The sequence below is a fragment of the Podarcis muralis genome, chromosome 8, assembly GCF_964188315.1.
Source record: "Podarcis muralis chromosome 8, rPodMur119.hap1.1, whole genome shotgun sequence".
NCBI classification, from domain to species: domain Eukaryota; kingdom Metazoa; phylum Chordata; class Lepidosauria; order Squamata; family Lacertidae; genus Podarcis; species Podarcis muralis.
Window position 1 is genome coordinate 64,740,998 of NC_135662.1, and position 288,358 is coordinate 65,029,355.

General features: G+C 43.4%; 6 protein-coding genes and 1 pseudogene across 14 annotated transcripts; 5 read left to right on the forward strand and 2 right to left on the reverse strand.

Annotated features, from left to right (window-relative positions):
* The first annotated feature begins 12,253 nt into the window (after nt 1-12,253).
* Nucleotides 12,254-42,274, forward strand: LOC144328803 (enoyl-CoA delta isomerase 2-like; annotated as a pseudogene).
* A 5,841-nt stretch (nt 42,275-48,115) lies between these two features.
* LOC114600939 (enoyl-CoA delta isomerase 2) lies at nt 48,116-84,122 on the forward strand. Of its 5 annotated transcripts, none has more exons than XM_028737823.2 (10): nt 48,116-48,249; nt 68,149-68,314; nt 70,554-70,652; nt 71,975-72,157; nt 73,726-73,795; nt 75,455-75,557; nt 77,083-77,203; nt 79,188-79,277; nt 80,381-80,524; nt 83,377-84,122. In XM_028737823.2, exons 2-10 carry the CDS (start codon nt 68,207-68,209, stop codon nt 83,527-83,529), a joined length of 1,071 nt encoding a protein of 356 aa, XP_028593656.2. In that variant the 5' UTR covers nt 48,116-48,249; nt 68,149-68,206; the 3' UTR covers nt 83,530-84,122. The 5 variants fall into 5 exon arrangements, with proteins under 5 accessions (XP_028593656.2, XP_028593657.2, XP_028593655.2 ...); XM_028737824.2 differs by having other exon boundaries at nt 48,120-48,249; nt 68,152-68,314; XM_028737822.2 differs by having other exon boundaries at nt 48,135-48,379; nt 68,152-68,314.
* On the reverse strand, nt 83,664-89,575 carry LOC114600940 (testis expressed protein 56-like). The gene is made up of 3 exons (XM_077932628.1): nt 89,523-89,575; nt 88,113-88,334; nt 83,664-83,955 (listed from the first exon to the last, which is right to left on the reverse strand). Exons 1-3 carry the CDS (start codon nt 89,573-89,575, stop codon nt 83,664-83,666), a joined length of 567 nt encoding a protein of 188 aa, XP_077788754.1.
* Nucleotides 89,576-103,207: 13,632 nt separating this feature from the next.
* On the forward strand, nt 103,208-114,992 carry LOC114600941 (protein FAM217A). Of its 2 annotated transcripts, none has more exons than XM_077933309.1 (5): nt 103,208-103,487; nt 105,995-106,091; nt 111,730-111,798; nt 111,917-111,996; nt 113,338-114,991. In XM_077933309.1, exons 1-5 carry the CDS (start codon nt 103,390-103,392, stop codon nt 114,515-114,517), a joined length of 1,524 nt encoding a protein of 507 aa, XP_077789435.1. In that variant the 5' UTR covers nt 103,208-103,389; the 3' UTR covers nt 114,518-114,991. The 2 variants fall into 2 exon arrangements, with proteins under 2 accessions (XP_077789435.1, XP_077789436.1); XM_077933310.1 differs by lacking the exon at nt 103,208-103,487 and adding an exon at nt 109,296-109,321 and having other exon boundaries at nt 105,991-106,091; nt 113,338-114,992.
* Nucleotides 114,993-118,100: 3,108 nt separating this feature from the next.
* PRP4K (pre-mRNA processing factor kinase PRP4K) lies at nt 118,101-145,506 on the reverse strand. Of its 3 annotated transcripts, XR_003707702.2 has the most exons (18): nt 145,298-145,506; nt 139,137-140,330; nt 138,139-138,309; nt 137,375-137,527; nt 136,004-136,085; nt 134,673-134,883; nt 132,953-133,026; nt 132,221-132,311; nt 130,524-130,671; nt 129,077-129,214; nt 127,283-127,436; nt 125,663-125,777; nt 124,685-124,836; nt 123,827-123,913; nt 121,906-122,722; nt 120,739-121,375; nt 119,917-119,962; nt 118,101-118,989 (listed from the first exon to the last, which is right to left on the reverse strand). XR_003707702.2 is itself a non-coding variant. In XM_028737830.2 (15 exons), exons 1-15 carry the CDS (start codon nt 145,414-145,416, stop codon nt 122,519-122,521), a joined length of 3,093 nt encoding a protein of 1,030 aa, XP_028593663.1. In that variant the 5' UTR covers nt 145,417-145,506; the 3' UTR covers nt 118,101-122,518. The 3 variants fall into 3 exon arrangements, 1 of the variants encoding a protein (XP_028593663.1); XR_003707701.2 differs by having other exon boundaries at nt 120,739-122,722; XM_028737830.2 differs by having other exon boundaries at nt 118,101-122,722.
* Nucleotides 145,507-147,042: 1,536 nt separating this feature from the next.
* Nucleotides 147,043-155,400, forward strand: LOC114600943 (uncharacterized). Of its 2 annotated transcripts, XM_028737831.2 has the most exons (5): nt 147,043-147,314; nt 149,179-149,257; nt 151,189-151,756; nt 153,202-153,282; nt 154,348-155,400. In XM_028737831.2, the coding sequence occupies exons 3-5, from the start codon at nt 151,207-151,209 to the stop codon at nt 154,791-154,793; spliced, it is 1,077 nt and encodes a 358-aa protein (XP_028593664.2). In that variant the 5' UTR covers nt 147,043-147,314; nt 149,179-149,257; nt 151,189-151,206; the 3' UTR covers nt 154,794-155,400. The 2 variants fall into 2 exon arrangements, with proteins under 2 accessions (XP_028593664.2, XP_028593665.2); XM_028737832.2 differs by lacking the exon at nt 149,179-149,257.
* An 83,557-nt stretch (nt 155,401-238,957) lies between these two features.
* On the forward strand, nt 238,958-273,943 carry PXDC1 (PX domain containing 1). The gene is made up of 5 exons (XM_028737833.2): nt 238,958-240,326; nt 259,073-259,164; nt 261,031-261,148; nt 266,372-266,483; nt 271,817-273,943. The coding sequence occupies exons 1-5, from the start codon at nt 240,071-240,073 to the stop codon at nt 271,932-271,934; spliced, it is 696 nt and encodes a 231-aa protein (XP_028593666.1). The 5' UTR covers nt 238,958-240,070; the 3' UTR covers nt 271,935-273,943.
* Nucleotides 273,944-288,358: the final 14,415 nt, after the last annotated feature.

A 288,358-nucleotide genomic window follows, 5' to 3' on the forward strand; every position in this document is an offset into this window, starting at 1 on the left:
GCTGCACTTTGCTTGGCCACAGACATGGGATGTCCTTTTCAGCCTACCTGGGCTCTTCTGCTGCCTCCCTCCTTTTCATAGGTAAAGGTCTAAAGTGTGGGGACTTCTTCTGTGGTTCTTCTGAACTACCCACCACTCCCTCTTCACAGGAGAAGGTCTAAAGGGAGGGGAGAAGGAAACTAGATGAGGACTAATGGGAAGGGGGAGGGAAGTGCCTATTTTCATGCCTTTCAAGCATTTCCCTCCTTCCAGGTAAGAGCACTCTGTTAATGCAGACACCTGATTTGGGGTCTCTCCAATTCCCTGCTTCAACAGTGGACAGTGGTCAGGAATGATGGGAGTTGTAGTCCAGCAACATCTGGACAGCAATCGGTCCCCCACTCTATTCATATATGATATAGCATAAATGTATAAATACATTTCATGAACCAACCAGACACAGACTGGCAGATGGGGCTTTCCAGCCAGGGAGGGGTTGATATACTCTGTTTTAAACAGGATTTTTCCTCCCTAGGAGGGGAAAGAAATATCTACCCACTGTATGTAATCAACAGCATTTGCTTTTATGAAACACTATACTTTTTGCCATAGTGAGAAAAAAATTATTGTGACTTGCAGTGGCAACTCAATTAGGGTACGATTATTGTCACTGGAATGCAAGGGTAAGTCTCAATGAATTTCACCATTAGATATCTGGTACCACTTCTCATTTTGTAAAGCAGTGAAATTCTATCGCAAGTTCTCAATTAAAATGTAAATCTACTCTTCTAAAAATAGTCTAATAAATTTTCATTCTCTGTTAAAAATGAATAGCAACAGGAGAACGCATCTCACCTAGCTGATCATTACATCCAGAAGGAAATAAGTTTTCTAGCCATTATATTGATCTAGGGGCAGAAGAAATTTTAAATAACAGTTTAGAAAGGAGTGTTCTTATAACAGACGGTGACTCAGTTCACATAAACCATGGCTTAAGCATGAGTGTGTGAGCTCCCAGAGGGGAGATTCTGACCACATTGTTCTGCCCCTGGTCCTGCTACTGCTGCTCTGCTGTGAGCTAAGCCATGGTTTGGCTTGGGCTATTGTTCAAATCCAGGTTTGTGTTTTGACTTGTTCCAGAAGAATCGCAAGCTCTAGTCAAGGTTTGTTGTACGACTTGTGAGTTGTCTAGAAGAGACAAGCCACAAGTCCAAGTGTGGATGACACAGTGAGCCAAACCATGGCTTAGCCCACAGTAGCAGGGCCAGAAGAGGAGCAAAGTAGCCAGGAGGTTGCACACTCATGCTAAGCCAAGATTTGGCTAAGCCAGGGATACCCAACATGGTGCTCTATCGATGTTGTGGACTCCAACTCCCATAAGCCATGGCCACTTTGGTTAATGCTCAGGAATTATGGGAGTTTTGGTTCAAAACATCTGGAGGGCATCATACTGGCTATTCCTGGCCTAGGCCTTAGTTGTGAATCAAGACTGTGGTTGCAATCCAACATGGTACCAACAATTCCAAGAGGACTTCCCTTTCCTAGCCCCTTCTTGCAGCCCCTCCAAGGGTCCCCCAACCTGTCACTATTGAATATCACCTTTTTATGATCTCTAGCTATAAAAACAATTGGCAGCAATAGTATGAAATAATCAGGGTGCTAAATGGTAACAAACTGCAAGTTGGGATGTGAAAGTCTGCTTTTGGAGGGTTATAGATAAGAGATCTGTTTTATAATCCATTTCAGATGTGGAGCCACCTGGAAAACACACAGATTTTTTTCTTGTATGGTAACTTTGTCAAACTGGCCGCTTGATTCATTTGTTGTTGTTGTTGTTGTTGTTGTTGTTGTTGTTGTTGTTGTTGTTTTTAAAAAAGCACTTGCATATCATATATGAGAATGTTATTAATGCACCTTAATGTTTGGAATTAATTCACAATTATATGTCATAATAATATTTAAGATTAAAACAAATAATTAAAATTAAGGGTTTTCCTTTTTTTAGCAGTGTCTAATTTTTACATTTTCTTTCCTGGTGTGCTCCTTGAAATTGCAACCCTCCTCAGCTGAAGGAAAGCATGCTGAAGACCATGTAAGATGTTAAACTACTCAGTGAATCTGCTCTGCTGACCTGTAGAATACCCTCAGATAGTGACTTGTGCTGCTATGCAAATAAATACAAACAGAGCATCAAGGAATGAATTATTCCCAAATAATTCAAAACCAACAAAAAAGATCATCATTAAAAGAATAAGAAAGGCAGTCCAGAATTCACTTCCTTGGATGCAGGTTGTGTTATTTATACTCATGGCCACAGGGCAATTGTATAGCAGCGATGTCAGAAGGAGATGAATTGCAAAATGTAAAAATTATGTCTTAGTGTAAATCAGCTAATTAACACATGTAAGGAGATGAAGCCATTGTCTTGATTTGGGCCACAAGTGATAGAATTGAATTTCTTGATAAGTTGTCATTCAGACCCTTGAAGTTCCTTAGCTCAAGAATGATCCCTTTAAGGTTCCTCTGCTGGTTTCTGAAGACTGCCCTTTCTGATGTCAGATTTTGAGAATTTAAAAATATTGAAGTGCTAGCCACAGACATTGATCTACAAAGGATGTGGTGAAAAGAGGGAGAAAGGTGATATGCAGTTGAACAACAAAATGGCAAACATTTCCAAACTTCTGCATATACAGTGCTACCTCGGGTTACAGATGCTTCAGGTTATAGACTCCGCTAACCCAGAAATAGTGCTTCAGGTTAAGAACTTTGCTTCAGGATGAGAACAGAAATCGCGCAACGGCGGCACAGCAGCAGCAGGAAGCCCCATTAGCTAAAGTGGTACCTCAGGTTAAGAACAGTTTCAGGTTAAGAACGCACCTCCAGAACGAATTATGTTCTTAACCCGAGGTATGACTGTAATGGCACTAAAAGTGATATATCATGCAAACTGGGAGGGTTTTACAACTGGTTTTACAAGAAGTCTTGGGTAAGCGATTCAGCCACCAAAGTCAGTGCAGTGCAGGAATGTGAGGGGATGGAAGCCAGATGAAATTGACTCAGTATTTAAAATGGAGGACCTGACTAAAATGCTCAATGAACAGAACAAGCAACTGCTGTTGTGAAGAAGATCCACAGGATATTAATACATTAAGGATATGTGAATACTCTCACACACGCTACAGATGACAATTAAATGTTCAGGAAGTGAGTACCTATTGATCTATGACAAAAATAAGTTGGTGGAATAGTGAGGTAAGTGTTTAGAAAAAAATAATTAATGAAGATGTATGAGCTCTGATTTTTAGTTGCAAAGAACAATTAGACAGGAATAGGCTGAGCATATCAGCACTTTTAATGGGCAATTTCAGGATGCTGTCAAATTAAATCTCTATTAATTCCTGTTCTGAATCTAAATCTTTATGATACATCAAAAATGAGGTCGTTATCACCAGCAATATCACAGCATCTTGGGGTGTTTTTGCAAACGGCTGGTCTGGAAGCACCGAGGCACCTTATTTGGGACAGAGAACCAAATTCACCACATCGCATGGGATGTTCAGTGCATAATCCTGTCCCTGGCACAGACTCACATAGCAAAATCAAAACAGATTTAGTTAACCATTTGCAACATACAAAATGCATGTGAGAGATCAGGACCCAGGAGAATACCATCTTTTTTAAACAACTGCCTTTGCCCTGTGGTGGAATGGATCTCCTTTCCTGAGAAACCTAGAAATGTAACCAACGAACCCAATAATAGATTTCTGAGGTAAACAGAGTCTTTGGATATATGTGAAACCAGCAATATCAAGCCATCAGAGGTCTGTTGATATAATTTTTGAAAATGACCATAGTGACTTTGCTCTCGTCATGTATGCTGTAGATCAGTGTTTCCCAACCTTTTTTGGGCAAAGGCACACTTGTTTGATGAAAAAAATCTCGAGGCACACCACCATTACAGCCCCGTGACGTCAGCGCGCAGCGTCACGCCGGGAGGGACGCACGAAAGTGTAAGTTTCAATTTTTTTCCCTCCCCCTTGCCGGGGAACCTCCAAGCTTTGGGGGGGGGAGGAGGAGGCAGCAAAGCGAGGGACTGAGGGACTCCTCCAACGACAAGGGTTGGGGAAGAAGAGAAAGGGCTATTCCGCTCCAGTCACGGGAGGGGAATATGTACTGGCCCAACTGGTGTGCGGTCTTCGGAAAGCGGGGTGCGGGAAGGAAGCCTAGTCTCGGGGTCCACCGACCTCAGCGGAGAAAGGCAACAACCGAAGCCTCCCGACGGTTTCGGGGGAGACGTTCAGAGCTTCCCTGGGAGTTTCTCAGCCTGCCTTTCGGAGGAAGAGGCGGAGGGGTCTGGGGATGGCGGTGGCCTCGGCCTCGCCCTCCCTCCGTCCCTCTACCTTTGTAGTGGACGCGCAGGTTGTTCTGCGAGAGGCCGATGTAGTTGAATTTGTCCTTCGGGCTCCAGGAGCGCGGCAGCGGCGTCTCCTGCTCGTCCACGGCCGGGTAGAGCTGCTTGAGGCGCCGCTTGAGCTCCTTCTCCTGCTCGTTCAGGGCCGGGTCGCCACCGTGAGGGAAGGGCGCCGGGGCGCTGCTACTGCTGCTGCCGCCGCCGCTCCCGGCAGGCATGGGCCCAGCTGAGGCGGCGGCGGCTGTTGTGGTGGTGGTGGCGATAGCGGGCGGAGGAGGGGGCGGCGGGGCCGAGGTGGCCGGCGGCGGCGGGGGAGGCGGCGGCGGGTGGAGCAGGAGGGCGGCCGAGGCGGGTGAGGGAGTAGGGTTGCCCGGGGCTTGAGGAGCCGTCGCCGGGAGTTGCTGCTGCTGTTGTTGCTGCTGCTGCCCGGACATGCCGGCCTCCTCCTCGTCCGCTGTCTTGCGCTCCTCCCTTTTGCGCGCGCTGCCCCGCCGCCGCCCCATTGGCCGGGTCCTGTCAGCTGATCCTGTGTTGTTTCCTGTGTGTGTGTGTGAGGGGAGAATGGAGAGAGAAACCTCGGCACCACCACCGCGGAGCCGCCCCTGGCTCGACGCGGATCCTCGCCGCCGCCGCCCCGCCTCTCGCCGCCCGACTCGCCCGCCTCCCTCCCACGGCACACCAGGCAACGTCTCGCGGCACACTAGTGTGCCGCGGAACACCGGTTGGGAAACACTGCTGTAGATAGCTAAGGCACAAAATAGGAACAGAGCAATTTTAGAAATTAATTAGGGCTGCAACCCTAACTAAGCACGTTTATGAGGAAGTAAGTCCTGACTGAACACAGTGGTAAACATTCATAGGATTGCCCTGTAAATGGTATAACTTGAATAACAAATAACCACCTCCTCATGTATGTAAAAAAAATAAATTTAAAAAATGCTGTGAATGTCACAGATTAAACCAAATTGAACAACGAAATCATAGCGTTCAAAAGAAGCTTGGAGTTCATCTACAGCGGTGTTCTCTAACATTGCGTCCCCAAGTGTTTTTGGACTTCAGCTCCCAGCCAATGATAAGGGATGATGGGAGTTGACCCACCTGCTGGGGAAAACCAGCATAGTGGTTTCACCCAGTGCTTTTTTCTCCTGGGTAGACGCAGGGGGTACGCATACCCCTAAACATCTTGTAAATCTAACTAGAGAAGGAACAAATTTTAAAAAATAAATCAGTTTCTTCTCTAGCACAGTGAATCGTCAGTTCCATTGCTACCCCCGATGGCGGCTTCATTTTCTGTCACAGCGTTTCCTGAGTCTCAGTCGGAAGCGAACGTTTAATGTGTGAAGTAGGAGTTGGAATCTAGCCCAGCAATTGGTCAGTTTCGTTGTTCCCACCTCAGATGGCAGCTTCAGATGATGGCGGACACCAACAGCAAGCAGAGGGATCGGGAAGATGTTAGTGCACACAACCTCATGCCAATGTGGAAGTTTCTGTGAGGTGTCCGCTGTGTAATATGAGGTAAAGCATGTTCTTTGTATTCTTGTCCATTTACCGTCTTTATTTTCCCCGATTCGAATGATAAAATGGTGGTTTTCTTGAGTCAAAATGAGAGCACCCCTAAACATTTTTAAAGAAAAAAAAGCATGGGTTTTACCCCCAAGATGGCAAGCTGCTTCTGCTTAACACAGCTTTGTCAACCCTCTTCGAAGACGGATGTGACTTCCAGCTTCCAGCCGCCCAGAAAAAGTCCCTCTGCTACTCCCAACCCTTGCAGATGCGGAAAGAAGTAAACAAAGCCAAGCAAATGAAAGCACATGGTTAGTTCATCTCCTGAAATAATTTGATATTATTATTGTTATGTACTGAAGTTCTCACCCTGGGCCAGCAGGGGGATACTGTATATAGTTCAGGTCCACATATGCAAATAAAGGATCGAAAGTGACGTTCAGTGATTGGATAGTTACAGAAAGTTGTTACAGTTACGTTGTACTGGAGCTCTATATAAGCAGGCTGGCTGAACCATTCAGTTCAGTTCTGTTCTGGCCTGTGAATAAACAAGAGGTGTTTGAAGAATTGCTGTGTCGTCTGATATGTTCAACCACAACTTAACAATTATTATTATTATTTATTTATTTATTTATTTATTTCATTTCATGTCCCACTTTTCTTCCAAAAGGAGCACAGTGAAGCAAACATATCAATAACATTACCATGGCAAAAATTCTAAAAACAGAAACAATCACATCCTCCTAGCCTATGATTTAGGGTTGCCAGGAACTATATTTCAGCCATCAAATGCCTGGGTAAACAGGACTGTTTTAAACAGTCTTGCGTTATTGGTCTGTTTATGAGAAATTGAAGCCACATAAACCCTTGAATGGATAAAATATAGTTCTGAATTTTTTAAAAGCAAAGTTGTCGTTTTTAAAATGCAGGTACCTCGTATATCAAAAGGTTCCTTTACCCGCAATGAATGAATTCCGTGAATTAAATATTTAAAAAGTATCCTATGAGGCAATGAATGATGATAGCAGGGCCCTTTTGAAAGCTACTTATGATCATCAGCGAGGAGATGAATGGTATTGTTTTTATACTCTGATGGAAAAGCCCTTCCTTGATTCATTTTTGATCTATTAAATCATCTATAAATCAAGCCTGCACCCATAAAAGCAAACTGGTAGAATTCTGCATGCTGTACTTTTGTTTCATCAACCATTCTGGACCTCACTTGACTGAGCTGTTTGTCAAATGCAAATGTCCCATGCCAGTTTTGTTTTGTTTTTACCCTTTCTTGATCTCTCATAGCTGATTTCTCACATCATTCCTGATTTCTCATAGCTTTGAAGTGGTAAATTTGGCAAGTCCAGACTCTTTCATTTTAGAAGTAATCTGAGTTGGAGAACCCCCCCTTTTTAAAAAAAACAACAACACCAACAACTCACAATTATCTTAGAAGGCAAACTCTAGGGCTGGGTACACACACACTGTAATTTTGAAGCACGTTCAGAACACCTCCCCTCAAAGAATAATGGGCACTGTAGCTTGTTCAGGGCTGCTGGGAATTTTAAGTGTGTGAGAGGCAAACAGAACAGTTTCAGGTTAAGTACGGACCTCCGGAACGAATTAAGTACTTAACCCGAGGTACCACTGTACAAAGATTCACAAAATGAGGCAAACTACAGCTCCCTGGATTCTCTGAGGGGAAAAACAGGCTTCCAGGTGGAAAAATCGAAACTAGAGACAGAACTGTTAGAACCTAAAATTAAGGTACTGTCAAGAATGTACAACTTGCTGTTGAAATGGAACACTCAGGATGAAACGGTCAAATCAGCTATGATAAAGTGGGCCCAAGACATCGGTTATAATATTATGTTTGCTGACTGGGAACGGTTATGGACCACTGGTGTGAAATTCACGGCATGTAATGCCCTGAAAGAAAATATTATGAAAATGATATACAGGTGGTACATGACCCCAGTCAAGCTTGCAAAAATATACCACTTGCCAGATAATAAGTGTTGGAAATGTAAAGAAACTGAGGGAACGTTCTTTCACCTTTGGTGGACGTGCCGAAAGGTTAAGGCTTTCTGGGAAATGATCTATAATGAATTGAAAAAGGTATTTAAATATACCTTCCCTAAGAAACCAGAGGCCTTCCTTTTGGCCAAATGGTGCCAAAGAAGGATAGAACTTTCTTTATGTATGCAGCAACAGCAGCAAGAATACTCATCGCAAAACATTGGAAGACACAAGATTTGCCCACTCTGGAAGAATGGCAGACGCAACTGATAGACTATATGGAATTGGCAGAAATGACTGGCAGAATCTGAGACCTGGGAGAAGAGCTAGTGGACGAGGACTGGAAGAAATTTAAAGACTATTTGCAAAAGCATTGTAAATTGTATGAATGTTAGAATGATGCAGGATATAAAGATAATACGGCATTAGTGACATAGCTGAAAGGAGTATGCAAAAAGAATAAGAACAAAGGTGAAGTTAGAATAAGGTTATGTCAAACTTAAATAACTGATAATAAAGGGAAAAATTGGAGACATAATAGTTGAAATGTATAATACAAAATAAGATTTGAAAGAGGGTGAAGTATTGCTGAATAAGATTTTGTAAAAGGGAACACAGAAAAGGGAGATGTGAGGAAGTCTGGAAGGAGGGTTATGAAAATAATATCTAAGAAATTGGTTTTTTATGTCCCCCCCCCCTTTTTTATGTCTTTTTTCTTCTATTCTGTATGGGGGTTTTTTATTGTACTTTTTTTTTTTTTTTTTTTTATTGATTGTGATGGTGTTTTTTCTTTTTGGTTGTGAATGTGAAGTCTGTTTTATTGTCTAAAACCTTAATAAATATCTTTAAATATCTTTAAAAAAAAACAAAAAACAAAGGTGCTGTAAATGCAGTGCCTTTCTTTTTCTTCAAAAAAATGTTCAGGGGTGCTCTCATTTTGACTCCAGAAAATCACCATTTTCTGGTCATAGGGGTATGTGTCCCCCCAGAAAAAAGCACTGTGTAAATGTATACTTTTGTGGCACCTTAAAGCCTAATAAAGGTACCGCTCCAGCGGGAAGGTAAACGGCATTTCCGTGCGCTGCTCTGGTTCGCCAGAAGTGGCTTAGTCATGCTGGCCACATGACCCGGAAGCTGTACGCCGGCGCCCTCGGCCAATAAAGTGAGATGAGTGCCGCAACCCCAGAGTCGGCCATGACAGGACCTAATGGTCAGGGGTCCATTTATCTTTACCTATACCTATGTAAACCGTGAACTCTGAGGAAAATTTAATACTGCTTAGAAAGTTGAGGTAATTTCAATATGTTTTGGTATTTTAACTTTTGTGCGTTTTAAAGTATGGTTGTACTTTTTCCTTGATTTTATTGTTTTATGTTTTTGTAAACCACTTTGAGAGGTTTGGTGTTTTTTAAAACAACAACAACAATCAAGCAGCACATAAATTTTATGAAATAAATAGATAAAATAAATATGATATATCAACTCCAGGTTGCCACACTGGTAAAATAATAGGGGAAAATAAAAATATTTTCCCTTTCTTATATATAGAATTTTATTAGAGGTTTTTAACATATAACTCGGTAAAATCAACACTCCTTTATAGAAAGGTAATAAAAGGCAATATATCGAAAGAAAATAATATTGTAGAAAAGAAAATATAAAATACAAATATTTTTCTTGAACCTCAGGAGAGACTTAAAGAATACACAAAAAGAACATTGGCTATCATTCTTACCTGAGAGTAAGACCTATTGAACTCTGTGGTCTTACTTCTCAGGATTGCTCTAGAAATGGTATTATTTTATAGATGTGGGAAACTAATCTGCTGTTTGGAGAAGTAGCAATAACTGATCAATAATGAGCCATTGGTAGACATTCAGTCAGGAGGCATACTAACTGAGATGCATGTCCGTGAGGGGAATCAATTCCCGCTGAAATTACATTTCTCATAATCTTATCAAAAGAAAATCCCTCCAGATGGACCTTGTTTGCATTAGATTCAGATCCACTGATAATATTTTCCCCAATGCAGAAAGACATTAATCAGAAGTGGTCTTTCACCAAATACCTATTTTTTATCTACGCACCTCCCCACCACCTCGCAACACACATTAGAGTTTAAATGGAAATTAATCCTACAGCTGTCAAAACAGTTCCCACATATCTCTATGATCTGTGACAGGCTTTTGTTCCTACAGAGTAGAAAATCTGTCTGCTTTGTGTTTGTAGAGTAAGTGGGTGCTAGGTGCTGAATGATTTATTAAATCTTGGTCCCTTGTCAGTATCAAATCCCATACTTAAAGGTAAAGGTAAAGGGACCCCTGACAGTTAAGTCCAGTCGTGGACGACTCTGGGGTTGCGGCGCTCATCTCGCTTTATTGGCTGAGGGAGCCGGCGTTTGTCCACAGACAATATTTCCGGGTCATGTGGCCAGCAATGACTATGCTTAAAACCAGTGGATATTAAAGATTGGCCAGTTTAGAATCCCCACCAATTCCCAGTGGCGATAAAAAGATTAGAGTCAACTAGAGGGATGCATTCTCTGACCTGAAAACCAGGACACTGATAAACACTGAATAAATTTACCATAAAACTAGAATAGACAGAAGGTAAATTTAATAATAACAAAGAAGCAACTTCCTTCAACGATTGGATTGAAACAATGTCCAAACTCACTACACATGAAGAAGTTGCATACAAACGTAGACTTGCCATGGACAAAGTCAATGATATTTGGAATTCACTTTTATTAATACCATATTAGATTGAGGGTTGGTTAACTACAGTAACTTTTTTTTTACTTTTTTTGGTAATGTATTCAATTTTTTTGTTGGTGTTCTGTTTTGTTTTCTACGTGGGTATGACTTCTTTTCTTTTTTTCTTATTATTTGTGTCTCACCTTACTCTGCGCACTTGTAGTTGTGTATTTTTTTTTAATCTTTTAATAAATAATATAAAACAAAAAACTTTTTTATCCCACCCTAAAAATTTAACAACAGCAAAAAGCACCCCACCACTCTCACACACAAAAATAGGTTTTTCAAAGAAAACCTAGAATTGATTTTCCAGTATAGTAATTGTGAGCATAGTTCAGTACAGAAAACCAATTCTTGGGCTGAGCGTGTGCTTAGAACCTAAGGCCCCATCTGCACTGTACATTTAAAGGAGTTTTATACCACTTTAAACAGTCCTGGCTTCTCACAAAGGATCCTGGGAATTGTTGATTGTTAAGGGTGCTGACAGTTGTTAGAGGATCCCTATTCTCCTTAAAGGTAAAGGTAAAGGTAAAGGGACCCCTGACCATTAGGTCCAGTCGTGGCCGACTCTGAGGTTGCGCCACTCATCTCACTTTATTGGCCGAGGGCGCCAGTGTACAGCTTCCGGGTCATGTGGCCAGCATGACTAAGCTGCTTCTGGCGAACCAGAGCAGCGCACGGAAACGCCGTTTACCTTCCCGCTGGAAGATTCCCAGAAGCCCTTCACTTTAAAAGGTAGCCATTTCTGGTTTCTTTGCAGGTAAACATAATCCAGTAGAGATGCACTGTTTTTAAATCACTGTTGTATGGCCCCTAACATTCATCAGACAAAAAGAGGTGGTAGAGCTTGTGTGTATATTGTATGCACATTCTATATCCATTATGTTTTAAATATCATCTCCTCATTCTATATTATTTATTTGAAAGCTTACTCTATGGTTTTAACCCTTTCATGCATTAATAAAAGTCAAGCATGCTGGCTCCATTAGTCTGGTTATCCCACAGAATTGCCATGAGGACTTTCTTTAGAAATGGCAGATGGGTGTGGAAATGTGGAGAGATGTATTGAAGATTGCAAAAATTCAAAACCAAGAGAAACTGAAATTGACAGATTTGCCCATGCCATTGCACCATTTCCCGCCTTCATTTCACTTCATCTTACCTTTGCATATTGAGCAGGGAGGCTTGAAAAGGGAACAGTGCATGTCAACAGTGCTCAGTTGAGTAGTTCCCCTTTCAGATCTCAGTTCTCAATACATCAAAGTCAGGGCAGTGGCAGCTGAGAGACCCAATTTCAAGGGTGGAGCTAGAGGTGCAGCCTCAATTCTGTTGATACATGTAAATGCCCTACACACATGAACAGGACTAAAATCTGCTAGTAAATAATTACGTTCCATTTTTTGTGTCCCTTCTTGAAGAGAGAAAAGTGGAATATAGATGTAATGCAGCCATGTGTCCATAGGAGGTAATTCTGCTTTGTATTATTGGGCTTTTGAATCATATCATGTTTTGCTGACTACAGAACGGAGCTGGCCTCTTGTATGTGGATTCTCAATTGAGCCTGGCCACTTGTGACTCTCCCAGCAAGGAAATGGGATCTTCTGCTCAAAGTAAAGGCAAATACGAAACCCTTCTGGTCACTACAGAGGACAAGATCACAAAGATAATCTTGAATCGCCCAGACCAAAAAAAATGCTATCAACCTTGTGGTGAGTACACGAAGATAGCTTCTAAATGACAGGCTCCTGTGGTATTTACATTATGTGTCAAATGGTAGTAACACTGTGTGCCTTCCAGAATTTGAAATTAACAACAGGCTATTTGTTCTGGTTTAAATTAGCCAAGGCAGACAAAATGCGGTCAATAAAGACTCAACGCATCCCTTATCTAGAAGATAATGTTCTCCCCCGAGATGTGATATACTTCATGGCCCTTTAATCAAAATGTTCTTCAAAGCAAATGTTGGTTTTGGGCCCTTTTCTTGCAATTTGCATCTCTCCAGGCACCATAATACGAGCTATTATCATGAAACGAGAATCCTCTAGGGTTTCAGCCTCTGATTTTTTATATGATCAAGGGGTTAATTAAAGGCTGAAACCAACTGAGACCTAAGGAAAATACCCCTGGGGAAATGACACGGGTCTTGGTTTATCGCCGTTTCATGTCAAGATAAATGACTAAGTAAACATTTGTTATTAAGACCCTGGATGATTTAGCCAAGTGTCCCTGAACAACCATTGCAGGTTGTTGTAGGCTAGCTCTGCATTTTATGCTCTGAGCACATAACACAGGTCCAGTTTAGGTTAGTGCAGTAACTCAATAGCCAAAAAATGTAGCAGTTCTTTTTGGCTACTTGACAGATTGTCCCCCAACTTCCATGAATATGTTGATCACATTGGATCAATGCACGGTTGCATCCTGAACCAGCCTTCACCAACATGGTGCCCGCTAGCTGTTTTGGACTACAATTCCCAACAGTCTGAGACAGCACAGTGCTGGCCAGAACAGATAGCCAGCCGATGCAGTTCTAAGCAGCTGGAGGGCAGCAGTTTAGCAGGAAGGAGCTGTCCTGCACCAATGTGTGTGTCCCAAGGGAAGTATAGTTTTGTGGTGTAAGGAAGTACCCCTGAGATTGGAGTGAATCAGGTTATTGGCACAGTTGTATAGTACTGGTGTTACATGGGACTCAGCTACACAGCCACAAATAAAACGTTTTAAATGTGTTGTAAAGTGCAATATACAAATGTGACACTAGATGGCAACAGCGAGCTATGCAAAATTCAATGTAATTTATCAAAACGTTTCTGTTTGGGTTTTTTAAAGCATTTTCACAGCATTTTTTTTAAAAATATGTGTGTAGATTCCATCATGGAAGCCAAATGACAGGAGAATGATTTTTGGTGGTAACCAATTTACTTATAAATCAGTAGCCTGTAAATGGAGACTATTTTATATGCCTGGTTGAAGAGGAATGTTTCCACTTGGCACCTAAAGGTGGGTTGCACATAACAGCCCTCATTCCATCATGAGTGAAAATAGCCATGATTGTACCATAAAATGACATCTGGAGGGCCCTTAAATATGCAACTATACATATAAACTAGCATGTGGACATCTTACGCAAATCTGTGCTCTCTCTTTTTTTCTTGTCAATGCATAACTCACTCCCCTAAATCAGTATGAGCCACTGAGAATATCTCTTTGACTCATGTTATTTCACTTCTGATTCACATGCCAGGATTACGTGAGAGCTAATCACTTGCTTATTATTGACCAATCAGGATTACTATGACTGCATTTGCTCTTATATAAATTGCCTACGGCAAACTGGAGAGCTAGCAGGGTCAGAGAAGGCTCCACAATCCAAATCAAAGGCAAAATGTTTTGCTTCAAAATTGTCTTTGTTGAAATTTTCAGGGGAAAGAAAGCAAGGAAAACAAACAGGAATATCAAAACAATCAGTGCAAACCAAAATCCAGCAGGTCAGTAGTCAGTCTACATTACTGGGGTGTAGGGCTGATTCACAAAATATTCAACTCAACAGAGACCACAGAAGGTGAATCATTGATAGAAATACAGAAATAGGAAAAGGGGAAATATTTTTTCAGTGAAAAGGGCTGAGTAAGAACTGCTGCGCTCCTTCATCAGTAAAAGGAAATACATTTATAGAACTGAGAAAGCATACGAACCAAGAGAAATCAGAGAATAGCTTTGTCACTGGAAGAAAACCAATGATCCAGAGGAAAATGGCCTCCCTGTATCACAATTCTTTTGTGAAAAGGCTGGTTGCTTCCACTTTCAGGGACCCCATTCCTGCAGAGACTGTAAGAAGCCCTTGTGTGTAAATCTTAGTGCACTTATATAAGTATTACACAAGCTGGCAGTTACCCATTTATAATGGCACTTAAGGGCACATTAATTTCAAAACTGGCTGCACAGGGTCTGACTAAGGGCAGTAATAACCTGTAAAATAGATGGATCATAGGCTAATTTCAATGCAGTCATTCCAGAGATTGTAATGCAGGAAATCATGTCCTTCATTTCAAATATGTGGGCTTCAAATGGGTCATGCCACTGTCCTTTGGTACACATATTTGGGCAGTTGCAGTTTGTTAGAGATGCAGTTTCATATAAATTCTTTACATAATTCTTTTTTTTCTTCACTGCCAGCCAACGTTCTGATGACTCTGCATCAACTGGAATCTGATGTGTATTCCATGTCAACTAAAATGGCCTTATTATGCTAAATTATTGGTTGTAGTGGTAATTTATGTACCGTCCCAGGCTCCTAAAATTATATTTAAAGGAGTGGGCCTCTCATGATTCTCTCTGTAATAATTCATGGTTGGCTCAGATTCTCAAATGATTAAGGAGAGGAATGCCAAGCTTCCAGGCTTGCCCTTGTTTTCATTTGTTGGCTAAGAAGCAATCCCCAAAATGAGCAAATTACCCGCTGAAACTGAGCTCTCTTAGCACATTTAGTCTATTCTGCTTTGAGTCAAGAGTGTTTCAGTCATGCTCCATATTCCAAAAGGAATGGCTTATGAAGCATGGAAATGATTGAAGTCTTAACCCCATGGAAGTCTATAACTGCAGCTACTGTAAAAATCCCTAAGTGGTAGCTGTAAGGCCCCTTCCTTTGATAGGATTCATTTATGGGGCCCCTCCTACATCAGTAGGGACGTGGGTGGCGCTGTGGGTTAAACCACAGAGCCTAGGACTTGCCGATCAGAAGGTCGGTGGTTCGAATCCCCATGACGGGGTGAGCTCCCGTTGCTCGGTCCCTGCTCCTGCCAACCTAGCAGTTCGAAAGCACGTCAAAGTGCCAAGTAGATAAATAGGTACCACTTCGGCGGGAAGGTAAACGGCGTTTCCGTGCGCTGCTCAGGTTCACCAGAAGTGGCTTAGTCATGCTGGCCAATAAAGCGAGATGAGCGCCGCAACCCCAGAGTCGTCCGCAACTGGACCTAATGGTCAGGGGTCCCTTTACCCTTTACCTTTACCTACATCATTGGGGATGGATTTACCTGGCGGCAGCAGCAGTTGGTGGGTGGCTATGAGTGATCGTTTTGAATTTCCCACAATGCCCCTGAAGACCTGATACGGGTGGCTATCAACCACCATTTTAATTTCCTACCATTCTCCAGAGCAACACTATGTCAGGTACTCTAGCATTGTGAGAAATTCCCTGCCACCTGGCACAAAGCACACAGGGCAGGGGTCTGGAGCCTTCCCTCACATATTCCACCAATAGCATCTCTTTTCTTCAAGGATAAGGTAAAAAGGTATAGGACCCCTGGATGGTTAAGTCCAGTCAAAGGCGAGTGTATGGTTGAAACACTCATTTCTCTTTTTAGGCCAAGGGAGCTGGCATTTGCCCACAGACAGTTTTCTGGGTCATGTGGTCAGCATGACTAAACTGCTTCTGGTGCAACAGAACACCGTGATGGAAACCAGAGCGCACGGAAACGCTGTTTACCTTCCTCCCGCAGCGGTACCTATTTATCTACTTGCACCTGCATGCTTTCGAACTGCTAGGTTGGCAAGAGCTGGAACAGAGCAATGGGAGCTCAACTCATTGCGGGGATTCAAACTGCTGACCTTCTGATCAGCAAGCCCAAGAGGCTCAGTGGTTTAGACCACATGTATACTTAACCTGCATATCTTTATGTGTGGTTTCCTCCAATTGCTGCATGTTCATTTCGTGGCTCTGCTCTGACTGAAACCTAGATGCATACCACCCTTACATTCTTTGGGGCCAACTCATAATAATTAAACCAAAATCAACTTATCTGTGTGCTGTAGGCACCAAACAGAGAACAGAGGAGTAAAATAATCCCGGTAGAGATTCTTCAGGATTTGATAGTTGGTTTGCCATGTTATCTCTACAATATTTAGATAGTGTGAGTGAAATGCTGTCTTCCCCGCACTCTCAGTTTCCTCCTCCCCCCCTTCTCTTTTCCCACAGATGTATGGTGAAATTATGTGAGCACTTGAAGAAGCTGCCAAGTATGATTCCACATTGACTGTAATAACAGGTATTTTTATCGTGGAAGTTCTGAGAGTGGTGTTAATAAAGCAGCGGCCAAACCTTCTCTTCTGTGGGTGGAAATTGTTAGAAAGAATCTGTCTGGCAGAACAAAAGGTTCCTCTTCCTCTAGAAAACTTTTGAGCTTCAATTGGTCCACAGAGTCTGAAATTTATCCACCGAGGGAGGAAGAAATACAGAATTCCTGTAAAATATTGGGCTTGAAAAAGAATGTGTTTCAAATTATTATGGCGGTGGAGAAACGCCTGTAAGTATCGCATGCTAAAAGCTCCCAAGACATTGCGATTTCTTTGTGGAAAAGGGGCAATACTTCCATTTCCTGTTATTTATTGACATGTATTTCCAACCTTACAAGGTATATTACCCTCACAAAACAGTTTACAAGGGAATAATGATGATGATGATAAGAATTCATTTCTGAATAAAAATCATATACAAAACATATTGCACATACAAGAACAGTTAAAACCATTTTTTAAATTACATTTATATTCAGCCTTTGCTCAAAGGAGCTTAAGGTTGCATACTTGTATCTCCTCCCCTCCAAGTTATCCTCGCAATAAACCTGTGAGGTAGGTTAGGCTGGGAGTGAGTGACTGGCCCAAGGTCACCCAGTGGAGATTTGAACTCTGGTCTCCCAGGTCCTAGTCCAGCACTCTAAACACTACACACATATAAAACAATTTCAAATAAATTCAGATACTGACTGGAATAGAAATCTCCTCTTGGAAAACTTACTGAAAGAGGACTTCTTTAACAGGTCTTGAAAAGATAATAAAGTTGGTACCTGTTTGATGTGTAATGAGATGGAGTTCTAAAGAATTAGGGGCCACCACAGTAAAGGCCCAGTTACAACATTGTGAGGAACGACCCTCCTGATACAATTTTATCTGCAGCATGCCCTCTCCTGTAGAACAAAGTGATTGATGAGGTATATAGGAGATCTTTTAGGTATCCTGATCCCAAGCTTTATAGGGACCAGCATTTTGGGTGTACTGGTGTTGTTACCGGTAGCTACCATTGCAGATATTTCAGCAGTGGTGTAATATGATGGCAACATTCTGTGAGCAGTTGAGCCACCACACGTTGCACTAGCTACAGCTTCTGGGTCAACCTCAAGAGTAGCGCCACATAGAAAGCATTTCAGTGAAATATCCCATTGACTCTAGATCTTAGAGCAGTTCACAACATAAAAATGCAAACATGTGCAATTGTACTAACCAATTGAATGGCAAACATCATTGCAAAATTCAGAAAAGGTTTTCGTATTATTTCAGAAAGTGCAAATCAGGTAGGTTAGCCTTTAAATGCAATTCTGTTCCCTCCCTTTCCCTACTTGGGAATAACGCTCATTGAATAGCATGAAATGGGCTGCTAAGTAAACACATGTAGACTAGCAGATGTGCCTTGATGTAAAAGTTGGACCTGAACATTTGTTTGCTCCGAAATATATTTATTTTAAATCTAGAATCCAATTATCGTATTTTTCGCCCTATAGGACGCACTTTTTCTCCTCCAAAAATGAAGGGGAAATGTGTGTGCGTCTTATGAGGCAAATGCAGGCTTTCCACTGAAGCCTGGAGAGCGAGAGGCGTCGGTGCGCACCAACCCCTCTCGCTCTCCAGGCTTCAGGAAGCTATCCGCAAGCCTCGCACGCCCGGCGGGAGGTCCCGCTGGGCGTGCAAGGCTTGGGGCGGCAGCCTGCAGCCCAAAGCACGGGGCGAGCTGCGGAGCCCACCCCGTGCTTCGGGCAGATGTCCGCAAGCTTCGCGCGCCCTGCAGGAGGTCCCGCCGGGCGCGCAAGGCTTGGGGCAGCAGCCTGCAGCCCGAAGCACGGGGTGAGCTGCGGAGCCCGCCCCGTGCTTCGGGCAGATGCCAGCAAGCAGGGACGCGGACTTATAAAAAATATTGGGGGGGCCCGGGAAAGCTCGTGAATAATAAATAAGCTCATGAATATGCAAATAAAGTGGCGCCGCCTCCTCATGAGCGAATAGGGGAGAGCGTGCTGCGCCTATTAATCAGTTCCAAAGGAAATTGGGTGGAGCTTTTGCTCGGGAGGGAGGGCAGGAGGCATGCAGCCTGCCCCTCCCTGTGCATTTTGGGCTGGGGGAGGGGCGGCGATGGCGCTCTGCTGGAGGGGCGCCGGAGATTATTGGGGGGGCAGAGCCCCCCCAAACGAATTTTTGAGGGGGCTCGGGCCCCCTCAAGCCCCATGGAGTCGGCGCCTATGCCAGCAAGCCTTGCGCGCCGGGCTCGCAAGGCTTGCAGGCAGCAGCCTGTTCTGGGGGATGGGGTCGGGGGAAGCTCGGGCTTCCCCCGCGCCAGCCCTGCGCCTGGGGGGGAAATAATTTTTTCCCCTTTATTTCCCCCCCAAAAAACCTAGGTGCGTCCTATGGGGCGGTGCGTCCTATGGGGCGAAAAATACGGTAATACAAGGATACAAAGCCATTGCAATCATCATTTAAAAATATTAATATAAAGAAAATCAAGAATAAATGATAAGCAATTGCCATTGGAGACCAAAGGACAAATTTCATTTGTAACATATTGTTTTGCTCAGGCCACCCATCTAGTCACTTCTTTCTGATGTTGAACTGGGTGTATATCTTATTAATATTTTCTCTATATTGTGCCCAGTAGTACAGCAAGCCTGCAACATACACTCACTTTTCTTATGTGATCCCAACCTTACCCAGGTGATCAAAAAAGATATAAATAGATTGGAAGAACATGGGGGGAACGGGAATAAAAATACTTGGTAGAAAAACTGTCAGAAGGAGGCAAGAAAGGATGAAACAAGAGTTGGCAATCCCTTAAGTAATTGTACTTACCCTGAGAGAGAGTTTGTGTGTTGTCAGAGAGTCAGAGAGTGACACTGGGCCTAGCTAGCACATAAAGAGCTAGCAGTGGTGGTCTGAGAGTGAGAGGAAGGTGCTCTGAGCTGCGGAATTCTGTTGTGTTTTGGGTTGTGGTTTTCTTACAGGTTGTTTAAAGGGACTTCCTGGCTTTACACTTTTTTTGTGTTTGTACGAAGTTCCTGGGAACTGAACCTTCACATAAGTTGCGGGCTTACTGTACAGTGGTACCTCAGGTTACAGACGCTTCAGGTTAAAGACGCTTCAGGTTACAGACTCCGCTAACCCAGAAATAGTCCCTCGGGTTAAGAACTTTGCTTCAGTATGAGAACAGAAATCATGCAGTGGTGGCACAGTGGCAGCAGGAGGCCCCATTAGCTAAAGTGGTATCTCAGGTTAAGAACAGTTTTAGGTTAAGAACGGACCTCCATTACGAATTAACTTCTTAACTCGAGGTACCACTGTATATGAAGTTGCATTGAACCTTGTAGCCTCTCTTTCTAAGATATAGAATCATAGAGTTGGACGGAACCACAAGGGTCATCTAGTCCAGTGTTCCCCAACCTTGGGCCTCCAGCTGTTTTTGGACTACAACTCCCATCATCCCTCGCTAGCAAGACCAGTGGTCAAGGATGATGGGAATTGTAGTCCAAAAACAGCTGGAGGCCCAAGGTTGGGGAACACTGATCTAGTCATATAATAAAAAAAGGTTCCTGGTTAATTAGAGTTGGATTGCAACCTCAGCAATGTTTTTTGTTTTATTTTTGTTTTGTTTTGTTCGTGTCTTTTTTATTTCTATTATGTTTACCACCCTGATAAATCAGCGCACTGCATAACGTACATTTTAAACGTTACTTTTGGATCTTTGTAGGACGCGGCGATTACTACTGTAGTGGGAAGGATCTTAACAATTTTGCCGAAAACTTGCAAGATATTCAGAAAAATAGTGGAGAGCAGCTGAAGTAAGCAGGAGCTTTTAAATATGTTCTCATAATGAAATGCTTGATTCATACTATTACCCACATATTTACTACATATACTATTATCCACACTGATGTCAAAAGAGCTCTGGACTGCGACTGCAAATCTAGAGAGCTCCTTGAGAGTCACTTAACCCTAACCCTTGAGAGCCCCCCCCCCATTAAGGGGGGCAGAAACACAACTACATCATCATCTTTGCACCTCTCTGCTGTTCAGAATGGAAGAGCTGGTGGGTGCCCCATCCTGGGATCCAATGAAATGTAGGCATGTTTAAAGGAGCAGGGTTCAATATAGGAGAGACTGAGCAAGTCCAAACAGCAACTGAGCAGTAAAAGCAAATGGTCTCATGTGCCCTGTGGATTTTAGAAAGCGTGTTCTCATTCATAGAGAACACGTGTTGCGATGGGGTCTGACAGGCCACCCCTCTGTTGCTGGGCGGGTTAGTATGGATGACTATCTGCAGTGATTGGGCAGTTGGGTTACTGGGCAAATTTTGGAGTTGCCATTTAGGGGGACGGACCAAAGGTTATAAAATCAAGTCACGCAGCACTGACTGGGCTCTTTTGCTGCATGCGTCGGATCACCTGCCTGCCCACCCTCCCTAATCTAGGGCTATTGCATTGACCCTGCTATGCCTGTCATGGGGTTGTCTGCTTTTGGGGCAGGGGCCTAGTAGCAATTTTGTCCATTTGGCTGATTGGCTGGTGCCATTTGGTTTTTGCCTACTGCGTAGCAAATCGTCACAACTTGTAAGGTTACGGTTAGGCATTGGTTAAAAAATTGGTTGGTGGAGGGGTAAGGATTGGCGGTGCTGCCCCTCCAATGCTGCTGCTGCAAGGGAATTCCATTAAAGGAATCCAGGGGCTTGCCATTCTTTCGTCCATACCCATGAATGGGGCTTAGCCCCTGGGAGCATGCGGAGGGGGGATGAGGGTCTGTTGCCCAGCTCCATGCTCTCCCCAATATTGTTTTCCCTTACTGGCTTTCGCTGGAATCCAGAAGTCAGTTCTGCCCCCGGGTGTGGGGACAGATAGTCATAACTAATGCCTAAGCAACTGCTCACATTTATGTATTTTAATAAAGTTGTGGCCAAAATTATGCCAAAAACCTTGTGTGAATTGTGAATTATTTAGGGGTGGCTTGGGGGACCTCGACACGCAAAGGATATTGATATAGACCTTTTCATAGGAGGCATAAGAGGTACCGACACCTGCAGATGTTAACATTGGTGACACCTACCTTAACATCTCCCTGTGCAGCCTAAAACAAAACGGATGTTCTTTCATTGCTTTTAGGAACTTTGTCAGTCATTTCATTGACTTCCCTAAGCCACCAGTAGCAGTGGTCAACGGCCCTGCTATTGGTATCGCCATCACTCTTCTTGCGCTGTTTGACCTCATGTTTGAGTCGGACAAGGTGAGTCATCTGCACAAGACTGAGTCAAACTCGCCTGGAGATTGTGGTGTTTGACCTGGGAAGCCTTCATCCAAGTATGCATTTTGCAGCGGGGTGGGGGTAAGGTTGTGGTTATGTGGTGGTGAGAGGTGTACACTTTGCACACGCTCAAAGGCCACCTTGTCTTTATTCAGCTGAGTCCCGAAGCTTCAGGTTTCGGGGCTTAGCCTTGTCCATCCCTTCTCCATGTAAAGGAATCTGCCATTAAGAGAGACTTGGATCAGACCCACTGGCGTGGAATTGATTTTGATATTTTGGTTAATGTAATTACGATCTGCAAACTTAGACAACATCTTAAAAAGCAGAGACATCACCTTGCCAACAAAAGTCCGTATAGTTAAAGCTATGGTTTTCCCAGTAGTGATGTATGGAAGTGAGAGCTGGACCATAAAGAAAGCTGATCGCCGAAGAATTGATGCTTTTGAATTATGGTGCTGGAGGAGACTCTTGAGAGTCCCATGGACTGCAAGATCAAACCTCTCCATTCTTAAGGAAATCAGCCCTGAGTGCTCACTGGAAGGACAGATCCTGAAGCTGAGGCTCCAATACTTTGGCCACCTCATGAGAAGAGAAGACTCCCTGGAAAAGACCCTGATGTTGGGAAAGATTGAGGGCACAAGGAGAAGGGGACGACAGAGGACGAGATGGTTGGACAGTGTTCTCGAAGCTACCAACATGAGTTTGACCAAACTGTGGGAGGCAGTGGAAGACAGGAGTGCCTGGCGTGCTCTGGTCCATGGGGTCACGAAGAGTCGGACACGACTAAATGACTAAACAACAACAATTACGATCTGAGACAAAAATCATGTGCCGGTGCAGTTCAACAGTAAACTGACACGCGAGAAACTTTCAGAGATGAAGAAGTGTTAAAGAAGGCCCAAAAAACCTTGAGAGACTACTTTGAGATAAATATGAACACCAATGTGGAAAAAAGAGTAATCTGGGACGCTAGCAAGGCTGTTATGAGAGGGTTCTTGATACAACAGAACGCACTAAAAAAGAGAATCCAGAATGAGAAGAAGGAAAAAATTTTGGAGAAAATAAAGGAAGGTGAAAAAAAATTGAGAGCAAACCCAAGTCGCAGGAGATTTTGAGAGAAATAAAGTTATATCAAGTGCAATTTATGAAAATGATGAACCAAGAGATTGAATGGAAAATTAAACAAATGAGACAAAAGACATTCGAGTCGGCTAATAAATGTGGGAAACTGTTGGCTTGGCAAATGAAAAAAAGACAAAAATTAAATACAATTACAAACTTAGAAGTGGAAGGAAGGAACATACAGAACCCAGCTGAGATCAAAAATTGCTTCCAGAGGTACTTTAAACAACTATATACACAAGGGCCACAGAAAGAAACCGATGTAGATCGATTTTTGAAAAAAAAATGCATTACAAAAAATCTCTCAAGAAAACAAATTAATGATGAACTATAAAATAACTGAACAGGAGATAGAAGATGCCATTCAGAATATGCAATTGGGCAAATCTCCAGGACCGGATGGACTGACTTCTAGATATTACAGATCTTTAAAAGAATGGCTAGTACAACCTTTGAAAGAGGTCTGTAATGAAATAATGGAGGGGGAAAGGGCACCAGAGTCGTGGAAAGAAGCATATATCACACTTGTACCGAAAATAGAGACTGAAAAGACGCAGCACAAGAACTACCGTCCCATATCACTGCTTAATGTGGATTACAAAATTTTCGCGGATATTTTGGCTAAAAGACTAAAAAGAGTGTTAGTGGAAGAGATACATAAAGATCAAGCAGGCTTTCTCCCAGGAAGACATTTATCTGACAATGTGAGAAACATAATTAATATTCTAGAGAAACTACAAGTGAATATAAACACTAAGGCAGTTTTAATATTTGTGGATGCGGAGAAAGCTTTTGACAACATTTCTTGGATTTTTATGAAAAAGACTATTTCTGGGAGACGATATATAATGAATTGAAAAAGGTATTTAAATATACCTTCTTGAAGAAACCAGAGGCCTTTCTCCTGGGCATAGTCGGCCAATCGGTGTTAAAGAAGGATAGAACTTTCTTTATGTACGCTACAACAGCAGCAAGAATACTTATTGCAAAGTATTGGAAGACACAAGACATACCCACTCTGGAAGAACGGCAGATGAAGGTGATGGACTACATGGAATTGGCGGAAATGACTGGCAGAATCCGAGACCAGGGAGAAGAGTCGGTGGAAGAAGATTGGAAGAAATTTAAAGACTATTTACAGAGATATTGCAAAATTAATGAATGTTAGAATGATGTTAGACTGAAATTAAGTGGTTTCTAGCTGTAATGGTACAAAAGAATAGGAAAAAATGGTTTATTATAAGTAAAATTTAATGTTATAATAATTTAAGATTAAAGATCAGGGTAAAATAAAGAGGGAAAGAAACTGCTGAACTAATAAATAGAACTGGAATACAAAAAAGGGAGGTATGAGGAGGTCCAGGAAACAAGTAAATGAAAAATAAGTGATGAAAAGATTGACTGTTTTAAACTGTTTTTATTTGTATTTTTTCTTTTTTCTTTTTCTATTTTGTAATATTGTAAAAACCCTAATAAAAAATTTATTAAAAAAAAAAAGATGTTGGGACAAGGAGAAGGGGACGACAGAGGACGAGATGGTTGGACAGTGTTCTCGAAGCTACAAACATGAGTTTGACCAAACTGCGGGAGGCAGTGGAAGATAGGAGTGCCTGGCGTGCTCTGGTCCATGGGGTCACGAAGAGTCGGACATGACTAAACGACTATACAACAACAATTACGATCTGAGACAAAAATCATGTGCCGGAGCAGTTCAACAGTAAACTGACACGCGAGAAACTTTCAGTGCAAGATCCATTTTCAGATATGTTTGTGGCTCCTGTGTACGCTGCATTTTATTTTTCTGTGCAATGAAGGACTGCTACTTACAAGAGACCTGTTTTCCCATGCCATGCACAAACAATGGCAAGAGCCTATCTATGGCATATTGAAACTGTAAAAAGCAAGTTTTAATTTATGACAGCTGGCCTGATTGAGATGCCCTTATCCTCCCTGTTATAAATTATGAATGAATAAAGCAGTATCCCAAGGGAATGGGGAAAAGTGGCTGTGGGGACATTAAAATGCATTTGCTAGAATTTATAGAAGGCAAGAAATCCCTATTTCATACTGCTCCATTGTTTTGGGAAAGTGCAGTCAATAATCATAGCCCTTGAAGGACCCGTTTCTGTGTGGTACAAGGCTGAGTGATTACACTTTGGGTTCAGACAGTGAGCCTAGTGTTTCCTTTCAGGCATCTGTATAGATTATTCTCTTTAAGAACCACGAGATGCTTTATTGCTTCCTGGGGACAAATGCTGAAAAAAACCTGCAGAGAACTTCGAGGGCAAAGAACAGCATAAGTTGTCAAAACAATCTGGGTCCATCTGTGATGAGTTTTAATGCCATGCCTGAGTAGTGGCCTTTGTATACTTTCCCCCACCGTCACTCCCTGCTCCCCCAAGTCAGAAATCAGTACTTTATTTGGAGAATCAGAGAATGGATGTGAGGGGTGGGGTATTTCCCCCCCTCCCTGAAACCGTGTTGCAACATCTAGACCAGGGGTCAGCAACCTTTTTCAGCCATGGGCCAGTCCACCGTCCCTCAGACCTTGTGGTGGGCCAGACAATATTTTTTTGGGGGGGGATGAACGAATTCCTATGCCCCTATGTATGTACACCACACCAGAAGGAAAAGAGATAGAATGAGAAATTGAAACCTAGGCTCCTTTTGGCCTTACTTTCCTGACCTTGAAAGAAGAGATAACAGAACCAGTTTAAACCAGCTGTACTCAGCTTCTCTGAAGGAATAACCTAAACATCAGGAACTTTCTGCTTGTTTCTTTCACACACAGAAGCTTCCAGAACCCTCTTGAATTAATTAGAATAGGAAAGATCTCTACACATCAGATCAATACTTCCTGCACTAAGAAATGCAAACTGACAGGCTCTCCCCTCCCTCCCTGTCCTTACAACAGCCCTGTGAGGTAGGTTGGGCTGAGAGATGATGCCTGGCCCAAGGTCACCTGGATGCAAAATAGGGAATCCAAGCCTGTGTCCTAGTCTCTTGTCTTCGTCTGATGCTCTACATCACATCGACTCTTATCTCCAGATTGTGGCCAAGGAGTTAATACAGCAATGTGGGTAAAGCAACTAATATGAGAAGTCTTATGTGAGGAGTATAATGAATTGGCAACGGGGAGAGCAAAAAGTCTTTTCAGGTTGGTTCAGGGAAGCAGCAGTAATGATCTGAAACTGCCTGGAGGAACTGCTTCAGCCAAGCAATATTTCTGAATGCCTTAGTCCCCTTCTCCCCTGTAGAAGCAGCATCACTGGAGATGGCGAAACTCAGTGAGTTTCTTTAAAACTTTAAAACACTTTAAAACACTTTAAAACTGCTGCAACTGTTCCACCCTGCATGCTAGAGTAGCCCTCCGTCATGGCCAGCTGACCTACTTACTTGCTGTTTTCTGCTCATATTAGTAACCGAAGGATACCTTTTTTAAAAAAATGAATATGATGGAAGGTTGGTAATAACATCCCATGGCTTTTGGTGATTGTGCTCATTTTTAACATCCAGCAGCTTGGAAAAGAGCAGAGGGTCTATGGTGCATTATTAGAAAGACAGCTTTGACATCAATAAAAGTTGCCCCATCACACACACACACACACCTGGGACCTTTTGCATGTAGAACATATGGTCCCTCACAGAGCTACAGATCTATCATCCATGGATTTTTAAGCTAAAATTTGGAGAGGGGGAAAATAGGCTTGGGCAAGACGTGGACCCCTTCAGATGTCCTGTACAGCTGTGTTGTTGTTGTTGTTGTTGTTGTTGTTGTTGTTGTTGTTGTTGTTATTTCAACTTATACACCACCCTATACCCAGAGGTCTCAGGGCAGTTCACAACAAGACCACAACATAAAATAGTCAAACCTAAAGCAATAACCCAATACCCCCCCCCCCAAAGCCACATTCTAAAAGGGTGTTGGGTGTCAATCAGATCAACCAAAGGCCTGGTTAAAAGGAACATTTTTGCCTGGCGCCTTCATTATATACCTGGGAGAGCATTCCAGGGGAGAGCATTCCACAGACAGGGAGCCACTGCAGAGAAGGCCCATTCTCGTGTTGCCACCCTCCGGACTTCTCGAGGAGGAGGCATATAAAGGAGGACCTCAGAAGATGATCTCAGGGGCTGGATAGGTTCTTATGGGAAGAGGCACTCCTTGAGGTATTGCGGTCCTGAGCCATTTAAGGTTTTATGGGTCAAACCCAGCACTTGGGCCCGGAAACTAATTGGTAGCCACTGCAGTCTCATAGTTACGTCAACATTTCTAGCTGCCTCATCCTGAGTTACACCACTCCAGCCCAGTGTTATCTTCTCCCACTGTTGGCTACTTCCCAGGGACTCAAGCAAAGACCTTGCCCCTCCATGCTACCCAATATCATTTTCAATTGGAGAAGTCAGAGGTTGAGACCTTATGCATGAAAAGTGTATACGCTGCCACTGAGCTGTAGCCTCTCTCACATATACGGCGTGGGTCACTGTGGATGGGAATGTGGTTTTATGGCCAGTGAGTAGGAGTGGCTCAAAATAATAGGTGGCGTTCTCACTTCCTCTTGGAACCAATTGGCTGTTCCTTTGCATTATTCCTGATTCCTCTGCAATAGGAAGAAATCTAAGGAAGGAGTCTATGGAACATCCTGTGCACCCTAAGCAAGAAATGAACCCCACTGGGTTAAATGGGGCACATTTGTTTATTTATTAAGTCTTTTTAGCTCATCCTTCATCATCTGATCCCAAGGCGGGGGTACAATATGGTTTAAATGGCTGAAACTTGTCTGATACAATTAAAAGAGTAGATAAATTAAGTGTACGTCCTAAAGATATTACATGTTTGAAGCCAATGCAATTCTGGGCTGCATCAATAGGAGTATAGCATCTAGATCAAGGGAAGTAATAGTGCCACTGTATTCTGCTCTGGTCAGACCTCACCTGGAGTACTGTGTCCAGTTCTGGGCACCACAATTCAAGAAGGACACTGACAAACTGGAACGTGTCCAGAGGAGGGCAACCAAAATGATCAAAGGCCTGGAAACGATGCCTTATGAGGAACGGCTAAGGGAGCTGGGCATGTTTAGCCTGGAGAAGAGGAGGTTAAGGGGTGATATGATAGCCATGTTCAAATATATAAAAGGATGTCACATAGAGGAGGGAGAAAGGTTGTTTTCTGCTGCTCCAGAGAAGCGGACACGGAGCAATGGATCCAAACTACAAGAAAGAAGATTCCACCTAAACATTAGGAAGAACTTCCTGACAGTAAGAGCTGTTCGACAGTGGAATTTGCTGCCAAGGAGTGTGGTGGAGTCTCCTTCTTTGGAGGTCTTTAAGCAGAGGCTTGACAACCATATGTCAGGAGAGCTCTGATGGTGTTTCCTGCTTGGCAGGGGGTTGGACTCGATGGCCCTTGTGGTCTCTTCCAACTCTATGATTCTATGATTCTATGATTCTATGATTCTCAAACACTCTCTGGTTTTTGCTCCTATATATACATATCTATTTCAATGTCAATGCAGGTGGTGTTTCAGACCCCTTTTAGCCTACTTGGACAGACTCCAGAAGGCTGCTCAACTTACACCTTTCCTAAGATAATGGGCCCCCTAAAGGTAAGTAGCTTAACTCATTGCTGGGGGTGGGGACGACGATACTCCAGTACCAACCAGTTGTTATACCTCTTCCCCCTTCTCTGCATTTCATCGCTAAGATTAATTTCATTTTGTTCCTGTAGTCGATCAGGAATAGGTTTTGAGACTTAAAACAACTTGGACACTATGACACTAAAATCCTTTGACAAAATGTAGCCATGGTACTAGTTTGGTTTGCATAGTGGTTTGTATAGTGGTACCTCGGGTTAAGTACTTAATTCGTTCTGGAGGTCTATTCTTAACCTGAAGCACCACTTTAGCTAATGGGGCCTCCTGCTGCCACCACGCCACTGGAGCACGATTTCTGTTCTTATCCTGAAGCAACATTCTTAACCTGAAGCACTATTTCTGGGTTAGCAGAGTCTGTAACCTGAAGCGTATGTAACCTGAAGCGTATGTAACCTGAGGTACCACTGTATACACCAGAAAAATGCACCCTAAACAATTGAGCAACTTCCCTAAGAGGAAGGTTTACCTCCTCACAATTTACCACCCCACATCTCCCAATGTTGCTTTCCCCTCAACTAATCTCTGGTACTGGAAGTGAGTCCAAATGGAGAAAAGTTTGTGGCAGATGGGGAGATGCTTCAACACTCTCACCAATGCACCTCTTAACCAGGACCCCTCACCCCACTTGATATGTAATTGGGGCAGCCCTGCTTCTAAAGGCACAGTGTGCCACCATCAATATATAGGAGGGCTGGCCTTCCAGAAGCTGTTGGGACACCAACTCCCATCAATCCCTGCTAGCAGGGTCAATGGTCAGAAACGATGGGAGTTGTAGTCCAGACCTGGTGTATATAGTTCTCCACCCTGGTGTATAGTTTGGGCCTTGCATTGTGATCCTGTGTGTATTTCCTCAGAGGAAAATGCTGCTGTATTGAAGAAGCCTTACTCCCAGGTAGGGATGGAGGAGACATTCAATTCAGTTCACATTTAAAGGTGAACTTACCTCATTTTCATTTTCCAAAACAAAATCTGAACCAAGACACAGCCATACTTGTATTTCTCTGAATTTTGCAAGGCAGTTCTCCAGCTGATTTGTGCAGAAATCCATATACTAATGTAAAGTGTGCATATAAATGCACATATTAGTGAGAATATCTTACCAAAATGTATTGTTTAGGAGGAAATGCTTGTGAAAATGTGTATATTAATTGGAATTGCATGCAAAAATGTGTTTATTGTGAGATATTTGCACTAAAATGCTGATAATTTTCATGAGGATTATTTCAACTAAAATTTGCAGATTGCTCTAGAAATGTAGAGAACTGAATTTAAGACTGGAAAAATGAGAAACTGAGAAAACCAAAATTGAAAGATTTGTGTATCCTTGCTCTCAGGTAAGTAAGCATAGGATTGCAGCTCAATGTACACTTACCTGAGAGTAAGTCTCCTTGAACTCACTGGCACATGCATAGGATTGCCCTGTCTGCATTCTGCTATCACAATGGGTAACCATGAAGTGTTAACATTATTCTTCCTAGACTATCTTCAATGGCAGAAATCTCAATTTCAGCCATCTCACTTAGCTGTAATTTAAATATTTATGTCTGTAAATTGTACTAAAAACTGCTCTATTTTTATACGGCAGATTTTAAGGTTATTTTCTACATTCCTTGCACATTTTGCAGTAGCAGCATGGAAGAGGGAATTCTATATTAAAGACATCTAATTATATGTGTGAAAAGTAATTGAAAGCCTCCTCTCAGCCTGGCAAAGCAAAATATTTGAACTCTGTCCCTAACAGTATGTTTCCCTTTCATCATCTTGATTATTCTTTTTCAAGCCTGCCAGATTGAATTTTTCTGAGGTTTGTATAACAATCCCCACAGCTTGTGACTTGGGAAAGATCAGATTCATGATTCAGAGGCTCACGAGCTCCCTTTTATTTGCATGCTCTGACAAGGGTAAGAAGATGAGTGATTGGTCCAAACTGAGTGCCCATGCGGTAGGCCACATGGGAATATAAGAATCCATAAGAAAGGATTTTTGAATCAGAACAGAGAAGGGCCATGGTTCAGTTGTAGAGCATTTGACTTGTATGCAAAGGTTCAATCCCCACCAACTCCACATAGGACTAGGAGATAATCTTTGCCTGAAACCTTGTAGATCCAAGTCAAGGTAGACAATTCAAAGCTAGAAAGACTGATAATTGTCTTAGTATTAAGCTAGCTTCCTGTGATAGCCAGAGGAAGCTCACAAAGGGAGCGTGATGGAGAGACGCATAATTAAAGGTCCACCAGCTCTCTCCCAGCAGTCAGACTGCACATTAAATAACATACTAGGAAGAGCAATGGGGATAAGTACACTAGTAGTGTCTCCTGACTGTCTGAAGTTAGAGTGGTGGATCTGGCAGTTTTAGTTTATCTTGGCTTCTCTTTTTTCCAGCTTTAACTTCAGTTTGCCCCATTTCTGCATTAGTTTGGCCAACTAAAAAAGTGTGCATTTTTGCAAGTGTTGCAAAAGTATTGCAAAAGTATTTGCAAGTTACTGCATTTTTGCAAGTTAGTTTCACAAATAAACACATTTTTATGTGCACTTTCCCCGTAAGATGTGGTTTTGGATGCATTGTTTGGTTGGAGAATTGTGCTGCGACATTTGTAGAAGTGTACATTTTGAGCAATACAGTGGTACCTTGGTTCTCAAACTTAATCTTGTTCTGGAAGTCCGTTCCAAAATCAAAGCGTTTCAAAAATAAGGTGCACTTTCCCATAGAAAGTAATGCAAAATGGATTAATCAATTCCAGACTTTTAAAAACAACCCCTAAAACAGCAATTTAACATGGATTTTACTGTCTAACGAGATCATTGATCCATAAAATGAAAGCAATAAACAATGTACTGCAGTCACACGGTCAATCAATCAGTAGCTGAACTGGGTTCCACACAGTCACAAAAACAAAACAAAAAAGAGCCGCAAAAACTAAAACGCAAAATAAACAGTAAAAACAGACAGACCTCAGCATAACACTCAAAACGGAAGTGTGGCACTCAAAACAGAGCACATTCAGCTTCCGAAAAAAGTACACAAACTGGAACATTTACTTCCAGGTTTGCAGTGTTTGGGTTCCAAGTGGTTTGAGTACCAAGGCATTTGAGAACCAAGGTACCACTGTATCGACATTTCAGTTTGGTTCAGTTGGTTCAGGGAGTGTGATTTAGGCAGTGTGATTCCCCCCCTTTCTACCCCATGTGGAACCTCCCCCCACAAAGTGGAACCCTGGAAGATCCACACTCCAGGAGACTCTCTTCTCTGCTGCAGTGGCGTAGCGTGGGTTGTCAGCACCTGGGGCAAGGCAAGTAATTTGCACCCCCTAACCCGTGGATTTTAGCACTCGAGTCTCTTCCACTAGATTAGCGCGCGCCCCCCAGATGTTGCGCCCGGTGCGGCCGGCCCCCCCTGCACCCCCCACGCTACACCACTGCTCTGCTGTCTAACTTTTAGAGGGTAATGAGGCAGAGCCAGCATGTTCATACCTCCGTCTTCCTTCCTGCGGTTCTAAACATATGCAATCCAGTGTCTGAAGAGGGCAAGTATCTCTCGGAATGGATGCTCTCATTTTAGTGTCCACGGCTAAGAGCTGTCAAGGACCCTGCCCTCCATTAATTTGTCTAACTCTTTAAAAAGCTATCCGAGTTAATGTCAAGCACCTCATCGTGGCAGTGGATCTTGCAAGTTAATTACGCCTCACATGAAGAAGCATTTCCTTTTGTTTATCCGAAAATTACTGCTAGTCAGCTTCAATGTTTGGCTTCTAGAGTCTGAGCACAGAATAATTTATTCCTCTTCCCCGGTCGTAATGTCACAAACATTTATCGCATCTCCCACTCTTCCCTTCATAATTGTTGCCTTAAACAAAAAAAAGCTCCCAAGTACTAACTTTTTTCTTCTTAGAGAAGGTGCTTCATGTTTTCCCTTGATTATTTAAGTTGCCTTTGCCTGCACTTTCTCCTACTCAACAATGTGGTTTTGAGGTGTGAGAGCCAGACCAGTACTTAACATTTAAGTGTTGAAACACAGCTACATACATAAACCCAAGAGGAAGATGGATAACTGTCTCATACCAAATTGAACCACTGGATATGTGTAGCTCAGGCCTGTCTTTACCTGGGGTGGAGAATCTAATGCCTGGAGAGCAGGGGGACAAATGAGGACCTTCAAATTCTCCATCTGGCCCTCAGACCTCTCCCCAGCCTACAGCCCTTTGCTTCACACTCCAATTATTTTGCCTGCCAGGAAGCTGTCCCTGATCTCTGATAGTGCCCCTTGCTTCTCTGGATAGATAGGAATGCGTGTGTCTAGAAAATAGCCTACCATATAAAGGTGAAACTTACATCTGTTGCTTTGCCCACTTAGGGTTCACCTTGGAGGCCCACAGAGTTTCCTAGAAAGACATGTGGCCCTCTGGCTGAAGTCCAGCCAAGCTGATTCCTTCCAGGTATTTTGGGTTACAACATCCATCAACCCCGGCCAGCAGAAGTTGGCGAAGGCTGGTTGGCACTGTACTGCCATCAGTTCTCCGCCATTTCAGACAGGATTCTTTCTTGACCCTACCTGGAGATACCAGGGATCAGCCCCTGAAAACTAATATACTCATGCAAAATAATTAAAATATTTTAAAATTTTGGATACCAGCTGCATTCACACACTGGCACGTTTAACACTGTGTACATAAGCAAAAATATGCTGAGCACATGTGGTTGGGTCTTAATATTCAGTGTCCTTCAGGAATAGATTCTGATCTTAGTAGACTGAGAAGAATATGTAGCTGTTTTATGGAAGAATCCAAACCTTTAGATTAGCAACCAAAGCAGACCCATGCGAAGCTTGTCTGAGGCCCAGGGCATGAGTCTTGTTAGAATAAAGTTATAAACTCAAGGGATGTGGGTGGCGCTGTGGGTTAAACCACTGAGCCTAGGACTTGCCAATCAGAAGGTCGGCGGTTCGAATCCCCACGGCGGGGTGAGCTCCCGTTGCTCGGTCCCTGCTCCTGCCAACCTAGCAGTTTGAAAGCACGGCAACGTGCAAGTAGATAGATAGGTACCGCTCTGGCGGGAAGGTAAACGGCGTTTCTGTGCACTGCTCTGGTTCGCCAGAAGCAGCTTAGTCATGCTGGCCACATGAGCTGTATGCCAGCTCCCTCGGCCAATAAAGCAAGATGAGTGCCACAACCCCAGAGTCGGTCACGACTGGACTTAAATGGTCAGGGGTCCTTATAAACTCAAACAAAAAAAGCACCCAGTCCCTGGCAGGGTCCCCCAGCCAGCTTAACCCTCCAAACCCAGGGGAAGTGTACCCAGCTGCCTTCCTCCTCTTCATGGGCCTGATCCAGAGTCGTTTTTGCTCAGCCCGTCTCAGGTCATCAGACTTTCTCGGGATAAGAAACATGGACAGCTGCTTGCCGTGGCAACACGTCCCTTAGTTTTCCAAAGCCATCAAATTACAGCATTGTTGTTATTGTTTTCCCCCTCAGAACAATTAATAAAAATTAGAATAAGAAAAGAATGTCACAAGAACATGGTACAGAATAGTATGGCGAATACTGCAGTAAGGCGTATTCTAGGTTTCTACATCTGGGCTGCTTCCAGATGGTTGGCTTTTAGTGCCACCGAAGCATTGTTGTTCTGTTGAAAGCTGCAAGCAGAATTGTAATGAACCTACCACACAATTAGGGAATGCTTCGCCTTTTCTATAAGTACATTCCACTATGCTCCGTCCACACCAGGAAACATAAGATAAAACATCACATTGCATCACATCGCATCATATCACATAAAACATAAAACACCTTTTGCATCTCAGCACACATTCACTACAACCTTTAAGGTGGGTGGCATTGTTATAAAGCCTGACTCAGCAACTCTGGCTATCCTGAGAATGCCAGATTTAATGATGCCACTTGTATTCACAGAGTCCACACTCTTAAAACAAAATTGGCTGAAGGACTCGCCATAGATATAACGGAACTTTGCGTCATCTGAATAGCATTTAGGCAGAGCGGCTTCTTTTAGCTCTCTCTGTCTCTCCAGCAGGCAAGAACTGGCAGGAGACCTCCATCTCCTTTGTACAGTCTACTCCAAGATCATTTATTTTTTCTGTTCTTCAGGAGTCGGCAAGAACCTCACTTGTGAGATAACTGGTTTAACACTCCAATCCAGATTCTGCGAGACAAGTCAGTTCACTGTGAGATTAAAGCTTTGTGGCATTTTTCATCATTGATACGGCACTTGTATTACAGGATGGTTTTCCATTTCTTGCTAATTATATCGTACCACAGTAGCTACATGCACATTGAAACATTTGCATATTGGCAAAATTACATAAGCCTATAAGATGGATAAATGGAGCAAGCACCACTTCTTAGCTATTGAATCTTCATTCTTGTTTTCTTTCACTTAGGCAAATGAGATGCTCCTTTTTAACAAGAGGATCACTGCCAATGAAGCACGAACCCAAGGACTCGTGACGGAGGTTTCTGCTGACAGTACTTTTCAGCAAGAAGTTTGGACAAGGCATATGCTAATCTTCCTAGAAATGTTCGTAATAACTACAGCACACACTATTCATAACAGCGCAACCTTATACATGTTTACTCAGGAGTAAATCTCATTGTGCTGAAGAGGGCTTACTTCCTAATATGTGTGTTTAGGAGTGCCTCCTTAATCATATTAAAACACGGAGCCAAATACCAGCCAAAATGCCAACAAATGTTTGTTAGAATGGTTAAAAAAGATGTCATTACATAGGTTCACTAATGAGACAGAGAACCAAAAAACAAAAAAACAAAAAACAAAACAGAACCATTCACACATCAATTTTCATGTGTGATCTCAAATGACAATATTTCTTTCTTTGTATCCTGCAAAAATCAGGCTGCATCCCAGTCATCCCTAACTATGAAGGCACAGTCTCTAGGCAACCCTTGGGAGTATTTTTGCGGCAGAAGCAGCTGCTGGAAAAGAACTTTCTTTGACAGCAGGATTTTAGTAGATGCTCTTCTCCTGGTCATAAGAAAAGGGGCAGAACTATAGCTCAGTGGGTAAAGCACAGGGTTTGCATGCAGAAAGTCCCAGGTTCAGTCCTTGACATTTCAGGGTATACCAGGGTAAGTCTCTTGCCTGAAACCCCACAGAGCCTCTGCCGGGCAGAGCCAATACTGTACTGGAAAGGCCAATGCTCTGGTTCAGGTTGGCAGCTTCTTATGTTCCTTTGCATAGGCAATGGGGGGGGGGGGAATTTGGCTTGGTCCTCAATCTCATGCAAACCTACTTAATTTGTACTTTCTGAGACTATACCCCAAAATTCACACCTCTCTGGAATTTATGGTGAAATTCTCCACCAAAATAATTGTGTACAAAAATGAGTATGCAAGTGCAGGAAAATGCACATATTTTTGAAAATAGCATGCAAACCTGTATTCTAGCATAGAGTGCTCTGGTGTCATTGGGAGTTCCCCGGCCAAGGGGAATTGCCACACTGGGGGAGGGTTTGCAGCTGAAGAGTGGAGAGTTAAACCTCTTCTCTCCGTGCATTGGCAAAAATCCACCCCATGCTCCATATTATTTTTTTCAAAATCCATTGATGATGCATGCTATGCATTTAAACATAACCTGTAGCTAGGCATTCCTGATTAAGAATCGGCAGACAGGAAGCATTTGTAATGCTAATGAACATTGTAGCCATCAAAGGCTTTTGATTCCTCTTAGGAGTCTGTTTTAAGTCTTCTGTGTGAAAATGCCCTAAGTAGAAAAGGAGCCGGCAGCCAGGGCTCACTGAAAAGAGCAGGGGAAAGGGGGCAACCTGAAGTAGCTGTGGATATGGGGGCTGCCTTTAAAGAAAGCCCACCGAGGCACCACAGAAGTCACATTTAAAATAAGGTTACCAGATTTTTTTCAATGAATCCAGGGACACTTTTCAACTTCAATGGATTTTGTATGGGGACTGGTTTGTACATCCAGAGACTGTCCCCAGGGATGTCTGGATAACCTTAATTTAAAGACACTAGGCCCAGGAGCTCATATGTTGTTGTTGTTGTTGTTGTTGTTGAGTTGTGTGTGTGAACCATTATAATATTTCACTTTGGTTGCCAAAATACCTGTTCTTGATCGTGTAACTTCTTATATAGTCCCATTTGTGAACAAGGCGCTCTTGGGAGATGGGCCTGCAATAGAACATGGCTGTTTGCAGTGGTGGACTTTGGTCCTATGGCACCCTGTGTTGAGCCCAAAATTTGGCACTCTCACTCCCGCTCCTCACACTGCCTTCCCAAAACCAGGTAAGGAGGCACTGGGCTTTGAGAAGGAGTCACAAGGGCTCTGGCAGGGTCCCAGAGCCCTCCCTGCTCCTTCCCAAAGCTGGAAAAGCACTAACTAGGCTTTGGGAAGGAGGGAGGACCCGAGGACCCTGTCAGAGGCTCACGCCTCCTTCCCAAAGGCTGGTGCCTTTGAGACAGTGCCTTCTCGGCTCAGTGCCCAGTGCATGCACAAAGCTCACACAGCCCTATATCCTCCTCTGCTATGCAAAGCTCTTCCTAGCAGTGTGAATTTTGCCAAGAAGACTCTCGAGTTTGTGCTCCAGCAGATGACACCCTTGAAAAACAGGCCACTGTGTTCTGTGGCCTCTGAAAAGCAGCCCCACACAGCGGGCCTGAATTATGTCTGCTCATTCCTCGCTTATCTTCATTTGTTAAGTCAGAGCTCTGTGTCAGATTAGTGGCTTTGTAAAACTCACAATCCTTCTATAACAAAAAGCATCTTAAACCTAATTAAAAGCTCAATTACCCACTGTGGTTCTCTGAAAGCCAGGGACCAACACGGTGATAATCCCTGAAACATCTTATTGCTGCTTTGCAAAAGCCCCGATTTGAATTTTAGGGCACGTTCACACTACTCGACAGCAGGCATTCAGTGCTTCAGATGCAGGCACCTTATTGAGGTGCTGCACATACAAGCAACACCATCCTCACATTGTCCCTTTCCCTTCACAATTGACAATCCACTTTGCCTTGAAAATGTATTTATCAACACATTCAAATCAGGGCTTTGGGGAAGTAGCAATAGTGCTGTTCTAGTGCATACCAGTAGTAGCCAATGGGCTAGAGTGGCTTTGCTCAACTGGCTTCCCAACATAGAGGTCACTGCCAGTAACCGAGAGGGGTGGAGAAGTGGGGAGGCTGTTGCAGTGCCAGGGCAGCAGCAGGGGCCTTGGATTGGCTCCACTGCTGTGCCTGCGCTGTGTGGACCTCCCTGCCACCTCGTCCCTCTCGGTTACTGGCAGCAACCTCTGTGTTGGGAAGCCAGCTGAGCAACATTGGTCCACCCTGCTCTGCCAGACACTACTAGTGTGCGCGCGTGAATGTGAGAGTGTGAATGACCACACTCACTTTGGGCCATATCCACAGCTGACAAGCAGCCCACGGAGGACTGGCCAAGGATCAATCTGTCCCTTGTGGGGAGGAGCGTTGCCACCCTGAACGTGCTGAATGATACCATTGTCACCTAAAATAATAATAATAGCACACTACAATCCAGTATGCTTTACCAAAATGTGTAGGCATGTCTGAAGCAAGGAGGCCCCTGCCCTCGTAGTTGTTGGGATGTGATTAGATGCTAAGGTAAAGGTAAAGGGACCCCTGACCATTAGGTCCAGTCATGGCCGACTCTGGGGTTGCGGTGCTCATCTCGCTTTATTGAGCCGGCGTACAGCATGACTAAGCCGCTTCTGGCGAACCAAAGCAGCGCATGGAAACGCCGTTTACCTTCCCGCCGGAGTGGTACCTATTTATTTACTTGCACTTTGATGTGCTTTCTAACTGCTTGGTTGGCAGGAGCAGGGACCGAGCAATGGGAGCTCACCCCGTTGCAGGGATTCGAACCGCCGACCTTCTGATCGGCAAGTCCTAGGCTCTGCGGTTTAACCCACAGCGCCACCCGCGTCCCTCATGATTAGATGCTAGGAGATGATATATTTGTTAGACATCATCCTACCTTCCTCATGTTTGTGAGTTCAGCAGAGTGCCATCCCTTTGCAACTTAAAAGGGAAGCTTAGATAGGATAGTTTTAGCCTTTTTAGTTGGTAAGTAATCCAGGATGCTTTAAGGCAGACTGGATTTTCCTGGCCTTGCCCCTTTTTGCCCCTCCCGCTTAAAATAATAATCACACACAAAACAGTCTTGTAAAAGGCAAAAATAACATTTGCTCACTCAGTATGCTTCTTGTAGAATAACTGATAACAGCAGCTTTGTTTGGGCGGACTTAGAACGGTAATTCAGTTACTAAGACATAAGTGTAGCTTAAAAATGCAGGTGTTTTCACACTAGTGAAAATGGTGGAGAAAAGCAGAAAGACAGTGCCCTGGAAGAAAGAGATATATATACAGTGGTACCTCGGGTTAAGTACTTAATTTGTTCCGGAGGTCTGTTCTTAACCTGAAACTGTTCTTAACCTGAAGCACCACTTTAGCTAATGGGGCCTCCTGCTGCCGCCGCGCCGCTGGAGCATGATTTTTGTTCTCATCCTGAAGCAAAGTTCTTAACCTGAAGCACTATTTCTGGGTTAGCGGAGTCGGTAACCTGAAGAGTATGTAACCTGAGGTACCACTGTATGTATGTGTGTGTGTGTGTGTGTGTGTGTGTATATATATATATATATATATATATATATATATAGCCATACCCTCTTCCTGTTAGGGCACAAGAGGGGTGGGTTGTTGTCACAGAGCTCTCTCTAGTAAGTTTACGGGAAGACTGTGAGCCTCAGCGCCTTCTGACGAAACATGAATTGTTGGTTTGACTGCATTTAACAATCCCACAGTAGTTTCCCCATATAATAAAGAACCCTGGAACACCAGGGCTCTACATCACATATGGCGCCTCCATGAGTGGAAGCAAATCCTGTGCTTTGGACGCACAGCTAGCACACCTATCCCTGCTCACGTTTTTTGTGACTTGCGTAACCTTGTGACCTGAACAGGCCTCACGGTCTGTGGCAATTCTGTGCCGCAGCTTATAAGATAAGCGCAACGATAATTGCACCAGAGCAGCAATTAGGAACAACAACAACAAAAATCTTCCTAGTATTGCTATGTTAATTAACACCTATGCTGGAAGAGAAAGCCTTGGTCTCTCTTGACTTCAGTGCCAAACAAATAGGATGAAAACTTGCCAATAATTTCTAATTCAGCAATTTCACACTGGAGCCTTTATTTGCTGAAGAACTACAGCTTTCAGATCAATAGCAGAATTTCCTGGTAGATGGAAATGTTATCTCACTGACGCTCTTTTCTTTAAGGTTCCACAAGATTCTTGATTTTGATGCTACCTCTTGGAACAGAAGCATTCAGACTGTGGACCCATGAGCTCCACACAACTGACATAATAGAAGCCAACTTCTAGGGGCTGAGGGATCTTTGCCCCCCAATAAAATATTTGAGGGCCCCCCCCCCTCCAAGTTGATAGGCATTGTCATTCAAATGGTGTATGTGCATCATATGATTATGTGGGGCTTACCCCTCCATATTTTATTCAAGTTGGCACCCAATGGCATACCCTCCAACATTTCTCCAATAAAAATAGGAATGTCCTATTCTATAATAATAATAATAATAATTTCACTATTTCTACCTCACCCATCTGACTCGGGCATTTTCAAATGTATATAAAAACATAATAAAACATTAAACATTGAAAAGCTTCCCATTTCTCCAATGAAAATAGGGACGTCCAAAGGAAAAGCAGAGCATTCCAGGATCAAATCAGAAACCGGGATGGCTTCTGTAAATCCAGGACTGACCCTAGTAAATGGGGACACTTGGAAGAGCTGCAACTGGAAAGGTTGCAGAAGGTACTTTGCACTTGATTTTTTTCTTTCTATTTTTTTAAAAATAATATTTATTACTTTTACAACAATTTAAACACTACAAAAAACAAAAACAAAAAAAACAATACAGTACAATACAAAAACACTACATAACACTAAAACATTAAACTAACAAGACAAAACAGAAACAATTTAAAAACACATCAAAAAAAAGAAAAAGAAAAAAATTTCAATATCTTATCTTTCTTTCACATATTTCAACGACCTCCTCACACCTCCCTTTTTGTATTCCACTTCTATTATTTCAGCAATTCCTTTCCATCTTCCCGTTTTCTATCCTATAATTATCTTAACACAAACTAACCTTATTTTTTCCTTTAATGTTCTATTAATCTATTTATACTTAATTCCTTATAACCTTTCTACTAAAGCCATATAACTTCATTGCAACATTCTTCTAACATTCATTAATTTTACAATATTTCTGTAAATAGTCTTTAAACTTTTTCCAGTCTTCTTCCACCAACTCTTCTCCCTGGTCTCGGATTCTGCCAGTATTTTCCGCCAGTTCCATATAGTCCATCAACTTCATCTGCCATTCTTCCCAGGTGGGTAAATCTTGTGTCTTCCAATATTTCGCGATGAGTATTCTTGCTGTTGTTGTTGCATACATAAAAAAAGTTCTATCCTTCTTTAATACCAATTGGCCGACCATGCCCAGGAGAAAGGCCTCTGGTTTCTTCAGGAAGGTATATTTAAATACCTTTTTTATTTCATTATAAATCATCTCCCAGAATGTCTTAATCCTTGGGCATGTCCACCAAAGATGAAAGAATGTACCTTCAGTCTCCTTACATTTCCAACATTTATTATCAGGCAAATGGTAAATTTTTTCAAGCTTGACTGGCGTCATGTACCACCTATAAATCATTTTCATTAAATTTTCTCTTAGGGCATTACATGCCGTGAATTTCATACCTGTGGTCCATAACTGTTCCCAGTCAGCCATCATTATGTTATGTCCAACATCTTGTGCCCATTTAATCATAGCTGATTTCACCGTTTCATCCTGAATGTTCCATTTCAACAGCAAGTTATACATTCTTGACAAATTCTTGGTTTTTGGATCTAACAGTTCTGTTTCCAATTTTGATTTTTCCACCTGGAGATTTTTTTCTTTCTAATGAGGGAGATTGAGGCCACTTTGACCAGGACTGGATTACTGAACAGGTTAACAAGACCTTGACCCAAGGTTCCATGATATGGCACTGGTTTTGATTATGGAGTCATTCCTGAAGATTTTTTTTTTAAATTAAAATAGGACTTAATTAGAAGAACAAGTTTGTTTTGATTAAGTTGTGCACAGAGACTCCTCAGCAATTTTCAAGTGGGGGGAGAATTCTTGTATTGGGTGTGACCAGCATCTTGTACTGGTTCTATTTGTTCCAACAGGGCTTGCTTGAGATAATATCCCAGCTGAATTTATAGTGGGTTGATTGCCCTTATGTGATGAGAGCCCCCAAATGTGCAGATACCAATAAGGCATCCTTCATTTTGAGTGACTAATTCCCCCCCCCCCTATTTCATCCCCACCCCAGTCTCTAGCCCTCTCCCAGCAGTTAATGAGAAGTGTGGAAAAGGGAAAATTGCATGCAGTCAATTCACGAGCGTGTGACCAGCTTGTGGAAAGATGCTTTGCATGAATGCCGTAACAGAAGAAGTCAAAATTATAGTATTGACCGGGAGGGAAAGGATTTTTATTGCCCCTGTGGAATTTGCCTTTGCGTTTATGTTCTGCATGTATTTTTAGTCTCTCTTACACCAGCGCTAAGTAAGGGATGATGTATCGTATGGTGTAATAATGCATGTGACAGGATGACCTGGTGATGCAGTTCTCCTCCAAGCAGTCTCATTGCTTGGATGGGCTGGCCCCTGGTCCCCTAATGCCAATCAAGATCCTTCTGCAATGCTGAATCCCTGTAACAGACAAGTGCTATTCCTCATGAATACAGCCTGTCAGTGTATATATTATGTATTAGCTACACTGAGTTCATGCGTGTCAGGCTTAAAATTGATTGCCATACTGCATCAGCTCCTTGCTGACTTGTTTCTTGGCTGCTTTAAGATCAGAATATTTCTGTTTCTGGGTATGTTAAATGTACATATGTGTACAGAGGCATACCCAGGGTCCCTTGTGCCCTTGCCTGTGTTCGATCTCGCCATGACAGTGCTGCTTCATTGCCACACAATATATGGCATACACCCCATAGTCTGATAGGTGATTTTTGTGCCCTGGGCGGGGGGGTCTGTTTCATCAACTTCTATGTATGCCTCTGTATGTGTACACAATTGCCTGCAAATGCACACATTTGTATTGATGCCTGACATATGGCCTCAATGCATCACTATGATAGGGTAATTTGGAGATGCACCAGTGAAGGAAAATTAATGACAGTCTTATCCTTGTCCAGCTAGCATAATTCAAGGATGGGGCTGCCTTGTTAGTGAGTATATAAGCATGATCTTGTCAGTGTTCATTGGTAATCATTTCCTGTAAAAAAACCAAAACAAAAATCAAAAGTACTGGGAAAGCAACATCATGCAGAATAATGAAAATGTACTTTGAATGTGTGCAATGACTCCCCGTTGTGAAAACCCAACTATTCCTGCTGTGCTCCTTAGGATGCAATTGTAAAGTGCACAGTATACCACTGACTTATTCTTTTTAGACTATTGAAGCTTTGTAATAAATAAATATGTAGGCAACCATTTTGTGCAAGAACAAAATAAATGACAAGTCTAAAGGAAGATCTTAACAAAGGGTGTGTGTTTTCCTTTTCATACATCCACAGAATCGCAGGGCAAGCACATCATACGGTTAAAACACTCTCATTCCATGGTTTCCTCCCCCAAAGAGATTTTCCTTGTTTGCACTCTGGCAACAGAATGAAAGTTACTTTATTACAAAGCCTATGCAGTGGGAGAAATTTCTGTGCAACCCAACGTTTTGTAAAGGCTCAATTAATGTGATTTTATATTTTCAAACATCCCGTAGAACAGAGGTCATGCTACTGTTTTCCTGTGAAATCCTGCCCTTTGCAGTGTGCTTAACATCATAGCAGCGTTGCACTGAATTTTTGTGATGTATGTTTTAGATTCCTTTCTCTTACCACCCTGAAATTTGTGGAGATATCAAGAGAGTTTGCCAAAAACGAAAGAACAAAAATCACAAACAAAGGGGGGGAGGAGAACTCAACCACATCTTCAGCACTTGATCCAGCAAATTCCAGTTACCTGGCTCCCTATAGTTTTGTTTTAAACTGTACACCTTAAATCGAATGCATGCCTACTCATAAATAAGTCCCATTGAGTTCAATGAACTTACTTCTGGATAAGTGACTTCAGTTTCAGCCACCTAGTAATCTGTGCCAGAAACCATAACCCCCCAATGAATTGTTTACCTTTCTTCACTTTGGAGCAAGGCAAAGCAGGTAAATGTGGCTACAGATTTTTCAACACCATAAACTGGGGTGACTAAGTAGGATCTGTAGCTCCTGAAACAAAACAAAAAAAAAAGAATTTTGGTACCTGAGCAGGTCCTGGGAGGCAAAAGAGAGGTGGAGCAATGGGATGGGGAAGACCAAAGACTTTCATTGAGACTGGGGTAGAGCCCACCAGTTTTTGAAGGTGTGTAGATGCAGCACAGCATAAAAGTGTGTATGGTTTTTTCTTTTTCTTTTAATGATGGGAGTTGTAGTCCATTGATGAACTACAGCTCACAACAGCCCTGACTCCTGATGTGATCACCTGCACTCCACAAATGAAAATTATGTGGTTTTTGCAGTGTATAAAAGATGGAAGATGCCAAGGGAAAACACAGGAAGGCACAACTGGATGACAACATTGTGTGGATATGCTCCAAAAAGTAGTGAAAGAGGCACAGGAATTCCATACTAAAAGTGCAAGCACCCTTATCCCACAGTGTTCAGTGGGGTTTCTTCCCTAGAAAGTACATTTACAATTGCACCCTTAATAAGCTAGTTCTACATGCTAAGGGAAAGAGCTGATGTTCTCTTTTTAAGGAGCCATCTGTTAAAAGCTGAAAGTGGGATACAAATTAAAGAAATAAAACAGGATAAAAGACCCAATGCCATTTGTAAATGCACAACTGGCAAGTAAAATTCTAGACATGAAATCTGATGGTGTCTTTGAATTCTGCAATATGCTGTTTCTGGAGAAATAACAGAAAATGCACTTTGCAGTTGTAGTACATATGAAGTGCTACTCTCAACATGCAGACAATTCAAGCAAGTGAGGCTAGGATTTTAATCTATGTAAAGTGCTGTTTTTTCCTCTAGGGATACAGAGCTCCCCCTCCCCACCTCTGTTGTTGTTAATAAGTAGGTCATTCCTATATTTTTAGACAGGAGAGTAAACTAACTGTTTGAACTCTTCCATCTGAGGGTGAAAAACATTGATTATTACACTTCTATGCAGCACAAAAGCACCTGTAGTGTTTACTCTGACCCATCAAATATTTATCATTGTTCCTGAGAGGCTATTTCAATTGCGAAGAAGGCAATGCTCTTTTTAAAAAAACTTGTTATCTCTGTGGGAAGTGGAGAGATATGGAGCACATAACCCTAAAAGCTTAGAAGAACTAACCATACTGGCCAGCTAATGTAGCTATAGAATTCTGATTCAGATATTCAAAAGGGAAAACCAAAGGAGGGGCAAGTTAGCTGTTTAAGAAGCAGACCAAGGACCGCTCTATGAATACTATGCAACTAGCTAGCTGTTGCATATAAAAAAGTATTATTCTGATGGACAGCGGCTGCGGAGGGATTTTTACTGCCTTACTTTTGTGTTGCGGCAGAGGCTGAGCTGCCTAAGGCCAGGTGTACGTTTTCCTTCAAAAAAAACCCTACTGATTTAAGAACAGCACTGAATTTCCCCTCACTGAGGGAATGGAAGCCATTAGTGTCGGCTTAACTCATTGGGTAGGTAACCTAAGGCCCGGGGGCCTGATGCTGCCCAATCACCTTCTCAATCTGGCCTGCGGACGATCCGGGAATCAGCGTGTTTTTACATGAGTAGAATGTGTGCTTTTATTTAAAATGCATCTCTGGGTTATTTGTGGGGCATAGGAATTCGTTCACCCCCCCCCCGCAAATATAGTCCCCCCACATGGTCTGAAGGACGGTGGACCGGCCCATGGCTGAAAAAGGTTGCTGACCCCTGGCTTAACCTATTTTGTAATTTAGTTAAATAATAAAATGCTAGGTACAAGAAAAGGAGAATTCCATGGGTGCCCCTAGAATAGATCCAAGTTTTGGGCAAGTACTCTTTGGAGAGAGTACCCTAAGCAGAGATTTAAAACCACAAAACATGTTTTACTTTGCTGCATGTTAGACCTTTAAAAATTGCTTTTCTACATCGCTTCTAAAGTTCCCCACGCTTCCCTTAGCATAGAAATAGACCACATATTTGTTAAGTTAAAAATGGTTTGCTTACAAACTCTTCAAAGGTCAGCAAGAAAAGACAGGCGGCATAACTTAGGTTCCCAAAATGGTAAATGTTTCTCAATTATTTGTACAGAAACACAAAAGAATGGCGTGTTAAAGCCCAGGGGTCTAAGCTTGGAGCGTCCAGTGGAAGAACGAAACAGCGCAAACTCCACAGACGTAGATGTCCTTCAGTGCTAATTTCCAGCTTTTTGGTGGGGCTGTGGTTTTGATAACTACAATGACATTCTTGTTGGGTGGGGGGGAGGTAGACACAAACGTAGGACGCCGCCGTTTACTGAGACCATTGGTCCATCGCGCTCCGCATTGTCTACAGTACACTGACTGGCAGCAGCTCTCCAAGGTTTAAGATGAGGTTCTTTCCCAGCTCTACCAGCAGATGCTGAGGACTGAAACTGGGACCATTTGCAGGTAAAGTAGATGCTCTACAAATGAACTGCAGCCTTTCTCCAATATGGATTTTGGAACTTTTCACAACAAATTCCCTGCCCTGCAGAACACCCTCCCATCAGATGTCAATGAAATAAACAACTACAGTGGTACCTCGGGTTACGTACTTAATACGTTCCGGAGGTCCATTCTTAACCTGAAACTGTTCTTAACATGAAGCACCACTTTAGCTAATGGGGCCTCCTGCTGCCGGAGCACGATTTCTGTTCTCATCCTGAAGCAACGTTCTTAACCCAAGGTACTATTTCTGGGTTAGCGGAGTCTGTAACCTGAAGTGTATGCAACCTGAGGTACCACTGTATCTGACATTTAGAAGACATCTGAAGTCAACCCGGTATGGGGAAATTTTTAATGTCTAATATTTTACGATTTTTTTTTTTATATGCTGTAAGCCTCCCAGAGTGGCTGGGGAAACCCAGCCAGATGGGCAGGGTAGCATAATAATAATTATTGTTGTTGTTATTATTATTATTTAAACAGTGTTTCTGTGCACTCTGGTTTCTGTTACAGTGTTCCGTTTCGCCAGAAGCGGTTTAGTCCTGCTGGCCACATGACCCGGAAAGCTGTCTGTGGACAAACGCCGGCTCCCTTGGCCTGAAAAGCGAGATGAGTGCCGCAACTCCATAGTCGCCTTTGACTGGACTTCACCGTCCAGGGGTCCTTTACCTTTTACCTATTATTATCAGTGCCTTTTTTTCTTTAAAAAAATGTTTAGGGGTACTTTCATTTTCCTACTCATATTGAAATACTGCTCCTCGATGAGGCCAAACTTAGATTCACAAAATGTTTAGGGGTATGCGTCCCCCAAGGGGGAAAAAGCACTTATTATTATTATTGGGGGGCAGGCAAGTCCAGCCCTGCATATTTGGCCACATGATGTGGCACACTCTCACTATTTCAATGGCGATGCCCAGCAGCCTTTTTTCGGGGGTGAGAAGTGCCCCTAAAATATTTTATTGGGGAGGAGGGCAAAGGAAAGGAGTTGACTGCTCCTATGACTGTTTGGGATCAGGGCTGGATTTAGGATTGATGAGGCCCTAAGCTACTGAAGGTAATGGGGCCGTTTATATGTCCAGCTGTCCTTTGTCAACCACAAATTGTCGCTGTTTTTGGTATCCAATATATGCTATATGGTAATTTATGGACCCAATAGGTATCTAAAGCCATTTGCACATAACAAAATATGTATTTTATCTAAGAAATTGTTGGACTTATCTTTTGTTTTGGAAATGTACATCCAGTTTCCCCCCCCTTTAAATTTTTTGGGGGCTCCCAATTGTGGGGTCCTAAGCTATAGCTTATTTAGCTTATACGTAAATCCGGCACTGTTTGGGATATATAATTGTAACAATAGTAATAATGTAATAATAAATAAAACCAGCCCGGCTACAGAACCTGTGGGAAACTTGCCCCACTACTTTGTTTTTGTTTGTTTGCTTATTTGTTTCTAATAAACCAGCGTGGCAGCATTTCCCCTCGCAACCCTCGACGCTTCCTCCTCTCCGGGCAAAGTCGCGCCACCGCGCGGCCAGGCCTCCTCCGGCCGCCTTCCCCCTGCGCGGCTCCTCCCTGGATGATCCTCTGCGCGGCGGCGGCTCCTCCTCCCCGCCTCGGCCCGGCCCGGCCTGCTTCGTGGGCCGAGCGAGCCTCCCTGAAGTGGGGCGGGGGTGGGAGAACCGGTTTCCCCTGCGCTCTCTCATTGGCCAAGGTAGGAGCTCTCTCGCTTCCTCTCCGCCCGGCTCTTTTCCCTCCCGAGCGATGCTCAGCGGCGCTGCCGCCCTCCAGCGCCTGACGCGGGGCCTGCTGCTTCGCCCTCGCCGCCCGCTCCGCGGGGTTAGGTGAGAGCGGCTCGTCCCGGGCGGTGGGGCGGAGGGGCGCGAGTGTGTCTGGTGGTGTCTCCAAGTCTTCCTTCCCGGCCAGGCCAACCCGGTGAAACGCCGCCTCTGCAGGGCGAGAACTACAGGCGTGCCCTTGTTGCGAGTCCTTTCGAGTTGCTTGCGACATCCCGCCAACCTGGGGGCGAAGCTGGGCAGAGGGAGAGCTGCCCTAGTAGGCCCTCATCTAGCTCTGTGTTGCCTGCACTGGCTGGCAGAGGCTCTCCAGAGGTTTTCTGATGTTTATATGCGCGCTGGAAGCCGCCCAGAGTGGCTGGAATGGACGGGGTAGAAGTAATAATAATAATAATAATAATAATAATTCAGACTAGGGTCTCCCTTGCAGCTCTCCGCTGGAGAGGCCGGGGATGGAATCTAGAACCTAATGGACGCAAGGAAATGCAACAAAAAGCCTGCCAAAGCATGGCGATGCCAGGGATCAAGTGTGTCTAGAAATAAGGGACAACATGTCATGTGGACGACCTGCTTTATTATTATTATTATTATTATTATTATTATTATTAAAACTAGGGTCTCCCTCAGCTCTCCGCTGGAGAGGCCGGGGATTGAACCTAGAACCTCGTGCATGCAATGAAATGCAACAAAAAGTCTGCCAAAGCATGGCAATGCCAGGGATGAAGTGTGTCTGGAAATAAGGGACACCCTGTGGTGTGGAAGACCTGCTTTATTATTATTATTATTATATTTATATTTATGCTTTTCAGGTTAATACATGTCACTGATTTTACATCATTTTAACATTTCAAAAACTTGACTTCCTTCCCCCTCTTTCTGCAGTTTCTTAAATTTTTAATATCTTCTGCGTATCCAAATTAACTTAACTTGTTCATTTATTCATCTACTTTAAATATATACTCTTGTTGTTTAGTCGTGTCCAGCGACCCCATAGACCAGAGCACGCCAGGCACTCCTGTCTTCCACTGCCTCCCGCAGTTTGGTCAAACTCATGCTGGTAGCTTTGAGAACACTATCCAACCATCTCATCCTCTGTCATCCCCTTCTCCTTGTGCCTTCAATCTTTCCCAACATCAGGGTCTTTTCCAGGGAGTCTTCTCTTCTCATGAGGTGGCCAAAGTATTGGAGCCTCAGCTTCAGGATCTATCCTTCCAGTGAGCACTCAGGGCTGATTTCCTTCAGAATGGATAGGTTTGATCTTCTTGCAGTCCATGGGACTCTCAAGAGTCTCCTCCAGCACCATAATTCAAAAGCATCAATTCTTTGGCGATCAGCCTTCTTTATGGTCCAGCTCTCACTTCCATACATCACTGTTGGGAAAACCATAGCTTTAACTATACGGACCTTTGTTGGCAAGGAGATGTCTCTGCTTTTTAAGATGCTGTCTAGGTTTGTCATTGCTTTTCTCCCAAGAAGCAGGTGTCTTTTAATTTCATGACTGCTGTCACCATCTGCAGTGATCATGGAGCCCAAGAAAGTAAAATCTCTCACCGCCTCCATTTCTTCCCCTTCTATTTGCCAAGAGGTGATGGGACCAGTGGCCATGGTCTTAGCTTTTTTGATCTTGAGCTTCAGACCATATTTTGCACTCTCCTCTTTCACCCTTGTTAAGAGGTTCTTTGATTCCTCCTCACTTTCTGCCATCAAAGTTCTGTTGATACTTCTTCCGGCAATCTTAATTCCGGTTTGGGATTCATCCAGCCCAGCCTTTTGCATGATGAATTCTGCATATAAATAAGCAGGGAGACAATTGTTTTACAAGAGTGGAATATGTGCTTTAATCCAGGATGGGGGAGGGACTCCCTGCGACACCTAGCACCTGGGGGGGGGGGGCAGTGGGTAGGGCCTCAGTGGGGCCCACTTCCCACAACTGCCTTGCACCCTCCTTTTTAAAAAGTGCCTGGGTCCATTATAATTTCCTCAGGTGCCCTGGAGCGTTGGAGGCAGCAGTGTGCTCTTGTTCATGCTGTGCTCCCTGGTTTCTTACAGGTATCCCGTCGGCTGCTGTGAGAACAGGATCCTGGATTAGATGGGCCGGTGGCCTCATCCAGGGGCAAAACTAGGCTTTATTTCACCCTGGTCAAAGACCCAGTTTGGCACCCATCCACCCCATGCACATTTGTGGACACACACGCACAGGCTGAGAGCTTCAATGGCGCCCCTCTGGAGGCTTCATCTGAGTCCAAACAAAAACAGCCACACACAAACCCATAGCTCCGGCTCTTTCTTATCCAGCAGGTTATTCTTATGTTCTTATGTAATAAGTGCCGAGTGTGGTTCATCCCCATTAAGTAACTCCCAGGCGTTAAGTTGGGAGCCATAGAGCAAGCAGAAGCAATTGGGGAGTTGTTCTGCTTCTGTTTGTTTCAAACCCCTATACGACATGAGAGGCCTCTCCACTTTGCAGGGTTTCTTGCGAATTGCTGAGATGGGATTTGTGTGCTTGCTGAGCATCCTGCCCAGGTCAGGGCGACCTAGTGATCAAATTTCAGAAGTCTGATGGTTGCTGGGATACTTTGCAGATTAAAAATTCTACAGGTGTTGCCAGCGATAACAAAAAGTGAATGCCTCTGATTTGGCTCCTGTGCAAAACGTTTCGCCTAGCAAGTTTTAATTTGAGGAACTGCTATGTACAGCTTGATATATTCCCCTCAGTGCTATAGGGCTTACTGTGTGTGTTTGATAGCTGCCTATTAAGTATTATTTGTAATGTAAGTAGTGGTGTGAGGTGCAACTCCCTTATTCCATATGTCCTTACTATTTTCATTTTATGTTCATCAGGGGTTTTTTTAAAATAGCCTTTGGAGAATGTCTGTTGCTTCCTGTATGACAGTGGTCCTATTTAGTCCTATTTAAAAAGAGTTGAATGGCAGCATCACAGTATGGTTATGTCCATACCTGATGCTGTCGAGTGTGTAGATGGCATATCATTGCCAATGAAAAACACCTGCAGGACTTTAGCACAACACATAGTTATTTCTATTTAAATGAATATGTCTGCCCTCGCCTTTTTCTGATGCTTAAATCAATTTAACATCACACACAAAATATTATAATACAAAGAATAAAACAGTTCAAATATGCAACATGAAATCCTTTTAAAAACAACTGCAGAGATCACGAGTAAAAGCAACCGCTGCAGGCAAAAGCCTGATGGAGTGAAAATATATTTACCATGTTTTTAATGTGCAATTGGTCAAGTGGTTTATATAATTGCACAGAGGTTTTTGCAAGAGCAACTGCAAAAAAAACACAACACACACCCTACTAATAATAATATGGTTGAAAAAGTATGGGTGTCCATTTTGTATTGCTTTTAAATTTCATATTCTGTTTCCATGTAACTGTTTTTTAGGTGTTTTATTATGTTATATATACCTTGAGGTATATATGTGGAAGGCGATAAATAAATAGGAATTAATTAATTAATTAATTAATAAACAACAACAAGTAATCTGGTAAGCAAATGGGGTAGCAAGTAATGTTTCAGAGGAGCACCCATTACTCCTAAGAATAGAGCAAGACATTCTCCAAAATCTTGGAAATTCACATGTCATCATTGACTTGCATATAGGAGCTTGACTTTGAAGAAAGCTATCTGCAACAGGGTATGGTATTGGGGGGGGGGCGGTTTGCAGGTAAAAAACACAACTCCACTGTTAATTTTTCAAAAATAACCTGCATGGCAGCTGAGCAGAAGTGTGAGTCTGTAATAGATTAGCCTGGGATTAAATGGTATGTGCTTCCCTAACCTTAGCAGTGGAACATCCATGTGTAGCTTGAACGCTTGTTGGAATGTGAGCCAGCGGAGATGAGCCTACATTAATAATAATAATAATAATAATAATAATAATAATATTTTTTTTAATTTATACCCCGCCCTCCCCAGCCAAGGCCGGGCTCAGAGCGGCTTACAAGCAATAATAAAAACAAGATGAATGATTACAACTTAAAAACAAAAATAAAATACAACATTAAAATAATGGAACATTAAAATATTAAAATGTAGCCTCATCGCAGGAGGAGAAGGAAAAGGAAAAAGAAAGAGAGGGAGGGAGGGAATCAAATTGGCTCCAAGCCAAAGGCCAGGCGGAACAACTCTGTCTTACAGGCCCTGCGGAAAGAAATCAGATCCTGCAGGGCCCTGGTCTCATGATACATTAGGGTATCAACCGATTTCCATGGGTGGACCAACACTTTTCTGGGGCTGTAATTCCAGCATTTCTTATCGTAATATATTGTTATCTTATCAATGCAAATAAGGAATTTTAGGATGCTTCAGCTACACCCACTTTCTTTCATGATTAGCTTGAGTTTTTCACGACTTGCTGTGTTGTTTTCCATAGCTGTAAACTTCACCCAGCAAGTAGTACAGAGAACCCTGCTGTTTACGTGATTAGTTACTCCGAGATGAAAGAGAGGTGAATCATTCATGAGCAGCTGAATCTTGCCAAGAAATGATGATTCCCTGCAAAACCCACTTCAACTTCTGATTGACTTCTTTACTGCACCAAAAATAATAATAATCAAAAAGCAAAATCAGATTCAAGTAAACAATTCAGATTGTTGAATGTGGTAGACTAATACGGGATAGTATGAACATGTAAAAGGGAAGGATGCTGCAGATGTAAATTTAGCACCAGTTGAGTCCGCGTTAAATATAACACATTTTCAGGACTATTAAGCGGTATGTGTTGGGCTGCTACTATTTCTTTATCATTTGTTGTTAATGGGTTTACACTGCGTTTTTGTAACCCAGCAAGGCAGTGTACAACAAATCAAAAACAAAACAGCATAAACACATTAAAATCAACAGTAAAGCATAATAAAAAAAACATTAAACAAGCAGTACCATTAGGAAATTTTAAAGGCCAAATGAAAATATGTGACTTGGCACCTTTTCTAAAAGCAGAGATAGATGCAGTGGTTCTCAAACCTTTTTCTCTGGGCCACCCTTTCAGAATAAAAATTTGCTCGTGCCACACTGATTTTTTTTTAATTGATAACAAATACATTGGTGGGAAAAAGAAGCAACTCCCGGCACTGCTTGATTTATAACACAGAACACAATTCCTTTATAATATCATGAGACATCCAGAAAGTATAAAAGAATGCAGCTACATAAAAGCATGAATTCCTCCCAAAATTTAATTACAAACAAGCCTCTCACATTAATTACCTTAAATATGTATACAAACTAAATGAGAGGTGTGAGCTTGCTTTTGCCAGGTAATCTCATTTATATATTAGGTCTAATTTGAGACGGACTCTCAACTCCTCATCAACACAGAGAATTATTTCTCTTTTCTGATCTTTCATATTTGTTGAAGTTGAAAATCCCATGGAGAACTGTAGAAGAATAGCCAGTGCTATTCTCCAGCACTTTGTTCAAGTGGTGATTTTGGATCACAACTAGGATTGTCCTCAGTATCACTTGATGCTCTTGCTCTCATTTTGTAAAGATTTCTATCCATATTCTGCAAAATATAAATAAACAAATTATACTATACTATTCTATACTACACTGAAATGTTTAAATCAGGGTTTCCCAATGTGTTTTTGGACTACAATTCCCATCCCTAGCAGGACCAGTGGTCAGGGATGATAGGAATTGTAGTCTCAAAACATCTAGACTAGAGGACCAAGGTTGAGGAAGCCTGTGGTAAGGTGAGCACATTGAAAATGCACCACTGGAGCCAATCCATTGCCTTTGTGTTTTCACCATGCCACCTTCCCCACCGCCTCTTCCCTCCTAGTAAGCACCTCCACACCATCCACTACCAGCTTTCACTAATCATAGTTAAGATTAAACACAGTTTAGTGTTCAGATGACACACTAAACTGTTGTTGATCTTAAATGGAAGTGAAATCTTCCAATCTCCTCATGGCCATTACAGATGGGAGGGAGGCGTGTTGGGTCGATGACGTGGCTCTTGCTCTCATTTTGTAAAGATATCTATCCATATTCTGCAAAACAAACAAACAAATAAAAAACCCATACTACTATACTATATTCTATACTATTCTATACTATGGGACATGGGTGGTGCTGTGGATTAAACCACAGAGCCTAGGACTTGCCGATCAGAAGGTCGGCAGTTCGAATCCCTGTGATGGGGTGAGCTCCCATTGCTCAGTCCCTGCTCCTGCCAACCTAGCAGTTTGAAAGCACGTCAAAGTGCAAGTAGATGAATAGGTACCACTCTGGCGGGAAGGTAAACGGCGTTTCCGTGCACTGCTCTGGTTCGCCAGAAGCGGCTTAGTCATGCTGGCCACATGACCCGGAAGCTGTCGCCGGCTCCCTCGGCCAATAAAGCGAGATGAGCGCCGCAACCCCAGAGTCGGCCACGACTGGACCTAATGGTCAGGGGTCCCTTTACCTTTTTATTCTATACTACACTGAAATGTTTAAATCAGGGTTTCCGAACCTTGGGTCTCCAGCTGTTTTTGGCTACCAGTCCCATCCCTAGCAGGACCAGTAGTCAGGGATGATGGGAATTGTAGTCCAAAAACAGCTGGAGACCCAAGGTTGGGAAACTCTGGTTTAAATGTTTATTTGATTGTCCTTGAATCTTCCTGCCACACTTGCCATTCTCCCTTGCCACACCAGTGTGGCACACCACACCCTTTGAGAACCACTGCTCTATTTCACAGTTGGAGTGAAAGGAGAGGACAGCCCTCTGTAGGTGGTGGCATCCTCAAAAGAGCCTCTTCTGCAGATCTTAGTAACTGGACAGGTTGCATCATATTTCTAAGGCAACCTGAGCCTTTGACCTATCACCCTCTAGCTCCTCAATGTCTTCTAGAAACCAAGTCACAGATTCCTTGTAGTAACATCATGCATTTTCCGTGATTGTAGTCTTTTGACTAAATTCAAAGTTATTTTAAGCTACGAATTTAGGGCTTAATTATGGCAAGGAGACCTACAGATGTTTCAGAAAAATAAGTAATTGTAGGGTTCAGTGTTCCAAATCACAATGCGCAAACAGGTTTTTAGCATATAATTTATTTTTAAGCTTTAACAAAGAGGGAAAAGAAGAAAAATTATAGACTTGAGGTCATGGAGCACACAGCCTTAGAATTACCCATTTCTCCCTGCCAAGAACTTGAGGCTGGCATTGAGCAAGAACCTGTTTGTGCGCTACCGCTATAAAAGCTGCTTAAGCTGACACATTTACTGCACATTTAATGTCACATGTTCACAAACACGTATCAGTGCAAACAGTAAAAGGAAGGTTGGGGAAAATCTTCAGTCTACAGTGGTACCTCGGGTTAAGTACTTAATTCGTTCCGGAGGTCCGTTCTTAACCTGAAGCACCACTTTAGCTAATGGGGCCTCCTGCTGTTGCTGCGCCGCCGGAGCACAATTTCTGTTCTTATCCTGAAGCACTATTTCTGGGTTAGTGGAGTCTGTAACCTGAAGCGTATGTAACCCGAGGTACCACTGTACACAAGTGTGTGGAGCAGTAGCCTGATAACCACCTCCCTCATCTTTAAACTGGAAACAGGGGCATACTTAGGGGTTGGTCAAGCTGGCCTCCACCAAGAGTGCAGGCCCGGGGTGAGTGAGCAAAAATTTCACCTCTGCTTGGCACTGCTTATGCCAGTTACAAGGCTTTCCTGTGGCGGTGGAGGGCGTGTGTGCACATGTGTGCAAGTAGACAGCCAGGCTCTTTCCCAGTCCAGATGGCTGTAGCCGCAGGAGGCAGGCACCGGCCAGGGCATGTGAATCCACTTTCTCTCCCTCTCCTTCCAGGCTTGGTCAGATGCCATGGCTGTAGCAGCCAAGTGTCTTGGACTGGCTAGATGCAGAGGGATGGTGGGAGGCACCAGCTGGGGAACCCCCCAGGAGAAGAAGGCTCCAAGCCAGGGGACTGATGGTGGGATGATGATGAGCGGTCAGAGGCATAAATGGGTGTTGCCAGGATTTTTGTTAGGCGGGGACAGCCAAAGCTGTTGAGCCCCCGTCCTGCACTGATGTGACGTGAAGTAGGTGCTGATTTCCTGCAAGATCTCATCAAATGTCAAGGAGAGCAAAATTATCACATATGATGATGATGATGATGATGATGATAATTATTTATTTATTTATTTATTTATTTATACCCCGCCCATCTTGCTGAGTTTCCCCAGCCACTCTGAGCGGCTTCCAATCAAATGTTAAAAGCAGTACAGTGGTACCTCTGGTTACGTACTTAATTCGTTCCGGAGGTCCGTTCTTAACCTGAAACTGTTCTTAAGCTGAAGCACCACTTTAGCTAATGGGGCCTCCTGTTGCTGCTGCTGTGCCGCCGGAGCACGATTTCTGTTCTCATCTTGAAGCAAAGTTCTTAACCTGAGGTAATATTTCTGGGTTAGCGGAATCTGTAACCTGAAGCAAATGTAACCTGAGGTACCACTGTACAGCATTAAATATTAAAAACTTCCCTAAACAGGGCTGCCTTCAGATGTCTTTTAAAGATAAGATAGCTACTTATTTCCTTCACATCTGAAGGGAGGGCGTTCCACAGGGCGGGTGCCACTGCCAAAGAAGGCCCCCTGTCTGGTTCCCTGTAACCTCACTTCTCGCAATGAGGGAACCTCCAGAAGGCCCTCGGCGCTGGATCTCAGTGTCCGGGCTGAACGATGGGGGTGGAGATGCTCCTTCAGGTATAATAGACGCAGGCCGTTTAGGGCTTTAAAGGTCAGCACCAACACTTGTGAGTGAGATCTTTCAAGCGCTTTCAGGGATCCTGAACTTAGAGCTGTCAGTTCTCTGAAGGAAGGCCGGCAAGGACCCACAGCCCAGGTGGGGCCTGCTAGCTCAGGGAGGAGGTGTGTGATTCCTCAGGTGGAGTAGACTCAGGACAGGGGAGGGTCACATGCCTCGTCGAGCCCAGAAGGTATAAAAGGAAAGCTGTGTCCTGTGTCCTGGCCCCAGCCTGCCAGGCCAGCGGCTGGGCTGTGGGTTGCTGAGCTGTTTGCATGGGGCCGCTGACAGGCTTGGCCCACCTGTCTGTCAGCTGCAGCCACCAGCGGTGGGCAAGATGCCCATGCAGTAGCTGCCTTTGCCCAAGGGCTGGGAGGAACCTAGCGACTACAGTGGCAAAGTCTACATCGGCCACGCCACCAAAACCACCAGCTGGGTTGGCCTGCAGGACAGGTGAGGAAGGACGGCTGGGAAGAGAAGCGAGGTGTCCGTATTCCCCTGGTTCAGGAGACTTGGGGCGAAGCTTGTGGCTTCAGATGGCTCCATCTTGCCCCTCTTCCAGTTACACTCAGTGGCACGCAAAGACGGGGAGCGGGGACGTGGTTGTGAGAGAGTGAGAAGAAGAGGAATCTGACGGACAATGAGGGACGTGAGAATTGGGGCAGCAAGTGTGAATTTGGGTCAGGGCTCCACTGTTTTCAGTACCTGGTCTGCACTCTGGGAGATGCAAAACTGTAGTAGAGTCTCTGGGCATATGCAGAGTGCCTTTCCCTTGGCCCTTAAGCAACTATAGATTTTGTGCACACACAGTGGGGAGCGTTGGCCCCTACCCACTGGAGAATAGCATTTTTCCCCCTGGGGGAGGCGCAGATACAGCTCCTTGCCAAGGGGGCACAAGGGAGCCTAGGTACGCCTTTGACTGAAAAGGCCACTTTCAGAGAATGCTTTGCCTGTTACTTCTCTGGTTCAAATCACCTCCTTCTAAGGCAGCTTCTCCTGTTAATGAAGAGCCATCAGGCTACCATTGCATATAACAGATAGTTTGGCCTTAAGCCATTCCAAATTTAAATGGGAGCTAAAATTAACTAGTATGTGGTGTTCCCGCATACTTTCCTGTTCCCGGTAACTATCCCCTCCTGCCTACCTTCCTAACTGTAGAGAATCGCGAAAGCTGTTTTCTAGCCTTCTAAAATAGCAATGAGAGACACAAACCCATTGATCTAATCATGAATATCTGCCCTCCCTGACTGAGCTAATTGGAAGGTTCTGCTGTAGGGACCGTAGTAGCCGTGTTGCACTGAACTGCTTGAAGGTTGAACTAATGAGTTTAGTGCTCATTTAGAATGTGGCACATGCAATCCATCTAGGAGGAACAACGTTTCCAGTGCTAAATGTAGCACTAAGAGCTCAGTGTGAATACAGATAAAGTGGCGTGCAACATCTTTTGCAAAGTGAAGGAATGCTTTAAGAACAATTTTTTGCAAAGAAGATGTACTGCATGATTCATGAGCTCTCTAATGCTGGGTTTTGGGTGGTCATTTGTTCCATGGGAGAATATTCAGGACTGTAGACTACTACCCAGATCCTAAATGTTTGTAGTAGCCACATCTCCTTAGAATTCCACTGTAGGGTAATTTCATAGTTACTTCATACTTTTGTGCAACAATTAAAAAGTTCTGTCTTTTGAACATCATTGGTGATGCTGCAAGGATTAGGATCTGCCCATAAGACCGCATACAGGTTCATAGTGGAATTTTGAGGTGCTCGTGCGACAGAGAATTATTGATCTCAAATGTATCAGAAAAGCATTGTCCTTTCAGTACTGCACACAGCTGGAGATACAGTGGTACCTCAGGTTACATACGCTTCAGGTTACATACGCTTCAGGTTACAGACTCTGCTAACCCAGAAATAGTACCTCGGGCTAAGAACTTTGCTTCAGGATGAGAACAGAAATCGTGCTCCGGCGGCCCGGCGGCAGCAGGAGGCTCCATTAGCTAAAGTGGTGCTTCAGGTTAAGAACAGTTTCAGGTTAAAAACAGACCTCCAGAATGAATTAAGTACTTAACCCGAGGAACCACTGTACTGCTTACAAGTGTTGGGCTTCAACTGGTGGATAGTGATCCATGGGTGAATTGCACCATAGAATGGCCGCCATTTATTGTCTATGTTGGCATGTGCTCTGTGTGATTGAGGCAGCCTCGGCTGCATGACGACAACATGCCCTGCATGCATCCCCTGTGGCATGCACACATGATGTTAGCACGCCCCGCACCGTGTGCGCATGCCGCAGGGCATGCTGATGTGCCGTTCGGATGCCCCCCCCCCCCATTCAGCACCCCTGTTTGTTGGCTTGGTCTCTTTAAAACAAAAAACAGAAGGCGAGAAGGATCAGGTGCAAAGGATGCCATTCGAGCTATTGGTATGTGACAGTGATAAAAAGGTGCACTCAATGCAACCCCCATGCAGCTGTTAAGGGGAACAGCTTGCGGTTCTAATACTTGTACAGTAGAGATTGCATCAGGTACAGATTTCATTAGCCTTGCATGGCAAGGTGAAGGAGCTCTGCAGAAGATTGACATACACTTGTAAGTAAGCTAAATTCAGTCCCCAGTGCCCAAACTGCAATCAGGGTTGAAGATCAATGATTTAAAAGGCAGTAGGTCCAATTGAGTTCAGTGCAGGTGTGTAGGTCTCTGCTTGCTTGTTTTCCCCCTGCCCCTTTCTAGGGTCTGAGGGACAGCTGTGCTGCTTCTGTTTTGCCTCTTCCTCTCTCTGTTGGTTGGTGTGTGCGTGTCTCAGAGTCTGTCTTTTTGGGTCCTCTTCCCTTTTTATCTCCTGGAGCCACTGTCAACAATTTGTGACTATGTACGCAGAGAAATCTGCATTAAATGCTGACAATTTTTCATGAAAATTGTTATTTAATTGTAAATTGTTGTTGTTTAGTCGTGTCCGACTCTTCGTGACCCCATGGACCAGAGCATGCCAGGCACTTCTGTCTTCCACTGCCTCCCACAGTTTGGTCAAACTCATGCTGGTAGCTTCGAGAACACTATCCAACCATCTCGTCCTCTGTCGTCCCCTTCTCCTTGTGCCCGCCATCTTTCCCAACATCAGGGTCTTTTCCAGGGAGTCTTCTCTTCTCATGAGGTGGCCAAAGTATTGGAGCCTCAGCTTCAGGATCTGTCCTTCCAGTGAGCACTCAGGGCTGATTTCCTTAAGAATGGATATGTTTGATCTTCTTGCAGTCCATGGGACTCTCAAGAGACTCCTCCAGCACCATAATTCAAAAGCATCAATTCTTCGGCGATCAGCCTTCTTTATGGTCCAGCTCTCACTTCCATACATCACTACTGGGAAAACCATAGCTTTAACTATACGGAGCTTTGTTGGCAAGGTGATGTCTCTGCTTTTTAAGATGCTGTCTAGGTTTGTCATTGCTTTCCTTCAAGAAGCAGGTGTCTTTTCATTAGTGGACATAATTTATGACTGGAAAAACGAGAATGAGAGACTTAATTGGCAGATACCTCCATCCTTTCACTGAGGTAGCTGAATAGCAGGGATGGGCCTTCCAAATGTTGTTGGACTACAGCATCCATCATGGTGTGTTTTTTTTTAAGTGGCATATAATAGTTACAAAATAAAATAAAGAACCATTGGCAACGCTGCCTGGGGCTGATGGGTTTTAAAGTCCGACAACATCTGGAGGGTCCCAGGTTTCCCCTCCCTGGTGAGTAGAATTGCAGTCTTAGTAAGATCTAACAACTTAAGTGGGCATTTAGATGTATTTGAGAAACAAGGTAAAGGATGTTACCATTTTCTGCCATGACCCTGAAATGACAATTTTAAGTTTCTAGCTGTATGGAAGTTACAAACTTAAGGATGTGAAGGAAAATGTAGAATATGTAATCGGCATATGTTGTGATGATTTTTAGATGTGAAAATGTACAAGAATGCCTTCTGAGCTGCTGTGTGGACATCCTGTTCCTTTGGTTCTACAATGTTTTTTTTAAAAAATTGCCTTATCTGTAAGAATGGGGAACTCAAAGCACCTTGCAATTTGAAAATCCTGCCCATGCTTATGGAATGGGACAGAAGAAAGTACGTGTAAATCTTTTACCCACACCCATCTTGGGTTAATGGAGAGTGCAGAAGAAACCTGCTTTTAGAATGGATTTGAGAACGATCATTCTCTTGATTGTAAAAAAAAACCTTTTATTAAAAAACAAACCCCTACTGTGAATCAATGGTTTTGAGTGCCTTTCAGGGACTTTGGATCTATTCTATAAACAGGGAGCTGTATAGTCTTCAAGTAAATAACTCACAAATGGTTCTATTGAACTGAGTTAGCCTGCTTCGGGTCTTGTGACTCGAAGACTGGAGTTTTACGAGAGCTCATCTTGAAGACGGTAGCAGTGGGTGATCCGAGAATACAATTGCTAGGGGGGGAACTAATGGACCATGTAGTGTTATACTAGAACTAGCAGGTAAATGGGGTCTTTACTGCTTCATTTGTTAGAGCTGAAGGAGTTTCTTAAGGATTAGATTTGTTGGGGGAATTGAGCCGTTTGTTTTCAATGGGAATCCAAAATTGCTCTTTCAAGAGCACTAAGCATCTGTTTTGTCAATATTTGGGGCCGTAAGAGTGAAACTTATGTACCTCACTTGAAAATGCAGGGTTCACAACCACCATTTACTCTTACGCCGTGTAGTTTCTATGCTAATGATTTTCAAACTTGCTGTCCTCAGGGAGCCCTTTGCACGAGAACATTTTTGCCTCAGAACTTTTTGTCTCTGTAGGTGATTCTGGGGAATGTCGCAGAATGCACACAAAGGCTACATTCAAGAGCTATTTAACTCCATTTTCGTTAACGGTGTCTGTGGCAGGAGGGTTATTTGTCCAGTTCCTAGCACACTTCGCAGTGAGGGTTGTCATTCAGCCGCTATCTTACTAAGTCAGAACAATAAAAACACGTCTTGTCAGGTAACCAATACAGTGGTACCTCGGGTTACATGCGCTTCAGGTTACATACGCTTCAGGTTACAGACTCCGCTAACCCAGGAATAGTTCTTCAGGTTAAGAACTTTGCTTCAGGATGAGAACAGAAATCGTGCTCCGGTGGCAGCGGGAGGCCCCATTAGCTAAAGTGGTGCTTCAGGTTAAGAACAGTTTCAGGTTAAGAACGTACCTCCAGAACGAATTAAGTACTTAACCTGAGGTACCACTGTACTTGGGATCTGAAAAACCAGGAAACTTCCAAGTTCTGTCCTGGCTCCACTCCCAGATTGCCAATTTCTTTACAAACCCTTCCTGTCCTGGTGGTGGCTCCTGTACCCTGCAAAGAGACCGTATTTTTAAAAAAATAAGAAGTTGGCAAATTAATTTGTAATTTTCAAGCCTGTGTGGTGAAGTGCCTAGAATGCCAGGCATCAGAGACCTCAGTTCAAATGCCCAATGGACTTGAAACTCACTGACCTTGGGCCAGTCATCAACAGTCAACCTGATCCTAGAATTGTAGAGTTGGAAGGGACCTGAGGGTCATCTAGTCCAACCCCCTGCAATGCAGGAATCTTGGCTAAAGCATCCATGACAGATGGCCACCTGCTGCTTAAAACCCTCTGGAGAGGCCACCACCTCTTGAGACTGTTGAACAGTTCTTACTGTCTACCTCACAAGGTTGTTGCTAAGATAGTACTGAGAGTGGGAGAACCGTATATGCTGCCTTGAGCTCCTTAGGAGGAAAGTTGGGATGTTGTTGTTGTTGTTTAGTCGTTTAGTCGTGTCCGACTCTTCGTGACCCCATGGACCAGAGCACGCCAGGCACTCCTGTCTTCCACTGCCTCCCGCAGTTTGGTCAAACTCATGCTGGTAGCTTCGAGAACACTATCCAGCCATCTCATCCTCTGTCATCCCCTTCTCCTTGTGCCCTCCATCTTTCCCAACATCAGGGTCTTTTCCAGGGAGTCTTCTCTTCTCATGAGGTGGCCAAAGTATTGGAGCCTCAGCTTCAGGATCTGTCCTTCCAGTGAGCACTCAGGGCTGATCTCCTTAAGAATGGATAGATTTGATCTTCTTGCAGTCCATGGGACTCTCAAGAGTCTCCTCCAGCACCATAATTCAAAAGCATCAATTCTTTGGCGATCAGCCTTCTCACAAAGTTGGGATACAAATGTAATAAATAAGTAACTTCAACGATTTCGGAAGTTAAAAAAAGAACCTGAATCTGAAATGCCTTTCCTTGTTTTAATTTACCAGTTGGCTTCAGCTAGGGGTGATTAAAGGTTTATGCTTTCTCATTCTTACTCTCACTAAATACTAATTATTCCTTAGACTCTTTGTAGTCATTGCATCCTCTTAAATTAAAATAGTTTAGACAGATGTAGTGGACGAGAAAGGTAATTAGAAGAGGATGCGGGGAGAGGGGAGATGACGTCCAAGGTTCTGGAAGCAAATATAAGAAATCTTGTACTTTGCCTTTTTTCCTCTCCAAGGGCAGGACTGCTGCTGAAGAGAAGGTGTGTGCCAGAACTCGTTATTTCTATGCTTCCTAATTGCAGAGAGAGAAATAGCCAAAACAAGATGACAGTATACCAACTAATTGATTATTAAAGTATTATCTTTTTAATATAAAAGCCTTCCCTAACAAAAGCTTGACACTGTGGTACTCAGGCCTGAGGAAAGATCATTAAAAGGATAAAAGAGAATCTGCTTTTCTGCTTCAGAATATATTGACAAGATTGTCTAGCGGGCATGCTATTCATTTGATAGGATTATCCGTAATAGGATTAGGAACCATGAGATCTAGCTGTGAATTTATCCTGGAAAAAGAAGAACAAGAAGTGTTTCCCTTCCTGAAAAAGATGATCTGCTGAAATTATGCTTTGCAGCCAAATACGCCAAGGGAATGGTCACACAAACCTTTCATTTGTTTATTTTTCGTTCACACTCCCACATAGGTTTGCATTCATGAACACCAGCTTCAAAAGAAGTGGGAAACTCTAACTGTTGCTTGAAATATTGATCATGCACAATGAAATTAGGTGCAGAGATGGGTATTTCCTGTCTTTGTAAGGCACCAAGTCCATTGCAATGCAACGCCCACTTTTGTCTCGTAAGGATTTCCTGCAAGATGAAGAAGGGTTGTTGGCTGGCATCCGTCTGCCTCGGGAGACAATGGAAGAATGCACTTTTTGGGAAGAAATATATGTACCATATTTTTCACTCCATAAGACGCACCTGACCATAAGACGCACCTAGTTTTTAGAGGAGGAAAACAAGAAAAAAAAATGTTCTGAACGAAACAGTGGATGTATGATTTTTGTGGTTCATGCTATGGCCACAGACATGTGATTTGATGGTGAGTTTGGGGCAGCCCAATGCAAAAATCCTGAGAATCCATGTGGATCTGTGCTTTGTAACCACGTTTTTGCACTATTGCAGCCCCACAAAACAGTGGATGTGTGATTTTTTTGGTGCAGGCTGTAGCCATGGACATGCTATGTGATCTGATGGTGAATTTGGGGTGACCCAATGTAAAAATCCTAAGGATCCATGGGTTTTTACCTCCTCCTCCCAGGCAGCCTCCTTTATCGCTAGCCTCCCTTATCTCCCTCCTGATCCCTTACCGACCAGCTGTTTCCTTTCAACACCCCCTTCCCTCTTGTTTGCCTTAGTGTCTTTTCCTTAGGTGGAACAGTTTTTTGCTCCTCCTTTTCTTCTAATTTCTCTCCTCATTGCTTTAGTTTTCCTGTCTCCTCTCCTTGCAAGTTTGCTGTTTTTACCTCCCCACTCCCAGGCAGCCTCCTTTATTGCTAGCGTCCTTTATCTCGTTCCCGAAAGGCAAACGATCAGCGCCTTTGTTTCAACACCCACTTCCCTCTTTAAAAAAAGAAGAAAAGAAAAAAAGCATGATCTGCTTTTTCCCCTGGGCAATTCAGCTCCAGGGACCACGCATTTGCTCCATAAGATGCACAGACATTTCCCCTTACTTTTTAGGAAGAAAAAAGTGCGTCTTGTGGAGCGAAAAATACGGTACATGCCTTGTATCTTCCTCACTTGGACCAGCTGCCTAGCTGATACTTTGGGGTGGCGCACAGGAAGTTGTAACCTGAACTCACTATCCCCGTTGGAACAGCTTTGAGAAGGTTCTGTGAAGGTTCCTATGGACCTTTTTGCTCTCCTTGCATGAACTTAGATCATCTCCTTCCAGGAGCAGAGGACATCTCTTCACACTGCTCCACTGGACCAAGTTCCAGCCACCTGCTGGAGAGAGATTGTGGGTAAAGGGAGCATAGCCGTCTGCATCCTGTTTTGTTCATTGCACATACCATCATACCACGATAGTCCTCTATATTTTGTAGCATTGCTTTCCTGATTGGATCACTTCCAGCTAGCATTACCCAATAATTTTTCCGCTGTAAGCTCTGTGCAGAATTGTGATTGATTTTTCCACACTTCATGGGCAGCGGGTAATAGTGATTTGTTTACGTTTACATCCCGTGATGTTCTGTCTACATTGGTGGGCATATCATAGCTGTGTAGGTGGGAAAGGGATACCATTTTAAAATAAGTCTGCTGCAACTGGATTTCTTATGGACAGTTCCAATCCTGAATGTGTTGGATTTGTGACCATTATGCTCATTTGCCTTCAGTAAAGCTCTGCTGGATGAAATATTAATTGCCTCTGGTCTATTTTGGGGGAATCCTGCAGCGTGTTTTAAGCTTTTACTCTGCTAACTATACACTGGTTCAATATTGAGTAGACTTCCATGAGATGTCCCGCCATACACCCCATTCAAGCCACCTCTCGCAAAAACTGTTGTATGATTCAGTGTGGGAAGATTGGAAAGTTTGTTACTCGCTAGACCAGTGGTGTCGAAACTTTTTTCTAAGAGGGCCAGATTTGATGAAGTCAGGGGCCATGAGGGCCGAACCAAAGTTGATGACCTTTTTTTAGGATTGAAGTTTTTGACATTTTTTATGATTTTACCCCAAAGTTATTTTAGGTGGTTGAGCTTTTTTAGGATTGAAGTTCTTGAAGTTTTTTTAAGGATTTTACCCCAGGAAATAAACTGCCACAGGGGCCGGATTAGGCCCCCGAAACAGACTTTGGACATTCCTGCGCTAGACCATGCTTGACTATCACGTGCAAAGCTTTTGGAAAGTCGCCTTTAACCTGCTCAACATTGCCCTGTGTGATTTGGCACAGTTGCTTAAGAGAACAGCCAGCTTTGCTGCAGAGCATAGGCTGCAATCTTAAAACACATTTACCAGGGAGTAAGCCTCTTTGAAAATTGAGTGAACATGCATAGGTTTGCCTTTGTAGTGCTTTTTTCTTTTTAATGACACCCTAGCTGTATAGGATCTTAGGCTATGTCGATGATAAATTCTGTAAGCAGGGACTCACTATCATGCACATAATTACACTCTCTTGCATTGCACTCTCTTGCAATTTCCCAGCAGTTTCCCCAGCTAAGCAATCACTCCTGCTGTGCAGTTTTTTTTTGAAAACTCTTTGTATTGGATTAAGGCCTTTAGTAGCCTTTTAGAAAATTGCTTTGATTCTGCCTGGCATGGTGGAAGGTCAATAGTCTCTTGATAAGACTATATCCCCCTTGGGGAATGGGGATAGCGGGTTTTTTGTGTTAAATGTTCTCTTCAGGGAGAGGTCATCATCCAGCTGTTAGGCCCCTGGTAGAAGTGCCTTCTAAAAACCAAGGATGTCTTTATTTATTAATTAGGGATTAACTGCCAAATAGAAGCTTGTTGTGTTATATGGAGATAAACCGAATTATTTTAAAGCCATTACTAGAGTGCCTAATGAGGTAAATAAGGCTAACTGCCCAGAATTATAATGAAGTGGCCTGAGAGCCAGGATAATAAATAACACGTGTCTGTGATATAGTTGAAAAGTGGAATGCTTTTAATCTTGCCAAGAATACAATTTTTAGAACGTGGGGTTGTTTTTTTAAGGTTTCACTTGCTACTAATCAACGCATCTCTATAGTTCTGACATTCTCTATGCATTCATTTTGGGAAAATTTTGATGGGATAGAGATTCTTGGCGTTCTTGCTATAGTATTTAGAAGGCCAAATGTTGAACGGAAATACTTAAAGCAATGGTGTCTCCCCTGCTTTCCTCACCCGATTCAGTCAGTGTATTAATCCAAATTACGAGCAAATACACCATTGGAATTTGGTGACGAGACAGGGCTCAGCGCAGAAGCAACCTAGACACAGGAGTCAAGGATTGGGAACCCCTAGAGCTCTAGATGATCTCAGATTCCAACTCCCATCAACCCCAACCAGCGTGGAGCAGTGGTCATGGATAGTGGGAATTCTTGGAGGCCACAGATTCCTCGTGTGTGAAACGTGAGTGGGGCAGTGTAGGAGGAAGAAGAACCCTTGTCTTCTCTCTCGTTTTCATTCACTGGCCTGAAGCAAAACAGAAACTCCAGCTAGACTGCTTATTTTTTGGAGGGGTCTGTATGGAATTCCTACTTGAACGACATCCCTTTCATATACCGTATTTTTTGCTCTATAAGACTCACTTTTCCCCTCCTAAAAAGTAAGGGGAAATGTGTGGGCGTCTTATGGAGCGAATGCAGGCTGCGCAGCTATCCCAGAAGCCAGAACAGCAAGAGGGATTTCTGCTTTCACTTCGCAGCGATCCCTCTTGCTGTTCTGGCTTCTGAGATTCAGAAATTTTTTTTTCTTGTTTTCCTCCTCCAAAAACTAGGTGTGTCTTGTGGTCTGGTGCGTCTTATAGAGCGAAAAATACAGTACGTTTTGCTCCTTTTTGCTAGCGTCCCAACAAAACCCACGAGTTAATGTTTACACAGAAGATTGGCTTACATATCGGTAATCTTGTCCAAAGGTTAATCGGACCGCAGGTTTTGCCATGATTTTCCACGCAGCTTTTTTTGTACTTATTAACTGGTCTTGTATTTGAAGGCTTTTGAACACTTGACGAGTAAGTAACTTAAGTGTTGATTTTACGATCCACTGAAGATTTGAATGCAAGAACTGAATTGATTTTATTTCCTTTCTCTCTCCCTCCACCCCCAGCAGTCCAGTGTATGGCCTTCATTTCCCTGCACTACAATTACACACTACTAAATCTACCATGAAGTTCAGCCAGGAAGACTTTGAAAAGGCCAGAGAGCAGCTGAAGCTTTTGAAGACGGATCCTGGCAACCAAGTCAAACTGAATATTTATGCATTGTTTAAACAGGTAGCTCTGTCCATTTTCAGTCTGTAAAATGAAAATAGCTGCACTGGAGAAATGATTGTTGGAACAGTTTGGCTAAGCCAGTCTGCAGTTTCAGCCGAAGGGTTGCTTAAAAATGCACAGTCCATTGCACAAAGTGTGCTTTTCTTTTGAAAACTGCTAGTTTATCAAGCTGAAGCAAGCTTTTCCTAGTTGCTCTCTTGAGTTTTTCTTAAACCCCGTTTGCACCTCTGGACTCTACAAGCATATGTAACAAGAGAACTCATTCATTTGGTGCTGCTTCCTCGCACAGGAAAAGTCCCACAGATGTTGGAAATGATAGTATATTAATGTGTTAGTTGTATATATTTAGTTATGGGGGAGGAGTCTCTGGAATTCTTATTATGAACGCCTGTTGACATCTTTGGATCTGGTCCTTCTCTGCTTACCTCATGTTATGAGGCAGAGTAATTCAACAGCCAGGGAGAGAGGCCTTTTCTTGCACTATCCCTATGAACTCCCTGTGGAAGTCACAACTATCTCCATTTTGGCGTTTCAAAGGACTGTGAGACCTGCATATATTTCAGGTGACTTTTAAGAGGCTTTGATGAGGCTGTGCTCCGAACTGTATGAAAGAGCAGAGAAATCTTATTGCAGTAGTGGGTGTATCAAGTGGAATTAAGACTCCAGAAATTTGTTGCGTGCCTTTTGTTGATTTCATCAGAATGTTTAGTATAGGGTGTATTTGATTTAAATCAAATTGATTTAAATCACCAGTCAGTAAGACTTGATTTAAATCTTTCTTTCTTTTTACAGAAAGACTCACTCATTCTTGCTGGTGTAATCTTAATATTTAAAACTGAAGGTTTCATTTTTGGAATATTATTTTGGAATAATAAATTTTCAGAGTAGTTTTTGCAGTTATATCAATAATTACTGATTTGGTTATACTATTAGAAACACATTGACAGATAATTATGAAATTATTGTGAAGTTTAATCAGTTAACTGTTTATATTTGGACAGCTTTACTGCTATACGTTATTGGAAGGAAAAAATAATCATTAGTAACAATTTAAACAATTTGTTTAACTAAAACAATAACATTATAGCACATGTATCCATGTTTGTTACCTAATGTGGTTAAACAATTTTTTTTAAAAAAGCTTAGACTGAGTTTTAGCACACATGGAAAACTTAAAACAAATCCTTATTTCCTGATGAATAGCCTTTGTACTATAATGTAACTTGAATAGAAAACTACCTTTAGAAACATTTTTCCTCCGAAAGCATTTTATTTTAAAAATCCAATGTAAGTAAAAAAAAAAAAATGTTTAAATAAAAAATCTGATTTTTAAAACAAAAATAATAATTGATTTTTATCCACCCTGGAAGTCTTAAAATGCAGACTGCTTTTCCTAATAATTTTGAAGCATACTTGCTATTCAAGTATTGATTAGCAGAGTGTATAACGACCACCTTTGCGTGTAGCACTAAACTATGGTGTGGTACTGTGGGGGCCTGTCCAAGCCCAAATGAAGCATCGAGTTCACATGCTCCCTCTCCCTTCTCCTTCTCCTGCGTGACCAAGAGAAGGACATCAGGAGAGCTCAGTTTCACTTAAAAATAATCCCTTGCTTAACATTAGATTCAAACCAGGGAGCAACAAACTCTGGTAAGTTTCATAACAAGCCAGCTTCAAAGCATGGGTTTTGAAGCTGGCCTGTGAAACATATCAAAAATTGTTTTGAACCAGGATTGGTTGGTATGCAACAGTAAGATGAGATTTATTAAAAATACAATCATACCTCGGGTTGAAGTTGCTTCAGGTTGAGTGCTTTCGGGTTGCGCTCCGCGGTGACACGGAAGTAACGGAATGCGTAACTTCCGGGTTTTGCCGCTCGCGCATGCGCAGATGGTCAAAATGATGTCACACGGAAGCAGCGAATTGCAATCCGCAGATGCACAGTCGCAGGTTGCGTTCGCTTCAGGATGCGAACGGGGCTCCGGAATGGATCCCGTTCGCATCCCGAAGTACCACTGTAAAATGAAACTGCTGGAATCATTGGCCTGGCTGCATGGGAGTAAGGGAGCACATCAGTCCAACATTTTGCTTGGGCTCAGTCAGGCTAGTCTGCTATGATTTAGCATTGTGTGTGAGTCAACCCATTGAATCCATGTGGGTGATTCTATTCTTTTTCATTGGCTAATCAGTGTAAACTTACTCGAATGGTTAGATTTTTCTTTCTTTCTTCTTTACATAGGCTACTGAGGGCCCCTGCAAAGCTCCCAAACCAGGAATGCTAGACTTTGTCAAAAAGGCCAAATGGGATGCGTGGCAATCACTTGGCAATTTGCCACAGGTGAGTAATATGCTACGAAGGGCAAATTCGGCCTTTGTTTTATTTGTAAACCATCTTTCAAAATTAAAAGTTCTTCCCAGGGCAGTTCACATAATATATATCAAATAGGGCTGTGCACTGTCCACCCACCTCCCCCACTCCAGGGAACATTCTGGGCAGAATCAGTTTTGGGTGGGGCTAATGTTTCATTAGGGATTTTCATGGGAGAAGAATGAGATTCTGTGTCTCCTTCCTACCTCCCTCTCATCTGAAAGCAGGAGGGTTCAATCCTGTGGGGTGCTGCTTCTTGCCTGCACCTTCCCTGTGGAGAGCATGCTGGTGAAGCCTCTCCAGGCTTCCAAGGTAGCTGCCTAAAGGCGACTGAGCGCACCTTGAATGGCACCTTGTTTTAGAAGGGGAGAACAAGAAAAAAAATTCTCCCCCTCTCTGCGCAGTGCCTCCTGCCGCTTCGCTGAAGGGGCGCTGGGCAGAGAGGGGGAGATTTTTCTTCTTCTTGTTCTCCCCCTCTAAAACAAGGTGCGTTCTATGGTCGGGTGCGTCCTATAGAGCGAAAAATACGGTAATTGTTATTTGCTGATGTTTTGAGAGTTGATTTTATTGTGTGCTATTATGTTCTAATAGATTTTTGAATGTTTAACTTGATATAAGTCGTTATATTTTAAAGTGATGTTTTATTATGACTTTCTGTATGGATCAGGTTATTATAAGGTGCGTGTTCCTCATTGTATATTTTGTTGCTTGTAGACGGCCTTGTGTTTAGCAATAAAGAAAGGCGGTACAAAAATTAAAAGTGAAATGAAACTAAGTATCTTATTAAAAAATACTTTGAAGCTAGAATCCTTTAAAGTAAAGGTAAAGGTACCCCTGCCCGTACGGGCCAGTCTTGACAGACTCTAGGGTTGTGCACTCATCTCACTCTAGAGGCCGGGAGGCAGTGCCGTCCGAAGACACTTCCGGGTCACGTGGCCAGTGTGACGAAGCTGCTCTGGTGAGCCAGAGCAACACACGGAAACGCCGTTTACCTTCCCGCTAGTAAGCGGTCCCTATTTATCTACTTGCACCCGGGGGTGCTTTCAAACTGCTAGGTTGGCAGGCGCTGGGACCGAGCAGTGGGAGCGCACCCCGCCACGGGGATTTGAACCGCCGACCATGCGATCAGCAAGTCCTAGGCGCTGAGGTTTTACCCACAGCGCCACCCGCGTCCCGCTAGAATCCTTTACCTTGGTGCTATTTGCACTGTATTCACCATTTCGTATCTGGACCCTAGCTATATGTAATCCATCACCTGTTTTATTATATTTGGAGTGGGCTTCTCGTTCCAGGACAGCGCAAGACAGAAATACATTGAACTTGTATCCAGTTTGGTGGCTGCAGAATCTTCTCAGGTTGAAGCGACTCCTCCTGGCAGCAAGGCTGCCTATGAAACACTAGAGGTTTCTACTAAAGACAACATCACAAAGATTGTGTTAAACCGCCCCAAGGTGAAAAATGCTATCAGTAAAAAGGTAAGCTGGTTCATCGTGCAGGTCACAAATCATTGGCTAACAAAGAAAGTGAGATGGAAATTTAAAAAAAGAGAAAGATCCAGCAGAACTTTTAAGAACTGAAAAGTAGAGGACAAATTACCTTCCCTTGTACTACCTGCTGCACTATCAATTTCATGTTTTCTTCCCTCCACGTTTTGCTCTCACTTTTTTCTTTCTGGGTGCTCTTTGTAATCTTTCTCATATATATATATATATATATATATATATATATATATATATAACAAAATAATACATACTCTATATGAAAAAATAATAATTACTTTATACTTAGAACATGTTAAAGCAGTAGATAAGAATTTAAAACCTCAGAATACAATGAAACAATGTACAAATTGACTTTTGCAGTTTGTATACGTTAATAATATGCACGACTGGGACCCATCCTCTTGAGAAGGCTTCTCTAAAATAAAGTAAGCCTCAAAATTAATGTCCATGGGAAGGACAGTAGCTGGAATATGGGAGGTAGGGATGGGGGAGAAATTCATTTTTAGCACATTAAAGGCAAACCTCCCTAATTTCTAAAATGATACAAGAACGGAAACACAGCCATCCTCTGAATTTTGCAATGTAGTTCGCCCACCAAGTAATGTGTACAAAAATTAGGGTATACTAGGGTAAAATAAATGGAACGCGGGTGGTGCTGTGGGTTAAACCACAGAGCCTAGGACTTGCTGATCAGAAGGTTGGCGGTTCTAATCCCCGTGACGGGGTGAGCTCCCGTTGATCGGTCCCTGCTCCTGCCAACCTAACAGTTCGAAAGCACGTCAAAGTGCAAGTAGATAAATAGGTACCGCTCTGGTGGGAAGGTAAACGGCGTTTCCGTGTGCTGCTCTGGTTTGCCAGAAGCGGCTTAGTCATGCTGGCCACATGACCTGGAAGCTGTACGCTGGTTCTCCCAGCCAGTAAAGCGAGATGAGGGCCGCAACCTCAGAGTCGGCCACGACTGGACCTAATGGTCAGGGGTCCCTTTACCTTTAGGGTAAAATAAACTGTGTTTGCTCACCTCTATGCAAATCACTGGCTGATGGTTTTAGGGAAATGCATTTAAAACATTTGGATGGCTTCTCTGCTCATCCACAAGCTTACCTCTCTTAGTCCTTTCTTTCATATAAGCAAAATGTTAAGCAAGTATATATTTGCAGGATTAAAGCAACGAAGAGCACAATCCAGTGGGCTGCCTGTTTAGGAGCTTCCCATTCTTATTAGTTATAAACACACTGCATGCCCAGGGCAATTTTCTTTTTGCAAGATGAGAGTAAAAAAGGAGCTCCTGTATTGTCCAGGCTCTGGATTAAGCCAAGACTATGCTGATGTAGTAGAATCTTAGGCAGCCTTCCCAAACCTGGTGCTCCACCCAAATGTTTTTAACTGCAATTTCCATCCCTGACCATTGGGCATGCTTGCTGGAGCTGGAGCCTAAATCATCTTGAGAAAGGCTGGTCTTAGATCCATCTAGCTACCCCCAAATTTCTCAAACTTCCCGTAACATCAAATGGTACTTGTTCTTCCTTTCTCATTCTGTGCAGATGTACGATGAAATAGTTGAAGCACTTGAGGAAGCAGCAAAGGATGACTCTGTAATTACGGTTTTCACAGGTACTACCCTTCGCTGTATTCTCTATCAAGTTTGCTTTTCTTTCAAAATCCCAGTATGCAAATAATAATAATAATAAACAATTTATTTATACCCCGCCCATCTGACTGGGTTTCCCCAGCCACTCTAGGCAGCTCCCAACAGAATATTAAAAACACGATAAAACATCAAACATAAAAAAACTTCCCTAAACAGGGCTGCCTTCAGATTTCTTCTAAAAGTCAGATAGCTGTTTATTTCCTTGACATCTGATGGGAGGGCATTCCACAGAGCAGGTGCCACTACCGAGAAGGCCCTCTGCCTGGTCCTTTTCCTTGTGCGCTGTGCCTACAGAGAACACCATGGAACTGGTGCAAATCTGAAGGTGACAAAGTGTCCCAGAAGGAGTGGAAAGAAGCAGTGAATCCCCAGTAGCAGGAAGGACAAGCAAGTGGTGCAGGTCCCCTTGCCCAAGTCATCCAAATGTATATGGCAACACACACACACACACACACACACACACACACACACACACCAGTTTCTATCCTCCCAAATCATGTCTTCTCATGACCTTTTCAATGTATTAATGTATGAGATGGGAGATATGGTTTTCATATGGCTTAATTGAAGTGTGTGTGCTCCCAGAGAGGAAATCCTGGTGAATTTTCTTCTCCTTGATGGCTCTTGAGCTGAGTTGTGTTGAGCTAAGCCGTGGTTTCGCTTCATGTGTCCTCTGAACCCAGGCTCAAGATTAGCTCCTCCAGACAAACCCTGAGCTGCAGCCTGGATAGCTCAGTTGGTTAGAGCGTGGCACTGATAACAGCAAGATTGCAGGTTCAATCCCCGTTTGGGACAGCTGCATAGCCCTGTATTGCAGGGGTTTGGACTAGATGATCCTCAGGGTCCCTTCCAACTCTTTGAGTCTATGATTCTTTGAAACGATAGGGCTAAACTTGGTTGCAGATTATGGTTAGTCTGGAGAGAGTTTGGGACTCAGCGAGACTCTGCAGCAAAACCGCCAAGGGGAAGCAAAACAGTCGGGTTCTCCTCTCTAGTAGCCCACACATTTGATTTTTCTTTCTTCTGTACCTGTATAAACCGTATTTGCTCTACAGATGATAGTGTTGTCAAGGAGGGAGGGAATCCTAAAAACACCCAGCTCCGATCCAGCAGAAGGGGAATGAGGTGATTACCACCAATTTCCCCTTCCCCTTACAGGTCCCAGTATCCCCTCCCCAGCTCCCCAGAGCAGTTTTTCTGAAGGCAGTGGGAGGGGAATTGGCGAAAATGTGCTCTGCTCCAGTTTACCAGCAGAAGCCTCCAATAGATGGGAGCCCCATTATTTTCAGAGACCCTATAATCAAGTAGAAACACTGCAACTGGAAGGTTCTTAATTGGTTAAATACTTGTTAAGCTTTTGAGCCACTTTGAAATAACTGAGAGCTCAATTCAGCCAAAGATGGAATTTTAATGTTCTATTGACTTTCCTGGAGTAGTTAAACATGCGTTCACCATCTTCCATTTGAAATCAGAGAGGCATAAAAAAATCCTAAATGTTTATTGTGCCCATAACAAGCTAAATACTTAAATTGAGAATGTCCATTCGTAAACATTGTCTGGCTATTTTCCATTTGTGTTTATTTCACCAGCTCAGAAGTCCTGATGTGTGTGCTTGTTTACAGGTAGTGGAGATTACTACTGTAGTGGAAATGACCTGAACAACTTTACTAACCTCCCAGCAAATGGATTAGAGGAGATGGCAAAGAATTCTGCAGAAATGCTCAAGTACGACTTGTTTTGCATTGTGTTGAAATGCATACCAGACATGCAGAACGTGTGGTGGGAGAGGGACACCGCATTTTAAGACATTTTGAAAAAAGAGAAAACTGAAATGTGTAGCCTGATCTTGTTTACTTAGAAGCAAATCCCTCTTGAGTTCAGTGGGGTTGCCCCTAAGTAAGCGTGCAAAGGATTGCACCTTTTGATAAATTCTCGGCATTAGAGGCAGTGGCTTTTTTCACAGGAGCTCAACTGATGTGTGTATTTTGTGTGGAATAGAAATTGTGCAGCCCAAGGAAACACAAGTTATGGGAGATTTTGTATCTATTCCCTTTGTAAGTTAACTAGTGGAAGGTTTTTGTCTTACACATTATGAATAACAGTGCAGTTGAGAAGGACCTGATACATCTGTGTAAAAACATTTATAAACATACTGACTCTGTATTACTTACCTATGATTATTTCCACATCCAATTTGAAAATTAATGCATGTATAATATATAAATTTAATAAAATACATAAATTTTAAGACTAGTTAGCAATTTCAAGTGGAACAACTACAAAGGATCCTATAGAATTCAGCTAATATCATGGATGGTGTTCTTGAATTTTGTTTCTATAGAGCCTCCCAAATCTTGCATTTTGGGGGAAGCTGGTCACAGAGATTAGCACCATCACAGGTGACAGGGTATAGTGCTGGATCCTAAATTATGCCTTCTTTCTGTATTTGTAGGGGAGACTGAGCAAATTGTGTTGAAGGCTTTTGTTATAACTAGTTGATGAGGGCCCATTCGTTGCTGTGAATGGATGGAAGGATGCTTCCTCAATTAGTTTGCAGGGCTAGTATATGAAAGCTCTGTTTGCTGTCACTTGAGAGAAACACACCCATCCTGTACCCATCCTTTAAAAGATCAGCCTGACTCTGGAAGGTTTTGACTTGGACTGCCAGCTAAAACCAAGCAGAACCCCCTACATCAAGAAGTATCTCTTATATGAAGTACTTCCTGTTTGCCCTGTTATCAGGGATTGACCAAAATAAAAGACAGCGCAGGTGGTGCTGTGGGTTAAACCACAGAGCCTAGGACTCGCCGATCAGAAGGTCGGTGGTTCGAATCCCTGCGACGGGGTGAGCTCCCGTTGCTCGGTCCCTGCTCCTGCCAACCTAGCAGTTCGAAAGCACGTCAGAGTGCAAGTAGATGAATAGGTACCGCTCCAGTAGGAAGGTAAACGGCATTTCCGTGCGCTGCTCTGTTTTGCCAGAAGCGGCTTAGTCATGCTGGCCACATGACCGGAAGCTGTACGCCGGCTCCCTCGGCCAATAAAGCAAGATGAGCGCCGCAACCCCAGAGTCAGTCACGACTGGACCTAATGGTCAGGGGTCGCTTTACCTTTACCTAAAACACAAAATGGCTGAGATGTATTGTTGGGCAATAGCTGGCATGTGTGATGTGATGTGGGGAAATTGCTGACACTGTGTGGAAGACTGTTCCACTATATACAGTCATTCTATTCTGTTCCTTTCTCTTTCCAGAGACTTTGTCGACCATTTCATTGATTTTCCTAAGCCATTAATCGCTGTGGTGAATGGGCCAGCTGTGGGTATTGCCGTAACTCTCCTTGGGCTGTTTGACGTGGTGTATGCTACTGACAGGGTAAGTTTTCTGCATGAATGTCTGACACCCCCCCCCCACTCCCAGTCCAGTATTGGGCTCTCATAGAAATTGAAGTTATTTAGAGTGAAAAATTATTTATTCAGTTTGTGCACTGAGTTTCCTTCCAAATGGAGACTTGAGACAGCTGACAACATCATAAAATGTATGACTCAGTATAAAAAAGGGAAATACAAAGATTCTTTCCCCTTTACATCAGTAAAAAAATGTGTTGGCTCAACTTTCCTGCCTGTTGGTATGAGCTGTGACCATTTAGAAATACTGCCTGAAAGAGGCTTCCAGAACTTGCTGCCCTCCGTGAGTTCATCTGAACGTCAGTAGCTAAGCTGGAATTTGGCAGAGAGAGCAAAGCTTCCCTGGTTCTCTTTGCCCTTATTTTCTCCTGGCATCTCAGTTTCAGATGGGACATGAGCTGCGGGTAGAAAATGTGTGCCTTGTTTTCCTACATTGGTCCAATTAGAAATGCAGAATTATAGTGCTTCTGCACTGATATACTCTCTGTCTAGTTATCTCCCGCTTGGACTACTGCAACACGATCTACATGGGGCTACCTTTGAAGGTGACCTGGAAACTACGACTAATCCAGAATGCGGCAGCTAGACTGGTGACTGGGAGCGGCCGCTGAGACCATATAACACCGGTCCTGAAAGACCTACATTGGCTTCCAGTACGTTTCCGAGCATAATTCAAAGTGTTGGTGCTGACCTTGAAAGCCCTAAACGGACTCAGCCCAAGTATACCTGAAGGAGCGTCTCCATCCCCATCACTCTGCCCAGACACTGAGGTCCAGCGCTGAGGGCCTTCTGGCGGTTCCCTCACTGCAAGAAGTGAGGTTACAGGGAACCAGGCAGAGGGCCTTCTCGGTAGTGGCGCCCGCCTTGTGGAAGGCCTCCCATCAGATGTCAAGGAAATAACTATCTGACTTTTGGAAGACATATAATGGCAGCCCTGTTTAGGGACGTTCTTAATGTCTGATGTTTTATCGTGTTTTTAATATTCTGCTGGGAGCCGTCCAGAGTGGCTTGGGGTGTGTGTATTATTATTATTATTATTATTATTATTATTATTATTATTATTATCATCATCTCCCTCTCTCATTCTTTTCTCTGTTCCGTTATGTTTGAGAGCATACGATGCTTTCTGTACAAGTAAGGATTTATAAACATCATTACTGTGGATGATTCAGGTCCAAAACATGTATTGTCACTGACTGTGTCTGTCCCCTGTCATTTATACAAAGAACTGTGAACTTCAGTGTGTCAAGCACATGTCCAAAGCCACTTGTGGTCTCATTCTGGATGACAGCTGTAATTGGGTCGCCGATCTTGTGTCTCAGAAGTCAAAGGCAGGCTCCATTGTTCCTTCTGCATAGCACGCAAACCATGGAAAGGTTGACTTTTGTAGCTAGGGCTGCACATATTATTATCTAACAGCATATAGAAACCCTCATGCAATTTAAAATGGATATTGACAAACTGGAATGTGTGCAGAGGAGGGCAACCAAGATGTCCAAGGGTCTGGAAGCCAAAGCTTTATGAGGGAGTTGAGTATGTTTAGCCTGGGAAATAGGAGGCTGAGAGGAGATATGATAGCCATCATCAGATATCTCAAGGGCTGTCACATGGAAGAGGGAGCAAGCTTGCTTTCTTCTGCTCTGGAGGCTTCAAGTTACAAGAAAGCAGATTCCAATTAAACATCAACAAGAACTTTCTACAGTAAGAACTGTTTGACAGCGGAATGGACTCCCATAGGAAGTTGTGGACTCTCCTTCCTTGGAGATGTTTAAGCAGAGGACGCATGGCCATCTGTCATGGATGCTTTAGCTGAGATTCCTGCATTGCTGGGGGTTGGACCCTTCCAACTCTGCAATTCTATTATTTTAATTCAGGATATAAAAGGACAGCTAGATATTGTATGCTATTTGAAAGTGACAGCATTCTAAAGCAAGAGTCTTTTTCCTTCACAGGCGACATTTCACACCCCCTTTAGCAAGCTGGGCCAGAGTCCGGAAGGATGTTCCTCATACACGTTTCCAAAAATTATGGGCGTATCCAAGGTAAGAGAGATACATTTTTGTCTTTTTGAGGGTTGTTTTGAGAGAAGTGCCTTCTGCGCTTCGCTCAGGTAGCCACTGAGCCCTATTCAAGGAGTTAAACAACTTGCGCGGGGGCTGAAAAGCCACACACGCTGTCGCCACCAGCCTCATCTCTGGGGCTGAGCACACTTGCGAGCCTCCTGCACCCCTACCCACTGATCACACGAAGGTTAGGAATAGTGCCAGACCATTGAACATGCTAGCCAAGAATTGACTGGCAGTAGCTGACTGGAGAGTCTCAGGTGAGCTCTTTCCCTTTCAGGATGAGTTATTCCCATCACCCGAACGCCTCCGTTTAGGAACGTTTCGGCTCCTGAATGCCAAAAACCTGGAAGTAAATGCTCCGGTTTTTGGATGTTTTTTGGAAGCTGAACATCCGACACAGCTTCTGCTTGAGTGCAGGAAGCTCTCGCAACGAATCGGAAGCCACACCTCAGTTTTGGAAGCCGAACGGGCTTCAGAAGTGGTTTACGTTCGACAATCGAGGTTTGACTGTATTACTGGAGGTGGCAGGGACTGAGCTTGGGATCCAATGCATGTACTCTAAAGGTAAAGGTAAAGGGACCCCTGACCATTAGGTCCAGTCGTGGCTGACTCTGGGGTTGCGGCGCTCTTCTCGCTTTATTGGCCGAGGGAGCTGGTGTACAGCTTCTGGGTCATGAGGCCAGCATGACAAAGCTGCTTCTGGTGAACCAGAGCAGCGCACGGAAACACTGTTTACCTTCCCGCTGGAGCGGTACCTATTTATCTACTTGCACTTTGATGTGCTTTTGAACTGCTAGGTTGGCAGGAGCAGGGGCCGAGCAACGGGAGCTCACCCCGTCGCGGGGATTCAAACTGCTGACCTTCTGATCGGCAAGTCCTAGGCTCTGTGGTTTAACCCACAGCGCCACCCGCATCCCACTGCATGTACTCTACCAGTGCGCTATTGTGTGTTTAACAAAGCACAAAGGTTAGCAGACGGCAGCGAAAGAACAAGCTGGGACTGACAGTTTTATTTATTGCTTCTGTTTGCCACTAGCATTTTGCCCAAGTAATCGTTTTCTTGTTTTCCTTTCTTTCAGGCCACTGAGATGCTGCTTTTCAACAAGAAGCTGACCGCAGCGGAAGCCTGTTCGCAAGGGCTTGTGACAGAGGTTTTCCCTGACCAGGTTTTCCAGAAGGAAGTGTGGGCACGGCTGAAAGCTTACGCAAGCCTTCCCAAAAATGTTAGTTTTTTTAAAAAAATTAAAACACTTATTTTCCAGGCTGTAAACATACGGGTTTGCTAATCTTTCTTCTAACACATTCCACAACCACAGGAGAGCTACCGTTCCCAGAACCTTTAGCTCCAAAGTAGTTCCATTGTGCATTTCTTAGGTTTTGGCTGCATGGATGCCAACATAGCTTGCTTCTGGCGCCTGGCCGTATTGCATACATAACTCCACTAGTGATTTCTGTTCTCCAGGTGCCAGTTCTTGTGTAGCTAACATGGTGCTATCTGCGCCCAAGAGGATGGTATTAGGGTGTGTGCTTGAGTGAACCCCAACTTTTGCAGGACTTAGAAACAAAAGCTTTAGGGAAAAGCCCTAAGGGAGGAACCTCAAAACTTCAACGGTTTCAGAATGCTGAGTGTCTATTGGTGGCAAGGATGGGCATCAAGGAAGGAGGAATTTGAATGGAATATCCTGAAATAAGCATGGCTGGTTGGAGGACTGAACAGGAAATCGCTCCACACTGTAACATTTTGTTGCAGGTCCTGCTTGTAGATAAACTATTCTTAAGCTCATGGTAGTGAGCAAATCATGCTTGGAGGTTAGTATTGTTTCTGTTTTAAATAGGGAAATTGAGACTGAGCAAATAATGGCTTTTCTGCTGTTGTCTCTGCTCTGCCTTTTTATTTATCTGCAAAACAGCTGTTGGAAATGCACAAAAGAGGGGGGGGGGGTTTTGAGACCAGCCGATGTACAGCTTTGATATTTAATTCAGATAGTTTAATTCAGATATTTAATTCAGATAGTTTTCCAACCTACCACATAGGACTTTCATAGATCCAACATTACTCTGTCCAGAAATGTGGGAAATAATAATGAAAGGCGGGCTATAAATCTTTTAATAAATAAGTTATAAATAACTTGCAATGTAATTTGACCTTGACCTCCTCAAGGCTATGCGTGTGGCAAAAGATTTATGTTGCTCCAAAGAAACATTTATTCAGCAAAACAACAACATAAATCTACTCATATTAAGGGAGTAAGAAGGAAAAAAGGATTTCAGCTAACACTTGGACTTTGACCTAAATATTAAAATATAATAATTAATAAGCATATTTAAAATTTGACCAAAAAAACTATATTCTGAGAAAACTTGCCCATAAAATCCTGAAACATCTCTAAAGGCCTGTTAATGTTTTACAGTGATGTAAAAAAATAATATTCACATGGCTGTTTTGACTGTTTGGCTTTGTGTTTGTTGTTTTCTTTCTCTTTTGGCCTTTTATTGATAATTTTTTGGGGGTGGATGGGGGCTGTTCTTTCAGACACATGTCTATCTTTGACCTTTTCAAATCCTTTGTGAGGTTTTTTTGTGGGCCTTCTGTCAGGCAGTGGAGATACAACAGTAATTATTAAACTCTGGCTTTCATCTGTCAGTTTCACCTGCTTTTCTATGATCTATTGATTGGCTACATCACTTAAAAAAACTTTAGTGGTCATTAACATCTTTCTCTTGTCACAGAGGGCAATTTTTATAGCCTTATTGATTTAGTTTTCTAATTCATATGGTTAAAATCCTCTAAAAATGTGAAAGTACGAATTACACAATATTGCACTTCAGTGTGAAATGCATGTGCTTAGTTCATCTGGGGATTATGTGCTCAGAATAAAAGAATCGGATCAGGAAAAAATAGCCTGAACGTGTTTTATTTCCCACTTTTCTTTTTTTTAAAAAAAATCCCTTAAGCCATATTATTTTCTCTCTGCTTTGGGAGTTCTAGAAGAAAAATGTATACAGTAACAGCAACTTCAAAATGGCCCACTTATAGCAGAGTCAGTTTTAACAAGTATTGATGTAAGCGGTGATTTTGGATATTATCCTGGTTTGCATATTTCTCTGTCTCCAACCAATCCAGAAACCATCAGACACTGACAGATCTGTTTGACTCCAACTAATAGTACCATCTATGAAGTTCTTCTTCCATCTGTTTGTAGATTCAGGGTATTGGTTTCTTACTGAGGATACCATTGACACTAAATGCCGTTCGGCAGGTTTAACTCTGGTGAGCTTTCTGTACTGTGCAAAATCTGGAGGACCACTCAGCAGAAAAGCATGGCAAGATCAGCATTATCAACCTTACCTGCTTTTCATCTTGTATATGCTAACAAAGACACTCGTGGCGGTACTCTTGGTCCTTTTTAAACAAGAGAATTTCCTGTGCCGTTTTTTCATACTGCACTATAATCTGCTTAAAGCACAAACTTTTTTTTTTAAATTATACTTTTCAGGTTTATACATTTCACTAATTTTACAATCATTTTAATATTTCAAAACTTGGCGTCCTTCCTCCTCTTTCTGCGGTTCCTTAAATTTATTTTTAATACCTTCTGCATATACAGATTAATTTAGTTTGCTCATTTATTCATCTAATTTAAATATTTACTCTTATTGAACAGCAGGTTATTACAATAATCCTGCTAATGTTCTTATCTGTTTACGGTTTATCTGTAAATATTCAATAAACCATTTCCATTCGCACGTGCAACCTTTTTGCTACCTTATGCCTGCAGCCTTAGGTTGGAACCTCAGCAAACGTGTGATCCTAACACAGGTTTGCCGGGTGACCTTAACTTGGAGGCACTGGGAGGGAAGCAATCAACCCTTTTTTATCCACTAGCTTCTTTCAGGGGAAAGCTGCTGTTGGGTAGAGAGAAATATAGGAGCCCCCTTCACACTAATCCATTGTACCCTGCACCCATCCCAACCCCCAAATTTGTATTACCAGCCAGATTTGGGATTTTGTGGCTTGGAATTGCACATTCCACACTTAACGATGGAATTTTTATTTATTTATTTCTCTCTCCAGAGTTTGGCAGTCTCCAAGCAGTTGATGCGAAGCATGGAGAAGGAGAAGCTCCATGAAGTTAACTCCCAAGAGTGCGAATGTCTCAAAGGAAGATGGCTGTCCGATGAGTGCATGAACGCCATAATGAGCTTCTTTCAGAAGTCCAAGCTCTGATCTCTTGCCAACTGCGCAGAAAGAAATGTCTGTAGAATAGTTCCGTTCCTCTTACCAGAAGACTTAACTTTCATTCAACGAATCCTTTGAATACATATCCACGTTGTGCCTTAACAGGGACGAGCGTAATCCCTTTAACGTGCAGGTGGCACCTTCGCTCCTAACATTGTCAAGCTTCTCATTTTTGGGAATTTCCGTCTTTTGTATTTGGACATGAATTTGTGGTGCCAGAAACATCGTATTCCTCCCTCTGGGCACTCAGGTGGGAAAGCGCTCACTGCTTTGCATGCGGAGCGGATTTCTCTGAATACGACGATGACTGTTTGTCTTCCGAAAGGGGTCACTGATTCAATGTCCCCAAACTTTTTAAGCTCTTGAATAACTGATTGTCTGTCATAGTGGGCCGACATGCTATTTGGTGTCCATCTATTGCGAAGCAGGGGGGAGAGAACGTAGCATTCGTGTTAGCGGAAAATTTGAATTAAAACATTTGCTTACAAATACTTTGGAACCTTATAACAGTTCTGTGCGTTTTGCTATGTTATGTGACACTCTCTCAGTGTCGTGGGTTAATACAGTCCTTTTGCAAACCGCGGCAGGCATTTGTGTCCATCTTTGGTCTTTAAATTTAATTCCAGGACAAATAGAAACAAATAGAAACATCTCTCACTGTAAAGCTGGGAAAATAAGGCTTTGGTTTTTTTAAACAACAAAAGCCAATGGGAAATGTGTGTGTGTAAGGGGCGGGGGGAGGGAGGGAGATGGAGGAGAAGAGGAAGAGGGAAAAGGTTTAGGTGAAGAGTTTCATTCTGTAAACACTCCTGGTTTGCACTGCAGGAGTTGCAACTGGTTCAGCAGATATTACAGCCAAGATGATGAAGATTGGCTTTTAGTTTGCAGTTGGGTGGGGGGGAAACCTAGCATAGGGATAAGCAAAATCATTTTTCTGCTCCCACACCTGCCATACTACATACGACAAAACAGAGAATAATCCAAGTCGGCGATTCTACAGCAGTTTTTGGACAACAATTCCCATCATCCCTAACCGCTGGTCCTGTTAGCTAGGGATGATAGGAGTTGTAGTCCAGAAACAGCTGGAGACCCAAGTTTGGGAAACCCTGATACAAGCTGAAGGCACAATTGGATTGGCTTAGAACTGGGATGGGAGAACCTGTGGTCCTCCAGATGTTGTGAGACTACAGCTCCAATCATCCCTGACATTTGCCATTCTGCCTGGGGCTGATGGGAGCTTACCCACATTTCTTAGTGTAGCAGACTTCCCCCCACCCCTTGGCATAGAACAGATATTTAGAGCCACATGTGCTGTTAGCCATTCCATTGGATACGGTGCCCCACTCATAAAACTACACCTCAGTTGAGACCAATTGTTCTTTTTGTGTAACGAGAAAAAAAATACCCTAGAGTGTGGTAGTTGGGATATTATTTTGTTCCACAACTTTCAGTGTTTTGACAAGTATAAATTGCACACGGTGTTCTGCTCCGGAGAGAACATTGCATAAGAAAAGTGTGACCTGATTTTTTCCTGGCCATTTGTTTTAACTTTTCATATTTTGGAGTCTCAAATTTTCACAGGTAGAGATACTTTTCAGAGTTTTAACAAAAGGCATTTTAACTATCTGCCAGACAAGTACCTTCAGTGGCTGAATGTATAAGTTTTTCATACCCTGTGACTGGGCCAAATCCTAAATTTATAGCATTTAAGAACATAAGAGACAGTAAGTTCCCTTCAGGAACAAGAGCATCTACTACAGAAATAACGCAAATATTAGAAGCAAGCCAGAATAAGCCGAGTTCCTGATCCTTATTTCTTGGTTGGGAGGAAACAGAGGAAAATATGCTAATAGCATTCACCCCTGATTCTTTGAAAGGTGGTGTGAAAACAATGGGTAAAACACATTTTTTTTCTGTAAGAAAGGATTATTGTGGCAGATTGCCAAGTTTTTACTGACCCTGTTCATGCGCCTTTTACAGCAGCTTGATATACAAATAAAGATAAGTGAACAAGTAAAGCTTTTCCTGGTGTAGAGACCAGGTGAAACTTTTCCTAAATATTTTCATAACTGCTCTGCTTTGTCAAATTTCTGTGAGTTTAAGGGATGCGGGTGGTGCTGTGGGTTAAACCACAGAGCCTAGGACTTGCTGATCAGAAGGTTGGCGGTTCGAATCCCCGCAATGGGGTGAGCTCCCGTTGCTTGGTCCCTGCTCCTGCCAACCTAGCAGTTCGAAAGTGCAAGTAGATAAATAGGTACCACTCTGGCGGGAAGGTAAACGGCATTTCCGTGCGCTGCTCTGGTTCACCAGAAGCGGCTTAGTCATGCTGGCCACATGACCCAGAAGCTGTATGCTGGCTCCCTCGGCCAGTAAACCAAGATGAGCGCCGCAACCTCAGAGTCGGTCACGACTGGACCTAATGGTCAGGGGTCCCTTTACCTTTTTAAGGTGCTAGTAGGAGCAGAACCAGTAATAAGACCAATATGGGACAAAAATGAATGGGTTTGTAATGTGAAAAGAAGCAAAATAAATAAGTGGTTCTGTCTCTGTCACTCTCTTAAATGAACAAATCAGATAGTGGTATCAATGAAGCAACATCTCTCTGACATTTTTTTGTCTGTGGACTCAGTACTGAAATTATTTGTTGCAACTGCACACAAACTTTTGCTGCAACTCTCGCCTCCTCCTCTCACTTTAAGATTGCCCATTGTCTCTCATCCTCCATAATACCCAGGCAGAAAGGTCATGTTGTTCCTGCCAACATCCCAAAGCACACACAGAAGGAAAGGTTGCTGTTGAAGCACTTGGACTCAATCTCCCAATTTCCCAAAGGTGTTAAGATCCCTTCCCTGAAATACGTGGCCATCATTGGATTGGCTGGATTTAGCAACCTGTCACTCAAAGCCACCTGGGCACAAGAGGCCTTAAATATCAATAGGGTCCCCGTAACAGTTGTCCCTCTTGAGCCCCTCAACTGGCAATGATGCCAGAAGCTGCCAGCGCCCGAGGCGACTATTGAGAATTAGGTGTGTTCTGTTATGTTTTGCCTAGTGCAATACCTTTTGATCTGCATGCCTGCGATTTCTCCTCCTTTCTCTATTGCATGAGCTCCTTGGAATAAGCTGCTCAATTGGATTTATGGGTCACATTGGTTTTGGGACACACTCAAGGGCTGGTAGCCCTCTCTTGTTTGGACAATGCTACTAGTTGTTAAAGGGATGTGGGTGGCGCTGTGGGTTAAACCACAGAGCCTAAGGCTTGCCGATCAGAAGGTCGGCAGTTCGAATCCCCGCGATGGGGTGAGCTCCCGTTGCACGGTCCCTGCTCCTGCCAACCTAGCAGTTCGAAAGCATGAAGTGCAAGTAGATAAATAGGTACCACTCCGGCGGGAAGGTAAATGGCGTTTCCGTACGCTGTTCTGGCTCACCAGAAGCGGCTTAGTCATGCTGGCCACATGACCCGGAAGCTGTACGCCGGCTCCCTCAGCCAATAAAGTGAGATGAGCGCTGCAACCCCAGAGTCAGCCACGACTGGACCTAATGGTCAGGGGTCCCTTTACCCTTTATTAGTTGTTAAATTGCCTGGGGGAGCAGGAGGAGAGAGAGGCTGAAGTTGTGCAAGAGATTTGGAATTCCGCTGGCTGTTCCTCCTCCCAGGGCGACCACCATAAAGCAGTGGGAATCCAACTCCCCTTGCCCTCAGTGATACATATGCTGGAGGCAACAAGTCGAGGGAAAAACAGATCAGGGCAACCACTATCCTTCAGGGGTGGCACTGAAGCATGTGACGCCATTTGCCACAAACCCTAGTTTATGATTGTGGCACCATCCACCACAAACCCTAGCTTATTTTTCTTACTTATTTCTAGCTGGTGAACAAGCTGCAGATAGAGAAGCTGGTCAAGAAGGGAATGGGGCTAGATTTGACTCCCTTACTCTTTCCTTGCTAAATAGCTGATCAGCAGTCTCGTCTTTTTTTTTTTAAGGGTTTGTGCTCTCGATTACAATAGTGCAACAGTGTTCATTTCCAGGTGCGATCCTACTGACATGCAAATGCTTGCAGAAATTCCTCGTCTTTATGTCCCAACCATTAAAAAATCGGAGCACTCCATTTTAATCGCCTTGTTGCATACGTCTTCCAGACAGTTAAAGCCATAAACACCTCTTGGTGTACTGATAGATGTTATGTGTTTATAAACCCTGTATCGACATAGCCTTTGGTCACTGGAGAAGCAGCAAAACGAGAATGAACTGTGGCCATATAGCAAAATAATCCTGGAATAACTTCGTTGTTCTGTTCCAAGGGGGAAGCAGGCAGTGGGGATACAGTCACCTTTCCATTGCAGTCTCCACATCAGGAGATCTGGTGGCAGGGAAACCTTTGTGTTTATGCAATGTGATGGGCTTTCTAGCTAGAAACTGAGTGTGCACCTATATTATTAGAGATTTGGGGTGGGGAACATTTCCCCCACAAAAAGAAAGTAGAGGATACAAGTATCCCTAAACAAAAAAGAAGTTATACAATAGATGCATTCAAAAAGAAAAAAGAAACACTTTTGTATAATATCCTACCTTGCAATTATGGTTGCCAGTGGAGCATCGTGTCTGTACACTCCAAAGGCTTTGTGTTCCTTGGCAATCTTGTTGGAAAGAAATCTTTTTGTTAGGGGCATGTGATCTGGCTCTGGTGAATAGTATGCCCCTTGCAGTAGGTCGCTAGCTGTTTCGAATGTGTCAAAGTAGGAGACCTTGTAACCTGAAGAGGGAGGGGTGGAAAACAAGAATTGTTTATTGCTTTAAGTATACAGTATTAGGGACGCGGGTGGCGCTGTGGGTAAAAGCCTCAGCGCCTAGGGCTTGCCGATCGAAAGGTCGGCGGTTCGAATCCCCACGGCGGGGTGCGCTCCCGTTGCTCGGTCCCAGCGCCTGCCAACCTAGCAGTTTGAAAGCACCTCCGGGTGCAAGTAGATAAATAGGGACCGCTTACTAGCGGGAAGGTAAACGGCGTTTCCGTGTGCGGCTCTGGCTCGCCAGAGCAGCGATGTCACGCTGGCCACGTGACCCGGAAGTGTCTCCGGACAGCGCTGGCCCCCGGCCTCTTGAGTGAGATGGGCGCACAACCCTAGAGTCTGTCAAGACTGGCCCGTACGGGCAGGGGTACCTTTACCTTTACCTTTATACAGTATTAGAATGGGGTTTGTTGCATTTTTATTTTATTTTACTGCTCCTGCTGCTGTACCTTTAACAGCAACTAACTTCATCTGATCAGGGAGAATGGTCTCTGAACCCTCAGAACTTCCAGCAGATCACATGGTGTTGGGAGATACCAGAGGCTGATCTTTTTGCCACATGCAGCAACAAAAGGATGCCAAGGCTCTTCTCATGTTTCCAGAATCAGGAAGTGGAGAAGGAGGACACACAGACCATCCAAATGTCCGTAGTTTCCAGGGAGAGACACAGATTTACAGAAGCCATCCCGGTTTCTAATTCGATCCTGGAATGTCCTGCTTGTCCTTAGGACGTCTGTATTTTCATCAGAGAACTGTTGGAGGGTATGGAGTTATGCAACCCCTGAGCTAAGGATATAACTTTAGAACACATCTGAAAACAGCTCTGTATAAGGAAGGTTTTTTTTAATGTTTAATGTTTTATTATGAGTGGCTGGGGCAACCCAGTCAGATAGGCAGGTTATCAATAAATTTATTGTTGATGATGAATAGGACATCCCTATTTTCATCAGAGAAATGTTGGAGGGTATGGACACATATATTGGTGTGGTGTCCCAGAGAGTTCTGTACATCTCCACCCCCCCCATGCCACCAATTTATAAGAAGCTGTGTTGGGTGCAGACCCAATGAGCATGAGTCTTCCTCCTCTCCCATGGTTTTACAAACTCAGATGCCTTAGCATAATTCCTCCCTGGAGGTTGCCCAAGCAACTGGTCTTCTGGTCCAGCAGCTCATCTTCCATCCAGCTCCTGACTGGCAGCAGTGGATGTAGACATTGAATCGAAGTACCTCTTTGCAGAAGTTCATTTTGGCCTCCCATAGATTGTCCCCATACAAGATTTCTCAAACGACAGAGGTGGCCTTCCAACGACAGTGTAGGGAGAAGAAGGTCTTCCATACATCCTTACCTTCCTACAGATCAGACTGGATATAGGGCTAGCTCCCAAAATACTCGGGTACAACCATCTTTGTCATTAGCCACAACAGTTCACTAGCTAGCCGTCCCATAATCAGATATTTCTTCAGGAGCACCAAGCTCTTGGCACCCCCCCCCCCCCAGTTATCCACAGGTCTGTGCTGGAGGACTTTAACATTCACGCTGGGGCTCCCTTGTCAGGAGTGGCTCAGGATTTCATGTCAGCCATGACAACCATGGGTCTGTCCCAGTAATTTTTGGCTCTACCCATGCTGCAGGGCACACTCTGGACTTGGTTTTCCTCACTGGCTTGGATAGTGGTGGTCTTACGAGTGGAGGAACTTTCTATAGTTCTTTTGTCATGGTCAGATCACACTACCTGGTGGAGCCTCTGCAGTGGTGGGGGACCGATTAAGATGATCCACTCCAGGAGGCTGAGGGATCCAGATGGCTTCCTGATTGCTCATGGGGAGTTTCCTGTTGCCTCGGCAGGTGATTCTGTTGAAGCCCTAGTGGATCTCTGGAATGGAGAAATGACTGGCCAGGCATGGCCAAACTCGGCCCTTCAGATGTTTTGGGACTACAACTCCCATCATCCCCAGCTAACAGGACCAGTGGTCAGAGATGATGGGAATTGTAGTTCTAAAACATCTGGAGGGCCAAGTTAGGCTATGCCTGACTGTGGCTATGGACACCATTTCTTCTGAGCATCCCCTCTCATGAAGTGGAGCCAGAACACGCTTCCTGGTTCTGTGGGGAACTGATGACAATGAAACACATGAGACAGCAACTAAAGTGATGTTGATGGAAAACTTAGAAGGAGTCCGGCCGAATACAGGCCAGAGTCTCTTTGAATACCCATTCCATGGCAGTGTAGGGCGTGAAAGCCAGTGTGGTGTAGTGGTTAAGAGAGATAGACTCGTAACCTGGGGAACCGGGTTCGCGTCTCCGCTCCTCCACATGCAGCTGCTGGGTGACCTTGGGCTAGTCACACTTCTTTGAAGTCTCTCAGCCCCACTCACCTCACAGAGTGTTTGTTGTGGGGGAGGAGGGAAAGGAGAATATTAGCCGCTTTGAGACTCCTTCGGGTAGTGATAAAGCGGGATATCAAATCCAAACTCTTCTTCTTTTTCTCTGCCTCCATTGCATCAGCAAGGAGCTGTCCAGTGGAGCTGTTTCAAGGGGTCAGGAGTCTTTTACACTCTGGCCCACATTAGGAGAATTTACACCAGGCTTCCTCAACCTTGGCCCTCTAGATGTTTTTTACCTACAACTCCCATGATCCCTAGCTAGCAGAACCAGTGGTCAGGGATGATGGGAATTGTAGTTTCAAAAACATCTGGAGGCCTTAGGTTGAGGAAGCCTGATTTAGACTACTCAACTGTCCACCGCGAACAATTTGCTCAGCACTATGCTTGCAAAATTGATTGGATCTGTACTGACTTGTACGCTATAGTTGATAGCCTGCATTTGACCCTTCCTTATGGCCCACAAAGCAGATGATGAATTCAAATGAAACTGTTTTCCATCTCATTCATGGGGTTCTTTTGACTTTCATTGCACAACTGCACTGAACTGTGCCAGTAGGTTTATGCAGGCTCACTGCTTTGCAGTAAAATTCTGTTTCATTGTAAGCTGTCATTAAATTGTATGGTTTTGTATTTTTAAACTGTTTTAAATTTTAAAGACCACCTATTATAAATGTGAAAGAAGCATCTAGCACTGTTATTGGGTAAAATGACTTACAGTTGAATCTTATGGAAATTTACCCAAAAATAAGTCTTATTGATTTCAGTGGCACTTACTCCCAGGGAAGTGTATATAGGATTAGAAGCAAAAATAGACAAGACCATTGTCTTAGGGTAGCAAAATGCTTATAATGATGTGATAGTACTTTTGGAGGTGGTGCATATTTTATATTGGGGAGGGATGGGAAGGCAATATATCTTTTAACTTAACAAATATCATAATGGGGAAGGAATTATCATGGCAAGCTACCATGAACATTGTTTAAATCAAAGCTGCACAGCTTGAATGCTTCTTGTTATTTGTTTTTCTGTCCAGGAATATGCGAGATTTCATTTTCAATCTCTTTTCATCCCGCCCCCCACCCTTCTGTATGTTACCTCATAAAGTCTCCAGCAAATTAAACATGCCTGTCTCCCAAAATAATGAATTGATTTTTTTCCAGATGGACAGTGTTGAAGTTTTCTTTATCTAGGGAGGATTAATTTTATTGAAATACAATCCTTTCTTTATCCCACTTCAGACACTTCTTTAATCTTCTGCAAAGTACTATTAAAGCCATTTCTGGCCTTCATTATCCTCTGCCTTGTGAAAGAGCAGACACACCGTTTCAGGCTGTAGCTGCTAAGAAATTGTGACTCTAGGCGTTCATTTTCTGAACCAGCCACATAATTGCTATATTAATATGTGGAAATGTGGTTTAATAATATTTGCCTGTGGCATGCATCCCCTTCAACCTAAAGGTCTCGTATTTAGGTAATAAATATTGTTTAGTTCTAAGCTTCCTACCAGCACAGCTGTACCTTTCCTGTCCAAAGGCTATTTAAACACTGTCAATCTCTGTTCCCATTTTAGTAATACTGACAGTTATATATCTCCAAGTTTTCATTTCAGTAAATATTTTCATATTCCTCTTCTTTAAACCCGCTCCTTTAACCTTTTCCCTTAAAAACAGCCTGGCGTGTGGACATTAGGACCAGCAACTCTTATTTCCAGTGATGCCAAATATAGTCTGCACGTACTTTTTTCCTGGTCTTCATAAGCACACCGAAGAAGCAGCTCTCTCAGAGGGTCTTGCAAATTGCCACAAAGTGCAGAAAGCTTTTGGAACACCTGACATATGTCTTCCTCCTTATCGCAGCTGCTTAATTTCTGATAAATGACCAGCGGTGGCAAGTTCAGCTTAGATCTTGTCACCCACCTGGTGCCTGAACCGAAGATTCTCTTACTTGCTTTCTGGTTCGTGGGGAGTGGCAGCAAGTTTGGAGGAGAGGTATTCACAGGCATATTTATTCCTCTTTTCCTGTTCAAAAATGTTTGTTAGGAATGTAGCTACCACCCAGTGGAGCACAGCAAACATGTTTGTTTCTCTTTCTGTGCCAGAGGCTTTTTCCAGCCCTTGCTATGAATTCCAGACATCACAAGAGCAATGTGACATCACAAACAGAAGGACGGGGAGGTGTTGGGTGGAAGAAACTATATTGTAGGAACATGCTCAATGTAGCTATTATTATTATTATTATTAAATTTATATACTGTCCTATACCCGCAGGTCTCAGGGCGGTTCACAGAATAAAATAAAAACTACCGTATTTTTCTGTCTATAAGACTAGGGTTTTTTTTTAACCAAAAAATTAGGTTTAAAATTGGGGCTTGTTTTATACACGGGTAGTGCTGAGGGGTGTTTTCTTGGGGGTGTCTTATAGATGGAAAAATACGGTATATAACCACAAAATACATAATCAAAATGAAAACAACAACCCTATAACCCCCCCTCCAAAAAACCCCCTCACATTTTAAAAGGGCATAGGATGTCAATCAAATTAACCAAAGGCCTGGTTAAAAAGGAACGTTTTTGCCTGGTGCCTAAAGGTGTGTAATGAAGGCACCAAGCGAACTTCCCTGGGGAGAGCATTCTACAGACAGGGAGCCACTGCAGAGAAGGCCTGTTCTCATGTTGCCACCCTCTGGACCTCTCGAGGAGGAGGCACACGAAGGAGGGCCTCAGAAGATGATCTCAGGGACCAGGCAGGTTCCTATGGAAAGAGGCGCTTCTTGAGGTATTGCGGTCCTGAGCCGTTTAAGGATTTATAGGTCAAAACCAGCTACCATTCCCCCAACCCCATAATCAATGTCAGCCAAATTTTGCTTTAGCTAGACAGAACAGTTGTTAAACAAAATTTATATAATGCTTGGTTATAAGGAAATCTCTAAGCGGTGGCAGAACCATGGCTTAACATTCAACACACATTTAAAGCACACCCCAAAGAATCCTGAGAACTATAATTTGTTAAGGGTGCTGGGAATTGTAGTTCCGAAATGGAGAAACTACGGTTCCCAGGATTTGGGGTGGGGAGTCATGCGGTTTAAATGTGCAGTGAATATGCTTTAAATGTATGGTGTGCATCTGCCAAGAGATGCGCTACTCCTGTTCTAGAAGTATGGCTGTGTTGGGAAAGCTTTGGTCAAACACTTTAAATGTGACCTTTCTTCTGTCATGTTTTCTGGACCAATGTTCTTGCCATATTTCATTTCGTTTCACTTTTGTCTTTCACTATCCTGGTGTTTTTTCCCCCTCATGCTTTTCGAAATTATTATTAAAATTTACATATATGAACAGAAAGACAAGAATTCACAATAAGCCCAACCAAACCATAGCCACCCCTCATCACAATTCACCTAATAAGAAAGGCATGAAATAAATAAGCTAGTTTGAGAAGGGATTATCTCCACTGAAATGGACTCATGGCATTCTTTCAACCTCTAGCAGCCACTATCCCCAATGCTGTTAGTAAATAGCCAGTTAAGTGTTCATACAATAAATATTGATTATCTCCATCAAATATGCTTAGCAAAGCTGTTTCTGGGGGGGTGGGCGGTCGGTCGTTTGCAGGCTTTCCCAGAATTTTAGCAACGTCCTGAAACACTTCTGTCCAAAATCTTGCCACCCTATTGCAATCCCACTCCATATGTGTTAAATGGTAAAGGGACCCCTGATCATTAGGTCCAGTCGTGGCCGACTCTGGGGTTGTGGCGCTCATCTCGCTTTATTGGCCGAGGGAGCCGGCATACAGCTTCCGGGTCATGTGGCCAGCATGACTAAGCCACTTCTGGCGAACCAGAGCAGCGCACGGAAACACCGTTTACCTTCCTGCTGGAGTGGTACCTATTTATTTACTTGCACTTTGACGTGCTTTTGAACTGCTAGGTTGGCAGGAGCAGGGATCGAGCAACGGGAGCTCACCCCGTCACAGGGATTTGAACCGCCAACCTTCTGATCGGCAAGTCCTAGGCTCTGTGGTTTAACCCACAGCGCCACCAGAGTCCCTTACATATGTGTTTATGAGCTATTAAATCCTGCATCTTCCCTAGGTGAGACTTACCCATTCTTGCAATTTTCACCAGTGTTAGGTACCATTTTTGTATTATTTTCAAAAGCATTTCTTTTAGCCAAAGTGGTTTTGTAAGGCATTTTACCCCACATAGGAACCGAACATTCATCTGAGATACCCAGCTGGCTTCCAATCTAATTCCCACAACCGTTTAAAGGTATTTTAAAATCCTGTGTCCAGTTTATCTAACAGACTGCGCAAAGTAGATATTAACCCCTTCTCTTGTTCACCTAGATTGAGACATACGTTTTCAAATGGTGTGAAATCCCTAGTGCCTTGTTGAAGAATATGCTTTTGTCAGATAAATTTGCTGACTTTTGCTACCACATCAGTCCAGTCAGCATCCCTGGGAATTGGTTTAGCATTTATATAAAAGTCTTGAGGCTTGTCCAAATGGTTTTCTTTTATTGTTACGGTATGTCCTTTGAATAGAATTGTGATGTTCATATATCAGGAATAACAGGGAGGTTACTCAACATTAAGGTTTCCTTTCTATGCTTCCTGGCCTTCAAAATTGTTTTCGGTCTATTGTCCCGCACTTTTAAACTACCGTCAATTTCTTTTTTGATTAATTGACTGCGTTGTGGGTTGGATTGTTGCAATAAAGAATGCTCTGTCTGTACCTATTGTCTGTCTCTTGAGTGATTAATACAGGATAGCAGATGCCAAAGTTGGTAAGCTTCATAGAATAATTTCAATAAGAGAATTCCCCAATCTCCATCCTTCAGTTTTCTACGCCTTAGAACCTTGGAGGTCTATGACCTTCTATAGGAAAACACAAAACTTTCCAGTCTAGCTTGCCAGAATTTGAAACAGTGGTAGGAATTTCTGTGAGAAGAACTTTAAAAAGGTTAGGTTTGCTTAGGCGCAACTATCATTTTTGTCAGGGCAATTCTATCAGACAGGGAGAAGAAAATCAAGCAGTTCCAACATGACAGGTCTTTCAAACCATTTGCCCACACTTGGCCATAGTTGGTTATAAACTATTTGTTAGTGTTCCTAGTAACATATACTCCAAAGTATTTAAAAGTGGTGTGTACCAATGAGGCACCTAGCACTTTAGACCCTTTCAGTTGGTCTTATGACTGTAACTTAACAAATCAAATTGGGTGTCCGGAGTGCAGTCTTGTCCAGTTTTGTTGAATGGGTTTCAGCTGATGCGGTTGAAGGATGTGGACAAGGTGTCTAGTCAGGTCTGTGCAACCACCAGTGTCAAAGTAATGATTCTTCAACATCAGCTTCGTTGGACTGGTCATGTTGTTCAGATACCGGATATTGTCTTCCAAAGCAACTACTCTATTCTGAACTTAAAAATGAAAAGTGTAATGCTGGTGGTCAACAAAAGAGGTTTAAAGACTCTCTCAAGGCAAATCTTTAAAAATGTAGTATAAACACAGACAACTGGGAAACACTGGCCTGTGAGCGCTCCAACTGGAGAACAGCCTTTACCAAAGATATCATGGACTTTGAAGACGCTTGAACTCAGGATGAAAGGGAGAAACATGCTAAGAGGAAGGCACATTTGGCAAACCCTCACCACGATCAACTCTCATCTGGAAACCTATGTCCCCACTGTGGAAGGATGTGTGGATCCAGAATTGGCCTCCACAGTCACTTATGGACTCACTGTCAAAACTGTGTTTATGGAAGACAATCTTACTCAGCTATGAGTGATCGCCAAAGAAGAAGAAAAGGACCCAAGTCCCTTTTGGCTTATAAGAGCTGGCAGGGAAGGAGGGACTGCTGGTTAGTGGTTAATTCTTTTACAAGAGGTGGTAACAACACTCCCAAAGAAACCTACCCCTAACCCAGAAGGTCTTAACAATTAGTAGTAGCAAATATCTCCTTCATGGGCAATAGCCTTGAGTAGCTGGTGGCCCAGGCACTTTTGGATGAAACTGATATACTGGATCCATTACGGGGTTGAGGCACTGATTGGACACAGAAATAGCTTTGGATGCTCTGTACATGGGGGGGGGGGGGAATGCTGTTTCTCTGTTGATTCTCCTTAATCACTCGGCAGCTTTTAATGCCACCAGCTATCACATTTTGGGAGGGTGAGTTGGAGGCACTGCTTTTCAGTACTTCTGTTCCTGCTTGAATGGTCACCTATGGAAGATGGTGCTTGGGGGAGGTTGTTCCAACACGGAATTTCACAGGAGTCAGTTAGTTAGTTGTAAACTTATCTAGAAACTCTGTGTTGGGTGATTAACAAACGATAGAAATAATTGCCTTCAGTTGGTTCTCATTCATACATATACACTTCCTTGTCTTGAACTGCAATCTTTGGTTTATATTGGCCCACAAATGGAAGCCGTGTGAATATGCGTTCCCCTCAAAGAAAGCTGGGGAGAAACCTTAAGCTCAGATAGAACCTGTTCTGCGGAAATGACCAAGTTTAGCTTCAGTATTATATGAAATAAGTGGAAGTAGGTCTAGCTAAATGGACGTGGCTATGCGATAGCACAAATCCAGCAGGTTACTTATACACAAAGAAATCTGATAATGGAGATGAAGGTGTGCCAATAAATAGCCAGACTTCTGTCCAGTGCACTCATAGGAAGGTCTGTTTGATGTGGCACATCTTTTTCTGTGAGAAAGTTGGAAATGGAGTGATTAACAGAGCAATGGGTGATAATACATGATGCCTGTGTCACTTCCTTATTTAAAATAGAAAACTTGCAGGACACAGATAATTTGAAAACTGGGGCAAACATTTCTTTTCCTTCCTTTTATAAGCTAGTATAAGACAATGGTTTTCTTCAATGGGAAAATCATAATCCTTTTTGGATTATTAATTGTGAAGGACAGCCCCAGTGGAAAAATAAAGTAGAGCAAAGCTTTAAGTATGTGAAAATGGGGCTTTCATGTGTAACTTTTATTTCATGAGTAATATTAGGACTGATCGCTATAACAGTAACAGAAAGTATAATATCTTGGGTCAAATCCATTAACAGTTCATAAAACACTCTAACATTTTAAATCATTACCTTTATTACTTGGAACAATTCCAGGTCATCCAATCTTCTTTTTTGTGTGTAGAAGTAGCTCAAAAATCCAAGTACAAAGTAGTTTTTAACAATCTAGGGATTATTATAATTTTGAGACATGTAGATGCTGTTTCACATCCAAAGAACTGATTATAGCACAGCTGCTTGCAAGTAACTCCCATTGCATAAATATATTTAAGCCTAATCCTGACATCAGTTTATGAGAAGTTGCTGCAAGAGAAATAAATGGGCTTTATGAGTACAGGGAATACTGAAATCAATCCTACATTGTATATGTATGTTTTTTGCCTAACTGGGGTATTGAAGGGGACTGGGGATTGGGGAAATGCTAGATCACACTAAAAATATATTACTGGTTATACAGCATATACATCTCTTGGATAAGTTTGTTTTTCTGATCTTAAGAAACTAAACTTGGCAGCTTTTTACTGGCTCTGCTCCTGTGCATTTAACTGCAGACTGGCACATAAAAGTTTAATAGGCAACGCTTTTCCAGGCACAAAGATGGGAAGTGATGAGCTTCACCTACTTCTTTTAAAGATGCAGAAGTAGGATCAGTAAAAATGTTAACAGCCCAATATGAAAGAGGCCTGCTGTAATTAATACCCAACCATGTTCTATTCATTCAGGGATACCATAAAGCAATGTAGAACACAATCATTTTCAGGAATATAGCCACTTAGGACCATTACTATGGTGAAATCATCTGTACCACTTGGTTATTAAGCACTAGGTAACTGGGAGGTGAATGTGAAAACCGACTCCATTGAAGATCACTGTGACCTGAATTCATGCGAGGTGTGAAAGCTCTCAGTTCAGTGTATTATCTATGGTGCCTCATTTATATATTGAAGTCATTGTGGGGAGGTTCTGTTCATTAAAGATCATAGAATTGTAGAGTTGAAAGGGACCTGGGGGTCATCTAGTTCAACCCTAAAGCAACCATGACACATAGCCTTCCAACCTCTGCTTGAAAACCTCCAAGGAAGGAGAGTCTGCCACCTCTCATAGGAGTCCGTTTCACTGTCAAACAGATCTTAAATTCAGAAGGTTTTTCCTGATGTTTAGTTGGAATCTCCTTGCTTGTAACTTGAAGCTGTTGGTTTGGTAGGGCGTCTCATTTTACGGAGTGAAACCTAATTTTTGCAAATTTCTGGTATCATCTGCAAATCTGATGGGCATCCCCTCAATGCCTTCATCCAAGTTGTTTATAAAGATGTTGAACAAAAACGGGCCCAGGACAGAACCCTGTGGCATTCCACTTGTCGCCGTTTCCCAGGATGATGATGAACAATTTGTAAACACTCTTTGGGTTTGGTCAGTCAACCACGCACAAATCCACCTAAGTGTAACCTCATCCAGCCCACATTTTACAAGTTTCTCTCCAATAATATCATGGGGGACTTTGTCAAAAGCCTTACTGAAATCAATATACACTACATTCCTAGTGTTCCCCTGGTCCAGCAAGCTTGTAACGCTATCAAAAAAAGAAATGAGATTCACCTGGCATGACCTCTTTCTGAGAAACCGGTGCTGGGTCTTGGTAATCACAGAATCATTTTGTTAGTGCTTACAAACTGTTTAATTAACTGTTCTAGGACCTTTCCTGGTATCAATGTCAAGCTGACTTGCTGATAGTTACCTGAGTCTTCTCCCCGCCCTTTTGAAGATGGGGACATTTGCTTGCTTCCAGGCCACAGGGACCTCACCTTTTCTACAAGAATTATCAAAGAACACAGACAGAGGCTCTAATATTTACATCTGCAAGATGCTTTAGTTCCCTTAAGCCCTGGAGATGCTGAAACATACAAACAAGCCTTTGCTTGGTGGAATACTGGGCAACATTTACCAGGGGTGCCCAAACTTTTTTCAAAGAGGGCCAGATTTGATGAAGTCGACCTTTTTATGATTTTACCCCAAAGTTGTTGAGCTTTTTTTGGGATTTGACACCAATACATAAACTGCCACAGGCCCATGTTAGACCCCCAAAATGGACATGTCCGGTTTAGCCTAAAGCGGGAATGCTTTTCACCAAAGCTTTCAGCAGTTGCAAAAAGTTGTTCCATCCTGTCATTTAGTGCAGAAGCAGCTGAAGATGGGAGCAAGTGAGTTCAGCCATCCAGGATGAAAACAGAAAGCACACTGGGGAGCCAGTGTGGTGTAGTGGTTAAGAGTGGTAGTCTCGTAATCTGGGGAACCGGGTTTGCGTCTCCGCTCCTCCACATGTAGCTGCTGGGTGACCTTGGGCCAGTCACATTTCTCTGAAGTCTCTCAGCCCCACTCACAGAGTGTTTGTTGTGGGGGAGGAAGGGAAAGGAGAATGTTAGCCACTTTGAGACTCCGTAGGGTAGTGTCAGGGGTTCAGGGAGAGAGGCACAGATGAGGGAGGAGACTGAGAGCGAGGGGGAAGGATCCCGGAGTGAGAAGGAGGAGGATGACAATGACTTGAGGTTTTCCATGAGTCTTTCAAGTGACTCGGAGGATTCCCAAAAGGGAGCGCCTCTGGTCAAGCCAAGGGGAGCCACAGGGGGGACCAGTCAGGAGCAGGGGAGCAGTAGGGGAACCCCGAGTGGGAGTTGGAGATTGGGGCCGGCTTCCCCGCCGGAACGGAGTGAAGAGGGTGGAGTTCCCAGTGGGACTGACGGAGCAGAGCAGGAAGCAGAGAGAGGGAGGAGATCGGGACAAGCCGTCCTGCCGGAGGGGGCGGAGAGTAGCACAGAGAGCAGTGTAACTGTCAAGAGGAAGGTCAGGGGTAGCGAACGCGCGCCAAGTTCAAATGTGGAGGCGCGCGGAAATGAGGAGAGCCCGGAGGAGGAGCCTGGTCCCAAAGCACGAAGGAGGGGAGAGCAGGCGTCGGGGGATTCAGCGTCAGGGGAATCCAGGAGGGAAAAAACCCAGGGGGGCAGGAAGACCCTGCGGAAAAGAAAGGACAGGAAGAGGTGGACCAGCACAAGCCTCTTAAACTGGTGTAGAGGCGGGACTGATTCAGAGGGGACTTCGGCGGTCTAAGCGTAACAGACGTGGGGCTGCGCGCCTCGGCTGTGGAGCAAGCAATGTACTTCAATAAAGACTTTTGTAAATAAAGTGGACTTGGCGTTGGTCTCTTGTGAGCTGGGACCTTGGGCGGCCCTGACAGGTAGTGATAAAGCAGGATATCAAATCCAAACTCTTCTCTTCTTCTTCTCACTCTGAATTGGTTTCATGACATCTTCATATAGCCAAATCTGATATGTGACGATACAGTGGTGCCTCGCAAGACGAAAAGAATCCGTTCCGCGATTCTCTTCGTCTAGCGGTTTTTTCGTCTTGCGAAGCAACCCTATTAGCGGCTAAGCGGATTAGCGCTATTAGCGGTTTAGCGGCTATTAAAGGCTTAGTGGCTTAGCTGCTAAAAGGCTATTAGCGGCTTAGCGGCTTAGAAAAAGGGGGGGGGAGCGGGGGGAAAATTGCAAGACTAGGAAGATGTTTCGTCTTGCGAAGCAAGCCCATAGGGAAAATCGTTTTGCGAAGCAACTCAAAAACAGAAAACCCTTTCGTCTAGCGGGTTTTCCGTCTTGCGAGGCATTCGTCTTGCGGGGCACCACTGTATTGTGACATCATCATACTGGCCATGTGACCCTCATGGTTATCTTCCAGTTCAGATCATCCTCCTTGGCCTGCTTTTTTAATTTGCGAGGGGAAATGGGTTGGACGGAAATGGGTTGGGGGAAAGGAAAGAATCACAGAACGCGGCACAAGATGTAGCTTGAGTGCGAGTCACAATGCCCTGCAATTGATGACACATGAAAATTCCGAAACGCTAAGCTCTGTCAGAGGGCTCATAGAGAAGTACCTAGATCAAAACTGTGAGTTCACTGAACTTTGACAGCAAAGTAGCTTTTCTAGCAATGCTCAGTTTTATCATATTTCCACAGTCTCGGCTTTGGTTTCTTCTCATTTCTAAGCTATGAGAAAAGAATTGTTTTTAAGTGAACGTTTTTACACTTCGCTACAAATATGAGCCACAATGTGGTATGAAATGAGCGTGCATAGCGTAGGTTTTTTAATGACAGCATTTCCTATAGCTAAACATAAGGATAACTAGCTAAACTGACTTCAAAATATAAATTTGTTTTTGAATGCTGTTTCTCTAGTCACTGCTGTTCTAGCTATGACATTAAAGCAACAAACACTTTATCTACCAAAAACAAACGTTGCATTCCCTTCACAAAGTGGCAACTCCGCTTGTAATAAAATTAAGTGGAACTCCAATGAAAAGGTTTTCAGCTGTGTGCAAAGAAGAAACATAGAATGTGGACTACCAGCGCCACATGTTTTTAACCCAGGTTTTTATTCTCGGAGAAAACAATACAGTAAAGCACATATTGAAGAGGATCTGCACTGTTCTGGTAATACTATCATGTAAGTTTCCATATACTGTACCGAAAAGGCGTTAATGTGTGGGTCTTTAGAATTAAAATATGGTAGAGAGTTTCTGTGGCATTATTTCCTGAATTGAACAAAGGGAACAAAACAGCAACAACACTTGTTTTGGCCATGCTTAAGGCTAAGCTGAGCCTGCTGCATTAAATCTTTTGATTGGCTCTTCCAGTTTTCTTTCTGACTCCAATCCTACGTAAACTAACCTGGAAGTAAGCCCCTACTGACCTCAGTATCACTTGGTTCTGTTAAGGCCTCCACACAATCTGCTGCTATTTATCCCTCGGGGTCAAGAGAAAGTGTTAATCTCCTTCCACGCACCTGGGCCTCAACTGTATTTGCATCAAACACGCACACCATCTCTTTCCATGCACCTCAGCCTCATCTGCATTTGCATCAACTGCATTTGCATTTGCTAGACCGCTATCAAAGTTTTGCATGGGATCCGAGTGCGGGTTTGCAACCGCCAAGTCGCTCCGTGCTAACTTCTTGGCGACTCAAGCGCGTGCCCTCTTCTGCATGCATGCAAGAAACGGCTAATGTAAAACAGAAGGCGGGCAAAAGCTGCTTTAAAAAACCACAACACGTATGCAACCATCCCTCCATACCCGATGTAGATTTTTCCGCCCCCGCCCCCCCCCCCAGGGGAAAGATGCTTTCCTCTGACAATTTAGGCTGAAGGAGGCGACCATTTCCCTTTGCAAATAACTGCGGCCTGCGCGCACACAGAAAGCGAGGGAAAGAGAGGCGAATAGGCGGAGAGGCAGGGAATGCAGCCTGGTTCTTCAGGACGTCTTTGCATCCCCGCAGTTGGGTTTGCAGAAATTGCAGTCCAAACAAACGCGAAGGGCGGCGACGCCGAGATGCCCGAAATGCAAAAGGGGCCGGTGCAGAGATGGAGGGGCAGGAGAAGATAATTCGGGGGGCTGAAGGAGACCCCCCCACACACAAAAAATACAATGCTGGATATGAGGCAGCTTGAGGTTGGCCGCTGCCCGGAATAGGGCCAGCAAGGCGCCGGCTCGCGCCTGAGGAGGAAGGACCCCCCCCCCGGCCCGTTCCCATGGCGACTGCTTTCCTGTAACACGCGCCGGGGCCCGAAGGAGGAGCGCGAAGGCCTTGCCTGGCTTCGAGGCCATGCACCACCCTATGGAGGCTGGTGGGGGAGAGCCCGCTTCTTCTTCTCCTGCTGCTGCTGCCTCGGAGACGAGCGGGAGTTTCGGGGGCTTGCCTGGGTATGGGGGGACCAAAAGGATAGTGGGGACGGGGAGGCCCCGACGCCAAGGAAGCGGCGCGCCACTTGCCTCCCCAAGGGGAGATGCTGCGGCCTCAAGTTCGCGCTTAAAACGCTCGCTTTTCTTGCTCTCCTCTCCTTCTCCCTCAGCCAGTAGGTCCTGCAGGAGGGCAGGGGAGCCTGTTTTTCTCAGCTCCATTTTTATACCCTCCAATATTTTCCCCATGAAAATAGAAATGTCCCCTCCAGCATTTCTCCAATGAAAATAGGGACGTCCTTTTCCATACCCTCTAATATTTCTCCAATGAAAACAGGGACTTCCTATTCCCTACCCTCCAGCGTTTCTACAATGAAAATTGGGAAGTCTTATTCCATACCCTCCAACATTTCTTCAATAAAAACAGAGACATTCCCTCCAACGTTTCTCCAGTGAAAATAGGGATGTCCTATACCAGGGGTCTGCAACCTTTAAGACAAAAAGAGCCACTTGGACCGAAGGGGGGGGGGGGAACTGGGAGCTGCAAAACCATTGCGACATTTAAAACCGTGGGGAGTGTCGGGGCACGCAATGCGCCTCCTCCCCTCGCTAGTATCCGCCCCGGAGCCGCGGCAAAGGTGTAAAAGAGCCACATGCAGCTCCGGAGCCGCGGGTTGCTGACCCCTGTCCTATACCCTCCAATATTTCTCCGATGAAAATAGGGACATCCAAAGGAAAAGTGGGACATTCCCGGCTCAAATCAGAAATGGGGATGGCTTCTGTAAATCTGGGACTGGCCCTGGAAAACAGGGACATTTGGAAAAGGTCTGCATTCCCCCTCCATATTGGAATGGGGTTCAAAAACCCCCATCTCTGGACGTTTCTCCCCCCCCCCCTCAAGTGAGGGTTAAAACCAGTTTGGCATTCCCCAGCTCGCTTGGTTTTCATTTTGTTCTCGCCCACGGTGGGAACTGTGGCTAATCCCGTCTCCCTTCCATGTGTATAAATGTGACAGGAGACGTGGGGAACATACATTTGTTGCAAAGGGATCAAGTGATGGAAAGAAAGGAAAGAAAAGTGCATTGATTAGGGTGCATGTCTGATGCAAAATTGCCTTCCTCCCACTTTCCACCTTGTTATAAACACGGCTGCATGGGTAACAAATAGCAAGGTGCAGCCAAAGCATTACGAATGGCAATGTGCATTGCTGTTTAGCACTTCTTTGTTTCTCATTTCCCCTTTAATTCTTTTCCCAGCCTAAGTAATACCTGCAAATTAATGAGCCCCTGTTGTTTCCCCGGCACTCTAGGGCTTCACACTTCTTTTCCTGATTAAGGCAATGTATACACCCCAGTTTATTCTGCAACCAGTGTGCTCCCAATGCAGATTTGGGAAGTGGTGTACGCACAAGTGTTAGCCAACATACATATCCTATTGTTTCTTGTGAAGTACAGCATTCTGATACATTCCCTCTCAAACCAGCTTTAATCTGAATTGAGGAAAAAACAATTTAGCTGCACTTTAAGCCCGTAATGAGTACACAGCCTCAGTCCCTTTTCCCACCACTCATATACAGCATCTCTTTTCCTGATTTTGCCTAACATATCTGCTTCTTCTGATTTTTATTCCTATTGTACACTTCATGTCTCTTTCCTTCTGCTCTTCTTATCAAATCACTCCGGATCTAGGTTCTTCTAGACAACCTATTTGCGTTGATGTCATAAGATTAAAGCAAGATTAAAGCACCTTTTTCTAGTCCCTCAGACATTGAGAATGTCATTGTGCATGTGTCACCTATTGGATAGTGCCTATGAAACTGCTAGGAGTCACAGCAAAAGTCATCCTACTCTGTCAATATGCTTTGGCTTTGTTAAATAAATGCTAATTTTTATTTTATTTTATTGCTTTATTAATTTCAGTTCCTTAATGTGTGCATTCATGGTGCCCCATGAGAATCACTGCTCACCCATGTTTTACTTTTTTATTAGTAAACACTGTGAGCCTGACCTTGCCCTCTCCCCAAAGGAATGCTCCTATTTTTCAAACTTTAAAACAACAACAACAACAATGTAATCTTATGGAGGACTCTCTCCTCTGCTGTCCTGAATCACAGCACTTTGATTTGTTAAAAAAGAAAAGAAGTAATGACTTTCACCTGTTACTGTGTTAGCTGGAGTTGGAACAAACCTCACTCTAAGAGCGTGGGGGGGGGGGCAGGATCCTATATGACCTTTCACCCCTCCTTATTCTATCATCTGCTGTTTGTAGTATATCCTTCTGCCATTCCCAGTTTGTTTTTCTTATACCCATAAGCCTACCCAGATGAATATTAGCTTGTTTCCTGGTGGACAGTTCACAAGATCACTCCATGGTGATCTTTTTTATTTTGACTTCGGCAATCCTTACTCTAGCACAGAATATGACTTGGTTGTGCCTTTTGTCACCATGCTTTGTCGTTAGGGAGATCCTCTTTTCTGCCTAGCCCATCTTGATTTCTTTATCTTTTTGTTTCATTCCTCATCTGCATCTAGGTTGGTCAGGGGAAGCAAGAACAACAAGTCTGCTAGCTTAGTGGGAAAAGAAGACTTTATACCTGGCATTTATGGGAACAGCACCTTCTCTCGCCAGGTACACTAAACTTTTAGTCACAGAGACAGCTTTAAAACTATTTTTCTTCTGCACATCCAGTCTTGTGACCAAGTAGGTATGAATTTGTCACATTAATAATAAAATACATTCTTATCCCTATATTTAAGGTGAGTAGTTCAGTTCAGTTACAAGGAAAAGCCATACAAATGTGGAATAAAAACAACAAAAGCCTGTCTTTGGATAGGTTCCAAGGATATGCACAAGTTAACAAAAAATGGGAAGTAACTAACAAAATCCTGTCCTGTAAGTATTGCTGTGCTTGGTCAAAAACTCAGAATGGCAGCTTGAGACTTAACTTAAAAAATAAATAAATCTTGCACTGATGGTAAAAAGGGTTCTAAACAGTCAAACCAAACCAAGAGCCAAATAAACGAGGCCCAAATTACAAGTCTCAGGTGTCTCAAAGATGCAGAACTGATAATTAGAAAGGCTGACTAACCTTTTTTTTTTCATTTGTAAGAATAATTAGAATTTTCATGAACTGTATTTGCCTATTGGTTCAAAGTGGCTGCAGACATGTGGAAAGCTCTCAGAGCTCCCCATCCTCACCTCTTGGAGTGGCATATATGCTGGCTTTGACATCATATTTGTTCTTTTGTAAAGAATTATTAGATGGTGTGGGGAAGGAGGGGGTGGGGTGAATATTACAACATTCTTACTTTGAGTCTTCTAAATGTGGAAAAGGTGTGTGGTGCTGTGCAGCTACGCTTCCTGGTGGCAACATGCAAGATATCTCATTCCATACCAGTCCTTCTTGGAACACCCAACTTACAGAGATAAGCACAGATGCAAAGCTAGACATGTGTATTGTAAGGCTAGCCTCTTGAGCATATGTAAGGCTAGCCTCTTGAGCATGAGAGTAGGTATTTTCCTTTCCCTGAAACATTTCCTGCGTAGACAGTTTTATGCAGTGGACAAATTATAGTGGTGGTGGAATGAAATCCACAAGCCCCCGCAATAACAATTTTATCCAAATGTTATCACCCAGAAAAGAAGTTCTAGAAGCCTGTACACACCCCCCCCTTATAATTCTCTGAATCCCACGAGTAGAAACCTTATGGTCAGTCTTGACCTCCATTCTGATCTCAGTGGGGGAATGACAAAATCAACTTTCCTTTTCCAGCTTGTTGTTTTGGCTGTAAGAATTGGGTTTCAAGGGCATAAAAATTGAAAATCCCAGTGTGCTTACAGAACCTCACACTTAGCCCTTTAGATCATGAGCTTTGTGAAAACATATGATATACAGGCAGCCCCCCGTATACGTGCAGTCAAAATGTGCTTGACCATGTATACGTGCATTGCGCCAAACACAGAAGTGACCCGGAAATGTCATAATGACACCACTGAAACGCCACTAAAAGGGCAGAATGGGGTGTTTGCAGGCTTTTTCAATGGGCTTCATTTATACACAATTTCACCAACGCGCGTGGTGCCTCGGAACGTAATGCCCATGTAAAACAGGGGGCTGCCTGTACAGTGTATTGTTGTAATACTCCTCCCAATGTTTATGGTTGCATTGTTTTGAACGGCTTTTGGATCGCTTTGCCATTTCCTTCCTCCTTGCAGAGAAATATTTGAGGTCAATTTGGGAGAGTCAAAGTGGTTTCAGGACTGCTCTCCTGTACTATTTCAGACACTTGGCTTATATGCTTATGTATGTGTTTGCCTTGTACATTTATGAATGTTTATTTTATATTTGGGACCTTAGAATTCTTATAGCATTGTGTTTCTTTGTTGGAGTTTACTGGGTAATAAAACCCAGTTAGGTTCATCCATGCATATCTTAAGCAGAAGGAGCAGGATTTTGTTTGCCTGTTCTGCTAGCCTGCATAAAAATAAGCCTTCCATCAGTGTAAACCTGTATATGATTGCACTTTAACAACAGATACAGTAACAAATGTTTATTACTGTTGTTTGAATGTACGGATTTATATGTTTTATCCTAACTACAATTCTCGACTAGTTCCCACTCTGTTTAAAACATAAGCTTAAACTGTGATAGAGTTACAGAGCACCTTCATATCCATGAGCGGTGCAAGATTCCAGGCATGCTTTACTCACCAGGGTCTGTGTTTCCTTGGGGAAATGAGGTGTAGCGGAGACTGTAGTGTCTTTATGATACATGGTTTATTTACACATATGTGCAACTTAAGTCTACCATGGAGAGATCTCCAGCATTATAATCCAATAACTTCTGCCATAGTCATAGCATTAGATTCAAAACAGACATCAATATCCTCCTTTTTATTTTTTACTCTCTGTCCAGCCCACTGCTTAACTCCTAACTGCCATTCTAAACTCTAACCCACTGCTCTAAACCCTTGGCTTTTATCTCCTGAGGTAGGGAGGAAGCCAATATGTGCTTTTCATACTTAGCCCCTTTGATACTTCATAATTGTTTGTTCCCCGCACTCCCGGGCTATCATCTCAAGGAAGCTTGACTGACTTAATTAGCACCTAACTCATGTCAATTTCCTAGGATTCAGGTGGGGTCTCAATTTAAGACATCTGTCTGACGTATGCTAATTACAGGCTTATCAGTGGGTCCACCCCACCTCTTAAACTACACCCTAATACACACTTGGGTCTACCTTAAATACACATGAGTCTGGCTATTTCCCCGGTTCTAACATCCCAACCTTAATTAAATTCTAGCACTATCTAGAATTCCGGATGCCTTGCACCCACAGATTCATATGCAACATATATTTCACTTTCTTCATATGTGCAGTTAGTGAAACATAAGATAAATGTCATTACAGAGAGCCAGTGTGGTGTAGTGGTTAAGAGCGGTAGTCACGTAATCTGGGGAACCGGGTTCGCGTCTCCGCTCCTCCACATGCAGCTGCTGGGTGACCTTGGGCCAGTCACACTTCTTTGAAGTCTCTCAGCCCCACTCACCTCACAGAGTGTTTGTTGTGGGGGAGGAAGGGAAAGGAGAATGTTAGCCGCTTTGAGACTCCTTAAAGGGAGTGAAAGGCGGGATATCAAATCCAAACTCCTCCTCCTCCTCCTACAGAAACCACACTTCTGTAATTTGGAATCTGGTTTTTCTGCTGAAAAGAAATTTCATTCATCAGAAGAGAAGATTGCTAGAGAAGGTGAGCAAGTGCAAATATTCTATAAGCTGAGAAATTATAAAACAACTTTTGTAAGCAAAACTCAACTCTTGGTCTTTTACAGGTGTTCTTACAGGTGCGTTTTATAAGGTAAGAACAAAATAAACACCAGTCCTTTAAGAATAATTTTTAAAGAAGCCTATGCTTTCTTGTCATGATTCTTATTTCAAAGGAAGTTTTGTATGCATTATTCAGGTGTGAGTCCTTGAAGGATTTTTCCAATTCCTTCACAAACAGAATTGAGGTTTTAGCTGTCTGCCATACAGCTCAATCAATGCATATTTATTGTGGGACTTTCTACTTGACATTGTAAATAGGATTGCATCGTTAGTGAAGTTGTGTGAATACCCTGGCAGTAATACAGTAATACTGCACTTCATGTGTTTATCTAAGGCTGCTTCCATTTGGAGAACATGGCAGGGATGTTGATCATCATCATCATCATCATTTTTTTTAATGCTGCCATTAAAATCATGCTTGAAGCAGCTTTCAACAAACAAAACAGGTAAACATCTCAGAAATCAACAATCACAGAGAATAATTTCATAATAAAATAATTTTAAAAGGCAAGCAGATATAACAGCAAAAAACCCCAACATTTTCATGCAGTAGCACTCCATTAACAACATTTCACTTCCTGACCATAGCAAAAATAACAAGGGAGCTTGACAGTTTCACCTTGGTACCAGACATTTCACCATAACATTTCTCACAGTCCATCTCCCTCAGCATCTTCTTCCAAGGCTTCCAAAGGCAGGAGATGGGGAAGCTGGAAACACCTCTCCCATGATGTTGTTTCAGCACACTCAGCAACACAGCCACAATGGACTTCTAGCCCATTCTTCTAATCCACACTGCAAATGCGGAATTGGAGCTGTTCACACAAGCAACAAAAGCCAACAAGCGATTTCAGCAATGGCGGTTGTGCCAAACCCCACACGACTTTGTCCCTTGTTTTTCCAGTTTTGCATGCTGCACTTTTAATATAGCAAGAACCACAATACATACGGCAGCTTTTTGAATGCAGTGCAGTTACGATCTCAGGATTTTTCACTGGTAGATTGCGCTGTTGCAGTGACTGTCTCATGATGTTCATAAGAAATACAATCGTATAGTGCACCCTTCTTCAAGCTTGGGTCCACAGATGTTGGATTACAATTCCCATTATACCTGACTATTAGCTAAATTGCTTAGGTTTGATGGGAGCTGTAGTCCAACAACGTGTAGGAACCCAAGATTGAAGAATTCTGCTGTAGTGTATAAAGATGAAATAACTGCATCCACTGGTTGCTAAGGATGATTCAGCAAGTCAACCATGACTGCGTTTCTATCATATTTTTATTGCTAGTTTTGATTATTTTATATTCATCTGAGCCTTTTAATTGTGTTTTAAATCTAGACTGTTTCATACCTTCTCTCTTGCAATTATTTCCCCATCTTTTATTGATTCTTGTTGGATTTTTAATAATGGTATGTTGTATTATTACCATTATTTTGCTTGTTTCTTTGGAAGCTACCCAGAAAATATTTATTGATGGGCAGCTGTATAAATTCAGTATGCACAGATAATCAATTAAAGCAAACATTCAAACATATATGCTGCTAACAGTCATTTAAAAACAAAACAAACCCCTGTTGGTGCAAGTGTTGATAGTTATTAGTTCTGCTTCTTTGAGACACCTGGACAACTAAATGCTGTCATCTTTGCACTCCCTATTAAGCTTTATTTTGCTTTCATTTTAGAAGTGATCATTTGGCTCAGACTCTATCAGGGTCTATCCAAGGCCTCAGGTGGTTGAAAATATTTCAGATTAACTGAATTTGTAGCATAAATAGTGGTAAAAGACCAGATGGACATTGCAATATACAGTAGCAACATAGCTTGAAACCTGTGCTTCCTCTTTGCTGCTCATACATGGATCCTTTCTGGCCGTATGTGCCTCAAGTCTACCAAGCCAGCTTGTCTTATTCAGTTCTAGAATCACACACAAATCCTTCAGTAAACCTCTTTAGGATTTCTACAGTCCAACAGGTGGGTCTGAGGTTAGGTAAAGGTAAAGGGACCCCTGACCATTAGGTCCAGTCTTGACCGACTCTGGGGTTGCAGCGCTCATCTCGCTGTATTGGCCAAGGGAGCCGGCATACAGCTTCCGGGTCATGTGGCGAGCATGACTAAGCCGCTTCTGGCAAAGCAGAGCAGCGCACGGAAACGCCGTTTACCTTCCCGCTGGAGTGGTACCTATTTATCTACTTGCACTTTGACGTGCTTTCGAACTGCTAGGTTGGCAGGAACAGGGAAAGAGCAACGGGAGCTCACCCTGTTGTGGGGATTCGAACCGCCGACCTTCTGATCGGCAAGTCCTAGGTTCTGTGGTTTAATCCACAGCGCCACCCGTGTCCCGGGTCTGAGGTTAGTTTTAGGATTAAAACACGAAGCATGATTCTTTAGAAATGATGTTCTGCCTTACAAATATTGAAGTGGATCTGCTCTTTTACAGGACCATTATAATGCTGCAATGGAACAGCTGGCAGCTCTTAGCTTGTCCAAAAATACTAGGACATGCCAGGTAGTATTCGTTTGCCAAAAATTTTTAACAATCCAGTTTACTTACTTTTGAATTTCCAGTGTTTGTTCTGAATTGCATACCAACAGCATTTTGTTTTTAAATGTTCTGCTTATTTCAGCTCAGCCCAAATAGCTGCAGACAAGCACCATATCATTCCTGGAGCTATATACATAATCAAGGCAACAAGGCAGCGAGCAGGTACAGAAACGTATTCTTAGCTTTTTAAACAAAACTGAACAGAACAGGCCAACGTAAGCAGATAGTCACTTCTTCATTTATCAGAAGGAATTGTCAACAGCTTTAGGGTGTCTGTGCACCAGCACTCCTGTGTTGCAATTCTTCGTTACTTTTATTTGTCTCCTGTTGTATGGTGTCTTGATGCTGCTGTTCTGTGCATGAAGAAAATGCTTTTCCTGCTTTCCTTTCCTGGAATGTGTGACTTGTTTCTTTAAAAAAAAAACCTTAAATAATTGCATAAAAAGCAGAACCAATGTCTCTGATTTGCATAATAATAATAATAATAATAATAATAATAATAATAATAATACCCTGCCCATCTGTCTGTGTTTCCCATATATAAAGGACTTGAGTTACTGTCTGTAGGATAGTAAAGTATTTGTTGGTTCAAGGAAAAAATAGGTATAAAAGGAGAATTACCTGGATGTCAGAATCTAGGTTTGGGGCAAGAACTCTGGGGTGAGAGAACACCAAGAAGAGATTTAAAATCACAAAACATGCAGCAAAGCAGAGCATGGAAATACAGGCTGAAAGACCTTTAAAATGCCATTGTGAGTTCCAAAACTTCCCTCTTCCTTTAGCATAGAAAAAGACCACACGTTCAGTAAGTTTAAAAATAGGTATCAGTTGCAATACCATATGCTTATTATGGGGGGGCCTTCCTGCAGAATGGAGGCAGAGGGTTGGACACTCCCTCTACCCCACAGAGCCCTGATCCAAATTGAACACCTCCACCACCGTCCTTTGAAAAAGACAATGGGAGCATATTGCTTGTGTACTGTGTACCGCATATGAAATATTAATGTACCACTGGACAATCTACTTTGGTTATATGTTATGCTTGTATTTACATGAAAACCAATAAAAATTATTTGGGGGAAAAACAATGGGAGCACTAAAACCTAATTTGTTCCCAAATGGTGCTTAAAAGTTAAAATTTGGCTTCATTTCCCCTGTGGTAACAGACATTGATAGACTAATCCTCTGTGGATTTATCTCATCTCTTTTTAAAGTATCCTATGCTAGTAGCTTCTACGGCTTCCATCTGCAAGGAACTCCATAGAACAGTTATGGGCTGCTTGAAGTACCTTATTGTTTGTCTAGAGCCTTCTTTTGGTCTGTCTGCTTTTGAGTGTTAATTTGCTGAAAACGTTAAAGGCCTGCTTCAGGGTGCATATCAAGCCACTTTGGCTTCAAATATATTTATTTCTCTATCCAGGATGAGTGATGCTATTGGCTCTATAAATTGTCCACTAGAGGGGTAATGTGATACCATTCCATATTCTCTCTTTTCCCCCTCAGAGACTTCCATAGACGTTTGGGGGAAATGCCGTCTAGCTCCAGTGATGTTCCTATAAACTTTATCCACACTAATAATCCTCTGGTACAGTCTTTTATAAAGAGATGCCACACAGTTTCTTATCTTGAAACCCAGAAAGCAGCTTTGGAGAACTGCAATAGAAATGGAGATGGGGATTTTTTTAAAAACGAAGCCATTGCTTCTGCTGCTTATCCTGCTACAGATGGTAGTAGTGATGACATGCTTTCTGTAATCAGATCGAGTTTGAAAAGAGGAAATGGCAGTGTAGAGGACAAGCCTTCAATAGAAAAAGAGATATCTGAAAATGAGAAAAGAAATAAAGAGTTGCTGAAATATTTAAAAACCGTGAATGTTAACCTAAAACCGGATCCTATAGAAGTCAAGGAAGACGTTTCCTCTTCATCTGAGAGTGATACATTTTCATACCCTGATTTTCTTCCCCCGCCTTACAATACCTGGGATTTACAAAAAATGTCCGCATCAAAATTTGATGAATGGAAATCATCCTTTAATCCACCTCTCGAAGAATCACTTTGCAAGCTAATTTCTCGTCTGGTAGAAATGGAGAAGTTACAACACTTGACGATATTAAAAGAAAGGACAAGAGAGACTGTTTCTCCCACTATGGCGGTTAACAACCGCACCAGTTTTTCAAAAGATGCACACCAGTTTAAGCAACTGAAGCAATCCGATAGTTCATGTCCTCAAGCAGGTTTTGATGGAGATCTTCACCATTTTGGCTGCTGCATGCAAGAACTGGACATGCCAAAATGCACTTGCCAGCGCTGTCATAGTAAGTGGAATTCTGGAGCATCGTCCCCTGCACGTCCGTCCACAAAGCCCTGCCGAGCATCGTGCAGTAGGTGCAACAAGTGCGCCAAAGCTCCAGTAATCTTAGACTCAAGAAATGTACCCGCACGGAGAGCTCTGTCCTGCTCTGCAAGCTCACCAAAAATTCGATCCGCTGTCAAAACAACTTCAGCAAAGTTGCTTTTACCCAGTGCAGCTGTAGCTTACTCCTTACCTGACAGCGAAAGTTCAAAATGGAAGCAGCCAAGGACAAAACGAAAACCTTGTAGAAAAAATGGAGCGATAACGAGTAAACTAAAATCCATACCTGTTATTTCAAAAGAAAAATGCTCGCCTGCTGACCAGCAATGATCTGTTGAACTAAGTCATCAGGCATTCATTAGTATTCGAGCAAAAGGATTGAGCAATGGTGATTTGGAAAGCTGTATCCAGTTTTTAATCTGTGTTGTATGAAAATATCAGATTTTATTTTTTCCGGGAGAACATTTTCATGTAAGATTTTAAAAGAAACCGATAGCAAAAAAGGATTCCTACCTTTCTATCATATAATAATAATTGTAATCATAGTATTCTTTTACTTTTTAAAAAAATTAATGTTAAGATGGCTTTTTTATATAAAAAGTTTAAATTGAATAGGCAAATAAAGTGCAGTCCTTTGCTATTGGTGTGATTCTAAACTGTAAAAAATAAATGAGGAATTAAACATGCATTGATAATTGGCTTCAGAGGATTACTCTAGTTTTATATTGATAAGCTAAAACCATAACTTTCATGCTCAGAGGCAATACACTTCTGATCAGATACTAAGGGGAAATCAACATAATTTGGTTATAGCCATCTGAAGTCATCCTAATGCCATCTGGTTTACTGGTTGGAGACATAATATCATACTAGATTAAAAGACCTAGATATCTGGTCTGGATTTTTTTGTGTACTTGTAATAAATTCGTATTTGGAAATTTGCCAGAATGGAAAGGAAACCACTGCAGATTATTTTTTTGCAACAGTATAATTTAGCCATTTAACAGGTAGTCCTGTGGGCTCCTAGTTGATGATAGATCAGAGCAGCTCTTCCCCTTTGCCTGCAGAGGGAGATCCAGAGTGGAGATCCATCACTGGAGACCCATTGATTTTGACCACAGAATCCCCCTCTGCTGTCAATGTGTCTACAACACAAGGGAGAACAAAAGGGGTGTGCTGGTGCAGATTGAAGGCCTTGGATCTGCAGGCTCCCAAGTTACCTTGAAATACTTCCAAACTAGGAGGAAAATTATTCCAGTGAGAGGGAAATTGAAGGGGGGGTGGGGAGAGGAGCAGTGGTGTTTAGGCTAGGGGGAAAACGTCCTTCCTCAGCTTTTGCCTTGGCTGGTGTTAAGTCAACAGGCTTTGGACACGGCAGTTCCTCTGCCAGAGATGCTTCTCGACTGTGGTAGGCATGCTCCGCGTATAGATTATTCTAGGTAAATCCACTGCGTTATAAATTGTTTAAACCGCTTTTTAAATTCCGACTTTCAAAAGGTGGTTGTGGTGACAGAAATATAGGCCAAAACACAGTATGGAATTATTGTTGACTAGGTTGTGACTTTTTGGGTGGAAAATAGATTTAGAGTTCAAAAGAAGGTAAAAGTGCAACTCTGCTCATGCAATGGCGTTTCCTAGATTTCTCCCCCACCCCCACTACAGCCCCCCTTCCCTCAAAAGCTGCTCTTGAGGGTTGATTTCTGGTGCAAACCACACATGGCAGGCACTTCTGTCGACCATCACCAGGTGATTGCTCAAATATTTGGCTGTGGATATCCTTTCATGCTGTCTACCAACAAGGGTCTCAGTACCAAGGGCTCAGTTTAGAATGCAGGATGGATGAGGCTTATAGTCTTGATATAAGACTCTTAAGTGCAGAGCTATACCAGTGTTGAGCAACAAACATCTTCTATGGTACATTTTGGAGAAATCAAAGTTGCTCAGTACTGAAGGCCACAAAAAGACCCTTGGCACCTTTTATCAGTTGCTTTGAATTATAGAACAGTGCTTTTTTTAAAAAAACCTTCAAAATGAAAGCTATTAAAATCTAATCTACCTGAAGATTTCCTGGGGCATGTTTCATTAATTGAAATGAGTGGAGTATATGATGTGCTCCTACTTACAGGGAACTTTCTGCTGAGCACAGACTCCCAATGTCCTTGAAATAGGAGTGGCGGTGGCATCTCATTTTAGGCACCCGTGTCCCACTCTGATGAAAAAGGCATAGGTTCATTTCTTCAGTGGCCAGCGAGATGTAAACTTGTCCCTCAGTTGTACCACTTCAGGCTGCAGCTTGGGCTTATAGTGACTGAAAGCTCTGTTGTACAAAAATAATTTCCTGGACCAAGCAAGCCCGATTCAGAGAGGCTAGACTAAAACCAGTCTCCTGTCATCTACTCACTACCCCCATGCGACTTGAAAGGTTGCTAATACTTTCATTAGTAAAAGTATACATACTGCAACCTACAGCCAGGGAAACCTGTAGCTCTCCCACGGTTGTTGGATTACAACTTCCCATTGTTCCTGACCATTGAGTGTGCTGGCAGGAGCTGATTTTGGACTTCTGGCAGCTGAAGTCCAAAATATAAAAAGCCACAGGCTCCACCACTCCTGGTGTAAAAGAAAGTGATGCTATATTTGAATTGAAGTTATTCAACCACATTTTTATCAAGTATAAAATAATGAAATATTTAACTTTCAGTCTGATTACTTGCAGTTGCATTTAAAACCGAGACATTCTCTGGTTTTGTATTTGGGCATGGGGAAGCATGTTAAAATGGAACATGCAAATCCACTCTTTTCCAAGCAAATGAATTCAAACCAGATGAGTAAGATCAAAGAAAGGGAACCCTTACTTTAGCTTAAAAATGAGAAGGAACAACATAGTATGCTTCAAGTAGTGGATGATATTTATTTAGCAAAACATAATAACATGTTAGAGAAATATAAATACTGAATACAAAGCATGTTCGTTTCATTCATCTTTTAGGAGAGTAAATCACAAGCAAGCAGAAAACAAAAGCAATCATATGCTGCTGTTGCTCTAAAAATAAGATAATACTGACTACACGAGTTTGAAAAAAACTTGAAAGCAGTTATTATTTTATACTCTACATAGTGTTTCTATTGAAGAAGAATACCAGAAGTGTGATGTTCACTCAAATACAAGAGAGACTTTTAGCACTTTAAAAACATAACAGATTTATTATGATACAGGCTTCCGAGGACTAGAGAGACCATTATCAGATGCATTAAGTGTTATCATCAATTAGCACATACACAAGTAGGTCTAGGGAGAAAATGTGGGAGTTCTGAACCATTTTCTATTAATTCAGTCTGTGAAGAGGTTTACATTTTTTTGTATATTTAGATAAACTTGCAATACTGTTGTGTTCTCAAGACAGCATTTTCTCTAAACACTTCTAAACAGTAACGTGTGCTCTCCTTTTATGTAAACTGACTGGGTTGTATCTGTTGTGCGACCATGAGGCATGATCACCCAATGGATATTTCTCTTCCACCCCACCCCACCCCCCGCCTGCCCATCTATCCATCTATCTATCTATCTATCTATCTATCTATCTATCTATCTATCTATCTATCTATCTATTTTCCTGTACTCGCCACAAAGCTTGCCATAATGTCAGGTAGCATCTACTGAACATTGTGGACTGTTGAATGAAGGTGCAATAGAAAGGGGGGAGGAAATAAAATAGTATACTGGCACAAGATTCCTCTTCCTGATTTTGAGCCCCCACCCCACCCCTGACCTCCTGGAAAGCCTTTGGGGGGGGGGTATAGGGGAGAAATGGGAAGGAAAATATCCATCTGTGTGTACTTACACAATACTGGATAAAAGCCCGTAAATTTTAACACTGCTTGATTGTAAAGAAAACAACAACCCTCAGAGCCGTAGCTTATATAGTTTTCATTTTATTAGTAATTTCAAATTAATGTGTCAAATGCATTCACAAGAAGGAATTACTTAATGGCAGCAAAATATTGACAGTTACAATAAAGAAAAGCAGAAGTGAAAGAATAACTTCTAGGTTAACCATGTTCATCAATGTTAGTTTGTGATAAAACACATTTTCACAGAGATCAAGCTGTGCTTATCCACAATCTGAACTACAATGAATACATCTAAAAATCTGACAAAGCCCCAGGCATCATGGAGTTTTCTTAGATTGGGCTTGGGGAACCTGTGGCCCTTCAGATGTTGCTGGCACTATAACTCCCATCATCCTGACCACTCAACATGCTGGTTGGAGCTTATGGGAGTTGAGAGTCCAAATCTGGAAGACCACAGGTTCCCCACCTGTCTTAGATAAACTTGCAGAGCCTTCCTGTTAACTCAGTGTTGTGGCTGGTGACAAAGCTTACTCCTTGCTTGTGTTAACAACTCACTCCAGTTGTATGGTGAATGTAGTGTGGTTTTGGGCAAATCAATCATCTGGTGTTCATTCTTTGAACCACCAGACTAATACAATAGGTAGATCATACTGACTACATGGTTAGAAGCACATCTTAGGAATGCGTCATTGCATTGTTATTTAATATTCCATAGAACTCGGCGTAAGCAAACACACAAAAACTTTAATAAGCTCGTTATTCATCAAACGTCAAAAATGAATGGTAAAAAGTGTTATCTTAAACCACTGCTTCACTTTTTGATGCACAAGTTCATTACTGTTTGTCAATCTCACAAAGATATCAGCCTTCTGTATTTTCATAGTCTGATCTGCCTCCTGAGCAAACTTCAATCCATGCAAATTTTTCTCAGAAATTTTCTGCCACTTACCCTACACAGGAAGGGAAACACATGATTAGCAAAGGCAGAAATCAGTATCAGATATATCAAAGTCATTTCAAAATAACCTTGTGTGTCATAGCAACCTACACTGCAGCACAAGGATAAATAGAACTAGAAGATATTCTTAAAATACATTTCCAAACTGATGCAACGGATACAGTAAATATACTGTAAAAAGCAGTATATTTAATTCTTACTTGACTGACCTGTGGCTTAAGTATATCCTCATTTTTCAGTCTGTTTGTTTTTTAAGCTTGGTCTAGTATCCGTCAGAAAGCCACTCCACTTAAAAGTCTAAATTGAATTGCTGAGAGAAGCAAAGCTAAGTCCTATGATCTCCCACTACAATGTGAACTGAGTTATAAAAAAACTGGTCTACACCTCCAGAATCTCTGCTGGCTCTTCAGGTATACACCCACACAGCCACCCTCTGCAAAAGGTCTGACCTCTTCTTAACACTTTGAGACATCCAAAGTAAGATTGATATTTTGCAGCCAAAGAATATATAATGCATGCCCCGGGATAAATGAATGTTGCAGTATGCTGATACCTGCTTGCAGAAATTTAAATAGTATGTCCGTGAGCTTATCACTAGGGCTCCTTTGGCAGGAAGGGTGGAATAAAAATGTAATAAATAAAATTTACCATCAAATGTGCTTGACTCTTGCCTACAGTATTATAATAAAATGTTTATTTAACCATGCCTATCTCAAGTTTATCACAACAAAATCACATCACCCAAAAGATGAAACAGACACGTTTTACATAAAAACACCACAACGGTACTATGCTAAGAACTGCCAGAATGGCAAAAGTGTAAATGAAGTCTATATATATCTCAGTGCTGTGAACAGGGGGGGGAAAAAACTAGACATAACTAAATGAATGTTTTTCATATCTTTTATAGAACAGAAACCTTTGTTCATGTCTTCTGGTTTCCATCATCTTCATTTGAGCGGCACCTATAACACAAAGAACAAGTAAACAAGCAACTTTGTTTTTCTTAGGAACTGTTTACAAATCCTGTTGCCATAAGGTTGGTGGTAGCTGCTACAGGAGTTGACATGACCAACTCTTTTCATTACTTGTAAACGGGGGGCAAGGAACAATGGTGGAGGCAATAGAATTTTACGACAATCTGGGTCAGAATGCCACCTGGCGTGCAAGATAGCCTGGAGGTGTCTCCAAAGCAGTGTGCGCCACACTGCTCCGTGCAAATAACTATCAAGTAATCTACTTCTTCATTTCAGTGAGAGTGAAAGCTGCATTCTGTCTCCTGCACAAACAAGAAGTATTTTAAGTAAGCTGACAGAGAAACAGATTTGCTACTTTTAAAGTAACTTTAGGAGAAGAAAAAGGGTAGAGGGTCAAGACAGGCAGGTTAACATCACTTGCCTCCTTTGCAGTGTGCTATTTTAAAATGGGGAGGGGGGGATAGATCACCCCTTAGGCAAGCAGCATGACGGATTGTACTAAATGCGCACAACTGGATGCAATTTTCTGCCTAAATGGATTTTCAAAAATCCTATTTACAGAATTTCATGATTTGGGGTGTTTTTGTACACCTGTGCAACATACATGAAATACATACAAATAAGATAATACGTGGATCAGTTTTTTAATGCAAGAATTGGATTGGTAAACGTTAAACCACTGAGTTTGGTACCTTCATGTTGAACAAGGAGCTATTGTTTAAGTTGTTGCTAAATGTTTATCTACACATGCTGTCAGAAATAACCTTGTTAGGAAGGTGAAGTTGGTGTCTCAGCAAACCAGACCCCCTGGAGTAGGCGTTGAGTGGCCTGTGACTTGCTTTCCTTGTCTCTCTCAGCACCATCAAAAAGGAAAAGTAAGAAAAACAGCACAAACATTAGTTAAAACCTGATTCGAATCCAACAACCTACAGGAATAAATTTACAATGAAAGTAGACAGTATCTGTAGGGTGCAGGGGGTAGTATCTAAACTGAAATGTGGATAATTAAGAATCTAATCTCTCTTTCAATGGGCCACATCTTTTATTAACTGCTTTAATTAACAGACTATCAAAAACGAAAGATTCCTCTGATGCGATTACCTGAGTCGGCAACACTGGAGACAAAATCTTTTAAAAATGGCTACCAATGCCTTGTTCACAAAAGACTTTATTATCTAATGATGCATACTGAAAACATACAGAAATCTGCATGGTCCACTTTACATGCAGCAGAACAATCTTCACTTTACAATAAGTGAATGTCAACTGTTTTATGCAAGAGACAACACTTTAAAGTCACATTTCTTAAAGAAAGCTTCATTTACAAAAGAAATAAAAGGTAAAGAAGCAATTACCGCTTTTAAAAAGCAGCTGCTTTGTTCAAGAGTGGAAGGTTTATGCCTGTATTGAAAGACAACATGATCACAAATAATGAAAACAATGAACAAATGAAAAACACCTTTAGCATAAAGCAGTACACTTTCAAATGACATACAAGTAGCTAAAAAATCTTTATTATGGTGTTCTCTATCTGGCCATGAAATAAGGACTTTTGGAAGTGGAGCTCCACATTTGTCGTTAGGAAATGAAAACTTCTCTAAGTATTGGCTCTATGCCATAGTGAACTGCATTTAACAAAATGTATAAAGTCTATATATATAGCAAGTTGATTTTTTAAAAGTGAAAGTAATAAACAGTACACTGAAGGCGCTCTCTCCATCAAGTGCACACTCCCCAATTTTTTTTTCTGAATGTGATGATCAAACAGAAGTTGGAATTATGCCACAGTTGTAATGCCAGAAAACAAAAAACAAGATCATTTATATAAAAACATGCAGGGAATTCCGCTACAAAGCTATTGACCCTCATTTGCCAGTTGCTCCAGTACAATTAACATCTTAAACATCAGTGATGTTGATGGTTTAGCTTACCTTCAGTGTACTGAAAGTTGTACGCAACCTGCTTTAAAAGAGGAGACCATCCCTGCGGGCAGGCTCAAGAAGGAATAGACCCCCTTCGGCACAGACTACACCAAGGGCATGCTGCTGTGGCCTGCACGCACACACCTAGGAAAATGCAATATAAACAGCATTTATGCTGGCCATTTTTCAGAGACCAAAATGAAGCCAAATCTGCTAAAAACCAAAATCAACCACCCAGTCTTACTGATATTTTAAGAGATGCTTTGTTGCATTTAGTTAGGGTGAGAGAGAGGGAGCATATGTGTGTGTGTTTTTATATATATATATATATTATATATATACGTGTTTGGGAACTGCAGCCATATACGCTAGCATTGTATTTCTGTGCAGTCTTGGCAATAAAACAGTTCTACAGTGAAAAAATCTTCACGTGAGAGACAAACAGAGTTACTCTAACATTTCTAAAAGAAATATCCGCCTTGGTGTTAATTCAAATATATCATTCTTCCTCAACTTTGCAGGGTAATTATTTATATGCTATATGTACATTTATAAATTGCTGTGAAATTGCATCAGTCTTTGTATATTAACTAGTCAAACCCTTTGAACATCTTCGCTGGATTTAAATTTTCTCCTGGATGAAGGCATGCTGCAGAGCCTGGTTGATACTAATCCGTTTAGCTGGGTCTAACATGAGGATCTGGTCCAACAAGTCCTTCAGCTGGTGAACCTTTTTGCGCTGATCTTCAGGGAGGCGTTGGCACCCAATTAAATCTGCCAGCAGGTCCTTTGTTGGATTAATGGTGCTCATGACAGTTACTTTTTCCTACAAAGATAAGGGCATCCAGCACTTAATATCTGAGGCAACAATAAAGCCATAGAAATAGTATATGGACATTCCAACTTATGGTGGTGCTTTGTTATTTTAAATGGGGCATATTACATTCAACAGCTAAATGGAGTTTCTTATTTTATGGACTGCAGAAGGCTGGATCATGCTAGGTGAAAAGTGCTAGCATTTTCATGGAAATGGAGAAAAGACTAGTAACTTTAATCGGATTCTAAGTAAACATCGTTGCATGTGCCCTAGTTTAGACGCCCTCCCAACCAGCTAAAAGCTGATTGCTGTGCTGTGAAAATCTCTTCTCTGAAGTCCTTCACAGCACCCAATCACTATTCCGTGTGATCACAGCCAAGGTGAGGAGAGCCACACCTCTTAGCTATGCCTGTGAACAGCACGGTAAATGGGTGAGCATCCATCATTTGCTGCACTTACTTGAGCTTCTCATTCCCTACTCCCCACCTTCCTTGACCACCACTAACTTAAGCCCCTCTCGTGCCAAATCAACGCTGCAGAACTGAGGCTGAAAGCAGAGCTACTCAGTGCACAGACTCAACAGTTCACCATTTAACATCAATGTACACTGCAATCACAACAGTTGTCCCCCATCTTACCTTAACAAGGTAGATCTTTTAGACTAGAAAATTGGGGTTCACCTTGGGGAAATAAAGAGAATGTACCCTCCAAATAGGAGCTTTCTGTGTATTCTGTACTGCGTGGACTGTTTTCTCAAAACTAAAGAAGGATGAAAGTATTTCAACCTTCACTGCAAATCTGCAATTAGTGAATAGTTTGGGTATTCCACTGAACCAATTCAGCTGCTATTGTATAAAATCTTCATGTATTTGTTCATGTGGGATTCTCTATGCTAATAAGTTTGCTGCCAGTTTGAAGAATATGCTGTATATTGTTACTGATCTCTCCCAAGCTTGGTGTATGTCAATGAGTTTTAAAACAAGCCCTTCATACAAAAAGTTGCAAAATTTATATAAGAACCATATTCACCAAATTCTAATTTAAACCTATAAAAAAGGCATGAGAAATTTCCAAACAGAACATCGCATTTTACTTAGTGTAGTTCAGACTTACCCTTTCTGTTACTTTATCTACCTCTATGTACATAAAGTTGAGATTTTGATCGAAGTGTTGATCTTTGAAGACTCCTTTTCGGATCATCTGAAAATAGATAGCAAACTGAAAGTCTTTAAAAGTCCACAAGTATAAATCATGAAAGCAATAATCTCAAAGAGAAAGGCTTATTTCAACCATGTAGGCAAACTGAAAAATAAAGTGCACTTTATTTTACGCAGATCTCAGAAGCTTAGGGCATATGAAATCTTCAACTGATAAAAAGGTAGCATCTTAAAATAGGCCTCTACACATTTAACTCCAGAAAACTAAGACAAGCCTACATCAAAAGCCTCACGTTACTTCCAGAAAACATCAGGGGTCATTACGTTCTATTTCTTCAGATCACTGCAGAGAGAGAGAAAAATCTACAATAAAAAATGAGATGTCTTTTTCATTGGCATCAACGATAGACTGTTGTATCCCATACTCTCAGCGTGTGAGTGGAAGGCATTTGTGCTCACACAAGAAGACTACATCTTCCTCTCTTCCCACCTGCAGCCCTCTGAATATCCTCAAAGTCTTCCTAGAGGGTGGCATAAAGGGAGCTGCAGCGGGGAGGAAAGAAAGGTGAAAAGCTGTTCTGCAAGCAGGAGTCCTCTCATGCAATGGTGAGTTCCACCCACAGACTCTAGTTACTGGGAAGTTCCACTAGAATTAAGTTTTAATAGCATATTGGCCCCTTTCAGAAAGAATATCCGCAGGCTGTAAACCATAGTTTAGGGGCAGGGTGAACAAGTTGGGATGTTACAAGATTCCTACAAGATCAGGGAAAATTCTACAGTGTTATTCATCTTTACAAGCAATTTATTTCTTTACCTTGTTTGGCATCTTTCCTTTGAGGTCCATAGCAAGTTTCAACATATGATTGTTGGTTTTCCCAGGAAACAATATTTTTCCTGTGTAAAGTTCATATAATGTACAGCCTACAGACCACATATCTATACCGTAGTCATAGATTTTGCCTATAACTGAAGGAGAACAGTTGTAAAATTAAAACCATTAATCGTACAAAATGGCACACTCAAGTAAAGGTCACTCACTTTTCTAGGATCAGCCAGCCACAAAAAGAACAGAATAAATGAGTTGCAATATCTATGATACTCAGCTCGTAAAAATGGGTATACTATTAAAACATCATTGCCATCATATCCTTTTCTAAACTTCAAAATTCATCCATCTGTGATGCTCCACACCAGCCTTAATTTCTTTCAGATCAAGAGTGTCAGATGGGAGGTGAAAAGAGATTGGGTGAAAAGGTGGGTGAAAAAGTTTGTAGAACAGAGATTTTATGGTGTAGCAGTAGATAATACAGTACAATATACTACAGAAGTTTCCGTTCCCAATCTGATCATCTGTTACGCAGAGGGAAAAGAATGTCAGAGGCAAGAGTGTGGAAGGAACAAAGAACAAAGTGGCTTAGGCAAGGAGATGGGGAGATACTATCAATCAAGTGAAAGGAAAATGGGGAAGAAGCACCTAGGGAACCTTGAAAAAGGAGGAGTGGCAAAAGACATTGGTGAAGGAGGGAGGAGGGGACCCAGTAAGGGAGAACTTGATAAACCAAAAGCCAAGGAAACTTGTAGATCGAGTTTGTTCTCCTTCTCACAGTAGCCTGCCATACACCCATGCTAGTTGGTTGATTGATAACTATTAAAATCTAAGACCGCATCAAGAAATTTTGCCATGTATAAAATTCAATTTTTGCGGTCCTCCTTCATAAATGTGCAAGTTAAAATCAACATTAACTGCAGAATTCGAATATAAGAAAGAATATCTCAGAGTAGATTAACTTACTGATTTCAGGAGCACGATAAAATCGGCTGACAAGATACGGTGTGATGTCATTATCCGCAACATGTGAAGCCGACCCGAAATCGCAAAGTTTTAGAATAGTTTTAGATTCGTTCACCTTAAAAAAAGCAACAAGAATTGTACTTAAAGGAGAAAGTAGCAAATGACACTGATTGTACAAACTAACCACCAAGCTTTAAGAAGTTCAGCATGTGTATTTAGCACATATTAATACTGATTTTGTTTAAAAACAGGATAGAGTTCAAAATCAAGGTGAATCTGAACACTGTGTGCTGGTAACCAATGGAAAGTGCTATGACTTCATGCTCTGCTATGGGCTTCCTGGAAGCATCTGATGGGGCCGCTGTAAGCAATAGGATGCCGTGACTAAATAGCCCCATGGTCTGATCCAGAAGTTTTATTTAGTTCTTGTCATCTTTAAAAAAGATGTCTGAAAGAATGTGTAACTTCTAGAGATGCCATATTTTAAAAGGAATTTACTCTGAAGTTAATACTGACATCTGTTGAGAAAAACTGGAATTTATTCACCTGATAGTCATGAAGAAGAAACATCTGAAATGAATTTGTACTTCACCTCACAGACAGAGTTCGCACTTGAATTATTTTGCCCAGCATCCAATCCATGTTTTGTGGTTGTCAACAGCAATCCATTCCAATAAATATTCTATATAGCTAACCTCCCAGCAGCCCATACCCAAATGTTTTCAAAAACTGTTCGGTACAATGTTTGCACAGAGTGGGTTACTGTCCTTATTCCATGCATCCTTGTAACTGTATGCATGACTAAAATGTTCCTTCTTATGCAAAAAAACTGCTGGAACTGTCAGGGGGTTGGAGTTAAGTGTGCCTACTGATACAAAGGCAGTTATGCCAGTGATGCATTTTCTGTGGAATGCTAATTTATCATGTAGGTGCACAAGTAGGTTATGAGAATAATTGCAAATTATACATTAAAATGCTAGCTAGCGTATTACAATTAGCACTGGCCAAATATTAGAATTCAAATGTTGCCAGTAAACTACTGAAACTTAAAATGACAAGTAGACTGCTCCTACAATAATAATAACAATAATATTATTATTTATACCCCGCCCATTTGGCCGGGTTTCCCCAGCCACTCTACAAGTAATGTGAAGGCTGTTTGAGAGAGTGGTTGCGGCACCAGCAAGGAATCTCTCTGTATAATAGGAGCAATCCATACAGTGAGAGAGCTCTATATGTTACAGTTGACCTAGGGAGGGTCACTCCACAGGGGTGGTTCGCCATAAAGACCAGTCCTAAGCTACGGCACATCTTTAGTTTGGAATGCAAGCTTGATTAAATTTGCTCTTATTTGTTGTATTACTATACTAAGTTGAGTTGGATCTTATTCATAGAAATTGCTTCTTCCCCTTGGGGGAGGACTTGGGGGACACCAGGGGAGATAGTCATGATCAGGCAGTTGGGGAGAAATCAAGCAGTCACTGATATTTTTCAGCATAAAATCCATGAGAGAGAGAGAGAATATGAATTAAATCTCATAGAAATTGACACAATGTAAACAGGGTATTGTATTTTCTTTTCCCAAAACTATCTGCAGGGTTGTAACAAAATATTACTTACTAAAATATTGTCTGGTTTGATATCAGCATGCAAGATGTTGCATCTTTTAAGAAGTTTTAATGCTAGGAACAGCTGCTGACTATATGATCGCACTGCCTTTATATGGAGGCCAACATCTTTTCCATACTTCTTCAGCACCTCTCGTAAGTTCATACTAAATTGAAAAGAGACACACAACAGATGGGGAGAGTAGTAGGTGGAAGAAACATAATGCCAAACACATTAAAAATAGAAATACATAGTAATTCAATGTACAGGAAGTTTATAGAAGTCAATCTGTAATAACATTGTTTAAACAACATTAACTTTATTTATTATTTGTAAAACTATTTTTATAACACTGTATCATATAAATGTATAACAGATAACAATATAAATCTTTTTCATACCCGACCATTTCAGCCCATAAATTACTTGCAATGGACCACCAAAAAGGGTGTACTGTACTTAGCAACAGCATTTGTCTGAAAATCTCTTAGCTGAACATCAGGTGGCAGATGGCGAGTTGCATCTATATAAATCATTGTGCACATGGAACAACTGAAACGTGTGCAGTGGAACTTCTCACTTCTCCTTCCTCTCCCTTGCACACCCCCAGATCTGCTCTGGAGGGAACCCCAACTCTTCAGAGCTGATTTGGGGGTTGTGAGGAAGGGAAAGGGAGAGGGGGGATGCTCCATTGCACTCGTGGAAGTTGTTCCAGGCATGCAATGATTTAGTTGCAAATAACTCTGAGAAAACTTACTTGTATTTATAACTGAATAGAGCTATTTCTTAGTACCTTCAGAGATTGATTTTCTAACACACACATGAAGTAACAGGACAGACCCTTGATTTCCAGAACAGAAATGACCCACCCTACATGAAAAGAATGCTTCTGTTTTGGCTACAGAATTAAAAGATTGTTAACGTCTTCTATCAGAAAACACTACCATTACTTTTAAATCTCCCAATTCCATGTACACATGGAATTAAAAATAACCCATGTGTGTATAAAGAATTTTTTAGCTTATGTTTTAATGACTAAATTGTCAGTTTGCATTTCTTAGTACAGAAAGTATTGATCTGATGTGTAGAGATCTTTCCTGTTCTGCTTCTTATTTCAAGAAGATTCTCTGTGTGAAAGGTTTCTGTTGTTTGGGTTATACCTTCTGGGAAGCTGAATACAGTAAGTTTAAACTGGTTCTCATGCTGACTATTATAGTCAGGCCAGGAGGAGCCTGGGTTACTCACTTTCTCTTTCTGTCTCTTTGTTCTGTTTCTGTATGCTATAGTGTTAAGATTTAGTCTTATTATAAATACTTGTAAATTTTCTTGTAAGCGCTGCAGGTGGATTTTTATGGACTGTGCCAATCCTGAATGAATTGGATTTGTGACCATTATGCTCATTTGCCTTCAATAGCAAGTCAAGCTCTGCTGGATAAAGTACAATTGCCTCTGGTCTATTTTTGGGAACTCTGCTACGTGTTTAAGTTTTTTCCTCCCCAGAAGAAGCTGGGGCGACATAAATATTGTTCTGTGGCTTTCTAATTTTAATGCCAGGATAATTCTACAGTTTTGGAACCTCCTCCTCTTGACACTATTCTGCTTTAATAGTCACCGTCTCTGATGGAACGAATTGCAACTTGACGTGTCAGGTCATTCTGCTTATTTCTTTTTCAAATATCCTATTCCAGAATACCCTGTTATATGCTGAGGAAGAACTACTTCTGAAACTTTCATACAAGGTTTAGATTAAGGAGATGAACAGGGCAATAAGATAAACAGTCTAAACAGCATTATTTTAAACCTTACCTGAGTGGTTCAAATACTAAACAAAGGTGCTGCTTGTGATAAAAATGCCGGAACAATCGCAGGCAATGGAACTTGTCATCAGGATCTGCATCATTGAGTTTTTTCAAGAATTCCAATTCTTTTAAACCAGTTTTTTGCCTGAAAATAAATCCATTTATTATAATATACATCACACAGACACCATTTAAAATGCAGAGGTTTAAATGATATAAAGAAATATATAAAGAAGCAACAGTAACAATATTACAAGGATCAATGTAATCTGAACTTAGGGGTTGCCACTACCAGAAGACATATAATGCTCTCTGGAGACTAGGCAGACAAGGCAGCCATAAGGATAAGAGCAGAAGGACCTTATCTGATATGAGAAACTTCTGGTTTGCAACTGTGACTGAATGCATGCAAGACTGAAGCTTGCAAAGATTAGGCAAGAAGATAGAGAACATCCTGTTATGGGAACTTTGGGGAAGGAGGAGGTAATATGGGCTATTATAATCCCTAGAACAGGCAGAAGCAAACTCGGCCCTTCAGATGTTTTGGGACTACAGTTCCCATCATTCCTGACTAGTGGTCCTGTTAGCTAGGGATTATGGGAGTTGTAGGCCAAAAAACATCTGGAGGGCCGAGTTTGCCTGTGCCTGCCCTAGAATATTGTTCTTCAATCTAGGTCCCCAGATGTTGTCGGAATACAACACCCACCCCCCAAGCCACCTTAGGCAATGGCCAAGGATGATGGGAGTTGTAGTCCAACATCTGGGGACCCAATGTTGAAGAACACAGACCTAGAAAGGGATAGGGTGGAACTTGTTGATAGCCCAGAAAGTGAGTACGTAACAGAAAACTGGAAGCACAGTTGCCCTGGTATGCATCAGAGTCTGGCATCATTTCTGCCTTCCTAGGGTCTGTTTGTTCATCTACCCAACTCTTTCAGAATTAGGAAGTCCCCATGAGGCTTCTTCAGGTATCATACAAACATACAGATATGGTGGGGAAATACACAGCACTTGAATTTTACAGACATTAAACTGTTATGGTTAATTCACTGGGACAGCTTAAATGTCTCTTCAAATCTGCTCCAGAGGGTTGGAGTAGTTTTCAAAGAACAAAGGAGGTGGCATGGGAGCTGGAGAAAGGAGTGGAGGGAGACTGTCAAGTCTCACCTCCATTTCTGTTCTGTGGACAGAAGGCTTCACTAGATCAATAAACTGTCTTCCAGCAGATGAACACCAACTCTTTACAGTTAGTCGCTCAACTACTGAAACCAGCAGCTACAAATTAGTAGTTTACAAATAACAGGATTCTACATATTTACAAAACATGCTACATAACAGTCTTCCTGAATATTGTGCAAATCTTCAATCGCTGTTCATGCATCTCTGCAAAACTTGTAGGGCCACTACTGTTTTAGTTCATTTTATCTTGAGATGTAATTTTTTTTTTTACTTACATAAGCTCATTGTTCCTAATGATTTTGACAGCCACTTCTTGGTTTGCTCTTGCCATATCTCTGGCCCTCACCACATTACTGAAAACTCCTTGGCCAGTGTACCCATATACATTGTAGCGTTTATCTAGAACTTCACCTATGTTAACACCTAAGGAAAAGAAAAAAGATGTTGTTAAATGCATTCCCAGTGCCAATCTGTCAATCTATCAAGGAGGATTTACCTGTACAGAAATGCATATAGGGTGTAGTCATAATAGCAATTTCCATTAAGAGTCACTGCCTGCTTTAACATAATTCCTCTGTCTTTGTTCTGGATAGAAATGCAAATATTGTGTTTAAATGAGAAATCCTCCCAACTGGATAAGACAAAGCATGTTGACAACTAGCTTGCTTCTTACCTTCTACAGTGAAGGGATGGTGGAGCCCTAGACTCACTCCTGATCTCAAGTCAGTTAGAACCAGAGTAACACCTAAATAGGTTATCTATGAATACATAATGCTACTCCCTGACTTCTTCCCACTCAGTTTAATGATGCCATGTTTGGGAAAAGAGGAAGGATACAAAGTATTTCCCCCCAAAATACCCACGTTACAATTTATGATCCAAAGAACCATGCACCCCATTTTGATATTTTCAATGAGCAGTCAACACAGAATCCCTGAAGTACTATGAGAGTTTAAAGAACATGAGGATTTAGCAAGGTAATTCTTTAAAGGAGAACAATGGAAGATACTATGTACAGGCAAATTTGCAAATTATAACATGCCTGTTTGAATTCAATTGTCTAAGGGCAATGTGCTACTGCATACCAGCTGCAGGAAATCACAAGTGGGGAGAACGCTGTTGTACTAAAATTCTGCTTGTGGGTTTTCCCATTAGCCATCTGGCCAGTCAATGTGAGAACAGGATGCTGAAGTTTGTGGGTTTTTAGTTCAATCCAGCAGGGCATTTCTTATGCTCTTTAAAGGACATTTGTGCAAAATACCCAAACAGCATTTTAAATATGTAAAAGTAAGCGTGTGAATGGTCTCCATCTTCTGTGTGAACCACTGCCAGCAATTCCTTGTCACAGCAGGGAAGAGCTGGAAGGTTCACACTTTTTACACAAATGTGTCCTCCCCCGCCCCCCAAGCAATGCAAACAGGGTGACTGGTGAAAACCAAGCTAGGGTGCCTATTGGCACCAGAGTAAAGCCAGCTTTCTGGCCAATTAGTTCCAACTTCTCAAGTTCTCTATGCCTCACCCAAATCAAGTACCAAGACATTTATTTTCAGGGATTTTGAACAATATTAACTTGTTTTCCCACATGAGAAAACTAAAAGAGAACCCATTTTCCTGTGGTTTTTTTTGTAGTTGTGTATGCAATATTCTTGAAGGAGATTCAGTGAAGTGTTTGCATTCTGAGTCCAGTTTGGCAAATAAAGCTGGAACTTATTTTCCAAGCCATTATTCTGGTTTCCATTGAATGGTGAATGTTGATGGTTGCTTCCAGAGAAAAACTGGGAAAATGTAAGCTACAGTTGTGGTATATATATATATATATATATATTCACTCACACATTTTCTTTGATGTTCTAAATGTGGGAGATAGCCCTGCAACATTAAAATGTCATTCTGCTGGCCTTTAAACAGGATTCCTTTAATCTGCAGTTGTGCTCAGTTGATAATATATATGAGATGTACCAATCATACTTACGATAATACCCCTCTGCATCTGTCCAGTTATCCCTGAGATTGGGGTTTTCTTTGAAGTCTTTTCCAATGCCAGCAGCCCTAAGGCGTGCACTCTGAAATAAAGTAAATCTCATTTAGCTTTTTCCTTCATATTCGCCTATGAAACTACAAGAACTGTTTTAATTTATCTATTTACTGGTTGCCCAATTACATAGTTTCCTAGGCAGCTCACGAAAAGTCTTTAGAAGGCCCAATATCAACGGGCAAAGACACTTTGTACTTCAAAGAACATACAAAACATCAATGCTAGGCATCTCTCATTAAAGCTGATGAGTGTTTATCTTACTATTTGGGCTATTTGAATTCTGCTGAGTAATTCTGGTATTATCCCTAATGCAACTGCAACAATGAAAATAGTCAAATAATCACTTTCTAGAGTTAATCGTTTAAATGATTCAGGGCAAAACTAAACACTGAATGAGGAGACCTTTATTCACACAATGGGAGTTCCCTTCCTCTTTCTCCTCTTAAATCTGCTTTGGGGGTATTAACCTCTAGGTACATAGTGGGCTGCAGTGGGGAGGAAAGGAAGATGAACTTCTGTTGTGGAGATGGAAGTCCATTCTGCTCACTCACAGACATCATTGGATAAAACAACTGGGAATTAATCCAGTGGTCTTTTAGAAGTTTTTATATATGTTCTTTACCAAAACAGAGCAGCACTTCAAAAAGCATTTATACAAAAATTACCTACATCAAAATATGCAGCAAACATATCATCTGATTCTGTGAACATGTCAGGAGCTGTAATTTTCTTCTGAGACGAACCTTAAAAGAATTCACATTCATGAAAGCAATGAGAAAGAATACAAGATAGCCTTAACATTTCTACAGATCATTCCATTAATATCCTGCTTTCAGAATCTTCTGGACTGAAGAGCAACGTGCAACACAATTAAAATACAGGCAGCCCTTCGTTTATGTGTGTTCAATGTGTGTGCGGCCGTATATACGTGCAGAACCCAGAAGTGACCTGGAAACATTGTAAAGATGTCACTGAAATGTCACTAAAATGGCAGAACAGGGGTGGGGGAGGGGATTTACAGGCTTTTCCAATAGGTTTCAATTATACATGATTTCACCAATGTGTGCGGTGCCTCGGAAAGTAACCCCTGTGTAAACAGGGAGCTGTCTATAAAATTGAGGGGACTGTGCCTGCCTCCCAGAGTTCTTTGCTCTCCTGCCTCTGTCACGTGAAGAGGGATACTACCCACCTCATTTGGTTCATCATCAACCGCCTTAAATTAAAACAATCCCAAATACACAACTTACAGTGCAAGCAAAAAGCAGAGTAAAACTCTATGTCTCTAAAGATCTGGAATAAGGTTTTCACCTGGGTAATACAAAGATAGCTTAAACTTAGCAGCAGATAAACCTTCAGATTTCCAAAGTTAGGGTGTCACCACAAGGAAGTCCTGTCTCTGATCACCACCTGCCTCATCTCTGATGACAGCAGGACCTAGAGAAGGACCTAAAGCAGATCGTCATACACCGGGTGGGGTGGGGTGAAGAAGGTGGTCCCTTAAAGTATCTAGTTGCCAAGCCACCAACATTGACAAGATAGGGTTCTTTCCCCCTGTTCCAGTCAGTAATCTAGTCACAGTAATCCCACCCACAATTGTGCAATCTCAAAACCCCGGCGTTCGATCCAGTTTCATGACTTCTAACTAAAGTCCTATTAATTTTTATGGGTGGTGCTGTGGTCTAAGCCACTGAGCCTCTTGGGCTTGCCGATCAGAAGGTCGGCGGTTCAAATCCCTGCGACGGGGTGAACTCCCGTTGTTCCTGCCAACCTAGCAGTTTGAAAGCACGTCAAAGTGCAAGTAGATAAATAGGTACCGCTCTGGCGGAAAGGTAAATGGCATTTCCGTGCGCTGCTCTGGTTCACCAGAAGCGGCTTAGTCATGCTGGCCACATGACCTGGAAGCTGTCTGCGGACAAACACCAGCTCCCTCGGCCTATAGAGCAAGATGAGCGCCGCAACCCCAGAGTCGCCCGCAACTGGACCTAACGGTCAGGGGTACCTTTACCTTTTACTCTAAGCATTTCTAAGTCTGGGTCCAACCACTTATATTTTATTGGGATCTGGGTATGTGTAAGAAAGCCATATTACATTGTGCTGAAAACTGCACAAAAATGTTTTTTGAATTTTGACTGTGTGTTCAGTCAGCCTGATAAATTGAGAGGCGTGCCCTTGTTTTCTGGTGACTCAGCATACCAAGTCCTGAAGCGACCCCAGGCATAATTTAACTTAGCTTTATACAAGTGAGAAAACTTGTACAATATTTCATGATATTCTAAAATTCAGGAGACAGTCTCTTACTCATGGCTGCCATGTCAAATGTATCTCACTTTTGATTTTAGTTGTTGCAGATCATCTTTCAGAACACATTTCACAGGAATTTGATTCTTACCATTATTTTGCTCAACAGCCATGAGGTTGTGCTTAGCCTTCACTGAGGCTTCAAAAGTGTCCACATTTTCCCGTTCATACTCTTTAACATCAGCAGCTACCCGCTCTAGAATGTCATCAGGTGAGTTTGAGCGGCTGCGAGTGCTGCTCTGAGGACTGCTTGGTTCAGATGGCATAGACATGTTGCTATCTTCAGTTAGGTACTTGTATTTCTGTAAAAAGAAATCTTCCATTACTTAAGCCACTGAAAAAATGTACATTTTGTGGGGATATAAACGCGGGTGGCGCTGTGGGTTAAACCACAGAGCCTAGGACTTGCCGATCAGAAGGTCGGCGGTTCGAATATCCGCGATGGGGTGAGCTCCCGTTGCTTGGTCCCAGCTCCTGCCAACCCAGCAGTTCGAAAGCACATCAAAGTGCAAGTAGATAAATAGGTACCGCTCCAGCGGGAAGGTAAACGGCGTTTCCATGTGCTGCTCTGGTTCACCAGAAGCAGCTTACGTCATGCTGGCCACATGACCCAGAAGCTGTCTGCGGACCAACGCCGGCTCCCATGGCCAGTAAAGCGAGATGAGCGCTGCAACCCCAGAGTTGGCCACGACTGGACCTAATGGTCAGGGGTCCCTTTACCTTTTCAAACCAAAGAAATATTTTTGCTTTATTCCAGCACCGTGGAAGCAGTTGTTCACGTGAAAGAGAGGCCTTTCCCACATACTTCATTTTATTGCAGACCTCTACTGCATTATGGATAGTGCAGTTGGTAGAGCATCAGACTCTTACTCTCAGGGTAATGAGTTCAAGTCTCATGTTTGGCAAAAGATTCCTGCATTGCATGGGGTTGGACTAGATGACCCCCGTGGTCCCTTCCAACTCCACAGTTCTATTATTATTTGATATCAGATTTTTTCCTAAAGGTCTTTGAAGAGAGCAGGAAAGGCTTTCTGGGGAAGACAGACCTATTAAGGCAACACTGGATCCAACTCTTCATTTCTAAGCCAAAGGAAACATAATAGATATGTCTGTGAGTGTTTGCCCAGGGTTACTAGGGTGCTACCACATACACCAGTTCGAGCATGCCTCTTAGCACGCTGCAGAATGTGATGACTTGGCATTTATTGTGTGCCCTCTTTGTGCAATGCACTCTTTTCCCTTTGCAGTACCTAGACATGAGGGAATTTGTGGCAGCTAATTATAACAGAAAGCTGAATGGATAGTCCTTGTAACTATGGCTACTTGAATGCCTGACCACACTCTATGGAAACAGTATGGACGATCAGCTTTCACAAAATTACAGTCTGGTTTGCAGGGGTACAGTACAGCACTATCACATACCTGAACAATTGCTTGCCTCTGTAACCTTCTCTGCTCTATCAAAGCTTCCTCATCTTCTTCTTCAACATCAAAGTCTTCAAGGCTATTAAAAATGATGATTGACATATCCTTCAGTCCACTTATTGATGCAAGAATTTATACTCAAATACCCTGAAAGCAATACTCAAAGACTTGGATCCTAAAATGTTAATTTAAACAACTTTACATTACAGACTGACAGGAAAAAAACCAAAGTTTTATTATAATTGACCATTATTTATAAGCTTTATTAGATACTAGTTGTTGTAATTCATTCAAACTAATTTAATACACTATGGAGCAGTTATTATGGTTAATGGTTGTATTTTTGTATTTTTGTTGTATTTTTAATTTGACCAACATTGCTCTTTGTTGTATTTATGTTCTCCTTGTAGTGTACTTGACTGCATTTGGTGCTATTGATTGGTATTAACAGTCCTAGAATAAATGTACATAAATATTAAGATATTGGGGAAATTTTGACTATTGAGATTATTGCATAAACATTGTACCAGTCCCTTTTCATATATGAGCCACAGATTAACCAATCTATTTGCCTTTATTATAATTATGGATGGCAAGTAAGTATAATGACAGGCGTATATTCACATATACTTCTTTTTAAGTCTTCATTTTCGTGGAGATTAAGTATGTGCATTTTTACTTCACTGTGCCCAAGTATCGTCTGGCCAAAAACAAATACAAACTATATGGTTGAGACTAGGAATACATATTTGTATTGGATCCTATCCAACAGTGTGACTTGGCAAGGCCTCCATCAGCAGAACAGGGAGGGAAACCATTTTTGGGCTCATTTCCCATCACCACTGCAACCCGCCCCCCGCCCCCCCAGCAACACTCTAAAATGCTCTAGTGCAGATTTAGGGAGACTGTAAGGAACTATGGGGAGAGAAGTTGCTGAAAATGGGCCTTATTACCAACTGGGTAGCACTGTTGGATATAACCTACAAAACTGATTGCTTATAACTAAAGGTTCCTGTAGCAGAGCCTCAGTCAATATGAGATCAAATATTAATCAACTGGCAATCATTCCCAAGGTATCCTAACATCTGACACTGGAGCCCTATCAAACTGAACAGAATGACAGAAGAGTAGTAACACGTTCACCAGCTATGGGTCAGCATTTAGCCAATAAGTTAAAATAACAAGAAGAATGTGGTACATTAGGTAGAGGATCAGCTAGCTACAGCATTGAACTCACTATTAATATTCAAGGTTGCCCTCCATGTTGAAAATACTTCTGATTTAAGAAAAAGAAGACATTTCATCTATCTACACACAGACAAATTTGGTAGAAGATCACAATACGAAACATTAAAATTCAGTTCTTACTTTTCATCTGATGAGGATTCTTGCTCCACCTTCATCCCTTCAGAAAGGCTTCCTTTAAATTTGTCTTCTATTTTGCTCCTACTCCTCCGCCTATGGCCACCCCGTGACCTAGATCTCCTCCTAAGACGAGATCGACTCCGTCGACCCCTATCCCTGAAAATGTGGAATTAAAAGAAAAAAGAATCAATGTGACAAAGTATCTCTTATATTTATATACTTGCTTGAAGCATTTTAAGGTTCAAATCTGTTCCATTCAAAAGCAAAAAATAAAAAAAATAAAAAAATTACTTAGGATGAGGCAAGGTTTGTTCTTCACTTCTCATGTTTAGATATTAATAAACCATGCATGTTGGTTTGGAATTCAAAGTTAGGCCAGCGCTGGTTTCCTCTCTGGTCAGCAGAGGGAGTAGGGCGGCCACAACTTGAGTAGCATGCTCCTAGATGAAGCATAGGAGTGTTAGGGAATTGGCAAAATGTATAGGGCTGTGTCCTACAGAGTTGCCCCATTAGTGCAAGGAATTCTGCCTCTGCAATCAGACTTCCTCTTCCCTCGAGCCCCCACTCAAATATGTTCTGGGGGTTCCCTTACCTCTCCCAAACAGAGGAAGTACCATTGAGAAGGCAGAAGTCCTTGTGCTAACGGAACAACTTTGTTGATTACAACCCATAATGGTGGTGGTAGGGCATTTTTAAAAAAAGAACCATTCTTGGTTAATGTACAATATTAATTTCTACTTATTTTTACAGTATAGTAAAATATATACCTTCTCCGAGGAGATCTACTCCTCCTTCTTGGGGACCGGCTACGTCGAAGAACTGAGCGAGATCTTCGTCGAATAGGAGACCTGGATCTTCTTCTGGATGGGGACCACCTAGGTGGGCTGACATCTTTTGATCGCTCACGTCTAGCGAGGATATCATCCCTAGTTCGTGTTCTTGAAGTTAGAAGAAATATTGTAAAAATATATACAAAAATAGGGCTGATTCCCTTTAAAAAACAATTTTTAAACTCACTGTAAAGTTGTCTTTATAGCATTTCATAGACTGAACTGAATAGAAATATATATAAGCAAGAATGACATAAAAGGTCCCCTATAATTAAAGCATATATAGACATACTATAGCAAAACTGCTGAAATGTTAGCAAATCAAGTTTCATATTCACACCAAATCCTCATGTGATGCTTTTATTGCCTGCAACAGTCTGCCTTTCCAAACAAACCTATGCTAGTTATTTGTAGCTTGAAAAAGACCTCTTCCAAGTTACAAAGTGTTCTCTGCTTTGATGTTTCCACTTCCCAAGAAACATTATCAGTGGCGACTGACAAGTCTAGCTCAGCGTACTGTTTTATTATTAAACACTTAAAACCTCAAAAGTTACTATGCTATTATTTTTGATATTTTGTTAAATAAATCAAAGGTCTTCCACAAATTTCTGTAACACATACCATGCGAAACTGGATCCAGCTGGCTGAGTAGACCCAGAATTGGCCCACCCTCCATGGACCACTTTGACTGGTGGGCAGAACCACCTACTTGTCAGTTATGTGACATCATATGGCACCAGGTCATTCAAGTTTATTTGCCACAGCTGGAAAGGAAGAATCGGGAGCTCACTTATAGTGTTCTCCCATTTCTTCCTTTGCAAATTGGCATCTCGGTTTCACCAGTTCAGCACCTCTGTTGTGTTAGGGGATGGACAGGTGGGTACATTTAAAAAAATTAAAACCACTTGATTCTTAATTTTCTTCATTAAAATTACCTTGGAGAAGAAAAACGCCTCCTTTCCGATTCTCTTCTTTTTCTTTCTACAGATCTACTCTTTGCTCTCCTAGGAGACAGATTTCGAGAGGGCGATTTACTCTGCTTAGATCTGCGATCATTAAGGAGAGGTGATCTGCTGCGTCTTGGCTTATCTCGTGGTTTCGGAGACAAACTTCTTCCTTTAGGGCTGCGGCCAGGTCTTCTACCAGGAGACCTGTTTTCTTTCCCTGATGATGCATCTTTAGAAGGAGATTTGGTGGGCTTCTTCTCTTTTTCAGCCTCCAATCTCCTGGATTTTCGATCTTTAGACCTTGATCGTCTATCTTTGGATTTGCTTCTTTGTTCTAGTGGAGATTTTGATTTTTTGCCACGATCTCTGTTTTTACTTTCATTAACAGCTGGAGATTTTTTATGATCTCTAGATTTCATCTTATCTTCTGCTTTAGTCTTATCTTCTGGAGACTTTGACTTCCTATTTTTCTCCTGAGAGCGCCTTCTAAGAGTTGGAGACTTTGACTTTCCTACTTGATCTTGAGACTTTATTTTTTTAGATGGGCTTTTTGATTTTCTCCTCTCTTTTGATTTACTTCTTGTTGCTTTCTCTTTTATTCCATCAACTCCTGACTTGCTTTTCTTTTTATCAGATCTGTGCCGAGTCCGTTCTTTTGATCTGCTCTTACTCCGTTTCTTTGAACTTGTTTTATTGTCTACAATTTCTGGTTTCCCTTTAACGTTTGATGACTTAGTTGCAGATCTAGTCCCATTTCTCACCTTATCATTGATTTCTCCCTCCTCTTCAGAACCTGACTCATAACCTTGCAATATTAATCCCATCCCAGACTGAACTTTTCCTTCCATTAGCTCATTTTCAAGTTCAGCTTTAAGCAATGCTCTTTGTTTCTCTAAGTCTTCTAAAGGAGCTAAGAAATCAATTTTAGTTCTTTTTGCTGGACCATCTTCTCTATCAGAGGCATCAGTAATCTCCTTTCGTTTATGTTTCTTATGTTTGTGCCTATGTTTATGTTTTTTGTCCTTATCTTCTTCTGAAGAATGTTTATGTTTCTTATGTTTACCTCGGTGTTTGTGCTTCTTTTTTTTATGCCGGCTGTGTTTAATTTGTGGTTGCTCTCCTTCTGAAATATCCCCATTTTCTTCATTTGCACTTCTCTCAGAAATATCAGCATCATCAATTCTGTAAATATATTTAAATAGAATAAATCAGAGATCAAATGAAATATTATGGTTTGCAGCCAGAGATCTGACCAAATTTTCTGAGATCTTTCCTTTCCCCCTCAGTCCTGTGACACAGCTTACCCCACATAGGACAGTCTCCCAATCCTTAGGAAAGTCTTTGGAGGGGGAGAATTTAGGGGGGCAGCTAGGCCCCATAACTGTTTAGAGCAGTGTTTCCCAACCTTGGGCCGCCAGCTGTTTTTGAACTACAATTCCCATCATCCCTGACCACTGGTCTTGCTAGCTAGGGATGATGGGAGTTGTAGTCCAAAAACAGCTGGAGGCCCAAGGTTGGGAAACACTGGTTTAGAGAACTCTTAACCTGCATTCAAGCAAAATATATCAGAAGCATGTCTGTACCTGTAACCATCAAGGATCCCTCCTACAAGTAAATTGTAATTACCCAATAACAACACAGCACAAATACACTAGTGCAGAAAAATTAGATGGAAAAATCACTCCCTGGCAGGTTCTTTTTTTACTTCTACTTGTGAATTAGATCAACAACACAATTACACTTAAGATGTCAGTCAAAGTATATTTTTATACATTGATCCATTATTGCCCCATTTATTTTCAGATTTACTTTGGGGCACAATTAGTTTAAACAGCCATGTTCATCATCCTTGCTAAAGAAAGGACATTTTTTAAAATAACTTGAAAACATTTATTATACCTATTCTTCTATGGTTCCTGTTAAGCTAACTTATGATGAACCAATCAAGATAATATTTTTATTCAAACAAATAGAGCATAAGGGACCAAGCACAAAACATGTTCAATTGCACAACTAAGGATTAGAATTAGAATTTAGATGAAATTAAGAATATAAGAACTAAATATAATTAAATAACAAGCATCACTAAAATTCAGACATACTGTTCATACATAAGGTGCTCAAATACCAATGTATAAATATTATACCATGGTTCGCCAACCCAGTGCCCATGACGGCCTTCATTGGCACACCAGGCATGGGCCCCAGACTCAATTTCATTTTTTAAAAAGCAAGCCCTCTCTAGCCCTCCTAGGAAGAAAGTTAGGAAGCAAAATGCACAGGTACCCTTATAGGCAATTTCTGTGAAATGAGCTAGCCTAGCTGCTCCTACCTGTTAAGTGTTTTTAGCCAATGAGTAAAATTAGAGGTATGCCTATGATTGCTAAGTAGTTGTTTGGACACCAGGCTACAGGAATCCCTGGGGTCCTAAAGAGCACCTGCTTTCCCCTCCCCTTCCATGCATTTTCCAGCTTTATTTTTTTTCTTGTCCCTGGAAGATGTCATTCACCCTTCCTTTCTGCCTCACAACCAGGATGCATCTTGCCTGTGGTAGGTTTGTATTAGATCTGGGAGTTATTTCCTGCAAATACTACTGTATAAGCATGGGTGTGTTACAGAATTCTCCCTCCCTTCCAAAGGCAAATGTTAAAAATTTGCAAAAGAGGGGGAGACATGTCTTCTTGTGTTCAGAAGATAAAGACTAGGCACTAAGATTCCCCTGTAACGTTAACTGACTGTACAATGGTAAAAGTCTATTCAAAACCACGTCTCTTTGTTTCTAATGGGGCTTACTCCCAGATAAGCGGGTACAGGATGACAACCTAGGCTTTGATTTACAGTTGGAATGGGTGAAAGCAGGATTATTGTGCCTTTTAACAGCTGTATCTCCACAATCAAGACCAGCAGGACATAGCTGATTTCCCATGGTAGGAGTGAAGTTCTTGGGGTGGGGGAGCTGCAATAACTGTTCTCTAATTTTGTGTTGTGCCATGCCCTCCCAGCAGCCATATTGCATTATGCTATGCCCTCTCTACGGCAACCATTTTGTGACCTGCACCCACAGCACTCTCTCAAAATTTGAAATGTGGCCATTGATCCAAAAAGGCCTTTGAACTAGGTATCAGACTAAATTGCTTCAGAATTTTACAGATCTAATTAGCATATTGACTCTGCTTAGAACACAACACAAAATGAGATACATGTGGGGTTATCGCCAACGCAAGTCATAACTAATTTGAGTATCTTAAGTCCGCTGACTTCAGTGGGTCTACTCTGAGTATGACTAGTTGGATATAATCCATTGTCTCCAAAATATAAAGCCAGAACTGTGAGTAAAACACACTGTCATGAATGTAATATCCCTGAGCATGATACCAAGCATAGATCCAGGAATCTGTTGCCTACCTACCATTCACGAGGAACAAAAGATGAAAATATCTGTGTGAACTTATGGATTGTGCAATTATTATGTGCCTTATGGCCAATAAGTGTATTTAAACAAAATGAAAATTAGAGTATTGTCTTCCCCTTGTTATTTTTCTTATTTTAACATGTAGGAAATAACTGTGTGTTGATCACTTTGGAAAACAGTCTAGCGACTTCTATTACTTCAGTGATTTTTAGACAACTGGGAGGAAAGCCAGCACAGTACTGTGGCATAAAGGTAGTTTAATACATCACCATCTTCACTACTGTACCTTTCAATACGGTATATTTATGCCCTCAACCTAACTGAAGTTGTAGACAGTGACTAAAGAGTCCCCCTCCCATGGACTGCTGACATAAATGGGCAATCTGAACTTGTCCATATGCTTATCAATTGCGAAAACAGTGAAGAAAAAGAAAACAAGTTCTAGCAAGAAAAACAAGTTTTATTAAAACCTTCTCAAAGAATTTGTGTTTCATCCTGTAACTGGTGTTGATTTTTACCAAATTATCTGCAGCATGAAGCAAGCTCTGACGCATGAAAGTTGTAGTGAAAACTAGCAAAAATTGCACTGATTAGGAGCCCCAGTGCTTGTTCTGGCTGAAGCAGAAACAGTGGGGAGAGGGTAACATGCCCCTTTACTGCATTAGCTGCCAAGCTGACACAGCAAAGAGGCCCAGATTGAGCCTGCTGCTATCATGCGATGGCAGCAGTGTCCACACTGGATCCAGCAGATCCTGTGCCGGTCGCATTTGCTGGAGGTAGGAAGTGGGCTGCTGGGTGCCACTGACAGTACTCTCCACCAGTCCACTGTTTGGGTGGGCACACCCTGACTGTGGGACTTTCCTGCTGGAAGTCAGCAGACACCATTCCATCTAAATGCACAGATCTGGATTGCCATGTTAGCTTAATACTACAGTATTTCAAATTCTACATGGGTCATCCAACCACAAAATGTTTACAGCTAATAACTAACCAGCAAGTCACCCTCGATTGGAAATTGAGTTTTACAAGTTTATTGTGTGTGTATGATTTGTTTAGGGATTACCTCATAAAAAGGAAGTTACTAATCTAATAACCCATGGATACCATAGCTGTAAAAAAAAAAAAAGTGTATTCTGGTGAACAGCCAGAAATTGTGCTTTCAACAGCTCACAACATGAGCTTATTGCCCAAATTTCTTGCATACTGATCCTATTCATGTTCACTAATCAATTGGTCCCTGCAAGTTTGATTACATTTACTCTGAAATTGATGAGCACAAAATGCCCATCAGATTTCCCCCAAAGACATCTGAGAAATGCCAGACTAAATAAAAGTTAGGTGGCAGAGCTTTGGTAAAGGCTGATTTCTACATGCACACCTATGTAAAAAATGCATGATCAAGCCGATATCCCACCAAAGTTCATACTTGCAAGGTTCTTTATTACAGAAATACAAATACGTCTTTAAAATAATTTTAATAATTCATTTTTTATGCCAGTCTTTTGATTTTAACTGGCTTGGCTCCTGACCATAGCTTTAGACTACAAGCATTGTAACAGCTGTTAATCCAGAAATGTCACTGGAGTGGGAGCAGCTTTAACAAATACAATGTAAACGTCATGTGGTTTATAAGTTAAACACTAGCACTTATTTGCCTGTAAGGAGTTACTAAGACACAAAAAAGCCAAGTGTGCATGTGTGATAGACCCATATGGCATTTAGACTATGCCACAACTTTATTTATAAGCAATCGTATCACTCAGATTGCATCGGAAGAAATGGGTAGACCTCTATTTGAGATGAAGCACACCGGAGAAACAAAGTCAGTGATGTGGAAATTAAAAACCAGTAAAATACCAAAGAAATCTGTTAGTGAAATACTTAGCAGCACTGATGGCAAAGGAAAAACAGTGCAGCATGTCTATGAGCAACCACCCTGATATCTTTGGATGGAGGGCGGTATACAAATTCAATCAATCAATCCAACAACAACAATCCCACTAGGGCTAGCAACTTTGCCCAGGCTCGTCAGACATTTCCCCAGCCACGTCGATAAGTCCAAAAGGGAACAGAGTTAACTCTCAAAATAAGCATGAGCAGGAATCTCTCTCTCCCCCTCCCATAATCTCGCAAGTTAACTTGTGCGGAGAAAAGAAAAAAAATCCCGAAAACTACCTTTTTCTTTTATTATTTGGTGCTGCTCTCGCCTTTGCGCACGTTCTTTCTTTTTAAACAAAGAAAGCGTAATGCGAGAGGCTAGTTGCCAACCGCCCTGTCCCCCGCCGCAGGAGAGGCTTAACGGCATTTAATTTCCAGCAAACCTTTCGGGGGTTCCTCCCCCAGGGAAGGAAAGCTCGCGCGGCGGCTGAGCCTTGAGGGCCCGGCGCTGGGACTCCCTTCCGGGTGGGGGCGGCAACTCTAGCGAGACCCAAAGGTAGGCCTTCGGGGCCCGAGCAGGCGCTGGGAAAGGGCCGGGTGGCGGCGAGGGAAAAGCCGGCTTCGTGCTTCCCCGCTCGAGGTTAAGGGCGGGCTCCGAAGAAGCTCGTCCCGCTCCGGCCTCAGACGCCAGGCCCGGCCAGGGCCTCCTCGCGACCGTTATAACGGCTCAACAACGCGTTCTCCCTCACTCCTTCCCTCGCCCACCCGACTTTCTCCCTCACAGCTACCGGAACTAAACCGCGTGCTTTAATATTAGATATCTATATCTATATCTTATGGTTCTTCTTCATCTTCTTACCCGCGCCCCCGCAGCCCCGACTCCACTATCGTCGCCGCGGCCATTTTGAACTTCCGAACTCCTCGACTTCCACCGCCGCCGCCGCCGCCGAAAGCTGAAGCGATTGAGACGTCGCGCATGCGTGCCGGCAACGTAAGCCGAGCCGAAATAGTAATAATAAAAAAACAAACCCCGCACACCTCGCTGGTCGCTTCGGCAGAAACCGGAAATGAGGTAATAGTCACGAGACCGGAAGTTGGTAAACGTAACTTCCAGCAGCTTGTGAGGAGCAGGGAGTTTTGCTCTCGGGAGATGTAGCTCCATACTTCCGGTTCCCATTTGCCAGTAGCTTATGCGCGAAGCGGCCAAGCGCGTCGTTACCATAGAGATCGGAGGGCGAAGCGGGTTCCAGTTCCGCTGGACAGCCCCGCATATGGCGGCGTCCAAATGGGAACAGAAAGTGAGGGGTGTAATTCTTTCCCGTTTCTATGGTTCTCGAGGCTGAGCGTGGGCGGATGGGAGAGGAAGAATGGAATGTTCTGCTTTTAGGGAGCGTCTCTAAAAAGTCAGCCGCCGGGCGCCGGAGTAGAACACCCTTGATTTGTTGATGCATATAGGCCTTCCCAGGGATGCTGGAGAAAAGGCAGTGGTGCAAACGAAGACTGCTCTCCTTAAGCCAGCTACTTGAGAGTCGGTTGCATTTAGCTTACTTATACTCAGAGTAGATTCTTTTTGACACGAATGCGCCTGAGTGGCATAGGTCCCTGAATTTCAATGTTAGCCATCAACTTCAGAAAATCTACTCCGAGTACAGATGAGTTGACGACTACTTCTGGGTGGACAGAGAGAGTGCGGGGATGCGGTCATTAGGGCCCGATCCTATGCTGTTATCTCATGTGATGAAGTCCCCACACGGGACCAAGGAAACCTTGAACGTTGCAAGATGCACACTTATTTCCAATATATATATGCCATCCTATAAGCGTGTTCTCAAGGCACCCTGCAACAAAGAATTAAAATGAATTTATGATATGTAATGAAACATTAAAAGCGGTGTGAAAAATCTTGATAAAAATGAGTTTAAACCAAAACAGATTAAGAGAGCTGGAAAAATTGCCTGGTGCCAAATCGGCATCTGGGTGCAGGTGCCTGGGCAATTCTCTAGGGGCAAGCGCTGCTACTTGGTACCCCTCGGAATAAAATCTTAAAGTGCGCATGGAGATCATAAATCTCTCGGGTGCCCGGGTCTCAAGCCATGAAAGCACCGACTCGAAAAATGGAAAGGCGTTTCTTTGAATCCTTCGACCTCCTACCATGGGTCCCATTGTCAACATTTACACCTGCATATTATTATTACCTAATCCATATTTTACATCTTTCCATGTTATCTACCGTAATCGTTACATTACAAGTGTTATTAAAATCCTGCTAATGTTTTCATCTGCTCACAGTGGTCTCCTAAATAAATTGTAAATTTCTCCCCCATTCTTTCTTGAAGTTGTTGTCTTCTTGGTTCCTTAGCTTTCCGGTCAGTTTTGCCATTTCGGTATATATTCCATCAGTTGAACAAAGAAATCCCTACATATGGTTATGTATTTGGTAATGTGATAACTTTTTACAATAAAAACTATTGCAAAAAAGAAAAGGAAAGTGGAAAGGTGTAGTAGCTTTCAAGTGTGACAGGGATGAAGGAAACCATCCCGCAGTCCTGCTCCGAGGCCATTTGCACATGCTCCCTTAGCGCTTTGGTAGGAGGGGTCTTGGGTATCTGCAAGGCAGCCTTGGCTTGGGAAGTTGGTGAGAGAAGCAGGGAAGGGCTTGGAGGAGCGGAAGCAGATCGGAACCAAGGGAAGCCATCCTGGTTTAGCTCCCCTGCGGAGGGGAGCAGAGGGGGAGCTCCTGCCTGTCTCCCCTCGCCTAAGCTTGCGTGCGCAAGGTTTTCCGTCGCGTGGCGGCGGCGGATGATTTCGCAGGGGCGCAAGGACCCGAAGTTCTCGCTGATGGATCTGCGCAAAACTTTTACCCATGGGTAACAAAGGTAGATTTCTTTGATGGCCGACCCTGAGCATGAAAACCGGAGGAGGGGATTTGCTGGGCTCCTTCCTGGAAGACAAAAGCACAGGCGCTCCGTAATACAGTATATTCCCTTGCGCGCGCGTTAAACCTCGTACTTTGCGCATACTTCCCTCTTCGGTTTATAAATCGTTGCTTCTGCCCCCTAGTAAAGAGGAGTCGGTGCATATTAACCTCGCTTTATTTCACTGTATGATTTGCTCCCCCAGTACCGTGTACTTGAATCTAGAGGGGATTCGACCCGTATTACGTTAAATGAGTGCAGCATCTTCGATGTGCTCTGCATTTTCCAACCGCTTTTAAGAAGCCTTGCAAAAAAATGGTTGGCCTAAATAGTACGAGATCCCTGTCTCCCTGTGCAGGTTTGTGTTAACTTGGTGTTTGGAGTTAAAGATGCAGTGTAATTGTAGCTGTGGTTTTGCTGGGTTTGTTTGTGAGCATTCACTTAAGATCAGTGCTATGTAGAGCTTAATGTCTTTCCCGAAGTTAGCGCTTCCGTTACAGGAAACACTCATTTTTCAAGCAATAAGCTGCCGGAAAAGGCAGTTATACAGGAAGAGCTTTGCTGGATCAGACCAAAGGCCCATCTAGTCAAGTGTCCTTTATTTGCCCAGTAGCCACGGGTGTCAGTTCTTGCATGGCCTCTCACAATTGGTGTCACTGCTATGTACACGGAGTGCCAAAGTGGCAGCGAGGCCACCACTGCCCAGGCAGCCCAGTGAAGTCAACTTACACCAACATCCTCTCTCCCTTGGCTCTCTCCCTCTTCGTAATGATGGCAATGATGGGAGGCTAGGGAATTGCTCCTGGGAGCCAACCAGCTTCCTTTGGAAATCCCAAATCAGAGCATGAGCGCAACAACCTGTTCCCCACTTGGGCTCACCAGCAATTGCTATTCAGAGACATGCCACCTTTGGTACACAGCCACTGTGGTCGCTCGCTAATGAAAGCCTTGGCCTCCATGAATTTGTTGAACCACCTTTTGAAACCATCCCAGTCAATGGCCACCGCTGCCTTGTTTCCACTGTGTGTTGTGTGAACACACTACCCTTGGGCTGCAGGACTAAACAAACACATCTTTAAGCACCAGATTTTGAAATTCTGTTTGGAATTTCATTCCATAGGAACATTAGGACTTGTGAGTCAAGTAGGGATGGGTGATATCTGGTTTTGCAACATCACAATATATCTATATATCACAATGTTTGAAATCAGGATGGAGCTATGTAGAGGCATTGGCTGGCTTCACGGTTTCCCCCACATTGTTATTTTTTGCATAGCGTGCACACACACAATGACTTGTGATACATTGCCAGGTCAAAAATTATGAAACCAATATCACAATATGGACTTTGAACCGGTTTTGGATGATCACCGGTAGATCACCCAGTCCTAAAGTAAATATCTTCAAGGTGAGGGTTGTGTTGGTGGGAGGAAAGAAAAATGACCCAGGACAAAAATAAAATAAAATAAAATATGGCTACTTGCTATAGTGGTTATATTCTGCCTCCATGGTCATTATGGTCAAGACAAAAATAAAATGTGGCTACAGTGGCTATATTCTGCCTCCATGGTCAGAGGTATTATGCTTCTGAATACCAGTTGCTGGAAACTGCAGGACAAAATATCGCTGTTGTGCTCACATCCAGCTTGTGGGCATCCCATGGGTATGTGGATGGTCTCTGTGAAAACAGGGGGCTGGAGTAGATGAGCTGTTGGTCTGATCCCGTTGGGCTGTTCTTCTGTTCTAATAAAAGCAGAATTTCTTTTCATGTTTCTTTGTACTGACCACAGTTTTGATCATTGCTCTGCTTGTTTTGAACTCCCAGGAGTCCGGGGCAAATTCACCAATGATTGAAAAACAAAAAAAACAACAAGACAATAACTAAGAAGACCGAAAGACAGTTTGTAAGTAGGCTTTCAATTTTTGAATGTGTTGGGTCTTTCCTCACCATTCATATTTTAACTTGACACGTTATTAACACCATGCGCATTCATCATAGTCTTTCAAACATACTGTATTTTCTATAAAAAAATTAATCCACAGTTTGCAAACTGCAATAGAGTAATGGATAATTCAGTGTAAGTTTATTTAATGGGGGGACGGGGTGTGTGTGTTTTAAATTGTTTTAAAATGTTATATGTTAATTTGGATTTTTGTATTTGTGGAGTGGGAGATGGTTTAGGGGCTTTGGTTGGGGAATGTACTTTTTATTAGTTTGTATACATTAGCATTGCTAATTGCTTTAATTGTGTACTTTGTGCTTTTAAATTATAACTTTGTGTTGTGAACCACCCTGAGACCTACGGGTAAGGGGCGGCATACAAATTTATTTTAAGAATAGGAAGAGCAATAATAAGAGCAATAATTTAATGTAAAGCATAAAAATGGCTTTTGACATATTGTCGGCTAAGGATTGGGGGCGGGGTGGAAGTACCCCACTACTCTAGAGGGGTGGATAGCTCAGTTGGTTAGAGCATGGTGCTGATACAGTGGTACCTCGGGTTAAGAACTTACCGTATTTTTCGCTCTATAAGACGCACCAGACCACAAAACGCACATAGTTTTTGGAGGAGGAAAACAAGAAAAAATATATTCTGAATCTCAGAAGCCAGAACAGCAAGAGGGATCACTGCGCAGTGAAAGCAGCAATCCCTCTTGCTGTTCTGGCTTCTGGGATAGCTGTGCAGCCTGCATTCACTCCATAAGACGCACACACATTTCCCCTTACTTTTTAGGAGGGAAAAAGTGAGTCTTATAGAGCAAAAAATACGGTAATTCATTCTGGAGGTCTGTTCTTAACCTGAAACTGTTCTTAACCTGAAGCACCACTTTAGCTAATGGGGCCTCCTGCTGCTGCCATGCCGCCGCTGCACGATTTCTGTTCTCATCCTGAAGCAAAGTTCTTAACCCGAGGTAATATTTCTGGGTTAGCAGAGTCTGTAACCTGAAGCGTCTGTAACCCGAGGTACCACTGTAATGCCAATTGCTGCTGCATATTCCGGCGTTGCAGGGAGTTAGACAAGATGATCCTCATGGTCTCTTGCAACTCTACAATTCTATGTGGTATTGCATGCCATCCTTTACCTAGGAAGGGATGGGTAACATTCCCATTTGACTGCTGGATATGGTAGTTTGGCTGCACAGTGAGGAGGATAGTTCAGTGGTAGAGTGCATTTTTTTTGGGTGGAAAGTGACTTGCATCCCCTTGAGACTCAACGTCACCCAGTCTGCCATTTCCCCCCCTCCGTAAATTTACATTCACATACACCCGGTGCTATACCAGTTGCACTGGCTCCCGGTGGAGTACAGGATCAGGTTTAAGGTGCTGGTTTTAACCTTTAAAGCCTTAAACGGCCTAGGACCCTCGTACCTATGGGACCGCCTCTCCTGGTATGTCCCACAGAGGAACTTATGGTCTTCAAACAAAAACATCTTGGAGGTCCTGGGCCACAGGGAGGTTAGGCTGGCCTCAACCAGAGCCAGGGCTTTTTCAGCTGTGGCTCCGCCCTAGTGGAACGCTCTGTCACAAGAGACTAGGGCCCTGTGGGACTTGACATCTTTCCACAGGGCCTGCAAGACAGAGCTGTTCCACCAGGCCTTTGGCCAGGGCACAGCCTGACTCCCTCCTTTGGCAGTCTTCAGAGAACTCTAGCCCAATGGTTGCCATCAATTTGATTTGAATTAATTTTATAATGAAATGATTTTAGAATGTTGTACTATTTTATTGTTGCTAGCCGCCCTGAGCCCGGCTTCGGCTGGGGAGGACGGGATATAAATTATTATTATTATTATTATTATTATTATTATTATTATTATTATTATTATTATTTTATAGGTTGTTAATTTCAACACAATGAGCCGCCGTGGAAACAACTGGGCCTACACCGAGGTCATTGACCTCCTGGATATATGGGGAGAGCAGAAGATCCAGAAGCTGCTCCAGAGCAGCTACAGAAACATGGACACCTTCCAAGTCATTGCAAGCGAGATGGCCAAGCGGGGACACGAACGCACTGCCCAGGAGTGCCGGACCAAGACTAAAACAATGCGGAGGGATTACAAAAAGGCCAAGGACAACCCCTCCTCGCTGGGCGGGCGCATGACGTGCCCTTTCTATGAGCAGCTCGATAGGATATTGGCCGGCGATTCTGGCTTCCAGCCCCCAAGGAGGCTACCTCACGCTGCTCTGCCAGAGGAGTCATCGGGGGATACCAATTCCCCATGTCCCCTGGCGGAAGGAGCCGTGCCCGTGGTGCCTGAGGACTATAGTGAGAGTCCGGATCAGTTTTCCCCATGCACACAGATCGCCGTGGAGATCTCCGACTCCGCCACGCCCAGTCCCATGTTCTACATGACGAGGGCAGTCTCCGCGAAGCCTGCAAGCATGTCTTGGCCGGCAGCAAGTAAGATCTCTGCTTTGTGCCCGGGAGAAACTTGTAGCAGTGATAATAATTTTGGATTTGATATCCCGCCTTTCACTCCCTTTAAGGAGTCTCAAATTTTATTCTTTATACGCCGCCCAAGCTGACTGACTGGGTTGCCCCCAGCCACTCTGGGCAGCTCCCAACAAAATAATAAAAACGCAGTACAGTGGTACCTCAGGTTAAGTACTTAATTCGTTCCAGAGGTCATTCTTAACCTGAAACTGTTCACCACTTTAGCTAATGGGGCCTCCTGCTGCCGCCGTGCCACCGGAGCCCGATTTCTGTTCTCATCCTGAAGCAAAGTTCTTAACCTGAAGCACTATTTCTGGGTTAGCGGAGTGTGTAACCTGAAGCATATGTAACCTGAGGTACCACTGTAAAAGGTCAAGCCTTAAAAACTTCCCTGAACAAATGTTGCCTTCAGGTGTTGCACCTTGTGAGATTCTGTGCATTGGTCCGCCTGCGCTGCGGCTGTGTTTATTATGTTTTCTTACAGTTATGCCCTGTCTTCCTTCCATCATGGAACCCAAGGGGCAGGTGGTGCTCAAACGGTCTCCCATCCAAGCACTGAACAGACAAGCTTGGTTTCAGGAATGGGGTGTAGGAGTGGGCCATCCATGGCTCCAAGCCATGATGTCTATGGTCAACCTCCAAAGTTGGAGGCAGCAATGCTTCTGAATAGTAGGCCGTTCTTATGTGGCCTGTTCCTTCAGGCCATTCCCTGGGAGTATGCTGCTGCTTCTAGTTCAGGACAGTGCTTGTGTACTTATGCTATTCTAAGCTTCTCATAGGTATTTGGTTGTCTAATGTGAGAACGTAATGCTGGACCACATGGGCCTTTGGTCTGATCTAGGACTGGGCGATATATTGATACACCATCCAAAACCGATTTGAAGTCCATATCATGATATTGATTTCATCATTTTTGATCTGGCAATATATTGCGAATCATGATGTGGGTGTGTGTGGTGTGTGTACTATGCAAAAATCACAATGTGGGGAAAACCGTGAAGCCAGCCAATGCCTCCATCCTGATTTCAGGCATTGTGATATACAGTGGTACCTCAGTTTTCGAACATCTCTGTTAACGAACATTTCGGTTTTCGAACACCGTGAACCCGGAAGTAAATGCTTCTATTTTTGAATGCGCCTCGGAAGTCAAACATGAAACGCTGCTTCCGTATTGAGTTTTCTGTTTCGAGGCTTCTGTTTTGAGTTTTTGGTTTTCGAACGTTTCGGAACTCGAACCGTCTTCCGGAACGGTTTACGTTTGAAAACCGAGGTACCACTGTATATTGCGATGTTTAGCTGGCGATATATCAAAATATTGAAAACCAGATATTGCCCAGCCGTAGCCTGACCCAGCAGGCCTCTTCATATGTATAAAACATATTAATTCACACATCTTTTTTCGTTCCCGCTAGAAGCTGATCATCCGGCTCCATCCCTCTCCTCTATGTTCCTCAGTAACCCTGGCAGCTCATCAACCAAAGGTTCAAGAATGGGTAAATATGAAATGATAACATGACGAGATAAAAAAAACACACAAACCAGTTTAAAATGAGTATATAAAAAAACCCCCAAAGTGTTTCTGTTCGGTATTATAGGGACAGAAATCCCCCTACCCATGTTAAAGTTGTTTATGTATTTAGCAACAACAGGATTCTATATGTCCCAACCAAGGAAGAATGGATAAGTAAGATAATAGACTATGCAGAACTGGCAAAATTAAGAGAATCTAATTATGAGTGTAATTATGAGTGTAATTATGAGTGTAATTATGAGTGTAATTATGGGGACGCGGGTGGCGCTGTGGGTAAAAGCCTCAGCGCCTAGGGCTTGCCGATCGAAAGGTCGGCGGTTCGAATCCCCGCGGCGGGGTGCGCTCCCGTTGTTCGGTCCCAGCGCCTGCCAACCTAGCAGATCGAAAGCACCCCCGGGTGCAAGTAGATAAATAGGGACCGCTTACCAGCGGGAAGGTAAACGGCGTTCCGTGTGCTGCGCTGGCTCGCCAGATGCAGCTTGTCACGCTGGCCACGTGACCCGGAAGTGTCTCCGGACAGCGCTGGCCCCCGGCCTCTTGAGTGAGATGGGCGCACAACCCTAGAGTCTGTCAAGACTGGCCCGTACGGGCAGGGGTACCTTTACCTTTAATTATGAGTGTTTTATATAAGAATGGATGCCTTTTTCAGACTATTTAAAGAAATATTATAGTATGATGAACTTGCAAGCAAGATTTGAGCTATGAGCAACAGAAGTAATTAGATTATAATATTATGGTTACGATTTAATAGAAGATCGGGTACAGCAGAAGGGGAGAAACAACAACTGCATGGAAAAACAAGAGAAAAGATGAAATTGTGTTTTGATTGTATACGTTAAAAATGTTGAAACTTAATAAAAGATAACTGCGGGGTGGAGAAGGGGTAAATACATCACTGAACTCATTTTGTTAGTACAGTATTTAACATACCCAGAGTCCTTTTGTATCACATTGCAATGTGCACTCTCCTTTTTAATATATGGCTGTGTGTTTGTGTTTGTGTTTGTGTGTGCCTGTCTATCTCCAGATGCAACGGTGGCCCCTTCGTCGGCTCTGCTTCCCAACTGCCCGACTCTGTCTTCCGAAGGGCGGCTGACCAGAGTCCGAAAGCGCCAAAGAAAAACCAGGAACGACTTGGTCATGGAATTGTCACGAATAGCAGATAGGAGGGTACAGACCGCAACTGACAGAATCCTGTCTTCCTTGAACCGGTATGCTACCGCAGACCTTCAGGACCGAGAGAGGGACCGGGCAGACACAGCACAAATTATTGCCATCATGCATCGCCAGACAGAACTGCTGGAATCGCTGGTGCAGATGCAGTCTGTTGAGCAGACGCCGGTGTCCCCTGCACCCTCGTGGCACCCTCGGCCACGCTCCGCCATCTCTCCCCCCTCCCGTTCGGGTGTCCCCAGGAGGACACTGGTGCCCCGGGTGAACCACAGGCGGAGACCACAGAAGTACAGCCCTTAACTGTACTGCTGAGGAAGAGGGTTTCCTAGTTAAAGTTGCTGGGTGCTACTGGAACAATATATCGAGAGCCTACACTCAAAGGCATTTGTATTAACGGCTGGAGTTTCTAATGCTTAGAATAGGACATAAACAGTGAGGCATAATATATGCTACTGATGCCTCAGTCGTGTACCCATTCTCCTGAAAATGAGCCCCCTGGAACTCAGTGGGACTTACTTTTGAGTAGTTATGCATAGCGTTGTACTCTTAAGTGTTTGGATTTAGGTGCTCCGGAAGACTGTTTTGTAGCATATGTTCCAAAGACACCAAGATTAATTCTCTGGTTCCTTATTGGCCCTGTGGGTTAGACACTTAGGTGCTAAAAAACTTAATGGGTCCTCGCCTAATTGTGTTGATGGCCAATGCCACCACCCCATCCACATCTTCCTTTTTTAAAATTTTGTATTCCATGAAACATCATTTAAGTTTTAAACTCTTTGCCCCCTGTTTTAATTAAAAACACCCTGTTATCATCTTGGAGGTGGCATCAACATGCAATGCTTGGGGGTGAGATCAACAGTGGTTCTTCCAGTGGTGCAACAATAAAGCTTGCTAGCACATTTGCAAAGCTAAGCAGGGTCCGTTATGGTTTCAAATCGGATGGGGGACCATGTGTTGAGATCCTTGTGTTTCAGAGGGTTGGACTAGATGACCCTCAGGACCACTTCCAATACTACAATTCTGTGCTTCCCTCTTCTCTTTGTCCTCTTTTGATAGGTGGGTCCAGCTTTCTTCTATGCAAACAGGATAAAGAGGATGGACATATACTATGGACATAATACATGAAATTGTGTATCATGTAGGGTGGGGACATAATATAAATTAATATCAAACATTTATTTAATGCTAACCATAAGCTAGTTGAAGTATAGACCAGAACAATAATGCAGTCTTTAAATATAGGGTTTTGGACACCTCCGTGCATCAACTTGCCATGGCTAAGGCTTGGTCCTTTTCTGCTCCCTTTCTCCTAAATCATCGCTTTTGTAATATTCAGAACATTTCCCTTCCTGGGTGAAAGCATGACATCTGCCGCACAGCTATGGCCTGGCCTCCGTGGTCCATCTGTAGTGTGGGGAGGTGAGGCATGTCTTGATGTCACTGGTAGATACAGGCTTTGAAAACCATGGTGCAGACCTGGCCCTCGGATGTTTATGTTGGGTAGGTGAGATGGGTGTTGCAAGGAGAAGTTACAGATGGATTTAAAAACGGGGCTGAAAAAGTGGAAGGTGAAGGACTTCATCAGCGGAAGGGAGGGCGAGGCGTGCATTCGACCTGGAGGACAGCAGGACACAGAAGATGCCATGCAGGCTGATTTCAGTGAGCTTGCATAGGTGAATGAGGATAAAAACGAGATACATGGGAATTGGAGGTGGAGAGTGTTAAACGCAGGGCTATTTTTCTAGGTGCCGGAACTTAACATCTCCCTTCTTCTCTTATACAGTGGTGCCTCGCAAGACGAAATTAATTCGTTCCGCAAGTTTTTTCTTCTTGCGAGTTTTTCGTCTTGCGAAGCACGGTTTCCCATAGGAATGCATTGAAAATCAATTAATGCGTTCCTAGGGAAACCGACTTCAGACCAGGTCCGGGGACAGTCTGTCCCCCGACCTCTTCTGAAGGCTGGGGGGGGGGGGGGACGAAGGGCTTTTCTTCCCACCCCCAGCATTTTAAAAAACCCCGGGACAGCGGAGGACTTCTCCGTTGTCCCGGGGCGATTTAAAAGCCCCCGGGAAGGCAGGCAGGGGGGACAAAGACTTTTGCCCTCCGCCAGCCTTCAGAAGAGGTCCAGGACCTCTTCTGAAGGCGGGCGGGGGAGAAAGTCTTTGCTCCCCCCGCCTGCCTTCAAAAGCCGTCGGGGACAGCGGAGAAACGCGCTGCGTTTCTCCGCTCTCCCGGGAAGGCAGGCAAGGGAGAGCAAAGCCTTTTGCCCCCGCCCGCCTTCAGAAGAGGTCCTGGACCTCTTCTGAAGGCGGGCGGGGGGCGAAAGTCTTTGCTCCCCCCGCCTGCCTTCAAAAGCCCTCCAGGACAGCGGAGAAACGCGCCGCCCGGGGCGATTTTAAACCCGCTGTCCCGGGTTTTTTTAAATGCTGCCGGGCGTCAGCGCTGCCGCCCGGCAGCATTTTAAAATCGCCCCGGACAGCGGAGAAGTCCTCCGCTGTCCCGGGGTTTTAAAAAAACCTCTCCCCCCCCCCCCCGCCAGGCTTCGGAGCAGCCTTCCGAAGCCTGGCGGCGGGAGGAGGTCCGAGGACAGTGGGGAAGAGGCGCTGCGCTTCCCCGCTGTCCCGGAGATTTCCCTATGGGCTTTCGTCTTGCGAAGGAAGCCCATAGGGAAATTCGTTTTGCGAAGCGCCTCCACGACGGAAAACCCTTTCGTCTAGCGGGTTTTCCGTCTTGCGAGGCGTTCGTCTTGCGGGGCACCACTGTAATGCCAATGGTGCCCACATGAGAGGTGGGAGACTTTCTGGCTGAAAAAATGCCATGGTGTAATAACTAAAAGCTAAGTGTTGGTTGTCAAGATCAGTAGGGATTCAGTACAACAACTTAAGGGGAGGGTGATGTGATCAGAGGAAGGGAAGCAAGAATGCTGTTTGGTTGCTTCTGGACAACATCTCTGCTCGGTGGTGGCACTGCAAAGGAAGTAAGGGAGCAAAGTATCTCACAGGAGAGGTACCATCTAGTGAGAGTGGGGGTGTCTCTCTTAACCCCCCCCCCCCGGCTTTTGTTTTTGTAACCTGTGCCAGTTCCACTGGCCTGTTGGACTAGCAGCAATAAATGGGGATTGGCGCAACTTCCATATTGGTTGCTGACACTCAGCGCATCGCATGAGCATGCCTGCCGCTCTATAATTGCTGCAGGAAGTAACAGTGTAAGACAAAGGTGCATGGCTTAGTGGCATGCAGTGAATACAGAGAAGGCTTATAGATACCCAAAGTAATGATCTTCAGGATCTATAGGAAATGATACAGTTGGAACATGGACGCTACAGTGCATGAGTGGCTTTAAAACTTACTTCCAGGGATCTTTCAGTGAGAAAAAATAAAACAGTGGGCAGATTTTACTGGAAGAAAACTTCCTCACTGCTGTTTATCTCTGCCGCCATTTGCAGACACAGAAGATTATTGGGTATGTGCTAGGGTAAAAGGTAAAGGTACCCCTGCCCATACGGGCCAGTCTTGACAGACTCTAGGGTTGTGCGCCCATCTCACTCAAGAGGCCGGGGGCCAGTGCTGTCCGGAGACACTTCCGGGTCACGTGGCCAGCGTGACAAGCTGCATCTGGCAAGCCAGCGCAGCACACGGAAACGCCGTTTACCTTCCCGCTAGTAAGCGGTCCCTTATTTATCTACTTGCACCCGGGGGTGCTTTCGAACTGCTAGGCTGGCAGGCGTGCTAGGGTAGAGCTTTCCAAAATGTTCATGTTGGTGGTACACCTTTTAGACATACATCATTTCACGACACAGTAATTCAATTTTACTAGCAAACCGGAGGTTAAACTAACCCCTTTCCAACCCTGGGAGGAGAACAGGGAGCATTTGTGTGACACACCTACACACTACAGTCAACATAGTAATGTGTCGCGACACACAGTTTGGAAAGCTTTGTGCTAGGGAATATCGTTGGATCACATGGGGCAGCGGAGATATCCTGCAGGACTGACTTTTGCCCTATTTGGGGCTGCTTAAGCCCAACAGCAGGTGTGGGGAAACTTTGGCCCTCCAGATGTTTCTGAACTTCAACTCCCATGGTCCCTGACATTTGTCCATGATTGCTAGGGCTGATGGGAGTTGTAGTTCAGCAACATCTGGTGGGCCGAATGTTCCCCACTTCTGCCGTACAGCAGATACATAAAGGCACGCAATACCTATAACTTATTGAAAGAGTGGCAACCCAGTTGAGAGTGGTAGCCAGTTTTGACTTGTTGGATAGAATTAACAGATGAATCAGTGGGCTTAAGCAGTTGTGGAGAGGCCATACCACAGACCCTTGGAGAATGGGGAGCAAATTATTTTTGTCCACAAAAAAGCATTTGATGAGAATTGTGCTTACCATGGATTTGACAGGTGTGCTAGGTCCCTTGTTTCAGCAAGATGGCAGGCAAGGGTTGCGTTGAGAAATACAAGGGATATCCTAGGTTAGAATGGTATTTTAGCTTTCTTTTGTAATGGCAAACGTCTTTGCTTGCTTGTATTATAAACCCTGCTTCATAAAAACTTTGTTTCAAATCAAATTTGCCTCCCTCTCTCTTTCTGCATGATGTGTTATCAGAAGGCTGCATGCTCATTGGATGTGGTTTAAGGAGGGTTAAGTACTCTGACCTGCTTCAGGCAAGTGATGCAAGGCAAATCAAGGGAGGGATAATGGTGGGGAAGACAACCCAACTTGGGTGCAGGCAGCTAGAATGGGAGCACAGCCTGAAGAGCTGTTGGGGGCACACAGGGGATGTACAACCACACTGGTGTGATGAGTCTGCTTGGGTACAGAACTCTGCCCAGAGGAGGCCAAATGGAGCGACACTAATCTGTCGCCTCATACCTGACCAGTACGCTTCCAAGCACAGTTCAAAGTGTTGGTTCTGACCTGTAAAGCCCTAAATGGCCTTGGCCCAGTATACCTGAAGGAGCGTCTCCACCCCTATCATTCAGCCTGGACACTGAGGTCCAGCTGCGAGGGCCTTCTGGCGGTTCCCTCACTGCAAGAAGTGAGGTTGCAGGGAACCAGGCAGAGGGCCTTCTTGGTAGCGGCGCCAATCAGATGTCAAGGAAATAAACAACAACCTGACTTTTAGAAGATATCTGAAGGCAGCCCTCCCATCAGATGTCAAGGAAATAAACAGCTATCTGACTTTTAGAAGAAATCTGAAGGCAGCCCTCCCTTCAGATGTCAAGGAAATAAACAGCTATCTGACTTTTAGAAGAAATCTGAAGGCAGCCCTCCCTTCAGATGTCAAGGAAATAAACAGCTATCTGACTTTTAGAAGAAATCTGAAGGCAGCCCTGTTTAGGGAAGTTTTTAATGTTTGATGTTTTATCATGTTTTTAATATTCTGTTGGAAGCTGTCCAGAGTGGCTGGGGAAACCCAGTCAGATGGGTGGGGTATGAATTATGATTATTATTACCTCAGGTGGTTAACACAATTCAGAAACATTTAGTCATATTTATTTACTATTTGCACTCAGATAACTCCAACACAGTTTTGATCGTGATTTGCTGCTTTTAAGGACCCACAAACAAAAAAATCAGAAAGGCATGTTATTCTCTGAAGCAGAGGTTTTCAACCGGTGTGCCGTGGCACCCTGGGGTGCCTTGTATGATGGTCAGGGGTGCTGTGGGCAACACTGGCCTCTGTTCCTCTTTCCTTCCCTCCCTTCTCTTATGCCCTCTCACATCTCTGCCTTCCCCAAGGAGAGGAGGCTGAGGGAATACTCCACAAGGGTGTTCAAAAAAGGGTGAGAGACTGCCAACTTGGCAAGCAAGGGGTAGCATAACTGGGCTCCTGAGCCCCACAGGGTTGCCACAGAAAGAAGGTAGTTGGTCAAGGGAGCCATGGACTCAAAAAGGTTGAAAACCTCTGCTCTAAAGTCTGGAAGAGTTTTTGGTAACATTCACTGATTTCTACTCTCCTCGTATTCCAGAAGGGGGCAGCAAAAGGCAAGTGCCTCTCATCTTTATTTAATCCTCTTCCCAGTACTGGATTCACGTACAGTGGTACCTTGGGTTACAGACGCTTCAGGTTACAGACGCTTCAGGTTACAGACGCTTCAGGTTACAGACTCCGCTAACCCAGAAATAGTACCTCGGGTTAAGAACTTTGCTTCAGGATGAGAACAGAAATCGTGTGGTGGCAGCGTGGCGGCAGCAGGAGGCCCCATTAGCTAAAGTGGTACCTCAGGTTTAGAACAGTTTCAGGTTAAGAACGGACATCCAGAACGAATTCAGTTCTTAACCCAAGGTACCACTGTATAAGATAAACCAGCTATAGCTTAGGGCCCCACTCTCTTGTGGCCCCCAAAAAATTTAAAGGGGGGAAAAAACCCTGGATGCACATTTCCAAAATAGAAGATTAAAAAACAAAATAAAACCTACATACAGCAACAGTGTTTTGTGTTGTGTAGGCTCCTGTGATGTAGGTAATACATGTAGGCCTGCTAGCCTGCTGCCTAAAATATCACTGGTTTGCTCATTTCTATATCAATTACTTTGATAAAATGCATATTTTGTTATGTGCAAATGGCTTTAGATACCTATTAGGTCCATAAATTACCATATAGCATATATTCAACACAAAAACAGCGACAATTTGTTGTTGACAAAGGACAGCTGGACATATAAAGGGCCCCATTACCTATCACTTCAATTATGAACACGCAGAGCTACCTTATACTGAACCTGGCTGATGGTCTGTCTAGCTCAGGGGTCAGCAAACTTTTTCAGCAGGGGGCCGGCCACTGTCCCTCAGACTTTGTGTGTGTGGGGGGGCGAACAATAGTTTTTTTGGGGGGGGGGATGATGCAAGAGCACCATGAGCCCCGGGGGCTGCTTACCTGCGTCTTGTGAGCGGCAGGGGCTGGCAGTGGCGGCGGCAGAGGGACGATGAGCGGCGCGCGAAAGGGCTCTGGAGAGGGGCTGCTTAAAATGGTGGCCACTCGAGCGCTGCTGCTGCTAGCACCAACAAAGCCCAGCCCCCTTCCTTCTCTAGGCATGGCGGGGATAAACCAGGAGGAGGGAAGGAGGGAGGAGGTGCCGGCGCCACCGTGTGAGGGAGAGGGAAAGAACGTGCATGCTGGCGATCCACGCAGTGATTCCCAGACCACCCACAGGCCGGATCCAGAAGGCAATTGGGCCTGATCCGGCCCGCGGGCCTTACTTTGCCTACCCATGGTCTAGCTGCCTACACAAACTGGCAGCAGCCATTCAGGTTTTCCTAGAGGTTTCCCCCCCCAGCTCTGCTTAGAGATGCTGGGGATTAAATTTGGGGTCTTCTGTGTGTGATCTGCCATGGAGCTCCGGTCCTTCCCTTACAAAGGTGATGATTGCTTTAGAGTGATGTAATGAGCGGTGGCACTGTGGTCTAAACCACAGAACCTAGGGCTTGCTGATCAGAAGGTTGGCGATTCGAATCCCCACGACAGGGTGAGCTCCCGTTGCTCGGTCCCTGCTCCTGCCAACCCAGCAGTTCGAAAGCACGTCAAAGTGCAAGTAGATAAATAGGTACCACTCCAGTGGGAAGGTAAACGGTGTTTCCGTGCGCTGCTCTGGTTCGCCAGAAGCGGCTTAGTCATGCTGTACACCGGCTCCCTTGGCCAGTAAAGCAAGATGAGCACTGCAACCCTAGAGTCGTCTGCAACTGGACCTAATGGTCAAGGGTCCCTTTACCTTTATCTAATGAGATCAAAATGTAGAACGTTTGTATAGTTTTCTATGTGTCATGTTCAGAACAAATGCTGTTTAAGATGCAACAAACACATATTTCACTAAAACTTTACAATTTGGAGGGAAGCAATCAAGCTGAGCACTAGCATCTACATTCAAAGTAAACTTATCCTTAGTCCTAAAGAACTTCAGTATTTTTCCTGGAGGTCACAAATGTCTGGGACCACCACTTATTACTTCAACTATCATGAGAAACTGCAGGAGTTTCGTGGAATAATCTGTTACATCAAGCATATTACAGAAGAAATAAATTTAAACTGGATATTGCAGAGTGATCAGGAAAAATCAGTGATATTTGCCCTGAAATTTTGTGTAGCTATCTCAGAGCTATAAGGGGGGTGGGGTGGGGAATGTCTCACCATTAAAGCTAAAATCCTCACTTGGCCCAAGAGATTAACTTTTCCTCACCTAACAGTACAATATTATCACCTGTTCTGGTGCAGTGCTAAATGATCTCTGCTTTCCAAATAACTGAATTACTATCCTACTGAAGACATTGAAAACGCATTGGCTTGTAGGGATAGGACCCAACCCCCCCCCTTCCTGTCCTCAATAGCTTCACCTCAATTAATATTCCAGCAACAAGGAAGGAAACTCACACAAGAGTCCCCACTTCCAGTAGTTTTCAAGGACTCTCTTAATCCGGATTCCTCTAGCAATAAAAGAAGATGCCGGGTTGCTACATAATTTTCAGCACATGTTAAACACATCAGGTTACTCAAGTGTTTTTAAGAGAGCTCTTTTAATCAGTTTAAAGCCTTTTCTAGCGCTGCAGAGATTTGGAAAACAGTTATTCTGCACTCTTAAATAATATGATCCAATACAGGAACTGTCTAGCTAAGAATCAGAAGGCCTCGTCGCGTGTTTAACTTGTGTGCATTCAGCTTTACATGTGTGGCAATTTTATAAATAAGTAAGTAAGTAAGTAAGTAAGTAAGTAAGTAAATACAACACAACACAACACAACACAATACAGGGGGAGGGTTTCTGGGGGGAATAACTTTGGCAATCCCACCCGCCACTGAACCCAACGTGTTTTGACTGTACATGATTCAAGCAAGATTCCCAGCACATAACCCCAGCAAAAGATGTGGGCTTGCTGTAATGATCTCTGATCTAAAGACTGCCAAGGCAGGTTTCAAGGTTGGCTGAGCTACGAGGGAGGCCTACGAGAGTAGGCGGATTGGAGTTTTCTGCACGTGCACCGAGAGCCGCTGTCACACCACACTAGACTTTGCTGCTAACATTTCTTCATGGGGTGCCCTCAGCGGTAAAGCAAACTCGGCTGCTTGACACATCCGTCCGAAGCTGGTATTTCCTTAACTGCACAAAGTAGGTCTTTTGATTGCAATTGCAGTAGTCAGAGCAGTGACAAGGTCTCCTTTCTGTTCAGCGAACAAGTGCTCATTTACTGCACTTGCGTTGCTGCAGGAGTTGCGAAAGGTATTGTGGAAGCCATCATCTACAATTTCTCCCCCGGCAATTCTTTCCGGCTCTAAGCATTCTTTCCAGCATTGTAAGTATTCTTCCCTAAAAACCCCCGTGGCTCTGAGAATCCATTATTTTTATTTGTTAATCTATAGCAGTGCATTATAGTGGTTAGTGTGCTGGAGATAAACGAGAGAGACCCAGGTTCGCATCGGCCATGGAGCTAACTAGGTGACCTTGACACAATGCTTGTCTTTTGGCCTAGCCTACCCCACAGGGTTCTTTAATTCCTCCTCACTTTCTGCCATCAAGGTTGTGTTATCTGCATATCTGAGGTTGTTGATTAAATTAAAGAACCTTTTAATGAGGGTGAAAGAGGAGAGCGCGAAATATGGTCTGAAGCTCAACATCAAAAAAACTTAGATCATGGCCACTGGTCCCATCACCTCCTAGCAATTAGAAGGGGAAGAAATGGAGGCAGTGAGAGATTTTACTTTCTTGGGCTCCATGATCATTGCAGATGGTGACAGCAGTCACGAAATTAAAACACGTCTGCTTCTTGGAAGAAAAGCAATGACAAACCTAGACAGCATCTTAAAAAGCAGAGACATCACCTTGCCAACAAAGGTCCGTATAGTTAAAGCCATGGTTTTCCCAGTAGTGATGTATGGAAGTGAGAGCTGGACCATAAAGAAGGTTGATCGCTGAAGAATTGATGCTTTTGAATTATGGTGCTGGAGGAGACTCTTGAGAGTCCCATGGGCTGCAAGAAGATCAAACCTATCCATTCTGAAGGAAATCAGCCCTGAGTGCTCACTGGAAGGACAGATCGTGAAGCTGAGGCTCCAATACTTGGACCACCTCATGAGAAGAGAAGACTCCCTGGAAAACACCCTGATGTTGGGAAAGATGGAGGGCACAAGGAGAAGGGGACGACAGAGGATGAGATGGCTGGACAGTGTTCTTGAAGCTACCAGCATGAGTTTGACCAAACTGTGGGAGGCAGTGGAAGACAGGAGTACCTGGCGTGCTCTGGTCCATGGGGTCATGAAGAGTCGGACACGACTAAACAACTAAACAACAACAACAACACCTCACAGGGCTGTTGTGAGAGGAAAACAGGAGAGGGGAGAACCATGCATCCCGAGTTGCTTGGAGGATAAAAAGGAACAACCTGACTCCCACCCTGTTTGTAGAAAGAAAGGTTTGTTACTGATAAAGCAAGACAAGAATGGATAGCTCAGCTATATATTCCTTCTTTAGGCTAGATGATCTTCGGGGTCCCTTCCGACTTCAATTCTATGATTCTGTGATTTTATGTTATATATTGAGGTGCATTAAACTGTTCAACACCACACAGCTTGTCTTGTTGTCTTTCAAGCCTGCTGCAAGTTAAATCCATTGTTTTTCTTACTCCAGTTCCCGATCTTCATGAAATCATTGTTATATTCCAGTTTCTAAATATTCTATACTGGGGCGGTCCAACTTTTCATACCAAGTGGGCTGCAAAAGTACTTTGACATGGAATCCACAGGTTGCATGCACATGGCGGTGGTGGGGAGTGAGGCCAAAATTTGACACACTTCTCCCCCACCCAGCCTTCATTCTGCCTTCCCAAAGCTGATAAACAAGGCACTGGGCTTTGAGAAGGAACATAGGAGCCAACTTCTAGGGGATGAAGGGGCTTCAGCTCCCCTCATAAAATATTTGAGGGGACTGGACTGCCCCCCCAAAGTTGGTGAGCATTGCCGTTAAAATGGTGTGCGTTCACCACATCATGTGATCAATTATGTGGGGCGGGACTTACTTGCCCCTCCATTATTTTATTCAAGTTGGCACCCCTGAGAAGGAAGCACAAAGTTCTGTCAGGGTTCTAGAGCCCTCCCACTTCCTTCCCAAAGCTGGAAAACTGCTACCTGGGCTTTGGGAAGAAGGAGGAAGGACTCAAAACACAACGCCTGACTTACCCGGCTTTGGGAAAGCAGCATGAGGGCTGTGGTGGGGGGCGTCAAATATTGCTGAGGGCCACCACAAAAGGCATTGAAGGCCGCATGTGGCCCTCAGGCCATGTGTTGAACCGCCTTGTTCTGCACAGTTTAGTCATCCTTTGCTTTTTTTAAGATTACTAGAGAAGGAGTTGCCATTTTGGTGGCTGGTGGGCACATTTCAAATTATGAGAGGACACCATGGGCATGAGCTCCCCTTAGGTATTAAGGATGGCAAACATGGGGAGCTAGTGGCCCTCTGGATGTTGATGGATTCCAGATCCCAACAGCACAAGCCAGCCTAGTCAATGGCAATGGATGATGGGAGTTGTAGTCCAACAGCATTTGGAGGGCCACCACTTCCCCACCCATGAAGTATAGCTGTTAAGTTGTGGGTGAACATACCAGACGACACAGCGATTCTTCAAACACCTCTTGTTTATTTACAGGCCAGAACAGAACTGAACTGAAGGGTTCAGCCAGCCTGCTTATATAGAGCTCAACTACAAAGTAGCAACTTTCCGTATTTATCCAATCACTGAATGTCACTTTCAATTCCTTATTTGCATATGTGGACCTGAGTGAAAACTATCCACAGTATCCCCCTGCTGGCCCAGGGTGAGAACTTCAGTACATAACAATAGCTTCCTACCCTATCCCATTATATCACATTTAGGGGGCTTAAAATGTTTTCCCAGCGAACTGGCAAACTTCCCCTCCTCCTCACACAGAAAATAAACGATGGCTGCTTGGGATAAAAGCAATACGTTCTGCACACTGTGTAGAAAGCTTTCGTTTATTTCCTATTTCTACCCTGGTTTTTTTTGGAAAGGATTACTGTCTTCATTTTGTGCCTGTCACATTAAAGTTCAATTCCTCACTGCAGGTTCAACTTCCCTCTTCTTCCTAATGCTCTTAGACTCTTTTTTGTTTGCCTGAAGCATTTGTGTACATGGAAGTTACGTCGCCATGGTTATCGCAAGACCTCCCTTCCTGCCAAAAATAAATAAATAAATAAAACTGAGTTAGATTCCTTGACTTTCCACACAAACAGTCTTTGTGTCTATCTTGGCGCTGTGAGTTCTATGAGGCACACATTTAATACTTAAAAAAAAAACCCCAACCCACAACCCTAGCAATGTTTAAAGCTAGAAAGAAAACAATAGTAGAAGTAAAATGAGGTGAATATGCCGTCTATATTAATCACCCTCCTAAACATATGTTATCAGTGCTGTGATACAGAGATGGTGACACAGTGGGGGAGCTAATTAGCATCCATCGCATGAAACCACGGAAACGACATGGGGAGCCCTGAAAATTATAGCTTAGATGCAAATTGTGTGGATTGACTGCATTGCACCCAGAATTGCTTGTGCCATTATCTGCTTCGGATAATTCATCTTTATTATTGTTATTATTATTAAAGTTAAGTTGCTGTTTTTTGTTTTTAAGATACTTAGGATAGCTCAGGGCGGTCTAGGCACCCCACCGCACTATCCTATACATGTGCATCTATTTAGAAATACAGTGGTACCTCAGGTTACAGACGCTTCAGGTTACAGACTCCGCTAACCCAGAAATAATACCTCAGGTTAAGAACCTTGCTTTAGGATAAGAACAGAAATTGTGCGGCGGCAGCATGGCGGCAGCAGGAGGCCCCATTAGCTAAAGCAGTGCTTCAGGTTAAGAACAGTTTCAGGTTAAGAACAGACCTCTGGAACAAATTAAGTATGTAACCAGAGGTACCACTGTATGGTAAATAAGTTCAGTGGGACTTACTCCCAGGAAAGTGGAGATAGGGAGATGCTCTGTGATACAGATATGCAGTTTGGTGTAGATAGACGGATCATACTGATAAAAAAAATAGGGTAAGGCTGGTCAATATTTTGTACTTAACCAAAATATAACAAGCAGAGCATGCACAGAGTTTTGTATACATCTCATGTATGTACTCAGAAGTCGAACGGAATCCGTTCCAGAAGTCCCTTCAACTTCCAAAATATTCTGGAACCAAGGCACAGCTTCTGATTGGCTGCAGGAAGCTCCTGCAGCCAATCGGAAGCCGCGATGGATGTTCGGGTTCCAAAGAACATTCGCAAACCGGAACAATCACTTCTGGGTTTGTGGTGTTTGGGAGCCAAAATGTTAGTCTTGCAAGGCGTTCGGGATTCAAGGTACGACTGTATCAAAAAAAATATACAGTGGTACCTCGGGTTACATACGCTTCAGGTTACATACACTTCAGGTTACAGACTCTGCTAACTCAGAAATAGTGCTTCAGGTTAAGAACTTTGCTTCAGGATGAGAACAGAAATCGTGCAGCGGCGGTGCAGTGGCAGCAGGAGGCCACATTAGCTAAAGTGGTGCTTCAGGTTAAGAACAGTTTCAGGTTAAGTACGGACTTCCGGAACGAATTAAGTACTTAACCTGAGGTACCACTGTATATATAAAAGCCCATATTTTTACATTTCTCTCTTTCTCATTCTCTATTTCGATATGTGCTTTTCTGCATGTCATGATAACCTACGTTTATGGTCATGCTCCTTCATTATTTCAATCGGCAATGTTGGCTAGATACAGATTTGTTTTATCCTTTTGCCTTAATTACTTATGTTGGCTGGATGGCCAGTAATGTTATTGGCAAAGCTTTCACATTACTTACTGTATTCTCTAGCACCTCACATCGGAAAGGCGTTGCCACTCTTTTGTTCCTTTTGTGGTGTAAGTGCCGTGAGTCATTGCAATGCACATAAGTTTAGATCCACACAGAGATGCTTAGAGAGCATTCAGCTGAGGACAGGACTGAGAAAAGCTGGCTTCCTTTTCATATCTCAGTGTCAGGGACTGGTTGGACAAAGAGGAATGGTGGGAGGAACCAACTGGGGAACCCACAAGGGAAGAAGACTCAGAGCCTGGGGAGTGGTGGTCGAATGATGATGAGTGGTCAGAGAGAGAAGAGGGAGAAGACTGGGAGGAGGAGGTGTCGGAAGTTGAAGAGGCAACAAGGTTTAGTGAGCGGGGAGAGTATGTGGCAGAGAGAAGCCCCAACTCGGAGGCAGAGTGGAGGCAGGCTGCAGAAGAGGCACAGGTGTCTCCCTCTCCTACTGCAACAAGCTCCCCTCCTCCTTGGTCTCCCAGAACCAGAAGAGGCGTGAAATGGGAGGAGCAAAGACAGACATGTAGGCACAGCCTCAGATTGCTTGAGGGGAAAAGTCTGCAGTTGCTTATATTTTTAAACATATGTAACACAACACATTTCTTTGTTCAACTTTATATACTGAATCATAAAAAGAGAATACCAAAATGGTGAACATCAAGAAATGTAATATAGCTTGTATTCCTTTATAGAGAGAATATATTTACAAAATTTCAGTCAGTGGGGAGTATACAAGCCATACTAACAGCTAACAAGAAAGCAATCCATCCTAAACAATAAATAAGTATTGGGTAAAAACCAATAATCACTAAGAGTCATACCCAGCGCTGACCAGCGATGGGGAACCTGCGGTCCTCCAGATGTTGTTGAGGGGAAGATATTCCCCCCAAAAGGTCAACAACTTTGCCTGGATTTTCACTGTAGGGAACCTGACGACTCTAACTGAGGATCCAATATGGGGGTCTACCAATTCAAGTTGTGATCCTGTGCTCCAGTGGCTTCCTTTTTAATCTCCATCTTACTCAAAAGGGTTCTTAATGAATCATCCCTCTAGGGAATAGACAGGGAGAAGCAGAACAATTGAGTACCTTGTGATCCTCAACAGCCTCACTCTTGTCCCTTTAAAATTTATCCTAGTGTTTTGAAATGTTTTAACTCGTAATGCCAGTAAAGGTATTTGTATTTGATACAGTGGCCATTATGCATTGCATCATGCCCCCATGGCAGCCATTTTGTGACTGGTGCCCACAGCACTCTCTCAAAATTACAAACTGGATTAGAAAAGTTGGGAAGCCCTGTTATGCAATAACTTATCTTTTTAAGTGCAGATAGGTAAAGGTAAAGGGACCCCTCACCATTAGGTCCAGTCGTGACCGACTCTGGGGTTGCGGCGCTCATCTCGCTTTATTGGCCGGCGTACAGCCAATGTGGTCATGTGGCCAGCATGACTAAGCCGCTTCTGGCAAACCAGAGCAGCGTACGGAAACACTGTTTACCTTCCCACCAGAGTGGTACCTATTTATCTACTTGCACTTTGACGTGCTTTCGAACTGCTAGGTTGGCAGGAGCAGGGACTGAGCAACAGGAGCTCACCCCATCGCAGGGATTCGAACCGCTGACCTTCTGATCAGCAAGTCCTAGGCTCTGTGGTTTAACCCACAGCACCACCCACGTCCCTAAGTGTAGATACATATGTAGCTTACTTCATTTCTTGTCTCTTGAATGAAAGTGGGGAGGTTGGGGGTGTGAGGAAGTAGATTCCCTTGCAGGTCTACCCTACACATTTGAAATTATGTCCTCCTTTCAATGGAATTACCTCCAAGTAATTACATGGAGGATTGTGGCTCAAAGCGCTTTTCATTGCAGTTGAATTAGATCTGCAGAGCCCTCCCAAGAGCCAGGCTATCCAGAAAAGCCTGAAGCAAGAGGACTACACACATGCAATTGGGATGCATTTGCTCAGTGGACCTTTCTCAAGCATATATTTCCTGTGGCTTATGAAATCTAAAAATAATCACCATTGGATGTTCAGTATAAAACCAACCCCTATATTTTCCATTCTCATCCCATTTGTTTCATTGATTTATTAAACATTTTATACCACATTTTGTGTGTGTGTTTTTTAAAACGAACAAACTGCTTTACAGCAAATGCAATACCTATCAACAAGAAGGGGAGAAGATAATATTATCATCATACTTAAAACCATGGAAGATGAATAACACACCCTCCAACATTTCTCCGATGAAAATAGAGACGGCCTATTCCATACTCTCCAACGTTTCTCTGAGGAAAATAGGGATATCCGCACCAACACTTCTCTGATGAAAATAAGGACATTGTATTCCACACCCTCCAACATTTCTCCAATGAAAATACGACATCCTACCATACCCTCCAACCCTTATTCCCCTCACATAGTGACAACCCCCAAAGTTCTGTGGGAAAAGGTTTTGACTGTTAAACCACTCTGAAAATTATAGCTCTGTGAGTGGAATAGGAATCTCCAAACAATTCTCGCCGCCCTTAAGAAACCACAGCTTCTGGGCTGCTGCAAGAGATGAAGAAGATTGTGTTGCCTTTTGTTCATCTCCCATGTCTTGCAGACTTTTTTTTTTGGGGGGGGGCATCTCTTCTCTATAATCATTTTACTGCACCAATACAGTGGTGCCCCGCAAGACGAATGCCTCGCAAGACGAAAAACTCGCTAGACGAAAGGGTTTTCCATTTTTTTAGTCGTTCCGCAAGACGAATTTCCCTATGGGCTTGCTTCGCAAGACGAAACGTCTTGCGAGTTCTTGCGAGTTTGTTTCCTTTTTCTTAAAGCCGCTAAGCTGTTAATAGCCGCTGAGCTGCTAAGCCGCTAATAGCCGTGCTTCGCAAGACGAAAAAACCACAAGACGAAGAGATTCGCAGAACGGATTAATTTCGTCTTGCGAGGCACCACTGTAGTTGTGAAGTGTCCTTTAAATTCATGGTAGCTGTCAGCACAGCGTCTTGTGGATGGCATCCTGAAGCTAGTCATCATGGCTCATAGGCCAGAGTGGACCATGCTGTCCTTGCTTTCTTTTACATTTGTCTAGAGTTTGGGTAGAGCTTTGATACCAGGACTGGGTAAGCAAATGTAAGTGTTGGTATACTGAGCCAACCAGATCTTAGCGAGAGCTCTTGCCCACAGTAGGAATGGGCTTGTTCTCAACCTTTGGCTGCTGACTCATTGGATATGTGGCAGCCTGTCTTTCAGTGGCTTCCAGCTTAAGGAGTGGACTGGCAGTTCTTAATGTTATAGGTAATATAAACCAGGCTGGGGAAATGCTATGCCATGTTGAATGATGACATGATAACTTAGCATTATGTCTATATTTGTATACAGGCAAAGGACAGACCAAAAGCTACACTCAGCCTTAGTGTTTTGACATGCAGCTAAAATAAGGGCTCATTTGACAACTTTTTTCTTTTCATCACACGAGTTTGGATTGTGGCTGTTTTGCCAGCCCTGGCAAGATGACTGGAATGCACTTTCTCCAAATGCCTGCTAAATAAAGAATTGTACTTTTATGAAATTGCAATGAACTGCATTCTTTTTTAACTCTTAGAGTAGGACTTAATTCCCGCCCCCCAAAGGGTCTGGCTATAAAGGCCACATTATACCACATTATATAAAACAGGGGAAAGGGATGTGAGAGGGCATCAGAGGAAGGAGAGAGGGAGAGAAAGAGAACGAGAGAACGAGAGAACGAGAGAACGAGAGAACGAGAGAACGAGAGAGAGAAAGAGAGAAAGAGAGAAAGAGAGAGAGAGAGAGAGAGAGAGAGAGAGAGAGAAAGAAAGAAAGAAAGAAAGAAAGAAAGAAAGAAAGAAAGAAAGAAAGAAAGAAAGAAAGAAAGACCAGTGTTGCTTGTGGCACCCCAACCATCATTCAAGGCACCCCAGGGTGCCATGGTAAACTGGTTGAAAACCCCTAAATTAAACTAATCAACCTTCCTACTCAAAGCAGGAGGGAGCTCATTCTTGTTTATTAGTTCACCTGGTGATTTTTTTTAAAAAAAAAGGTTTGAAAGAGAGCATTGAACTTTAATGACCCAAAACATTCCTGTTTTGATATCAAAACTTTAACAGTGGGTCAGCATTTGGATTCTATACTTTACAACCAGGGCAAGACAGATATTTTTTTTTTTAAGTTCAATATTTTCCTTTATAAATATCTGTGTTCCTCTTTCCTTAAATGGCTTCTGAGAGCTCTTGATTTTTAAAAAATGTGTGTGCGTTTATATCTACACAGACATTCGCTACAATTGCTTCCACAAGCTGAAAAAATACGCTTATTTCTCTTGGGGTGATCAATACCTTCAAGACAATTGTGTATTTTTATGGCTAAAATGCAATTATACTTACATAAGTATTAGTACTTATGTAACTTTTCTAAAAGGACGTGGGTGGCACTGTGGGTTAAACCACAGAGCCTAGGACTTGCCGATCAGAAGTTCGGCGGTTTGAATCCCCGTGATGGGGTGAGCTCCCGCTGCTCGGTCCCTGCTCCTGCCAACCTAGCAGTTCGAAAGCACATAAAAGTGTAAGTAGATAAATAGGTACCGCTCCAGTGTTTCCGTGCGCTGCTCTGGTTCACCAGAAGTGGCTTAGTCATGCTGGCCACATGACCCGGAAGCTGTAGGCTGGCTCCCTCGGCCAGTAAAGCGAGATGAGCGCCATAACCCCAGAGTCGGTCATGACTGGACCTAATGGTCAGGGGTCCCTTTACCTTTACCTAACTTTTATAAATAAGTCTGCTTTGTACATTAAGTGCTAAATGCTTCAGAACACATTGTACATGCAAATTCAATGTGCATTCAGAGGATAAGGGTTAAACTCATCATTCTTAAGAACAGCAGCAAGACTTCCTAAAGCAGAACGCTGTTTATGAAAGGTCTGTCCCCTAACAACACAACAGAAGATTCACACGGTTCAATACTCCTGGGACTATACTGCTTCCGACTGCAGGCAGATGAATTGCATGATGCAAAGGCCCCCATTTTAGCCAGGGAAACTTTGCACAGCAGAAAGAAGGAAGTCCAGTATCTGTTGTTTGCAAAGGAACCAGATCTCCTTGGTGAACTTGAAATGTTTTGCGATAGGGGAGACCATGTCCACAGGCAGTGCTATTCAGCTCTGATCCAAGAGTTAATAAGCAGCTGGCTTTCGGCTGAGGGAGCGTCTGAGGCAGACTCACAGTGGAAGCCAGAGTGAGATGCCAAAGATTTCAGTCTGTGCTGCGTGGCATGCTTGAAGCAGCAACAATGCTGTCTTTTCCTGGAAATGCACATAGAAAAGAAGGAAAAGGCTATTCTTTGCAGGACAACAGCTCGTTCTGGAAGTGTTCTTAGCTGTTATTGTTAGATCCGGACCATAACATAATCTGAGCAAATGGAAATGTTTTGCAGTGGTCACCACATCATGTGGCAACAGATCCTGAGCAACGTTGCACAACAGAGGGAAAGGAATCCTCTGTTATGTCTCTCTACTCCCCAAGTGCCATATCCTGTGTGATGGAACTCCTCGCCTCTTTGATTCACTACTACTACTACTACTACTAATAATAATAATAATAAAATATTTTTACCCCGTCCATCTGGCTGGGTTTCCCCAGCCACTCTGGGCGGCTTCCAACAAAGATTAAAAAATACATTGAAATATCACACATTTAAAACTTCCTCAAACAGGGCTGCCTTCAGATGTCTTCTAAAAGTCAGATAGTTGTTTATTTCTTGACATCTGATGGGAGGGTGTTCCACAGGGCAGGCGCCACTACCGAGAAGGCCCTCTGCCTAGTTCCCTGTAACTTTGCTTCTTGCAGAGAGGGAACCACCAGAAGGCCCTTGGACCTGGACCTCAGTGTCTGGGCAGAATGATGGGGGTGGAGACGCTCCTTCAGGTAAATTGAGCCGAGGGCTTTCAAGGTAAGCACCAACACTTTGAATTGTGCTGGGTGCCAATGTAGGTCTTTCAGGACCGGTGTTATGTAGTCTTGGTGGCCATTCACAGTCACCAGTCTAGCTGTCACATTCTGGATTAGTTGTAGTTTCCGGGTCACCTTCAAAGGTAGCCCCACATAGAGCACATTGCAGTGAGACAGTCCGCAGGCAGATAGGGTCTCAGCCTGTGTACCAGATGGAGCCGGTAGACAGCTGCCCTGGACACAGAATTGACCTGCACCTCCATGTACAGCTCTGAGTCCAAAATGACTCCCAGGCTGCACACCTGGTCCTTCAGAGGCACAGTTACCCCATTCTGGACCAGGGAGTCCATCCCTTGTCCCCCCAATACAGTACTTCTGTCTCGTCAGAATTCAACCTCAATCTGTTAGCAGCCATCCATCCTCCAACTCGTCATGTGTGTCACCTTTCAAGAGGCGCTCAGCTAACCTAGACTAGCAGGTCTTCACTTGTTTCCCAGTGTCAGCAAAAAGTGTGAAGTTCTTCGTTGCTGCTCATTCCTCCTCCCGGCAAAGGCAGGGGAAATAGCGGGCATTAAATTTAATTCCCTCCTCACAACTCTCAGCCACCACTTTTACAGAAGAGCCTCAGTATGAATTATTGAATTCATTTATTTAAATAAGAAGAGTCGGACATCTTGACCAAAGCACACCTTAAAAAATAGAAAGAAAGAAAAACCACACTAGGGAAGAGAGAGAAAGAAATATTTTGTGAAGTCTTTTTATTGAAGCGGAATGAATTTGCCAATAAATTGTTTTCTCTGGCAGACAACAATCCAGAGATACTCAGGATGACTATAAATCCCGCAACCGGACAAGCAACATTTTTGTGGGACACTGGTGAAGCTAACCAATGGTAAGCTCCAAAAATAAGGGAAAAGCCTTTTCTTTAAAAAGTTTTTTAAAAATGGCAATATTACTTTTTGAGGCTGCTAATAGTAATTTAGTTGCCATACCTTTAGAAGGAGCTCATTCTGTTTAGCTTTTATTAGATAGAGCATGACCAATCATGCTACACAACAGTATTCTTTCACAACAGTGTTTTCTACAACAATCCTTATTTAGAAGATACAGTGATTTCTCGGTTTTCGAACCTCTCCATTGATGAACGTTTTGGTTTTCGAACGCCGAAAACCTGGAAGTAAATGCTTCGGTTTTTGAACACATTTCAGAAGTCAAACATGCCACGTGGCTTCTGTATTGAGTTTTCTGTATTGAGGCTTCCATATTGAGGCTTCCATTTTGAATTTTCGGGTTTCAGAACTCGAACGGTCTTCCGGAACAGATTATGTTCCAAAACCGAGGTACCACTGTAATGTGACATTATAGCTGACCAGTGTTTGGTCAGGTAGATCGCTGAATTCCAAAGTCCAGGAAGCTTAGTTTAGCACGTGTCTAATTTCATTTGGTAGGAATGCGGGTGGCGCTGTGGGTAAAACCTCAGCGCCTAGGACTTGCCGATCACATGGTGGGCGGTTCGAATCCCCACGGCGGGGTGTGCTCCCGTCGTTCGGTCCTAGTGCCTGCCAACCTAGCAGTTCGAAAGCACCCCCGGGTACAAGTAAATAAATAGGGACCGCTTACTAGCGGGAAGGTAAACAGCATTTCCGTGTGCGGCTCTGGCTCGCCAGAGTAGCTTCGTCACGCTGGCCACATGACCTGCAAGTGTCTGCGGACAGCGCTGGCTCCCGGCCTATAGAGTGAGATGAGCGCACAACCCTAGAGTCTGTCAAGACTGGCCCATACGGGCAGGGGTACCTTTACCTTTACCTTTAATTTCACTTGGTAACTCATTCCAGAAGGCTGGAGCTGCAGCACCAAAAGTCCACTCTCTAAACCAACAGAAATCTTAGCAGAGCCCCACCTTGTTCAGGGATATATGGAGCTAGGCGATCCCTTAGGTAACCTGGTCCCAAGCTGTGCTGCCAGAGGCAGCAATGTCTGAATCTAGGCACTTTCTGTGGTGTTTGATCTTCTGTCTGTTTCACACATGCAAACACACCCTCCTCTCCCCAGCGAGTCCTCAAAAGTCTGATGCAACTGACAAAGGCTGTCTCTGCAAATCAGGCTTCTCCAGACTCACTGCTGCAGTGGGGAGGAAACTTTGTCGCTTCCATCTCTCCTGTTGTTTCTCTTTCTTCAAAATAATGGTGGCAGGAAGGGATAGGGAGGCACTGGAGACAGCTCCTTTCTCTTTCCAAAGGGCTACCTTCATGGGAATGAGATGACATGCAATTGCTTGGGGGACTAGATGATGCGCACTCACCTCTGAACAGGCCTAGATCTATCACTATAACATGAATAATAAGAAAAAGAGAATGGGCAGTGCTTCTGGGCTGGATTGCAAATGGCACCCTACAACATCGCCAACCACTCTCCTGCTCCTGAGTGAGGCAACGAGGCTACAGTTAGTTCACACTTGAAAAGTTTACTGTGGAAGTTTAATTTTTTATTCAATTTTGAATGTTTTTGTTGATTTATTTTTTTAACATACAGAAAAATCGCATACCCTCCAAGTGTCCCTGTTTTCCGGGAACAGTCCTGCAATGACAGAAGCCGTCCCGGTTTTTTATTTGATCCCGGAATGTCTCCATTTTCCTTTTTCCTCCCCCCCCCCCACATTTCAGAAAACAATTAAAAGTGGTGTGTTTTTGTGTAGGTGCAAAAACCGAGTTCTGTTCATAGTGAAAATAAAATTCTTGCACCAAACTGAGGAAATGGTGAAGCTGGCATACAAACCCCATCCAGTGTGGTGTAGTGGTTAAGAGCGGTGGACTCATAATCTGGGGAACCGGGTTCGCTTCCCCGCTCCTCCACATGCAGCTGCTGGGTGACCTTGGGCTAGTCACACTTCTCTGAAGACTCTCAGCCCCACTCACCTCACTGAGTGTTTGTTGTGGGGGAGGAAGGGAAAGGAGAATGTTAGCTGCTTTGAGACTCCTTAGGGTAGTGATAAAGCGGGATATCAAATCCAAACTCCTCCTCCTCCTCTTCTTCTTCTCATCCTACAATTTTGAAGGAAAATGTCACCAAAGACTAAATTCTTTAATTGCAGTGCTTCAGCAGCCAGCAATTTTTTAAGGAAACAAGCAGAGTGTTGATTCCTTTAATGTAAATGGAGCCTTTCACTATCTACTCAGAAGTAAGTCCTACTGGATTCAATGGAGCTTACTTCTAGGTAACTGGGTTAAGACTTTGCAGCCTTATACAGTGGTACCTTGGGTTACAGACGCTTCAGGTTACAGACTCCGCTAACCCAGAAATAGTACCTCAAGTTAAGAACTTTGCTTCAGGATGAGAACAGAAATTGCACAGCGGTGGTGTGGCAGCAGAAGGAGGCCCCATTAGCTAAAGTGGTACCTCAGGTTAAGAACAGTTTCAGGTTAAGAACGGACCTCCAGAACGAATTAAGTTCTTAACCCAAGGTACCACTGTACTGTAATCCCAAGCATTTTTACACTGAACAAAGTCCCACTGAGTTGAATAGGATTTCCTCTCTGGTATGTTCCTGATCATTCTCACAGTTTCCTTTCCGTGGCAAAGCAAGTGCTATCCCACACTTTCGAGTGCATTTTCCTTCTTGCAAAAAGTCTGCTCCTTTAGGGAAGAGGATTTGTTGTGCAAGACTCTACCTGTGCAACCGGGATTTTCTGGTACATGACTGGCATCCCCTCAAAAATGGCAACTATCTGGAAGCACCCTTCCTGTCAAACAAATAAATAAGCATGTAAACAAATGCAAAGCATTGCAAAAGTATGCGAGAAGCTGAGCGATTTCCAACACAGCCAAACAAACCATAGGGATTGAGGTACAAGGCTAGGGGAGGCTAGTTTTGAGTACCGCAACACTGAGAGCCAAAGTGGATCTCTTAGAGCTTTTATTTAAAAAGCCATTAGTTAGAAAAGGAGGTAAAGTAACCATTCATCTGGAAACTGAAAGTAGCCCTTAGGAAAACCAGGAAGAAAAATGTGAGGGGAAGCTGCATGACATCCTCAGTTTGTGATTATGCAGAAATCTTAACTTAGAAAAACCGAGAGGATGAATGGAAGAGACTCAGAAAACCATAGTAAGAGGTACTTCTGCATCAAAAATGTCCCCCACCCACTCATCCAAGAAGGACTTTTATTTTGACAGACTTCAAGGCATTTGTAATGGTTTCTGCTCAGAGGGACTAATAACCAAAACCAGAACCAGTCATTTTTGAGAATCCGTTGCTGGAAAAAATGTCCGAGTCCTGACATGCAGTCGTTTCGTCATTCTTCCTCTGGGCTTCTTGTTAATAAGCTCTGCTATTTCAACCATAGTTTTGAAAAGCCCAACAATTCAGCATGATTTAGCGCCAGACAGAACTCAGATTAGCAGTTCATCCCCAAGAATAACTTGGGGTGGGAGATGGGGAGGGAGGCAGAGGTCAAATGCAGTAATCTTAGATTCTGGGCTTAATAGTTTTATGATGACACGACCACCTCCCGCCCCCCGCCCCCACTTCAGATGGTAATGTGTATTACTTCATATAGTTCAAAATGTGGTCAGTCAGGCCTGCTCACTTCCTTTCCTCCTTACTCATTTTGGGGTTCTGGAGTTCGGCCCTAAAGCCCGACCCTAAGAAGAACCATTGGAATGATGTCGGGGGTTGCCAGATGCAAAAGAGAACAGGGCTCCTATGCTTTTAATTGATGTTTTAACTGTTGTTCCATCTTAATGGGCTTGCATTATTGCACATTTTAATTACGGATGTTGTGGTATTTCGATGGAATTGTTCTAGTGTGTGTGTGTGTGTGTGTGTGTGTGTGTTGCAAGTGGTTTTATTCCTGTAAACTGCTAAGAAGCAATTTTGGCAATATATACAGTGGTACCTCGGCTTACATACGCTTCAGGTTACAGACTCCACTAACCCAGAAATATTAAGAACTTTGCTTCAGGATGAGAACAGAAATCATGCTCCGGCGGTGCGACAGCAGCAGGAGGCCCCATTAGCTAAAGTGGTGCTTCAGGTTAAGAACAGTTTCAGGTTAAGTACGGACCTCCGGAATGAATTAAGTACTTAACCTGAGATACCACTGTATAGGGAAGTTTTTAATGTTTGATGTTTTACTGTGTTTGATGCTTTAATTTGTTGGAAGCCACTCAAGAGTTAGATGGGTGGCATAATAATAATAATAATAATAATAATAATAATAATAATTCAAGGTTAAAGAAGAGGACTTGTTGCATGAAATGTAAAGCACTTTCATAACATTTTAACAGCCGCGACTTCCCCCTTCCAAGAATCTTGGGAATTGTAGCTTGTTGAAGCTACTCAGAGCTGTTGGGAGACCCCTCACTGAGGTCCCTGCACTCTTAAAAAACTACCGCTCCCACGGTTCTTCGGGGAAAGCCACGGCAGTTAAAGTGTTATGAGAGTGCTTTCAATGTAGATTTGACCAGTACTGGAACTGCTTTGGAGCAAGAGGTTTGTTGAAATCATAAAAGAGCATTAATAAGCCCCGTTCCCCTCGTTTCCTCGGCTAGCAGCATCAATCATTTACACTTCCCTTCCCCTCTGGAATACCGCTTTAGAAGAGCTTCAGAGCTGACCTGCATTTCCAACCGGGAGCTGTTGGGAGGGACACACTGACTATCTGAGCAGTGAACCTGGAATTCTCAGCAATAACTTGGAATGTCCCTGGAACGTTTAGCCTTGTTCTGCTCCAAGTGTCAATATTGTGTGTGTGTGTGTGTGTGTGTGTGTGTGTGTGTGAGAGAGAGAGAGAGAGAGAGAGAGAGAGAGAGAGTTTATTGCAGTATGTGCTCCCTTAAGAGAGAGAACAAAAACACCACTTCCGCCAGGATCTTCTGTTGTGCAACAAACAGAGAGCCACAAAGGAGCAAAAATGGGGCCACCTACAACCTACTGATTCATCGTAAGGTTTGGGGACCCCCCACCCACAGATTCCATCAGCTGCAAGGAGAGGGGATGCTAAGTTGCAATTTATACAATTTTAATTGCTGTATCCCTGGACCCTGAAACTATTCTTACAGCAATATGGGAAGAAGGAAGTATTAGAACAGGGGTCAGCAACCTTTTTCAGCTGTCGGCTGGTCCACCGTCCCTCAGACCATGTGGTGGGCTGGACTATATTTTGGAAAAAAATATGAACGAATTCCTATGCCCCACAAATAACCCAGAGATGCATTTTAAATAAAATGACACATTCTACTCATGTAAAAACATGCTGATTTCCGGACCGTCTGTGGGTCAGATTGAGAAGGCGATTGGGCCACATCCGGCCCCCAGGCCTTAGGTTGCCTACCCCTGGATTAGATATACAAGCAAATCACAGAAGCACTCGAGAGCATTTAGATCACTTTCAGCATATACCGAGGATCATTCCTTGAATAGTATGCACAGATGGTACAGATGGTATTGTATGCCTGTATAGTCATATAACATGTTTGAGAAGGTTGGCCTAACATGCTGGAGGGGTTGTGGGTGCAGAAGAGGCACTTGCAACCACCTCTGGTGGGAGTGCAACTTCGTGGCTGATTTCTGGACAAATTTATACCAGGAAGTATGAAATATACTGCAAGAAAATGTGTAATTGAGGCTACAATCAATATTTTCGAACATCTTTGATGAGGAGGACAACATGGGTATCTTGCTAAACATCTCAGTAGTCTGCCTCGCCACATCACTGGAAAAGTGTGCAGAACTTGGCACTTGAGTATTATATCAGTTCCTCTGGAATATTGCCATATTAGGGAAGATAACACACCAACTGAAACTATGTGAGGGTCTGGAGACCCCAGATTCATTTTATATGATTTGGGACTCCTTTTCAAATTATACATCTTGAGAAGCCTTCACTAAGCAGCCATCTACACCAGGCATAGGCAGACTCGGCCCTCCAGATGTTTTGGGACTACAAGTCCCATCATCCTTGACCACTGGTCCTGTTAGCTAGGGATGATGGGAGTTGTAGTCCCAAAACATCTGGAGGGCCGAGTTTGCCTATGCCTGATCTACACACTAGTGACAAATTGTGAGGCATTTTGATATGAATTGTTTCAGTAACATTGTTTTTATTCCTATCTCTTTGACAAATATTCTTGTTTGTCAATGACTGGCAGAGTGTTTCTCATTTATTGGCATGTCACTTATAGACCTAGCAGAAAAAAGAAAAATTGTGTCTATTGTTCTAGAAACCTCAGTTGTGTACCATGTTCAATTTGTTAATGTTTATGGATGCCTTTTCTGGTTTTTGCTTGATATGAATAAAAAGGTAAAGGGACCCCTGAACATTAGGTCCAGTCGTGACCGACTCTGGGGTTGGGGCTCTCATCTCGCTTTATTGGCCGAGGGAGCCGGTGTACAGCTTCTGGGTCATGTGGCCAGCATGACTAAGCCGTTTCTGGCGAACCAGAGCAGCGCACGGAAACGCCATTTACCTTCCTGCCATAGCGGTACCTATTTATCTACTTGCACTTTGACGTGCTTTCAAACTGCTAGGTTGGCAGGAGCAGGGACCGAGCAACGGGAGCTCACCCCATCGTGGGGATTCGAACTGCCGACCTTCTGATCAGCAAGTCCTAGGCTCTGTGGTTTAACCCACAGCGCCACCCGCGTCCCATATGCATAAAGAAGAACTAAAACACAAGTTGACAATTTTGAGGTGGGGCAGAGGGAGTGGTGCGGGAACATCTTTGAGGGTTCTCACCTTAGCTTCATTCATGCTTTCCTCTTCCTGCCATCTAGAGAAGCATTCTCATCGTTTAGCACAGGCTGCGTTTGGAAGCACATCACGTTATTGTTTTGTTGCAAATGTATGGAGAATGTACAGAGAACATGGTAGAAGAGAAAAATTTCAAGGAAGCTCTGGATTTAATCCGAGCTGGACAGAAATGCTAAGCTACACAGCCCTTCAAAAAATGAGACGGTGAGTCATCTGGAAAGCATTATGTCAAAGTACAGTTTCTATAGAGCTATCTAATGCATACAAATCAAGCCCATATATAATGCTCAGGCAGTCTAACGTGAAGCCAAACCAAATTCCCAGGCTGCTCCCCACCCGCTCACCGCAGCTGGATTGGAAAGTAGTTGGTGGGGGTGGAGCAGGAGGGGGCAAGAGATACTCTGCCGAGGTGGCAGTTTGCAAATAGCCTCTATTTCAACAGGGGAGAGGCTTTTATTTTTCACTTTGGTGTGGAGAGGAAGATGAGCTGTACAGTTTCTTAGTCTTCGGCCTCCTTAACACTTGAATTGGGGCTTACAGCCAATGGTATTGTGTTGATGTCACAGTTCCACCACAGCCCAGCATTCATCGAAGGAAACAAACAAAGCTTTATGCCTGTGAGGATATACTTGCAACCCCACAAAGAAAAGCGACAACCCAGAATCCAAAGGAGTTGCTTTTTTTGTTTCACCCTCAAAACAATATACCCGTGAGGTAAAGTGTGAGTGACTGCAGAAGATTATCTGCCAAGCTTCAAGGTTAAGCCCAATGCAATGCTATGCATTGTGGGATTCCATGGGGCTCAGTACCGTGGTACCTCGGGTTACATACACTTCAGGTTACATACGCTTCAGGTAACATACTCTGCTAATCCAGAAATATTACCTCAGGTTAAGAACTTTGCTTCAGGATGAGAACAGAAATCATGCTCTGGCGGCGCGGCAGCAGCAGGAGGCCTCCTTAGCTAAAGTGGTGCTTCAGGTTAAGAACAGTTTCAGGTTAAGAACGGACTTCCGGAATGAATTAAGTACTTAACCTGAGGTACCACTGTACCAAGTAAGGAAGCATGGAGCTGCCATTTATTTCTGCATGTAGTAAAGCTTCACTCCCCCCCTTTCTGCTCAGAACATCTCTGCTCATTCCATTTTTACTTCAAACCATTATTTCAAGCCTATGAAAAGAAACCAGCCAGCCAGAAGAGTAGCCCCAAGCTGAGAGCAAAGGCAGAAGGGAGGAAAGAGACTGCTGAGACAATCTAGCTGTTCTTGAGGGCACCCTAACAACCCATGTGTCTGCTAATTAAAGGGTTTGTTTACATCTTGAAGACTGCTAATGTATAGAGCTTTGGCTGTTTTTAGCTGATGGTTCAGTCTTGCTACTCAAATCTCACTGTGAGATGTAGAAATAATAGAAGGCAGAGCTAAAAGACTGGGGGCTTAATTTGTTAAGAGCAGGGTGGCAATGAAAGGCAATCTGTACATGTTCACTGGCCATCTTCTTGACAGCTTCATTAATGGTGCAGGAAATATATTGTTGCGACTTTTGTCAGCCTGGCACCCTCTAGAAGTTTTGGACTACGACTTCCATCACTGCAAACCTGTTTTACGTTTTACAAAGCAGACTTGTCGTTGTTGTCGAAATGCTAAGATACCCTGGCCGGGAAGCCAGGAAGGCAATTAAAATGATCAAGGGTCTGGAAACCTTATGAGGAACGGCTGAGGGAGTTGGGTATGTTTAGCCTGGTAAAGAGGAGACTGAGAGGAGATATGATAGCTATCTTCAAATATCTTTAGGGCCGCCACATGGAAGAAAGGAGATTCCAGCTAAACATAAGGGAGAACTTTCTGACAGTAAGAGCTGTTTGATGGTGGAATGGATTCCCTTGGGAGGTTGTGAACTCTGCTTCCTTGGAGGTTTGTAAGCAGAGGTTGGATGGTCATCTGTCATGGACAATCTAGTCGAGATTTCTGCATTGCAGGAGGTTGGAGTAGAAAACCACTGAGGTCCCTTTCAAGCAGGCATGAAATTAAACCTCAGTAATTAATATTTGCATTTCTGCCTGACATGAAAAAAACGAAAACAAAACCCAGTTGCCAGTCGCGTGTAGCATCAAATATTAAAATGTAGGTTGAAATCCAGAGGCAATATAGTGAGAGAAACAGAAATCTATTTTTATTATTAGAAGATTGGATCGTTTGAAATTCAAAAGAATATAAGAATATGAGGCTTCCTTTGTTCCATGGTAGTATAAATGAGACAAGACACATACATGCTTTAGTTATCCAGCTGCTAAATGTCTTTGTTCAAGTGATTTCAATGGGTCCATGGAGGTTTCAACCATGAGGTTATTGGGGATTAGGAACCACTCCAACCACAAGCCCTCAAGATGGCGGCGGCAGCAGAGGGGTTAGGGAGATTTCTGGGGCCATCGGAAGCCGCACCTTGGTTGTCGAACATTTCGGAAAGGGGATTCTGGAAAGGATTACGTTCGACAACCGAGAATTGACTGTAGTTCTTTTACAGAACTTTTATACCTAAAATCTGGGCTTCAGGCTGAAAGCACTTAGAAGACAATATATTTAAGAGCAATACAGTGGTACCTCGGGTTAAGTACTTAATTCGTTCCGGAGGTCTGTTCTTAACCTGAAACTGTTCTTAACCTGAAGCACCACTTTAGCTAATGGGGCCTCCTGCTGCCGCTGCACCGCTGGAGCACGATTTCTGTTCTCATCCTGAAGCAAAGTTCTTAACCTGAAGCACTATTTCTGGGTCAGCGGAGTCTGTAACCTGAAGCGTATGTAACCTGAAGCGTACGTAACCCGAGGTACCACTGTACTGTTTCTTATTGGTGTAGTGAATGTAATGCTCTTGAAACTGGACACAGAGACTGTGATCCTGCACATGTTTGTACAACGTAAATCCAGTTGAATTTGATGTTTTTTCGGGAGCCTTGCTGTGTAACGGTTCACAACAAAAGTCTTAAGTTATTAGACAATTATATGAGTGATGCATTCCGTTCCATTTCATGTTAAACTGGCATAAACATGACCTGGATGCTCTTGGCACGTACATGCCTGGCCCTAATGGGAAATGACATGATGAATGATTGCCTACTTATTACTGCAGAAATGCTGGTAATAAATGGAATAGCATGCATTATTATGAAGCATGTTCTGTCTTGCTGCTTCCGCTAATTTGATACGCCAGCCGTAGGATTTCTAATTAATTAGGTATACAGTAGCTTTACATCATCATAAGCATTCTTTGTTTTTATAGTCTCTCTTCTGCACAACAAACCACAGTGTATTTGGTGTACACATATTTTTGCATCTGGTCAAATATGGCACCTGTGCAACTAAGTCTGCATGACAAAGCTGAAGACTGGAATCGTAAATGAGAACAGAATCTTGCCTTGTCATTTCCTATCAAGTTGTCCCATGTTTGGGATCTGATTGTTTCTAGGGACAGAGCTCTGTGCACTATATGTTGTTGTTGTTTAGTCGTTTAGTCGTGTCCGACTCTTCGTGATCCCATGGACCAGAGCACGCCAGGCCCTCCTGTCTTCCACTGCCACCCGCAGTTTGGTCAAACTCATGCTGGTAGCTTCGAGAACACTACCCAACCATCTCATCCTCTGTCGTCCCCTTCTCCTTGTGACCTCCATCTTTCCCAACATCAGGGTCTTTTCCAGGGAGTCTTCTCTTCTCATGAGGTGGCCAAAGTATTGGAGTCTCAGCTTCAGGGTCTGTCCTTCCAGTGAGCACTTAGGGCTGATTTCCTTAAGAATGGATAGGTCTGATCTTCTTGCAGTCCATGGGACTCTCAAGAGTCTCCTCCAGCACCATAATTCAAAAGCATCAATTCTTCGGCAATCAGCCTTCTTTATGATCCAGCTCTCATTTCCATACATCACTATTGGGAAAACCATAGCTTTAACTATACGGACCTTTGTTGGCAAGGTGATGTCTCTGCTTTTTAAGATGCTGTCTAGGTTTGTCATTGCTTTTCTCCCAAGAAACAGGCGTCTTTTAATTTCGTGGCTGCTGTCACCATCTGCAGTGATCATGGAGCCCAAGAAAGTAAAATCTCTCACTGCCTCCATTTCGTCCCCTTCTATTTGCCAGGAGGTGATGGGACCAGTGGCCATGAACTTCATGCACTATATAACACCCCCTATTGTCAGGAGCAGGTCAGCAATAAATCACACGGTATCAGTGAAGTTAACTCTTTATTCAAGGAAACAAGGTCAGGTCTGCTCAGGAGGACAGGCCTAGTGAGCAACTTGCCCCAGTAGATCTTGTCCCTATGAGGCAGTTGTGGGAACTTAAGGCCCCCACCTTCCCACAGTTGCCTAAATCTCCTCCTCTTCCTGGTGCTTCCCAAGCAATCTGAGACTTTATCACCATGCATGCCGTTGCTCCTCCCTCTTCATACCTTTCCTGGTCTGGGACACCAGCTGGTCACAGCAGGAGGGGGAGACATCCTGGCTTCTTCACCTGACTCATCTCTGCCTCTTGGCCTCCTTCCTGTTCACTGAACTCTGCAGCTTCTGACACCTCCTCCTCCCAAACATCTTCCTCTTCTTCCTCAGACCACTCATTGCACCACCAATTCCCTGGCTCTGAGCCTACTTCCCTTGGGGGTTCCTCAGCTGTTGCTTTCTATCACTCCTCTGCATCCAGCCAGTCCACGACCCCCTAAGCTAGTCTCCCTACCCCAGATGCAGTGTGTGTGTGGGGGATGCTGTCTTGTTGTCAGTGCTGAAGTACAATTCAACTGCTGCCAGTCAAGTCAACTTCTGTTTGAAGAATGGTGTCTGGGTGGGTGCACTATTTTGATTTTTGCTTCACACAGTAAAATGTATTTGGCTGCCGCTTATCTTCTTGAAGTGAAAACAGCTGTGATCTCAAATACAGTTCTCAAACTAGCTTTATGGCCCAAAATAAACCTGGGTACTATTTTTTGGGCAATATTCATATTTGAGCATAAGGAAAATTGATGAAGTTTCAACATTACATCAAAGCTGAATCCAAAGAGATCTTCAAATACCATTATAATAATGGTTCAGAGCTACTGGTACATTTCCAGGGGTATCTAATGATGCATTATTTGAGGTCTATGGGGAATTAAAAGTTATACTATGTGTTCTTGATATTTAAGCTATTTTAAAAAGCCAGACATGTAAAAAGAAGAAAATTGAGGGATCAAAATGACTCAGCCGAGCTCCAGATTCTGAAATTGAGTGATCTCCACCCCCTCATTTATCTTTCCAAGCTTATTACCAAGCATTTAAGTAAGACAGTTACTGATCTTTCAGTAAGTCACAATTGTTGATAGCATATGTGATTTCACAAAAGGCAATGCTATAGTATCTTTAATAGCTTACATCAAGCTCATATAATGTGGGTAGACACTAGTGAAGGTCAGACACCAAGCTTCACCTGTCTCATAAATGAGACGCGAAACAAGAATTAGAGGGATGATTGAACGAGACATTCACAAATCAACATATTGAATGCAAAAGAAGGTACTTTAAGCAAGGGATAAAATGAAGCCAAAATGACAAGATTTATGGCCCCTAGATTGCATTGGAAGTATTATCAATGGCCACACGAGCGGCATTTCCTGCAAAACTCCCATCATATACTGAGATGGTATAATGCTATATAGAGCATGGGATGTTTTGGTGGCATGCCATCATGTTAAGTACTGGGACTTCCAAAGACAAACAATGTTCATGAATCGTTCCTTGAAATCACAGCGTGGTTCCACTGTGTTCGATCCAGCAACATACCATTTAGTACAGCAATGATTTCATAGTGTACAAACATGCCGCTGGCTCATAGCATAGCCCCTTTTTAACCTCCCTTCTGCTGGCAACTTCCCAGCTGTGTGTTATAAATGCCAACTCCTTTTCCTGTGCCTTACAAAGGTCCCTCAACAGCCCCAGGTCACTACTGGGAGGTGAAGCTCCCTTTGTGAGAGAAAAAGCCACTTCCTTTTGCAGTAATCTAGGAAACAGAAATCTGACCTGGCGAGATAAGGAACTCATTCTGTGGAAGGCGATGACCAAAGATAGCAGAACCATTGTCTGGAAAATAACCCTGTACCGAGTGAGATTTCCATCTGGGATGTGATGAAAAACAGTTCAGGTGTTGTTAAGAATGCAGTTGAGTTTTGAATTCCTGCCTCACCTTTATTGATTCAAAATAAGAGTACGAAACAGAGTCTCCCCAAAAGCAGGAATTAACAAGTCAGATCTGGGAACAATTGCTCCACCAACCACCTATTTTATTGAGCTTGCATCCTGATTTCCTTGAACAAAGCTTACAAACCTTTATTGAGCATTTGTTCAGATTTGTTTTTGGGAAGGTTACATGGCAATGAGTACCCATCCTTCTCACTAGTCTCCCTACCGGGTCTCAGGTTTGGACCCTGAAATCTCGGATTCTGGTATCCTTCTGACCTGGCAACCCTCTCTGCCAACTAGAACAGCTTTAATATTCCAAGTGTGTTTGAGGCTTTTTGTCATTCTGGTTTAGAATTTGGATGTAAATGTTGTAGAGAGAGGTTTGGAAGAGAGATTGTTACTGCCTTGAGCAGAGTTAGCACACTGCCAATTGCTCCAAGCACATTAAAACTTGGTTATATTTACATCTTCCATAAATAAATATATGTAAGGTACATACATGTTATGATATTCAATTTAAGTATGCACTTAGTCCATTTATAGTTTAAACCTGCACTTCACAGCTGCAACGCTCACCCACAAGATCACCCATGTGCACTTATTGCTTTATTGTCACTTCCCATTTCACACAAAAAGTCCAGCTATGTGGCCATCAGAAACAACGTAGTCACAGGGAAATTGGGAAGCCTGCATCTTGTATTGCCATCAATTTATGGACGGTGTTGTGTGCAGGCCCCAAACAATTCACTTTCAGCACATGTGGGAAAGTGCAATTTCTCTAGAATCTCCACCCCATGCTCAAAAGTTCGATCCTACAGGGGGCAGTGGATGCACATCACCTGCTTAGCACAGGCTGGCCTCCAAGCGGTCAAATGCTTGTGTGACTTTGCCTTAAGAGCCAAGCTAGATGCAAGGCTGGGATGTGGGTGGCTCTGTGGGTTAAACCACAGAGCCTAGGACTTGCCGATCAGAAGGTCGGTGGTTCGAATCCCCGCGACGGGGTGAGCTCTGGTTGCTTGGTCCCTGCTCCTGCCAACCTAGCAGTTCAAAAGCATGTCAAAGTGCAAGTAGATAAATAGGTACCGCTCCGGCGGGAAGGTAAACGGCATTTCCGTGTGCTGCTCTGGTTCGACAGAAGCAGCTTAGTCATGCTGGCCACATGACCCAGAAGCTGTACGCCGGCTTCCTCGGCCAATAAAGCGAGATGAGCGCCGCAACCCCAGAGTCGGACACGACTGGACCAAATGGTCAGGGGTCCCTTTACCTTTACCTAGATGCAAGGCTAAAACATGTGTGCATTTTGTTTGTTTGTTTGTTTGTTACCTAAGCAGCAGATTTAAGAAGACAAAGCAGCCTAAGGACTGGGGAGTGTGAGACAAAAGGATGTTTCATGCTTTGTCTCCCAAGCATTTCAAGGGAAGCTCCCATTGGTGCCCATGGAGGCTTGAATTACAAATAGTCTCTTTAGAATGAAGATATTTCTGAGCTGCTTCTTCTTCTTCTTCTTCTTCTTCTTCTTCTTCTTCTTCTTCTTCTTCGGCAATCACTCGTAGTCAAGTAGTCAAGTAATATTGTCTTCAATGGACACGGTCTTAATGGTGTGTCCATAAGTGAATGTGGAGGCCAATTCCAGATCCACACGTCCTTCCTCTGTGGGAACATAGGTTTCCAAGTGAGGATCTGCCAAATGTGCCTTCCTCTTAGCTCATTTCTCCCTTTCGTCCCAAGTTTGTGTTCCTTTAAAGTCCATAGCGTCTTTGGTAAAGGCTATTCTCCAATTGGAGCACTCACAGGCCAGTGTTTCCCATTTATCTGTGCTCATACTGCATTTTTAAAGATTTGCCTTGAGAGTATCTTTAAACCTCTTTCATTGTCCACCAGTATTTCTGAGCACCCTAGCAGGGAGAGAAAGAACTAACCTTCCCCTTTCCATTCCATTCTCTACAGTTTTGGGGCTTTCCAGGCATCCCCTCCTTTGTTAATTACATTCCAAAAAAATATGTATGTTAATTGCATCCATTAATTAGTCCCAGTGGAGTGTACCATCTCTCCCCATCTTCCGCAAAATTCACAAATCCCATTTTTGCCACGCAATCAAAAGAACACACGACACTTCAGGCCATTGCTGTGGCTCAACAGATGGTGTCGCCATAGCACCACAGGGCAAATAAGCAGTGATGCTTTAATTTGTGCGATGAGCTAACTGTGACTACCGAGAGCAGCCCTGGCTTGGAATGCACAGCTGTAGACATTCTCAATGGAACAAAGATCTACTTTCAGTTCTATCTTTATTCCCCATGAGTTGTTTACATAGATTGACTACAGAAGCAGGCTTGTTTCTTTTCTCGTTTCTTGCTCAAAAGTTGTCCTTGTGTTTAATGTACACAGTCAAAGAGCCTACTTGATTGCTGCCGTACCTATGAGACTGCACTGTGCAGGCAGAATGTGAAAAACTAGGAGCTTAGGAGCAGTTTATACAATCAGCAAAATCAAGTGGTCAAGCAGTAACCATTTCAGATTTTATGCTTCCCAGGGTGGGTGATTGTGAATATCTTTGCACTCAGAAAGCACACATACACCCCAAGGGGCAGCTACCAAGTAGCCCGACCTGGGATCATAAGCCAACTTCTTATGTTTCTCCATACAAAGCTATGCACACATTAGATTCCTCTGCATGATCTGAACTCTGCATTCTAGTGAAGATAGAATCTATGCATGTACATTGTGTGTGTGTGTGTTTAAATTATTTAAAACAAAGATAAAACAACTGCATACAGAGTATCCTCTCCGAATACACCACAGAGCTTTGTCAAAGTGTGTATGTACTAAAATTGTCACAATCTTAACAAACACAAAATGATACAGTCAAAATGATGCCCACAACTAAAAATATATTTTGTATTAGCGGCAGTGAAGATGCGGAGGCTCTGTGCACAGGTTTAGATCAATAGTTGGAGACAGGGACAAAGTATTGTTGTTGCTTTTGATTAGATTTATATACCAGCCTTCATCATAAGATCTCAGGGTAATCATAAGATTTACAGAGTAAAATACAGGATAAAAACATGACAATAAGTAAAGCAAAACAGCAAAACAACACACACACCCGTCCCACAGACACATTTAAAAGGCTGTAGAATATTAATCAGCCAAAGGCCTGGTTGAAGAGGAACCTTTTTGCCTGGCGTCTAAAGATATATAAGGAAGTTGCCAGGCAAACCTCCCTGGGGAGAGCATGCCCCGTATGGTGGGCTACAGAAAACATCCATTCTCATGTTGCCATCCTCTGGACTTCATATGGAGGAGGCACACAAAAAAGGGTCTCAGATGACGCATGCAGAATCCAGAGTGGTTTATATGGGGAAAGGTGGTCCTTCAGTAGGCAATAAACTGCTTCCCTGTAGCCATGTGACAAGTATACACATTCTGTCGCATGAATCCAGATCCCATCTTTTTCACTTTAGGGCCTTCTATTGAAGAAGCCTGCTTTTTAGAACAGGTTTTGTTTGCAAGTCAAAACAATTGGAAAGCTTTATTCCTGGAGGTGATTTCATAAACTTACCCTCAGAGCTCATTTCAAACCTGCCAAGGAAGAACTGATCCACCCAACTTGTGAAGCTTTGAAGTGGAATCTTTGATGTTTAATTTCCTGCTATGCTTCTGGCTGTGGCAAAGAACCATATCCCGTGCATGTGTTGACATCAGCTGTAAATAGGTTGAGGTAAGCTGGAAAAACAAGAGAGAGTTCTGCATCAGAATGTTACAGAAGTGTCTTCCTTCCGCTCTCAAATGGCGGTTCCTTGGAAGACTAACCTCAGGAACCTATGCAAGAACTTTATTGTCTTTTTCCAGTGAGAACAGCCAAACACTCCAGCCAAGTCTAGCGCCACCATGGAAGAAATAATGGTGACATGTTCCACATGTGGTGGACGTGTGAAAAGATTAAGGTTTTTGGGGGGGAAATATACGATGAATTAAAAAAGATGATGGGGATAACTTTTACTAAAAAACCAGAAGCATTTCTATTAAGTATTTTAGACAAAGAGATCCCAAAAAATTTAAGAGAGGTATTCCTGTATGCAACGGCAGCGGCTTGAATACTAGTGGCCAAGGGATGGAAAGATCAGGAGGCTCCAAAAATAACAGACTGGCAAATCAAATTACAGCATTTGGTGGAGATGGCTCAATTGACTAGCAAACTCAGAGGACACTCAAAGCAAAAATTTGCAGAAAAATGGGATGGTTATAGAAGATATGTTCAAAAATTCAATAATAGTTTTGACTCCGTGCTAGCATTCGAGTGACAAAGGAAGTAAAAGGAGGTGGATAACAATTAAGGATTTATTATGTTTTCTGAATGTATTGGAAAATTTATATAGAAAGGTCTGTTGCTTTGTGTACATTCAGTTGTAAGATAGAATATATGCGAAGGGACTTGACAGGAAATCAAAGTTGAATAAATGATTTTGTAAGATAAAAGAGGAAAAAATTATTTACTTTTATTGTCTTTTTTCATTTTGTGTGTGTGTGTGTTTTGTATGGAATGTTTGGGAGGAAATAAGACAGTAAATAACAAATAACAAACTAAATATTGATGTATGTAATTTTTATTTCTTAATTATATTTTGTGGTGGTACGATTGTAATGTTTTTCTGTAACATAAAATCATTCAATAAATTTCCCCCCATTCTTAAATTCAGTTCTCTACACTTCCATCTAAGTTTTCATTTTTTAAAAGACCCTGTGAAAATTCATCCATATTCTCCCGATACACATTTTTGCATGTGATTTTGCCTACATATTTTCTCAAAACAAGTCTCCCTCATATGATGAATTTGTGTATGCTATTTTTCACAAATACATGCATTTTAATGCACACTTTGCACTAGTATATGCAGTTTTGTGAACACTTCTTGGCTGGAGAACTGCATTGCAAAATTCAGAGAAGTGCAAATTTCGAACTATGGCTGTGTGTTTTGGTTCTTGTACAATTTTGGAATGTGCAATTTAGGTAAATTCAAGTGCAAATGTGAAGTGAATTGAATTTCTCTCCCATCTCTAATTGCAAGTCCCTTGTGTTATTACACATACCCCAAAGTGTTACCCTGGTGCATTAACTGCAAGTAAAGAAGTATGCTTTGATATTACATGCGGGTGGTGCGGTGGTCTAAACCACTGAGACTTTTGGGCTTGCCGATCAGAAGGTAAGCGGTTTGAATCCCCGCAAAGGGGTGAGCTCCCGCTGCTTGGTCCCAGTTCCTGCCAACCTAGCAATTTGAAAGCACACCAAAAAGTGCAAGTAGATAAATAGGTACCGCTCCAGCGGGAAGGTAAACGGCGTTTCCATGCACTGCTCTGGTTTTGGTGTTTTGTTGCGCCAGAAGCAGCTAAGTCATGCTGGCCACATGACCCAGAAGCTGTACGCTGGCTCCCTTGGCCAATAAAGTGAGATGAGCGCCACAACCCCAGAGTCATCTGCAACTGGACTGTCAGGGGTCCTTTACCTTTACCTTTTTTGCACCTGAATTCCAGTTCAACACATCTGTGAAGGTATGTATGGTGTCCGTACCCTTGCTCACCTCTGAGGAGTTCAGCCAAGGGCATATTGCCCCTCCCTTACTGTTTACCACCATGCAGTGATTGGAGCATTATTGATTAGTGGGAGTGCTCTCTTCCGTAAGAGGCAAATAAGGAGGCCCAAATGGCAGCTTTAAAATGAAAAGTAGTCGGGGGAGGGAGCAATCCTGATGGAGGGGTGTTGTAAAAGAAAGAAGGGGAAGAGGTGCTTAATCCTTTGCCTTTGATTAAAAAACTCCCACAGTATTCCCTGCCCCGGGTGCCTCCTGCGAAGGTTCAAGCACATGATTGCAAGGATAAAAATGCACCTGGAACCCTGAAAGATGGAAAGAGGCAAATTTCAGCAGGCAATGTCTACCAAAGCAAGGGTTAAAACAAACCCTCCCACTCACCACTCCCTCATTTACAATCACAGCCTCTGGAAGGTGCCTTTCATATAAAGAAGTCACTGTTGGAACTTTCTTCCACACATTCACATATAACCCTCCCCTCTTAAAAGTATCTGATTTACCTTTCTATTGCCTCTGTGATTACATTTATTTTAAATGGCTTTTTACCCCAGGAGCTTTAGGTTGCTGTGCAACATCCTTTCTCCTCCATTAGAACACCAAACATTTTTGCACTTTTTTAAACAGAATAAAATATTTCCTTGAATCAGCAGGCAAAGAGTGTGGCGAGGAGACAAATTTTCATTTTTTTGCTACCAGATAACTGCATTAAAATGTTCTTAATACGTCAAGCACATCTATAATAACTTGATCGGACTACTTGCCATGGAAACCTGAGTTTTGAGGTGACTAATTTTCTTCCTCCACTGGTTTTGATAGCGCCTCACCCCACCATTTTTGGTAACATTTTACTCTTTCGGCAATTATTACTAGCATCAAACAGAATTTCTGCTATTGTCTACATAGATTTAAAGAACAGGGATGAATATGCAATGAAGCCAGAGTAAACAGTAATGTGTACATACCCTAGGTTTTACGCAGAGTAGACTGTCTGAAATGAATGAACATTACTAAGTTAGGTCCCTTTATTTCAATGGGTCTACTTAGTTGAATACCACCCCATTATTACTGCAACCACCACCAACAAAGCCCTGTAGGTGATTCCTGGATACAGTTCCATAACAGTGCGGCTGCTCCTAATTTGAGCTCCTTTTAAATCTTTGGTGATGTCTTTTTTGTTGCTACAGCAGATGTCAGGTTCCTCTTCCTCAATACAGGATGCCATCACAGTTCTGCAAGTGTGGGGGGTGGCGAGGGGAATAAAATTAAGTGTGGACAAAGGAAGGATGCATCTGTCACGAAACAAAGAACATCTGTCTTCAGCCCAAGCAGCTTTTGCCATGGCTTTGCAAAACACAAAGGACCAGGTTGACCAACACAAACCGCTCACTCTATAAAACAAGCTGTAGCCTTTTAGTCTTGCCAGCAGAAGTCGGGCTTGTGTGCTTCAGCAGAACAACAGGAGGGGCTGGGGAACATCGTGGTGCACAGATCTCAGCTGCGCATCTGCTGTGTGTGTTTTGTCTCCCTTTGTGCACACAGTGTAAAGGACTAAATCATGGTACTATTGTGTACATTGGTGAGATGGCCAAGAGGGAGATGGTGATCAGAGCAGGAAAATATCTGCACAGCACGTTTCCAAAAGTTGTGTTATTCCAGTACAGTGGTACCTCAGGTTAAGTACTTAATTCGTTCCGGAGGTCCATACTTAACCTGAAACTGTTCTTAACCTGAAGCACCACTTTAGCTAATGGGGTCTCCTGCTGCTGCCGCGCTGCCGGAGCACGATTTCTGTTCTCATTCTGCAGCAAAGTTCTTAACCTGAAGCACTATTTCTGGGTTAGCGGAGTCTGTAACCTGAAGCATATGTAACCTGAAGCGCATGTAACCTGAGGTACCACTGTATACCAGGCATGTCAAAACTCCATTTCGGGGGCCTATTCTGGTCCGCTGGTCGGTTTAATCCAGCCCCCTGTGGCAGTTTATTTTCAGGGGTAAAATTTTAAGAAAACCTCAACAACTTCAATTCTAAAAAAGGTCCACAACTTTGGTTGGCCCTTTGGTTGGCCCTCATGGCCCTTCACTTCATAAAATCTGGCCCTCTTTGAAAAAAGTTTGGACACCACTGCAATATACCTTTCCCCATTCAGTTTACAGTGGTACCTCGGGTTACAGATGCTTCAGGTTACAGACGCTTCAGGTTACAGACCAGGTTACAGACTACAGACCCAGAAGTAGTACCTCGGATTAAGAACTTTACCTCAGGATGAGAACAGAAATTGTGCGGCAGTGCAGCAGCAGCGGGAGGCCCCATTAGCTAAAGTGGTACCTCAGGTTAAGAACAGTTTCAGGTTAAGAACGGACCTCCGGAACGAATTAAGTTCTTAACCAGAGGTACCACTGTATTCGAAGGTAGTTAACACCAGATAAAAAAAGAAAGCTTCATTTTTATTTCTTGGACCACATTGGCTGCACTTATGGTTTCTCCCAGAATTGGAACCCGATCTTCTAAAAATTATAGATATTTGTTAGGAAATATCTGTGTTGCTCAGAGCCTTTGGTTCCTTCTTTCACTGGCAGGAATTTGACAGGTACACAGCACGTGAAAGCTTCAGAGATAGCAATGGTAGAGCCTGTGGATTCGCCGCATCTCAGGTAGGGGTGACAGCAACTTTGCAATTATGGGACCTAAATCAAAGGGGAAGCAAATCTGCTTACTGTGAGACTTTGAAGTGTTTACAGATAAATCATGCTGGTGCAGCCAATCAATATTAACTGCCTGATGCCAAACGGTCATTGCAATTCTAAAAATCCATCAGAGCGTCCAACATGGAAAATAAATAAATAAATAAATAAATAAATAAGAGACAGCAAAGCCCCTCAAAAAACCTGGCAATATTATACCATGCTGGCAGCAAACCATGTTCTTGTTTATAAATTCTTGTCAGACTTCGGCTAGAGCAACACAAAGAATAGTGTCATATTTATATTCCCATTTCTGTGGCTGGGAGAAGCATATTATTTTAAAGCATTTACAGATAGACCAATGAACTGCTCTCACTCACCATTACAAGGTACGGTAGTTTGTCTCCTTGCATCATTATACAGATGAGACAGTCAAACAAAGATTGAGGCAAGTCCTTCGTTGTTCTGATGCCACAAACACAGCATCTCAGTGTTTTGTCACGCTGTTCTTCCACTATAGAGAGAAACAACTGGTGTCCCTCACACCAAATCTCCCTTCCCTACTTGAGAAGTATCCTCAATGGCTACCAACCAAGAGTCGAGAAGGTTGAATAGAGGGAGTGGTCACTGTGTGGCATTGATTAGGACTTGCCAACAATCTACTGTGGACAGCAATGATGAGGACCTGGCCTGTCACTCACTACCACTTCCACAAAATTTGCCCTCTCCAGTAAAACTAGTATTTGCTCAGCGTACAAGGAGTTGTAGAAATATCTGATTACTCCTCTAGGTTACAGGAAAAGGAAAAGGACACCTGACAGTTAAGTCCAGTCGCGAATGACTCTGGGGTTGCAGCGCTCATCTCACTTTACTGACTGAGGGAGCCGACTTTGGTCCACAGACAGTTTTTCCAGGTCATGTGGCCAGCATGACTAAGCAGCTTCTGGTGAAACCAGAGCAGTGCATGGAAACGCCGTTTACCTTTCCGCCGAAGTGGTACCTATTTATCTGCTTGCATTTTGACGTGCTTTCGAACTGCTAGGTTGGCAGGAGCAGGGACCGAGCAACGGGAGCTCACCCTGTCGCAGGGATTCAAACCGCCGACCTTCCAATCGGCAAGCCCTAGGCTCAGTGGTTTAGACCACAGCGCCACCCATGTCCCTATTCCTCTAGGTTACCAAAGCCTTATTGCAATGGTGGGGACCATGTGACCCTCCAGATGTTGTTGGTCTACAGTTCTCATCATCCCTGAACATTGTCCATGGGGATCTCCTGCACATAATTCTAGAGAGATGGCATGGTGGAATGGTCTGAGTGTTGGGTCAGGATTCAACTTCCTACTCAGCCACAAAGCTTACTGGGTGATCTCGGGGCAGCCACTGCCTCTTAGCTTAACCTACCTCACAGGGATGTTGTGAGGATAAAATGGGAGGAAAGGCATCCTGCGCATTACCTTGAGCTCCATGGAGGAAAGGTGGAATAATAGTCTTCACAGTCATCACCTCACCAGACTGCAGCAGCCACAATGTGGAGTGCTTTTCCATGTGGTATTTCCATGGTGGTGAGAACCCAGTAGCCCCCAGACATTGGCTCTGCTTTGGAAAACATCATATTACTAAAGCAAGCTGCCTACCAAAATTTTATGAGCTGCTGTTTATTTCAGGAGAACAAAGATAGCTGCTCCTGTTGGTGTTTCAACCTATGACTACAGGAATAGCCTGCGGCTAAACACTACCTCTCAGAAGCAGGCTGCTGATTTTCCAAAATGTTTTTACACAAGGCAAACCTAGAGCAACGTTTAATGATGATATTTTCTTTCAAGTGTTAGAAGTAGTTTTTAATTCATCCTTTCCGAGGATTCATCTCTTGCCAAATTCCCTTGCATGTTGTCATGGCAAGATTGAGCACTTTGCAGATTTGGCTTATAATATGCCTGTACCAGTAAAATGAATATATGGTTGAAATGTTCATGCTTTCCTGAAGAAAGCTGCATTTTCTGAGGACCACAAAAACCAAATAGACTATAAAACCATTGCTGTTGTTTTTAGCATGGCTGATTACCTTATTTCTTAAACTCTTCAAACTCATAGATCATAGAACTGTGGAACTGGAAGGGACCACTTCCTCCCAAAGTGAGGGTGTGTGACCTAGCTAAGCTTGGCAGGACAGCTTACTCTATGGTCTTAACCCTTACATACACTAATTAATATTAAGCATGTTGGTTATATGAGGCTGATTTATCCCACAAACCCCTTCTCAGGCAAATCTTACAATGGCATGCACAAGCCCCAACTTGACTTGAAGGTTCTTTTGGTAAGGGCTTGGTGAAATTGTCAGCTGTGAGCCGATTAGGATACTCTCTTGCATGAGATACTATTCATGTACTTTCCTCCTCTTATACTCACCAGATGTGGAGATAGTGTGTGTTTGTGTTGGTGCTGGGCCGATTGGCAGCAAGGGCAGAACGTCCACATCCTCACCTATTCCTTAAATGTACGTGAGGTTAATCTGAAACCCACCTATACTGACTGGTGGATAACACATATAGATAGTTACAGCACTCCTGAGTGTGTCACACTGTTCTCTCAGTTCAAGCGAAAAAGCTTGTGGTTGACCTCAGCTAATGTTTTTAGCAGTCTGGAAAAGCACAAGTCAGCTGGAACTTCCTGTCTTGAATGCAGAGTGAGTTATGCGGAGCTTGTTCAAAAGCTCTCAAAATGCACATTATATACATGAACAGCAATATGTACATTCTTAATCTTTCCCTGTAGATATCAAAATAATCTAACAGTGTCATCCTGTACAAGTTGCCTCAAGGCCCAAAACAATTCAAGGGGCCCCGGGGAGGGTTCCAGAGGGATGGGAAGGTCTCTGCTAGACTTGAGTTCTCTCACCTCACCTCCTGGCATCTCCCTCTTCAGCTGCGCTTTCTTCTCCACAGCTCTCAGAGCTTACCTCTGACACTGAGGTTTCGTACTACCCATCCTGGAGCCATCAGATGCTGGGTTGAGCCTTGCCTCTCCAGAGAGGGAAAAGAGACCCCCTCCATCACCTGGGTCCTGAAGGCTCCAAAGGAGGTGTGAACAGATGGAGCAGTTCCCACCTTCAAGGCAAGGTCCTAGGTTGCTTGTTGGGGTGCCAACTTGAATAAAATGGGGGGGGGCAGGTAAGCCCCACCCAACATAATCAATCACAAGGGAGGGCACACATGCACCCAGGAACTTTGGGGTGGGCCAGCCTTGTCAAATATTTTACTGGAGGTGTGTGAAGGGACCCTAGGAGTTGGTTTCTATGTTGCTTGCTCTGGTAACCCATCTTTGCTCTCCTCCTCCACGAGAGGTCCAGAGGACAGCAACATGAGAACGGGCCTTCTCTGCAGTAGCTCCCCGTTTGTGGAATGCTCTCTCCACGGAGGCTTGTCTGGCGCCTTCATTGTATGCCTGTGGCGTTGTGGTCTAAACCACTGAGCCTCTTGGGCTTGCAGACCAGAAGGTCAGCAGTTCAAATCCCCATGATGGAGTAAGCTCCCGTTGCTCTGTCCCAGCTCCTGCCAACCTAGCAGTTCGAAAGCATGCCAGTGCAAGTAGATAAATAGATACCACTGCGGCAGGAAGGTAAATGGTGTTTCTGTGTGCTCTGGCTTCTGTCACAGTCCTCCATGTTCCAGTAGTGGTTTAGTCATGCTGGCCACATGACCTGGAAAGCTGTCTGTGGACAAATGCTGTGGACAAACGCCTGAAAGCGAGATGAACGCCACAACCCAATACTCACCTTTGACTGGACTTAACCGTCCAGGGGTCCTTCACTGTTTACCTATGCCTTTAGGGGTGAGGTGAAAATGTTCTTCTTCAACCAGGCCTTGGGCTGGTTAACATCCAATACCCTTTTAAATGTATTGTGGGAGGGGGTGGTGAGAGGGAAATTATTGCTTTTTTTGTTGTTCTGGTTTTTGTTCTGCATTTTGTGTTTTTTCTCTTGTATTTTTTATGTTGTGAACTGCCCTGAGATTGACAGATGAAGGGTGGTATACATATTTAATAATAGATGAATGAAGAAAAATAAGGAACAGAACAGTTTGCTGCACTGAGTTGAGCCCATCCTATTCCTTTATATAGGATAGCAAGGGCAGAGGCGCCACCTTCTCCAGAGGATTGATGGGCCCGACCTGACGTCACGTGACATCAAGACGTTGCGCGAGGGGCCCTCTAAATATTGAACATCAGTGCTGGGTCAACACTTAAGCTTTGAGTAAGTAGATCGTCTGCTTTTGTGTATGTGTGGCTTGGGTTAACTATGTGTATTGCCAGCAATGTGCATATGTGTTGCACCAAATCTAAACATTAAAGCCTTTGGAAAGAGTCCTTTGAGTTCTTGTTCTTGGACAACTGAGAGCCAGGACCAAGGCGAATCTTGGGACATACTCACACACTCCTAGAAATATGCACTTTGTGGCTTCAGTGTTGTTGTTTTTCCTAATGAGTAAAAGGATTGATCCTTGTCACACTGATGTCACAAGATCATGAGCGCAGAGCCAGGAAACCAGGCATCTTTAGCATTCCTGTGAGTCATGCCCTAATTACACAATATTGTGCTGTTGCCACAGATGTGCTGCATTTAGAACGCTGCGGTCAGAGTACAGGCCTTGGCTGTGGGTTGTTGCAATGCCACAGTTTGATGAACAAATAGCCAATTAACAGGGCATCCTCCCTTCTTCGCCATGATTTTCTCTGCTGTGAGAAAATGGAGATTTAATTTTGAATCCATGTGTGTGGCTTGGTTGGTTGGGGTGTTAATGATGAACCAGACCCCATGCATACTCGACATCTGCAAAACAAACTGAGCTATCAAAAGCAAACACAGCAGGCTCCCCCCACTGCACCCTGCAAGGGAATGTTTCTTAATAGCGATCCAACATTGATGATGTCATGGATTCCTTTAGATAGTGCAAAGCAGAGGTGCAGAGTCCAGTCTTGGGCATTTTCGAACAGTTAATGCTGAACATAATCAAATGTCCAAATGCCTCCCTTGAAATACACAACTACGTATATGCAATTCTTAGTAACTTTTTAGCTTCAAGTGAGAATATCATAAGACCTCAAATTGATTTTATTAAAGGTTTTCAGCATATTACACAATAAGAAGCAAACAGGTCTAGAACAAAACTAATAGAGAACAATATATAAAAAGGAAAGAATGCAAGGAAGAGAAAAATAAATAAAATGATGATAGAGACTTGTATACATCAATACATAAAAAGGTAAAGGGACCCTGACCATTAGGTCCAGTTGTGGCCGACTCTGGGGTTGCGGGGCTCATCTCACTTTATTGGCCAAGGGAGCCAGCGTACAGCTTCCGGGTCATGTGGCCAGCATGACTAAGCTGCTTCTGGTGAACCAGAGCAGCGCACGGAAACGCCATTTACCTTCCCGCCAGAGTGCTTTGGAACTGCTAGGTTGGCAGGAGCAGGGACTGAGCAACGGGAGCTCACCCTGTCATGGGGATTCGAACCGCCGACCTTCTGATCGGCAAGTCCTTGGCTCTGTGGTTTAACCCACAGCGCCACCCTCATCCCCATGGACTCAGCTACACACACAGCGGCAAATAAAACGTTTTAAATGTGTTGTAAAGTGCTATATACAAATGTGATGCTAGGTGGCGACAGTGAGCTATGTCAAATTCAATGTACTTTTCAAAACGTTTTTTGAAAAAGCATTTTGACAGCATTTTACATCTGTGTGTAGATTCCACCTATCTCCTCTTTAACCATCTCTTTATCATCATTTTCCATTTGGAAGAAGTTTTCTTCTTGGCTACACATTTTCAGCATGCATCATCTCCTATGCCACAAGAGTAGTTATTATGGTTAAATCATAGAAGCCCAGAACTACAGCGAGGCGATGCAAAAACACCCTCTCATTATCACTTCACACATGACATTTCTTAAGTACGCTAACCACCACACATTGCAAAGTGCAGCTCCCGAACCAATAATCATTACAAAAGTGGGTACCTGCATGTCTTTCCATATACGTGGTACTATCCTTCCCACCCTCACCCATTTTCTCCATGTAAGAACATCGTCATGTATGATGTAGTTTCTGTTTTATCTCCCCGCTGCTTCACATCAGAGAACCCTGCATTCTTTCCAGGCCTGGGACCAGATGCCAAAGTGATGATGTAATTACTGCCTTAAACAAGCACTCCTTCTCCTGTTCCTTCTCTGGAATCATTCCAGCGCGATCATGTGACCCACAGCTTGTTCCATAAATATTTGGAAGTAGGTGGGAGCGAAGCGCACTCACAACAAAGCAAAACAAAAATCTTGGAATGAATGCTGGCCTGTTTCTTTTTCTGCTTCCCATCTTGCCAAGAGAGAAGCCAGTATATGGCTGCTATTAAAAGGATTTTAAATATATATACAGTGGTACGTTGGGTTATGAACTTAATTCGTTCTGGAGGTCTGTTCTTAACCTGAAACTGTTCTTAACCTGAAGCACCACTTTAGCTAATGGGGCCTCCCACTGCTGCTGCTCTGTTCTCATCCTGAAGCGCCGCAACCCCAGAGTCGGCCACGACTGGACCTAATGGTCAGGGGTACCTTTACCTTTAGCTGAGTCCATAGTCTTCTTAGTCTTCTTCTTCCTTTTCTACTTCTTCTCTGATACTGCCTTTGCCCTCAATAAATGTTGGGGAGTGAACATTTCTTATTACTGAGCACCCTGCTAAATCCATATCACTGCAGATGTAATAGGATGACCTTGTGTCCTACAAAGGAGAGTCCATTACGTCAGGAGTGGGGAACCTTTTTTAGATTGAAGGCCACATTAGGAGCTGAATGGCAGTGGTGAACAGGCCCTTGCATCTAAATTTTAACCAGTACTCTCATGCTTATTTTTTCTCAGTTAAAGAGAAGTTCAGGGTGGAATTTGGGGGGGGGGCAGTTTAATTTGGAGGAGAGGCTAGAGATTTGCGTTGCCTTTGCAATAATCTGTTTATTTACCAATGTCCAGGCTGAGTGGGCATTTTGGAGATGCAGAGGCAACCACACTGGCAGAACCAGATTTCATAGCAGTTCTCAAAATTGAAAATGTTTGCTTTTTAAGTGCCCCTTTCACATAGTCTTTCCAGGCTGAGGAAGATACTTTGGCCTCCTCTTGTTCTGCAGGTGGTTGTGGTTGTAGTACATTCCAAAGGGGCTTTGGACAAAGAGTGGCTTAATTGCTTTTGAAGTGTCCATTTGCAACAGCCAAGCCTGGGCAAAGAGCCATGAGTTGCAGCACAAACAAAAATTACAAAGGATTATGAAGCACTCTGTGTATTATATAAATATGTAAAATAAATGATCATCCTCATCATCATTATTCACAATATAACAAATCTAGAGCACCAGGCAATCCAGTTCTGAATGCAGTTCTACCTCAGATGGGCTTAGCCATTGATCACCGGAATTTATAAATGCAAGAATACTGCTAGGTCCTTGTGTCTGATAGTTGCTGATGTTTAAATGTTCTTTATTGTACTTCACTCTGGGATTATTTTCGTGAAGAGCAGGTTGGAAATCCTCTAAATAAAATTAAGTGTTAAGCACAAATCTAAGTTGCTCATTGTTGTAAATATAGTGGTACCTTGGGTTACATACGCTTCAGGTTACAGACACTTCAGGTTACAGACTCCGCTAACCCAGAAATAGTACCTTGGGTTAAGAACTTTGCTTCAGGATGAGAACAGAAATCGTGTTCTGACGGCGCAGCAGCAGCAGGAGGCCCCATTAGCTAAAGTGGTGCTTCAGGTTGAGAACAGTTTCAGGTTAAGAACGGACCTCCGGAACGAATTAAGTACTTAACTTGAGGTACCACTGTAACATTGAGTCTTGAATGCCTACAACAAGAAGCTGTTTAAAGAAAACTTTGGGGTGACAATATGAAAAAATGATGTTTCAGACATTATTTACTGAACACAAACCCAAATCGGTCAAAATAGCCACAGTGAGGGAATACTTTCCCAGGCATCTAGCAAAGATGATATCTCTTGCGCTTACATCCTATCTCCAAGACATCCCTGATGCTTCATAAGGAGGAGCAGAAAACCATTTGCAGTGGATATATTTGCTGGTAGCTTGAAAGAAGCTTAAGAAACTGCCCACAATGTATCAGGATTATAAACCATGTTGGAAAGGAGGCAAGTTTTTAAAACCCCAAACTTTTCAGTTAAAAAACAACCCCAACAATGTTTAGGGAAGCTTTTAATGTTTGATGTATCACACTATTTTAATATTCTTTTGGAAGCCGCCCAGAGTGGCTGGGGAAACCCAGCCAGATGGGCGGGGTATAAATAATAAATTATTATTATTATTATTATTATTATTATTATTATTATTATTTGAAGCTAAATGCACACTTTCAGTATTTGACGGTGCTTATAGAAACCTGCCTGCATGGCAAAACTTGTTGACTAAATGTTCTGTTACCTGGCAACATTCAAATACTTTTGCAGAACCAACCTTTCCTAATTGTATTTCAAGGACCAATTTTCTTAGCGTGAAACTCTCGAGAGCTGACAACGGGATCTGGAGAGCCAATTCGCCTGCACCAAGGTTAGATATATCTTGAGAACTGCGGGGTTAATTTAGCCCAGGAGGGCTTAAGACTTTTTGGTTCGAAACACGGCTTTCCAAAAGCCACTCTTCCTAGAAAAAAATATCCAGTAGAGAGCCTGACCCTTAAACCAAAGCCTGGATTCCTGAAGACGCTGCCTGTTTTGCAGCTTCCTCCACCTCTGTGCATTGCAAGAGGCGAAGGCACCACATGCTGCAAAGTAGCCTCCTCTGGCTTTTTGTGGTGATGAGCAGAGCTCTGTGGCCCAGCATTGCCAGAGGGGATATGGCAGCACAGAGGCCATGGAAGAGATCCAATTAATATGAGTGACATGCCAGTAAATGGGGGCTAGACATTCAACTTGCAGGGAATAGAGGAGGAGAGAGAGCGCCATATGTTACACTTTCCAGTGTGGCGCTGAGATGAGTAATGTGCTGCACACTGCAGTCGCCATGCCGACAGAACTCTGCCCCATTGCTAGTCATTATCTTATGGCTAGCAGCCCTACATATTTCTGGGACACCAGTATTTTCAGCGACTGTCTTGTACTGTTCTTTACATTTCGTTTCATTCCATTAGTACAGTGCCTTGTCATTTTCTTGACCTGAAATGGATTGCTGTTGTTTCCACAGCACTTTGCTCCTATTATGATGACGGCGCATGGCTCTGTGCCTTTCTGCTTGCTCTCTCTCCTGCGTGTATGTGGAACACTAGGTGTACTTTGGCCATCGCTGGCTTATTATTATCTACTGCAGCCTCCCTTCCTCCTCTTTCTAGGTCTCCTAATTGAACGATGCCCATAATCTTTATACTTCATCTATCTTTTCTCTTTCTTTCTTATGTTTTCTTTCTTTTTCTTATCTTTTTATTTCATTTCCCCACAATTCAATATTTGCAAATACATTTTTAAAATAAAATTAATCCATTGCTTGGGGAATATGATATACCGTATTTTTCGCTCTATAAGACGCACCAGACCACAAGACGCACCTAGTTTTTGGAGGAGGAAAACAAGGGGAAAAAAATCTGAATCTCAGAAGCCAGAACAGCAAGAGGGATCGCTGCACAGTGAAAGCAGCGATCCCTCTTGCTGTTCTGGCTTCTGGGATAGCTGCGCAGCCTGCATTCGCTCCATAAGACGCACACACATTTCCCCTTACTTTTTAGGAGGGAACCTCACCAGAAGGCCCTCAGAGCTGGACCTCAGTGTCTGGGCTGAATGATGGGGTGGAGACGCTCCTTCAGGTATACTGGACCGAGGCCATTTAGGGCTTTAAAGGTCAGCACTAACACTTTGAATTGTGCTCAGAAACATGGGAGCCCATGTAGGTTTTTCAGGACCGATGTTATGTGGTTTCGCCAGCTGCTCCCAGTCACCAATAAGCTCTGTATGTCCCCTCGTCTTTTTTAAAAACACATTTATTGTTTTATTCATGCACAGTATTGAATATTGATTTATTAGATCTTGCACTTTGATATTTCAATAATTTCAGGCATCGTTATCAATTAAGTTGTTGCCTTGTTGTTTGCTTTCCCTGGCACTTATCAAATTTGCCAATTTAACCACAGATGTCAGCTCCCAAACTTTGGATAGCCAGGAGTCAATAGAGGGTGGTGTTTGATTTTTCTAGTTTTTACAGATCACTATTCTCGGTGCAATTGAGAGGTCAATAGGTAAACTGTCATTTCTAGGTCTTTCTTCATGACAATAACTTCATTTTTTAAAAATATAATTTTTTAATTAGTTTTTTAACATATCATTTTCAACAGTAATTAACATACTTTTACATCTTATTCAAATTTTTGACTTCCATCAATCCTGTCTGAAAATAACTTCAAGGTAAGCCATCAGTATCTTGACTGGATCTCTTGGGAGTTTGTAACCCACAAGATTTCTGTATTTTATCATCACTATTTCCCAAAAAGTTATGTTAATGGGGCAGGCCTATATTACCCAAAATATATCGGCATTAGGGTATCTTAGATATATTAGGTGGAATTCAACTAAGTTTTACTTACAGTAGATCCATTCCTTCCAGTAGCACCTTAAAGACCAACTAAGTTAGTTCTTGGTATGAGCTTTCGTGTGCATGCACACTTCTTCAGATACACTGAAACAGAAGTTGCCAGATCCTGTTTCAGTGTATCTGAAGAAGTGTGCATGCACACGAAAGCTCATACCAAGAACTAACTTAGTTGGTCTTTAAGGTGATACTGGAAGGAATTTTTTTTGTTTTGACTATGGCAGACCAACACGGCTACCTATCTGTAAGTAGATCCATTGAAATTAATGAACAGGACTATGTTACAGCTGTTAATTTCTATAGGTCTACTCAGGTTAAAACTTGGTTGAAAACCACTCATTTTATTCAGTCTAACTCGGATAGCATAACACTGAGTTTGCTCATCCAATTTTCCCAATGATGCTTTTAGAATCCATTGCAGAAACCAAATGAGTATACTCTGTAGTCACATTTCAAGTTGAAGTGAAGTAATCTATATGTTTTGGAAGGTTGCTTGTTTCTTTGCTATGCATTTGGACACCTCTTAAGATACTGTAACTAAATTTTGCATGATGGTTCCTGAGATCAAGGAGCCGCTTTTTCTCTATGTTTGGGTACAGCTGGGTGTCATTTTGAATCAAGATGGCAGACCAAACCTTTCATATCTGCACTGATTACCAAACAGCACTGTTTCTTTTATTTCTGAGAATGTTCCAAGCAATTACCGGCTATGAGGCTGATAATTCACAATACTATCTAAAGAACACCCTTCTTTCCCTGCATCGAGGTAACTCTATTAAGTCCAAAGTCTAAAACTGAACTTAACTGAACCACTGCACTGAACAGAAGCAGAGCTTACAAAATTATGCAAATTAGTGACCTGCATTTTCATTTTGCATAGCGAGAACTGTTCCGTTTCCAGTTTGGAAGCTAATGCTAATTGTGGCAATGGAAATAAAAAGAATGCCTACTGAAATCAAAGGATATACATTTGACAACAAGCTGCTCCACTATCCAAAATAACCATATCTTGATTTAAGATTAAGGGGTACAGTATTTGATTTCCTGTGACTGGGTACAAAAGTACCTCACACCTATGGAGGTGGTTACCTATATAATACTGGAGATGGAATGTGTGGGGTGGGAGAGAAGCGAAACTTATATTCCCAACTTCCTTCCCAATAACTGAGCAAATACATTTCTGACTTAGTGAAGCTGAAAACGGTTGCGGCAAGAGATCGGTTTTAATCGTGAACAGAATATAAAGTTGCTGCACAGAGCCAATTACCAATGTCCCCGCAAGTGCACTGCTACTTTTAATTAGCAGTGCCAGGGAGGAAAAATTCCTCCCGGTTCAACACATTAATTAACATTAAAATAGCCAAGCAACTGTGTGGTGGTTGGTCCAGAATCCAGCTGTCTAAATATTAGGGACAATTTGCACGATAGTTAATTCCCTCCCACCCAATTGCATTCATTTTTATATTTACTGTTTTCTTTCTGACTATTAATAGTTTCATTTTGTTCTAGCAGTGCAGTGGGGTACCCTGTGATTTTTGTAGACCCCCCCCCAGTAGAGCATAAATGTCTAATACAGCAGGGGAGGGGAGTTGAAATATATCCTGTCCTCTGTAAAGGGCAGTATATCATAGGTAGAAGGTACAGAGGACTTGTCAGTATTTGCAAGCAATAGTTCATGCTATGCCTGCATTTATATTTGTCTGTTCATTTAGATGTGTTAAATTTATTTTTCACCAAAATAAATAAATAGATAAAACATCTTGAGGCAGGGGATAACATAAATAATATCATACAAATAATCTCTCTCCACAAAGGGGCAATCTGAAAAACATCAGAAACAACCCGTCATTAGTACCAGACAATGAATGGGTTGAATTCAAACTTAGACATACATAGAATGGACCCATGGAAATTAGTGGGATTTCATAAACAGAGCTCAGGGAGTTCATTTTTAAAAGGAAGAAGCTCTAGTTCATTAACATGCCCCAAAAGGAAATAATTCTGGTTCAGTTCATGGTTCAATTCAAGTTCATCCAAATTATCCAAAGCAAAAATGTTTTCAGCATTCAGAATGCTATAAACTGTTGTGCTTAAGTATAAAATGTACTTAAGAAGGTAAAAAACAACATCCAAACACAGACATGGTGTGAATTGTTCAGTTTATTTTAACCAACAATTATGACAGGTGCAAAGAATATAAACTGTAAACAACGACAACAACCCACAAGTAAAAGAATGAACTTGAAGATGAGCTAGAAATCATTCTACGTTCTACCCTATATTGAACATAATGATAGCTATGTTCAGTAGATGCTGAACTGAATACAAAATCCCAGCTGGAGGAGCATCCTTTACCTTAAATATAATCACACTGAGACTATGAATTTTGAAAAACAGAAAGCTATGTTTATTACAGGAAATAAATATTTGATAGGAAAGATCCCTAGTTTTATCTAACTAACGTGGAGATGCATTCGGTCATGCTTGTTCATGCATCTCAGGTGGAGAAAACCTCAAAAACGTCTCCTTCCATGAGGGAGGCATAAGAGAAGAAAGAGGAAGTGAGGTCAGTAACCCTAAGAGTTTCAGTCTAACACTGAAGGAAGATAAATAAATCAGCACAAGAAGGACAGTCTAGGAAGCTTGGAGGTATAAGAGCCTACAGAGCAAGCAGAGTTGCACATGACACTTCCGACATTTAGTTCATGTTCAATTCAACCGACAATTATGGAAACTACTTTCAGTTGTAATTCAGAGATTTTTGGACTAGTTCAGTGAACTTTGCTAAACCAAACTTGTTTACTCCAAGCACTGATAGGTATGAACTTGACCCATTTATTTTGAGGAGTCTACTCTAAGCATGACTAAGCCTTGCTCCAGCTCAGCATACATTATCTCAACAGCTTAAAGCCTGAAGATCTGGCAGAATAAAAAAAAAATATTTTAACAAGTGCTCTTAAAAAAGGATGATGTTATGGAACTAGCATATCTCTTGGCTTTTGGAGGCTTTACTTCTAAGCTTCAGGTGGGCAGGAAGGCTTCATATCAGTGCAAAAGATTCAGGAATGTTTGCAGTAGAATATTTGAGAAATAGAAGACGAGAGACATGTGACTCCCTCCATTAAAAGCACCTGGCAGGCCACAATAATAGTTGCTGGACTTCTTTCAAGTTGGGGAAACATAAATTGGGCAGACCAGTCATATATGCTTCCTCCTTATGAGATGCTAGGTTTTAGCTTTTAAAACAATGCTCAGTTCATAGCCATTGGACCCTCTGTTTGAGTTTTGATAGGAGAGAGAGGAAAGCTAAGTTTGTTTCCCTTTTTGGCCGCAAAGTCATGGCTTCCTAATCATGTTCTAGGGAAGCTAAATTGATGCCCCTGAAATGAAAAAAAAAATGCACTCATGTCCTGTTTGTGGGCTTTCCATTAGGGATCTGATTGGCCACTGTGAGACCAGGATGTGGGAGTAGATGGGCCTTTGCTCAGATCCAGCAGGGCTCTTATGTCCCTATATTATTATATGTTCCTATTTTCTTAACACTAGCAGCCACATACCTGGTGGAGATGTTTTAAGAAAACCCCAAATTAGTGCAGTTTTGAAAGGGTTAGTCCATCATCTTGATTCAATATGGCATCCAATTGTATCCAAACACAGGCAAAAAACGACTCTTTGATCTCAGGAGCTATCATGTGAAATTGTGAAATGAAAAGGTGTCTGAATGCGTAGCAAATAGGCAATAGGAAACCCATAAATTTTCTCAAAATTATTCCTTCTGAGAAATTTTGGCTCATCTCCATCAAAGAGGCTCGAGGATCAGGTGAAATGAAGGACCTTAGCCTGAGACCGTGGGCAACACCCAGTCCAAATAGAGACTACTGGACTAAATTGAAAGAATAATATTAAATTGACAGAATAAATCGGTTTTCTGTGCTCCTAAAAGATCCCTTAGATACTTCTGCAACAGAGAGACAGCTGCATCTAACAAGGACATCCCATTCATGAAGGACTTTCACTGCTGCAATGGAATGTCCCCCTCCCTCATCCACCTGTGTGGCTCCAAATCTTTACTGGGGAGGTGGTTTCCCTCAACTCTCTGGAGCATATTTGGGAGACATCTCACTGCGGAGAGAAAAAGGAAGGAAAAGGTTTGTTGTGGAAGTCCTCGCATGAATGGAATGGTTTTGTCTGATACAGCCCAGGAGTTCCTCAGCAGACATTCAAGGGTTCCTCAACAAACAAGCATTGAATGGAGAAAGTCTGAAAATCATTGTTCAACTGTGGCAAACTTGTGAAACTGCATCTGTGAACAAAGGTGGGAAATCCTGTACGTTTCTAGGCTTCCTTCATCTGGGATTTATTTATAGAGCATCTCATTCCTGCCAACTGGGAAAAGGGGAGCTAGAGAATTCCTGGACATGGTAGGTAATATAGCTCTGACCAGGGTTGCTTGCCAGCTAAACTTGGCTAACTCTTCTTCCCAAGGCCATGCCTGCCTTTATATCGGTATAACATTCCACATCAAGCCGTTGCCTAGAGCTTCAAAGATGATGCTAATTACAAAATTATGTAATGCTTGGAAAGATGTACTGGACAAGAAAAAGAAGGAAGCAATGCAGGAAACTCTCAATGATTATGTGAGGGCATGAATCAATCTTCCCCTATTGATCTGGCACTGATCAAACGGAGAACTCTTGAATGTCCATCTAGAAGGAGTTTGATGATGTTTTTTACTTAACAAAATAATAATAATTATACTGCTTTATTGTAAAAAAAAGCCCAAACCTCAAAGCAGTAACCACTTCCTACTGAATTTGGGAGTCTATTGATGTTCTCGAATCATCAAAGATAAAATCAGAGGGAATGAGTCCTTTTCTTTCCTTTTAAGTAACCTGGCAGAAGGTACTCAGCAAGGGAACAGTTTCTACATTATTCACCAGACTTTTCAGACAATATGGATTTCTGACATGATAAAAGCATTTATGTGCAAGGAAACTCATCAAACATGCATCACGGAAAGTGACACAACTATTTCTTTTGCTGAATGTCCTTGCTCTCGGAAACCATGGCTGGCTAAAGTTTCCCAGCATGCGAACACTGAGGCCCAAACTTTACGCTAGGCAGCCTTCCTCAATGTGATGCGTTCCAGATGTTTTTGGGCTATAACCTCAGTCAGCGCCATCCAGCACAACTTTGCCAATGGCCTACAGGTTCCTTGCAACTGAGGAATTCCAGATTCACTAGAAGATTTTGACTCATGAGAATAGCAGCTAGTAGTAATTGTGTGGGACATGATACAATTACTCCATAAACTCGCCACCAACCCACCCCTAGTCAACACAACATCACCCACAAACTCCACTACAGTCTCATGGAAATGTCTGTCCAGCAGAAGACTAGAAAGGCAATCCACTTTGTTACTCTACATTCCTACATTACCCAGTTCACTTAATTTGGATAGCTGCAAAAAAAAGGAGGTCAAATGGCTCAATCATGCTTCCATTAGAAGTATTTGGCTGAACTCCCACTGACATCATTTGGAGAAGACTAGAGCCGGATTGCAGCCAAATGTCTTATTTGTTCATTGTCTCAAGAGCCTTTCCAGATTTAGGAAATTAATGCATCATCTGCTTCCTGGGTCTCTTTATTCTGAATATGCTTGTGGGCACAACCTACAGCCTACAATTAAACATCTTTCAGTGTTTGGTGCATTAAATCCATTTGTTATCCATTTGTTGTGCGTGTATTATGCTGAGCTCCGACTGCAACTTCAGTTGAAGGAATGTTGCACTGTTTCCCAGGAATGAACATGCCTTGTTTTTTCTGCTTGGGAAAATGCTACTATTTCCCTAGTTACTGTATCAATCACAGCTGTGGTTGTTGCTCATGTGTTGCAAATACCTGCTGGCTATTGTATTGACAACACTACCTTCTACCCAATCAGGGTGTGGGCGAGGAGGCCTAGGGTCTCAAGTTCAAATGGGGCCTCAACTTTAAACCCAATTTGGGGGCATTTAATAAGCTCCAAAAGTAGTTTCTTTTCCTGCATATTGGGCATAATGCACATTTATGCACATTGGACACACTCCCCCAGCTTAGAGCTGCAAATTTAAACAAATAAGAGACATGATTTGATAAAAGACATATTTCCTTTTTTTCCTGTTAACTTAGATCAGGCATGGCCAAACTTGTCCCTCCAGCTGTTTTGGGACTACAACTCCCATCATCCCTAGCTAACAGGACCAGTGGTCAGGGATGATGGGAATTGTAGTCCCAAAACAGCTGGCGGGCCAAATTTGGCCAAGCCTGACTTAGATAGATTTGTCAAATGCTTAGTATCACCTCTCATTTTACACAAAAGACAGATTTTCTTTAATAATTAGTGCATTAGCACTGAAAAAGGCTAAGGAAGTACTTGTTAATTAATAAAAAATGAACTTCTGTCGCACTCTATTTTTTCTTTCTTTTTTGGTGCCTTATTTTGTTTTCGTGTGTTGTTGTTTTGCATTTTTATTATAGCTAGGGGAAGTGGAAGCTGACCTGTTAGGGCAAGCAGGGCTTAACCATATTAAATGCCAGGCAATTATTATTATTATTATTATTATTATTATTATTATTATTATTATTAAAAATCCCTCCCAAACTATCAAAGCCACATTATTTCCTTTTCAATACATCTTTCCATAATCTGTTTGAAAGTTAGAGAGGCTCCTCATCCTGGAGACATTTCTCTCCATCTCCCATTCTCTGGCTAATCGTCTTTCTGCGCCACTCAGCCAATCTCAATCCAAAATTCTTATATGGCTAGAAGGTCCCACCCAACTGTCTCCAGGCAGAAAACTTTGTGATAATAGAGCTACGGGTTCTTAGCCCTGGTTGGGCAATTTCCCTCCCTCTGGCTGTCATGACAGCAATCTTAGAATGAATCTAACATTAGCAGGTCTACCTGGAAGCCAAAAGCTATGTTTTGAACATGCTCAGAGATGTTTCATTGAAGGCCACACCTCCAAACAGCTCAAAGCACATTTCTTTTGCACCTAGTCAGGTGAAGGGTGTGATTGCTACTTTGAGTAGTTTGCTTTTTACTAATATTTGTTAAGCGAGTTCTATGGTGTGGGATTCTTTTTCTATAATATCTCATTTTTAAATTAACTATTTGCATTTAGTCTTGCGGATGGGGAGGGCAGTATGAGGAAAATTTGTGTGTGTACCTTTGGTTGGCTACTGTGGACTAGATCAGTGTTTCCCAACCTTTTTTGGGCAAAGGCACACTTGTTTGATGAAAAAAATCTTGAGGCACACCACCATTACAGCCCCGTGACGTCAGCGCGCAGCGTCACGCCGGGAGGGAAGGGCGCCGGGGCGCTGCTGCTGCTGCTGCCGCCGCCGCTCCCGGCAGGCATGGGCCCAGCTGAGGCGGCGGCGGCTGTTGTGGTGGTGGCGGCGATAGCGGGCGGAGGAGGGGGCGGCGGCGGGGCCGAGGTGGCCAGCGGCGGCGGGGGAGGCGGCGGGTGGAGCAGGAGGGCGGCCGAGGCCGGTGAGGGAGTAGGGTTGCCCGGGGCTTGAGGAGCCGTCGCCGGGAGTTGCTGTTGCTGTTGTTGCTGCTGCTGCCCGGACATGCCGGCCTCCTCCTCGTCCGCTGTCTCGCGCTCCTCCCTTTTGCGCGCGCTGCCCCGCCGCCGCCCCATTGGCCGGGTCCTGTCAGCTGATCCTGTGTTATTTCCTGTGTGTGTGTGTGAGGGGAGAATGGAGAGAGAACCCTCGGCACCACCACCGCGGAGCCGCCCCCGGCTCGACGCGGATCCTCGCCGCCGCCGCCCCGCCTCTCGCCGCCCGCCTCGCCCGCCTCCCTCCCACGGCACACCAGGCAACGCCTCGCGGCACACTAGTGTGCCGCGGAACACCGGTTGGGAAACACTGGACTAGATGATCCTTTAGCCTGAGCTAGCAGGCTCTTTGTAGTATAAGATGTACTACAAAGGATACCTGGAATCACCTTAGTAAATACGATCTGAGGTTCCTCATTGGTGAGGCAGGTAAATTCTGTTCATGCTCGTGTCATTTCTGGCTGTTTTTTTTAAAAGTTTACAAGTTGTGCATGGAAAAACCTGCAAACACACAGACAAAGCTGGGGCTCCTCCAGACATTCTTTTTATTCATGACAGTTTGTGCTCATGATGCTAGCAGGGTGGTTATACACAATCACAATTTCACCACTACAGCATCTTTTGCTTTTAACTAGACAGAAGTCAAAAGGTGGTTCTGTCTTCACTTGAAACAGCGCAATAGCATTCCTGTTATATTAGGTTCACAATAAGAAGAAGCAGATTCATCTGTGAGCTATATATATATATATATATATTCACATTATTTTTGGCTTATTTATCCAGTAAATTATGCACACAATTGCAGCGATCTTTTGCCTCTAAAAGGCAAGCTAATTTTCGCTTTGTAGAAGATTTGCAAAAGCTGAAAAATAACAGTGTAGTGGACACAAAGAGCTCTATAGAAAAACATGGACCTTGAATAAATGGATTATTAATGTTGTGAATGACTAAGAAGTATTCATAAGTGGAATAATGGCTCAGTACATGAGTGAGCTGAGGAGGTAGATCATCACACTTATAGTCGCCTTTTCATGCTATTAAAGCAGTAACAGGAAAAGGCCCAGAAGCATTATTGTTTGCTATGTTCTGCAAGCCATTACTCAAAATGTGTTCACTTTTCTCTGTGTTGTTTCCTTATTTTGTTTTGTAATTCAAGTTCTCTCACTTCCTTGTAGCCACAGTCCATTCTTAGTGAAACATATGAGAAATAAGTCAAAAGGTACTAACTGTTGTAAGAATGTATTAGAAGGAATATAAAGAATAACTCAATAATGATAGGTATATTCATTACTAGAATAAGGCTATACACTGGAAAATGATAGGAAGTCCAACTATACCTTTTTCTTTTTTCCTGGTTTTTTTCTTTCTTTAACTCATGTTAATAAATAGATAAAACAACAGAAGATAGTAAAAATACGAACCAGTTTAATTTATGTAAGTAAACAGAATACTACTTGTATATGGTTTTTGCTTACATGGATTGTATATATGTTTACTCAAGAAGATGTACAATATATATGTATGTTATACGAGATATGCTATATGAAATGTGTCATAGGATATAAGAGATTAATAAAGCAAAAAATAAAATAAAATACAAACTGAAAAAAATAAAATAAAAAATAAAGCTGAATTATCAAATTTGGACTTTCTGAAACCAGATGGGAGCAAAAACATAGCCACCATTCAAAATTTGTACTTAGCCGAATTTTGCGACTCAGTTTTCAAACTAAACGATGTTTACCACAATGCGTATATTAGGGGGAAGGATGCATAGAGTTCAACATATTTGTGAAAATAACATACAAAATGCATGTCTCACCTCCCCAGGGAGGGGATTTCTTAACTTGGGTGTTTACACAGAAAAGGCTCTGTCATTTCCACCTCTTTTGGTGGCGAAACATTCAACATACAACAAGGCCGCAGGATTCTTAAGAGAATGCATGGGTTGAATCCAACCAAGTCATTGTGTGAGTGCAATAGCTTCCTTTTATGCAAAAGGGTTCCTCTTCCTCTTCCCTCTCCTCTCCTCACATGTCCCCTGCACTGTTCCCCAATCCCAGAGTCATTTTTTGGGGTGGGGGTGGGAAATGCAGTTGGCAGAGTGGGAGGGGAAGTTCCATTGCACAAGCAAAAGTAGTTTTCACTCACACAATAACTTAATCATGCCATGTGAATGGAAATGGGAGTTTCCATTTCCTCTCTTCACTCCACCAACCCTCTGGAGCTGATTTTGAGGCTATGTGGTGACCTGGAAGAGATAGTAGAGGAAGAGGATGCTCCGATACATGCATGGAAGTTTATTGCATGAGCAGAGCAGCAGTGTTCAGTACACCCCATAAGTGAATGCCATATCACAAAACACCTCGAAGTCTTCAGTGGCCTAATTTGAAGGAAATCCAGCCCAGGGTGCACGCTGCGTCTCCTAAAACTTCACCACTCAGAGAATTGGAGCAAGGATAGCAATAATCTTTCATTGGGTAAAAATTTAATTTGTGAATCTTCAGTCTAAGCAACTTGGCTACCGGTTGTGATGGTGACTATTATGCTCTGCGTCCATGGACCGTCAGAGGCAGTGTGTTTCTGAATAATAATAATAATAATAATAATAATAAGGGAGCTGGTGTTTGTGCATAAACAGCTTTCCAGGTCATGTGGCCAGCATGACTAAACTGCTACTGGCACATGGAGGACTGTGACAGAAGCCAGAGCGCACGGAAACACTGTTTACCTTCCCACCATAGTGGTACCTATTTATCTATTTGCACTGGCGTGCTTTCAGACTGCTAGGTTGGCAGGAGCTGGGAAGAGCAGCAGGATCCCCATCACGGGGATTTGAACCGCTGACCTTCTGAACAGCAAGTCCAAGAGGCTCAGTGGTTTAGACCACTGTGCCATCCGCTCCCTGATAATAATACTAGTTGCTAATATTATTATTTTCTTATTTGTACCCCGCCCATCTGACTGGGTTGCCTCAGCTACTCTGGGCAGCTTCCAGCATATACAGAAACATATTAAAACACCAAACATCAAAAACTTCCCTATTACAGGGAAAGTTGCTGCAAAACATGGAAGGAGAGCGTGCTCAGGTCCTGGCCTTCCCTTGGGCATCTGGTTGGCCACTGTAAGAACAGGATGGCAGACTACATGGTCCATTGGCTTAATCCAACAGGCCTATCCCTATGTTCTTGTGCTTCTCTTGAACTGGCACATCCAGTTTGCCTCCGGACCACGACCCCCAGCAGTATCTCTGTGCCATTCCCAGAATAATGTGCATATCCTCATCACAGTACAGACTCATCACAGAAACCCTGATGAAAGTCGCCCCTGTAGGCAGGCACTAAGTAGCCCAGCAATACTGTTCTTTTACATGGCTTTATAATAACGAGAATTTGTTCTTGCCATGCTACCGAGAACCAGTCCCTCTCGAGAGGCCAGATGAGTTGTTCGTATAGCTCTGCTTCTTGTACAGAACTGCGGGGTTCTCATTTATGTGCCTTGTGTATAAGCCTGTGATTCATGCTAAACAATTTCTCCATCTAGGACTCTGTGGGATAGCTGTAAACACAGCATAAGAGGCTTTTGTTTTTACCAGCAGCTACTTCCTCACTGTTCTTCTGAGTGGCTGTGTTATAGGATGGAGAAGGACTGGTGCAAACAAGAAATATGAGCAGTCTTAACACAACCGCTCAATCACTATGAGAAATGATGGGGTTATCTTATCCCAGTCTTAATTAGAGATGAGGCCGGATCGTAAGTCTGTGGTCGCTGCATGATTGGTGCTGGGAAAATGTGGAGACTGCTGAGCTCATAGAAGGCACTCAGGCAAGGGTGCTGGGCATATGTAACAGCCCTGCAATGTCGTGGCTGCCCAACCCATGCAGCTGCTCTGATTTGAAGGCTGTAGCGACCCTCTTTCTGAGTCATTGTGATGACACAAATCATTTCTATCTGAATGGCCTCCACAATAAGGCACCAGGCTATACAAACAGGGTCTCTCTTAAGAACAGCTCCTGGCCTGAGGCAGGTTGCAATTCCAAACATTCACTGAGATTTCTTTTTAACCCAAACAAAGTATGGTTCAAGTATTATTTACCTGGGCCATTGGAAGACTCTGCTGTGATAGTCATCTTTTAGCAGGATGAGCTATGGCGTGTTCTCCTTATTGTGTCGTTTGATGAGTGTTTTAAGAATTTTGCCTTGTACATTTTTCAAAAACGTTGGCTTTTCATTTATTTTATCTGTTTGTATTTCATTAGTCACTTTGAGATTTTTTATTTAAATAAAGTGACTAACAGATGTACCGGTAAATAACGATGGTGATGTTACAGGCCTTCCATGTGACAGGAGTTCATACAAAGGCCACAGCATTTGAACTGGGCTCCCACTGCAACTTGGATGTCTTCATCCACATTTGACCAGTCTGAAAATAGGATGCTGGACTAGATGGGCCATTGGCTCTCCTTATGTTCTTGTGAATGATGATGGCACCACTGGAGACCTGGAAAGCATAACATCCGAAAGGCAAAGGTAGACAGTATCAAAAAAGAGCAAATCTCCTAACACTGGTCAAGCAAGAAGTCAAACTTGACTTGAAAGTTTTTTTAGCGATCAGACTTATTTCCTAGCAGTTCCCAGCTTCAACAAGGAGAACCACACATATTGAATTCCTGCCTAACACCTGCAAGTTAAGACTTGCAATAGGTCTTCCCAAATTATTAGATCTAGCCAGGCAAAATGAGAGCGGAATTGAGCTAGGATGGGTCTTGTGTTGAGCATCTTAATTTTTGGTGGCAGGTGAATCCAATTTTTGAATATAACTATGTTCACCTCACCGTCAGAGCAGGAACCTTCACCCACTATTGTGGATAACTCTTGATCTAGGGTTCAGGCTTTTAAATTTAACTTTCATGGATGGAAACATGAGTCAGGAACCCAAGCTGAGAGCAGTCACACCTGATGAAGTCCACTTTATCAATCCACCCCCTAGATGACACATCTGAAAGTAATACTACCATGTCATAGGCAGGTCCTTTGACAATACCTGAAAGGCAATACACCTGATCCAACTAGAATGGCAAGTGACAGGCTGAATCAAAACACTCTTTCAAAGCAGAACAATGAATGCTAAGAACGTAACCAGCTGACTTAGTGAAGAGAGAATGTCCTTCCTGGATGCTGTTGGGTGTGCACTGAATGTAATAAAATGCCTGATCAAGATTATCCTGTTGCATTCATTTAACATAAACAATACTACCTAGATCTGACACAGCAGTGACACAATATTTCTATAAGCTAAGCTGGGAGGGGGCATATCTCTTTATTGAAAGACTCGTTGCACAGAGTTCTTGATTACCCAGTTCCAAATTAAAAATAAACACATGATAGCAGTCTATTAAAATAAGAAGACTGGTAAAGAGCATATCTTGTGGTAAGTGATTAGTATTTGTTCTCCAGCGAATGCTTTCATACCTTTGGTTTCAGAAGCAGTAGTCCATTACTCTTGTACTTGCACATCCTGTCCTTAAGAATTTGGCCACTCATTTGTGCCAGTGCTCTTTTGCAACATTTATTTGCTGCTCCTTGAGCAGATTGGTTTCCGCAGTGATTTTTAAAAACCCTTTAAAAATCATTCCAAACAATTTCCCTAGCTATAGCTATAGGTAAAGGTAAGGGGACCCCTGACCATTAGGTCCAGTCGTGACCGACTCTAGGGTTGTGGCGCTCATCTCACTTTATTGGCCAAGGGAGCTGGCGTACAGCTTCCGGGTCATGTGGCCAGCATGGCGAACCAGAGCAGCGCATGGAAACACCGTTTACCTTCCTGCCGGAGCGGTACCTATTTATCTACTTGCACTTTGATGTGCTTTCAAACTGCTAGGTTGGCAGGAGCAGGGACCAAGCAACGGTAGCTCACCCCGTCACGGGGATTCGAACCGCTGACCTTCTGATCGGCAAGTCCTAGGCTCTGTGGTTTAACCCACAGCGCTACCCGCGTCCCAGCTATAGCTATAGATATTCTGAATTGCAAAGAGGCAACAGAGTGTCTATGGTAGTGTGGCACCAAAATGTAGTTTATTTAATGTTCCTCATGAACATTCCAGGACTTGACAAGAGCTCCCAGATGTGCATTCATGGATGGTTAAAGATTTAGGTATGTCAACTAGACTTTATGTGTCAGGCATCATACCAGCCCATGGTTTGTGCTAACCATAGTTGCAAACCTGCCCCATGGTTTTGAGCTTTCAAACATACCACAGTCAACCATTGAGCTTCAAAAGTCCAATAAGTTCATTCTCATCTCCCTCTGAAGGTGGACCGGTAGCCATAATAACACTGCTTTGTCAGTGGTTTGTTAATTCAGGTGTAATGACAAACCACAGTTAGCTTAAAGTGTGGCTTGTAAGCCACCTTCAAACTGCGGTTTGATATCCTGGTTTGTCACAAACCATGTGTACTTAGACATAAACCCCACTGAGTTAATTGGCCTTATTCCAAAGTAAATGGGCATAGGACTGCAGCCTCAGTCAGATTAGGATTAATAGTGGTTATTATAGCTGAAGGTGTGACCACCAGAGATGTCAGAAATACAGGTTTGCCACCCCAGATGGCCACCACCCACTTCCTTCTCTTCTGACTTCCTACAGCTTTGTTTCTCAGCTCTGTGAGGTCATCGTGTCACCTCCATTACAGGTTGCTGCTAGAGAGGGTGGAGGAAACATGTGCTGTGATTTTATGTTATGGGGGTGGCATCTAATGTAGTGAGGAGACGGGATTAGCTATGGAGTTGCTATTTTTAACCAGTCTGCATTTGGCATCATGTATTGTTCTGCTCTGAACAGAAGATCCTAATAAGTGTTCCATAAAAAAATCTCCTATTCCACCACGAGAATACATGAATCAATACACCATATTGTCTGCCAGTGTGCAGGGACGAATCAACAGACAGATAGACTGGCAGAATGATACAAACCTAAGTTTATATAGAACTCTCAGTTTATGTGGAAATTTTCACAGCTTAGCTACCTTAGCTTTAAAAGGATATTTGACTAAATTATATTGAAATGCAAATGTAAACATAAATAGACCAGAAGGTAAAGGTAAAGGGACCTCTGACCGTTAGGTCCAGTCAGAGACAACTCTAGGGTTGCGGCGCTCATCTCGCTTTACTGGCCGAGGGAGCCAGCGTACAGTTTCCGGGTCATGTGGCCAGCATGACGAAGCCGCTTCTGGCGAACCAGAGCAGCGCACGGAAACACCGTTTACCTTCCCGCCGGAGCGGTACCTATTTATCTACTTGTACTTTGATGTGCTTTCAAACTGCTAGGTTGGCAGGAGCAGGGACCGAGCAACGGGAGCTCACCCCATCCAGGGATTTGAACTGCCGACCTTCTGATCGGCAAGCCCAAAGGCACAGTGGTTTAGAGCACAGCGCCACCCGCATCCCATAGACCAGAAGGTACATACTCCCAAATTACAAATGTCTGTCTTCTGTTTTCTCTTCAGCATTAGCTAGGAGCACATGTATGCATCTAATTGAGAGGCTTAAAGTGAATTTAAGGCCTCATGTGTGAAAATCTTCATCAGGGCCGGCCCAAGCAGAGACAAGGGTATGGAAAGATAGTTTGAGAACTCAGATGGAGTGGCAAGACTGAAGCAACCTGCAGCATCTATAGGTTTAAGAGGAAGTCAATTGTTCCACTGTATCACCTGACCCCTGCTGAGCTGGCACCTGCAATACCGCCTTTGGCCATCCATGGTGGTGGTGCTGAAGCATGCCTGAAAATAAGCCCCACAGCTAGACTTCCTAGTTAAAGACCTTTGATGACATTTCATTATCCTCCCTCTCAACCACTGGTTTGTGGACAGACAAGAAATTGCACGATAAGAATGGAATGAATGTATTTAAAATTATAATGCCTTGATATATAATGCTAATACAAGCATAGAGATACAGTGTCAGGCAAGACAACTAGATGAACTTTAATCCATTGATTTTCATGGGTCTATTCCAAGTTCATCTTAGCTTACAATCATCAACTCACTTACCTGGTGGTAATCCCCAATGAATTCAACAGACGACCCAAAGTCATAACCTACAAGGGGCTTGAAAGTGGAAGGAACAAGATTGCTTTCTTCGTGATTCAGGAAAGGGATAAATAACAAAGGAGTTGCCTTGAAGAAGAAAAACAATTAGGCAATGTTTCTTATGCTCCATCCATATCTCATATTCTCTCACAAACCAAAAACAGTTTTGAACCTGAAAGCATGCCAGAAGCAAAAATTGCAAGGTACTTTCTCTTTGTAAACTGCTTTGAGGTTGTTTTTTTAACAATCAAGTGACATATACATTTTTATAAATCTTATGAAAATAAGCTTTTTTTACTTGATTTTAAAAAGGGGTTTGTCTGGACAGAAGGGTTTGGAATGATGGGCAATAGAACATTTAGACTCTCCAGGTTCTCAGACACCTTTAGAACAAAGGCTAACCTGAAATCCTCCTCTTGCTTAAAGTTCTGACAAAACTAGATAGCCAAAGAAATGTAAGAGAATATTGTCCACCCAAGTGGCAAAGAGAGGTGCATTTAAAAAAAATAAAAAATCTTTTTAAATCAATGAGTAGGTTGTTTTGCACAAGCTGAACAACAAAAGGTACGATGGGCTCATGTTTAAGTTTTGTAATTATAGTAATGATGTATACTGCAACTAGACTGAAATAATTCTTGTAATTACTTTGTTTATTGCTCCAGTTTCTGCATTGGAAGTCTGCTTACATCCCTAATTATGCTATGCAGACACATCCAATCATTTACGCTTGTTTTGACATGAAGCATTCAAAATGGTAAACAGAGGAGGTCCACATATTACTCATTCATTCCTGGGAATGGACGGGTTTCATTGTGGCTATTTCTCTTCACCAAAAGGACAGCAAACCCTTGACCTTAGGTTTTCTGTATGTCCCCCTCACAGCCTTGGCTTTAATGTTTGTCATACAGAGGCTGTGTGGGGGGCAGTGGATGGAGTACGTACTGGTCTTGATCCAGGAAATTCCAATCCTGTCTCAAAAGGTAGGAATTAAGGCAAAACTACTCCGTTGCGAATCTTAGTGACCTTGGACCACTCAGTCACTGCTGCTAAACCTTTGCAGAGCTGCCCCAAACATATAGGACACCATGAATTCCTTGCAAGGGAATATAAATATAAATAAGATAAAGTGTGTGGGGTGGAATCTGTGGATGCTGCCTTGATTGCCTGAGAGATACAGATATCTGGGACCAGCAATCTCATTCTCTTCCTACTCATTTTTCAGAGTTTCCCCTCAACAGCTAATTACCATTTGGATACAGATATCTGGGACCAGCAATCTCATTCTCTTCCTACTCAACTTCAGAGTTTTCCCTCAACAGCTAATTACCATTCTGTTGACATAACACACACTCAGTCTTCATTGGGATTTTAATTTTTTTTTGGTGGGGGGAAGAGTTTTTGTAAAGATTTTTGTGCCCCTCTTCTTCTTCTTCTTCTTCTTCTTCTTCTTCTTCTTCTTCTTCTTCTTCTTCTTCTTCTTCTTCTTCTTCTTGCAGATATCTCTCTTTTTCCATGGGTAGTGCTGTTTCGGCCACACAAGCAGCAATCCTTACAACCTGCATATCTGAAATTAAGGGAATCATGGGACAGATATAATAAAACAGAAGTACACAGGGAATCAATTTAGAGTGAAGCCAGTTTTGGGGAAAGCCTTAAGTCAGTTCACAATGATTCACAAACATCTGGTAGTAAAATCCATCACAATATTGCTATTCTCCCCCTCCCCCGAGGTTTAAAGAAGGACAGCATTATTTCTGTGAGGAACAACACTCATTCGGATGTAACCTGGCTTTTTACGTTATGTACACTTCCTTGAGCATTTATGATAAACCTTTAAATTGTATGCATCTCATACTCTTCTATTATATTAAACAGAAGAGAGGTGGAGGTCTTTCAAATTACTTTTATGCAGAAAAAGAACCTGAGGACCACACACACACACACACACACACACACACACACACACAATTATGGTGTGAACTGTCTTGCCTTGCAAAGCACCAAGGGTCTGTTTCTCTCCTGCTCTGATAGTAGGAATAGATAGCCTGAGGCTCTCCATTTTACTTGAATGAATGTAGAGGGACACAGCAAATATAGCTGCTTCTCTGCATTCAGCTCCCATTCAGATACATCATCCTTTAGCTCCCTGAAAGGACTTTCACAGCCACTAGCCACTGAATCTATAGCTTCCTTGCAAGTGCAGATTCCAGGGAAGATTTTGTTGCAGAATGAGAGGGATGCAGTGGAAGAAAGGATTTTGTGGAGGGCAGGATGAAGAATTCATTGTCCAATAAAACTGCACATTCCAAGCAAATCTATCAGTGTGTAGACAAGTTAGAACAGACTGAGAGTACATATAAGACATTTACGTCACAGCCTTGATTTTTTAAAAAAACTATTAGTGACTGTTTTGGTAAGGAATACTACAAAGATGTATTGTTGTCAGATGGTGTGCAGAATCGTGGCACCAAAGGTTAGTTGTGTGCGCCTACTTGTGATTGTGGGTAAATGAAAAGATGAAAAGAGTAGCCCTATTTGGGTGTTTGCCCTCCTCATGTGTAAACAAACTTGCAAGGGGGAAATCAGGGTGTGACACCTTTTTTTTATTTACAAAAGTAGTTATGTACCATCATATAAAATATTAGGGTAGTTGCATACACGACAATACGTATGCAACAAATACACCATTAAATACACCTTCTTCTCACTGAACTCAATAAGAGCCAGGGCATTTCAGAAGGTGTGGCTGTGCATCTTTTCTGCTCCAGGGGCAGGGAAGATGGGCAGCAATGTTGCGTGCCAGAATGCCTCCCTCTCAATGGCAAGGTGGGGGACTGTTCTAGTGGTAGCACGAGCAGAATGCCATCTCTTTCACTGCTGCCACCTGAGGCAGGTGCTTTATCCCACTCCATCAGTGGCCTGGCTCTGCCTGCTGGCATAGAAAGGTCTTACACCAGTAAGTCAAAAGCGAAGAGAGCTGTTGAATCTCTACTGGAAGAACAGGAGGCATGAGACTGGCCACGGTAAATGCTTGACTCTTTGTGGATATGAATCAGACCCCTGTAACATGGGGGACAATGAGCAGCACTCCACTGGATGACCATCACACTAACTACCGTATTTTTTGCTCTATAAGACGCACCCGGCCATAAGACACACCTAGTTTTTAGAGGAGGAAAACAAGAAACAAGAAAGCAACGCAAAGCCTCTTGAGCGAAGAGGCAGGAGCGCTCTGGCTGTGCTCAAGAGGCTTTGCGTGGCTATCACTGAAGCCAGAAGAGCAAGAGGGATCGGTGCACACCAATCCCTCTTGCTCTCCTGGCTTCAGTGAAAGCAACACAAAGCCTCCTGAGCGAAGAGGCAGGAACGCTCTGGCTACACTCAAGAGTCTTTGCATGGCTATCGCTAAAGCCAGAAGAGCAAGAGGGATCGGTGCGCACCGATCCCTGTTGCTCTCCTGGCTTCAGCGATAGCTGCGCAACCTGCATTCACTCCATAAGATGCACACACATTTCCCCTTACTTTTTAGGAAGGGAAAAGTGCGTCTTATAGAGCAAAAAATACGGTAAGTCCTCTGTGAATTTAAGAATGAAGACCTGAAGCAGGAAGCCTCTTCTCGTTGATTTAGACCCCTAACTTCTAAATGCACACCACCCTCAGACTTACGAAGGGCTCCAAACTGGGTAGAGAAGATGTGTCAGAGTGGGTGGGGCTTTGGCAAAGCTGATGAGTCCAAGGGGGTGGGGTTTGTTTATACATCAGGACGATGAATGCCTGAAAAGGGCTAGTGTCAGAAACTGCTGGATGCTAAGATATGGTTTCAAATATTCAGGGCAAACAGGTTTCTGTAACCTGCACAGTCCAGTAACTCCCATCAGTTAAACCTACACACACTTATTTCATTCATTTCATGTTTATCCTGTCCTTCACTCATGGGACTCAAGAGAGTATACAGTGGTACCTCAGGTTACATACGCTTCAGGTTACATATGCTTCAGGTTACAGACTCCGCTAACCAAGAAATAGTGCTTCAGGTTAAGAACTTTGCTTCAGGATGAGAACAGAAATCGCGCTCTGGCAGTGCGGCGGCAGCAGGAGGCCCCATTAGCTAAAGTGGTGCTTCAGGTTAAGAACAGTTTCAGGTTAAGTATGGACTTCCAGAACAAATTAAGGTACCACTGTACATAGGTCTTTCTCTCACCACATTTTACTCTCACAACAACCTTGCAAGGTAGGCTAGGCTCTGAGATGGTGACTGGCCCCAAATCACCCAGCCAGACTAACAGCGGGGTGGGAATTTGAACACGGCTGTCCGTGGTCCTAGTGCGACTGCTACATCACAGTGATTCTCACCTCCTGACAGGTGTATCTACACAGAGTGAAATACACATCTGACAGTCACCTTCAGTGGCATTATCTACCATTCCCAGTTTGGTGTCATAGGCAAATTTGATGAGCATCGCTTCAATTCCTTCATCCAAGTCTCTCAAAGAATCCTGGGCGCTGCAGTTTGTTAAAGCTTGCTGGAAACTGTAACTCTGTGAAGGGCGAACTACACTGCCCAGAATTCATTGAGCAGGGAGATGTAGAATCAGTGCACCCAGAGTGAGTTGTATCCAACCAAGTCATACTCAGAGTGGACACACTGACTTATTATATGGAACTCATTCGCATCAGATGTCAAGGAAATAAACAACTATCTGACTTTTAGAAGACATCTGAAGGCAGCCCTGTTTAGGGAAGTTTTTAATGACTGTTTAAATGTATTTTTAATATTTTGTTGGAAGCTGCCCAGAGTGACTGGGGAAACCCAGCCAGGTGGGTGTGGTATAAATAAATTATTATTATTACTGTATTATTATTATTATTATTAGAGTTCGTTTCTGTTAATGGGTCTATTCCGAGTACCACTTACCGTATTTTTCGCTCTATAAGACACACTTTTCCCCTCCTAAAAAGTAAGGGAAAATGTGTGTGCGTCTTATGGAGTGAATACAGGCTGTGCAGCTATCCCAGAAGCCAGAACAGTGAGAGGGATCGCTGTGCAGCGATCCCTTTTGCTATTGTGGCTTCTGGGATTCAGAATTTTTTCCTCTTGTTTTCCTCCTCCCCAAACTAGGTGCGTCTTATGGTCTGGTGCATCTTATAGAAAAATACAGTAGTTGAACCAACCCATAACTTTCAGGAATTGCTGCTGGTGTTATAAACATATTTGAATGGCAAATATATGCTCTCAGGCACTAGTATTTTAAGAGCAATGTCTCTGGATTCCACAAGAGTGGTTAGCAATGCTATTCCCATATGCATAAAAGAGGCACCAGCTAGGAAATGGATATAAAAATATAAATGTTTTTAATAAGAAACCTGTCCATGGAACATGGATGAATATTTCCAATTACCTGTGGAGAAACAGATGTATTTCCCCTTCCTCTCTCGACGCTGCCCAGAATATATAAATGACATCCCTCTACCAGAAGAGGTACAAAATGAATAGCAGAAATAAACAAATAGGCAAGCACTGGGGAGGTTGAGCGGAGAACTGGATTTGGACATTTTTCAGCTCCAAGATCCATGCCTTGGTGGAAATTCAATATTTTGCAGCCCAGGAGGACCGATAATTTAAAAAACCTATCTTTCTTCTAGGCATGCCATTGTTTTGCTGCAAATTGTCCTGGGTTGTACCATTACGTTTCAGCCAAAATTATATAGCCATGAGCAAAAACATTTCACCAGGGATCTTTGCTTAAAAAACAAACCAACAAACCGAAAACAAAGTTCTACAACTTACGCTGAAATTGTGTGTGTGTACAATTGGATAGATATGTTTTGGGCACAAAACAATTGTTCCCATAGTTTGGAGAACCAGTGGTTTCTAATTCCCTGATGGGTAGATTCTGCCTAGACAGACAGACAGGCAGACAGGCAGACAGACAGACAGACAGACACACACACACGCACACACGCACACACACACACACAAATATTTCCTTTCTCAATTTTAAAACTGACTGCTTGAGCTAGCAAATAAATTACAGTGGTACCTCAGGTTACATACGCTTCAGGTTACAGACTCCGTTAACTCAGAAATAGTACCTCGGGTTAAGAACTTTGCTTCCGGATGAGAACAGAAATCGTGCTCCGGCGGTGCAGCGGCAGCGGGAGGCCCCATTAGCTAAAGTGGTGCTTCAGGTTAAGAACAGTTTCAGGTTAAGAACGGACCTCCGGAACGAATTAAGTTCTTAACCCGAGGTACCACTGTATAGGCAAGTTTCTACTTCCAAAACCTGAAACCTTGTTGCTGTGTCTATTTGGACAATCTGTTTGAAAAAGAAGAAAAAGAAAACCCAGTACTTTGTGAATAATCTGTCCATCTCAGCCCCTCTTTTAATTTGCAAAGCATTGGAAGAAAACAAGTCTACCTGAAAGGGATAAATGGAGTAAAAGTGTCTGTCAAACTTTGGTAATGGTGCAATGACTCACTATAATAGACTCTGGGAAAACAGACTGTCTACACTTAAGGATACCTTTTGCACTTGAACAGAATTAAAAGGTATGAAGGAGTATGTGTGATTTCTTTTCTTTCTTTTCTTTTATAAAAAGTGTGCATGTGAGAATGGCAGCATGCATTAAGGGGGGGAAGGCTACTCCCTTAATCTTCACAGTTGAAATTTTATAGAGATTTGCCAAAATGATCAAGGTGTGTCTGTTTAGAGAGTAAGGTTACAATCCAGCATGCTGAAAGTGATTAAAACAATTAAGCTGAAGCACACCTGAGATTGATTGCCCCCCCCCCAATTATAGCAAAAAGCATTAGTAATAAGTACAAAAAAGAACTTCTAATGATACGTGAATTTTCAGCAGAGTTCTTGTACAAGTGCCATAATGTTTTAGAATTATGCAGGATGCCATAAAGAACTTTACATCCCAGGCTTACAGGCAAGCGTGAATAAATGCCCTTATTAACTGCAGGGGGTGCTTTGCTACTTAAAAAAAATAAAAAATCTTTGCTATTATTTGAATGTGTATGTGTGTGGAAAAGCTTGACACTTGAAGGCTCACACAGTAGAAATAAAAAGCAGGCATCCACAAATAATTTTTGCATTATGTTAATTTGAGTGTGAAAGCTGCACATTTTCCTGACTCAAGTGTTTCCTCTTCTTGTCTGTGCAACAAATATCTGAGGAAAACAAAATATCCTGATAGGATAGAGTTGTGTGCATGTGTTGCTTTCTAAACTGATGAAAAGAACCGTAGTGAGATGATCACTTCAGTGCTGCAGTAGCACATGAGAAGACTAAAAAGAAATGAAAACATACCGTATTTTCCCGGGTATAAGACGAGGTTATTTTATTTTAAAAATGGGGGTCATCTTGTACACGGATAGTGTACAAGATAGTGGAGAGGTGGGACGGGTGATTGGTGGCTGCCATGAGCAGGAGATTGTCAGCGGTGTTTTTGTGGGTGATTGGTGGGTGCGGCAAGGTCCGCTGGCTGCTGGGCAATTGATTGGTGCTTGCTTTCGGCGAGCGTGCAGACGATTGGTGGCTTTGTCGATGTGCGTGCGATTGGCTGTGGGTTTCCTGCAATCTCCCCCATAGAAAGCTGAACAACTCCGGGCAATCTCCCCCCCCCCATATTTTCCATTTGGAGTCCCAAAAAAGAGGGGGCGTCTTATACACGGGGGGCATGTTATACGGTAACTTAAACAAAATGTGTGAGCATCAGGGGCATGGGGTTGTTTGTTAGTAACAATGTCACAGTCCAAGACATGACCCTAGTGCTTGCTACACAATACAGTCGTACCTTGGAAGTCAAACGGAACCTGTTCAGGAAGTCCGTTCGACTTCCAAAATGTTCAAAAACCAAATTGTGGCTTCTGATTGGCTGCAAAAAGCTCCTGCAGCCAATCAGAAGCCACTGAAGCCCCGTCAGACGTTCGGGTTCCAAAAGAACATTCACAAACTGGAACAATCACTTCCAGGTTTGCGGTGTTTGGGAACTAAAACGTCTGTGTTCCAGGGCTTTTGGAATCCAGGGTATGACTGTTCTTAGAAAGTCATAGCTTCCAAACACATTTGGAAGGCTTCTTCTCTGCAGACAAGTCCCCAGTGTGTCGACAGAGTGGGGGCAGGTCCAGCAGAAAATGTAGTGGTGAGAACGTGGCCTGTTGTTGTTGTTGTTATTTAAATTTGTATACCGCCCTATACCTGGAGGTCTCAGGATGGCTCACAGGATGTGAGTACCCTCTTTCCATGATGGATCAAGGCTTACATATTATATTCAATATGCAGATTTAATGTGTCTGGCTTTTTAAAGTAGCCCCGGAGTGGGAGGTGATCTGGACTTTGCGGGGCGGGCAGCTAATCCTTCCCCTGCACTTCCGTCCCAGTGAAATCACCCACCAAGCTTTGGTCTGTAGGAGGGAAGCTGTCAATGGTGTCAATGGCAGCTTCTCATTCAGATCAAAGAGCAGCTTGGGTGGAATGTTTTTCATTGGGACTGTGGTACGTGAGGAAAGGATTAACACTCCTGAACTGTTGTTCCCCAGCTGATGCTATCCTCAGTGGATGCTACTCAAGAATCCTCCAGACACAATAAATACGCTTGTACATGAAGTGTAATGTGTAGCTCGGCCCTTATTTGCCTCAGGAGATGTTAAGTCAAAGATACTTCTGAGTTTCTCTTAAAAAGAAGTTGTGTGCCTTTTTGTGGCATTGTTGTTTTTGCTGTTATTTCAACGCTAAGTTGTAAGGGGCTCTAAGACTAGGATGTCATGTTCTGACAGTTAAGGTAAAGGTAAAGGTACCCCTGCCCGTACGGGCCAGTCTTGACAGACTCTAGGGTTGTGCGCCCATCTCACTCAAGAGGCCGGGGGCCAGCGCTGTCTGGAGACACTTCCGGGTCACGTGGCCAGCGTGACATCGCTGCTCTGGCGAGCCAGAGCCGCACACGGAAACGCCGTTTACCTTCCCGCTAGTAAGCGGTCCCTATTTATCTACTTGCACCCGGGAGCGCTTTCGAACTGCTAGGTTGGCAGGCGCTGGGACTGGACAACGGGAGCGCACCCCGCTGCGGGGATTCGAACCGCCGACCTTTCGATCGACAAGCCCTAGGCGCTGAGGCTTTGCCTCATGACATCCTACTTTACGGCAACAGTATCATGGGCAAAAATTAACGGGGCATTTCCTTAAGAGCTGATACACTCACTTAAACACCTTAGGTTTGTCCAAATAGCTTTCATTTAAGAAAATATTTTCCCTCCCTCACCTAATTCTACTTAACCTCTCATGAGGTGTTTCAGTCTCTGCCGTCTCCCTATATAGAAGCAGGATCAACATATTCACACTAGCCGAGACCTATGACTGCACATTCACTTTGGGTTACCACAGCAACTTGTCGGAAATAAAGTTCTTTCTTCTTTTTGTTTTGCCTCCTCCCTTGAAGAGCGCGAGAGGGACCACCATGTATAGGAACAAGAGAGATTACAAAAGCTTCCCTGGAACAAAAAGAACCATGTTATGTTGTTCTTACGCCACAAAGGGTCACATCAATCCTTCTTTCTTGAAATATACTGAATATTCCCCAAAGCTAATAACTCATACAGAAGAGAAGTCTCGTCTGTCAGGGATGTGCGAAAGCCTTTGCTACAAGCCACTCCGAGAAGTGGGTGGGCCTCTGCCACATACTTCAGTTTGTTGGAATGAATGTCGTCACAAACCATAGGTAGCACTAATCATCGCTTGCAAACCTGCCTCAAACCAAGGTTGCTTATTTTGGCTTGTAGCTAAGCTGATCACAACTCATGGCTTGCCTATTTGGACACAACACCTAACTGTGGTTATGTTTCTATAATTCTGGCCTGTCATTACATCTGAACAGAGCCAATGTCAGCTTGGGCAACTGAATTTGTTGTTGACTTTGGCTTACTTCTATATCTACCGACCATAGCTTGGTTTTAACTAGGGTTACACCATAATGCTGATTTCCCTGACAGCAATAAAAAAACTACATTATATAGCACATTTCATTAATTTTATTTGTGACAGATGGATTCTTCCAGTGCATTCATGGTGACAGTCATCCCAGTCTGGGGTTATGATAAGAACCCTGTGAAATAGTGTAAGTTGAGAAATAGTGGATTGCTCAGTGAGTTTCTTGGCTGGATAGAGATTGGATCTCACTATAGGACCCTAGTCTGAAACTCCATTACAACACATTGGCTCTTGAAGAACATGTTTGATGCTGTACAGTGGTACCTCGGGTTACATACACTTCAGGTTACATACGCTTCAGGTTACAGACTCCACTAACCCAGAAATAGTACCTCGGGTTACGAACTTTGCTTCAGGATAAGAACAGAAATCGTGCTCCGGCGGCGCAGCAGCAGCGGGAGGCCCCATTAGCTAAAGTGTTGCTTCAGGTTAAGAATGGACCTCCAGAGCAAATTAAGTTCTTAACCTGAGGTACCACTGTATTGTGTTTTTAATATTCCGTTGGAAGCCGCCCAGAGTGGCTGGGCATTATCACCCTCATATTGTGAGAGTGGCATTATCACCCTCATATTGTGAGAGTGGAGGAATATGAGGCTAATGAAATCTGTGGTGTGGTTAGGTAGCTTTAGACTTTGGCTGCAATGGTCTTGCACTGTTTGTATTGGTGATGGTTGGTGCCCGTTAGGGTTGGTGGGGCAGAAGATAAGGAGGTCAAAGGTAGGTAAAGTCAGAGCCAATGACAGGCAGAGCCAACTAATTCTAGTTTTGCCCCCATCCTTCACCCTACTGAGTTTATATAAGATCAACACTGAGACTGAGGAAGAGGAGCAAGCTGAAAGCGAATGCTACCTTCTGGACTGCTTGCTTATAAGAAGCGAGATACAGTGGTACCTCGGGTTATGAACTTAATTTGTTCTGGAGGTCCGTTCTTAACCTGAAACTGTTCTTAACCTGAGGTACCACTTTAGCTAATGGGGCCTCCCACCACCGCCGCACAATTTCTGTTCTCATCCTGAAGCAAAGTTCTTAACCCGAGGTACTATTTCTGGGTTAGCAGAGTCTGTAACCTGAAGCATCTGTAACCTGAGGTACTACTGTAGAGGAAGGCTAGCTGAGGACCAACTAAGTTTGATGGGGTGGTGACCCCATTCACCCTAATAGTCCAGTCCCTGCTGCTTTGAATGGAACATGTATTACTGCACTTCTTTCAAAATTTGGCAGGCCAGTTCTGTATCCTTGGGGTGGGTGATGTGGGGTTTATGCTCATCCTGCTGAATAGGGCCTGGACCTCTAACCCAAAATTCCTTTTTTGGTGGCATCAATGGATGGAAAAGCAGCCTATCTAAGAGCACAGTTACACATGATGGTGGTGGATCGATGTCTTCATAAAGAGGCTGCCACCTCTACAGCAACGAAGCAACTAAATTTGAGTGTCCAAACATGCTGAACTGTTTATACAGTTAGCTACTTTATAATGGCAATAGATCTGTTTTCAAGCGAAGAAATACAGTGGTACCTCGCAAGACGAATGCCTCGCAAGACGGAAAACTCGCTAGACGAAAGGGTTTTTGGTTTTTTGAGCTGCTTCGCAAGACGATTTTCCCTATGGGCTTGCTTCGCAAGACGGAAACGTCTTGCAAGTTTGTTTCCTTTTTCTTAACACCGTTAATACAGTTGCGACTTGACTTCGAGGAGCAACTCATAGAACGCGGTGTGGTGGCCTTTTTTTGAGGTTTTTGAAGACTTTGGTATTTTTGAAGCTTTTCCAAAACTTTTCCGAAACCGTGCTTCGCAAGACGAAAAAACCGCAAGACGAAAAAACTCGCGGAACGAATTAATTTCGTCTTGCGAGGCACCACTGTAAATGAAAACGGGAAAGCATCAGCAAGAGAACACTGTTCTTCTCCCTCTCACATCCACACCCACTCCTCAAGGTGTTTTCTCCCTTTCAGACTAATTTCCCACCCAGTGAATTTGTGCCGGACTTTGTGCAGCTCAGACCACTAGCCATTCTGCAACACCACGTGGGGAAGTGTTGTGGGCAATGAATGCATATAATCAAGTGTACACAGAGTGAAACAGACACGTATAATTCATTTCATGTGATGATGTCTTGTGTACATTGTTCCCTCCCTCTAATAAATATGTGATCTGTGTAGGTAACTTGGCATATGTGAATTGATCCAATGAGATCCTGCTGGATCCAAGCTTATTCAGAAGTAATTCCTAATTAATTCCATGGAATTTATACCCAGATGTATGTCATTTCCAACAAGATGGTGGTGGTCAACATTTGCAGAGAAACTGCTTGTGCAAGTGTAGTGTAACACAGAAACTACAATCACACATGTCCACAGCTCTCTCCTTGCAATGCACAGAGTCAGTGCAAACTGACTTAGAGGCACCATAGAAAAGAGTTTCTGCTCCTAGAAGCACAATTCAACAGGGTTTTCTTTGCTAGATTCTGGGACATTATATGGCACTTCAAATAAATTCAGAAACAGCTGCAGTGCTTTTGTTTTTTAAGTGTGTGAAAAGGGATTTGATTTTTTTCTGACTCATCTGCTTTGCGACAGTCAATCTTCAAAAATTCATTCTGTTTGTCTGAAAACTGCTTCGTAGTGACGTAATTACTCAAGAGTTATGTAATTTGCAAAGAAACACCAGTGCTTTTGTAACTTCACAGTGCATTAAAAAGCCAAGCGGCGATGTGATGTGCAGCATGTTTTATGGCTAAAAGTGATATAATTGTATCCAGATGCAACAATTTGGTTGCGCAGAGGGATTGCTTATACAAACCTAGAATTAAAACCAAGGGGCACAATTCACCACCCATTGAAATAAAATGCAAAACTTCCTTTGAATGTGAGGGGTGTAAATTGCTGCTATGATGTCGCTATAATTGGGTGGCTTTTTTGTTTGTTGGGAGAATTTTAACTCCTCATTCTTTCAGACAAAAGGGTGGAGGCAAGAAACCCAACAAAATATATTGTTTCACCACAGAGGGTTGTATTCAATGTAACAGTAAGGCTAAGGTTCCACCAGCACAAGGATTTTTCCTTGCATGACAGAGACTTCTCTCCCTCCTCTTCCTGCTGCACCCTCTAAATCTGTTCCGGGTTTTCCCCCAACCCCCCAGAGCAGATTTGGCAATGGCACAATGTACACATTGAGGGGAGGGCGGAGGAGAAGGTGGAAACCCCTTGGTACTATCAAAAGGTTTGTTGAATGCAGCAGTATTCTATAGCAAAGTACAGGATGTGTAAGGGACGCGGGTGGCGCTGTGGGTTAAACCACAGAGCCTAGGACTTGCCGATCAGAAGGTCGGCAGTTCGAATCCTCGCGATGGGGTGAGCTCCTGTTGCTCGGTCCCTGCTCCTGCCAACCTAGCAGTTCTAAAGCACATCAAAGTGCAAGTAGATAAATAGGTACCGCTCCGGCGGGAAGATAAACGGCGTTTCCGTGTGCTGCTCTGGTTCGCCAGAAGCGGCTTAGTCATGCTGGCCACATGACCCGGAAGCTGTACGCTGGCTCCCTCGGCCAATAAAGCGAGATGAGCACCGCAACCCCAGAGTTGGCCACAACTGGACCTAATGGTCAGGGGTCCCTTTACCTTTACCTACAGGATGTGTATGCATTTTGGATAACATAGTGTGAACACAGATTAAAAAACCAGCTCTGTAAATGCAGTGAGTGTTGATGGGAGTAAGAATACAGTCTAAGTATGGCTTCACGTCCAGCAAAAACATGCCACTTCCTTCCCACCCACCCTCTTCCAAGGCGAAACCGTCTCACTTCTCTTTTTCCTCCCACTTTTCGGACGTATTATAACTGTTCTCAATATATAACCTTTCTGTAGCTCCTTCAGCATTGTCCTCACCCCAGGCTTTTCACACCGTGCCCTCATCCAGCCAGCCTTCCCTCGAGAGGGTGACTCTTTGCAGCCATAGCCTCCCACATCACTTTTTCCACAACACAAATATTCCTACTTTGCCTCTATCTGAAACTATGTGCGGAGGGGGGTGGGGTGGGGTGGCAGACAGCTGCACTTAATGAGACAGCTCCCTTAGGCCCCTTTGCCTGAGGCGGAGGTGGGGAAGCTTTCACTCCCTTGATTAATCATGTCTTTGGGGGGTCAACGGGAGGCAAGGAGGAGGAAATGTATCATCCCCTCTCAGCCTGTCTGTGAAATCATGCAGATTTCTACTCAAGGCTGCACTCCTGTGAACATGCAGCAGCAGCGGACAGCAGTAGAGGCTTCTCTGCTGAGTACTGAGAGCTGCACACCTGTACTGTTCACATGTTTCAATTGCAGGTGGGGGCTGGTCTTTATTTTATTTTTTGATGCTTCAATCCAAGTTTCATGTTTAGTGAAAGCCCTGTGGAGCTCTCCTTGAGTTCTTGTTTTTGTTTTCTGTCATGCATAGGAGCCAACTTCTGGAGGCCAAGGTCATTCAAATGGTGTGCGCCATGTCATGTGATCAGTTATATGGGGCGGGGCTTCCCTGCCGCCCCAATTACGTTATTCAAGTTGGCTCCCCTGCTATCATGAAAGGAGCTGTACCTCAGTGAGGAACAGGGGTAAGGATGAGGGAACCCATTACTGTAATTCAAGGCCTAGCCAAGACATTTTAGAGGAAAATTTAGAAGGACATTTAGAGGAGTATTCAATTGACCTAACTGATATGGGCCAAGATGGTGCAGTTTGTGTTCATTTCATTAAGCCACATGCTCGGCTATATTCGGAAACTTCAACTGGTGCAGAATTCAGTTGCCTTGTTGCTCACCGGAGCAAGACGGTTTGAGCATTTTACACCAATCCTGGTCAAACTGCACTGGCTACCAATTAGATTCTGCCAATTCAAAGTGCTGGTTTTGACCTATAAAGCTTTAAATGGCTCAGGACCACAACACCTCAAGGACCGCCTCTTCCCATATGAACCTACCCGGCCCCTGAAAACATCACCCTCCTTCGTGTGTCTCCTCGAGAGGTTCGGAGGGTGGCAACACGAGAACTGGCCTTCTCTGCAGTGGCTCCCTGTCTGTGGAATGCTCTCCCCAGGGAAGTTCGCCTGGCGCCTTCATTATACACCTTTAGGCACCAGGCAAAAATGTTACTTTTTAACCAGGCCTTTGGCTGATCTGATTGACATCCTATGACCTATTAAAATGTGTTTTTCGAGGGGGGGGCTATTGAGTTGTTGTTTTTGTTTTTATTTGGTATTTTGTGGTTTTATATCTTGATTTTATTCTGTGAACCGCCCTGAGACTCCTGGGTATAGAGCAGTATATAAATTCAATAAATCATCATCATCCTGGATTCTGGCCCCTGGGTTAAATCCATCGACTGCCACATTGCCCTTAATGGCAACTTCAGGCCCACCACCTATAATGGCCTGCTTCTGCTGCTGTGGCCCCCATGGACACATGGTCAGAGCTAGGAATTATGTGCTCCTTCTCCTCCTCTGCTGAAGCTCCACTCCAGCAAAGGAAGACAAAGACTTCGCTGGCATAAGAGTGCAAAAGTGTTAAGAGCATTTAAATACGCACTTGTGGAAACTGATGGAATAACTTGTGGAAACTGACTGAATAGGGCAAGCGCCACATCAGCACCCATCAGCATCCCTGGGGCAGCCACTAAAGGTAAAGGGACCCCTGATCATTAGGTCCAGTCGCGGACGACTCTGGGGTTGCGGTGCTCATCTCGCTTTATTGGCTGAGGGAGCTGGCATACAGCTTCCGGGTCATGTGGCCAGCATGACTAAGCCGCTTCTGGTGAACCAGAGCAGCGCACGGAAACGCCGTTTACCTTCCCACTGGAGGTAAATAGGAAATAGGAATGGTGACTGGACCCAGCTGTCCCAATAAACCCACCCTGACCGGGATCCGCGGGTGGACGCGGGATCCACCGCCAGCGGGCGCTTTGGAATGAGGTCTTCAAACCTACAGCCGGCTCTGGAACAGGATTTCTATTATGCAGTTTCTTCAAACCATCGGAGACGCCTTTTGTGTGCGGCTGCTGTTTTGTTTTCAGGCCGCCGCTGCTGGAAAGGATTGTCGTAGGAAGTGCTAGAAGAGTATCTCTCTCTCTCTCTTTTTCTTGCTCTCCGGACAGATCTGCCCCGCCCTTTCCAGCTGTTGCGAAGGCGGAGAGAGAAAGAGAAGAGTTTGGACTCTCTCTCTCTTTCCGGAACTGCCCCCAGTAGGGTAAGGCGAGCGCGCAAAGCTACGCCACGCTCGGCTTTTTCGACGCCCGTCCATACTCAGGACTGCGTGGAAACAAACACGCGCGTGGAAGCTGCAAACTCGCCGCTTGTTCGACGGACAAACCCGCTCTGCTCCGGAGAGGGAAAACAATCGCTGAACTTATCTTCGCCAAAACCAGCTGCGGTTTGTTTGCAAGGAAAACCTCTTGGGGGAAAATGAACCCTCCTCCTTGGCATCCTATTCTCCCCCAGAACTAGAAACTTAGGGATGGCCGCGATGGGGGAAAACGCAAGCAAGGAATCCGCTCCTTTTCGTCGCTGTATCCGAGCCCACCCGCCCTTCAATAACCTGTCTCCGTTTCTCAGTTACGTTAAATAATAATAATAATACGCCACTGTTTTCTACCGATGTCCGACTAATAGCTGATCCACACAGCGGCCGCAGGAAGGGACTCTCGGGGAGTGGGCTGCCTGTCTCCCAGTTTCCTTCCACGTGTTGCATTAGGGCAATCGGAAGCCACCTTTGGCGCGCCCAGCCAACCGCCCTTTTGCGTGCGTGTTTTGCAACAAGCTCTTTGCCCTGCCAGCGAAGTATTTCGGATTCTTCGGAAGCTCAGATTGCAAAAGAAAAGGGAAGAGTTTTTAACGTGCGCGCACAGCACGTACTAAGGCGCTCCTCCGTGGCTTTGGTTGGGCCGTCGTCGGATCCTCGCCTCTGCTTCAAGTAGAGTCCCCAAAGCGAAAAGGGGCCGGTTGGCTCGAGGGCAACTCTCCGGGCGCGATCCCGCGCTGGTGGACACGCAGGGAGGCAAGTGGAAGCGAGGAGGAGCCGGAGAAGGAGGGCGGAGACCTCCCCCTTTCCCGGGCCAAGAGCGCAGAGGAGGCGCCGGGCCGCTTTACGCGCAGCTCCGAGGGGAGCGCGCCCGGCCGAAAGCGACGCCGCCTAGCCCTGCGATGGCGGGTTCCCGTCCTCTCCACTGAATCGGCGCGCCTGGGAGGACGGAGGCGGTCCGCTCCCGTCCAGTCCCCGGCCGGCGGAGGGGTTATGCGCCTCGGGCAGCGGCGGGATGGCCTCGGCCGTGTTTGAGGGCACCTCTCTTGTGAACATGTTCGTGCGCGGCTGCTGGGTCAACGGCATCCGGAGGCTCATCATCAACCGGCGAGGCGACGAGGAGGAGTTCTTCGAGATCCGCACCGAGTGGTCGGACAGGAACGTGCTCTACTTGCACCGCAGCTACTCGGATCTGGGCCGCCTCTTCAAGCGCCTGCTCGACTCCTTCCCCGAGGATCGCCCCGAGCTGTCACAGTCCCCCTTGCTCCAAGGTTGGCACGGGTTTCCCCGCTCTCCCTCTCCCCCCCCCCCTTCTGTCTCTCGTTTCGCTTTACGCTCCTCGCCGCGTCTCCGTTAACTCGGAAGGGAGCTTCCTTCCTCGGAATTGGGGAGACGTGGGGAGGGTCCTCTTCCTCTCGTTCCCCTTTCAGTCCTTTGCTGGTGGGTTTCACTACGAGCATGTGCAGAGTGCCTTTCTAGCTGCAGGGCAGGATTACAGCCAGGACTACGCCCTAGGGCCCGAGTTCGATTTTCCAGCAGGAACATAGGAAGGGAAATAAGGAAGAGAGTGGAATGGGTGGGAATCCAATAGCCGGGCTTAATTGGAGGCGAGGGTCCTCGGGGCTTGGCTGCAAGGACTGCTTCGACTCCAAGACTTAAGTCCTGGGATGTATGGAATGCTTTGTACAGAGTGCCTCTGAGCATGTGCCAAAGTAACTGCTGATCATGAAATAAAAAAATTCCTTCCAGTAGCACCTTAGAGACCAACTAAGTTAGTTATTGGTATGAGCTTTCGTGTGCATGCACACTTCGTAACTGCTGATAATGATGGTGTGAACCCAGATTGCGTACTGTCTTTGGCCCTTTAATCCTGTGGACTCTCATCATGCATATAACACTAGGGGTGCGATTGCTAGAATTAACTCCTAAAACTGCTGTAGCTCTGATAGCTGCTGTATGAGGAACTGCATTTATCTAGACCTGTCTGCTCTGCTGGCACTTTGGCATGCTTTTAGATGACACTCGAGCCAAATAAGAAGCAGGCGAGGACACTGATTGGTAATTTTGTGCAGGAGTTTAGTGAGCAAACCCTCCCCCCGTCATGTCAATCACCCACCTTGATTGCTGATAGCCTTTTCGACTCTCAGTGCTGATCTCTGGCCCTGTGTACGCTTGTGAGTGTTGGGTTGTGCTGATTCAGCAAATGGCATCAAACGTGTGCAAACAGTCTTTGGACATGCCGGTAAGTGAGTCAAGTAATAGCCTGAGATGAAGGTACCTTGCCCAGTGATCTGTGCCAGAGGCAGGAGGCTAATTTGTAAAGCATCCTATATCTTGGGAAGTGTAGGAAGGCTGATTAGTCCATTCTAGTCTAGTCTTTCAGATTTCTAAACCTTCCAGTCTTAAAAGACTCCAGGCAGGTGATTGGCTTGGCACCGATATTAAAAAGTATAGGTAGCATAGCAACCTAAGAAATGTCCCATTTCCACTCAGCATATCTTAGTTATCTCAGGTGGCCTAGTCTCAGAGTGGGGTGTGAACGATGTGGTACAGTGCCTGCAAAAATCTCTCTCTATTTTTGATAGGCAGGCGGCTTGTGCCTAGGGATGGTGGTTCATCAGTACAGATGTTAGTATCGCAGATTGATCTCCAGAACTATGGAGCATTGGCCCTTCACGTTCAGCGCTGAATGCCTCTTCCAAATAATCAGGAAGGAACAGCCCCACAGGAAGTTGTGAGGCAGTTTTGACAAGTGACAATTATACAGAGTTATGCATTTCCTGACTGCAATTCAGAAGTAATAACTATGTTGGCAAGTTTGACATTTGGTTTTGAAATGGCTCTCTCCTGCGTTCTGTTCTACTTCTTTGCAAATGTGTGGTAAATAATGGACAACAAACCCACCCACCCACCCCTGATTTTGGATTGGATCCGATGCTATTCTTACCCAGAGTTGATCCACTGAATTTAATGAACATTAAACTTAGGCCCATGAATCTCAGTAGGTCTACTCTGAGTAAAACAATCATACAGCTCAGTAGACTCCTAATCTCAGGACTGTGGGTTTGAGCCCCACTTTGGGTAAAAGATTCCTTCATTGCAGGGGGTTGGACGAGATGATCCTAGTGGTCCCTTCCAACTCTATAATTCTATGATCTATGAACTAAGAACCCATCTTTTTAATTGCACATTCATAATTTCTGCTCCTGATTGTATTAGGATGGTTATATGGAGTCAGTGTTGTTTGTGCCTGCAAAAGTTCTGGTGCGGACATACTGCTTCTTTTCCGAATGGTGCACGTCTTGTAGTTTCCTGCTGAAATCTCGGGGAGGGGAGGACAATTTGGCACCGCTTTTGCTGTGCTAGTGTGCAAGAGTGCCCCTTCAGATGGCCAGTCATGCAGCAAAGTTGGGGATGAATCTCAGGACAACTACGGTAATAAAGCGGAATGGTTTGTGAATGGGCTAGTATAAATCTAATGCATAATTATTGTGTCCACGACACGTTGTAGAACACACCTTCAAAACAAAACAAAAACAAAGCCAGTCAGGAGGGGTCACCGTATCTGAACAAACAAAAAAAATGCATTTTTCATAAATGCAAAGATGATTGATCAACACTTTCAATACATAAGCCACTTTTATCCTTGCAACAAGTCTGTGAGGTGTCACTGTTGTGATACAGCACCGTGATCCTCTGCTGATGACGTCCGAAGTGCAACAGTGTTGCATTGTAAACTAAGGTGGTTTACAGCAGCTTCATTAATTGTGTTGAGGACTCTTTAAAGTGAAGGACAAAAGAAAACGAAGGAGAAAGGCAGGCTTGGGACTTAAGAGTGTGAATTATGGTATTAGCCATTTTTGCCCAATATAACTGATGGCATATGCATGTAATTACTATCCATAACGAAGTATAGTAAAAAAAGTGGTTTTAAGACAATCTTATAGCAAATCTATGCACATAATGAAAAGCACATAATAAACACTTACTGGAATTGTACCACTTTAGAATGCAAGGGAGCAGAGCGCAATAATAATAATAATAATAATAATAATAATAATAATCATCATCATCATCATCATCATCATCATTTGTTTGCGCTCACCACATTAAACAGCAGCAACTGAGTATGCAAAAAATTGGCACGCATGAAAAACGACACTAGCTTAGATTCCCTTTTGCTGACATTCTCACTTTTTATGCACTGGAAATTTGGGATGTAGAAAAGGACTCCCATGTGTTTTATGAAATTCACTCCCACTGCAAGCTTTCCTAGGCATGTGGGTTGTCTTTTTAGCATTGCTTTCTGTGATAAATAGCTGCTTGCCCATAACAGCAAACCCAGTAGTCCAAGGAGAATGTTTTGCTTTAGGTTTTTTTTAAAAAATGTTATTACTATTCTTGGCAATTGCTTTAGGGGGGTCGAAAAGCATAGCTGTGCCTTACATCTCAGTTTACGGCTGTGCGTGCACACCATACATTTAAAATACATTTTAAGCACATGACCTCCCAAGAACACTAGGAGCTGTAGCTTATTAATGGTGCTGGGAATTGTAGCTCTGTGAAGTTCTACTCTAAAACGGTAGTGTGGTGTAGTGGTTAGAGTGTTGGACTAGGACCTGGTTGACCAGGGTTCAAATCCCCCCTGCCTTCAACCATGAAGCTCGCTGGGTGACCTTGTGCCTCTCTGTCTAACCCCTGGGCAGGCAAACTAAGGCCCGGGGACTGGATCAGGCCCAATCGCCTTCTCAATCCGGCCAGCGGACAGTCCGGGAATCAGTGTGTTTATACATGAGTAGAATGTGTCCTTTTATTTTAAATGCATCTCTGGGTTATTTGTGGGCCCTGCCTGGTGTTTTTACATGAGTAGAAGGTGTGCTTTTATTTAAAATGCATCTCTGGGTTATTGTGGGGTATAGGAATTCGTTCATCCCCCCCAAATATATCCAGCCCCCCCCCAAGGTCTGAGGAACAGTGGACCGGCCCCCTGCTGAAAATTTTTGCTGATCTGTGGTCTAGCCTACATCACAGGGTTGTTGTGGGGAGAGGAGAAGCATGTACTCCTCTCTTGAGCTCCTTGGAGAAAAAGGTGGGGTAAAAGTGAAATAAATAAAAAGTTTTTCAGGAAAAGCAACAAAGGTCAGCTGGGGTGGGAAAATGCCGCAAAGTGAATGGGATTGGGTGTCCCCCGTGTGACACTGCATCAAGCCATATATATTATATATGCATGTGCCAGCTGGATGTCAAGAAGAAACGCTACAAAGTCACGTGGAAACACTGGGCAGGCAGTAGAGGATCTGTTGTCATCGTTTGGCTCTGATTGCTGGGAAACTGAACTGGGCAATCAAACTCTATGTACACAGGCTGCACCTAGACGCTGCAGGAGACTCTGAGTACAATTGCAGGCAGGCAAGGGAAAGAGAGGCACAGAGAAGAGCCTCTACTTCACCAAACTGCAAAACAGGGACTGATCTGTTTGGACAGAAGAACTCAGAGTCTGCTGAAGGTTTTACTGGATGCTGCAACTAGACTGGGAAAAGAAAAGAAACTGGCAGTCTCACCCTGTGCTGTGTGTCACCATCTTATAGAGAATTTCATATTTGTAGTAGTAGTAGTAGTAGTAGTAGTAGTAGTAGTAGTAGTAATAATAATAATAATAATTTATTATTTATACCCTCTCCATCTGGCTGGGTTCCCCCAGCCACTCTGGGCAGCTTCCAACAGAATATTTAAATACAGTAATGCATCAAACCTTAAAAGCTTCCCTAAACAGGACTGCCTTCAGGTGTCTTCTAAAAGTCTGGTAGTTGTTTTTCTCTTTGACGTCTGATGGGAGGGCGTTCCACAGGGCGGGTGCCACTACCAAGAAGGTCCTCTGCCTGGTTCCCTGTAACTTGGCTTTTCGCAGTTAGGGAACTGCCAGAAGGCCCTTGGCACTGGACCTCCGTGTCCGGGCAGAACGATGGGGGTGGAGACGCTCCTTGAGGTATACAGTGGTACCTCGGGTTACAGACGCTTCAGGTTACAGACTCCGCTAACCCAGAAATAGTACCTCGGGTTAAGAACTTTGCTTCAGGATGAGAGCAGAAATCGTGCAGCGGCGGCGCGATGGCAGCGGGAGGCCCCATTAACTAACGTGGTACCTCAGGTTAAGAACGGACCTCCAGAACGAATTAAGTTCTTAACCCAAGGTACCACTGTACTGCCCATAAGCCTCTGGCAAAGCCTGCTGGGCAGCACTGATTTGAGACCAGGCTATGTATTTTAGACACTTACCTGGAAACAACCCTGAGATGACTTTACGCTCACATTCTAAGCCAGAGGTTGTGCCCTTCCAGGTGTTGCTGGACTCCAGCTCCCATCAGCCGCAGTTAACATGGCCATTGGTCGGGGATTGATGGGAGTTGTGGTCCAGCAGCATCGAGAGTTCACCTCTGTGCAAAGCCATTCGAGTTAATTCCATCAAAACTCAAAGCGTATGATCCCAGGCAGGCTGCGATCGCTCTCAGCTCCCCATGTTCCTGGAAGTCACCTTGCCCCGAGGCCACTTGATTGTGCCTTAATCAATATAGAGAAATCAAGGGGTGTATATAGATGTATGAAGTGGTCAGCCATAGGTGGTTAACCAGCCTACTGAGAAATTCTTCAGCCAACCTTTCGGTTCCTTTTCAGCTCATGGGCCACAGAAGCTGTGGCATGCTCTGTCAGCGCCAGGCTGTATTGCCTTCAGCTCACTTCCCCATCTTCCCCAAGGTCTTTAAACTAGTCAAGTTTCTTCACTCTCTGCCTCTAATGGAATCCTCCCCTAACCACCGCTACTGCTCCCACCTTCTCAAGTATTTGGACTATTTCGTTCTGCTCTGCTTCTGCCACTTCAATCTTCACTGCATTGTTTTTTGGGCTGTTGTTTCCTTTTGTGATCTTGGAAATGTGAAGTTGTTTCCACATTGGTTTGTGCTTTGCTGGCAGCGGGAGGGAGGGAGGAATTTGGCTGAGACTCTCTGTCCTGAAGCGCCCCCTGCAGACAGCTCTGGAGCACTGCTGCTGAAACCTGGAGACGAACCCAATCGGGTTTGTTTTTCTAAAATACTTTGCAAGCATTCTTGCTGTTCTGCCATTTGCACATCAGATTGTGGGTGTGTATTTGGTCTCCTTAGGGGAAAAAAGTCTTATTTGCTAGCTTCCCAGTGAATTGCATATGACCTCACACCATGTGCTATCATTGAATAGTGCCGTAGGTCTATTCATTTTGAGTTTAAAGGCCCGAGATTCAATCTCCAGGTGGAGCTCAGAAAATATTCCTGTCTGATATACCCAAGACAGCTGCTGCTAGTAAGTATGGATCTGTGTTTCTAACGTGAGGCATAGAGAACAGACGAAGTGCCCGTTTATTTTGGGATTCCTGTTGATAAGGCGAAATGAAGGTGTCGGGAGTTACACCAAACTTTAAAGAATACCATCCATTTACGGAGCCCTTTGCTAGTAGCAATTTGTTCAATAAAGTATGCACGAAAAGCTATCTATTCCTTGGGTTTATATAGCTTGTTTTGTATCCTCTCTCAAATGTTAATGAAAATTTGCAGGGCAAGAAGTTGTAGGCTAACAGGCAAATATTCAAATCCTTATGGATTCATTTACAGCAAACTAATATGTTTGATCTCCTGCCAACCTAGCAGTTTGAAAGCATGTCAAAGTGCAAGTAGATAAATAGGTACCACTCCAGCGGGAAGGTAAACGGTGTTTCCGTGCACTGCTCTGGTTCACCAGAAGCGGCTTAGTCATGCTGGCCACATGACCCGGAAGCGGTATGCCGGCTCCCTCGGCCAATAAAGCGAGATGAGTGCCGCAACCCCAGTCGGCCACGACTGGACCTAATGGTCAGGGGTCCATTTACCTTTACCACGTTTGATATCTTTCCACATGGTCACCACCCAAAACTTCACTAACACTGTGATACTGTGTACACAGTATCTCTTGTTAATATCTTTTAGTGAGCTAATTTATTGTACACTGCTTTTTCTTTTCTTTTCTTTTCTGCCTGGGAACATAAAACCTCTTGGGTGACTTTTATCTCCTGAGACTGACCCAGATGTATATCACTATTTAATATACGTGATTCAAACATGGTTATTATATACAGGGTGTTTCATGTTTCTTTCTTTCTTTGGCTTGATCCTCAGCAATTGTTCACTTACAAAGATTTTGCATTTGGATAAAGGGCCCTTGGATAAAAAGAATTATTGGAGGTGCACTATTATTGCAAACTAGCAAAATGCTGCCCATTATTATCAGCGGAAGAATATATGCAGACCAAGGGAGGACTAGCGTGTTGCGGAGACTTCAGAGAGGGTGCAGTTGAGCTTCATCTGCTGTGTATGATATTGCTTTACATGTACAGTGCAGATAAGGGTACATTCACTTAATGTGTGAAGGGGTTCAAATGTTTTGTTGACTCTCTAATTCTGTGAAGGTGATGCTATATGTTGGGGAGGGCAGAGTCAGAAACTCAGATATATAAGCTAGGCACCAGATGGCTCTTTAAACCAAGGTCACAGTTGCCAAAACGGAATGTCTAGTTGCCCATTTTGGGATAAGATGGCTCTAGAGCAGCCTTTCTCAATCTGTGGGTCCACAGATGTTGTTGAACTACAACTCCCATCACCCATAGCTAGCTAGGCCAGAGCTCAGGGATGATGGGAGTTGTAGTCCAATAACATCTGGGGACCCATAGGTTGAGAACTGCTGTTCTAGAGTCTTATTTTTCACGGACAGTGGTGGATTCTCAGTTAAACATCTGGCTAGTTCAGATGACAACCTTGAGCTGGGTTTAGAACTTTGAGAACTTCATCCTGGGACACTCCACATCAGTGTTCGAAACTCTCATTGTTCTAGGCGCATTTTGCAACTGGGAATTTCATTCGCGCCAGCAGTTTCTGAGCTCTGGGCGCAGTACCGCACCTAAGATTTCAGATTAAAACTGCAGAGTGGAAGGAAAGGAGGACCCTTTTCTGTCTTCCCACTTCCAGCTACTCCCTGAAGACTGGAGAAGAGACCCTCTTAAGAATATTGGGGGGGGGGTGGGCAGGGGAAGGACCGAACCATGTGAAAAATGAATATAATATTTTAGCTGCAATTCATTCATTTTCAGCTTTGTATTCTTGTTATTAAAAAAATGTGCCTAGACATTCCACTGTTGCGCCCATAACCTAGGTTTCAGGTGCCATTTCGCTCCTAGCTTTCATATCTCAGTTTCTAACACTGGTCCACATATATATTGGCCTATTCCTACCACTTTGCAGGCAGGACAGTGTGATGAGGTAAGTGAAGACCAGCGCTGTTCACTGCTGCTTCTCAGGCTGCACAGAAAAAGCACTTTGGTTCCAGAAATCCATTCCGAATGTGCAGATAAATTATAACGGATAGACATCTACAGGATGGGGTATTAGTGTGTGGAAACAGTCCAGAACCAATGACCCCGAGATGGTGGAGATGTCAGGCACCATCCTGGCACCCAGGCATCTTCACTTGGTCCTGGCTAATTTTGAACACTGGGGATGGAGCAATGTCAGGCAGACCACTTAAAGAGAGCTGGTGGGTTGTACAACTTGGTAGGAATTAAATCATGCAGGCCATTTTTTAAGAAGTCATTTGTTTCCTATAGCAGCCTTATTTTGTTCATTATTATCGCACCTGTCCTCTGAGGACCTCAAAGTGACGTACATCGTTCTCCTCCTCAACAACCACTTTGTGAGGTAAATTGGGCTGAGACTTTCAGCTATACAGTGGAACCTTGGTTTTTGAACGTAATCCATTCCGGAAGACCATTCGACTTCCGAAATGTTCAAAAACTGAAAACTCAATACGGAAGCCTCAATACAATAGGGGAACTCAAAACGGAAGCTGTGTGGCATGTTTGGCTTTGAAAAGTGTTTGAAAGCCAAAGCAGTTTTCAGCATTTGAAAGCCGAAACATTCGACTTCCAAGATGCTTGAAAACCGAGGTTCCACTGTACAGTGGTACCTCTAGATACGAACGGGATCCATTCCAGAGCCCCGTTCACATCTAGAGGTAAACGTAACTAGTGACGGCACGTCTGCGCACACGCGCGTCGCTTTTTGCCGCTTCTCCGCATGCGCGTGACGTCACTTTGAGCGTCTGCGCATGCAGGCTGCCGAGGAGCGCAACTCGAACGCGCTCAACTTGAAGCATACTTAACCCGAGGTATGACTGTATTAGTAAAATACAGTGCGTTATAACACTGTGACACCAGATGGTGCTGTAGAACTCTATGAATTTTTCCATTGTGATGTTTAAATGGGGGTTTTCAGAGATTTTTAAAAATATAATAATAATAATAATAATAATAATAATAATAATAATAATAAGTAGTAGTTTTATTTATACCCCACCCTCCCCTGCCTCAGGGCAGCCAACACCAAGTATAAAAACAATTGATTAAAATACAACATAAAGTTAGGGCTGCCATACGTCCAGATTTTCCCGGACATTACCTGGATTTCAAAGGTGGAACTGACGGCCGAGGGGAATTTCTGAAAGGTGGTCCTGGAACTTAGACAAGTCAGTCGAAACATCATGTTTTTTGGGCATTCTTGTAAAAAACAAAACAAAAAGCTCAACAATTTTGGGCTCTTCCATAGTGGTGAAGAGCATTTGTACATATGCATCAGGCATGTACGCTGGTCTACAGGTTGTTCCTGGTTTCCTGGCAGTCTGTAATTTTGCTGAAGCAAACCAAGCGTTTCCAAAGGCAGCGGCTGCAGTTGCTATGCTGTGGCAGTAAAGATACTTTCACAATTGATGCCCCACATCAGTTGTGGCACATTTTATTGTCGGCAGTGTCAACAGTGCATTAACGGGGCCTGCTCAGAATCTTTGTCTGGCAAACAAAGGCTCTGACTCTTTAATTATCTAGCTGAAAGTAAGTTTTTGGCTGCCTCGTTCTCCTTTGCAAGGAGTTGTTGTTTTTAATATGGCATGGGCTGTACACCCTGGCAGTGCAGCTTGCCGAAAAAGGAGCCGGTTTGTATCTTTTGTTATGAATTACTTGCTTTTAAGTGCCCTGGTAAAAAGATTTTAATGATGTGCTGCCAATCATTTTGAATTTACAGTGGTATCTCGGATTAAGAACTTAATTCGTTCTGGAGGTCCGTTCTTAACCTGAAACTGTTCCTAACCTGAGGTACCACTTTAGCTAACGGGGCCTCCCGCTGCCACCGTGCCATTTCTGTTCTCATTCTGAAGCAAAGTTCTTAACCCGAGGTACTATTTCTGGGTTAGCGGAGTCTGTAACCTGAAGCGTCTGTAATCTAAAGCGTTTGTAACCCGAGGTACCACTGTACTGGGAACAAGACAATAGTTTTTTTAGCTGATTTATGTTGTCACAGGGTTACTTGAATACATTGACTTTGTAAATGAGCCAGGATTGCAAAACAAAGCCACAGAGGTTACTAGTCCTCCTCCTTCTTTTTAAAGCTAGCTGTGTGCCCACTACAGTGGTACCTCGGGTTACAGACGCTTCAGGTTCAGGACTCCGCTAACCCAGAAATAGTACCTCAGGTTAAGAACTTTGCTTCAGGATGAGAACAGAAATCGCACGGCGGCAGCATTTGAGGTACCCATTAGCTAAAGTGGGTACCTTTAATGAGGTACCCATTAGCTAAAGTGGTACCTCAGGTTAAGTACGGTTTCAGGTTAAGACCAGACCTCCCGAACAAATTAAGTTCTTAACCCAAGGTACCACTGTATATGCTAGGCTTGAGTTTCCTGAAATGGAAAAAAGAGAGAACCAATATTTAGAAAGCTTCACTGCAGAGTAACCTGGATACAATCTTTACTCATATTACTAGTCTGAGCTAAGCTATCAAAATCTACAATATTTGCTGCGATGTGCAGTTTTTGGTGACCTCCTGAATTCTGCTCCAAATTTTGATGAAATTCAACTCCCAAAAATACAGCGGCATCAGGACTTGACGATCCTAGAGAGAGAGAAAGAAGTTATCTGTCTCCAGAGTGAAATATTCCTCTGCCCTGTCGCATCCAGGGCTCCCCTAGTTGACCTGTTTACAGGGCAGTAAATCCAGATTTGTTTGCACAAAGCTTACTTACTGGTTGGACTTTGTCCAATCTTTTTTGAGCATTTGCTCTGATTTGTTTGTCGGGAGGTGATAGGATAGTGAGCATTCATCCTGAACCCGTATGGTTGATTATGCACCTTCCTATTAAGCAGTTGTTTAGTCCATCCTTTTCACTGTGTTCCCCCATCACTTTCCTTACTGTAAAAAGTCTGTTGTTGGGAATTTGTTGCATCAGGGCAACAGAACACTATCATCCACTTTAATGCTGCAAAACTAAATTTCCAATATGCACTTGAATCCATCCTGCAAAACACCAAGAGTCTAGAGGTGACCTTAGAACAGTGTTAGAATCTCAGGTATATCAGCTAGGTGCCAAATGGTACCTTAAACCTAGGTTACAGTCACCACAACGGAATGTTTATTCACCAGGGGGTTGGACTAAATGACCCACAGGGTCCCTTCTATGATTCTGTGAGCTCACATACCATACTTTCCCATGTATAACACGTCCCCCTTGTATAGGACGCACCCTATTTTGGGGGACTCCAAATTAAGAAAATGGCCCAGAGTTGTTGAACTTTTGGGGGAGAGGATGGCCCAAAATTGTTGAGCTTTTTTGGGGGAGGATGTGGTTTGCTAACAATCACTCACGTTTGCAAAATGAGTCTGCCCAATCACTGACAGCGTAAGGAAATCGCAAGCCCCACGGCAACCAATCACACATCCATTTAATGCAGCATCAGCCAATACAAAGCAGCCTTTGACGCAGCCAACAATCACACACCAACTTGCCAATGACAATCTGCAGCTCGTAGCTGCAACCAATCATCGGTCACCCCTACCCACTACCCGTGTATAAGAGGAGCAGTGTATAAGACACCCCTAGTTTTGCAAGATTATTTTACAGTAAAAGAAACCTCGTCTTATACATGGAAAACTACAGTACATTGCTTGACTGCAGCTTGCTCTTACAATAATTCACTTGTCCCAATATGCAAGAAGCAGAAACACACACAGAGGAAATGGAAATGGCATTAGCTATGGACTAATGCAGAGGTCTTTAAACTGTGGTTGCCAACCTGCTGCCCAGAAATCTCCACGTACTTACAGTTGGACCTCTCCAGAAGCAAAATGCGCCTGGCGCCTGGCTAGTTTCAAATACTGCATTAGAGCTCCCTTCATCCACTTAGGGTAACCATGGTTTCCCATGGTTAGGATTGCTCCCTTAGTATATAACTTTGCCCCAGCAAAGAGGAGTTGGAAGGGGACATAGTGTGAGATTATAGCTGATGGAGGACGTGTAAATTTAGTGCTTCCCTTTCTGTACACTGGACTGTTAACTTGGTGAGAAGTCATCTGACTTTCCAGTGAGTGCAGATAATACAGAAGTGGAGGAATTCTTTCCTGAATCTCCTGCTAGAACAAACTACAGCTGTTTTAAAAATTTGGGTCCAAACACACATCCATAAAATGCAGCAGTTGAGCATCAACTCCATTTGTGAATATTCATTCCTCGTCTCTTGATGGATCCAAATTAGAACTTAAACAAATATTCAGATCCCATTTCTATAATGACCAACTGTTACAAATTTTCACTTGTGCATTCCAGTCAGGCAATGTAGAATGCTGTGCTTTATTCAGAATTCATTTCTTTGCTATTCCGTCACTCAAAATTAATTCAGTGAGCTGACACTGTGTCAACATACTCAGTTTCCTCTATGGAAATGACTCTTCCAATTAGAAGAGTTTTGGCACTCACCAAGGAGACAGAAGAAAGCCAGTGAAATTCTGGGTTTATGAAGTCCATGGTTAAACTGGCACGTGACCATTAAAACAATCTTACTGTCTGGACCAATGCTTCCTCCATCAAATTACCCTACCCATTAAGTCTCAGCCTTGACAGAAAATGTCCTAGTGTCTTTGACAGTGATTAGAAGTGGCTGCTATCGAAGTATGCAATTGCTGAGATACTTGGTTCAGAGAAATGCACCCTGAAATGGCTCTTTACAGAACTCCTACTGTGTGCACTGCTTAAATATAAACATGCACTCACATTGTATATATGGTAGTGAATCTGCAGGCCCTGCCTGTCTCCTACAGCAAGATCTCATGTGTTCCCATGCACAGAATACAAGTATCTACTTTTGTTTTCCAGTTCATAGCAGGATTCTGTAAGGTTCTGTGTGAACAGTGTACCTGTTCCATGCATGCAGGATGCCTAGCGCATGCAAAAGATAGTCATTGGATCTGGGCAAAGAGTGCACATCTTACCTGATTTTAACCTTGCCGAAGAGAAGCACAGCTATCTCTCCACAGCAAAGCTTTCTTCATGCCTTACCTCTCCCCCCGGCAGCAAATCTACCCCCCTTTCAGTTAGCTGTTGCTGGTGCTTGCAGGAACATCCCATTATAACAGGGCTGGATCTCGAGTTCATGGACCAATGCTGACCTGCCAGACTATTTCCCCAAACTCTGCCCACCAGCTGATGGGTGAGAGCTGGGCAGGGTTTTATCCTGTTGGGAACAGGATCACATAGCCTAGGGTTTATTCTTCATCCATCAGCTAATGAGTGACAGTTAAAGATCAGAGTGAGATTGGCAGAAGATTGGGGACTTAAAGCAGGGGAGGCCTGCAAAGGCTTTTGCAGGTTTCTTTCTTCTTCCCTCTGAAGTTCCTGGTCTCAGGGACTTCAGTAGGGAAGAGGGAGGAGACTTGCAAAAGCCTTTCAGAGACCCATGGTGTTTCTCATGATTATGGGATGACTTGGTGCCTCAGTAAGTTTGACTAAGCGCGATGACATTAAACATAGTTCCTCACACTTCTGAAATTATATGTAACAGAGGAGGCTATGAGGTATGGAAGAAATTTGCAGTTTCAAAGACGGCTGTTAACTGTAATTTCAAATGACAGCTGTAAATGCTGTAATCTTCTTTCAGACAAAATGCCCACAGAGAACAACACAAATCTCTTCTTGCTCTTTCAGCAAGTTTTACCCACGTAACAATGAAGTTGGGTAACATTTCTCATGTTTGACAGTTTGGAGACGGATACTCATATATGTCAAAGCAGTTTTATTCTTTCCTAGCTATCTGACCAAAGGGTGGCTAATTTTAGGTACTTAATATAAGAAGAGCTCTGGGGTTTGTTTTGCTCACAGGCTTGGAAGATTGTTTCTCTTGGAAGATGGTTTCTACTAGGGAGTAAACTTGGAAACAAATTTCAGCGATTTGCTTGTAAAGATGCCCAAGAGGACACTGTAGAATTTTGTAACTGTATGAACACTACAGCTATCATTTCCCCCCTGAAGTTCATCATTGTTTTGAGATTCTGGTCTAGGGGGTGAGGACCCTCCATTCCACAGGCCTCATTTGACCTGTGCAGCCATTTCTGCCAAACTCTGTCCACCTGCCAATTGTATGATGTCATTTGATGTCACCAGTCAAGAAGGAGTGTTGCAAACAAATACACTTGCCACATTCTTTTCAAGAGGATTTGCTCACTGCTGCCATGAGCTTCACTGATGGCTATGTGTGTGCACTATAATCCTAAATAGGTTTACTCAGATGTAAGCCCCTTTGAGCTCAGTGAAACTCACTCCCTGATAGATGAGCTCAGGACTGCATTCTTAACTTGATTTGAGCAGTTATTCCCTCTTCCTATAGTGCTTGGGAACTGTAGTTCTGGGGTTGAGAGGAACTCTCAATAGGCAATTCTTTGCATCTCACCCAAATTTCATCCAGAATTTGGCTAAGTGCAAGGAGGTGGTCATATAAGACTTTTGCTCATAGTACTAGCAGGAGTGCCCAGCGCCATGGGAGTAGCCAAGGGGGAGCAGGGGGCAGCCCCCTCCCCCGATCAAGTAAAATAATAGAAATACTTAACTAACTGACCGATCACATTGGTTCTGCCCCCCCCCATCCTGGCTACGCCCATGCGAGTGCTGCCGGGGATTTCTTAGAAACCAACCAACATTGTGGTGAAAAATAATGATGAATAGTGTAATTTGTGAGTTTGGACCCATCACATCCAAAATTGGGAGAAGTCATACCAAAGTCACATTTTGGTCTGCCATCTTGATTCAAAATGCCATGCAGCATCCAAATGAAGACACAGCCTCTCCCACTTCTGGAACCCACTTGCTGAGTTTGCGATGATCTCTCGAGAGGCACGCGAATGCATAGAGAACAGACAGAAAGGCAAGCCACTTTCTAAAATGTATTGTGGATTAAGGGGCTGCAGTGGCTCCGAGCCAAAGTCTGTACAACTGAGTGCCCTCCTCCAATCCAACAACCCAAACATAGTTCACAGCTTGGAGATTATAGCAAGCTAGAAGCAGTCAGAGTGAGTATACCATGGTAGCAGTGCATGCAGATCAAGGAATAAATCTAACGAGACACACTTAAATGACCCCATCCAGATATCTGAGCAAGCACGTAACTATGACATAGGCCAACCTGCGGCCCCACCCCTCTAAAACGCTTCTACATTCAGTTAATCTAGCCTAAGGGAAAATTCTTTCCAAACATGCTGCTAACATTTGTTAGGGCATGCTTGTAGTTGAATTGCAGTTGCTTCTGTTCAACGAACCCAGGAAATTTCTGAGTAGTGGACACATTTTATTTATTTATTTAAATGCCTTCAGCAGAACTTCCGGAGCTGTTTCCAAAGATAATAGAAATTTCATTTAAAAACAACAACAACAACAACAACAACAACAACAACAACAACAACACCAAAACCCAGACATATTAAAAACCATAAATACACCCCCACCCCCCCAAAAAAGATGAGGAAAGAAAAAATGCCTTTGACTGGTACTGAAAAGAGAACAGTGTTGGTACTCGGTGGGCCACTCTGAGGAGGTTCCCAAAATAGGGTGCCACCACCGAAAAGGCTTTTTCTCTTTCCCCCAACTGCCTTACCTCAGTGGTCAGAAAGGCTGGAGAAGATGGTGTTAAGGAGCCCTCACTGGAAGGGGCTTTTGCATTCAAAAGGGACCATTGGGATATCCTATTCAGCACATGTGCCTTGTGGTCTAGATACAGCTAGGACTGCCGGAATCTTAGGCAAGTCAAACTCAACAACTTTGGGGTTTGTCTAAAGAAAGCGCAGCAGCAGCAACAACTTATTATTTCTACCCCGCCCATCTGCCTGGGTTTCCCCAGCCACTCTGAGTGGCTTTCAACAAAACATTAAAAACAGAATAAAACCTCAAACATTAAAAACTTCCCTAAACAGGGCTACCTTCAGATGTCTTCTAAAAGTCAGATAGTTATTTATTTCCTTGACATCTGACGGGCGCCACCACTGAGAAGGCCCTCTGCCTGGTTCCCTGTAACTTCACTTCTCACAGTGAGGGAACCGCCAAAAGGCCCTCGGAACTGGACCTCAATGTCCGGGCTGAACGATGGGGGTGGAGACGCTCCTTCAGGTATACTGGACCGAGGCCGTTTAGGGCTTTAAAGGTCGGCACCAACACTTTGAATTGTGCTCGGAAATGTACTGGGAGCCAATGTAGGTCTTTCAGTAAAGGTAAAGGTAAAGGGACCCCTGACCATTAGGTCCAGTCGTGACCGACTCTGGGGTTGCGGTGCTCATCTCGCTTTATTGGCCGAGGGAGCCGACGTACAGCTTCCGGGTCATATGGCCAGCATGACTAAGCCACTTCTGGCGAACCAGAGCAGCTCACGGAAACGCCGTTTACCTTCCCGCCAGAACGGTACCTATTTATCTACTTTGCACTTTGATGTGCTTTTGAACTGCTAGGTTGGCAGGAGCAGGGACCGAGCAACAGGAGCTCACCCCGTCGCGGGGATTCAACTGGTGTTATTTGGTTAGAGGCAGTGAAAAACAACTTTCGGTTTTTACTTTTTGAAATATGGCAACCTTAGATATAGCGCAATTTGAGGGTGGTATATTGTGAACTGCACTGTATTTCCCATCTATGGCTTTTGGAGTGGAAAAGTTAACTTTTAGCACTTACTGGCTCTATTTCATTAATGGAACAAAGTTTCTATAGGTGGTTTTGAGGTCACCATGTAGGGAATTCTTGAAACTGCACTTGTGCCAGGTGGCAGTCTGATTATAAATAGGCAGCTTTCACTTAGAGACAACTTTGCCACTTATTAGTGTCTCTAAGTGAAACTGAAATGTGAGTTATAAGCTTGGCATATTACCCTCCCCTTCTTTTCCTTCAGCCTCTGTTTACTTGTTTCCTGCACCATCAACTAGACTGCAATTTCCTTGGGGCAGAGATCTTTGCTTGCTCATTTACTTCCGAAACATCTGCATCACTTTTCAGTCAAACGTTCTCACGGTGGTTTGCAATAAATACTAAATAAATTTGAGGAAAAAGATGGTTTTGCCAAATGATCTCAGGATGCTTGCATATTATATAGTTGCTTTTCCCTTATGAGGTAATCTTAGGTTATATGTGGCCTTATGCTGCTCTCTGCTGGATGTATTGGAAATTGCTGTGGAATTGACATTTTTAATCTGTCTCTCCATATAGCAGTGCTTGGATGCATTGCACATGCGATTGTCACAGCACTTCCTAAAATTTATTTTGTGTTTTGATTCCTGAGCTTCTCCTCTGCCTTTAACATTGACATCAAGCCAGCTTTGCTTTTAATTAAATACAATAAATGCATACCAAATCATAAGACAAGATACATAATAAGATAATAGGAACAGATACCTTTTTAGAAGACCATTTCTCAGCATCACACACTAAAGTGACGAAGAGACAGAACCAGGACGGACTATGCAGATAGAATCAGGCTTGACTCTCAACCATTTGATTTCACATGGCTGGGACAACAAGAGTAGAGAACAGGCTTAAACCTATCCCAGTATCATCCCTGGGACGCGCCCTCATTTTCATATTAATGAGTGGTGTTCATTCATTCCTATGGCTTAAAATAAAACACATTCAGAGGTACTGTGACCTTCACACATATGCCTTTCCCTTATGGTAGATGCATTGCAAGTTCATGGTAACATAAACCAGTAATTAAAACACACACACGAAAACACACACATTTAAAAGAAGGCAATAACAATCTGATATATGTTCAATGAAATTGGTTAACACTAAGTCTTAATCTGCCTCTACAAGTTCCAGAACAATTGGCATTGATGAGTTTCCATGGAGGCGGCTGTTCCCTGGAGTCAGAGTTGTGACCCAGGATCGAAACATGGGGCAGGGAAATCTTAAAGGTCAACCAAGGGTCGGGAGCAGCTGTGGTTCAGTGGTAGAGCCTTGTGTGAAACAGGTCCCTAGCTCAATCCCAACATCTCGAGGTAGAGCTGCGAATGTCCTCCATCTGAAACCCCACAGAGCCACCACCAATCAGGGTAGACAATGTCTGGCTAGATGGACCAATGGGCTGCCTCAGTAGAAGGCAGCTTCCTATGTTCTTAGCATCAGTGTGTGCCACGTCTAGGAAATAAGAGGAGGCCTTCTCAGTGGTGACCTTGCAGTTGTGGAACTGTATGGACACTCTACAAAGCTAAAATTTAGATTAATTTTAGAAACCCTTTACACCTGAGGTCTTTGAACCTCCCTTGTGCTGCTTTCTGAGTGTTCTGCTAATGATAGATGGAGCATCCATAATGCAATCCAGATTGCCATAAGGCCTAATATATATCTTTATAGATTGCCATTTTGGTAATGATGTATGGGGGGCAGGCTTAGATAATCTAGCAAAGGGCTGAGGAATATGCATCATAGCCTTCTAATAAAACCAGCTGTCTAATCAATTTTTAGCCATGTTGAAGTCCTCAGGCTAGGATGGGTTCAGCATTAAATGTATACCTGAATGCATATAACTGAAGAAAATGAAAAGCTGGTTCCTCTATACGGTGCTGTGTGTTTGGTCTCTCCACACCCCATGTTCCTTACAGATCTTCTTTGTTTCCAGGACTAATCACCATTAAGGAGTCTCACGACATAGAAGCCAGGCTTAATGAAGTAGAGAAGCTCCTTAAGAATATTATAAACATGCCTTGGAAGGTAAGTGGAGCAGATGCGAAGACTTACTGATGAAAAACGGGGCTACCACCTTATAGGTTGTGGTCTTAATAGCTGTGATACACTAGCTCTGTATTCTCAACTTCCCCATGGGTCATTTTCCTTGTTTGGTCTCTGGGCTTCTGATTCTTCCTGCTAAATAAATCCCTCATTCCATTCAGTTGCATCCATTCTTGGAATTTATGGAAATCCGTAAAAGGTAATAGGTGAATAGCATTTTTTCATGTGAAACTCAATCCATTGGGCAGCCTGCACTGGGGAAGGGCTGTAGCCTAATGGTAGCGCCTGTGAGGAGAACCTGAGCTTACAGGGTTAAATAGCTCAGAGTGTACGTCCTGCCTACTGTGGGGTGGGGAGAGATTCTGTGTCACTTCCGAGAGTCTCAGCCCTTTGTCTCAGCGCCATCTGCTTTCCATGCAGAAGGTCCCAAGTTCAGTCCCCGGTCTCTCCAGAAAACCACTGCCAGCGGATGTAGACCACCATGAACTTGGTGGACCAGTGGTCTGATTCAGTCCAACACTGAATCAAACAGCCACTGCAATGATTGCCCATTGAAATCACTACCATTGCAATTTGAGAGAGACGCTTGGGCGTTGCTTGCTTAACGCTAGCGGTTGTTATGTGCGCATACTGTGTGGGAGAGTTTATTCCACCTTTTCGTCACCACTAACAAATGCAGAAACAAATCCATCAACCATATGCTGAGAAATGTCATAGATTTACAGCTGACACAGAAGCAGGGCTGTCATGGGAATGGGGCCTATCTTCCCTCCCTCTTCATAAAAGGATTTGACCAACAGGAGTGACAGGATGTATCCAGTATTGTGCATAGCTCATGGGGGGTGTAGGCTGGGTACCATTTATCCTGCCTCCAGTGCTCTCATCGCACTAGCATTGGAAGCCACAAACTCATGACAGTAGCCACAATCCACATCTATCCAGGAGCTTCTTGGGGAAAACTACTGTTGGATGCGTTTTCTCTCAAATCAGCTTCCATCCATTTTGAAAACTTTCTAAAGCTGGGCACGGTATGGAGAAAAGTGGATAGCAGAAAGTTTTTCTCCCTCTCTCATGACACCAGAACCCATGGACAACCCATAGGACTGAATTTTGGAAGATCTAGGACAGGCATAGGCAACCTCGGCCCTCCAGATGTTTTGGGACTACAACTCCCATCATCCCTGACCACTGGTCCTGTTAGCTAGGGATGATGGGAGTTGTAGTCCCAAAACATCTGGAGGGCCGAGTTTGCCTATGCCTGATCTAGGACCATGGGACTTGGTCCTATAGGAGGCAGTTAAGGCCACCAACTTGGATTAAAAGTGGATTAGACATGGAGGATAAAGTTATGGATGCCTACCAACCACCGTCAGAGGCAGTAATGCTTCTGAATATCAGTTGCTGGAGGGGGGAGGGGGAGAATGCTTTTGTGTTCATGTTCTGCTCCCTGGTGTCCCACAAACATCTAGTTGGGCACTGAGAACAGGATGCTAATCTAGATGGACCATTGATGTGACCCAGCAGGCTTTTCTTATATTCTTCTCTCTAGTGGCAGCAAATAAGTAGGTGGCAAGCCCAGAGGGGATTCTGGACCCTTCATCTGTGTGTTGCCTTTGTGGTTAAAACCAGATCCCACTCTTGCGCTTCCTATATTATTGGGGCAATTCATGTTTAAACACGCATGGCCCCCATTATTGTGTCTTGCTGACCCTGACATTTGCGGCCCCAAGCTTAGAATGTGCTCCTTCAGTAAATAAAGGCAACCACGAAAATGAACTCTCAGATGAGATTTTCCCCCGTTCCTGAGCTCTTGTAATTATAATTTTCTTTTTTATCCTTTTTCTCTAGTACTCCAGATCAGAAGTCGTCCTCACCTTCTTCGAAAGATCTCCTTTAGATCAGGTGTTAAAAAACGACAATGTCCATAAAATTCAACCAAGCTTTCAAAGTCCAGTTAAAATATCAGGTAAGAGTTATCAACTTGCTTTAGTGACAATAGTTAATATGATTGTTTTACCCATCTTCATCCATATGGTTCAAAAGAGAGTCACTTCCACTCTATCCTCCCCCTTTCCTTTCCTAAGGCTTCTCAAAGGATTTTACTCCAAAAATGAGAATTGCTTCATTGTTTCCCCATGCCTTCTAATTTTCTTTGAAACTGGATGCTACTGGAGACATGGTAATTGACAAGATGATCTGGGCTGCTGTGATAATTCTTAAGTAACTATTCTTCAGTAGCTATTATCTAAAGTGGTTAGGGGGTATAATCTAGTTTTTGTGTGTGCTGATCTTGGATAATACTGTTCAGGACAGTCACACAGGGAGCTGAACACATGTTGGAGTAACAGCAATTCCTCCCACCACTGTAAAATGCTTCCGAATGTTGTTAGATGCTTCCAAGGTCCCTTTCAACAATAACCAATGTGGCATCCTCCAGACTTTGGACTCCAGATTGCAACAAGTCCAGCCAGCATGGCAGGAAGGGTGGGATTTGTAGTCCAACATCTGGATGGAACCACATTGCCTACACCAGCTTTCTATAATGGCTGTGTTTGGACATCATACTAAAGACTCCCTGGGACAGCTCAGTTGACAAAGCATGAGACTCTTCATCTCAGGGTCATGGAATTGAGCCCCGCATTGGGCAAAAGATTCCTTCATTACAGGGGACATGGATTAGATGACTCTCGTGGTCCTTTCAAACTCTCCAGTTCTCTGATTCTAAAGCACAATGTGAAGCTTTGTTTGATCCAGTCTTATACGTTTTAGCTCACTGAAGCAAAAATAATATAAAGAAGCAATGATTCTTCAACATCAGCTTCGTTGGACTGGTCATGTTGTGCAGATGCCTGATTATCGTCTTCCAAAGCGACTACTCCATTCCAAACTTAAAAGTGGAATGCGTAATGCCAGTGGTCAACAAAAGAGGTTTAAAGCCTCTCTCAAGGCAAATCTTTAAAAAATGTAGTATAAACACCGACAACTGGGAAACACTGGCCTGCGAGTGCTCCAGTTGGAGAACAGCCTTTACCAAAGGTGTCATGGGCTTTGAAGATGCTCAAACTCAGCACGAAAAGGAGGAACATGCTAAGAGGAAGGCACACTTGGCAAATCCACACCATGATCAACTCCCGCCCAGAAACCTATGTCCCCACTGTGGAAGGGCGTGTGGATCCAGAATTGGCCTCCACAGTCACTTATGGACTCACTGTTAAGACTGTGTTCATGGAAGACAAACTTACTCAGTTACGAGGGATCGCTGAAGAAGAGTCCTCATCAGTAGTTCATCTCATATTATTTCCCCATTTAATAAGGGTTGATCATTTCTGCAGAACATCTGCTGAATTAAACAATTAAACAACAACCGGAACAGCAAGAACAACAACAGAGAGATAGTAAATTAGGATTACAGTGAGGGGGATGGGGTGCCATTTTGTAGAGGATGTCCAGAATTGGCCTCCACAATCACTTACAGACTCACTGTTAAAACCGTGTTCATGGAAGACAATCTTATTTGACTACAAGTGATCGCCAAAGAAGAAGAAAAAGAGCTAACTGAAGCAAAAAACCATTTAAAGAAGGACTTGGAAAGAGGCAGAGGGGGCAGAGGTCTACTTCAGGCAGGAGAGAGGGAGATAGGCTCTGTATATTACCTCTCCTTTCCTTTGAAAGTTGACGTCCCATTCAGAAAGGCTGTGGCTCACTGGTGAAGCAACTGAGGTTTGATCCCTGGAATCTCCAGGTAGGGCTGGGGGCGGGGCACCCCTATCAGAGACCCTTGAGAGCAGCTGTCATTCAGTGTAGACAACACTGAGCTAGACGCACGGATGACTCAGTGTAAGGCAGCTTCCTATGTTCCTAGACTCTTGCAGGGTAAAATTACCCAGTGTTTTTGCTAGGCTGAATAATGTTAAAGCTAACTGCTAAGGTAGTATTTAACCTTGGAAGAGAAAAGCTGTAGTCTCAAGGATGCAAGGGGGGAAAAGCTAATGCTATTCTAGGCTGCATCAACAGAAGTCTAGTGCCACGATCAAGGGAAGCAATAATCCCACTCTATTCTGCCTTGGTCAGACCACATGTGGAATGCTGTGTGCTGTTCTGGGAGGCACAATATAAGAAGGATGTTGACAAGCTGCAATATGTGCAGAGGAGGGCAACCAAGATGATCAAGGGTCTGTAAGCCAACCCTGATGAGGAACGGTTGGGTATGTTTAGCCTGAATAAGAATTGTAGAGTTGAAAGGGGCCACAATGCTCATTTGATCCAACCCCCTGCAGTGCAGAAATCTTTTGCCCAACGTGGGGCTCAAACCCTGACATTAAGAGTCTCATGCTCTGTTGACTGGGTGATCCACAGGGAATGAGAGGAGATATGATAGCCATCTTCAAATATCTAAAGGCTGTCACGCAGAAGATGGGGCAAGCTTGCCCTGCTCTGGAGGGTAGGGTCCAAACCAATGGATTCAAAATCCAAGAAAGGCAATTCCAAGCTGTTTGACAGCGGAATGTGTTCTCTCATAAGGTGGTGGACTCTCCTTCCTTGGAGGTTTCTAAGCGGAGTTTGGATGGCCAGCATGGTGCACTTTGGTTGAGATTCCTGCATTGCAGGGGGTTAGACTGGAGACTCTTGAGAGTCCCATGGACTGCAAGAAGATCGAACCTATCCATTCTGAAGGAAATCAGCCCTGAGTGCTCACTGGAAGGACAGATCCTGAAGCTGAGGCTCCAATACTTTGGCCACCTCATGAGAAGAGAAGACTCCCTGGAAAAGACCCTGATGTTGGGAAAGATGGAGGGCACAAGGAGAAGGGGATGGCAGAGGACGAGATGGTTGGATAGTGTTCTTGAAGCTACCAGCATGAGTTTGACCAAACTGCGGGAGGCAGTGGAAGACAGGAGTGCCTGGCGTGCTCTGGTCCATAGGGTCACAAAGAGTCGGACACGACTAAACGACTAAACAACAACAACAGACTGGATGATGCTCACGGTCCCTTCTAATTCTACACTTCTATGATTCTGTGTGAGGAGAAAAGCAAAGCAAAATAATATCCTGGTCATATTTCACATTGGATCCTCTGCAGTTTTGTTTGTTGGCCATTTGTTATCATCCAAAGAAGATTGGAAAGGGGAGAGGGCGGACATATTTTGTATTCAATAAAGAAAAGCCTGTTCCCAAAACAGTCTCTCTCCAGATTAAAGAGGAAGGAAAGCATACCAGATGGTAAGAGGCTTGAGTCTGGAGTTTACGTCTCAGTCTGCAGTACAATCCTTTGTTGCAGAAGATGAGTCATACTTTAAGTGCACTTCCTGATGGGTTAGGAGAAGGAGGGCAGCAGAGACAGGGAACTGATAGAAAACTTAACAATAAATGTGCTTTTACTAAGCTCAGAATAGGCAGAAGAATCATCCTTCTGCTCAAGTGTTGTGTCTGAGTGAAGATAATGAGAATATGCTTAAAACCAAAAATAATAGACGGTGTAGTTTCATCTTGCACAACCAGGTTAGTGTGACAAAGTGAGCAAAATCTTTTAGAGGTTCCCAGAATAAAGTTTCTGGCTTTAAAATCCTGTACCTAATTACAGAAGTTCTCCATTATTTTTGCACAAAACACTGGCGTGTAAGGTACAAGAGCCCTTTCATTCTCTCTCCTCCCCCCTCTCTTTTCCTCCCATTGAAAATCTGTTACCAAAGGCTGTCATTTCTTGGCAAAATTCAGTTCAAGACAAACAGAATTGCAGCCTCCCACGCTAATTGAATACTGAGAAGTTTGCAATCCCCATCGTAACGGTTTCTGTCACAGTTGAGGAATCAAAAGTCAAATGTTTCTTGTTGTGCATATGCATCCCACTTCCAAGTGGGGAGATATTCCAAAGGTACAGTGCTCATCCAGGATTCAGTTTCTTTGGAAGAAGGTCACTGGAATTATTTACACACATTATATAGAATCATAGGATGGTAGAGTTGGAAGTTCCATGGACTGCAAGAAGATCAAACGCATCCATTCTTAAGGAAATTAGCCCTGAGTGCTCACTGGAAGGACAGATTGTGAAGCTGAGGCTCCAATACTTTGGCCACCTCATGAGAAGAGAAGACTCCCTGGAAAAGACCCTGATGTTGGGAAAGATTGAGGGCACAAGGAGAAGGGGACGACAGAGGACGAGATGGTTGGACAGTGTTCTCGAAGCTACCAGCATGAGTTTGACCAAACTGCGGGAGGCAGTGGAAGACAGAAGTGCCTGGCGTGCTCTGGTCCATGGGGTCACGAAGAGTCGGACACGACTAAACGACTAAACAACAACAACAACAGAGTTGGAAGGGAACCCAAGGATCATCTAGTCCAACTCCCAGCAATGCAGGAATATGCATCTGTCCCTTACGGGGATCGAACTTGCAACCTTGACTTTATCAACACCATGCTCTAACCAACTGAGCCAACCAGACTGACCCAAAGAAGATTGCAATGCCACATACAGCCAGCAGGAGTCAGTGTTCTCATGTAGTCGCCCACCCAACCTTTTGTTCTTGTTGATTCTGCTTAGCAAACAAAGCACTTCTGGGTCATTGCCACCAGAGCTATACACGGGAATAAGCGAGAGGTTCAACAGATCCCACTTATCAGTTCAATTTCTCGGTGGGGGGGCGGGGGGCAGCATTGTACCCTAAAGTATGCTTTCAACTCTCCAAGCTCAGTTTTGGGTGTCTGATTGGGCCTGTCCTGTGATTCAGTTTGGCCCAGTTGGTAATTTTAGACCATGGGCTTAATGATCTTATCGGGAGGTAGGGTTATTTAAATACCAATTGCTTCACTTATTTTAACTGTGGTCATACACCCCCTCAATTTTTTCCCTTGCAGACTCTTCAAGGATGTTTACATCACTGACATCTTACAGCTAGAAAGACCATAAGACGCTTTCTGTCTGAGAACAATTGGAATTTGTCAGTGATTTTTAAAGAGGCTGTTTATCCAAGAGATGGCCCATAAATTTCCTTTTGCTAAGGCTTAATCCATAAAGCAGAGATGCTTACAGTAAATTTGTATCGGTGTATTCCTTTGTGGGGGGAAATATTTATGTCTCCTTTTCCTCAAATAACGTTTGATTTGTGATCTCATTTGTTAGGTTGGCACACGTTTCTTTCTGGAATTAGTCTTCATATATTGACGTTTCCCCTTTTCCTTTCTTCTTCCATAGAAATCATGCGATCTAATGGGTTTTGTTTAGCCAACACTGAAACAATAGTCATTGATCACAGTATACCAAATGGGAAAGAAAAGCACTTAGATGTCGATTCGGCAGAACATCTGTAAGTATACATGGTATTTGAATGAATATTTCCACCCGTAAACATAAATGCCCATTCTCAACATCATATTTGTGTCATCCCAGGGTTGATCAAGAAAGAAAATGTTAGATGAAGATGTTTAATAATAATAAGAATAATAAATAATAATTTTTTATTTATATCCCACCCTCCCCAGCCGAAGCCGGCCTCAGAGCAGCTAACAACAATAAAATGATAAAACATTCTAAAATCACTTCATTATAAAATTAATTCCAATCAGATTAATGGTTTGATGAAATATATCGCCTCTTTCCCATGCCCCACCCCAAACAGGATCTAAGTTTGGGGTGAGAGTTTACCGTGGGTCAATGCCTCCCATACTACCAAGAGCAGCATAATCTGGAGGAAAAGTAGACTGGAGATACAAGTCTAAGAACTAATATTGAGGTGGAAGATGACAGGGAGGGAACAATATTAGGGCTAGACGATATATCGTCCAAAACTGGTTTGAAGTCCATATTGTGATAGCGGTTTCATAAATTTTGACCTGGCAATATATTGCGAATCATCATGTGTGTATCTGTGTGCTATGCAAAAATCACAAGGTGGGGAAAACTGTGAAGCCAGCCAATGCCTCTACAAAACTCCATTCTTATTTCAGACCTTGTGATATATCAGCAATACCATTAAATGGGGTACGCAAGGGTACGCAGTACTGGCACCTCTTTTTTGTTGTTGTTAAAAAGTGTGGGACTTACTGTAACAACTTCATGGTGAGTTCCGGCACCTATTTTTCAAGGAAAAAAGCACTGTACATCAGTATATAGCAATGTTTAGCTGATGATACAACATAATCTTGAAAACCAGCTCCATCCTTATTTCAGACATTGTGATATATCAGTATATCGTGATGTTTAGCTGGTGATATAGCACCATGTTGAAAACCAGGCATCACCCAGCCCTACTGTTTGCCTCTACATAGTTCCATCCTTGTTTCAGACATTGTGATATATCTATATATAGCGATGCTTAGCTGGTGCTATAGTGCAATATTGAAAAGCAGGTATCGCCCAGTGTTAGGCAATATGTTTTTCCATTCTACCAAGATTGGGTTGAATGTAAAAGGGTGAGGGAGGAATTGAATGGGGGCAGACATTGGAGAGGGAAGTCGAAGCAGAGCTAGGGCAGGTAGTGAGAGGAGACAGCATGGAGCAAGGAATGAAATTCCATGAAATTCTATACACCTTTACCTAGTTGAATATAATTTGGACACCCATTCCAGCAGCAGAGCTCTGAAACACCAGTCTTTATCCCATTACCACGGTAACATGATGAGGCTGAGCATCTGAAGGCTAGAATTTATTTGGACATTCATAAGAAATTTAGATTTACAAGCAATGAGTTGCTTGTAGATCCGAATCTCCTGTATAAATTAACATACAAAGTGGGACTCATTTGACTTAGCGTTTTCCATTATAATGTGTGGCAGAGAGTCATTACAGACTGAATGATCAGTCCAGCACAAGAGCACTCCTTTAGCTTTTATGTCAGCACAACTGCTCCCTTGCAGCAACAGATTCCAATTGTGTGAATGTTGTCTTTTCTTTGAATATATATATATTTATGTTGTGAACTTCCCTTCAATTGCTTGGGATTGTGTATTGAACCTTAAGAAAAACCCAACCCAATCATTCTGGTGAGTGGGCTATTGACACACACACACACACACACACACACACACACACACACACACAAAGAACACACACTCTTAATACAGCTACTATGAGTCAGGCAGGTGGTTATTATATTACTAATGCTGAATCACAGTTGCCATTAGTATAGTACTGAAAACACTCTTTTTCTTTTCTTTCTCCCCTCCACTGAAAATATTATTTTCTATGTTGCTTTAATGATAGGAGAAGAGCAACCAAACCAAAATTTTAAATGCTGTCTTCATAGGCAGCTATGTTGACAATCTTCACTGCAGAAGATCCCTAGGAAATTCTGTTCTGGCAGGTAACTGATGTGTCACCTCAAGTAGCGTTAATTAGCTGCAGATAACAGTATCTTCAAGAACTTAAATATTTGCAGTGTAAAAACTGAACTCTTCATACGTCAAGACAGAAGACAAGAGAAAGGAGGAGGAAAGAAAAGATTGAAAACCAAAATGATTACAATAAAATGGATCGGCAGTTGGTTTGCAGGCTAGATCTAGTGGTTCCAGTCTTCAGATCCTTGCACATAGCAGTGGCCTGTTTTGTCTTAACAGCATGCAAGGATCTTGTTGTGTACATAGCCTAATCTGAGTGGCCAGCTATTCCATAGGGATCTTGCAACACTTGTGCAATCATATTCCACACAGCTAAATCCTTCACTGGTACTCTTGCTCATACTAATGAATGTCAGGGGCAGAAGCAGTAGTCACACTGGATGAGCTTCAGTGGGGGCTTGAAGCAGGCAAACTTGCTTATGCACATAGAATACATAGTAGGGACGTGGGTGGTGCTGTGGTCTAAACCACTGAGCCTCTTAGGCTTGCTGGCCAGAAGGTTGGCGGTTCAAATCCCCGTGACGGGGTGAGCTCCCATTTCTCTGTCCCAGCTCCTGCCAACCTAGCAGTTTGACAGCACACCAGTGCAAGAAGATAAATAGGTACCGCTGTGGCGGGAAGGTAAACAGTGTTTCCGTGCGCTGCTCTGGTTTCCATCACGGTGTCCTGTTGTGCCAGAAGCTGTTTAGTCCTGGTGGCCACATGACCCGGAAAGCTGCCTGTGGACAAACGCCGGCTCCCTCGGCCTGAAAGTGAGATGAGCGCCACAACCCCATAGTTGCCTTTGACTGGACTTAACCGCCCAGGGGTCCTTTACCTTACCTTACCTATATAGTCTTGCTAGATGATTGAGGCTACAGGGGGAATTGGTTTAAATTTCAATTAAACAGGAAGCAGACAAATATTTCCAACATCCTTCAGAAGGAGGTGTTTCTGATTCAGTAGGTGGCACTCTCTCCTCTTGAGTTTTCATGCATGTGGAACATTAGATTGGCTTGATTGTTGCAGCCTTCTGGGTGTTTTAATCGCTGCAGTTATATTAGTTCAGAAGAATGGCTAAAGTGATCCAGCCATACTATAAAGTATTTATAGCTCAGCCCCTTCTCGTGCCTAGCAAGATGTTCTAAGAGTGTCTTGTTAGCCTCTAGAAGCAAGTCTTAGATTGCAAGGACCATGACACTGCGATGGCAAATGACCTAGCAAGAGAGAGGCAGGGAATGCAAACATCTTTCATCTAGTTTAGCTAAAATGTAAAGCTCATTTCATGGGACGTGGGTGGCGCTGTGGGTTAAACCACAGAGCCTTTTGGGCTTGCCCATCAGAAGGTTGGAGGTTCGAATCCCCGCCACGGGGTGAGCTCCCGTTGCTCGGTCCAGCTCCTGCCAACCTAGCAGTTCAAAAGCACGTCAAAGTGCAAGTAGATAAATAGGTACCGCTCTGGCGGGAAGGTAAACAGTGTTTCCGTGCACTGCTCTGGTTTGCCAGAAGCGGCTTAGTCATGCTGGCCACATGACCCAGAAGCTGTACGCCGGCTCCCTCGGCCAATAAAGTGAGATGAGCGCCGCAACCCCAGAGTCGGCCACGACTGGACCTAGGTCAGGGGTCCCTTTACCTTTACCTTTTAGAGCTCATTTGTTCATGTATAAAATGAGGTGTAGTTTCCTAGACACTGAATACAAGGTCATGTTTTCTGTGGCGGTTATTTTTCTCAAATAATGCCCACAAATGTTGCAAATTCACGAGGAAGAGATCATGTAAGGCCACCAACAACAGGCCTGAAGCACAACTGAACATTCTGTCCTCTCACCAGCTTAGGAGAAATGTGTGGCATTGCAGCCAATATTAACCTGGGCGTTTAGTGGAGTTTTCACATGATCTATTCGGAACAAGTGAACTTCAATTCAGGATACCACGTGACTGTCAACAACGTCTGTGGTTGCTTGAATTCAGCCTGAAATGAAGGCCAGTTCGTATAGTGCACAGAATGGAACTACACCAGGAATGAAGTGTTTGCTTCCAAATATGCCAACTCAGCTTACTACACTCCCATCAAGCCACTTTGGGTAGCTATGCACTTGTTTAAAGTAGAAGATGGGTGAGTTACGAGCCCCCAGTAGGTGGCCAGCCACATGCTTCGTCAGATGCCAAGCTCAGCCCAGATCCCATCAACATTTTCCATCCACATTAATTTTTAGTTGTGTTAACTGTAATTGGGCGACCTCACAGAAATCAAAATGGAAGAAACAGGAGATTTTTACCATCTTAGCTGTAGCTAAGAGGAGGGACTGTATTCAACCGAGTTCTGGCCAAGAGTTGACCCATTGAAAGTAATGAACCTTATTTTGCTGTGCCAATTAATGTCAATGGGCCTGCTTTGAGTAGGGCTAGCATTGAATATCAGCTTGGATTTCTTTCTGCACTGCTTGGTATGTGCTAAGTAAAAAGGCCTTTGGAGAAGCTGTCAAAGGCTCTGAGAGTGAAGAGGTGGGCATTCGTTGCAAAAACCATGGCCATAGCACTTTCCAGTTAACTTCCTTTCTTCATCCTCCAACCCAAGTTATAATAAAATGAAGCATCATGACTATTTGACATGACCCTATTTGGTGACCCAGCATAATTTGAGCATAATTTGCATACCAAGTTGTGCTAGAATTTCTGGTAGCCCTTCAAGCCTTTTCAGCTACTAGATCTGCATGCCAGTCAATTCAAACCATTGTTTTGCTTGAGCAAAGGAATATGGAGCCCGAACAAAGAATGTCTGGGGACAACAAAGAAAACTCGGCATGTCTCAATCATTATCTCCCCTGTGAAAGGCTTTTAGCACCATTGGTATTGTTGTGAACGAGTTGGTGGCTTTTGAGCACTGTGATTAGGAAAACAAAACCATATATCAAGGGTCAGCAAACTTTTTCAGCAGGGGGTCGGTCCACTGTCCCTCAGACCTTGTGGGGGGCCCCCCCGCACTATATATATTAGGAGGGGTGAACGAATTCCTATGCCCCACAAATAACCCAGAGATGCATTTTAAATAAAAGGACACATTCTACTCATGTAAAAACACGGGGCCGGATTTAGAAGGCAATTGGGCTGGATCCGGTCCCTGGGCCTTAGTTTGCCTACCCATGCCATATATTATCCCTGTTTGGAGGCCCATGGTGCTTTTTGTCAAGCGCATCTGCTGCTTCTCAGGAGCTTAATTTCTGTTTCCTTATGTGCATTCCATCCCAAGTCACATTTTCCCTTTTTAATACTGTAGCATGACCAAGCAGGAATGATGTGAACTCCTTGTTTTGTCTCATTCTAGGTTTGAAAATGTTGGCGAATTTACCTCCGAGCTCGAGGGCAGCGATGACCCAGCAGCATATGTCACCAACTTGTCGTACTACCATCTGGTTCCGTTTGAAACCGATATTTTGGACTAAGAGTGCCAAACAAACTTTGTGGCTGACATCAGAGGGGCATCTTTAAGCATGGCGGTCACCGTCCCATAGTTTTGCATTTGTCTTGAGATGCAAGGCAGAAAGGGGCTTGCTACATCTGTCTTGATGCTGGCAACTCTGCCTGATTCTTTATCGTGGTTCCTGGAAGCAGCTTTGAAGATGCTGTTCTATTCTAATGGACAAAGAGACATGAGTTTTGCCAAAGGGAATGAAACAAAGACACCTGGAGCATCATAGGCCAAGGAACTATGCCATGCAGCAAAATCAGCAGCAACCACGCTGTTGACAAATCATTGGTGAATGTGCAAAAATCAGTGGCGCCGGTTCTTACTGATATACGGTAGAACTTGCAAAGACCATCCGCATTTCTCCTCCCCCGAGCTCCCTCTTACCAGAAGTACATTCTTAACCTTTTCCAATGAAAGACCTCCTGTGTTCAGTTTTCATTCCTCAGAGTGACAACTTCCAACAAGTGTCATGGTAGTTCATTCATTGAAAGATGCCTTATCTCATGCGTGCCTGCAGGAAATAAGCACATAAATGGATTGCTTAATTTAACTTATTCTAAGCCTGTGGTTTTATTTAATCATCCGAGGGCCTGTCTTTTTCACTTGAAATAATAATTAATAATAAAAATAATTATAAAGGAAACAAGCAAGTTGCATCCCAAGTTGGGGGAAAGGGAAAGAAATGCACAATTTTATTTAAAAAAATTTTTTTTAACTGTACCTGAATTTTGGATGGGTCTGCTAGAAATGCTGTTAGGATTTCTCCCGTCTTGGAACCAGGAAATCTTTGCCGTTCTGACTATTACAGGGTTTCCACTAGAATTGTCAGCTGGCATGAATGAGGATCTTGTGGCCCACCATATATTTGTGGACTACAACTTCTATCCATCATCCCTGACCAGTGTCCATGCCAACTGGGACTGATGGGAGTCAGATGTTCCTTTATGGCCCCCATTATTCTTACTTCTCATGCATTCAGAAATAAGCTTCATCCATCTACATGTGGACATTTTAAAGCTGTGCTACAGCAACAGGTGCACCCTTATAAAAATCCACTAGCCCACTTTGACTCTAGCCCTCCCCCTCTGTTTGCCTTCTGGGGTTGGAAGCTTGACCAAAAGAGCTCTACAGCAGGCAGAGTTTTGGCCCTGAAAGAGCTTCCATGCACAGCTATTAAGAAAACAAGTGCAATTCTGGAGGTCCTTGAAAGTGACAGCCACATTGTCCCTTCTGCTTGCCACTGGCTTGGGGGAAAGCGTAAACAACTCTCGCATTCCCTGAAGGAGGACATGGCACAGAGACAAGTTCTGTAGGCCTGAATGGCATGGATGAGGAGGGGGAACTGGTTCTGTGGTGACAGTAGTGGGCTCTGTTAACATGAAGCATATGAGGTAACAGCAGAAGCAGGCCTCAAAGCCTTTTAACTACTGAATGGTGCTGTGTTAAGCTTGGTTTTGGCTCCAGCTTATAGGATGGCAAAGCACCTGTTCTCGCAGCTTATTCAACCACATACTGTGATGAAGCTGCTTAATAAAGGCACATCTAAACTATAGGCCTCAACTGGTTTAATTGTCATTCCTTCTGCTCAGGGGGAATATGAAGAACTGTATTTCTGTGAGCCATGCTCTAGCAGAGTATTATCAACACCCACTGAAAATTATAGTTCCCAGAGGAAGGGGAAATGGTGGTTAAACTGAGATAAAACTGATAGAGGTGTTTAGTGGAATTGCCAGAAGTTGTGTGTAGGAAATGAAGAACAGAATACATTCCAAGTTCCTTACTCCATTTGTTTCCCCCCAAGCTCCGAAGAATATGGTACATTGCCCCTTTCTCCTGTGAACCTTTCAGTATTCTTTTGTATAATGACTGTAAAACAAAATTTGCTAATGTAAATAGTAATAAATTATTGAGAACCCACCTCTTTTGCAAGAGATGTTTCCAATATATTTTAATGAAATAAAATATTACTCATTGTACGTGTAACACCTGGTGTTGAGCGTGATCTTAAGGTATTTGGCGTATGAAACTGCCATATGCTGTTGGTCCATCTAGTTTGATACTTCCTGCTCTGAATGGGAGTAGCTTTCTAAAGGACAGAATGGCTGTGAGGAACAAGGCAAACCCAGCACGCTCCAATGCAGAGCAGCATCATGGGAGTGTCACATCATTGTGACACCAAGCAGGACCCCATTAACACAGAGAACTGAAGCGACAACACATTGTCTTGGAAGAAAGATGGGATTTTGAGGTTACCATGTATTGAAGAGGAGTTGTTTATTTCTGTAACGTGGTTTACCTTCAGTGTCCGTTTGGTTGTCCAACACTCTTCCTGGATCACTAGACACTTGGACCATGGCTTGCACTTTCCACATGCCCTTATTCAAGATAGGGGACCTGCAGCTTTCTAGATGGTGCTAGACTCCAACTCCCATCAGCCCTGGCCAGGAAGGCTGCAGCTGATGGGAATGGCAGCCTAACAACTCTGAAAGGGTCACAGGTTCCTTGTCCCCGTACTACACAATTTTATCCTCACAACAAGGTATGCTATACAAAGCAATAGTGACTTGCTCTTTGGCTGAGCAGGGCTTAATGCCTGGGTCTCCCAGGTCTAAGTACATCACAATGTATTTGCTTGGTGGGAGAGAAATCTAAAAGTGATCCCTTGAGAACCCAGAGCTACCGGTATTTCTTTACTGGGACTGACAGAGCAACGTGCTGCACTGCTGTTGCTTTTTCTCTGCTTCCCTCAATGGCACTGCGATGTCATTAATACCCAAAGGGAAATCCTGCTCTTAATACCAAATGTGGAGATGGATTAACTGTACTGTCTTTGGTGAAGCAATCTGGGGGTTGCCCTCAAGCTGTTTCTAGTACAGAACTAACCAATTGTAACCTATAAAGTGATCATTTGTGTCAATTCTTGCCGTTAGTTAGGTTACATAAGTAAGTGTTATGTCCAGATGACGAGTCAAATCATGTTACTAAATTCCAGCTCTTTAAGGGGCTGTGGGGGTGGGGCTGGGAACGACTTGCCACAGTCTTAATAAAACTATGCACTGGTTAATTTTTGCTTCAATTGTAGAAATTGAAAGTTTTATTTCTGCTGACTTGTGAGGACAGAGACTTGAACGTGAAAAAAAATGCAATCACTAGAGATGGAAACAAAAGGCACAGAGAGCTAAATACTTCTTCCGTTATAATATTGACTAGAATTTGGAATTATGCAATAAAGGGGATTGGCGGTAGGTTCAAGACAACAAAAGGAGATGTTGTTTTTCTCTCCACACAGCATAGAAATGACTGGTGGAATTTAAGCAAATATGAGATATGATGGCCATTATTTTAATAATGAATTTGAAAAGGGATTAGGAAAAAAATCAGAGAAGATATAGCTGTCAGCAGCTATTCACTATTGCACCCCCATGTACAAGTGCAGTCTACCTCTTAATAGCCATGCTGGGAATGATCAAGACGAGGAAAGCATCTCATGCTATGTCTTGTAAATTTCTAGGGGTACCCAGCTGGCTACTATTAGCAATATAATCACAACACTTCTGACTAATCCAGTGAGGCAGGGATTATCTTTCACGTACCTTTATGCCAGAGATTGTCCAAGTACGTTGGCTGCTGTGTTTGTTTTAAAAGGCTTTCCGTAGTCGGTGCCAGCAAAGTAATTATCAAATCATCCTGTAAAAGCTGCTCCCTTACTTGAGTGCTTAACATACGTTGTAGTAATAACTCTTGGTCATCTTAAGAATCTCTTTTTATTGTGGTCTATTCATGTTGCAGTTTCATTTGAGCCGCCCCTGGAGTAAAATCCATTGTTGTTTCCCATTTAGGTTTTCAGAACCCAAACACATTCCTCTCTGCAGCATACAGAAATCAGCGTATGACAGCTCGGCATCTGCCATCATTTTTACACAAGGTCATTACTGTACTTGATGTCACATTAAAAAACAACAACCCACCCAAGACTCTTATTTCCAAAGAAAAGGCTCAAAAGATGAATTTAGCTGTGCTTGATGGCTATGGCTGCTTTCTGAAGCTGATGACAGCATGAAATAATAATAATTTCCTGGAAACAAACCATTTGCTTTTGTCTCGCTGAAATGGCACCAGAATGGCAGCAGGTGCATTGCATCAGTGTCATTGCAGCCTCACTGCATACATTTCCTTGCAAAACAAAATAATATCAGCAAAACCCTTTGAGGCAGTGATTCCTTGGCTCCCTTTAACGGTCAGTTTGAACTGCTTTAGACAGAGCCACATTTATGTGTTTAAGGAATGCACTTTACATCAATATAATTGCCGTCAGATTCTTAAGTTGCGCTCACTGACCAAAGCATGTAACCTACAAAACGGGAGCTCTGCTCATGTGAACCTGCAAACAGCATTCACTGAACACATGGATGATAACAGGGTGGGATTGTGGCTGCTAGATCTACTCCAAATCTCTCAGCGCTCACAGAAAGTGCCAAGGAAAACTCTGTATTGCACTCCTAAATATAAAGAGGCTTTGGGGCCTGATTTGTGACCCATGCACAATCTGGGCCTCCAGCTGTGCACTGTCTATCTATATACACTTTGTACATGCAAAGAGAAGTCCTTCATTCCTCCTGCTAGATATTCAAAAGGGGGGCAAGAAGCATGATGGATCCTTGCCCCAACGTGTTTGATGAGCGTGGTATGAAGGTGTCAATAGGGCTAGTGTGTCGCTCAGTCAAGCATCTCTTTATGGCCAGTATTACCAAGATCCATTCAACATTGTTGAAAACCCACCTGCCATTTTCATCGGTCCAGAAAGAAGTCTGAAGTCCGAAGGTGAAACTGTCTCCTATTAGAGAGAGGTTTGGAAAACCGCATCTCTCTTTCTCCTGATATAATATTCTCTCGCTTTCACAGTAAGGCTGTATTTGAAGAACTAAGTCAGCATTCTATCATCTTCTCAGTTTTTAATATGGCACAAACCAGCAAAGAAAAATATAAAGTGTACCCTCTTTGGGGCACAACAATAACATGTAAAGATTGTGGACTCACACCTTAGAGCAGGCATCCCCAAACTCAGCCCTCCAGATGTTTTGTGACTACAACTCCCACCATCCCTAGCTAACAGGACCAGTGGTCAGGGATGATGGGACTTGTAGTCACAAAACATCTGGAGGGCTGAGTTTGGGGATACCTGCCTTGGAGAGTTAAAGGTTCTTAAGTGCTTCCATAGTCCGACATTTGCCGGAAAGAAATAGTCACTGTGCTCATCTTGTATCCTTCCCCCGACATTTTTATTGAAAGTTCAAAAAGTACATACCATAGTTATATGTGCACTAAACATGGTGAGACGTAAATAAAAGAGAAAGAGAGAGAAAAAGGAACAGCACCCGTGTATAAGGGAAAATAAAGAGGTAGGGAGGAAAACTCAAAATTGTATATTTTACAAGGTTGTTATTGTACTTCACCAGATCTTAACCTATTACAATATTTGTAAGAATGGATGCCAAATACCACTGAATTTGTCCATCGCAAGTCTGTGTTTATATGCAAGTTGTTCATATATTGCGAGTTTGTATAAGTCGTCATCCAATTGTAGAAGGGAGCCGCATTTTTATTTTCCCAGTTCATCAGTATCAGTCTTTTTGCTGTGGTAAGGGCATGGAGAGTCCACTCCTATTGTCCTTTTGTAAGGTTCCATGTGCTGGGTATATAATTCAAGAGGATATTTTGCTCTGTAAATGTAAGGTGGTTCTGCACTGTTCTGTTGATAGTTACCTTCTTCCAAAAATCTTTCGATATAGGACAATGTTTTTTAATCTTGCATTTTCTTTCTGCTTATATGTATTGCCCCTTTCAATCTTGAAAAATCTCCAAACCAGTTTACATAAGAGAATGAAATCTGATTACATCAGGACTGCTTCTACTCCTTTACGATGCATAGGATCGCTCCAGGGTAGCATATCCTCTCCGGGTTATTCTTAGATCCTTGTGGCTTTCCCCAGTGCCTTCCATCCTATTTCAGTCCTTCAATGGCTGGCAAATAATTGTCCTGCTGAATAATAATAATAATAATAATAATAATAATAATAATAATAATAATAATTTATTTGTACCCCACCCATCTGGCTGGGTTTCCCCAGCCACTCTGGGCGGCTTCCAACAAAGACCAAAAATACACTAAGATGTCACACATTAAAAACTTCCCTGAACAGGGCTGCCTTCAGATGTCTTCTGAATGTCAGGTAATTGTTTATCTCTTTGACATCTGATGGGAGGGCGTTCCACAGAGCGGGTGCCACTACCGAGAAGGCCCTCTGCCTTTCTCCCTGTAGCTTCGCTTCTCGTAATGACGGAACCACCAGACGGCCTTCGGCGCTGGACCTCAGCATCCGGGCAGAACGATGTGGGTGGAGACGCTCCTTCAGGTATGCTGAGCCGAATGCTCCCTCCTCGCTTTCCCTGAAGATGGGAGGACTTTTCACTGCCCAAGGGCAGAGAGGGAGAACGCAGGTGCAGCAACAGGTGCCTTGGGTGACATGCTGAGCAATGTTCTTCAAGCTTCTGATGCCTGGGTGCTTGCTCCTTCTTCCTGCCACTGCCAGGATCAGACAGTCCAACCGCCTAGAAGGTGCTGCCAAATGCAGCAGCTGTACGTTTAAGCATTGCACAGCATTGCCACAGATGGTATCTTTGCATTTCATGGCTGTTTGGCCCCACAATTTACAATGTCACCCCTCCCCTCTACACCCACATGTGCATATATCTGCCAACCGAGGACGACACTTCGTGTGTCTGATGAAACTGGCTCGAATCCACAAATGCCCGTTCCGTAATAAATCTCTCTTGATAGTACAACATAATTCTCCACTGATTTGGCACAAGACATGGATCTCTGGTCTTTCGCAGAATGGAGAACTGCAGGAGAAAGAGAGTTGGGTCAAGATTCTGTGAGTCAAGATTCTATCTCCAGATGGTGGAGCGAGCTCAGTTGGCAGAGTACAAGATTTTTAATCTCACGGTTGTGGGTTCAAGCCCCATGTTGGGTGAAAGATTCCTGCATTGCAGGAGGTTGGACTAGATGACCCTCGTGGTCACTTCCAACTCTACAATTCTATGACTGTATGAGACATAATTGATCTGTTTAGTGTGTATGGATTTTAGTCAGCGTACATGCAAAAAGTCAATGCCAAAATTTAATAATATTGAAGGGAATATGTAGTGCCAGCAATTTCAGCCAGAAAAATCATTTATGGACATTCAGCCCTGCTGAACACAATGGGACTTACTTCCAAGTAAACATCTTTAGGATTGCATTGTTAGTATTCCCCAGTAGTGTGTGTTAGCACAGGGAATATATGTTTGTTACTCTGCATCTTACAAGCTGCTCCTGAATATTTTCCCCACTGAGGCTCCATTAACATTCAGAATAAAAATTGCACCAGAGGAGAAAAAAAATTAGGAGCTTGCTATTACAAAGTGAATGTCCTCAGGGTTGCTCACAGAGTGTTTGTTGTGGGGGAGGAAGGGAAAGGAGATTGTTAGCCGCTTTGAGACTCCTGAAGGGGAGTGAAAGGCGGGATATCAAATCCAAACTCTTCTTCTTCTTCTTCTTCTAGTGAGCCTTTTGAAGGATGTGCTGATGCTGATATATATATATATATATATATATATATATATATATAGGCAGTTACATGCAGGAACAAGAATGTAATAAATTAGTGCAGTCCTAAGTAAATAAGCAGCAATTGACGAGCAACATTTGGGTTGAGTTTTTCTCTTTTCCAGCAGTTACCTGCAAGCTTTCCCTTGCTTTCTTGCTGAGTCAGTGTTCTTCTCTAACTGAGCTGTAAGTAGGTCTGGTGCGGAAGAAGAATCTAAGTACGGTAACCCGAATACATTTATTACATGTGTGGTAATACATTTTGTTGTTGACAGCCTGAGGTAGGCAAAATACCCCCCGCTTCTCTGGTACCACACAGAGATGTTGACTGCAATGTGAGTTGAATCTTAATTCCAGCACGGGCGGCACCTCATCCTCCATGGCACCTAAGGGCAGCAGGGTATTTTGAGAGGCACACGGAAGGTTACATGGCATTAGGGGTATGGCATTACACTGGCCATAAAATTTGGTTTGGCCCCTGGCACTTCAGGAAATAGCTTGCCTTGGCCTGAAGTACTTCAGAAGCTTCAGCTTGGAGTCAGAGCCTGATTCAGAAAACAAGAACAACTAGGTGTCCTTCCCACCACCACACACAAATTTCACTTCCAGGAGTAGTTTAAAAACAGCTACATCTTCTTTTCTTGTTTGACAGAGGTGGGTGAAATTGGCATGTATCGTAGCTCCTGTCAAATCACAGGCAAATACATGCAGGCATCGGAGCCAACTCCTCGGGGCCAAGATCGCTTTGGTACCTCCAATAAAATATTTGTGGGGGCCGCCCCCTCAAAGAGGTCATATTCAGCTGAAAATTATAAGCACTCTTCCTTTTGATAGGTGAACTCCCCCCCCCCAATTCTTGCATAATGAGCTGCCCCTGTCACAATTCTCTCTTCTAACCAGGTGGCCTTTAAGACCCAGAGAAAACAGACAGAAGATAGATGCCACAAACAGTTATGCCTACCTGGAAGGGAATGGTGGGTCTGGAAGAAACAAACATTGTAAGAGGAGGTTTGGTTAATTTGCCCCACCTTGGGTTGTGCTATGCAGAGTTTATAAGAGCCTCTCACGAGCTGTTTGTATCACTTTTAGGATTTGGGGCTGTGCTGCCAGTTCCCAAGCGTTTTCTCAATTTTTAGATATCTACCACAATGATGTTTGATTCCCTGATGCTTAGCAATCTGCAAAACCATGAATGAAAAATGAAAGAAGTGTAGGCAGCAGGGGTCAAGACATTAGTTATGAAACGAAAATCGCAGCAGGCAGTCCGATTATTATTGTGAAAAGATGTTAGCGGGAGGGAAAACAAAACCTCCAGGATGACTACAGATGTTCCAGGAGTACATAATGAACTTGCTGTGTGCTCTGTATTCACCCCAAGCTGTTCGAAATGTTGACTTGGAGAACGATCATATATTCTGTTCCAATGAGCCAAACTGTGTCTCTGTGTGTGAGTGTGTGTACAGAGAAATCTATAGCTCAATGTGCCAACAAGGAACTGCAAAATAACTCTAAATCTGTGACAAACTCTGGAGATGGGACTATTACACTGGCAACACTGCATTATGCAGGTCCATACACATCATGCGCCATCGATTTGGATTAGCTTGACTTCTCACTGGTGACGGAAGGTGGAAATGTGGTATACAAGCTCATCTCCAGATTATTAGGCATACAAGTGCAATTCTCTCCAGGTCTGGAAACAAAGTCGGTGGCTTGTCAGACATGCACATTTAGATAAGGCTCCATCAGGGAAGGACTGAGGAAATGAAAACAGCCTCAACATACGGAAGATTTTCTATAGCAATATGATGCAATGTATAATGACAGTTTTTCTTTCCAAGTCTGGCAATTTAGTTTTAATTGTGCCCTGGGGAACTCTTAAGGAGCAACGAACGCACGATGGCAAGGTGCTCTAATCTAGACATTGCTACTTCTAATATATTCATAACTCCTCATTTTTAGATAAAAGCAATAAAGCTGCCTGAGAAAATAGAAATGGTATCTATCAGGCAGATGCAGCTAGACGATAGGATGGAATGGAAGCTATTGCTGCAAAACTCTGTAAGTTTCTAATGCCAGAAAAGTCTTTTTCGGTTGTTGTTACGGTAGTCTATAGATCAAAAACTGCCTCCGTAGAGATGAGATGACATAATCACATACACAGTGCCTTTGTTTTATAAACATGCTTGCTCAACTGTCAGTCCTACAAAATGGGGATCGTGCAGATTAACCTTTCCTAGACAATAACTCACTTGTCTAAGGAATTTGTCAGGTGAAAACGACTGTCTTTTGCCACGAAAATTCATCGTTTTCCTCTTTCCCTGACTGGTTCATTATTTACCTTTCAACTGGCAAACTCTGCAAGTCTAAACACTTGCAGGGAGCGATCCTATAGCAAGATCCATCAGGATGAGTGGGATAGGATCCAGAGGATCTCTGGATGGTCCAGGAGGTTCTTGGCACAAACAGGCTATATGGCAGCTTAACTCCCACATCCTTGGCTCAGACAGAGTTATGCCAGTATATTTCCCTCATCCCTACACAATGTTTAGAAGACATCTGAAGGCAGCCCTGTATTGGAAAGTTTTTTATGTTTGACATTTTATAATTTTTTTATATTTTACTGGAAGACACCCAGAGTGGCTGGAGAAACCCAGCCAGATGGGCAGGGTATAAATAAAATTATTATTATTATTATTATTATTATTATTATTATTATTTCCAGCTCAACCAGGACCCAGCTGATCTTAAACTAGAAACTCAACCTAAGTTAAGCAGGCAAAATAGAAATAAAATAGACTAGAGATAAAGAGTTTTGCCAGTATATTTCCCTCATCCCTTCACAATTTTTGGTAGATATCTGAAGGCAGCCCTGTATCGGGAAGTTTTTAATGTTTGACATTTTATTATTTTTTAATATTTTGCTGGAAGCCACCCAGAGTGGCTGGGGAAACCCAGCCAGATGGGTGGGGTATTATTATTATTATTATTATTATTATTATTATTATTATTATTATTATAGCTCAACCAGGACCCAGCAGATCTTAAACTAGAAACCCAGCCTACGTTAAGCAGGCAAAAGAGAAATAAAATAAACTAGAAATAAAACATAAGATACAAATTAATCTAATGACTGAAAGAATAAATTATTGAAATAACAACGAGGGTGGAGGAGAAGTAGCAGCAGCAGCAGAGGAAACAATGCGTTCTGTGGCATGAAGTGAATAACAAGCTGTGGTTTCAGAAGCAGTTGAATCAACCGTGGTGATGGGGAAGTGTCCTTAAATGTGGCTGAGGACAGCAGATTAGTTTAGGAGAGCACAGGACAGGTCATATGACATACAGTGTTACCTCGGGTTAAGTACTTAATTCGTTCCAGAGGTCCGTTCTTAACCTGAAACTGTTCTTAACCTGAGGTACCACTTTAGCTAATGGGGCCTCCCGCTGCTGCCGCTGCGCTGCCAGTGCACGATTTTGGTTCTCTTCCTGAGGTAAAGTTCTTAACCCGAGGTACTATTTCTGGGTTAGCGGAGTCTGTAACCTGAAGTGTATGTAACCTGAAGCGTATGCAACCCGAGGTACCACTGTATACACCTCTGCCCTCCAACACATTCCTGCCACTCCCTGATCTACAGTATCTATCTATCATCTCAGGTGGTTGCCTCACTCTACCTAATGGTAGAGCCAGCCATGTATCAGGAGCGACTGGGAATCCACAGGATTCAAACTCTCCCATTCCACTGACATGTTTCTGACAAGGCAGATGAGATTCTGGCAGTCTTGGTACTGGCATCGTTGTTTTCTCTCCCACCTCTTCCACCCTGATTGCCATGAGGCCAGCAGGGCTTAGGAAATTGTGGTCCCTCCCCTGTACACACTCAGACTTCCACACAGATGCTCTGCAACTCAGGTTGTTCGAGATGCCATATAATGGCGAAGTATATCAATATCGTGATTCCCAAATGTAGCAGATATATCATGAGATATATCCTGGTCAAAAGAGATGAACAGAAGAGCTTGTGTGAGATGGAGTTGAGGAGAGCACTGGGGAAATTAAATGTAGAATATATATATATATATTTTGGTCACGGTTGGGATTTCTGCATTATAATTTCTTTTTTGCTTCTCTGGCATAATATGGAACTCGCCGCATACATAGAAAAGGGGGGGGGGGGAGATAAGACACACTCCAGTCCTTTCACACTCCAGTTCTTTGTATGCAACCTCTTTTTTTCTTTCCTTTCCCCTCAGTCTGCCTTTGTGCTTTGATGGAATTTACCACTGAGCAATAGTTGCCATGGTAACCAGGACATGGCTGCGCTAGTAATAAAGAATCCCTAGAGAGCAAATATACAAGCCACAGACACAATTCTTTTTTTTTGGGGGGGGGGTTGCGTGCATTTTGGGATACCCTGCGTGCTCAGTCTCTGGAGTCTCCAAATAGGGCATGGGTAGGCAAACTAAGGCCCAGGGGCTGAATCCGGCCCAATTGCCTGCTGACGGTCTGGGAATCAGCGTGTTTTTACATGAATATAATGTGTGCTTTTATTTAAAATGCATCTCTGGGTTATTTGTGGGGCATAGGAATTCGCTCATTATTATTTTTTCAAAATCTAGTCCGGCCCCCCACAAGGTCTGAGGGACAGTGGACCGGCCCCCTGCTGAAAAAGTTTGCTGACCCCTGTGATAGGGCTTTGAATAACCCCTGTCTAATACCCAGGAGAGTCACTGTGGCCAGGGCGGGAGGAGGTAGGCGGAATTCTTCTTTTTCCTTCTCACTGAGGGAAGGAACTACGCCTGCCATAGTCTCAGGCCAGTTTGGTGGGCGTATCTGTCATGAAATTCTACTCAGTACTGATCCAGAGCAGATTCCAACGCATAGTTAGCAGAGTAAAAACTTAAACATGTTGCAGGATTCCCCAAAAAATAGACCAGAGGTGATCACATTTCATCCAGCAGAGCTTTACTGCTACTGAAGGCAAATGAGCATAATGGTCACAAATCCAAAACATTCAGGACTGGCCCTGTCCATAAGAAATCCAATTGCAGCAGACTTAACTTAAACTTAGCAATAACTTCTAATAAGTCTAAACCTTAATGCTAAGCATACTATGTACAGAATACCACACCAGAAGGAAGAGAGTTAGAAAGAGAAGTGAAACCCAGGCTCCTTCTGGCCTTAATTTTATAGTCAGCATGACCTTGGCAGAAAAAGATAAGAGAACTACAGTGGTACCTTGGGTTACATACGCTTCAGGTTACACACTCTGCTAACCCAGAAATAGTGCTTCAGGTTAAGAACTTTGCTTCAGGATAAGAACAGAAATCGGGCTCCAGCGGCGCAACAGCAGCAGGAGGTTCTATTAGCTAAAGTGGTGCTTCAGGTTAAGAACAGTTTCAGGTTAATAACGGACCTCCAGAACGAATTAAGTACTTAACCCAAGGTACCACTGTAGTTTAATCCAGCTGTACTCATCTTCTCTGAAGGAATAACCCAAACATCACGAACCTTCTGCTTGCTTCTTTCACACAGAGAAGCTTCCAGAACCCTCCAGAATTAAGTAGAATAGGAAAGATCTCTACACATCAGATCAATACTTTCTGCACTAAGAAATGCAAACTGACAGTATCAGGGTAGTGTGGTGGCTTTGGAGACTGAGGGCCCATGACCACTCTTCCCTTAGGACATCTATACAGGCGAAGCTTTCTGGGAATGCGCTGAGGGATCTCTAGAGGTGTAGATGTCCCACTGATATGACTTCCTAAAGCCGCTCAGCCAGTATGCAACCATCTGTAGGGTCGCTGCCAAAATCAGTTAAAAGGCATAGATGGTATATTGCACCAGTACAAATAGCAAAAATGTACAAAACCGGGTCAAACATATGCTGGGAATGTAAAGAAAAAGAAGGTACTTTTTATCATATGTGGTGGGAATGTAGAGAAATGATATATAATGAATTGGAAAAAAATGTTTAAAATGACATTTGTAAAAAATCCAGAAGCATTTTTGTTAGGGATTGTAGGATAAGACCTGCCAAGAAAAACAAAGAACTTTTTTATGTATGCCACAACAGCGGTAAGAGTCTTGATTGCACAAGGATGGAAGAATGAGGAAATCCCAACGAAAAAGAAATGGCAAGAAAAACTGATGAACTATGCAGAGCTGGCTAAATTGACATACAAATTGCAGGACAAGGGCAACTGTGACTTTAAGGAAGAATGGGAGCTTTTTACAAGTTACCTAAAAAGACAACAAAATGAACTGGACTCCTTGGCAGGTTTGAATAAACATCCACAAATTTATTAGGTGAACATATGATCGACAAAATAAAGGTATGTACAATTTTATAATATGCAGAGAGCGATATGTGCAAAGAAATCAGAGAGGGGAGCTGAGGGAAGTCTTTGGTGGGAGGGGAGGGAGGGATGGGGAGGGGGAAAAGGGGGAGGAATAATGTAATTGATTATATGGACTGATAATTTGTTATGTTGAAATTGCTTAATAAATATATTTTTAAAAAACAAAAACAAAATCAGTTAAAAGGCAATATCAAAAGAACCCATCAGCTCCCCTAACTTTCAAGGTATGAATGGAACATGTTCTAATTATTGGCTGTTGCTGTCAAACTTTTAACAAACTTTTGTCCCACTGCCACTTCTAGTCAAACAGGGCTTGAGGTTTTGGGGTTGTTTTTTTTTTGAAACACCACAAACAGCCGAAAATCTGTTTGCTGGAGAGGAAATGACATGTTGATGATGCTAAGATGATCCGTTACCTGAAGGGACTGAGGAGACAGATGTCTGGTGTAACTAGAAAAGATTTAACTAGAGACATAAACAGTCAATTAGACAGAGACCTGGAGGACTGAGTGACTTGTTTTCTCCCTTAATTTCCCCATCATAGATACTTTTCTGTTAGCTTCAGCCTTGAATGTTACAGAAAAACTTAAAAGCATTTCCCATGAAATAAAGCAGTTGCCACATTTCAATTCAGGAGTATGAAGGCTCATTGTGCGTTTGTGCGTGCAGGAGATTATGAATGGTAACATTAAAACTGCAGGTTTTGAGCAGTAATTTGGTGCTAACACATTCCGCATTGCTGACAGTTTAATGTTCATTTCTCATAAGAGAAATGTGTTAATGTTGTAACGTTATGCAAATGTGAAATATTTAGCAACCGCACAGCCTTCCCTCGGCAGCTGAGAAATGATGGCTTCAAATTGCTTTGATAAATGAATGCATGAAGACAAAGAGGAAACTGCCTGATGATTTTTGCTCTGGCTGATCAGGAGCTGCAGTTGTTGTCTGACAGGGACTGTCCATGAATGATCCTTCAGTGAGGTAACAGCTGCCTGATAAAGAGACTGTTCTGCAGGCATTTACTGATGGCCTAAGGCAGTGCATTATTCATCACTACGAGTAATATCGCAGACTGCCTGGTGCTACTAGGAAATGTGTTCTTTGGTTCCTGTAAGTTGGGTTGCTGTGCATGGCTGCCTGGATTTTAGTCCCAAACAGTGGTGTAGCATGGGGAGGGGCATCGGGGCAGTTGCCCTGGGTGCAAAATTGTTAGGGGCATAAAATTTCAACACCTGGTGCTGCATCAGAAAGCTGTGCACTTCCGTCTATTGAAAACGGCTTCTCCATGTGAACCAGGAATTGAACTCTCCAGACAACAGAAGACTCTTCTTTTCTTAGCTCTACAGCTGTGATCTCTTGGGTGATGCAGATGACATCAGGCAGTTGAATGCACATGTGCACTCCATCCGTTTCCCTCCTTCCCTCCCACCCCCGCCCTCTGTGCGTCCCCAGTTGCTGGCAACCCACGCTACGCCACTGATTCCAAACTCTCATTGAAGTTGCAATTCTATCAGCACTCACTTGGGAGTAAGTCCCTTTGTACTCAACAAGACTTATGTCTGAGTATACATACATAGGATTGCACTGCATCTTACTGTTCCCAAACCTGCTGACTGACTGTTCCCTTCAACACTGCCATTGATCAAGCTGAACACCTCTTGCATATGCATTCTTGCTGCTGCATGTGGGAATACAGTGGAACCTCTACGTACAACCATAATCCGTTCCGGAGGCCCGGTCATAACTAGAAATGTACATAAGTAGAGGCACACTTTTCCATAGAAAGTAATGGAAAAGTGAATTGATCCGTTCTAGATGATGAAAAACACCCCCTAAAACAGCAGTTTAACACGGATTTTACTGCCTAACAGGACCATAGATCCATAAAATGAAGGCAATAATCAATGTAGCTAAAGGTAAAGGGGGGAACGCGGGTGGCGCTGTGGGTAAAAGCCTCAGCGCCTAGGGCTTGCCGATCGAAAGGTCGGCGGTTCGAATCCCCGCGGCGGGGTGCGCTCCCGCTGCTCAGTCCCAGCGCCTGCCAACCTAGCAGTTCGAAAGCACCCCTGGGTGCAAGTAGATAAATAGGGACCAGCGGGAAGGTAAACGGCGTTCCGTGTGCTGCGCTGGCTTGCCAGATGCAGCTTTGTCACGCTGGCCACGTGACCCAGAAGTGTCTTCGGACAGCGCTGGCCCCCGGCCTCTTGAGATGGGCGCACAACCCCAGAGTCTGTCAAGACTGGCCCGTACGGGCAGGGGTACCTTTACCTTTACCTTTTTAAAGGTAAAGGGACCCCTGACCATTAGGTCCAGTCGTGGCCAACTCTGGGGTTGTGGCGCTCATCTCACTTTATTGGCCGACGGAGCCGGCGTACAGCTTCTGGGTCATG

What these genes read in the sequence shown, in the direction of transcription:
- LOC114600939 (XM_028737821.2), top strand. Translation starts at nt 48,300, where the DNA reads ATGCTCAGCGGCGCTGCCGCCCTCCAGCGCCTGACGCGGGGCCTGCTG. An exon ending in CACTTGGCAATTTGCCACAG is followed by an intron (nt 70,653 to 71,974) that starts GTGAGTAATATG and finishes TTCTCGTTCCAG; the next exon opens with GACAGCGCAAGACAGAAATA. An exon ending in AAATTATGGGCGTATCCAAG is followed by an intron (nt 79,278 to 80,380) that starts GTAAGAGAGATA and finishes CCTTTCTTTCAG; the next exon opens with GCCACTGAGATGCTGCTTTT.
- LOC114600940 (XM_077932628.1), bottom strand. Translation starts at nt 89,575, where the DNA reads ATGAACTTCTGCAAAGAGGTACTTCGATTCAATGTCTACATCCACTGC. An exon ending in GTCTACATCCACTGCTGCCA is followed by an intron (nt 88,335 to 89,522) that starts GTCAGGAGCTGG and finishes GTATACTTAAAG; the next exon opens with CAATAAACAATTCTTGTTTT. An exon ending in CTGGCAACCATAATTGCAAG is followed by an intron (nt 83,956 to 88,112) that starts GTAGGATATTAT and finishes GCTTCGCAATAG; the next exon opens with ATGGACACCAAATAGCATGT.
- LOC114600941 (XM_077933309.1), top strand. Translation starts at nt 103,390, where the DNA reads ATGCACCACCCTATGGAGGCTGGTGGGGGAGAGCCCGCTTCTTCTTCT. An exon ending in AAAATACTAGGACATGCCAG is followed by an intron (nt 111,799 to 111,916) that starts GTAGTATTCGTT and finishes TGCTTATTTCAG; the next exon opens with CTCAGCCCAAATAGCTGCAG. An exon ending in GGCAACAAGGCAGCGAGCAG is followed by an intron (nt 111,997 to 113,337) that starts GTACAGAAACGT and finishes TTTCCCCCTCAG; the next exon opens with AGACTTCCATAGACGTTTGG.
- PRP4K (XM_028737830.2), bottom strand. Translation starts at nt 145,416, where the DNA reads ATGCGCGACGTCTCAATCGCTTCAGCTTTCGGCGGCGGCGGCGGCGGT. An exon ending in AGGCGTTTTTCTTCTCCAAG is followed by an intron (nt 138,310 to 139,136) that starts GTAATTTTAATG and finishes TCTAACTTCAAG; the next exon opens with AACACGAACTAGGGATGATA. An exon ending in TCAAACCAGACAATATTTTA is followed by an intron (nt 125,778 to 127,282) that starts GTAAGTAATATT and finishes GCTTTTTTTAAG; the next exon opens with GTGAACGAATCTAAAACTAT.
- LOC114600943 (XM_028737831.2), top strand. Translation starts at nt 151,207, where the DNA reads ATGAGCCGCCGTGGAAACAACTGGGCCTACACCGAGGTCATTGACCTC. An exon ending in CATGTCTTGGCCGGCAGCAA is followed by an intron (nt 151,757 to 153,201) that starts GTAAGATCTCTG and finishes CGTTCCCGCTAG; the next exon opens with AAGCTGATCATCCGGCTCCA. An exon ending in AACCAAAGGTTCAAGAATGG is followed by an intron (nt 153,283 to 154,347) that starts GTAAATATGAAA and finishes GTCTATCTCCAG; the next exon opens with ATGCAACGGTGGCCCCTTCG.
- PXDC1 (XM_028737833.2), top strand. Translation starts at nt 240,071, where the DNA reads ATGGCCTCGGCCGTGTTTGAGGGCACCTCTCTTGTGAACATGTTCGTG. An exon ending in AAGTCCAGTTAAAATATCAG is followed by an intron (nt 261,149 to 266,371) that starts GTAAGAGTTATC and finishes CTTCTTCCATAG; the next exon opens with AAATCATGCGATCTAATGGG. An exon ending in GTCGATTCGGCAGAACATCT is followed by an intron (nt 266,484 to 271,816) that starts GTAAGTATACAT and finishes GTCTCATTCTAG; the next exon opens with GTTTGAAAATGTTGGCGAAT.